We start from the raw sequence: 243,793 nt of genomic DNA on the forward strand, positions 1-243,793 counted from the left end.
TTTTTTTGAGACAGTGTCTCGCTGTGTCACCAAGGCTAGTGTGCAGTGGCATGGCCATAGCTCACTGCAACCTTGATCTGCAGGCTCAAGCAATCCTCCTGCCTCAGTTTCCCAGGCAGCTGAGACCACAGACATGTACCACCATGCCCAGCTTTTTTTTTATTTTAATTTTTAATTTTTTTTTGTAGAGATGAATTCTCCCTATATTGGCCAGACTGGTCTTGAACTACTGGGCTCAAGTGATCCTTCCATCTGGGCATCCCAAATTGGTGGGATTACAGGCTTGAGCCACTGCGCCCAGCTAATCCTTTTTCTATATTTTGTTTCTACTGTGACGGCTGAGGGACAATGCTCTTAGGCTTTCTAGAAGACTTCCAGTTTGATTGAGAAGAACTATGAGGCACACTGCTAATCTCTTGTGAATAAATGCTTTGCCATTTTGATCACTCCAAGGTTCCAGCAAAGAGTTGTAAAGTCACATTTTTGGCATTTATTTTTCTGTGCCATGCTTTCAAGAGACATTTCTAAATTTTAGCGTCTTTTGCAATCTGGATAGGCCCCACAATTTTCTAAATCTAGTCCTATTTTCTTTTTGTGTAACAATTCTTCCCTAGCCAGGTGCAGTGGCTCATGCCTGTAATCCCAGCACTTTGATCCACTGAGATGGGTGGATCACCTGGTGCCAGGAGTGCAAGACCAGCTTGGCCACCATGGCAAAAATCCTGTTTCTACTAAAAATATATTTTTAAAAAATTAGCTGGGCGTCGTAGCACATGCCTGTAGTCCCAGCGACTTTGGGAGGCTAAGGCAGGAGAACTGCTTGAATCCTATAGGTGGAGGTTGCAGTGAGCTGAGATCACACCACTGCACTCCAGCCTGGGTGACAGAGCAAGACTCTGTCTCAAAAAAAAAAAAAAAAGTTCTTCTCCAATCCTGTTTTTTTCCTCTCACATTTTACTGTAAGCCGCAAGAAGAAATCAGAAAACACCTTCACTGCTTGGCTTGGAAATTACCTCAGGTAAATATTTAAGTTTATTACTTATGAGTTCTGTACTCCAACATCACTGTAGGACATAATTTTGCTAAAAATTCTGCTAACATATAACAAGAAACTTCCTTCCTCCTGTTTCAATAATATGTTCCTCACTTTTTTTCTAAACCCTCACCAGAAGCATTCTTAATGTCCAGATTTCTATTAATAGTTTGCTCATGATGATGGAGGCTTTCTCTAAAGCTGTTTAGGATTTCTCTATAATCTTCCGCATATTGTTCTGAGTTCCCAACAGCAATATTTTTAACATGAATATTTCTATTAACAGTCTTCTTCTATTCAAGGCAGTCTAGGCTTTTACTACCATGCTCCTCAGAATTTTTACAGCCTCCACCCGCTGTCTGATTTCAAAACCAGTTCCACATTTTTAGACATTTGTTGTGTCAGCACGTACTTCCAGGTACCAAAATCTATACTCATCTTTTTAACTGCTATGTAACAAAATAACCAGAAAATTAGTGGCTTAAAACAACACTCATTTATCATTTCACAGTTATGTAGGTCAAAAGTCCAAAATCACCAATAGGTCTGTGGTTCTTCTGGAGGCTCTAGAGGCCATTTGTTTCCTTTTCCAGCTTCCAGAGGCTGCTGGTATTTATTAGCTCTTGGCCCTGAATCTATTAAAATATCATATGACTTTCTTGTTGTTTTCTACCAAGATGGTTTATTATTCTTTTTATATATGGCTGGATTTGATTTGCTAAAATATGGTTAAGAATTATTGCAATGATGTCTGTAGTTTTCTTTTGTTCTTTTTTTTAGACGGAGTCTTGCTCTGTCTCCCAGGCTGGAGTGCAGTGGTATAATCTTGGCTCACTGCAATCTCTGCCTCCTGGGTTCAAGTGATTCTCCTGCCTCAGTCTCCCAAGTAGCTAAGACTACAGGCATGTGCCACCACACTAAGCTAATTTTTGTATTTTTAGCAGAGGTGGGGTTTCACCATATTGGCCAGGCTGGTCTTGAACTCCTGACCTTGTGATCCATCTGCCTCGACCTCCCAAAGTGCTGGGATTACAGGCGTGAGCCACTGTGCCTGGCCAGTTTTCTTTCTTTTTAATTTTTTTCTTTTTTTTTTTGGTATCAGGGTACTACTGTTCTCATAAAAGTAGTTGGTAAGTGTGTCCTCTTTTTAACATGTTCTGCAGAGATTAAAGAAGATCCTAACCTCTTATCTGTCAGTGACCTTGAGGGTCTGTCAAGTAGGAAATAAAGGTGACGGCAGAGTTGTCCGCTGCCTGGCTGAGTGGTGAAGTCATACCCCAATATGCATCTAGAGCCCTAGGCAAAGACTGGGAGACTGATTAGCTCTAGGTGTTTAAGAAAATCTGTTCGTTATTAGCTGACCACTAGGCTAACCAAGCAAAAAAACCAGTGGCCATACATGAAAATGAATATACCCTTTACAGAGTTAGTTCAGAAAAGTCACTGAACAAACAGCAACAACACCAAACCACGGGGAGAGAGAAGAATTTGAGTTCCAGAGATACCACATTATATTATTTTAAATGTCCTGTTTTTGACAAAAAATTATGAGACAACAAAAAAAGAAAGTATGGTCCCTACGATGGGAAAAAAGAAATCAACCAATGAAAACCCAAGGAAGCCAAGACATTGGACTTACTAGACAAAGACTTTATATCAGTGCACTGAAGGCAGCCATGTGTAAAAAGCTAAAGGAAAATAGGAAAATTCTGGTTATTTAAATAGAGACTATAAATAAACTGATAGAAATTATTTTTAAAAGAACTAAATAGAAACTCTTCCATTGAAAGTAAAATAACTAAAATGATAAACTCACTAGAGAGTCTCAACAGATTTGAGCAGGAAGAATAAAGAAATAGAACATTTGGAAATTGGTAAATTGTTTATTCAGTATTTTTAACTGAAAAAAAAAAATGAAAGAAAAAGTGAACAGAGACTCAGAGACCCATGGGACAACATACACATAACAAGAGTCTCAGAAGGAAAAGAGAAAGAAAAGGAGGCAAAAGAGTTTTAAAAACATAATGGCCAAAAACTTCTCATTTGATGAAAATTATTAATCTATCCATCCAAGAATCCTAATGAACTCCAAGTAGGATAAAATCAAGTCAGTCCACATTGACACACATTGTAAGTAAATTTTTGAGAACTAAAGACAAAGAAATAATCTTTAAAGCAGCAGGGGAGAAGTGATTCATCACATATAAATAATCTTAATAAGATTAACAGTTGATTCTTACAAAAGAAATTATGGAGGCCAGAATGCAGTGATATGACACTAAAATACTGAAAGAAAAATACTGCTAACCAAGAATTCTGTATCTGGCAAAACCATCCTTCAGGCCAGGTGCAGTGGCTCGCGCCTGTAATGTCAGCACTTTGAGAGGCCGAGGTGGGCAGATGACTTCAGACCAGGAGTTCGAGACCAGCCTGGCCAACATGGTGAAACCACATCTTTACTAAAAATACAAAAATTAGCCAGGCTTGGTGGTGTATGCCTGTAATCCCCACTTCTCAGGTGGCTGAGGCATGAGAATCACTCCAGAGGAAATTACATAGGTAAATATAAAAGACAGTATAAATGTATTTGTTGGTTGTAACTTTTATATAACTACCTTACTAAAATGATAACTGTATAAAATAACAATTCTAAATATGTGTTGATGGGCATACCACATATAAATACGTAATTGTATGAAAATAACACACAAAGGAAGGGGGAGAAATAAAGCTATTTTGGAACAGTCTTTGTATACTTTTGCAATTATGTTGCTACTCATCCAAACTAGATTTTTATAAATTAAAATATTAATTGCAATCCCTAGGACTACAACTAGGAATATAAGTCAAAAATATATAATAAAAAGAAATGACAAGGGAATTAAAGCAGTGTATTAGAAAATCTCTCTTTAGGCCAGGCACAGTGGCTCACACCTGTAATGCCAGCACTTTGGGAGGTGGGTGGATCACGAGGTCAAGAGATTGAAACCACCCTGGCCAACATGGTGAAATCCTATCTATAGTAAAAATACCAAAATTAGCTGAGCGTGGTGGTGAGCACCTGTAGTCCCAGCTACTGGGGAGGTTGAGGCAGGAGAATTGCTTGAACATGGGAGGCAGAGGTTGCAGTGAGCAAAGATCGTGCCACTGCACTCCACCCTGGCAATAGAGCAAGACTGTCCCCCCCCCACAAAAAAAAAAAAAAAAAAAAACAGAAAATCTCTATGTAACATAAAAGAAGGAAGTGATGGACAAATAGGGGAACAAAAAGACATATGACATGTCAAAAGCAAATAGCATTAGAAATTTTATTCATGCAGAAACCTACATATGAACATTTGTAGAAGTTTTATTCATAATTGTTTAAACTTAGAAAAAACTAGAAGGTCTTTCAGCAAGTGAATGGATAAACAAATCATGGTACATTCATACAACAGAATATTATTCAGTGCTAAAAAGAAATGAGCTATTGAGCTATTATCACATACTTTACCTTTATCCCCATTCTTTGAGAACTCCATTCTTACATATATTAGACCACTTAAAGCTGTCCCACAGCTCACTGATGCTCTGTTCTTTTCTCATATTAAAAAATTCTCTGTGTTTTAGCTGGGTGTGGTGGCTCATGCCTGTAATCCCAGCAGTTTAGGAGGACAAAGCAGAAAGATCGCTTGAGTCCAGGAGTTCAAGACCAGCTTCGGCAATATAGTGAGACCCTATCTTTACAGAAAATAAAGAATTAACTGGGCATGGTGGCACACACCTGTAGTCTCAGCTACTTGGGAGGCTAAGGCAGGAGGATTGCTTGAGTCTAGTGGGTCAAGGCTGCAGTGAGCTGTGATTGTGCCACTGCACTCCAGCCTGGGTAACAGAGTGAGACCCTGTCCCGATTCCCCAAAAAAAGAAAAGAAAAAGAAAAAAAAAACTCTGTGTTTCATTTAGATTATTTTTACTACCATGCCCTCAAGTTCACTGAACTTTTGCAATAGCTAATTTTCTATTAATTCTATCCACTATATTTTCCATATCAGATACTATATTTTTTATTCCTAACAGTTTAAGATCTTTTTAATATTTTCCATAAAATTTCTTAACATACTTATATTATCTTCTTTCCTTGAATTTGTGGAGTATATTTATAATTGCTGTAATGTCTGTGTCTCCTACTGATATTATTTGCATCACTTCTGAGCCATTTTCCATTGATTGATTTTTCTCCCTATTATGGTTTGTATTTTTCTGCTTCTTTGCATGCTTTGTACTTTTCAATTAGACATTGTAATTTATTTACCTTGTTGGTTGCTAATGTTTTTTGTATTCCTTAACTATCCGTGAGCTTTGTATGGGATGTAGTAAAATTGTTTGTAAATATTTTAATCCTTTTGAGGCTTACTTTCAAGTTGGTCCTGTTATGAAGGATCAAAACAGCCTTTAGGCAGAATTTTTCACTGCTACTGAGGCAATACACTTCTGAGCGCTCTACCCAATGCCTTGTGCATTATTAGGTTTTTTCACTCTAGCTGGTGGGAACATTAACTCTTCCTGGCTTTCTTTGTTCCAGAGGTAGTTCTGCCCACTCCTTTCCAGTAGTTCTTTCCCCATAGTTTCGTTACACACACACACTAACCAAGACTAACATGAACAGTTGAGGAAAACCTGCGGATATCAGGTGCTCTCTGTGCAGCTCGCTCTTTTATCTGCAGTACTTTCTCCTACGTACTATTTTATTCTATGTGATTTTGTCATCTTGGTGTCCTCAAATTCTCAACTCTGCCTCCTTATCCTAGTGAGAAGAGCATGGTCTGAGTTGCTCCTCCCTACAGTGCACCCTTTTAATTTTCTTCCAGGCAGTACACTAAGTATATTAGTCCATTAGCATACTGCTATAACAAAATACCCGAGACTGGGTAATTTATAAAGAAACAAGGTTTAATGGGCTCACTGTTCCACAGGCTGTACGGGAAGTATGGGTGGGGAGGCCTCAGGAAACTTTCAGTCATGGCGGACGGTGAAGGAGAAGCAGGCACCTCTTACATGGCGGGAGTGGGAGGAAGAGAGAGAGGGGGAAGTGACACACTTAAATAGCCAGATGGCATGAGAACTCTATCATGAGAACTGCACCAAAGGGGAAAATCCACCTCTGTGATCCAATCGCCTCCCACCCAGCCATCTTAGTTCTAACACTGGGGATTACAATTTTACATGAAATTAGGGTGGGAACACAAATCCAAACCATATCACTAAGCAATGCTAAGGTTCACCTAATTTGATTCCCTTCACTAAGAGATCCTTGTTCTATGCTGCCTTGTGTCCAAAACTATATTTTGTGGGTTTTTTCTTTTTCTTTTTCTTTTTTTTTTTTTAGTTGTTTAAGGTAGGCAGGTGTAACAGTTAATTATATGTATCTACCTGAAGGATGTTTTTGGAGGAGATTAACATTTAAATCAGTGAACTTGGATGGGCCTCATCCAATCAGTTAAAGGCCTGAATATAACAAAAAGACTAGCCTCCCTGAGCAAAAGATAAAATTTCCAGCCAGCTGCTTTGGACATTATCTGCATCATTGGCTTCCCTGGGTCTCTAGGTTGCCAGCCTTCAGACTAGAATCACACCACCAGCTCTCCTGAGTCTTAAGCCTGCCAGCCTGTATTATGGATTTTGGATTTCTCTGCCTTCATAATTGTGTGAGCCAATTCCTTATAATAAATCTTTATAGATATATAGGTCCTGGGCCGGGCGCGGTGGCTCCTACCTGTAATCCTAGCACTTTGGGAGGCTGAGGCAGGCGGATCACCTGAGGTCAGGGGTTTGAGACCAGCCTGGCCAACATGATGAAACCCCATCTCTACTGAAAATACAAAAATTAGCCAGGCGTGATGGCATGCACCTGTAATCCCAGCTACTTGGGAGGCTGAGGCTGGAGAATCGCTTGAACCCAGCAGGTGGAGGTTGCAGTGAGCCGAGACTGCACCACTGCACTCCAGCCTGAACGACAGAGTGAGACTCTGTCTTAAAAATATATATATATATATATATGTGTGTGTGTGTGTGTGTTCTATATAGATATTAATAAGATAGGTATATAGATATACAGATCCTATTGGTTCTGTTTCTTTTCTTTCTTTCTTTTTTTTTTTTTTTTGACAGAGTTTCGCTCTGTTACCCAGCCTGGAGTGCAGTGGTGTGATCTCAGCTCACTGCAACTTCTGCCTCCAGGGTTCAAGCCATTCTCCTGCCTCAGCCTCCTGAGTAGTTGGGACTACAGGTGCCCACCACCACACCTGGCTAATTTTTGTATTTTGAGTAGAGATGGGGTTTCACCATGGTAGCCAGGCTGGTCTCAAACTCCTGACCTCAAGTGATCTACCTGCCTTGGCCTCCCAGAGTGCTGGGATTACAGGCCTGAGCCTCCATGCCCGGCCTGGTTCTGTTTCTTTGGAGACCTTGACTAAAGAAGAAGACAAATCTGTTCCATGTTATTCCTCCATGACTGGAAACAAGTTCATGATGCATTTGAAAGCTATAGCAATTAAGATGGTTTGGCAGGCTGGGCACATTGGCTGACACCTGTAAGCCCAGCACTTTGGGAGGCCAAGGCTAGTGGATCACTGAGATCAGGAGTTTGAGACCAGCCTGGCCAACATGGTGAAACCCTGTCTCTACTAAAAAATACAAAAAAATTAACCGGGTCTAGTGGCACACAACCTGTAGTCCCAGCTACTTGGGAGGCAGAGGCAGGAGAATCATTTGAACCCTGGAGGTGGAGGTTGCCATGAGCAGAGGTCACGCCACTGCACTCCAGCCTGGACGACAGAGCAAGACTCCTCAAAAAAAAAAAAAAAAAAAAAAGATGATTTGGCATTTATGCGTTGCAAAAAAAAAAAAAAAAGAGAGAGAGATAATGGACTAACATAGCCCTAAAACAGATCCATAAGTCTAAGGATGCTTTATACATATTTAGGGTGCCATTATAGATTACTGGGGAAAGGATGGTCACTCAATTATTGCTGAAGGAATATTTTATTTGTATATATAAAAAAAGTGTTACATGATAACCAAAAATCCATTTTATACGAATTAAGTACTTTAATTAAATCTTTTAGAAAATAATGTTGAAGACTTTCATAACCTCTGCCTAAAAATTCATCTCAAACCAGGCCCCAAAAGTACAAATCATAAAATTACTATATTTTTAAAAAGTAAAAATCAACCCCAAAATTCATAGGATATATATGCAGTACACATAGCAGTCAAAGATTAATATTCTGAAAATATTTACTCATTAAAATCAACAAGATAAAGAACTTTGTTTTTTTTTAAGATACAAGGTCTTGGCTGGGCACAGTGGCTCATGCCTGTAATCCCAACACTATGGGAGGATAAGGCTGGCGGATCATGAGGTCAGGAATTCGAGACCAGCCTGACCAATATGGTGAAATCCCATGTCTACTAAAAATACAAAAATTAGCCGGGCATGGTGGTGCACACCTGTAATCCTAGCAACTCAGGAGTCTGAGGCAGGAGAATCGCCTGAACCCAGGAGGAAGAGGTTGCAGTGAGCCGAGACTGCGCCACTGCACTCCAGACTGGGTAATAGAGGAAGACTCCATCTCAAAAAAAAAAAAAAAAATGAGACAAGGTCTCAGCATGTTGCCCAGGCTTGTCTTGAACTCCTGGGCTCAAGCAATCCTCCTGCCTTGGCCTCCCAAAGTGCTGGAATTACAGACATGAGCCACCATGCCCAGACCCTAAATTAAAAAAAAATAAGTAAGATACTTTAACAGACACTTGCCAGAAGAGAAAACCTAACTGGCCAGTGAAAATATCAAAATACGTTCAGCTTCATTAGCAATTAGGATAATTCAAATGGAAACACTATGGAATATAGTTTTATACCCATGAGACTGACAATAATTTAAAAAGACTGACAATAAGGATTGATACGTGGTACAAAAGGAAATACTACTACTCATAAATGCATGAATTCGGACAATAACTTTGAAATACAAGTTGGCATTTCTTTGTAAAATTGAATCATTCTTATAACATAATAGTTCTATTCTTAGGAGGAGGAATTCTTGACACATGTATGCATCAGCAGCCATGTAAAAGAGCGTCATTGTTTGTAAAAGGAAAAAAACAACTGAAAAATATTCCAGAAGTCCATTGATAGGACAGTGGGAAACTAAACTGTGATGTACTTGTGTACCTGAATACAGTCATGTGTGGCTTAACAACAGGGATATGTTCTGAGAAATGAGTTAGACAATTTCATCATTGTGTGTACATATCATAAAGTGTACTTACACAAACCTAGATGGTATAGCCTACTATACACCTAGGTTATGGAATATAGCCCATTACTCCTAGGCTACAAACCTCTATAGCATGTTACTATACTCAATACTGTAGGTAACTGTAACACAATGGTAAGCATTTGCGTAACTAAACATAGAAAATGTACAGTAAAAATATGGTACAAAAGATAAAAAATGGTATGGCTGTGTAAAGCACTTACCATGAATGGAGCTTGCAGGACTGGAAGTTGCTCTGGGTGAGTGGTGAGTGAATGGGAAGGCCTAGGACATTACTGTACACTTAGGCTATATTTAATTTATTTAAAAATATAGTAATTGCACTAGAATGTTATCATGGCTACAACATCACTAGACAATAGGCATTTTTTCAGCTGCATTGTACACTGTTGTGCATGTGGTCCATTGGTGACTGAAGCATCCTTATGTGGCACATGGCTGTACTTTTCAACAGATAAAATAAGGAAACAACAACTACTTTCATCAACATGAATGAATCATGAATATAATGGTAAAATTTAAAAAGCAAATTATAGGAGAATAATACATTGACATTGTTTAGACAACATTCAAAGACAAGCAAACTATACAATATATATTTTATATATAAATACACGAGTAACATGTCCAAAGGATAATAAAACTCAGGAGGGCGATTATCTTTAGGGAGAATGTAGAGAATATGATTAGGGAAGTGAAAAAAGGGTTTAGTGATAATGACAACATTTTGTTTCTTAAGCTGGTATATGGGTGTTTATTATTATGCTTTATAAATTATAAAAGTTATATACATTCCATAGTTACCAGGGGTTTCATAAATTTTTAGAAAGCTGATTAAGGTAAATCACTGGACTTTCTTGCTAATATAAATGTATCTGGTATCTGTGGCTCCAAACCAGAATATAGTTCTAACCAACTTCAAATGAATTAGACTTACAGAACTACACATTCTAGAGATGTGACCTGTGAATATCAAAGCATCCATCGTTCTTAACTCACGTCAAGCAGGAGAGTACTGAGATGGATGACATGTTTGTGAGCTTATTTGTGGACCCTCTCCAAGATGTTAATTCTCTTAGTTGATACTTTAACAATCTGTACTATCCACAATAGTTTTACATAGAATAATATATTTACCAAGAAGGAAGGTGGAAAAAGAAATTGAAGAAATAACAAAGACAAGGAAGAAGGCGATCATAGTGAAAGAGATGAGAGAATTAAGATAAATCCAAGTAGGAAATTAAGTCAAGAGGTAAACAGGAGAAGGTATGTTCCCTAGCAATTCCAGAAAGTTCATGCTGGGTTTCCAATAGTGCTTAGAATGAGGGTTCAATCCATTTATTTAAGTTTTAAAAGAAGGGATTTATTGAGTATTATATATGGACCCTATATCCAAGTACTGATAATGAACCTTATTTGTCAACATTGGTCCTTTAATACCTGTTCTATTTCAAAAATTAAATTGTTGATCCCTATTTACTTAAATATCTCCATTAATTTGGTTCTGATTTTACTTCAGAAGGAAGGTAAAAATGAGAAAAGTAGAAAATTAACCTTTTTAAATAATAATGACATTAGCAATATTACCAACTAGAAGTCCCCTTTTCTCATCTCCTTGACACAGACAGCCCAAATAATGAATGAGCAACTACATTTTAACAAAAATAACTAAGGGAGTGTGACGGAGTACATCAAAGGATTTAACAGAAACCCTGATGAACACAGAAACTCAGGATAGCCACACAGAGAACAGAAGGAAACAGCAGGCTTCCAGCACCCCATCCCCTAGCTGGTATCAGCTGGGAACCAGGAAGAACTTCTCCCTATGGCAAGGAGGTTAAGGAAGCCACCATCAACACCTTTGACACCTACTGTTCTCACCACTGGGGTCCCCTGCAGTCCTCACACTGTGCGCCACCTCCTGTGGCTTGCATGGCGATACCTTGAGCGCAGGTCTCAAACCTTTGGAGCATCCCTTCTTCCCTGGAGTCAGGCCAAGACTGTGCCCTGCCTGCCCTGGAGTAGAATCACAGCCAACCTTACCCTCCTTGACCCAAGCTCTAGAGGGTGTCTCAGTGTGCAACCTACAGTCAACTTTAACACAGAGAGAAAACCTGCACCCCAAAACTCAGGTGCCAAAATAGCTTTGCACTAAGACAAGCCGTGAGCAACTGTTTCCCCCTGCCCTCTGGGGTTGGGCAGCAGTGGAACTGCTTCACTTACTCCTCCTCCCTTTACTCCCTCAGGCCAGAGCAGAAGCTGTGCACTCTCTCTTGGGGAAATGATGCTTTGGAAGAATGGTTCCATCTACCACTCTCAGCTCTGGCTATGTCCTACCACTAGAGGCCTGAGCTGAAACTGTGCACCGCTTTCTGAGGAAACAGTGCTTTGGTGGAGGTCTACATCCTGGGAAAATGGTGTAGGGACCACCCAGAACAGTCATGTCCCCCAGGTCTAAGCTGAAATGGCACATCACCCCCTTGGGAATTGGTGCCTTGGCCAAGTTGAGTAGCTGTGTAGTCCAGGGCTGAGTTGATGTAGTACCCTGTCTCCCAGGGAAACAGAGCAGTGTCTCAGTTGAGACACTTTGTCCTACAGGCCAAAAATCTCTAATAACCTGCTTCCTTGGAGAGGAACTAGGGCTCTAGAGCCTGAGCTGCTAAGATACCCCTCTCCCTGGGGAGTGGAGTCATCACTGTGCTGCTCCCTACCCTCCAGGGCCTAAAAAACAGCTGTCCTCATCCATTCTAGGGTACTTGCTACTGCTGCACCCAGCCTCAAAGTGTCTGAGATACTGCTGAGCCCCACCATCCCAGGATTTAGGATCACTGCTACATGGTGCCTCATCCTTAAGGACCTATCCCTAAGGACCTAGGTTGCCCACGAGCCCTATTGGTTTAGACTTCTGAATTGCAGCCATACCCTGTACCGTGGTCTCAAACCTTTAGAGTAGCCCTTCTTCCCTGGTGTCAGGTCAGAGCTGTGCCCTGCCCCTCTGGAACAGAAGCACAGCTACAACCTGACCCCCTGGACCCAAGCTCCTAGGGAGTGCCTTAGGGTCAGAGACACTTACTCAATGTGCAACCTATATTCAACCTTCCCACACAGAAAAAACCTATACCCCCAAACTCAGCTGCTACAATAGCTTTGCAAGACCCTGAGCCTAGGCCCCTGCCCCAGAGCCACTCCAAACATTTGCACCTGAAACCTGGAACCCAGCACCATTGTAGCTGCTTTTAGGATGTGTCAGACTTGACACCAGGAGGGCTCTCCTCACCTAAGTCCTCCTATTGTGGGGAAAATGAATATAAAGGGAGCCCAAAGGCCCTTGCTGCAAAGGACATTAACAACTGATGCCACCACTGGTGTTACTTCAGACTTCTACAGTCTAAGCCACTGAGGCATCCACAGCTATTGCTGATACTGAACACAGCCAAAGAAGTTGCATGGAGATCATATCACCATACCTGGAATGCACTCTAGAAAGAAAGTTGCAACACCCTTCCTTCAACCAGCATGCTAAGACACAGTTACGGTTGCAAGTCCTTCTGTAAGAAAGCCTCTTTAGAAAGTTTGGAAGAGGTGATTGTTCCATCATGTGCACGAAAACAAATGCAGGGACACAAGAAACATGAAAAAGCAAGGAACTATGACACCACCAAAGGAGCATAATTCCGTAGCAACAGACCCCACTGAAAACAAAATCCATGAATTCTCAGAAAAAGAATTCAAAATGATGATATTAAGGAAACTCAATGAGATACAAGAAAATACAGGTAGGCAATTCAATGAAATCAGGAAAAGAATTCATGATATGAATGAGAAATCCAACAAAGAGATACATATCTATCATTAAAAAGTCCCAAGCATAAATTCTGCAGCTGAAGAATTCAATGAATGAAATAAAAAATATGTTTAGAGAGCTTCAACAGCAGATTTGATCAAGCAGAAGAAAGAGTCTCTGATCTTGCAAATAGGTCATTTGAAATATCCAGCTAAAGAAAACAAAAGAAATGAGAATAAAAAAGAGTGAAGAAAGCTTATAAGACTTATGAGATAGCATTAAGTGAACAAATGTTCATAACATGAGAGGTCCAGAAGAAGAAGAGATAGAAAAAGCGTAGAAAAGCCTATTTGTGCCGCAGAAGAAGGAGTAAATGAAAAAAAAAGAAAACCTATTTAATAAAATAATAGATGAGAACTTCCCATCTGGAGAGAGATATGAGCATCCAATTCAGGAAGCTCAAAAGTTCCTAAATGGATTCAATTCAAAAAGGTCCTCACCAAGACACATTATAGTCAAATTGTCAAAAGTCAGAGACAGAAAGAGAATTCTAAGAACAGCAAGAGAAAAGCATCAAGTCACATACAAAGGAATCCCCATTAGACTAACAGCAGATTTCTCAGCAGAAACTTTATAGGCCAAGAGAGAATGAGATGATATATTCAAAGTAATGAAAAAAAAATTGTCAGCCAAGAATACTATACCCAGCAAAGCTATTCTTCAGAAATGAGGGCAACATAAAGTTTTTCCCAAAGAAGCAAAAACTGAGAAAATTCATCAATACTAGATCAGCCTTACATAAAATGCTCAAGGGAGTATGGCATCTAGAAGAGAAAAGACAATAATTGCCCTCATGAAAACATGCAAAGTACAAAATTCACTGGTAGAGCAAATACAGAAAGGAGAAAAAGAAAAGAATCAAACTTTATCACTATAGAAAACCATCAAACTGCAATGATGAACAGTAAGAAAGGAACAAAGGATATACAAAACAACCAGAAAATAATTAACAATATGACATGAGTAAGACCTCACATATTAGTAATAACCTTAAATGTAAACAAATTAAATTCCTCACTTAAAATATATAGATTGGCTAACTGGATTTAAAAAAGAAAAATGACCCAGCTATATTCCACCTACAAGAAACTCATTTCACCTATAAAGACACATATAGACTGAAGTGAAAGAATGAAATAAAATTATTCCATGCAAACAGAAAACAAAAGTGAGAAGGAATTGCTATATACTCATAAATTAAGTCAAAAGGTGCAAAAAGAGACAAAGAAGGTTATTATATAATGATAAAGGGTTCAATTGAGCAAGGGTATATAACAATTATACATGTATCTGCACCCAACACTGGAGCACCCAGGTATATAAAACAAATATTAATAAATCTAAAGGGAGAAATGGCCTTCAATACAATAATAGTGGGGGATTCAACACCTACTGTCAACATTGGACAAATAATCTAGACAGAATATCAACAAAGAAGCATTACATTTAAACTATGCTTTAGATCAAATGAACCTAACAGTATTTACAGAACATTTTTATCCAATAGCTGTAGAATACACATTGTTCTCATCAGCACATGGAATGTTCTCCAGGATAAACCACGTATTAAGCCACAAAACAAGTTTCAAGAAATTTAAAAGAATTGAAATAATATCAAGTATCTTTTCTGACCACAATGAAATAAGACTGAAAATTAATAAAAAGAGCAACTTTCCAAATTGTACAAATACTTGGAAATTACCCCCCCCACACACTTTTTTTGAGACAGGGTTTCACTATGTCACCTAGCCTGGAGTGTAGTGGCATGATCACAACTCACTGCAGCCTTGATTTCCTGGGCTCAGGTGATTCTCCCACCTCAACCTCCCAAGTAGCTAGGACTACAGGTGCACACCACCACACCCAGCTAGTTTCTTGCAGTTTTTGTAGAGATGGATTTTTGACATGTTGCCCTGGCTGGACTCAAACTCCTAGGCTCAAGCAATCCACCCACCTGAGTCTTCCAAAGCACTGGGATTACAAGCATGAACCATTGAACCTGGCCAACACCACATTTTTGAATGACCAATGAATCAATGAAGAAATTAAAAAAAAATTTATTGAAACAAATGAAAATAGAAGCACAACATACCAAAACATGGGATACAGCAAAAGAAGTGCTAAGAGGGAAGTTTATAGCAATAAACACCTACATGAAAAGATTAGAAAGAGTTCAGATTAAAAAAAAAAATGCATCTCAAGGAACTAGAAAAGCAGGAACGAACCAAACCAAAATTAGTAGAGGAAGAGAAAGAATAAAGATAAAACAGAAATAAAGGAATTTGAGACTAAAAAAATTACAAAAGATTAACAAAAGGTTGTTTTTTTTAAAAGATAAGCAAAGCTGACAAGCTATTAGCTAGATTAAGAAAAAAGTAAAAAGACCAAGTAAATAAAATAAAAAATGAAAAGGGAGAAATTACAACTGATACCTCAGAAATAAAAAGGACCATTAAACACTACTATGAACACTATATGCCAACAAATTGGAAAACCTAGCAGATATGGATAAATTTCTGGATGCATACATCCTATCAAGATGGAACCAGGAAGAAATAGAAAACCAAAACAAACCAATAATGAGTAATGAGATTGAATCAGTAATAAAAAAATCTCTCATCTAAGAAAATCCCAGGTCCTAAAATGGCTTCACTGCTGAGTTCTATCAAACATTTAAAGAAGAACTGATTCTCAAAATCTTCCAGAAAATCAAAGAGGAGGGAATTCTTCATTCATCTGATGGAGCCACCATTACCCTGATATCAAAACTGACAAAGATACAACAAAAAGGAAAACCGTAGGCCAATATCCCCATTGAATAGAAATGCAAAAATCCTAGCAAACCACATCCATCAGCACATTAAAAAGATCATTCACATGATCAAGGGGAATGAATGCAAAGATAATGCAACATATGCAAAATAAACATGATACATCACATCAATAGAATGAAGTAACAAAAACTATATGATCATTTCAATGGATGCAGAAAAAAATATTTGATAAAATTCAAAATCCCTTCATAATAAAACCTCTCAAGAAACTAGGCATAGAAGAGTATACCTCAACACAATAAAGGCCATATCTGATGAACTCACAACTAAATTATACTGAATGGGTTCCTCTAAGAATGAAAATAAGACAAGGATGCCCACTCTCCTCACTCTTATTGAGCATAATACTGGAAGTCCAAGCAGGGCAATCAGGCAAGAAAAGAAATAAGGGGCATCCAGGCTGGTCATGGTGGCTCATGCCTGTAACCTCAGCACTTTGGAGGCTGAGGAGGGTGGATTGCTTGAGCTTAGGAGTTCAAGACCAGCCTGGGCAACCTGATGAAACCCATCTCTACTAAAAATAAAAAAATTAACTTGGCTTGATGGCACATGCCTGTAGTTCCAACTAGTTGGGAAGCTGAGATGGGAGGACTGCTTGAGCCTGGGAGTTTGAGCTACAGTGAGCTGTGATCATGCTATTGCAGTCCAGCCTGGGTGAAAAAGTGAGACCCTGTCTCAAAAAAAAAAAAAAAAAAAAAAAAAAAAAAGGCATCCAAACTGGACAGGAGGAAGTCAAATAGTTCTTGTTTGCAGACATGATCTTACATATAGGGAAACACTAAAAGCTCAACCAAAAAAAGCTCAACCAAAAAACTCTTAGAACTAACTGATAAATAAATTAAGTAAAGTTGTAGGATATGAAATTAATATATGAAAATTTATAGCCTTTCTATACAACAACAAACTAGCAGAAACAGAAATCTTGAAAGCAATCCCATTTTCAATAGCCAGCAAAAATTACCTAGGAAGAAATTTAATCAAGGAAATGAAAGATCTCTACAAGCCAATCTATAAAACACTAGTGAAGGAAATTGAAGATATTACAAAAGTGGAAAGACATTCCATGTTCATGGATTGGAACAATTAATACTGTGAAAATGACCATACTACCAAAAGTCAATGCAATCCCTATCAAAATACCACAGGAATTCTTCACAAAAATAGAGAAAAATTTAAAAAATTTGTATGGAACCACAAAAGCTCCAAAAAGCCAAAGAAATTCTGAGCAAAAAACCAAAGCTGGAGGCATCACATTACCGTATTCCAAAATATACTACAAAGCTGTAACAACCAAAACAGCATGGTACCGGCATAAAAACAGACACATAGACCAATGGAACAGAATAGAGAACCCAGAAATTAATCCACATATCTACAGCCGATTGATTTTTGACAACAACACCAAGAGCACTCATTGGGGAAAGATCAGTGTCTTTAATAAGTGGTGCTGGGAAAATTGGATATCCATATACAGAAGACTAAAACTAGACTCCCAACTCTAACCCTATACAAAAATCAGCTCAAAATGTATCAAAGACCTAAATGTAATACTTGAAACTGTAAAACTCCCAGACAAAAACAGAGGAAACACTCCAGGATGTTGTTCTGGGCAAAGATTTTATGGAGAAGAATTCAAAAGCACAAGCAACAAAAGCAAAAATAGACAAATGGCACTATATGAAACTAAAAATCTTCTGCACAGCAAAATAGAAACAATCAACAGAGTGAAGAAACAACCCACAGAATGGGAGGAAATATTTGCAAACTATTCATTTGACAAGGGATTAATGTCCAGAATATCCAAGGAACTGAAATAACTCAATAGCAGAAAAACAAATAATCTGATTTACAAATGGGCAAATGAGCTGAATAGATCCCTTTCAAAAGAAGACATACAAATGGGCAACAGATACATGAGAAAGTGCTCAACATCAGTAATAATCAGGGAAATTCAAATCAAAACCACAATGAGATATGTTATCCCAGTTAGAATGGCTACTATAAAAAAGGCAAATATAACAGATGCTGGTGAGGATGTAGAGAAAGGAGAACTCCTACACACTGTTGGTGGAAATGTAAATTAGTACAGCTATTATGGAAAACAGTATGGAGATTTCTCAAAAAACTAAAAATAAAACTACTATATGTTCCAGCAATTGCACAGCTGGCTATATATTTAAAAGAAAGGATATCAGTATATTGGAAAGATATTTGCACACCCATATACGTTGCAGCACTATTTACAATAGCCAAGATATGGAATCAACCTAATGGGTGAATAAAGAAAATGTGGTAGATAGATACAATGAAATATTATTCAGTCATAAAAAAGAATGAAATCGTGTCATTTGCAGCAATACAGAACTGGAGGTCAATAAGTTAAATAAAATAAGCCAGGCACAGGAGGATAATGAATTGCATGTTCACACTCATGTGGGAGCTAAAGAAGCTGATTTCATGGAGGTAGGAGGTATAATGATGATTACCGGAAGCTCAGAAGGAGGAATGAAGAGAGGCTGGTTAACGGATATTGAAATGGGAGATCACCCTTATTCTCCTTGCAGGGCGTGTGACAGGGTTGTGGCCCACTTCTTTGGTGCCCTGCTGCTCAAACCCCTAGGAAGGGCAATGCAGACGGGGTGGGTGCAGAGGTCGCAGGGAGCTCCTTTGGGCTCTGACCCCATGGCAGAGTCTGGGGTGAGTGTTTACGATTCTGGAAGCCCAAGTGCGCATGTGTTACAGTGTGCTCCTTCAGCTTCGCTGTCTGCAGACAGCTTACGTTAATTGGCTCAATTAGACCCTCTGCCTTATCGCAAGGGCAGAGGGTTTTCTCTACCCTGAGTTCTTGCCCAGTGTACCAGGAACATTGGATCTTGGAGGATGAGTGCAAGGTTTTATTTATTTATTCATTTGTTTGTTTGTTTATTGAGACGGAGTCTCACTCTGTCACCCAGGCTGGAGTGCAGTGGCGCGATCTGGGCTCACTGCAAGCTCCGCCTCTTGGGTTCATGCCATTCTCTTGCCTCAGACTCTCAAGTAGCTGGGATTACAGGTGCTCGCTGCCACGTCCGGCTAATTTTTTGTATTTTTAGTAGAGACGGGGTTTCACTGCTTTCCCCAGGCTGGTCTCGAACTCCTGAGCTCAGGCAATCCACCCGCCTCGGCCTCCCAAAATGCTAGGATTACAGGCGTGAGCCACCGCGCCGGCCGCAAGGTTTTATTGAGTGGTGGAGGTGGCTCTCAGCGAGATGAGTGGGGAGCTAGAGGGGGATGGAGTGGAAGGCAGTCTTCCCCTGGAGTCGCGCTGCCCAGCAGCCGGACTTTTCTCTGACCACCCCTGGCCGAATTCCCCTCGATGGCTGCGTCGTTCCACCATCGCTGGTCTGCCAGTATCTGCTGGTGTCTCCTGGTTGGTCCCTTTGCTCCTCTTGACGTCCAGCCTCTGTGTCTGTGCCAGCTAAAGCCTCGGGTTTTTATGGGCACAGGATGGGAGAGTGGCTGGCCAGAGTGGTCTTGGAAAATGGAACCTTTGGGCGTGAAAACAGGAGTGCCTGTTCTCACTTAGGCCCGTGGGCACAGGCCCGAGGGTGAAGCCCTTACCAGCGACTCCGCTCTTCTGTACCCAGCACTTCCCTGCCCTCCTCCCACATCAGTATTAAAATACAGTTAGAGTAAGGAGCAGTAGCTCGAGCCTGTAATCTCAGCTACTTGGCAGGATAAGGTGAGAAGATAGTTTGAGTCCAGGAGTTTATGACAAGCCTGGGCAACATAATGAGACCCCATCTCTTAAAAAAAATTAAAAATACAGTCAAATAGAAGGAACAGGTTTCAGTGTTCAATAGCACAGTTGGGTGACCATACTTAAAAATAATCTTTTGTATATTTTAAAATAGCTAGCAGAGATTAGGAATGTACCCAACACAAAGAAATGATTAATGTTTGGGGTGATGGATATCCCAGTTACCCTGATTTGATCATTACATGTTGTATGCATGTATCTGTGTCACATGGACCCCACAAATATGTATAATTATTGTGCGTGAATTAAAAATTTCAGTGCATGTTGCAAGTGAAATTTTTAAACCATGAGTTTTTCAGATGAGTCATCCTTTCTTGCCTTAAGACCAACATCTTATTCTTCAGAGGCTCTATAATTCACTACTATGCCAAGCCTAAAAGGACTAGTGGATACTTCTATGACGTCTATGCAGATAGTTTAAAAAAAGAAGTGTTCCAATATACGTGAATCAATGCAACTGTCTCCATGTATAAAACTTTGCACATCACTGGTGAGAATGAAGGGAAGATAATTGATTTGGATCAATACATCTACTTCATCCAACTTCAAGAAGAACTGTTAAGAGTCCAGCTCCAACCAAATGCCTCCACCCTAACTTAATGCAGGGGCAAGAAGGCACTTCTTACTTTCCTGAAGTTACAGTGGGTTCAAATGACAGAAGTTAAATACCTACTTTGGAATCTGGAAGATGTCACTGGAGCTTATGAATACTCTATTGTTGACTTAAAAATTATATGTGGGCTGAGTGTGGTGGCTCACAGCTGTAATCCCAGCACTTTGGGAGAATGAGGTGGGAGGATCACTTGAGGCCAGGAGTTTGAGACCAGCCTGGGCAACACAGCAAGCCCCTGTCTCTAAAAAAAAAAAAAAAAAAAAAAAAATTTAGCCTGGTGTGGTGGCACGGGTCTGTAGTCTCAGCTACTCTAGAGGCTGAGATGAGAGGATTGCTTGAGTTCTGGAGATCAAGGCTGCTGTAAGCAGTGATTGCACCGCTGCATTCCAGCCTGGGTGACAGAATGAGACCATGTCTCAAAAATAATTTTTTTTTTTTGCAAATACAGTCACTTGTATCACTAAGCAAGTTTCATTTTGCTGCTTCTCAGTTATTCAACACCCTCCCCTTTTAATTCCAGGCTATCCATCACTAGATTAGTCTTCTAGTTTCAAATGAATGGAATCCTACAGCATGAACTCTTGTTTCTCGCTTCTTTCATGCAGCGCATTTTTGTGACTTAAACATATTGTATCAATAGCTCATTCTTATCTATTGCTGAGTAATATCCTATTTTCTGGATATACCACAGTTCCTTATCCGTTCATCAGTTGACAAACATTTGGGTTGTTTCCAGTTATTGGCTACTATGAATAAATTTGATATTAACATTCCCCTGCAAGTCTTCATGTGGACGTATGTTTTCATTCCTGTCAAGTAAATACTTAGGAATGTAATGGCTGGGAGTTATGCAAGGTGTGTATTTAACTTTTTATGAAACTGCCAAACTGTTTTTTCCAAAGTGGCTATATCATTTTACATTTTCTTTTTCTTTCTTTTCTTTTTTTTTTTTTTTGAAATGGAGTTCTGCTCTTGTCGCACAGGCTAGAGTGCAATGGCGCGATCTCGGCTCACTGCAACCTCCTCCAGGGTTCAAGAGATTCTCCTGCCTCCGCTTCCCCAGGAGCTGGGATTACAGGTGCGCGCCACCACGCCCAGCAAAGTTTTGTATTTTTAGTAGAGACAGGGTTTCACCACCTTGGCCAGGCCGGTCTCGAACTTCTGACCTCAGATAATCCGCCCTTCTTGGCCTCTCAAAGTGCTGGGATTACACGCATGAGCCACCGTGCCTGGCCTCATTTTACATTTTCACTAGCAGTGTATGTGAGCTTCCCCTGCACCACATTCTGAAGTCTTTAACTTGAGTCATTTCAAGTATGTCAGCCGTAGGTTTATTTGTTTATTACTGTTTTAGATGACCTTTACCAGATTGAGGCATTTCCTTTCTATTCCCAGTTGGCAGATATTTTGTGAGAAACAGAGGTTGAATCTTCTCAAATGTTTTTACTGCATTTATTAAGATAATCATATGGTTTTTCTTTTTTAGTCTGTTAATATGATGAATTGCATTGATTGATTTTCAAATGTAAATTCATCCTGCATTCCTGGCCTATCTGCCATTTGGTTATGATGAATTGTTCTTTTTATATATTTTTGGGTTTGACTTGCTAAAATTTTGATAAACATTCTTTCATCAAGCATAACACATACAATTATGTACAGCACATACTACTTGATAATGATAATAAATGACTCTGTTACTGATTATTTACTATACTAAAAATAAAATATTTTTCAGTCAGGGTCTTGCTCTATCACCCAGTGGGGAGTGCAGTGGCACAATCACACCAGCCTCAATCTCCTGGGCTCAAGCAATCCTCCTGTCTCAGCCTCCCAAGTAGTTGGGACTATAGGTGCATGCCACCATGCCCAGCTAGTTACACAATTTTTTTGTGGAGATAATGGTCTCCCTGTGTTGCCCAGGCTGGTCTCAAACTCCTGGGCTCAAGTGATCCTCCCACCTCGGCCTCCCAAAGTGCTGGGATTACAGACATGACTGTGCTTGGCTGAAAAAAAATTTTTTTCATAAATGTTCACGAGGTGTATGAGGCTGTAGTACTCTTTTCTTGTAATTCTCCCACCCCTCTTTTTTTTTTTTTTTTTTTTAAGCTTTGGGAACAGGCAATGTTGCACTCTTAGAACAAGTGGGAAAATGTTCCCTGCAGGCCTCTATTTTGGAACAGCTTGTGTAGAATTGGTACTATTTCTTCAAGAAATGTTTGGTAGAATTAATCATTGAAGCCATCTGGGCCCAAAGTTTTCTTTATGGGAAGGTTTTAAACTAAAATTGAATTTTATAGTTAGATATAGGGCTCTACAGATTTTCTGTATCTTCTTGGATGAACTTTGGTAGTGTTATGGACTGAATGTTTGTGACTCTTCAAAATTCATGTTGAAGCCCTAACCCCCAGTGTAGCTGTATTTGGAGATGGGGCCTCTATGAAAGTTAAATAAGATCCTAAGTGTGGGACCCTGATCCTCTAGGATTAGTGCCTTTGTGTGCTTGTAAGAAGAGACAACACAGAGCATTCCCCCATCCTCCCATTGCACCACTGAGGAAAGGCCACGTGAGAATGTAGCGAGAGGGTGACTATCCACAAGGCAAGAAGAGAGCCCTCCCCAGAAACCAAATCAGCCAGAACCATGATCTTGGACTTTCAGCCTCCAGGACTATGAGGAAATAGATTTCTGTTGTTTATGCCACCCAGTCTATGGTATTTTGTTATGGCAGCCCAAGCCGACTAATATAGGCAGCTTTCTTTTCAAGAAATTTGAACATTTTTAATAAATTGTCAAATATATCGGCATAGATAGTTCACAACATTCTTATTATCCATTTAATGTCTTTTAGAGCTGTCACTTGGCCTCTCTCATTTCTGACATTTAAAATTTATGTATTAAGCACTTTTTAGTCTAGCTAGAGATTTATCAATTTCATTAATGTTCTTAAGAATTAGCTTTTGGCTTCTCTCATTTTCTGTTTACATTTCATTGGTTTCTCTGCTTTTTTTAAAAAACCATTTCCTCTTTTCTATTTTATATTTAACCTGTTTTCTTCTGGTTTTTTAAGGTGGAAGTTTAAGTTATTGAATTGCTTCTTTTACAATGTGTCTAATGCTATAAATTTCACTCCTAAGCTCTGTCTTAGACACATTCCACAAATTTAGATATGTCACATTTAAATTTTCAATCAGTTCAAAATATTTTCTAATTTTGGCTGTGATTTCTCATTTCATCCGTGAGTTATTTAGAAATGTGTTTAGTTTCCAAATTTGTAAAGCTTTTCCAGAAATCTTTTTAAAAAATGGATTTAATTCCATTGAGATCAGAAAACATACTTTGTATGATTTGAATCATTTAAAATATCTTGATAGGTTATTAATGTCCAAACTATGGTTTATCTTAGTAAATGTACCATGTACACATGAAAATATTGTTTGTTTTACATGAAATGTTTTATAAATGTCAGTTGGGCTTAGTTCACTATTTTCTTCCGAGTAGCTAATTTGCTATTTGTTATACATGCATTTTTCATCTATAGAACTTCTACTTGGTATATATACATAAAATCTGACATGCCTTTCTTCTTCATGTTCATGCTTTCCTCTACCTTTAGAAAATGTACAATTGCCCATCAATATCTGTGGGTTATTGGTTCCAGGACCCTGTGGATACCAAACTCCATGGTGCTCAAGTCCCTTACTAAAACGGCATAGTATTTGCCTATAACCTATGCATATCCTCCTGTTTATCTTAAATCATCTCTAGACTACTTATAATACTTAATACAATGTAAATGCTATGTAAATAGTTGTTACACTGTATTGCCTTTAAAATTTGTATTTTTAATTGTTGCATTCTTAAGTTCCGGGATACATGTGCAAAACATGCATATTTGTTATATAGGTATGCATGTGCCATGGTGGTTTGCTGCTCCTATCAACCCATCATCTAGGTTTTAAGCCCTACATGCATTAGATATTTGTCCTAAAGCTCTCCCTCCCCTTGCCCTCCCCCCCGCAACAGGCCCCAGTGTGTGATGTCCCCTCCCTGTGTTCATGTGTCCTCATTGTTCAACTTCCACTAATGAGTGAGAACATGTGGTGTTTGGTTTTCTGTTCCTGTGTTAGTTTGCTGAGGATGATGGCTTCCAGTTCTATCCATGTCCCTGCAAACGACATGATCTCATTCTTTTTTTATGGCTGCGTAGTATTCTACAGTGTATATGTACCACATTTTCTTTATCCAGTCTGTCATTGGTGGGCATTTGAGTTATTCCATGTCTTTGCTATTGTAAATAGTGCTGCAATAAACATACGTATGCATGTATCTTTGTAGTAGAATGATTTATATTCCTTTGAGTATATACTCAGTAATGGGATTGCTGGGTCATAAGGTATTTCTGGTTCTAGGTCCTATTTTTGTTTCAAATATTTTTTGATCTGCAGTTGGTTGAATCTACGGATTTGGAACCTCCAGATAGAAAAGAGCCACTGTGTAGAGTATATTTTAGCTGTGTCGTTGACTACTAACTATATTATCTGTATGATTTCTGCAGTTTTCACTGACAGATTTTTCTCCCTGAGTCAATTTTCCTGCATGTTTGCATGCCTAGCTTTTAAGCTGTTAGGCAAGACCAGACCTAGGGATAATTTGGCTCCACTAATGATACATGCAATACCTTCTGTTTCCTATGCCTCAGGTGTTAGGTCTTTCTAGTCAGGCTGGTGGAAATACAAACTATTCTTGACCCCGTTTCATACTGAAGGATTATTCTGCTGCTCTATTCTAGTGGTTTCCACCACTCTTAGGTCGTTTCCTCATGTGCTGCACTCATCAGTATTCAGCTGAAGACATAAGAAGAAACCCTGTGCGGATCTCTGGAGCTCTTTCTCGCCTGTGCAGTGCTCTCCTTTCTCCTCTCTGCCTTGCAAATTCTGGCTGTTTTCGCCTCTGTAAATTCTGCCTCCTTGATTTAGGGAAACTCCTGGGCTTTGTTTGGGTCTGTCCCCTCACTTCGACCTACCTCATGCTGTTTCGGTGCTGTAAACTTGGGGAATCATAGAGCTTACCTTGTTGGTTTCCCTTCTTTCATGGCACTGTCCTTTGCTGTCTGTTGCTATTTGAAACCCATTGGTTCATGCATTTTGTCTGGTGTTCCAGGTTAGAAGTAAATCCACTTTCTTTTCTTCATCATGGGCAGAAGTGTGAGTCAGACTTCATTTCTTTTTTTTTTTTTTTTTTTTTTTTTGAGATGGAGTTTCGCTCTTGTTGCTCAGGCTGGAGAGCAATGGCACGATCAGGGCTCACTGCAACCTCCGCCTCCCGGGTTCAAGCGATTCTCCTGCCTCAGCCTCCCGAGTAGCTGGGATTACAGGCATGCACCACCATGCCCGGCTAATTTTGTATTTTTAGTAGAGATGGGGTTTCTGCATGTTGGTCAGGCTGGTCTCGAACTCCCGACCTCAGGTGATCCACCCGCCTCTGCCTCCCAAAGTGCTGGGATTACAGGGGTGAGCCACCATGCCCAGCCCATTTCTTCATTCTTAAAACATAGTTTTGCTAAGTCTATACAGATGACCCTTGAACAACTTGGGGATTTGGGCATCAACTCCTTGCACATTTGAAAATCCTTGTATAACTTTTGACTTGCTCCCAAATTTTACTAATAGCCTGCTGTTGACTGGAAGCCTTAGTCAATTCACACATATTCTGTATGCTTGCTATATACTGTATTCTTAAAGTAAGCTGGAGAAAAGAAAATGTTATTAATAAAATCAGGCCAGGCACTGTGGCTCATGCCTATAATCCCAACACTTTGGGAGCAGGAGGACTGCTTGAGGCCAGGAGTTCAAGACTAGCCTAGACAACACAGCAAAACCCCATCTCTAATAAAAAAATCAGCTGGTGTGGTGGCACGTGCTTATAGTTCTAGATACTCAGGAGGGTGAGGAGGCTTGCTTGAGCTCAGGAATTTGAGGCTGAAGTGAGCTATAATTATGTGCCACTGCACCCCAGCCTGAGCAAGAGAGTGAGACCCTGTCTCTAAAAAAAGAAAAAGAAAATCAGAAGGAAGAGTAAATATATTTGCCATTCATGAGGTGGAAGTGGATCATTATAAAAGTCTTTGTCCCTGTCATCAGGTTGAGTAGGCTGAAGAGGAGGAGGAAGGGGAGAGATTGGTCTTACTTCTCGGGGGTGACAGAGACCGAAGAAAATCCACAAAGTGGACCCACAAGCTGGGCTCATGCCTCTAATCCCAACTACTCAGGAGGCTGAGGTGGGAGGATCACTTGAGGACAGGAGTTCAAGACCAGCCTGGGCAACACAGCGAGATTGACTCCAAAAAGAAAAAAAAAAGTGGAACCATGCAGCTCAAATCCATATCATTCAAGGGTCAATTGTAAGCCTGGAACAATTATTTTCTATCCATTGGAGGTATCATTCCACTGCTTCATTACTACTGCTGAGAAGCCAGCTGTCAGTCTTGGACATTTTCTTGAAGACAGTATAACTTTCAATCCTTGGCTTATTTTAAGATTTTTTTCATTGATTTCCCAGTTGCACTTGAGAGACTAGTTGCATATTTCTTTTACTTTATTCTGCTTGAAATTCACTGGGCTTCTTCAGTCTGTGGATTGATGTCTTCAATTGTTCTCAAAAGCTCTCAGCCTTTATTTCCTCAAATAACTTTACCTCATTCTCTGTCTCTGGAACTCTAGTCAAATACTCATTACACCTTCTCACTGAATCTTTGTCTCTTCTCTTCTGTACTGTTTTTCTCTCTTGGTGCTATGTTATGGGTAATTTTTTCTAGTTCTCTCTTCTGCCATGAAGTTTGCTGCTAAGAATGTCCACTGAGTTTTAAAATTTTGGTTATTGTATTTTTCATGTATATAAATTATATTTTATCTTTGAATTTGTATCCCTTTTTAGTTTTTCTTTCCCTACAAATATTTTCAAGTTCACTGATCATTTTTTAAACACAATAAGCATAGTTGTTTAATAATATATCTCATAATTCTATATCTAAAGCATGTGCAGAGCTTGATTTCTTGTGCACTATTTTATCTTTCACTCCATGTCCATCATTCCTCCTGAAAATTTATTTACAGTGCTTTGCAAAACACCTAATTAATGTGTCTTCCTTCAGAGAGGTACTGGAATGGCTCTGCCAGGTTCAGGGGACACTAGTAGTTGGGAACTACTCAAATTATGTGAAATCTAAAGGTCCTTCGTTCACCCAGGCTTTTGTGCTCAAGGCATACACACACAGAAAAAAACCATCTGAAGGCTGATATGTGGCCACAACTTACCTGACTTTTCTGTCCCTTTCCCTTCTTACAGTCCCTAATTTGGGGTTGGGTTTAGTTTTAGCTCTCCCTTAGTGTGAAGATGTAACTCTTTGGGGTTTCCTATGGGATTCTCCGATTAGGATGGCCCTTGACCTTACCTTTCATTCTTTTTGCCCCATGAGCCCACTATATCAAAGTGTGAGGTATTGGACATGCTTTCAGGTCAAAAGTGGCTTTTTCCCCTACAATATTCTACTTATTTCTCTGAGTTGGGGCTTTCTTCAAAGCTTTGGTCTTGCAATTCATCATCTTTTTACCTCTTGTGCATGTTTTTAGGTGTGTAACAAACACACACTCTTCAAAGATCCATCATCAATCAAGTGATAAGCATTAGAATATGTGTTAATTTATGGGGAAAAACCCCAACTTTAACCTCTCTGCTGAGAAGTTTTAAAATGGTAAGTAGAATGGTGTGTTATTCCAAGAAATAGGAAATATCAGTATATATATTCTTTAAGTGATGGAATCTTGCTCTGTTGCCCAGGCAGGAGAGCAGTGGCATGACCATAGCTCACTGTAGCCTTGAACTCCTGGGCTCAAGAAATCCTCCTGCTTCAGCCTGCCAAGTAGCTGGGACTACAGGTGCACACCACTGCGTCCAGCTAATTTTGTTTTTTTTGTAGAGATGAGGTCTCACTAAGTTGCCCAGGCTGGTCTTATACTCCTGGCTTCAAGTGATCCTCCCACCTCTGCCTCCCAACGTGCTGGGATTACAGGTGTGAGCCAGTGTGCCTGGCCTGTAGAATTCTTAATGCATTAATGCCAGGTGTACTATTTTCTATCAAAAAAAAATTTTTTTTTTGAGACAGAGTCTCACTCTGTCGCCCAGGCTGGAGTGCAGTGGCACAATGTTGGCTCACTGCAACCTCCACCTCCTGGATTCAAGCAATTCTCTGCCTCAGCCTCCCGAGTAGCTGGGATTACAGGTCCCCAGTACCACGCCCGGCTAATTTTTGTATTTTTAGTAGAGATGGGGTTTCACCATCTTGGCCAGGCTGGTCTTGAACTCCTGACCTCATGATTCACCTGCCTTGGCCTCCCAAATTCCTATCAAATTTATTCTTTTTGATTCTCTGGGGGAGATAAGAATGTGCAACTAATAACAGTGTAAGACCTAGAAACTGCTCTGACCCTGACCCTTTACACAAGTGACTTAATTTCATGTTCAACTCAATATCCTTGCATGTTAAATGGAGAAAAGACAAAGTTATCCTGATAGCCCATTTAATGCTAACATTTATTAATCTACAGATGCTTCCACATGTCAATTCCAACACTTATAATAGACCTTACTGAAAAATAGCCCTTTTCCTCACTGGCATAATCTTTCCATAACAACACTCCAGAGTCACACACTGCTAATCGACTGGAGATGGCACAAATCTTATTGATCATCCTTATTCCTGCACATATATAACATCTTTTGAAATATGGCTAAAACAATTTTTTTTCTACCATATTATACCCTTTTCTAATAGTTGTAATAGTTTAAGAATTAATACATAACCTCCCCAAAATCATGCCCATCTTTCAGGATTGTAAAGAATTAAAGTACTGAATTCATTTTCTTCCATTATGAAGAAAGAAATCATCAGGTACAAAACCAACAAAAGTATTATCAGCTTGATGTAAAAGCCTTCTATTGAGAAAAGTAAAATAATAAATAAAAGACAATCGATATACTTCAGGTAGACAATAAAAATTTAATAGCAATATCATAAAATAAACACACATATTAAAAAATCAAGTATTTAGTTTCAGATATTAGAAATAATATACATAATAAATTCAACATACTGATAGTGCTGCAAGATAAGATTTTATTTTTCAAATTACATATTATGCCAACCAGCCTGCTTTGGACTCAGAGGTTCAAAAACTTTGCTTTTATTACGAAGAACATCTGGACTGTAGACACCTCTAACGAAACCAGGTTATACTTGGCATATTGTGATTGAAGCTGTGTGATCATCATCTTAATGACCTAACTAAATCCTCTCATAACAGAAAGAAGTTCAACAGGCAAATATTTCCCTCCCTAGGATCCTAGTTACCAAAACTGTCACAGTGTCAAAATAAAAATAATTATTTCCTCCTTTTTAACATCTTATTGTCCTTGAAGCTTATGTATGGAGGAAGTTAAAAACCAAAAGAGCAACTTTAAGCTATATGCTAAGTCAATGTTAAATCCACAGACTAATTTTTCGATATAGTATTCCTGGTTCTGGTCCTTAAAGAGAAATAAAGGTATTAAACCAACTTTTTATATGTCAAGAAATATAATCTTGCTATTCTTTCATAATCAAATCTTTCAATGATTTCTAAGACTGTTTCTACAGCCTGTGTGCTAGTTCAGGAGACACACTGATTGTAAAACGACTTGAGAATATAAACTTTAAGGCTAAAAATTTCATCTTCAAAATGTATAGACATAAACAGAGCCCTTGACAAGGTGATTTAATGTAGAACTGCTGGCCAGAATGAAAACAAGTACTAGACAGAAAAAATATCATGCTTAAAGACTCCATTGAAAAACCACAGACAGGTCCTTCATGACATAGGTAATTCCTTCAACCTAAAGACATTTGCTGAAACTCAAAGTTACCCTATTGCATAGTAAATCTTCAAAACCATTAAGTCAGGTTCTGGGTCAATGTTTCCTACGCTTTGGTTGGATGATTTAATAAAGTATATATTTTATGAGATTTAACCATGGAATTCAATGAACAAAATAGATAAAATATTAGAATCTTCATTGAAAAATGGCATGTTTCTCCATCTTTTTCATGCAATAAGAAAGTCCATCTTAAATCTGATTTTTTAAATAAATAATTGCTGTATTTCCCACTGAAGCTTGTTATTCTGATAAGCCAAATTCAAATGCTTTCATATAGTTGAGGATTAAAAAACATTTTGAGGATTATTCATCATTATCTGTAGAAAAAAGAAAAAAATTGACTTCATTTCAAATCAAGCTGTATCTACTTTAAAAAAAACCCATTCTTGTTCATGCTAAAGGAGAAGAGCTTTAATGTAGTTTTAAACATACTTTTTAAATTATTTTATCACACATTCCTTGTAAAATATTCAGACAATACAATGAAGCATAAAATGGGAAGCAAAAATCATCTATAAGCAAAAGACAACCAATGTTAACTTTATATAAATCCTCCCACAATGCTTTCCTATGCATACACAAATATCTTTTAAAAATTACACTAAAATGCAGTTTTGAAACATAGGTTTTCCACTGAAAACACCCTAGTGAATGGAAAGGTGGATACATAAGTGATAATGTAAGATTAGAAAATGCTAATGTTAGAATCTAGGTGGTGGGTGCATGGGTGATCACTGTAAAGTTCTTTCAGATTTTCAATATGATAAAAATTGGACAATAAAATGTTAAAGAATAAATCATGGATATATTCTATGTTGACTTCAATGTCTGCACAGTATTCTGTTTAATGGATATGACATAATTAACCATTACTATTTATAGACATTTTTGTTATTTTCAATTTTTTTTAATTCTAAAGATTATAATCAAGTGAATTAAACAGATTGGTTAACTTAATCTTATATGCAAGCACTATCTTCCACATTCTAGCAAAAGTGATCTTTCATTAAAATCCAAGGGTCATGTCAAATCACTGCACTGCTTAAAACATTCGTTAGCTCCCTGCTGCCTCAAAATGGAATCCACGCTCCTTAACGTGGATTACAAAGCCCTTCATGATCTGGCCTTTTAAATATTTCTCATCTTACCAAATTTCATTCCCCACCTTCCTTAACTGCCCCTATAATTTATGCTTTAGGAACACTGAATTGCTTATAGTTCCCCTACTACATTTTGCATACTTCCATGTATGAGTACTTATTCGCATTAAATTCCCATTTGTTTTTCAGAATCCAACTTTGATGTCCTCTCCCCTAGGAAGACCTATCCTGTCACCATCAATGTAGTTGGATCATTACTTTATAACTTACATACATTTTATTGCTTCCAAGGTAACACTTATCACTGGACTATAATTTACTTACTTTTCAAATAATCAGGAAAGTAATGAACACACATATCCATAATATGTAGAATTAACAAAAGCTAACTTTTGGCCATAGTGGTTTGGATTATTTAAGTAAAACCATATTACAGATGCAGAGTACCCTTTCTCAATCTTACTGCCTTCCTTTCTTCCCCAGGGGCATTTTCAGTACTCTGAAATTGATATGTATTCTTCCCGCTCATGGTTTTTGCTTTTATTTTTATTACGTACATGCACATCTAAATAAAATTGTTTAGAAACACTATATAAATAGTGTAATATTCTACTTATTCAACTCATCATGTTTGTGGGGCTTATCCATATTGACAGTCGGAATTTAATTCATTCATTTTAGCCGATGTATAAAATTTCATTACATAAACGCAGCCCAATATTCCACCTAAAATGAATATGAAGAGAAGGTATGTGTCTCCTTCTTAAGAGTCTATAATGGCCAGGCGTAGTGGCTCATGCCTGTAATCCCAGCACTTTGGGAGACCGAGGCAGACAGATCACCTGAGGTCAGGAGTTTGAGACCAGCCTGGCCAACATGGTGAAACCCTGTCTCTACTAAAAATACAAAAATTAGCTGGGTGTGGTGGCACATGCCTGTAATGCCAGCTACTTGGGAGGGTGAGACAGGAGAATTGCTTGAACCTGGGAGGCGGAGGTTGCAGTGAGCCGAGATCATGTCACTGTACTCCAGCCTGGGCGACAGAGCAAGACTCCATCTCAAAAAAAAAAAAAAAAAAAAAAAAAAAAAGAAGAAGAAGAATCTATAAACTTGGGCCGCTAATGCTAATACTCAATGTGAGAACATGGTAGCCTCTGCCAGGCTGCCACTGGCCACAGCTGTTATACTCCTTCTCTCCTTGTGGAAGAATTTATTAGGAATACTATCAAATCGCTTACACATTTTATTAGCTCTATTTGACTTCTGACTCTGGATAGTATCTAGCTATGGAAAAAAAAGCATTAACTTTATCAACGGCTGAAGATATTGATGCTTACCAAACCTGCACCATAACAGTATCAGGAGAGTTAAATAGCTGAGGCTGTCTTTTCAGGACTTATATAATTTCCAGTGAAATAAAACAGAAATGTGTTTTTGACAATCTTCTTTTTAACTTGTATCTTAATGACTTGATGTCACTTTCGGGTGAGCGAGATAAAATTTTGCTTACCCCTTCCCTTCTTTACTCTCCCTTTTCCCCAACACAGAAAATAAAAGTGTGTAAGTACCATATGTAGATGACATGGCTTTATCATCTCCTAGATGTGGCCTAAAAGATAGCTGTCTGGACAACTGTCTCTAAGACAGGTAGGCTGGGTGCGGTGGGTCACACCTGTAATCCTAACACTTTGGGAAGCTGAGGTGGGAGGACAGCTTCAGGCCAGGAGTTTGAGATCAACATGGCGAAATGTCATCTCTGCCAAAAAAATACAAAAATGAGTCAGGCATGGTAGCTCACGCCAGTAGTACCAGTTACTCAGGAGGCTGAAGTGGGAGGACTGCTTGAGCCCAGGAGGCGGAGGTTGCAGTGAGTTGAGATCATGCCACTGCACTCCAACCTGGGTGACAGAGCAAGGCCCTGTCTCCATAGGAAAAAAAAAAATCCCAACAAAAAACTCCCCAAATCAAAAAGAACAGCTATATATGGGCTCTACTGACTTCCAATAAGAAGGAGTGCAAAACGGTTATTCTGAATCAATGAATATGAAATCTGTATCTAGTCATTTCATTTAACTCTCATGATTAACAATACAGAACAGCAAGTCATCCACATAATTCAATATCCATTTTATAACCAGTTTCTTTAGTAGCTATAGTAGTAAGTTACAATATTTTATGGGCTGTACTAAATTTTTTTTTAAGCTACACCTGCTGTAATGGTATGTACTAAGAGTTTTAGAAAAGATTGCCAGGGTAGGCATCTTCAATTGCTTTACATTTTTTCTAGGGTGAAGGAATTACTGTCAGGCTTTATGATACAGAACTCTGGGGTTCTCTTTCCCTTTCCATTTGTGCACTAGAGAAAATCTGATATTGCTTCCTGAGTGGTGTATTAACCTAGCCTGATTCTTGGTCCTTTGCAGGGGAAATGGCCTTCTGTGTAGGCGTATATCCTTTTGAAGCCACTCAGTTGTCAAAAGAGGGTGTCAATTCTACCTTGTGAATAAGTTGATTATTACAGTTCTCCACTTAAGGGGCAAGGCAAACTAAAAGCTCTCCAGATACTTGTTGAGCAAAACTGAACCCCAAGCACATTGTTGCTGATTACTTATGAAAAGCTCTATTGAAACAATACTTAAGGAGAACCGCCTGGAGGTGGAATAGTCTGAATATGAATAGAATTGGTTGGATACACTCTACAGAATTACTGAAATGGAATCATCCTCTGGCTTCGTGCCATTAACTTACAGCATGACATATGAGAAACAGCCTCATGAAATCTAAATATTGTAAAAATTACTGAGGATACTTTTCATTCCATTATAGCACTGTTTTGTAAAATGAAGTCCAAGGTCTCAATAAAATAAGAAATCCACAAGTACCAGAAAATGTTTACCTTTTATATTTTCATTTTGATAAAATTTATTAATATTTAGAAAAATACAACATCTGTTTTACAGTAATAATTCACAACTGACAGAAATTTTCTACCACTAAGACTTGAGTTTTTTTTTTTACTGGGGTTTATAGACCCTTGGATTCTTGTGCCTGAAAAAAATACTTTTTGCTCCTTAAAGGGATCCACATGTTATTCAAGTTTGAGGAACACTGTATCATAGTGCCCTCTTTTTAAAGATCATGGGAAAATTGTTCCTTTGGTTTCAATACCAAAAATAGCTGTCCTCTGAGCAACTAAAATGTTTTGTCTCATGAATACCGTGACTCATGTAATTAATTAGGTTTTCTGCTTTGTGAGAAAGACCAGCACCAAATTTGTTTCCTGTTTTTAGAAAATGTGGAAACCTTTTGAACATGAAGTTTGTATTCTTCATTCCTGGCTTCATGTTATACTGCTTGTGCTCATTTGTCCAATTTGTTGACTTCCCCAAACTTTTTTTTAAAACTTAATTTTCTCTCTTACTATATACATATATATTTAAATGCAATCTTAGACTTTTTTGTATGAATATGCAAACACATTTTGTATGGAATACAAATACATTTTATAAACATTTTTATTGCTAAAATTAAGCATCAACATTTAAAACCCTCAATTTTAGTCTATGAATTTAACATTTAAAGTAATAAAATTAATGTTTGGGCAAATAATCTAGAAATAAATTCTTGTTCAAAATTTTACATATTGCTTTTTGTTTTGCCAGGTGCAGTGGCTCACACCTGTAATCCCAGCACTTTGGGAGGCCAAGGAGGGGTGAATCATTTGAGGTCAGGAGTTCGAGGCCAGCCTGGCCAACATGGTGAGACCCCATCTCTACTAAAAATACAAAAATTGGCCAGGCGTGGTAGCACCTGTAGGCCAAGCTACTCAGGAGGCTGAGGCAGGAGAATCACTTGAACCCAGGAGGCAGAGGTCGCAGTGAGCTGAGACTGTGCCACTGCACTCTAGCCTGGATAACAGAGCAAGACTCCATCTCACACACACAAAAAACGTTTAATACTACATCCTTGATAAGAACTATTCTAGGGCCAGGCACAGTGGCTCACATTTGTAATCCCAGCACTTTGGGAGGCTGAGGTGGGTGGATCATCTGAGATCAGGAGTTCAAGACCAGCCTGGCCAACATGGTGAAACCCTGTCTCTACTAAAAATACAAAAAGTAGTCAGGTGTGGTGGCGCACACCTATAATCCCAGCTATTTGGGAGGCTGAGGCAGGAGAATCACTTGAGCCCAGGGGGTGGAGGTTGCAATGAGCCGAGATCACGACACTGCACTCCAGCCTGGGCAATAAGACTCTGTCTCAAAAAAACAAAAAAATGAATTATTCTAAGTTATAATCTTCTTTATTTTTTTTTATTTATTTATTTTTGAGACAGGGTCTGGCTTTGTCACCAAGGCTGAGTGCAGTAGCACAATCACAGCTCACTGCAGCTTCAAACTCCTGGGCTCAAGCAATCCTCCCACCTCAGTCCCCTGAGTAGCTGGGACTAGAGGTGCCCACCACTATGCCTAGCTAATTAAAAATTTTTTTGTGTATAGAGATAGGGTTTCACTATGTTGTCCAGGCTGGTCTCAAACTCCTGGCCTCAAGCCATCCTCCCACTTAAGCCTCCCAAGTAGCTGGAATCACAAGCATGAGCCACGGCACCCAGCTAGGATTATTCTAATTGCTAGAGCTGTCCAAAAATCTATCTAGTAAGATTTTTAAAAACCTCATTCAAAGGTTACTTGTAAATTAAATTAAAAATATGGACCTAAAGGACTTAAGTCAGTAAAAGTATATGACAGATCAGTAAAAGTACATGACAAAGTTAATTTTATTATTGCTTAAAAGTTATATAGTTCCCAAGTAGATTTCACAAAATGGATGTGATGTAAGCTGATTCATATACATGTATCATCTTGTTTTTCTCACATTTACTGAAAATTATATAGACATGTGAGGAAATCTTACCTTCTTGGTAGGCTCCATCTGCCATGACTAAATGAAGAATCTTGGCATAAAGATGCTGATGTTCATTTCCCAAAATATTTTGAACTATTTTTGAACAAATTTCAATATTTTCATCTTCATCTTCATGAATAGCCTATACCAAATTCCCAAATATAAATTAATATTTGAATAACTTTCTGTAATTGTAGACTTCACTTTTTATTTATAATAAATCTAATGACCAATACAGATTATCAACATTTCTTCAACCTTCAAACATAGCACATTTTAAGTGTTTTAATTGACTTTTCACTTACCTTTATTTTCTCATAAACCTCAAAGAATTTTTCAAAGCCCATTTCCTGTTCCAGATGAAGTCTCAGTTCCTCTAAATGGTTAAAGACACTATCACATTCACATTCACTAGCAATTTCACCATCACTGTTATCTAAAAAACAAAATTAAAATAGAGATTTGATTTAAAAAGACTGAATAAAATAACTCATACCCTAATAGACTAAAATTCTATGACAAATGAATAATGCCATTGAAATAGACTACTTCTACTTTCATTATAAACAGTTTTTGTCATTTTAATATTTGTCCTTTATTTGGCAAAAAAAATGTATAAATCTGTCTAAACAAGAATGTTACTTTTCATTTATAGATATAAAAAATAAATCAGGTTGGAATCTAAACACTCCTAGAGATGTTACTTAAATAAAAAAAAAAAAGTGGAAAAAGCACAGCTCCATGTTTTGCTTTGAAGCAGCTAACCCTAACTAGTATTTTCAAAAGTTGGTAATAAACACGGGAAACACCATGGAAAAGCCTGCAGAAGGTAGACAACCTAAGACATACATCATTACATTTCAGGAAAGCACCTAGAAAGTATAAATGGCCAATATGTTTTGTCATGTACATGCTCAACATACTTTGAAAAAAATTACTTAGTCTTTTCACATTAGCTTTTCTTCCTAAATTAATATAATATAGTTATTGAAACAGACACACTTTCTATGCATCTTAGGGGTAATATTATGAAAGAGAAAGTTTACAAATTTACGAAAAGAGTTTTTAGTACTTTAAAAACTGCTTTCAGTGTTAACCCTGCTGGTTAATATGTGCAGAAGCTCTTTCTAAAATATAGAATGCCAAGAAAACAATGTTATTATCTTTATTACTGGAAAAATCAGTCAATAAATGGAGATTAGAATAAAAATGCTTCAAAAAAGCATTGACATAATAGGAAAGAAATAAAAACTTTAATAAAAAATGGAAAATCACACATTTGTATGAAAAGAAAAAGAATGAAAAAAGGGGAGAGACCCAGAGGCATGCTTCAGTTGTATTTAAAGTTGGAAATGGTTCACAGCAGAGATTAGAAAAATACACTCTACTTGAAATATTTGTAAACTGAAAAAGAAAAAGGTCCAAAACTCTGATCATGCACCTGAGTGCCATTCTTCGTTCAGGGCACTTTCACTGCTGGGATTGTCATCTTCATCTGCCACATCTGTCCCATTTGCAGTTGGCTCCACATCACTGTTCTTCAAGACTGACTCTTCTTCTTCACTGTATTCTTCACCAGGTTGTTCCCTAAGCAACTGTTCCATCGAGGCCTGCAGCTCTTGTAAATCTGTGTCAGTTTCTTCAAACACACTGAAATTTAAAAAGTATAACTAAAAGTTTCAAACATACTGAAATTTACCAAGTTAAACAACTAAAACTACCTCATACTGAAATTTTACTTCTACTCAATATGTAGGCACTTCTTAAAAAATCCTAATAGTAGATAACAAAAAATCTGGAAAAAGCCTACATTGTTTTTCACCGGTAAGTTGAGGATGAATACAACTGATAAATGTATCACACAACACATATTCTGGAATATATAAGCCAGAAGATGATTTGTTTAAAATGATCCCAACTTGCCAAAGAGAATCACATAACTATCGATGTTACTCATTGCTTAAATTCTGAAACAATGTTTTGATATTTTAACAGGCCAGACTACAGAAGTTTTTCTGAAACAAATAATAAATTATTTTCTCTTTTATGGAATTTTGTAATTTTCAAAATATCCATGTGGCTAATAGCTAGACACTATACAAAAGGGTTTCCATATACATGCCCATTGGGCATTTGAACTTTTAGAAATAGAAATACTTAGGAAATTTTATATTCATGTTAATAGGATGACCCAGTAAATAAAATGGTCACCAGAAATCTTATCTTTAGATGCTTATTCTTAAAAATGTTCTAAAATACATAATAGATTTTCTGTGTAACTAGCCTATACCAACCATCATAATTCTTCACTGGAGAATTTTGTTTCCAAAGTATTGGTAAGAATATTCATTCTATTTTCATGGGATGCTGGAATGAAATAACTTATACAAATAATACCTTACATTTATATAGAACTTTTGTTTTTTGAACAGTTTTATCCTACTACTCAAATTTTATCCACAAAAAATCACTTTAGAGACATGAAAACTATGAACCAAAATGTTTAAATGACTTGGTCAAGGCCACATAGTCAGTAAATGACAGAGCACTGAAATCTAGGTCTTTGACCACTTCTGTAATATCTGAGAAACATACTCCGAAAAATTTTTTTCCTCTTATGATTTGCTTCTTTCTCCTAACATGGAATGTAAATGGAAAAGTTTGTAGACTAAAGGAGTTAATTGATGTTTTAGATGTCTGAAGACTTCTAAAAGAGATTATGTACCTAAGCCGGGATTTCATCTATCAGGAAGGCAATGCTTAACAGGACACAAGGGCTAATTAAGGCCTTTCTAAAAGTTTAGACTCAAATCAAATATTTACTGAAGAACTAAAATATAAACACTATTGTGTAAGACTGTCAATATAATTTCCATTAATAGAGTAAATAATCCTTTTATGTAGAAATATCTTTATTTTGTACTTATACGTACAAACGCCTATAATTTGACTTGTAGGAGCTATAGAAAAGCAAAGCATCTAATTAGAATGAGAAAATAGTGTCTAATCTCTTGAATCATCCTACTAGTAGCATTTAACTTAATATATAATTACAAGACTAATTTAGGCTGGGTACAGTGGCTCATGCCTGTAATCCTAGCCCTTTGGGAGGCTGAGACAAGAGGACTGCTTGAGGCCAGGAGTTTGAGACAAGCCTGGGCAACATAGCGAGACCCCTCTAGAAAAAAAATTGCAAAAAACTTAGCTAGGCGTGGTAGCACGAGCCTGTATTCCTAGCTACTAGGGAGTCTGAGGCAGGAGGACTGCTTGAGCCCAGGAGTCCAAGGCTGCTGTGAGCTATGATTGCAGCACTGTACTGTAGCCAGGGTGACAGAGTGAGACCCTATCTCCCCGCCAAAATTTTATTATTAAAAAAAGATCAACGAAGCATGCACACCTGCTATGTACCATTACTACAACGAGTAAATATTGACCTGTTCATAAAATCATCTAGTGGCTGGCCTAGAGGAATTAGTACCCTCTGCAGATGGTATTCAATTGAGGCAGCTAAGCTTGCCACTGTAAGAAAGTATGAGAAGATTAAGATCTTTTACTAAATGAGCACCAAAAAACTTTAAGGTACTTAAAAAAATCTGGTCTTGAATTCAGTTTTTAGTTGGCTTTCTTATAAAATCTTGACTAAAGTTTAGACAAAAAAATAATAATAATTTTCCAAAGACAAACATCAAGTGAAATATCCCTATAACAATATGAAATAACGTACTTTAAAAACAACTTGGTTTTCAAATTTTTCAATTAATACTAAAGGCTTCTAACTTAAGTTTTAAAATAAAATTCTGTCATCAATTGTTCATTGAAAGAACACAGGCAGAACACAAACTTAGCAGCTTAGAAGAAAGAAAAAAATAAAAGAACACAAGCCACAAATAAGCTGTAGTTCATTCAGATAAAAATAAATGATTTCATAAAATTTTTGGGAAAAAAATTTTAGTTAGCAGTTTGTCAACAATAAAAATCCTGAATGTTGTTATGTTCTCCAATAGGATTAATAAAAATACAATATTTCAGTGTTTAATGACCACAGTCAAGTAGAAGAAACAAAAGTAAAAAGGTAACTTTTCTTCTAGATTGTAAGGTCATTAGCAAAAATCTACAGAACTCTAGGAAAAATGAAAAAGGCAATCTTTTAAAAATGAAGTTTCACCAGAAACTTAAGAAGCAAGGGCAAGGCTTAAAAAAGAACCAAAAACCAGAAAATAAAATGTGCCAGCGGCATCGATCCTACGTAACTCAATACAGAAGAAAACATTATGAGAGTGATATAATACTTTCAATCAGATCAAAACACAAGTTCTTTCCAAAGGTAAAAGTAAAAAGCAGAAACAAGTTCAAAGAAATTACAAAATAAATTATAAAAATTCTAATATTTTATAACTTTTTCTCCAGGTGATTTGAACACACTGTACCTTCTCACCTTACTCTAGGAAACTCTGGTTTTATTACCCCAAAAAGTGTGTAACATTTGTCTAAGACAGTTGAGAGGGCTGACCAACACTGAACAAGGTAAAGGAAGGTTCTTTTTGTTTTTTTATGGAAAAAAAATTTTTTTTTTAATTTTACTTTAAGTTTTAGGGTACATGTGCACAATCTAAGGGGCTATCACTCCTTACAGCTCTCAGAGGTATTGCTTGTTAAATTTCCCTCCTAGATTCAGGATTCCCCATGAATCACAAAGAAAGCAATTTTGTGAAAACAATCCAATTACATGCAGAAAACATGTGTGCACTGACACATGTGCACACACACACATGAACAAAACTGGTCTACCTGCTAACTCCCCATTGCCATGGCTTTGAAATCATATATGGCAGGAGGTAGATGTGGAGCTTTCTGGTCATTCTCCTGGGAAACTGTAGAGCACAGTCATGAATTGCTTAACAACAGGAAGCATTCTGAGAAATGCATTGTTATAGCCAATTTCATTGTTGTGCTAACATCATAGAATGTGCTTACACAAACCTAGTCAGTATAGCTAACTACATACCTAGGCTACATAGTAGAGCCTGTTACTCCTAAGCTACAAACCTGTACAGCATATGACTGTACTCAGTACTGGAAGCAACTGTAACACAATGCTATCTGTCTATTCTAAATATATCTAAACATAGAAAAGGTACAGTGAAAACATTGTATAAAAGATAAAAAATGGTAAACTTTATAGGGTACTTATCATAGGACATTACTATACACTACTATAGACTTATAAACACAATATGTGCTTAGGCTACACTAAATTTATCAATTTATTTTTCTGCAATAATAAATTAACTTGGCCAGTCCCAGTGGCTCACACCTGTAATCCTAGCTATTTGGGAGAGTGAAGTGGGAAGATTGCTTGAGTCCAGGAGTTGGAGGCTGCAGTGAGCTATCATCATGCCAGTGCACTCCAGCTTATTTATTTTTCATTTTTGAGACAGAGTCTCACTCTGTTGCTCAGGCTGGAGTGCAGTGGCATGATCATGGCTCACTGCTGCCTCAAACTCTTGGGCTCAAATGATTTTTCCACCTCAGCCTCCTGAGTAGCTGAGACTACCTACAAGGCATGTGGAAACAAACCTGGCTATTAAAAAAATTTTTTTTGGCTAGGTGTGGTAGCTCATGCCTGTAATCCTAGCACTTTGGGAGCCCAAGGTGGGCAGATCGCTTGAGGTCAGGAGTTTGAGACCAGCCTGACCAACATGGTGAAACCCCATCTCTACCAAAAATACAAAAATTAGCCAGGCGTGGTGGCAAGTAATCTCAGCTACTCAGGAGGCTGAGGAGGAGAATCGCTTGAACTTGGGAGGCAGAGGTCGCAGTGAGCCAAGATCATGCCACTGCACTCCAGCCTGGGTGACAGAGCAAGAGTCCACCTCAAAAGAAAAAATAAATTTTTTTTGTAGAGATGGTGTCTCACTATGTTGCCCAGGCTGGTCTCAGACTACTGGGTTCAAGCATTCCTCCTGCCTTGGCCTCCCAATGTGGTGGGATTGTAGGTGTGAGCCACTGTGTCCAACCCACACTCCAGCTAGGTGATAGAGTGACACCCTGTCTCTTAAAATAGATAAAAATAATATACAGAAGACATAAAAGCAGAGGTTAATGATTAAAAAAAAGAGCTAGGTAAGTTATCCCCTCTTTTTTACATATAAATTCAGAAACTCTTTTAATGCTGTTTACTAATGACGTTATAGCCACTGTGTCCAGCCTGTATTCCAGCTAGGTGACAGAGTGAGACCCTGTCTCTTAAAATAGATTAAAATAGTATACAGAAGACATAAAAGCAGAGGTTAATGAGTTAAAAAAAGAGCTAGGTAAGTTATCCCCTCTTTTTTTACATATAAATTCAGAAAATCTTTTAATGCTGTTTACTAATGACATTATACTTACATGTCTTCAGAATCAGAAGGTCCTTCTTTAATGTTTTCATCTTCAATTTCATCTATGTCAAGATTGTCTTGACGAACATCTCCTACGGTGGGAACATCCATAAGGGTTCTGAACAGCTTTGAGAGATCTGGAAGTGAACATGTCCTTAACATCTAAAATAAAAATCAACAAATTTCTTATTAGGAGAAAGATAATTAAAACATAAAAATGAGAGAAAACTAGAACTAATCACAATTTTGTTACATATGTGTAAAATATAACATATAAAAATATGTTTTTTATATATGTAACATATATATGTAACATATATAAAAAATATATATATATTTTTAGAGCTAGAGGATCCAAAGGTGACTTGCATAAAGCTAGAACCTAATTCTCTTGAATTTCAGCTCAGTCTTTTTTCACAGGAAACTAAACTTGTGAGTTATGTTTGGGTTTTAGCACAGGAATTCCCTGATACCACCTTTGAAAACTGGGAGAAGTGTTTATTTAGGTATAAACATGGAATGGACTTGGAAATCTGTCAGGAATCAGGCAGTGCTAGAAACTACCTGTTTTCTCCTTCTCACTCATGACCCATTTGTTCCGCTTTCATGGTGTTTCTGCTAAGTGTTCCTCTCATCTTCCTATGGTCAACTTGCCCCACACAGTCTTGCCCAAATGCTGCAGCATGTTAGTCTGAAGTTTGGCTAAGCACTACCACACGTAATTGACGGCCCCTTGTATCACTCAATTGTAGGAACTGCTGATTAGCCACATACTGGTGAAATGAGGGGCCTCAAATCAGTGCAGAGAGAAGCCTATCAGTGCTTCCCTGACCATGGGACTGTGAGTGGAACCTTTCTCACTAGAACAGAAGGCAGGAAGGACAAGCACTTTGATGTCAATGCTGAGCATAATTTGTAGGAACAGTAAGAAGAAACTCAGCCAACTGAGTTGAGGAAAGAAAAAAAGCACAGTTGAGGTGTTGAAAATGTGAATCCGTACTGGATAAGGGATAATAGAAATAGCCTCTGTCCAACAACCTTTCAACAATTAGAATGTGATAGATAGACAAGGCTATGAAACAACTAACTACATACATAACTCTCACAGCTGGGTTAACCCTAAAGGAATCTGTGAGATTTGAAACATGACTACTAAGGCACTGATAAGAACTCTTCACCAGATGGGAGCCTGTGAGGAAAACACAATGTTTAGCATATTAATGAAAATTTATATACTTGGCCAATTTTATTGGTACAATCTGTTTTTGAGAATAATGAAAAAGATTTCCATTATTTGAACATAATTTAAATGTTCTCACACTCAAGGGAAAAATCGTTATGAACTACAAGTTGGTAAAAGTACACTGCTTGTTAAATCACTTAGTGATGGTACTGGTACTGGAAGTATTTCTTTTGCTGAATTTCCCACTGTCTGTAGAATTCACACTTTCCTTGTTTATTATTTTAATGGTTTGGACCATGTATATTATAAACTAGCAATATGTACCAGAAATGGTTTCCTTAGGTACCTGCTAATCAATAAACAGCACATATGCATTATATACTTAAATTTGGGGTTACTACATAAAATAATGCAATATTTTTTAGGCTGAGATACATTCTGGCCCTGGTAAAATAAACTCAATTCTAGTTTACTCCTTTTGTTAACCAAAATAAATTTCAAGTGGTCATGTAATTTGACAACTTACCTCCTGGAACAGGTTTATACCAACCCACTAATCTGACAGCTATCAACTGGATAAGCCCTTCATGTTCACAGTACTCCTTGATAGACTAGTAAGTCCCCCCACCTACTCCCCCATGGCTTTGGAGGCTTTTTCCCCTATAGATTTATTTATTTTCATTTTTCCTTTTCATATTTTAAACAATACAAATGATTTTTTTATTTCAATAATTTTTGAGGTAAAGGTGATTTTTGGTTACATGGATACGTTCTTCAGTGGTGATTTCTGATATTGGTGCACGCAACACCCGAGCAGTGTACACTGTACCCAATGTGCAGTCTTTTATCCCTCATCTACCTCTCACCCTTCCCCCCTTGAGTCGCCAAAGTCCATTATATCACTCTTATGCCTTTGGGTCTTCACAGCTTAGCTCCCACTTATCAATGAGAACATACGCTATTTGGTTTTCCATTTCTGAGTTACTTCACTTAGAATAATGGCCTCCAGCTCCATCCAAGTTGCTGCAAAAGACATTATTTCATTCCTTTTTATGGCTGAGTAGTCTTCCAAGGTATGTATATTCCACGTTTTCTTTATTCACTCGTTGGTTGATGGGCAGTTAGGTCGTTTCCATATCTTTGCAATTGCAAATTGTGCTGCTATAAACATGCGTGTGTGTCTTTTTCATATAATGACTTCTTTTCCTTTGGGTAGATACCCAGTGGTGGGATTGCTGGATCCAATGGTAGTTCTACCTTTAGCTCTTTAAGGAAACTCCATACTGTGTTCCATAGTGGTTGTACTAATTTACATTCCCACTAGCAGTGTAAAAGTGTTCCCTTTTCACCACATCCAAGCCAACAGCTATTGTTTTACTTATTGTTTTCCTTTTTTTTGAGACGGAGTCTCGCTCTGTCCCCAGGCTGGAGTGCAGTGGCGCGATCTCGGCTCACTGCAAGCTCCGCCTCCTGGGTTCACGCCATTCTCCTGCCTCAGCCTCCTGAGTAGCTGGGACTACAGGCGCCCTACACCATGCCCAGCTAATTTTTTGTATTTTTAGTAGAGACGGGGTTTCACCATGTTACCCAGGATGGTCTCGATCTCCTGACCTCATGATCTGCCCGTCTTGGCCTCCCAAAGTGCTGGGATTACAGGCGTGAGCCACCGCGCCCGGCCACTTACCTGTTTTTGGACTTCTTAATTATGGCCATTCTTGGCCGGGTGCAGTGGCTCACTCACACCTGCAATCCCAGCACTTTGGGAGGCCGAGGCAGATGGATCACTTGAGGTCAGGAGTTTGAGACTACCCTGGCTAACATGGTGAAACTCTGTCTCTATTAAAAACACAAAAATCTGCCAGTGTGGTGGCATGCGCCTGTAATCCCAGCTACTTGGGAGGCTGAGGCAGGAGAATTGCTTAAACCTAGGAGGCGGAGGTTGTAGTGAGCCGAGATCACACCACTGCACTCCAGCCTGGGCGACAGAGCGAGACTTTGTCTCAAAAAATAAAGAAAAGAAAAGAAAAAATTATGGCCGTTCTTGCAGGTGTAAGGTGGTATCTCATTGTGGCTTTAATATGCATTTCCCTGATGATTAGTGATGTTGAGCAGTTTTTCATATGTTTGTTGTTTATATTCTTTTCAGAAATGTCTATTAATGCCTGTTGCTCACTTTTTGATGGGATTGTTTTTTTCTTATTTGTTTGAGTTCCTGGTAGATTCTGAATAGTAGACTGGTAAGTTTGAAACAGGTTATTCATCTTTGGTCAAGAGAATTTTATAAAAGAACACTTTCAGTTCTATAATTCTGATTCTACTATTTCTATGTTGTTTAAACAATATTCTATAGTTTTAATATCCACAAAAAGAACTCTTTCTGAAAATAACAGCTCATCTATAACACACTGGCTGAGATCTTCATGTACAGTATTTTTTTTTTCAAGATTGTTACATGATAATTTACACATCTAGCATTTGGTACCATTATAAGTTCAAACAGGAGTACCAAATTTTAGGAAACCTTAAAATGTTTCCTTCAGTTTTTATTGCTGGTTAGTTCTATTTCTTTTCAAAGATGTAGAGAAACATATAACATAGTGAATGAATTCAGTATTACTTGCATTAACAGAACTTCAACTAAAAAATTCTACTCATAGTAATTCTAATACACTCTTTGAGCTCCAGTATTTTTCATATAAAATCAGGAAGTAGTAGTATTCTAGTTACACTACCAAATGTCTTATGATGGGCACATTCTTTTAGCCTCTGTTTACTGCAATTAAATGCTGCTGCTGCTCTCTAAGAATAACGACTGTGAATATCTGCTTACTTCAACCGATACATCAGGCTCAAAATGGATTTAAAACATTAATTTAAAACTTAGGAACACTTCCCAAAGACAAAAATTATGGACATTATCTAATAATGGAATACTTTAACAAATCAAAAGACATCTAAGGTACATGTGCTATTTATGTGAATTATACATTCATCATTTTTTGCCACTTTGCATTTGCTTTAACAAGAAATTCTCAAGTTTTCATAAAGGAGATCAGTTTTTTGTCCCACTCCCTATCCACAGAACACATCTGGTCTCTCTCCATCCCTTATTCACTATCCCCTAAAGTGAAGAAACACGAGCTGACTGAAGGCAAATTTGCAAGAGGGCACTGACAATAAAGTGTGTGTCCTTCCTGTTCTCTTTCTCAGATCTGCCTGCCACAGAGTGTGTGCGTGCGTAGCCTGTTTCCCTTCTGTTGCCTTGTGGTGAGCACAAATAGCTCAGGCCTACGCCTGCTTTCTAGGGACAAGATAGGTCTCACTCTCAGTCTTCCTGCTACTGGAGCTTGATGGATATAAAGCTCTTATTGTGGGTTAAGAAAGTTTGTTCTTCAGATTCCAAGGACTAGTCACTGGAGGAAAATATTGAGAGGCATGATTTTAAGCCAAACCTAAGCCACATTTTCCAGTAGAGCTTTATCAAAAATAAAACTGATATTATGATCTTTATCTGACTCTATTTTTTTTTTTTTTAGTCTCAGTGGTCATGACTGACTTTTTTATTTTTTATTTTTGAGATGGTGTCTCGCTCTTGCTGCCCAGGCTGGAGTGCAATGATGCAATCTCGGCTCACTGCAGCCTCTGCCTCCTGGGTTCAAGCGACTTTCCTGCCTCAGCCTCCAGAGTAGCTGGGATTACAGGCATGTGCCGCCACACCTGGCTAATTTTGTATTTTTAGTAGAGATGGGGTTTCACCATGTTGGCCAGGCTGGTCTCAAACTCCTGACCTCAGGTGATCCACCTGCCTCGGCCTCCCACAGTGCTGAGATTACAGGCGTGAGTCGCTGCGCACCGCCATGACTGACTTTTATGTCATTTTAACTGGCTCCAAATGAAGTGGAGTTAGCAGGTAATTCTCTATCTCAACCTACTACAGATTTCATGGAATTATAAATTAATCAAATCTTGAAAATGTTACTATTTTTAAAAATTCCATTGGAAAAATATATTGATAATTTCCCTTTATAAAATCACAACAAATGCAAAGTTTTGATTTGAATCTTTACAAACCTATGTTGGCCTACAGACCATTCACTGCATTATGAAGGCATGTATCCCAGCCAGGAGTAACTTCTGAGGAATACCTTCATACCTGACTAGCAGGCTCCAGATAAGGAGGAGAAATGGGGCTCATGTACACAAACTTTCTTCACTAGCCTTGCTTCAATTTTTCCAATTATTTATGATCATGTATTTTATCATTTATATTCTCCAATTAGAATGGCTCCATGAGCAGAGGATTTTTGTCTGTTTTCCTCACTATTGTTAACTCTAGCATTTAGAGTGGTACCTGGCACATAGCAGTTATTTAATAAATATTTGTTGACTAAATGAATCTGCCTTACAATAGCTTGACTCAGAGTGAGAATTTGTGGGGAACTCCACAAATTCATCCTGTATCCACTTGTGAGGACAACCAAACAGGCTTAACCAGTTTGTACTTTTAAAGAAACAGTTGTTCTTTAGAGAAGAATACAAGACTGTATCACTGGCTTTAAACTGCTTATCACCTGTCCTACCTTTGTTTCTTCTGAAGGTGGAACAGTGTTTCCCTAGACTGATTTCTACTTTTAAAAGCCTCCTTGTAAAAGGCTTTTAATCAAAACCCATCACTGATGAATTCTCCCTAACAGGACAAAGAAAAGGAAAGCTTTACGGTAGAGAATGAACTTTAAACCATGCTTCACCATTATCTTCTACTATTGGACTTCTTTGGCCTGCCTATACCTTTATCAAAACAAAGCTAGATTTGGTAAGGTACAAAGCAACCACATGTAAAAAGTCCCTAACTGATGAATACATTCTATCCACTGATAGAATTTATTGGGCATTAACCATGTATTGGATGCTGAGGATATAATGGTGATTGAAAATAGATCCAGTCTTTGCCTTATGATACTTTTAGGGTAGAAAAATATCCTGACTCTGGGAATTCTGAACATAGAAAAGTTATCACCACAAGACCAGAGAACAGTTGTGGCAACAGAAAGGAGAAAGTCTTATCTACGTTTCAGGAGCCATAGGTCTCTGCTGGAATAAGACTGAGAGGGGTGGTGGGGGGAGGGAGGGAGGAAGAGAGAGGAAGAGAGAGGAAGAAAGAGAGGGAAAGAGGGAGGCAAGGAGAGAGGCAAGGGAGATTGAGATTGAATGTCTCTTTGATGGAGTTCACTTAATGAACAAATATAAGGACCCAAACTTTTCAGACTGTTCTGATTTGTGGGCTATAAACTCTACCATTCTGTTCACTTAACACCATAGGTGTGTGGTGTTAATTTAGTTTATGTCACTTTTTTTTTAAAGCAACTCTTTACTCCTTCAAACTATAGTTATTAATATTTAAATATTACAGCTAATTTTTTTTTGAGACAGGGTCACGCTCTGTCATCCAGGCTGGAGCGTGACAGCATGAACACGGCTTACTGCAGCCTTGACTTCCTGGGCTCAAGCGATCCTCCCACCTCTGCCTCCGAAGCAGCTGGGACTAGAGGTGGGTGTGTGCCACCACGCTTGGCTAATTTTAAAATGTTTTTGTAGAGGTGGGGGCTAACTATGTTGCTCAGGCTGCTCTCAAACTCCTGGGTTCAAGTGATCCTCCTGCCTCGGCCTCCCAAATACACCTAAATTTTATGCCACATTCCTCTACAACAAATTCCAGAGTTTTCCAGGCAAGTTTTCATATAAGATGGCAATGCAGGAAGTACTTCACCACAGGCAACAGTTATTTTATGAATAAATAAGTGATAAAGAGAAAGTACAAATTTAAATGACCTTTAATCAGTCTTTGTCTCTGTGTGAGAAACTAGATCAGTCACTTCATGTCACTAATACGTCCTTCAAAATCTATACTGATCCACCATGTACTTCACCTCTCTGCATTGTAATTTCCTCATCCGTAAAATGGAGACAACAGTATTAATGGCCAGGTGCGATGGCTCACGCCTGTAATCCTAGAACTTTGGGAAGCCGAGGTGGGCAGATTGCTTGAGGTCAGGAGTTCAAGACGAGCCTGGGCTACATGGTGAAACTCCGTCTCCACTAAAAATACAAAAATTAGCTGGGCATGGTGGTGGGTGCCTGTAATCCCAGCTACTTGGGAGGCTGAGGCAGAAGAATCACCTGAACCCAGAGGGCAGAGGTTGCAGTGAGCCAAGATTGTGCCACTGCACTCCAGCCTGGGTGACAGAGCGAGACTCAGTCTGAACAAAAACAGTATTTGTCACATAGGGTCACTGTGAGAAGTAATTATATGTCAAGCAGCTAGAACAGTATATAGAATACTATTCATACTATTAGCCAGCTACTATTACACTAATAATTAGTATACTTTTATTAGATGGTAGTTCATAGCTACTTCCCAAGACAAAAAATATTAATAATTATGAACAATGCAAGGCTGTTTTCTGATCTAGAATCTATTTACTTAAATTTTAATGCGTTACAGTCATACATCCTACTAGTAACAACAGAAAGGTCAGTATAATCTGTATTACTCTGATAATATGGTCTTAAATTTGGTACTTCTTTTTTATTACCACCAAGAAGTAAACCTCATATTAGTAATCGCTTTCCAAAATTGTATTGGTTGTTATCCAATAACCCTATATAGAAAATTAACTTGTTTAATATTTATGAATGTATTTGACAAAGTGTTCATAATTATAATTCATCAGAAAGGCACAGCACTCAAAATTAGACATTCCTTTGAAGCATTATTAATATTTTTAGCGGTCAAGGAGGGTTGACATATAACATACTTTAAACACTTTCCAGGCTGCAATTAGGTCAACTGTGATGTGTGGCAGTATTTCTCAAGTGCGGAATGTGGACCACCAGCTGCAGAATTACTTACGGTGTGTGCCAAAAATGCATATTCCTGACCTCTGCTCCAGATATATTAAAACAAATACCTTTAGCTGTGAGGTGTAAGAATCTGTATTTTAGACAAACATTCTTCACGGTACCCACATTAAAATTCTAGAGTTAAGGCTGTATGGTTTAAAACAAACTGATCATTAATCAAAGGTGAATGAACAAAATGGTGAATGAACAAAAAAGTTTTCATGAAGAAGTTCTAGTTTTGATTAAAAATTGCTCTGTAACCTACTTTAACAAAAATAGCTGGCCACCTAACCAGAGTCTGAGTTATAGTCATTTTCCATTATAGGTTATCAATTGTATCACCGCCTCATTGGATTTAAAAGTTATCAACCAACAACACAGAGCACTGCATGGCATGCCTTTGCAGTGCCATCCACTGAATAATCTATTAAAAGCTATATTGCAAAATGTGACTCTTTCAAAGACAAAGAGCTAACTCATTTGGTAATCTAGAATCTGTCCTTATGTAAACAAAAGCATGAGAAAACAACAATTTTAGACTATTTAATTTTGACCTTTCCCAAACTAACTTTCAGTGATCTCCAAGTGTGATACCTCATTTTAGTAAGTCACTTTATAGCTACCTTATAAAATCATCTACTGTATTTACAGTAGAAGTAGTACTGAAGTTATCACAGGTTACAGAATTTATTGGCTGTTATAGAAAACTCCAGTAGAGAAATCCCTTACAGAGGGAAGAAGCAAGGAAAGCATTTATTCCCCTGAACAATTTATATATGTCTCTCCTCTGGGGAATATGGCATAGTTTATAATTCTCTTTTCATTTTGACTATCATTTAAACAAATCTTATACTCAATATTAATAACTATTATAATAGTCGCTAATGGCTTGCTGATTTGTAATGCATATTCTCTAGTACAATCTATATATTTGGATGTGATCAATTCTTCTGGTCTGAAGCAGGGTATAAACAAATATGCAGTATAAAAGAAAGGGCAGTCTTCTGGAATAACTGCTTATTCCAGGCCTATCCCTGCTGATGAATGGTGGCAATCAAAGCATTACTCTGACTGCCAGTCTTACAGTGATCAACTAAGCCACTAACTACTATCTGTATGGTTGCTTAAACATGTAATTCAGTTTACTGTCATTACATCTTAGTTTCTGCAAAAAGAGCCCTTTAAAGTACATTAAAGGAATGCCTTAGTATCATGATCCAGAGCATATTCCCAGAATTCTAGGGCTGTAAACACGTGGCTAAGGAACTGCTTGTGAGGTGGAGGGCGGGGTAGGGGCAAGAGGACAAGGGAGGACCTGGGCCACAAGAACAGCTCCACTTTTATGTCTTTAAGACATTGTATTCCTTTATTCAGAAAAAAGAGAGACTTTTTCTAGAAACCGGGGAAAAGATCCCACAGATTCGAAAACTAAGGACATCTGCTTAAGGACAAGAATGACTGGAATCTTACCTCCTTCACATCTGAGTTACTAAGAACTAGTTGTAATGCCTCAAACACACTGCGCTATCTCATGTTCATGACAGTTAATTTTGCTTTAAATGTTCTCTGTCTTATCCACCATGCGAACTTTTCCAGAAATCTTTCTTTGTTCTAGGACAGACTTAATCATTTCCTCTTTAGTGGTCCCACTATCCCACACTCATCTCTCCATTACAGGAATTATCATAATGCATTACAAGTGTTTTCACTTATTTGTTCCTTCTCAAACTGTGTGGTAGATAAGATTTACAACAACATCCTCAAGGTAAATACAAAAGTCTTCTAGAGAATTTCTTATACTACTCACCAAAGTAAACTGACAGCATAAAGATATATTAATGTACATCTTATTTAAGACAGATCTTTGGTGTACTGGTTAACAATCCTCACATTAGGTATCACAGATACATAAATGTCTAGATGTTATCAGAAGTACTCAAAGATTAAGATTAAGCACATGTGGCTGGGCATGGTGGCTCACGCCTGTAATTCCAGCACTTTTGAGAGGTCAAGGTGGGAGGATTGCTTGAGCCCAGGAGTTCCAGATCAGTCTGGGCAACATAACGAGACCTTGTCTCTACAAAAAATTTAAAAATTAGCCAGATATGGTGAAGCATGCCTGTAGTCCCAGCTATTCAGGAGGCTGAGGTGGGAAGATTGCTTGAGCCCAGAAGGTTGAGGCTGCAGTGAGCCATGATTGCACCACTGCACTCCATTCTGGGAGACAGAGCAAGACCCTGTCTCTAACATTAAAAAAAGATTAAGTGCATTCATGAATATACTTTAAATAAAATCACAGTAATAAGTGAAGCTGAAAAGCTAACAACTACTATATTAGAGTTTCCTGTATGTGCTATAGTAGCATGTCCTATAACTGTAATTTTCCAACCTGATGGCCAAGATGATGATGTCTGACATTACTTGGGATGGCAATTACTAGAAATGGAAATGCAGCCAAGGCCCCACTTGAAAGACTGTAATGAGTCACAGTTGAAAAGAACAAAGAGAAGCTCATTTCAGGCCAGGGTAACAGCAAGTGCAAACTCTACTGCAGGAAAGGGACTGGTGTATCAAGGGAAAATGTTAGAATGAGCTAGAGAAAAATGTTTTGAGGTCAGACAGAGAGGCAGTCAGTGCCATATGAAACCTTGTAGACCATGGTAAAGAGTCTGAATATTAGTTAAGCAGCAGAAAGCCACTGAAGTCTTAAGCATGGCTGTGATTTGACATAATTTATAATACTAAAAAAGACTTCTGGTTTCTATTTGGACAATGGATTTCACACAGGCAGCCACAGAATTAGGAAGAGAAGTTAGGAAACAATTGGTTGATATGACTAGTAGATTGATGAAATAGATGAATAATCTGTAGGAAAGAACTAGAGTAATAAAGTTGAGTATCATCAGCATATAAATTATATTTAAAGCCTTGGGGTCAGATTACTTGGGAAGCAAATGCAAATAGAGAAGGCCCAGGACATAGCCTTGAAATATCACATTTATCTTCTGGAGACTTCCAGCTGTGGCCATGAGAGAGTAATAATGGCCAGACTTAACTCCCACAGGGAACAACTAGAAAACTGGACAAAATACATGACATTGTGTTTAGATATTAAACAATAAGCAGCACAAGACTGTGATCCCTGTGAGAAGGGAAATGAATGAAGTAAACCCTACCACGAAACTGGCTTTCTGCCTGGAGAAAATATCTGGACTTTGGGTGCAGCCTTGCTAGACTGATGAGACAAAGATCAAAGTCCAGGGAGGTAGAACTAGAAAAGAGAGATTCATTAAAATAAAACAAAAAAAAACTTCAAAACTTTGCAAGGTAGTTTTCTTGAGTCTTTGATGAGCACAGGCCATGAATATGCAGAATGAAACTTCACAAAGCTAGGCCAAAACAACTGGGGAGTTGTAAGCTGAACAATGCTCAGAGCTCATGCAGGTAGGAGATGATCAAACTGACCGGGAGGGAGGTGTTTCCTCAAGATCACCTGTGATGTACAGTGGAGGCCCTAGAGGGTCATGCCTTGGAAATAAGTTAACTAGCTCTAGAATGAAGACAACTTTACACTTGTCCTAGCAAAGCTTAAAAACAAAGTTTAAAAGTGTAAAATAGATCCACAAGTAACTCGACTAACTTAAACCCAACACTCTTTACAGGAAGATAGTAATAACAAAAAAATCAGGGACCTAGGAATATAATATTCACAAGGTCCACCTTCAAATAAAGAATTATAAAACACACCCAGAAGTAGGAAAATATGATCCATAACCAGTAGAAAAATAAGTCAACAGAAAAAGATACAGAGATGATGGAACTCGCACATAAGGATATTAAGCCAGCTATTTTAATGGAGTATTAAAGGATAAACACGAACATAATGTGGAGAGAAATGAAAGATACAAAAACAACTTCTAAAGATAAAACACACAATATCGAAATAAAAGTTTCACTGAGTGGGATTAATAGTATATTATTGCAGAAAAAAGATAAGTAAACGTGAATACATGCTAATAGAATTTATCCACAATGAAGTACAGAGAGAAAAAAAGACTGAAAACAAAATGAACATAATCTTAGTGACCCATGGAATGGTATCAAAGAGTCTAACATATGTAACTGGAGTCACAGAAAAGGTAGTAGAGAGAGAGAAAAAATATTTAATTGAAATAATAGCCAAAACTTTTCCAAATTTAATGAAAAGTATAAACCTAAGGGTCCAAGAAGATCAATGAACCCCAAAGCAGGATAAACACACACACATTACAGACCCCATATACAGCATTGGTCCCATAAGATTATAATAAAGCTGAAAAATTCCTCTCACCACCTAATGGCATTGTAGTGTCATAGTTTAATGAATTACTCACGTTTGTGGTGATGCTGATATAAACAAACCTACCATACTGCTAGTCCTATAAAACCTTACTCCAAAAACCTTACTCCCCAAAACCCTTACCAAAGCATTTAATAATCAAAATGCTAGAAACCAGTGATAAAAAGGAAACTGTAAAAGAAGCCAGAGAGAAAGATACTCTATATACATGAAGATAAGAAAGCTCACATATTTCTTAGAAACAATGCAACCCAGAAGACAATATAATTCTATATCTAGTGAAAATATCCACTCAAAATGAAGGTGAAATAAAAACACTTTCATACAAACAAAATCTGAAAAAAAAAATCATCATCAACAGGGCTGTGTAAGAAGTGTTAATGGAAGTTCTTAAAGTGGAAGAAAAAGAATACCAGATAGAAACTTGAATTCTGCACAAAGGAACAAAAAATGTCAGAAATAGTAAACATGTAAATATAAAATACTTTCTCAATTTCTGACTGCTGTAAAAGATAAACGAATGTTTAAGCAAAAATAATAAAAATGTATTGTGGAATTTATAACATGTGGTAGAAAAAATACCCGACAACAATACCACGAAGGACAGGCAGGACGGGAATGGAAGTACAGTCATGCTTTGCTTAACAAAGATACATTACGAGAAAAGTGTTGTTAGGGAATTTTGTCATTGTGTGAACATCATAGAGTGTAATTACACAAACCTAGATGGTATTAGCCTACTACATATCTAGGATATGTGGTACAGCCTATTGTTCCTAGGCTACAAACCTGTATAGCATGTTACTACACTCAATATTATAGAAGATTGTAATACAATGGTAAATATTTGTCTATCTAAACACTAAGGTATAGTCAAAATACCATATAAAAGATTAAAAATGGTGCACCTGTATAGGTACTTACCATGAATGGAGCTTGTGGAACTGGAAGTTGCCCTGGGTAAGCCAGTGAGTGAGTGGTGAGTGAAATGTGAAGGCCTGGGACATTAGCGTACACTACTGTGGACTTTATAAACATTGTATACATAGACTACACTAAATGTATTTAAAAATTTTCTGTCTTCAATAAATTAACCTTATCTTACTGTAACCTTTTCACTTTATAAACTTGAAGACACAAACACACACGTTAGCCTATGCCTACAGAGGGTCAGGATCATCAATATCACTGTCTTCCACCTCCAATCTAGAAAGTCTTCAAGGGCAATAACACGAATGAAGCTGTCATCTCCTGTGATAACTATACACTATACACTGAAATACCTCCTGAAGGACCTGCCTGAGGCTGTTTTACAGTTCACTTTCTTTTAATAAGTAGAACACTCCAAAATAATGATAAAAAGTAAAGTATTAAAAATACACAAACCAGGCCTGCAGTCAATTATTATTGTTGTCAAGCATTAGGTACTGTACATAATTGTATGTCCTAAACTTTTATAGGACTAGCAGTGTGGTAGGTTTGTTTACATCAGCATCACCACAAACATGTGAGTAATGCACTACACTGTGACACTACGATGTCATTAGGTGGTGAGAGGAATTTTTCGCTCTATTATAATCTTATGGGACCACTGCTGTATATGGGGTCTGTAATTCACTGAAATGTCATTATGTGATGCATGACTGCCTATAGTTGTAAGGTTTTTATGACATATGTGAAGTGGTATAATATTATTTGAAGGGAGATTATGCTAAGCTAAAGATGTACCTTGAAAACAAACAGTAGAGATAAAATAAGGTGCTAAAAATACTAAATCCAAAGGAAGGAAGAATAAAAGTAAAAAGGGAACAAAAAAGTGATCAAATAGAAAACAAATAGCAAAATGGTAGGTTTAAACCCAATCATATGGTTGTGATATTAATAATTACATTAAATGTAAATTGTCTAATCAATTAAAAGAGATTGTTAGACTTGTTAAAAACAAGACTTGACTAACATGCTAACTGTAAGAAATCCACTTTAAATATAAAATGTTTGGTTAAGAGCAGTAAAGAATGTATATATACCATATAAAGATTAAGCACAAGAAAGCTGGAATGGCTATAATAAAACCAGAGAAAATGTTTCAGACAAGGTGATATGACCAGTGATAAAAGGATTCATTTCATGGTGACAAAGGGGTTGATTCATTAAGAAGACATATTGATTCTCAGTTTAAATGCAACTGAGTGGAAATTTCAACACTCCTTTTCAGTAATTGATAAGTAGAAAGAAAATCAGTAAGGATACTGAACAACATGATCAAACAAAAAGGATACTTCATAAACATAAACATATCAATTCATCCAGGAGACATAAGAATGCTAAATTTTTATTTGCCCCAAAACAGAACTTCAAAATACATAAAATAAAAACTGACATAACTGAAAGAAGAAATAGTTATCTATACAAGTTGATATGGTTTGGCTATGTCCCCACCCAAATCTCATCTGGAATTGTAATCCCCAAGAGTCAGTGAAGGGACCTGGTGGGAGGTGACTGGATCATGAGGGCAGATTTCCCCCATGCTATTCTTGTGATGGTGAGTGAGTTCTCATGAGATCTGACAATTTAAAAGTGTGTGGCACTTCCCCCTTCATGCCCACGCTCTCTCCCTCTCTCTGTCTCCTGCTGCCATGTAAGATATACCTTGCTTCCCCTTCACCTTCTGCCATGATGGTTAAGTTTCCTGAAGCCTCCCCAGCCATGCGGAACTGTAAGTCAATTAAATCTATTTTCTTCATAAATTACTCAGTCTCAGGTACTTCTTGAAAGCAGTGTGAAAATCGACTCTACACAAGCGTAGTTAAGAATTTCAATCTTCTCTCAGCAATTTATAGTTCAAATAGATTAAAAAATCAGTAAAGATGCAGAAGACTTGAACACTATCAACCAATTTGACTTAATAGACATTCATAGCATATTTCACAGTAGAAAAACACACATTATTTTTAAGAAATTTGTTAGAGTAGGATCCACCAGCAGTGGAGACAGAAGAGTGACTACTGAGTTCAGAGAAAAACTAGGAAAGTACAATATAAAGGGAGCCAACAGATAAAGTGAATTTAAAAGTACAGCACATATGAACTCTGTTGAAAGAAGAAAAGCTAAGAAAGGTGAAAGAGAAAATGGTGCAGAGAATTTGGCAACATACTGGTAACTGACTATCTGAACAGAGCCGCTTCAGTGGACGAGCAGGCTAAAAGCCATACTGGAATGTATTGGGAAGTGAACGTATGTGGAAACTGCAATGAGACTGCAACATAGTCAAGATGCTTGGTTGCAAAAGGGGATAGAGAAATGGGGTCGTAAGTAAAGAAGGATACTGTGCTCAAAAGAAGTTTGCTATTTTTGATGAGATTTATTAGAACATATATGTTGAGTAAATGATCCACTATAGAAAAAGTTGATGACACGGGTTAGAGTGGCAAAATTAATGGAGTCAGTTCCTTGAAGAGTGAGGAGGTAGGATCCAAAGCACAAGGGGAATTTCCTCAATCAAGAAAAAAATCCCACCAGTAATATAACTTAACATTTGCAAAAAAGAGCTTTAAACATGCTTATAAAAGGTTAAATTATCCCACCTTAGTAAACAGATTATATAAATATTTATAGAACGGGCAGGGATGGTTTTGTGTTCTTTTCCTAAATGGCTACAGACTGCTTTGATTTTCTAGTGTTTTGCTTGCCTCTTTTCCTCATACTCCTCTACATGAAATCTGCATTGCTGCTTCTAATTTGCTGTGGTTACTTCCAGAGTAAGTTCTTCTATAGAACTCTTAAGGTCATAAAAGAAAATCAAACAATCAAATGTATTATGCAAAGAATATTAACTTTATAGATGGCAATAGGTATTAAGAAGCTCTGAGCTAAAGATGGCTATACATCTTTACTACAAAAAAAGTACATGAATTGTATGATAGTCCTTATCTATAGGCCTTTCTCTCTAACTCTGAAGATCATAAATTGGTTTTGGTAGTTCACACCTTTCAAAAGACTGATATTAGATAAATGAGGAAATTTAATAATCTCTAAATTTAAGATAAGCATAAGAAAATACTCCACAAAATGAAAGTATACCCAGTTGGAAAATTAAATTGAAAATCAAAGTGACTATTTATTATTTATTTGAGACAGAGACTCACTCTGTCACCCAGGCTGGAGTGCAATATTGCAACCTTGGCTCACTGCAACCTCCACCTCCCGGGTTCAAGTGATTCTCTTGCCTCAGCCTCCCAAATAGCTGGGATTACAGGCCCACACGACCACGCCCAGCTAATTTTTGTATTTTTAGTAGAGATGGGGATTTGCCATGTTGGCCAGGCTGGTCTCGAGCTCCTGAGCTCAAGTGATCCGCCCACCCCAGCTTCCCAAAGCGCTGGGATTCTAGGTATGAGCCAGCATGCCTGGCCAAAATGACATATTTAAAAAATAGTTAAGGACTAAAGAATTCAGGCAGTTCATTCTTTTACAGGCTAAAATAAAAAAAAATGCCCAACCTCATTTGTAAAACACAGAAACATAAATGTATACAAATCAATACCATTACTCATTTGATAAATAGACAATTTTTAAGTAAATAATAATAGTGGGTGGTATTTAACACACAGAGAAATGGATGTACTTTCACGTACTATTGACAGCACTATAAACTATTTGGAAATCAGGCAGTATACAATATAACCTTTTGAATTCCACTTATAGAAATTTATTTTAGGGAAATAATTGTAGATACGTACAAAGATAAGAGGTGTGATTACAACAACAAAAATTACAGCGGAAACGCATGACAACAGAAAAAGATTTGTAAAAAGATTATGATAAGCAGCTCAATGAAATATGTGGTTATTTATGATGATATAAAGAGAATATGTGACAATGACAAAGTGCTATTTTCATCACAGTATTGTAATAATGGCATTTGCAATAATGTCATAATATATATTGAATAGAAAAGGTTATAAAGAGTATACATAAAATCTTATTTTGGTAAAAAGTTATGTATATGCAAAGGTTATATAAAGAGTAATATAACAAATGATTATTTCTTATTTTTACCTGCGTTTCAACATTTTCTGTAGAGACATTTTTTATAAGAAAAAATTGGTTACATATATTCAAAAATAGCAAGTGAGAAAAAGAGGTCTGAAAAACTTCTACCAGAAAGTGCATATGAATATCTATTAATGTTTTTATATACAAATTAGGCAATATAGCACCTCTGTCTATTTAAGATATATTGCTTAAACTTAGTGTGATACTAAAAATGGAAGTCAGGTTGGGTAGTGGGAAAGAGCAATAGTGCATGAGGGTATATAAAGGGACTTTTTGCTCAAGTAAAAGACTCTATAAAAAAAATCCTGAACAGGAAGCCAATGAAATAGTCTTTATCCTAGTTGTACTCTCAATTGCAATTTATTTGCTCAGAAGATGGAGGTTTTTGTTGGATGTGTGTTTGTGTCTGTGTTAAGAGATTAAAACTCAATATTATGGTTTATAAAAGAAAAACAATAATACATGCTATCGAATGGATAATATTTTCCATTTGAGGACCATACTTGCCTTTGGGTTGTTTGCATCAAACAGACCAGTTGAAAGTCCAATCAGCAAGGAATTCTTGTTTTTATTTTTTGGTGGTAAATGCGAGTGAGATCGAAATGCAAAGGATTCTTCTGGTGAACACTGAACTGATTGAACTTGAGGGACTAAGTTCAAGTGTTCAGAATGAACCACCTTATGGAAAAATGGTTCTGGTTGCACAGACTTATCTACATCACATTTAGAGTGCTGAGAATCATTGGTTCCAGGCTCTGTGGTAGAAAGGAGAGATTATGTGGTAAGTCTATACAGTACTTAAAGTTCTAAATGATATTGACAAGGCACAGTATGTAACACAAATTCTAGCAAAAAACCCACATATCAGGAAAATAAAATCAAAATATGTGTGTCAATATATTACCTTCTGAATAATCTTTAATAGGATACAATGTTTTATCTTCAGAGAGTTGATTTAATTTGTTATGTACTTTCATTATATTGAAAGTTCTACAATACAGACACAAGGCTGGGCATGGTGGCTAATGCCTGTAATCCCAGCCCCTCAGGAGGCCAAGGTGGGAGGATTGCTTGAGGCCAGGAGTTTGAAATCAGCCTGAGCAACTAAGTGAGACTCTCTCTCCACAAAAAATAAAATAAAATTAGCCAAGGTGGAGGATTGCTTGAGGCCAGGAGTTTGAAACCAGCCTGAGCAACTAAGTGAGACTACGTCTCCACAAAAAATAAAATTAGCTGGGTGTAGTAGCGCATGCCTATAGTCCCAGCTACTCTGGAGGATGAGGTGAGGGTTGTTTGAGCCCAGGAGTTCAAGGCTGCAGTGAGTTATAATCACACCACTGCACTCCAGCCTGGGCAACAGAGTGAGACCCTGTCTCTCAAGAAAAACAAACAAAATGAAAAAAACAAAAGACATAAATCCAAAGAAAGGTGAAAAAATACACTATTTAGATACATATTTAGTTCCAGTTTATCTTTGTTCCTATAGGTTAGATGAAAAAAATTATTTTTTCTTTTCTTTTTAAGAAATAGGTCTTGGTCTATTGCCCAGGCTGGAGTGCAGTCTTGGCCTCAAGCAATCCTCTCACCTCAGTCTCCTGAGTGGATGGGACTACAGGCATGCCACCATGCCTGGCTAATTTAAAAAATTTTTTGTAGAGATGGAGTAGCGCTATGTTGTCCAGGCTGGTCTCAAACTTCTGGCCTCAAGTGATCCTCCCACCTCAGCCTCCCAAAGTGCTGGGATTACAGGTGTAAGCCATTACACCCAGCCTACCTTTCTTACATTTTAACTAATACTATTTTAAAAAGAAAACAATTTATTTAATGTCCTTAGTACACTGGCTTAGCTTCGGCAAGTAATTCTTTTCATTTTTAATATTCAATAAAAATAACTGACCAAAAACTTTCACTGCCATGTTGCCATACAATCCAGGCTTATTAATGTAGTCCAGTGTGCTATGCCTATTATATTTTTTAAATGATTGAGATGACTGATAAGGAATGCTTTCTTATTTATATATTACCCAAATAAAACAGGTTGATGTTAATAATCATTAACATCTTCCAGAAAGTAATTAGACTAATGCAATGATGCTTACCTATATGAATGTCACTAAGTTGGTCCACAGTACTCGAGACTCCATCTTCAGAAACTTCATTTTCCTGAATGGTGATCCTATCTGCCGACCTGCCACAGATGGGTACACCAATTAAAAACACACACACTCAGTTTACCAGAAATAAAAGTGCTCTAAAATACAGGAAATGGAACACAAGTTCACTAGCATTCTTTGATCCCTCTTCCAAGTATTTTTCTCACTTTCATATATACTTTCTCACATAAGTACAATGTATTTTTCACCCTGTTCAAATCCTCACCAAATAGTAATCATTCACAGCAACCAGGCTCACCATGTTTTATAACAATGGTTCTCAAAGTACAGTCCCCAAACAACGGCATAGTAAAGAAACTGGTTAGAAATACAAATTCTCAGCCTCACCCTTGACCTGTGAATCAGAAACTTTGGGGGATAACGCCCAGCAATTAGTTAGGAAAAGTCCTGAAGTCATTCTAATACATGCTAATGTTTGAGAACCACTACTTTAAAGAATGGGAATGCCCCTTAAGAGTGGAGAATATAAAACAATTACAATATATTAATACCATGGAATATCATGCAGCTGTTAAAAAATGAAGCAGAGATCTATATAAACTGATTAGAATAGGCAAGATATACTGTTAAGTAAACAAAGTGATTCACAGACCAATTTGTATTAAATGGTGTTAGGTTTTGAAAAAATGGTTTGTAGCACAGAAAAATAGAATAAGATTCACGAAAATATTTTAACCCTCAAAGGGAGGGGATTAAGATTGAGGAAAAAAAAGTAAAAAAGAACTCACAATTTTTATCTCTATATGCCTGGGAATTAAATTCATGCATTTTTTTTAACAAAAATTTAAAGACTGGAAGAATATATTCCAAAAGTACCAGTAATTTATCTCTGGGAGTTAGCTTATAGGTAAGTTTTTATTTTCTAAATACTTTTAAATCGGTTTCAAATTTTATTTTATCTTTTAAATTTATTTATTTATTTTGAGACGGAGTCTCGCTCTGTCGCCCAGGCTGGAGTGCAGTGGCACGATCTCGGCTCACTGCAACCTCTGCCTCCTGGGTTCACTCCATTCTCCTGCCTCAGCCTCCCGAGTAGCTGGGAATACAGGTGCCCGCCACCATGCCCGGCTAATTTTTTGTATTTTTAGTAGAGACAGAGTTTCACCGTGTTAGCCAGGATGGTCTCGATCTCCTGACCTTGAGATCCACCCGCCTTGGCCTCCCAAAGTGCTGGGATTACAGGCATGAGCCACCGCGCCCGGCCTGTTTCAAATTTTAAATAATTTTCTACTTTCTCATTTTCAGATTTTCAACCATTTTCTGCTTTTATTTTATTTTATTTTATTTTATTTATTTTTGAGAGAGTCTCACTCTGCCACCCAGGCTGGAGTGCAGTGGCACAATCTTGGCTCACTGCCGCCTCCTCCTCCCAGGTTCAAGCAATTCCTATGACTTAGCCTCCCAAGTAGCTAGGGTGACAGGCACATGCCACTGCACCCAGCTAATTTTTGTATTTTTCAGTAGAGACGGGGTTTTGCCATGTTGGCCAGGTTAGTCTCAAACTCCTGACCTCAGGTGATCCACCCGCCTCAGCCTCCCAAAGTGCTGGGATTACAGGCATAAGCCACCATGTCCAGCCTCTGTTTTTTATTTTTTAAGCTTATATATATATTTATTTTAAGAGACAGGGTCTTGCTCTGTTGCCCAGTCTGGAGTGCAGTGGCATAATCATGGCTCACCTCACTGCAGCCTTGATCTCCTGTGCTCATGTGATCCTCCCACCTCAGTCTCCCAAGTAGCTGGGATTACAGGCACATGCAACCATGCCTGGCTTTTTTTTTTTTTTCTGTAGAGGTGGGGTCTTGCTATGTTGCCCAGGCTGGTATCAAACTCCTGGCCTCAAATAACTCTCCCACCTTGGCTTCCCAAAGTGCTGGGATTACAGGCATGAGCCACTTTCCCCAGTCAAGCAACATATTTATTCATTCAAAATATAATGCCCCTTGGTTCCTCAAAAAGGTAAACTGAACTACCATATGATGCCACAATTCCACTCCAAGGTATATACCCAAAGGAACTGAAAGCAAAGACTCAAACAGATACTGTGTGTCAATGTTCTTTGCAGCACTCTTCCAATAGCCAGATGGTGGAAACAACCTACGTGCCCATCAACTGATGAATTATAAAAATATATGGGATATATATATATATATAATGGAATATTATTCAGCCATAAAAAGAAATGAAGAAGTGGCATATCCTACAACATGGATGAAAAACTAAAAACTGTGTGTTAAGTAAAAGAAGCCAGAAACAAAAGGCTATATACTATATGATTCTGTAAGAAATATCCAGTATTGCTAAATCCACAGAGACAGAAAGCAGATTAGTGGCTGCCAGAGGTTGGTGGGGAGGGAAAAAACGGGGGATGATTGCTTAACAGATAGAGAGGTGGGTGATGAAAATGTTCTGGAACTATATAGTGGTGATGGTTGTACACCACTGTGAATTTCTAAATGTAATTGACTTGTACAATTTTAAATGGTGAATTTTATGTTATGTGAATTTTATTCCAATAAAAAAGTTAAGTTCCTTTCAGGACTCCTAACTACTCGAATTCCAGTTGCCTTTCCTATTAGTTTGGTGTACACCTTATGAGATTTTTCCTTTAAATTTACATGCTAATCTAATCTATGGAGATGGTTTTTTCATTCAATATTATTTTATTCCATTAATCAATGTTTTAGACATCTTTCCATATTAATAAAGAGTCCCATTTATTCTTTTAGGTGCTGTATTATATTCCATTAATGCTTTAGAGTTGACCCTTGAACAACATGGGTCTGAACTTCATGCATCTACTTAGATGCAATTTTTTTTTCAACCAAATGTGGATTGAAAATACTGTATTCGTGGGATGCAAACCCGTGTACACAGAGGGCTGGCTTTTCATATATATGGATTCCACAGAACCCACTGTGGGACTTGAGTATATGTAGATTTTGGTATATGAAGGATACTGGAACCAATCCCTCAAATATACTAAAGGATGGCTGTATACAGAAACACAGCAGTATTTTTAGCTATCTCCTTATTAATGCTTATTTAGACTGTTTCAAATTATTGGCTGTGACTCTCCTGGAATGAATATTCCTGCATTTGCTTCTTTGTGCTCATGTATGAAGGATCTGAAGAGTAGATACCAAAAGTAAAAGAGGTATATTATAGGATGTGCACATTTAAAACGTTAAAAAAACTGTCAAATGGATCTCTAAACTGGCTCTACCATTTCATATATGTATTTGCAGTCCACCAAAGAACCATAGTCCCAATCCCTCACATACATTTGATATATCATTTCTCTTCCCCATTGCTTCATGTTATTTTATGGAAAAACAATCAGTGGAAAATACATCTTTTCCACTGATGTGGAAAAGGACTCTTGCCCTGCCTTTTACTCACTCTTCTTTGAGGAGGAGTAAGTAACTGACTAGCAGTGACATTCACAGGACCCTAGTTCTCCACTAAGTTAGTCTCTCAAACACTTACCATCTGTCATTTTATTGATGCCCTATAACTCCTAAAGTATCATACTGTTGTATTTACTATCTGGGTTTCTTCCTTCATGAATAGCCTATTCATCACCTTTCCCCATTTTTCCCTTGGACTTCTGTCTTTTTCTTATTAATTTATACACGTTCTTTATAAATTCTGGATATTAATTTTTATGTTAGGCTGCTTCCTTTAAAAATTTTTATTTAGGTCTTTAATCAATCTGGTATTGTTTTGTTGAATGATTTCAGAAATGGAAATGATTATTTTATTTCTTCCAAATTGTGATTTATTTGTCCCAAAAGCAGGTATTAAATAGGTTATCTTTTTATGTTGATTAGAAATCTTTACCATTTATTAAATTTCCATACACACATATCAAACACCGGTTTTCTATTATTCCTATAATATGTAAAAATGATTTAAAAAATAGAAAACACTCTCTCTGCCTTTAAGAAGCTTTTTTTGTTTTTCTTTTTTTTTTTTTTCTTGACAGAGTCTCACTCTGTCACCTAGGCTGGAGTACAGTGGCGCAATCTTGGCTCACCGCAACCTCTACCATTGGTTCAAGTGATTCTCATGCCTCAGCCACACAGGTAGCTGGAATGACAGGCGTGCACACAACCACACCTGGCTAATTTATTTGTATTTTTAGTAGGAACAAGGTTTCGCCATGTTGGCCACACTGGTCTCGAACTCCTGGCCTCAAGAGATCTGCCTACCTCAGCCTCTCAAAGTGCTGGGATTACAGGTGTAAGCCACTGGGCACATACTGCTAAGCAAAAGGGGCCAATCTAAAGACTTCATACTATATAACTAGATGACATTCTGGAAAAGGCAAAACTATGGAGACAATAAAAAGGTCAGTGGCTGCCAGGGATTGTGGGGTGCAAAGAAGACAGGATAAACAGGTGAAGCACGGAGGATTGTACAGTATCATAGGAATAATAGTGTAATGTGAATCCATGTCATTACACATTTGTCAAAACTTGTAGAATGTACCAAATAGTGAACCCTAATGTAAACTATAAACTTTAAGTTAATAGTAATGTGTCAATATTGGCTCATCAGTTGTAACAAATAAAATACATTAATGCAAGATGTTAAAAATATCACTTGCCAGGAATAAGAAAAAAAAAATTGTTGGGGGTGGGGAGTGAGAGGTATCTAGTAAGTCTATAATTTTTGCTCATTTTTTTGTAAACTAAAATTGCTTACAGAAATCTATTAGTTAAAAAAAACCAATAAAGCCAATACAGCAAAAGACTAAAAAGAATATACAAATAAAATAAAAATGACAACAAAATTCAACTATTATATCATATCAAAGATATAGCATACTTCTGTAAATTAACTAGATATTTAAATACAAAAATTTCAGATTGAATCATGAACGATATCAGAAACATAATAAAATAATTCAGAAAAGCTGAAAACAGAAGGATGAGCCAATGCAGATTGGGCAAATATAAATAAAAAGATAAAACTTAGTCAAAAATATTAAGCAAGACTAAAACAATGATATTTTATAATGCTATAATGTGTAATTTACCACAAGAGTATTATACTTGTGAATATCTATGCACCAAATAACTTAGGATCAACATTCATTAGATAAAAATCACTTGAAATATAAAATGAAATAAATGGAAACACATTAGTAGGAAGAAGCCTTCACTCATTTCAATGAAGTGAATAAAAATTGTTAAGTATATGGAAAACCTAAATAAAAAACCTGATAACCGATACATAACAATGCCAAAATATTTTATAATTTATTAATTAAAAGTATGTACTAGCTTACTGTAGACAGACCAATAGAATAGGAAAAAATGTATACAAACAGACTCAAATCTATAAACCATGATAAATTCCACAGATTTACATGTAAAAAAATCAAATATTTAAATGTATAAAGCATCAAATAAAAGTCCTAGAATGCTGGCCAGGCACAGTCTCATGCCAGTAATCCCAGCTCTTTGGGAGGCCAAGGCGGGAGGATTGTTTCAGGCCAGGAGTTTGAGATCAACCTGGGCACCAAAATTAGACTCCGTCTCTACCAAAATAAAAAAAAAAGAAAGAAAAAAAAATACTAGAAAAACTGAAAAAAAATTTGGTAATCTTAGAAAGAACAAGGCTGTTCTGAGTAACTATCAAAGCTCAGATAAATATGATAACAATAAAAGATAAACAAAAATAAACTATATACTTCAGCATGGCAAAACCACACACACGCACACACAAAACATAAATGACCAGCAGAGAAAAAATAGTTGCAATTCATGTAACCACCAGGGCAAATATCTCTCACTTTTAAGAGTTTTTACTAATTTATAAAAGACCAACGACTAAATTAAAAAAAAGGGGGGACCAAAGATATAAAGAGAAAATTCACAGACAAGGAAGTTCAAATGAAACTTACATTTGAAAAGATGTGCTTACCTTTACCTATCATAAGAGCTAGACTAACAGCCCAAACAGATATACTATTTTTTACCTTGTTAGATTGGAAAAACTCAAAAAGTTTGATGAGAAAAGTTTAGCAAGGCTGTGGAGAAAATGGGGTTCAGACATTCTTTCTGAAAGTGTAAACCAGTACAACCTCCAGGAGAACAATAACCAAATTACAAATGCAACTTATAAAAATGCAGTTGACCAAGCAATTATACTTATTACAGATATATACACACACGAAAGTCACTTTATATAAAAAGTTATTCATTGCAGCATCATTTGTAATGTCAATCAATGTCCAGCAGGTAGGAAACTTGTTGAGTTGTGGTATTCTACATAATGGAATACTAACTAGCTATAAAATAAGAAAAAAAGAAAGCCCTTTATGTATTATTATTTTAAAAATTTCCCAGATTTATTATTAACCAAAAATAAACAAAGTGGAAAAATCTGTGTACACTATACTAACAAATGTAGTTAACTGTAAGGAGGAAGACAATATATTTATTTTTGCTTAAGCATATACTAGAAATACATGAAAGAAGACAAGAGTGGATGGGGACAGATGTAAGCAAGACTTTTTACTGCATATCATCATACTTTAATTAATTAATTAATTTATTTATTTGAGTTGGAGAGTCTGTTGCCCAGGCTGGCATGCAGTGGTGCCACCTCAGCTCACTGCAACCTCCACCTCCCAGGTTCAAGTGATTCTCCTGCCTCAGCCTCCTGAGTAGCTGGGATTACAGGCACCCGCCGCCATGCCTGGCTAATTTTTGTAGAGATGGGGTTTTGCCATGTTGGCCAGGTTGGTCTCGAGCTCCTGTCCTCAGGTGATCCGTCCTCCTCGGCCTCCCGAAGTACTGGGAATACAGGTGTGAACCACCGTGCCTGGCCCACTTTATTTTTTGTGAGACAGTCTTGCTCTGTAGCCCAGGCTGGAGTGCAGTGGCATTATCTTGGCTCACTGCAACCTCTGCCTCCTGGATTCAAGCAATTCTTGTGCCTCAGTCTCTCAAGCAGCTGGGACTATAGGCACGTGCCACCATGCCTGGCTAATTTTTGTATTTTTAGTAGAGACAGAGTTTTGCCATGTTGGCCAGGCTGGTCTTGAACTCCTGCCCTCAAGTGATCTGCCCGCCTCAGTCTCCCAAATTGCTGGGATTACAGGTGTGAGCCACTGTGCCCGGCCTCTTCAAATATTTTATATACTTGTTTATTTCTGAACCATATGAATATCTATTAAAATTAAATTCCTTTTATAAGGTATTACAATATTAGGATATTATGTTGCAATATTAGCTTATTATAGTATTTTCTTAAAAGTTATTACAAAAGGGACCTGGGTTTTAAAATGTCAGGAAAAGATGTACATACTGAGTTTCCTTTGTTTCTTTTTCCTCACTAATCCACACATCAGTAATAGTGCACGGCAAGCTCTCATCTTTGTTTGTTCCACTTGGCTCTTGTAGAATTTCTGTTTCCAAATCATCAGGTTCTGCAAAGGATAAACGTAACGAGAGACATCTCAAAGCAAAATTTGTCAAGAGAATATTGAATAAACTTGCTATAAATTATTGCTACCTAGTTTTAGGGTAATATATTCATTAAAACAGAAAAATTAAGTATTCTCTCTATAGGGTTTAACTCTTATTATGAAGTCTTTAGTTCAGTTATTTCTGAAACGACAGACTACTTCTTTTGCCTTTTACTGTAATAAAAATGCTCAAAGGTAATATGGCATACTCTATATTTTTCACCATTATGTAAAATTTTCTCTTCAATTAAAATTTTAGTAATATGTAAATTCATTTAGGGAAGGTATAAAACCAGTTTAAAGAATAAAGACATTTGTGGTTAGAAATATGGAAGAATAGACTGTGATATTACTGATCAGTGACTAAAATAAAATTTCAATCTTCAAAATCTATCTTTTAATAGTCAAAAAAGAAAAACTATTACCAGGACTTTCACAATGATATTGAGAACATAATTGAATGGCACTAAAAATCTATTTTCTTAGACCCTCAAATAGTTTTTTTTTTTTTTTTTTTTTTGAGACAGGGTTTCACTCCCATCGCCCAGGCTGGAGTGCAGTGGTTTGCTCTTGGCTCACTCACCACAACCTACACCTCCCGGGCTCAAGTGATCCTCCTGCCTCAGCCTCCTGAGTAGCTGGAACTATAGGCACACACTACCACACCAGGCTAATTTTTGTATTTTTAGTAGAGATGGGGCTTCACCATGTTGGCCAGGCTGGTCTGAAACTCCTGACCTCAAGTGATCCACCTGCCTCAGCCTCTCAAAGTGCTGGGATTACAGGCGTGAGCCACCACACCTGGCCTGACCCTCAATTAACATCAAGATGTTACCTCTGTTTTCTGGCAGTGGCTCATTTTTCACCTGGCTAATATTTTCCAAAAGTGAACAGCGATGAGGAGAGTATTTGTTAACTTCTCTTTTTCCTTTCCAATTAAGATTATCAATAATATCCTGTTTAAGCCAACACTATCCCTCTTACTTCCCCTGGAATACAGACATACTTCTCCATTTTTAAAGCTTCCAATTATCTGTCTTATTTGGAAAGACAACTGATATTGTACTAATCTTTAAGTTTTTATCTTTTATTCAAATGATTATTTTGGTCATTCATTCAAGGTAAGCACTTGGGGGCAAAATCCTTTTTTATTTTTTAATGAATAATTCTGTTTCCTAGTACTTTAAGCTGTATCATTATCAACTTATTCTATAAACTTGATTTATGACTGCATTACCTGCAAAGCCTAGAATATTTATTCTCTGGTCTATCAACTCCTGCACTAGGCTATACAGCTTCCATAGTATGCCTAACACTATTTTCTTTTCTTTTTTAAAGAAAAGGCATAAGATACTGTTTTAGTTCAGGCTACTATAACACAGTATCATAGACTGGGTGGTGTAAACAATAGAAACTTATTTCTCAGAGTTCTGGAGGCTGAAGGATCCAATGTCAGGGTGCCAGCATGGTTGGTTCTAGAGGGCCCTCTTCCTGTTTTGCAGATAACCTTTTCCTCCTTGTATCCGTATGTGGTAGAAAGCAGAAAGCTCTCTGGCCTATTCTTATAAGGGCACCAATCCCATTAATGAGGGCGCCACTCTCATAACCTAATTACTTTGCAAAGACTCCACTTCCAATACCATTACATCAGGGATTAGATTTCAACATATGATTTTTTTGGGGGGTAGGGAGGGGAACAAACTTTTGTTCCATAATGATACTAGTAACTATGTTCTAATGAATAAGATTATTTAAGTTACTGTGGTGAATTAAGGACGGTCACATTTTGCAGGGTTTCTGGTTTTCCTCTCAACTAGAGGGAGCTCTGTTTCTCCTCCTCTTTAATTTCAGCTGGCATGGTGATTCCCTTGAGTAATGGAAGACAGTGAAAGTGATGCTATGCCAGTTCCAGGCTGAGCCTTTAAGAGAACTGGGAACTTCTATTTGATATCTGGAAGCCCAAGCCATCATGAAAATAGTTTATTCTTAAAGACCACATTGCAATGCCATGAGACTAAAATGAAGGAGAGGGACCCGGATAAGCCCTGCCAATATGCCAGGCATGGGAGTGACGTCATTTTGCGTCTTCCAAAAAAGCCCAGCTGATGGCTGAATACCACTGAGCAATACCAGTTGATGCTACATGGAGCAGAAGAACCTCCAAATTCCTGACTCAAAAAATTGTAAGATAACATAAAATAAAAATAAAAATTGTTTTTTATTTTGGAGACAAGTTCTCACTCTGTCACCCAGGCTGGCATGCTCATGGCTCACTGCAGCCTCAAACTCTTGGGCTCAAGTGATTCTCCCACCTCAGCCTCCCTAGCAGCTGGGATTACAGGCATGCACCACCACATGTGGCTAATTTTCATATTTTCAGTAGAGAAGGGGTATTGCCATGTTGCCCAGGCTGGTCTTGAACTCCTGGGCTCAAGCGATATGCCAGCCTTGGCTTCCCAAAGTGCCGGGATTACAGGTGTGAGCCACTGAGCCTGGCCTAAAATTGTTATTTTAAGCTACTAAGTTTTAGGAGTAATTTGTTTTGCAGCAATAGATAATTGAAGCAGAATTACATATCCGGAAGCAAGGAGCTGATGTAAAAGCCTATGTGCACTGGCTTTGGGACTGCGGAGCAGGCAGAAATTGGAAGGGCTTCAATGACATTGTTGGTGAGAGACTGGCAAGTGAAAAACAGTTACTGGAGGCTGAAGAAAAGGGGATTCTTGCTCTACGGTGGCTGAAAATTTGGTAACTGCAATAATGTGGAAGATAGTAACTGTACTTTATGGATCCAGTGGTCTAGCTAAGGAATTATCAAAGCAGAACAAAGTGACAGCTGCTTCTAATAACTTCTGATAAAGAACAAGAAACTAGAGATTAATTGAAGAAAAAAGTTTAGCTTATGAGCAGAATTTAGAAGAGATACAGAGAGCCCAGGATGATTCCTTCTAGGTAACAAATGCTTCTCAAAGGAAGACATGGCCTCAAGACAAAGACTAAATTTAGGACAGTAGGGTGTGGCCTCAGGGCAAAGATGAAGTCAAGGTTGTGCACATAAGATCTGTTACAGCACAGAAAGATTTAAAGGCATGTCTTGCAGACCCTCTTTGATAGAGAAAGAATTTCTAAGAACTCAACAGCACTGTCTTACAGTATCCTTATAGATAACTGAAGGTAGAGAAGAGTCTGTCTCAGAAACATGAGTGGCTTTTGTTAACCACAGTGAGTATCAATAATATTCAAATAAACCCACAAAATTATTTAGAAATTCTGCTTTTGGAAGCACTGTGTAAGCTCAGACTGAAGGGGACAAACATAGTGCAAAAGAGAAGAGCCCTTGAGCACACCAAGCTTTGGTGCAAGGAAGCAGGCTGACAATGCTATTCCTGGTTGGATTTTAGAATTTCTAGGGACCAATGACTGCTATCTGCTTCCCATCTTCCTTGTTTTCGAAAAGGTGTCCCAAAGGTTGTTTCACCATTGTATTTTGCACATATGGAAAACAAATAACTAATTTTTTTTTTACTCATAGGTCTTCAGATTGAGAATAACTGTACTCAAAGACCTGTAGATGAGAAAACCCATCTGCACTGAGGCCTGACTTTGTTATCATATTAAACTCTGAGCTAATGTCATAATGAGATGAGGCTTTCAGAAGGTGTGAGTGTATTTTGCATATGGGAGGAAAGAAGATAATTTTTGGTCAGAGGGCAGACTATGGCAGATTTAGGACAGATGCAAACTCTTTGACGCCCTTCCCATTGAGAGGTGGGTTCTGTTTGCCCTCCCTTTGAATCCAGGTTGGGCTGTGACTGCTTTGACTAATAGAGTATGGCAGAAGTGATACTGTGCTAGTTCTGAGATCAGCTTTTAAGAGTACAAGCTGCTTTCACCTTAGCATCTGTGAGCCCCGGGCCATCACATAAGAAGTCAGACTATCCTGCCAGAAAGAGTACATAGAATAGCCCTGAAACCACATAAAGAGGGAGAGGGGCCCAGCTAAGCTGTACTTGCCAAGATAGCAGTGAAGCTTTTTGGGACCCTTCAGACCAGCCTAGCTGCCAGCTGACCAACACTTACTGATCTCTGAGATAAAGGCACACGAATTAGGAAAAATCACATTAGACAAGTCTTGACTCAATTCCTGGCACATAAAATCATGATATGAAACGGTTGGTGTTTCAACACTAAGTTTTGGGGTGACTTGTTAGGCAGTCATAAAAAAAAGACCAATAGCTAAAAATATAAAAATACTGAACCTAATTTGAGATAATTACCCAAACATATACAAATTTTGATAATCTGTTTATAAAGCTTGTGAAATTTAAGTTTTTACTAAATCAAATATAGCTCATTTTGACTCATTAGAACATACCTTCTAAATTTCCTTCCAGTTTCAATGACATCTGTGGAGATGCCTCACTGAACTCGGGACTTTTCGTCTCAACAGGAGAATCAACAATAGCTGATGGGTTTATTTCATGTGAAATACACTGTACTTTTTTTTCTCCAGTAATTAAGGGTTTGTACTTTTCCCCTTCGGGAAAAATCTCTGTGAAAACAAAAAATAAAAAATCATGCTAGTTCTCAAAATGACGAATTTTATCTGTAATGGCATTGGGGGCAAAGTTCAAGAAGCTGCATTACTGCAACAGGCAATTACTAGTTAAGCTCTGTTACATATTAGAAGTTAATAAGTGACTACAGTATATGAAAGTCAAATTTCATTTCAATTGTACATAATAATTTCTATGGGGGTCAAAATGGTTTACCTTCTTTCTGCTTTTGGTAAAATTAATATGTGTATTAGAATACTATTTTTTAAATTATTAACTAGTTGATTCTGTTTATATGAAGTAACTCCTAGTTACTTCTAATTGCTCTGAAATTCTCCACACTTTTAATTGGTGTCAGGAGAGAGGAGGTTTACCTCAGAACATCCTGAGACAGGTTCAAAAAAGAATAAAAAGAAAAAAAAACTACCTCAGAATAGCTTAATGCAGTTATTTACCACCCTCTCACTCCTATTAATCCGTTGAAGATTTTACTTTCCAGGTTACAAGCTCCCCAACACTAACTCTGTCATAACTAATTTAGGTGATTTCTATATTTGTATCAATAATCCTTCCAATAGGTAGGCCTCTTGGTTTGTTGCACTTCACTCTACCTCAGTCTTCATCCTATCTCCAGCACTCCAATGGTCATATCTTAGAGAACTTGTCATTAATTATAGCCTCTTTAAATTTCCAGTGTTAAGTATTCCACCCTCTAATCTCTAACACTCATTTTCCACTTCTCCGCCTCTACAACTCCAACTCTAAAAAAATTTTACCCTGAAAGTACCTACAATGCACTGATTCTGCTACATTTTCTGTCATCTCCATTAAAATTCACAGAAATTCCATAATATAGTCATTCTCTTGTGCATCCTCAACTTATTGTATTCAAGTGGCAAAACCCCAATTTTGCATAAATTCAATTCTCTGCCTACTATATCTGCATACACAGGGTTAAAATGGTTGAAGAAAAACAGAAATCCTTGCTCATTGGTCTCAATTTAAATTCATTGTTTCTAAAGCCAAGTAGGCCCTTTGTGTTGGCTGCAGTCCTTTTATAACACTGGGTTAGCAGGAACTGTCCTTAGCTCAGTTAATTTCCAGAGCAAAAAAGTTGTTCATCAAGTATTTATAAGTTGTTTTACTCTTTACTTCTTTCTAGTCAACAGAGAACAAAACTATAGTGTTGCAAATGTTTCAGAATCATTTCCCTGCACTGTACTTCAACAAACTGCTTGCCAAAACAAACTGACTGTAGCAGAGATCACATCTGTGTTTTTCCTCCTTCAGCCCTACCATTCTGCAATAAAATCATGTCTACTAACACCAGGAATCAGGATACCATATCACATTATTATTATTGTTAAAGATTGCTTTAGTGGGTTCTAACAGAAGAATACGAAATAATCAAAATATAGGAGAAAAATCTATTTCTTGTCACTGATGATAAATCTGCACATTTGGAACATCTAAGATCTCAAGGAAGAAAGCTTAATAGATTTAGTAAAAATAATCAGTACAGCGTCCAGATATAAAATTTTCTATCTATATATAGAAAGAAATAGGGGAAGGAAGAGGAGGAGGTTAGGATATCTTTTTTTTTTTTTTTTTTTTTGTTAGAGACCTGAGTTTTGCTCTGTCACCCAGCGCAGTGGCGTGATCTCAGCTCACTGCAACCTCCACCTCCCGGGTTCAAGCAATTCTCTTGCCTCAGCCTCCCTAGTAGCTGGGATTACAGGCGCACGGCACTATGCCTGGCTAATTTTTTATATTTTTAGTAGAGACAGCGTTTCGCCATGTTGGCTAGACTGGCCTCAAACTCCTGACCTGAAATGACCTGCCTCAGCCTCCCAAAGTGCTGGGATTACAGGCATGAGCTACCACACCCGGCTGGATAGCTATACTAGATAAAAATTCTTAAAACATAGCAAAAAGCAATGAAATATAAAAAAGGGCAGAGAATATAAACAGGCAATTTTCAAAGCAGCAAATCAAAATAGTCAATAGAATGCAACATAATGAAATTCACTCACAATCAGAAAAGGAAAAATAAAACCAATGAAATATATACCACACAAAAATGGTAAAAAAATTTTTTAAAGGGATATTACCTTTCAGGCTGTTTGATATTTAAAAATCAATCAATGCAATTTGCAACATTAATATAATAAAAGAGAAATTATACTATTATATTAATTGATTTGGAAAATGGGTTTGGAGAGAGCTTCAGCATGGCTGACCACAGACACCTGGCACTTGTCTGTTCCACAAAGAAGTACCAAAACAGCAAGTAGATAATAACACATTGAATAGAGCATCTAAAAGAGAACACAGGAATTCAGCCGCAAAGGGATGGGGAACCTCTGAGGCATGGAAGGAGAGGGAAGCAAAACAGTTGGCCTGGCTAGGACTGGCTAGAAGCCAGGAGAAACACCACAGATTGACCTGCCTGAATGCAGGAAAACGGTAAGAGAGATCCCCAGTGCTCCATGTTCTCACCATGGACTCCTGCAAGCCTAGCCATGGCTCCTCAGCCCTCAAGCGCCCTGAGACTAGTAGAGGAAGCTGCCTGGAGTCAAAGTGATGCATTATTCTAGAGAGGAAGTTTGTGCTGGATCTCACACAGCATCCTGAGACCCAAGCAGCTGCAACATGGTGCCACTTTGAGAACCCAATCCCTACCAGATAACAACCTGCCCCAGGACTCAACAGGCCCTGAATCTCCACACCCCTGGAGCCCTACTGACATCTACTCCATGTCCACCTACAGATTTGCAACCTTGTGACATGAGCTGGACTCAACTGTGCAGCCAGGTCCCTAGTCCTCTAGCCCACATACAGTCCTACACCACAGGAAATGGGTGGTGCAGCACATTAGGAAGGCTGCCCCTGGGAAAAAGGGAGCTGAAGCATGTGCTCCCCAGAGCCTGGGAGCTGCCTTCCTGGAGTTGCTGGTACTGACAGCGACCCTGCCTCCCCTAGCACCTGGGTGAATGTGCACTTGTGTGCACCTTCAGGAGCAAGGAGATAGGCATGCTTGGGTGCCATCCTAGAGCCTGAGGTCAGGCCTGGCCCACTCACTGATGCCACCACCTGAGAATGCTACCTGGTAGCTGGGAGATTGATCTGCCCCATGCATCAGAGCTGGCACTAGCAAGCATGTCATCCAGGACTGGAGATCAACCCACCATGCCTGCTGATGCAGGTGCCTGCACACACAGTCAGGGGGCCCGAGGACAGGCCCTCCTGCCTACCACCACCACCACTGATTTCTGAGTGTGCAGTCTGGGGTTCTGGGGGTAGACCTACTGTGCTAAGCACAACCTGTGCCTGACAGCACCATCACAGGGCTTGAAGACAGACCCACCCTGCCCTGCTCCTGCCTTGGCAAAGGCCTGTGAGCATCATCCAGGGGCACAGGGAACAATTTGCCATGCCTATTGCTGCTAGTGCCTGTATAAGCTTTCCAGGGGCTTGGGAAAGGGCCTGCCCAGCCTGCCAGCACCCACACACATCATCTAGGGTCTAGAGATCAACCAGTCCTGCCCAACATAAACTGCCTGCACATGCACCACACAGGGGCCCAAGTATAGGCCTGCTCTACCTGGCGATGCCCCCAATAGTGCTATGTGTATTGTCCAGAGGTCTGGAGATCTACCCACCTCTGTCTGCCACCACAGATACCCAAACATACCTTCCCGAGGGCCCTGAGACCCAACCTGCAGCCACTGCCACCATCCACCTGCACTAAAGGCCTGGAGACTAGCCCTCTCAGTTCACCACCACCACTGCTGGTGCCCATGAGTGCTGATGATGGACCCAGGGACTAGCCTTGCCCACCTGGCCCACCATTGCTACTGCTGGCACCCAAGTAAGCCATGTGGAGGCCCAAGGATTACCTGGACCCACTATCACCAGTGCCTGAACACCATCTGGGGGACCAAGTACCTGCATTCTCAGCATGCTGCCAAGACTGGGGCCTGAGGACTGGCTCAACTGGCTCCCTGTCCACAGTAAATCCTTACCAGAGTCTCCACGAACAATCATAACCTAAGACACACAGGAATTCACAGATACCACTGACACTGATTACAGCCGAAGAAATCATATGAAGACCGCACTACTCTGCCCACCCAGAATCAAAGCCAAAACACCCTACTCAACCAACACTATGGATACATATACGGGAAAAAGTCTTTGCCTACGAAAGTCAATCCGTAAAATCGGAAGAAGTGATTATTACAATAGATGCACAGATATCAATATAAGGACACAAGAAACATGAAAAGTAAGGAAACATGATACCTCCAAAAGAACACGGTAATTTTCCAACAAGATTCCAACAAAAATAAATCTACAAAATGCCTAAAACAATTCAAAGTAAAATTAAAGCTAAGTGAGGTATAGGAGAACACAGATAAATAATACAAAGAAATCAGAAAAACAATTCATGGTCTGAATGAGAAATTCAACATAGATATCATTAAAGATAACCAAACAGGGCCAGATGCTATGACTCACAAATGTAATCCTAGTGCTTTAGAAAAGGAAGGCAGAAGGATCGCTTGCAGCCAGGAGTTGGAGACCAGCCTGGGCAACACAGTGAGATACTGTCTCTACAGGAAATTCTTTAAAAAGTAAGTCAGGTGTGGTGGCATGTGCCTATAGCCATAGCTAGTCTGGAAGATAAGGTGGAAGGATCTCCTGAGTCCAGGATTTGAGGCTGCAGTGAGCTATGATTGCACCAATGTACTCTAGCCTGGATGGCAGACAGCCTGTCTCTAACCAAGTAAAAATATTTTATCTATCTATCTATCTATCTATCTATCTATCTATCTATCTATCTATCTATCTATCTATCTCATAATTTGAGACCAGCCTGGGCAACATGGCAAAACTCTGTCTCTACACAAAATAAACAAAATTAGCCAAGCATGGTGTCAAAAGCCTGTAGTCCCATCTACTTGGGAGGCTGAGATGGGAGGATCCCTTGAACCCAGGAGGTCAAGGCTGCAGTGAGCTGTGATCACGGCACTGCCACTGCACTCCAGCCTGGGTGACAGAGCCCTGTCTCAAAAACAAACAAATTAACTAACAAAGAAAACCCCAAACCCCCCCACCCACCACAAAATTCAATGAATTAAATAAAATTACAACTGAGAGCTTCAACAATAGACTAAACAGACAAAAAAGTTTCTGAATGAAAACAGTTCTTTCGAAATAATCCACTCAGAAAATAAAAGGATAAAAGAAAAAAAAAGAATAATGGAAGTCTATGTGACATAAGAGAAACTGTAAAGTGCCCAAATATTCAAATTTTGGGTGTTTCAGAAAAAAAAGAGATGGGCAAGGACATAGAAAATTTCGAAATAACAGCTGAAAATTTCCCAAGCCTTGTAAGAGATATAGACATTCAGATACAGGAAACTTAAAGACACAAAAATATTCAACCCAAAAAGATCTTCCCAAGGCACATTACAATCAGACAGTTAAAAGTCAAAGAGAATTCTAAAAACAGAAAGAAAAGAGCATCAAATTACATATAAGAGCACCCCCAACAGACTAACAATGGCTTTCTCAGCAGAGAACTTATAAGATAGGAGAAAACGGGATGATATATTCAAAGTGCTGAGAAAACAAAAACAAAACCAAAAACAAACCAACAACAAACTGTCAGCCAAGAATACTATACCCACCAAAGCTATCCTTCAAAAATGAAGGAGAAATAAAGTCTTTCCCAAAGAAGCAAAAACTGGGAGAATTCAACAGCAGACCGATCCTATAAGAAATGCTTAAGAGAGCACTACATGTGGAAATAAAAGGTCAGTATCTACCACCATGCAAGCACATTAAAGTATAAAACCTGACAGAGCACATTCACAAACAAAAGAGAAAAAGGAGTCAAATGTTATAGAAAATAACCAAACTGCAATGAAACAATAAAAGAGAAAGAAAAGAACAACAAATATACAAAACATCCAAAAACCAATTAACAAAATGACCAGAGTTAAGTCCTCACCTATCAATAATAACCTCTAATATAAATGAAATAAATTAATCATTTAGAAGATACAGGTTGGCTGAATGGTTTAAAAAAAATGACCAAACTACATGCTGCCTACAATAAACTCATTACATACGTAGACTGAAAATGAAGAAACAGAAAAAGATATTCCATGCAAATGGAAACAAAAAAAGAGTGGGAGAAGGCATACACTTATATCAGATAAGACATATTTTAACCCAAAAGCTGTAAAAAAAGACAAAGAAGGTCATTACATAATGATGAAGGGAAAAATTAAATGAGCAGATCTAACAATTATAAATAGATGTGCACTCAACAGCAGAACCCCTAGATATATAAAGCAACTACAGGGAGAGATAGACTCCAATATAATAAGAGTTGTGGACTTCAACACCCCACGGACAGCACTGGACAGATAATCTAGACTGAAAATTAACAAAGAAACATTTGATTTAAACTGCACTTTAGACCAAAAGGACATAACAGACATCTATAGAACACATCCAACAGCAGCAGAATATACATTCTTCTCATCAGCACATGGAACATTCTCCAGGACAGGCCACATGGTAGGCTACAAAACAAATCTCAACAAATTAAAACGTAACTACTTCATATCAAGTACCTTCTCAGACCACAACTGAAGAAAACTAGAAATCAATCACGAGAGGAACTTTGGAAACTGTACATATACATGGAATTTAAGCAACATGCTCCTGAGCAAACATTGAGTCAACGAAGAAATTAAGAAGGAAATAAATGGATTTCATGAAACAAATGGGGACAGAAACACAACAAACCAAAATCTATGGGAAACAGCAAAAGCAGTGCTGAGAGTTTATAGCAATAAACACCCATATCACAAAAGGGCCAGAAGCTCATGGCTGTAATTTCAATATTTTGGGAGGCTGACGTAGGAGAATCCTTGAGGCCAGGAGTTAGAGATCGGCCTGGGCAACAAAGTGAGACCCTGTCACTACTGAAACAAAAACAAAAACAAAAAACAGCTGGTCATGGTGGCTGCCTGTAGTCCCAGTTCCTCAGGAGGCTAAGGTGAGAGGATTGCTTGAGCCCAGGAGTTTAAGGTTATAGCAAGCTACAACTGCACTACTGTACTCCAACACTGGTGACAGAGTGAGACCCTGTTTATAAAAAAAAGAGACAGATTTCAAATAAATAATGTAATGATGTATTTCAAGGAACTAGAAAAGCAAAAAAAGGTCAAATCCAAAATTAGTAAAAGCAGCAACATGGATGGAGCTGGAGGCCATTATCCTAAGTGAACTAACTCAGAAACAGAAAATCAAGTATTACATGTTCTCACTTATAAGTGGAACCTAAATAATTGGTACACATGGACACAAAGGTGAAAATAATAAGATAATGAGGACTCCGAAAGGAAGGAAGGAGGGAGTGGGGAGAACGCAAAAAAACAAAACAAAAACAAAAACTATCAGGTACTATCATCACTATTTGAGTGATGGGTTCAACAGAAGCCCAAATCTCAGCATTATGCGATATACCCATGTAACAAACATGCACATGCACCCACTAAACTTAAAACAAAACAACTATATACATATATATATATATATATATATATATATACACACACACACATGCACAAAATGGACCATTATTCAGCCATAAAAAGAATGAAATCTTATTTTTTTGCAGTAAGATGGATAGAACTGGAGGTCATTATCCATATAGAGAAATACACATTGCATGTTTCTGACTTATAGGTGGGAGCTAAAAAAATTGATCTCATGGAAGTAGAGAGCAGAATGGTGCTTATCAGAAGCTGGAAAGTGTGGTTGGTTAATGCATACAAAATACAGTTAAATAGAATAAAATTCTAGTGTTTAAAATAGTACAGTAGGATGACTACAGTTAATGAAAAAAAGCAAAACTAGTAGAAGAAATAATAAGCAGAACAAAATGAAACAGACACTAAAAAAATCAACAAAAGTTGGAGTTTTGAAAAGATAAACAAAATTGAAAAACCACTAATGAGACTAAGAGAAAAAGAGTGAAGACCCAAATAAAGAAAATAAAAAACAAAGAGCCATTACAACAAATACTACAGAAATGCAAAGTACCATGTGAAACTATTATGAACAACTATATGTTAACAAATTGGAAAACCTAGAGGTAATAGATAAATTCCTGCACACAGACAACCTCCCAAAATAACTACAATAAATATCAAATTCTTCAACACCCAGACACCGATGAACATCCATAACATCAAGACCACCCAGGAAAATATGACCTCACCAAATAACTAAATAAGGTACCAGAGACCAATCCCAGAAAGACAGAGATATATGACCTTTCAGACAGAAAATTCAAAATAGCTGTTTTGAGGAAACTCAATGAAATTCAAAATAACAGAGAAAAAATTCAGAATCTTACCAGATACATTTAACAAAAAGATTGAAATAATTAAAAAGAATCAAGCAGAAATTCTGGAGCTGAGAAATGCAACTGGCATACTGATGAATGCATAAGAGTCCTTTAATAGCAGAACACATCAAAAGAAGAAAGAATTAGCGAGCTTGAAGACAGGCTGCTTGAAAATACATAGTGAGAGGAGACAAAAAACAATTGAAAATACATAGTCAGAGGAGACAAAAAACAAAGGAAAAAGAATGAGGAATACCTACAAGATCTAAAAAACAGACTCAGAAGGGCAAATCTAAGAGTGATTCGTTGTAACGAGGAAGTAGAGAGAGAGACCGGGGTACAAAGTTTATTCAAAGGGATAATGTCAGAGAACTTCCTGAACCCAGAAAAAGATACCAATATTCAACTACAAGAAGGTTATAGAACACCAAGCAGATGTAATCCAAGGAAGACTACCTCAAGACATTTACTAATCAAACTCCAAAAGGTCAAAGACAAACAAAGGAGAAAAGCAGCAGCAGACTTTTGTGTCTGGCAGCAGACTTTTCAGCAAAAATCTTACTGGCCAGGAGAGAGTGACAGGACATATTTAAAGTACTGAAGGAAAAAACTTTTATCCTAAAATGGTATATCCAGAGAAAATATCCTTCAAACATAATGAAGAAATAAAGACTACCAGACAAACAAAAGCTGAGGGATTTCATCAACACAAGACCTGTCCCATAAGAAATGCTAAAAGGAGTTCTTTAATATGAAAGAATAGGACAATAATGAGTAATAAGAAATCATCTGAAGGTGTAAAATTCACCAGTAATAGTAAGTATACAGAAAAACACAGAATATTAGAACACTGTAATTGTGGTGTGTAAGCTACTCATATCTTGAGTAGAAAGACTAAAAGATGAACTGATTGAAAATACAAATTATTCACGCCTGTAATCCCAGCATTTTGGGAGGTGAAGGCGGGTGGATCACTTGAGGTAAGGAGTTTGAGACCAGCCTGGCCAACATGCTAAAATCCCATCTCTATTAAAAATACAAAAAAATTAGCCAGGTGTGGTGGCACACACCTGTGATCCAGACTAGTCGGGAGGCTGAGGCAGGAGAATCACTTGAACCCGGGAGGTGGAGGCTGCAGTGAGCCGAGATCGTGCCACTACACTCCAGCCCGGGCAACGGAGTGAGACTCTGTCTCAAAAAATAAAATGAAATAAAATACATAAACATTATGTGAGGTGTGATGGCTTATGCCTGTAATCCTAGAACTTTGGAAGGCTGAGGTGGGAGGATTGCTGGAACCCAGGAATTTGAAACCAGCCTGGGCAACATGCAACATGAAACCAGCCTGGGCAACAGGCAAAACCCTTTCTCTACAAAAAAAAAAAAAACAAAAAAATTTAGCCATGTGTGGTGGCTACAAGCAGTGGGACATGCTTGTAGTCCCAGCTGCTTGGGAGGCTGATGTGAGATCACCTGAGCCAGGAGGTGGAAGTTGCAGTAAGCTGAGATTGTGCCACTGCCCTCCAGCCTGGGTGACAGAGTGAGTCCCTGTCTCAAGAAAAAAAAAAATTACAACTTTTTGAGAGACAATACAGTAAGATACAAATAGAAACAAAAAGTTGAAAAGTGAGGGACAAAGTTAGAGTCTTTATTAGTTTTTTATTTGCTTGTTTGGTATCTGTTTTTGCAATCACTGTTGTCATCAGTTTAAAATAGTGGGTTATAAGATAGTATTTATACCTCATAGTACTCTCAAAAATAAAAAATCATACAACAGATACACAAAAAAATAAAAAGCAAGAAATTAAAACATACCACTAAAGAAATCACCTTCCCTAAAATGAAGATATGAAGGAAGGAAGGAAGAGAAGTCCACAAAACAACCAGAAAACAAATAACAAAATGGCAGAATTAAGTCTTTACTTGTAATAATCCCATTGAATGTAAATGGAATAAACTCTCCAATCAAAAGACAGAGAGTGGCTGAATAGATTAAAAAAGAAGACTCAACAGGAGTTCCAAGATGGCGGAATAGGAACAGCTCCAGTCTACAGCTTCCAGCGTGCTTGATGGAGAAGACGGGTGATTTCTGCATTTCCAACTGAGGTACCTGGTTCATCTCAATGGGACTGGTTGGACAGTGGGTGCAGCCCACGGAGGGTGAGCCGAAGCAGGGTGGGGCATCACCTCACCTGGGAAGCGCAATGAGTCGGGGGATTTCCCTTTCCTAGCCAAGGGAAGCCGTGACAGACTACCTGGAAAAACAGGACACTCCCCACCCAAATACTGTGCTTTTCCCAAGGTCTTAGCAACCGGTAGACTAGGTGATTCTCTCCTGTGCCTGGCTCGGCAGGTCCCACGCCCACAGAGCCTTGCTCACTGCTAGCCCAGCAGTCTGAGATGGATCTGCCAGGCAGCAGCCTGACTCGGGGAGGGGCATCCGCCATTGCTGAGGCTTGAGTAGGTAAACAAAGCTGCCCAGAAGTTCGAAATGGGCGGAGCCCACTGCAGCTCAACAAGGCCTACCACCTCAGTAGTCTCCACCTCTGTGGGCAGGGCATAGCTGAACAAAAGGCAGCAGACAACTTCTGCAGACTTAAACGACCCTGTCTAACAGCTCTGAAGAGAGCAGTGGTTCTCCCAGCATGGTGCTTGAGCTCTGAGAAAAGATAGACTGCCTCCTCAATTGGGTCCCTGACCCCCATGCAGCCTAACTGGGAGACATCTCCCAGTAGGGGCTGACTGACACCTCATATAGGTGGCTGCCACTCTGGGACAAAGCTTCCAGAGGAAGGATCAGGCAGCAATATTTGCTGTTCTGCAATATTTGCTGTTCTGCAGCCTCCACTGGTGGTACCCAGGCAAACAGGGTCTGGAGTGGAACTCCAGCAAACTCTAACAGATCTGCAGCTGAGGGACCTGACTATTAGAAGGAAAACTAACAGTAAGGAAGAGCATCAACATCAACAAAAAGGTCACCTACACCAAAACCCCACCTGGAGGTCACCAACATCAAAGACTAAAGGTAGATAAAACCACAAAGATGGGGAGAAACCAAAGCAGAAAAGCTGAATATTCTAAAAACCAGAGCACCTCCTCTCCTCCAAAGAATCACAGCTCCTTGCCAGCAACAGAACAAAGCTGGACGGAGAATGACTTTGACAAGTTGACAGAAGTAGGCTTCAGAAGGTCGGTAATAACAAACTTCTCCTAGCTGAAGGAGGATGTTTGAACTCATAGCAAGGAAGCTAAAAACCTTGAAGAAAGATTAGAAGAATGGCTAACTATAATAAACAGTGTAGCGAAGAACTTCAATGACCTGATGGAGCTGAAAACCATGGCATGAGAACTTCGTGACACATGCATGAGCTTAAATAGCTGATTCAATCAAGTGGAAGAAAGGGTATCAGTGATTGAAGATCAAATGAATGAAATAAAGCGAGAAGAGAAGTTTAGAGAAAAAAGAGTAAAAAGAAATGAACAAAGCCTCCAAGAAATATGACACTATGTGAAAAGACCAAATCTACGTCTGATTGGTGTACCTGAAAGTGATGGGGAGAATGGAACCAAGTTGGAAAACACTCTCCAGGATATTATCCAGGAGAACTTCCCCAACCTAGCAAGGCAGGCCAACATTCAAATTCAGGAAATACAGAGAACACCACAAAGATACTCCTCTAGAAGAGCAACCCCAAGACACATAATTGTCAGATTCACCAACGTTGAAATGAAGGAAAAAGTATTAAGGGCAGCCAGAGAGAAAGGTCGAGTTACCCACAAAGGGAAGCCCGTCAGACTAACAGCAGATCTCTCGGCAGAAATCCTACAAGCCAGAAGAGAGTGGGGGCCATTATTCAACATTCTTCAAGGAAAGAATTTTCAACCCAGAATTTCATATCCAGCCAAACTAAGTTTCATAAGTGAAGGAGAAATAAAATCCTTTACAGACAAGAAAATGCTGAGGGATTACAAGAGCTCCTGAAGGAAGCACTAAACATGGAAAGGAAAAACTGGTACCAGCCACTGCAAAAACAGGCCAAATTATAAAGACCATTGATGCTATGAAGAAACTGCATCAATTAATGGGCAAAATAAACAGTGAACATCATAATGACAGGATCAAATTCACACATAACAATATTAACCTTAAATATAAATGGGCTAAATGCCCCAATTAAAAGACACAGACTGGCAAATTGGTGTGCTGTATTTAGGAGACCCATCTCACGTGCAAAGATGCACATAGGCTCAAAATAAAGGAATGGAGGAAGACCTACCAAGCAAATGGAAAGCAAAAAAAAGCGGGGGTTGCAATCCTAGTCTCTGATAAAACAGACTTTAAAGCAACAAAGATCAAAAGAGACAAAGAAGGCCATTACATAATGGTAAAGGGATCAATGCAACAAGGAAGAGCTAACTATCTTAAATATATATGCACGCAATACAGGAGGACCCAGATTCATAAAGCAAGTTCTTAGATACCTACAAAGAGACTTAGACTCCCACACAATAATAATGGGAGACTTTAACACCCAACTGTCAATATTAGACAGATCAACGAGAAAAAAGGTTAACAAGGATATCCAGGACCTGAACTCAGCTCTGCAATAAGCAGACCTAATAGACATCTACAGAACTCTCCACCCCAAATCAACAGAATATACATTCTTCTCAGCACCACATAGCACTTATTCTAAAATTGACCACATAATTGGAAGTAAAGCACTCCTCAGCAAATGTAAAAGAACAGAAATCACAACAAACTGTCTCTCAGACCACAGTGCAATCAAATTAGAACTCAGGATTAAGAAACTCACTCAAAACCGCACAACTACATAGAAACTGAACAACTTGCTCCTGAATGACTACTGGGTAAATAAAAAAATGAAGGCAGAAATAAAGATGTTCTTTGAAACCAATGAGAACAAAGACACAACATACCAGAATCCCTGGGACACATTTAAAGCAGTGTGTAGAGGGAAATTTATAGCACTAAATGCCCACAAGAGAAAGCAGGAAAGATCTAAAATTGACACCCTAACATCACAATTAAAAGAACTAGAGAAGCAAGAGCAAACACATTCAAAAGCTAGCAGAAGGTGAGAAATAACTAAGATCAGAGCAGAACTGAAGGAGATAGACACAAAAACCCTTCAAAAAATCAATGAATCCAGGAGATGGTTTTTTGAAAAGATCAACAAAATTGATAGACCACTAGTAAGACTAATAAAGAAGAAAAGACAGAAGAATCAAATAGATGCCATAAAAAATGATAAAGGGGATATCACCACCAATCCCACAGAAATACAAACTACCATCAGAGAATACTATAAACACCTCTATGCAGATAAACTAGAAAATACAGAAGAAATGCATACATTCCTGGACACATACTTACATAATTACTACCTGGAGACTTTAACCATATACTCTCCCAAGACTAAACCAGGAAGAAGTTGAATCCCTGAATAGACCAATAACAGGCTCTGAAATTGAGGCAATAATTAATAGCTTACCAACCAAAAGAAGTCCAGGACCAGACAGATTCACAGCTGAATTCTACCAGAGGTACAAAGAGGAGCTGGTACCATTCCTTCTGAAACTATTCCAATCAATAGAAAAAGAGGGAATCCTCCCTAACTCATTTTATGAGGCCAACATCATCCTGATACCAAAGACTGGCAGAGACACAACCAGATAATTTTAGACCAATATCCCTGATGAACGTCGATGCGAAAATCCTCAGTAAAATACTGGCAAACTGAATCCAGCAGCACATCAAAAAGCTTATCCACCATGATCAAGTTGGCTTCATTCCTGGGATGCAAGGCTGGTTCAACCTACACAAATCAATAAACGTAATCCATCACATAAACAGAACCAACAACAAAAACCACATGATTATCTCAATAGATGCAGAGAAGGCCTTCAACAAAATTCAACAGCCCTTCATGCTAAAAACTCTCAATAAACTAGGTATTGACGGAACATATCTCAAAATAATAAGAACTATTTATGACAAACCCACAGCCAGTATCATACTGAATGGGCAAAAACTGGAAGCATTCCCTTTGAAAACTGGCACAAGACAAGGATGCCCTCTCTCACCACTCCTATTCAACATAGTGTTGGAAGTTCTGGCCAGGGCAATGAGGCAAGAGAAAGAAATAAAAAGTATTCAGTTAGGAAAAGAGGAAGTCAAATTGTCCCTGTTTGCAGATGACATGATTGTATATTTAAAACCCTATCGTCTCAGCCCCAAATTTCCTTAAGCTGATAAGCAACTTCAGCAAAGTCTCAGGATACAAAATCAATGTGCAAAAATCACAAGCATTCCTATACACCATTAACAGACACACATAGAGCCAAATCATGAGTGAACTCCCATTCACAATAGCTACAAAGAGAATAAAATACCTAGGAATTCAACTTACAAGGGATGTGAAGGACATCTTCAAGAAGAACTACAAACCACTGCTCAATGAAATAAAAGAGGACACAAACAAATGGAAGAATATTCCATGCTCATGGATAGGAAGAATCAATATCGTGAAAATGGACACACTGCCCAAAGTAATTTATAGATTCAATGCCATTCCCATCAAGCTACCACAGAATTGGAAAAAACTACTTTAAAGTTCATATGGAACCAAAAAAGAACCCACATTGCCAAGACAATCCTAAGCCAAAAGAACAAACCTGGAGGCATCATGCTACCTGACTTCAAACTATACTACAATGTTGGGTACAAGCCCCCCAAAATCTGGCCATAAACTGGCCCCAAAACTGGCTATAAACAAAATCTCTGCAGCACTGTGACATGTTCATGATGGCCATAACGCCCATGCTGGAAGGTTGTGGGTTTACTGGAATGAGGGCAAGGAACACCTGGCCCGCCCAGGGCAGAAAACTGTTCAAAGGCATTCTTAAGCCACAAACAATAGCATGAGCGATCTGTGCCTTAAGGACATGCTCCTGCTGCAGTTAACTAGCCCAACCTATTCCTTTAATTTGGCCCATTCCTTCATTTCCCATAAGGGATATTTTTAGTTAATTTAATATCTATAGAAACAATGCTAATGACTGGCTTACTGTTAATAAATACGTAGGTAAATCTCTGTTCGGGGCTCTCAGCTCTGAAAGCTGTGAGACCCCTGATTTCCCACTTCACACCTCTATATTCCTGTGTCTTTAATTCCTCTAGTGCGGCTGGGTTAGGGTCTCCCTGACCGAGATGGTCTCGGTACTAAAAGGCTACAGTAACCAAAACAGCATGGTACTGGTACCAAAACAGATACATAGACCAATAGAACAGAACAGAGGCTTCAGAAATAATGCCACACATCTACAACCATCTGATCTTTAACAAACCTGACAAAAACGAGAAATGGGGAAAGGATTCCCTATTTAATAAATGGTGCTGGGAAAACTGGCTAGCCATATATAGAAAGCTAAAACTGGATCCCTTCCTTACACCTTATACAAAAATTAATTCAAGATGGATTAAAGACTTAAATGTTAGACCTAAAACCATAGAAACCCTAGAAGAAAACCCTAGGCAATACCATTCAGGACATAGGCATGGGCAAGGACTTCATGACTAAAACACCAAAAGCAATGGCAACAAAAGCCAAAATAGACAAATGGGATCTAATTAAACTAAAGAGCTTCTGCATGGCAAAAGAAACCACAATCATAATCAACAGTCAACCTACAGAATGGGAGAAAACTTCTGCAATCTACCCATCTGACAAAGGGCTAATATCCAGAATCTACAAAGAACTTAAGCAAAGTTACAAGAAAAAAACAACCCCATCAAAAGGTGGGGAAAAGGATATGAACAGAAACTTCTCAAAAGAAGACATTTATGTGGCCAACAAACATATGAAAAAATGCTCATCATCACTGGTCATTAGAGAAATGCAAATCAAAGCCACAATGAGATACCATTTCACACCAGTTAGAATGGCAATCATTAAAAAGTGAGGAAACAACAGGTGCTGGAGAGGATGTGGAGAAATAGGAACGCTTTTACACTGTTGGTGGGAGTGTAAATTGGTTCAACCATTGTGGAAGACAGTGTGGCAATTCCTCAAGGCTCTAGAACTATAATTACCATTTGACCCAGAAATCCCATTACTGGGTATACACCCAAAGGATTATAAATCATGCTCCTTTAAGACACATGCACATGTATGTTTATGGTGGCACTATTCACAATAGCAAAGACTTGGAACCAACCCAAATGCCATCAATGATAGACTGGATTAAGAAAATGTGGCACATATACACCATGGAATACTACACAGCCATAAGAAAGGATGAGTTCATGTCCTTTGCAGGGACATGGATGAAGCTGGAAACCATCATTCTCAGCAAACTATCACAAGGACAGAAAACCAAACACCACATGTTCTCACTCATAGGTGGGAACTGAACAATGAGATTACTTTGACACAGGGCAGGGAACATCACACACTGGGGCATGTTGGGGGGTTGGGGCCTGGCAGAGGGATAGCATTACAAGAAATACCTAATGTAAATGATGAGTTGATGGGTGCAGCAAACCAACATGGCACATGTATACCTATGTATCAAACCTGCACGTTGTGCACATGTACCCTAGAACTTGAAGCATAATCAAAAAAAAAAAAAAAAAAGAAGACTCAATGAACAGTTGCCTACAAGAAACAGACTTCACCTATAAAGACACACACAGACCAAAAATAAAGGGATGAATAAAGATATTCTATGCCAATAGAAACCAAAAAAGGGCAGAAGTAACTATGCTTACATGAGACAAAATAGATTTCAAGACAAGAACTATAAAAAGATACAAATAAGGTCATTATATAATTATAAAATGGTCAATTCAGCAAGAGGATATAACAGTTATAAATATATATGCATCCAATACTGGAGTACCCATACATGTACAGGAAATATTATTAGAGTCAAAGTGAGAGATAGCCCCCAATACAATAATACCTGGAGACTTTAACACTATTCTCTCAGCATTGAACAGATCATCTAGGCAGAAAATCGACATAGAAACATCAGACTTAGCTGACTCTAGTAGCACTGCCTAGGGGTCATCACAGCTCTGCAAGTAGCAGCAAAAGAAAAATAAAAAAAAGAAAAGAAACATCAGACTTCATCTGTATTGTAGACCAAATGGACCTAATCGATAGCTACAGAACATTTCATCTAACAGCTGCAGAATACGGCTTCTTCTCCTCAGTACATGAATCATTCTCAAGGATAGAACATATGTTAGATCACAAAACAAGTCTTAAAACATTCAAAAAACCTGAAATTATACCAAGTTTCTTCTCTGACCACAATGGAAGAAAACTAGACATCAATAACAAGAGGAATTTTTGGAAACTATACAAACACATGGAAATTAAACAATATGCTTCTGAATAAACAGTGGGTCAATGAAGAAATTAAGAAGGAAATTGAAAAAAATTTTGAAACAAATGATAATGGAAACACAATATACCAATACCTCTGGGATACAGCAAAAGCAGTACTAAGACGGAAGTTTATAGCTATCGGTCCCTAAATCAAAAAAGAGGAAAAACTTCAAGTAGACAATCTAATGATCCATCTTAAAGAACTACAAAAGCAAGAGCAAAGTAAGCCCAGAAGTAGTAGAAGAAAAGAAATAATAAAGATGAGTGCATAAATAAATAAAATAGAAACAAAGAATACAAAAGATAAATGAAATCAAAAGTTGGCTTTTTGAAAAGATGAACAAAATCAACAAACCTTTATCCAGACTAAGAAAAAGAGAGAAGACCCAAGCAAACAAAATCAGAGATGAAAAAGGAGGAATTATAATACAACTGATACTGCAGAAATTAAAAGGATCTTTAGAAGCTACTATGAGCAGCTGTATTTCAATAGATTGGAAAACTTAGAAGAAATGGATAAATTTCTAGACATATATAACTGTTTGGAGGTTCCTCCAGAAACTAAAAATATAGCTACCATATGATCCAGCAATCCCACTGCTGGGTATATATCCAAAAGAAAGGAAATCAGTATATCAAACAGATATCTGCAGTTCCATGTTTATTGCAGCACTATTTACAACAGCGAAGATTTAGAAGCAACCTAAATGTCTATAAACAGTTGAATGGATAAAGAAAATGTGGGACATATACACAATGGAGTACTATTCAGCCACAAAAAAAGAATGAGATCCTGTCAGTTTCATGTATGGAACTGGAGGTCATTATATTAAGTGATATAAGACAGGCACAGAAAGACAAATCTCACATGTTCTCACTTATTTGTGGGAGTTAACAATTAAAATAACTGAACTCATGGTGATAAAGAGAGCAGAATGGTAGTTACTAGAGGCTGGGAAGGGTGGTGGTGGTGGGTGGTGGGGGATGGTTAATGAGTACAAAAATACAGTTAGACAGAATGTATATGATCCAGTATTTGATAGCACAACTAGGTGACTAGAGTTAAGTCAAGAATAATATATTGTGCATTTAAAAATAACTAAAATAGTAGAATTGGACTGTTTGTAATACAAAGAAAGGATAAATGCTTTATGTGACCCATTTACCCTCATGTGATTACTATGCATTGCATATCTGTATCAAAATACCTCATGTACCCAATAAATATATACACCTACTATGTACCCACAATAGTTAATAAAACATTAAGAAAAAAGAGCAACTGACTGAGAGGAAAGGCAAAGACGACCCAAAATATACAAAGTGGAAATTCCCAAAGACTGGAGAAAAAAAAACAGAATACTAGATGCCCAGTATGGTGGCACATGCCTACAATCCCAGCCCTTTGGAGGCTGAGGCAGGCGGATCACTTGAGGCCATGAGTTCAAGACCAGCCTGGGGAACATAGCAAGACTCCATTGCTGTTAGAAAAAAGAAAGAAAGGGAGAAAAGGAGAAAGGGAAAAAGAGAGAAAGTGCGGGGCAGGGGGAGAGAAGGAAGGAAGTAAGGAAGGAGAGAAAGAAGGGGGGAGGGGAGAAGGAGGGAGAGGGAGGGGAGAGGAGGAGAAAGGAGAGGAGGGGAGGGGAGGGGAGGGAAGAAGGCAGGCAATAATTCAAGAGTACTGTCCTAAAATTGAGAGGATAAAAAAAGACTCCTAAAACTGACAGGGGAAAAAAAGACCGGAAGCTACATATTAAAAAGATATACTATGATGAAGACTACAAAACTGATGAAAAAATTAAAGAACAATAAAGAGATATCTCAAACTTATGGACAGGAAGCTTCAATATCATTAAGATGTCAGTTTTTTTCCAACTTGATCTCTGGATTTAACATAATCCCAGCCAACCCAGCAAGCTCTTCTGTGGATACAGACATAATAACTCTAAAGTTTATATGGATATACAAAAGACCCAGAATAGCCAATACATAATTGAAGGAGAACAAAGTTGGGGGACTGACACTATGTGACTTCAAGAAATACTATAAAGCTACAGTAATCAGGATACTGGGGTACTGGCAAAAGAACAGGAAAAAAGTTGAATGGAATGGATACAGAGTTCAGAAATGGCCCCATACAGATATAGTCAACTGATCTTTGGCAAAGGAGCAAAGATAATTCATCGAAGAAGGAATAGTATTTACAGTAAGTGGTGCTAAAAAAACACTGTAAATCTACTTATGAAAAAAATGTATCTAGACACAGACCTTATAACTCTTCAAAAATATTTACTCCAAATACATCACATAACTAAATATAAAATGCAAAACTAGGCCGGGTGCAGTGGCTCACACCAGTAATCCCAGCACTTTGGGAGGCTGAAGCGGATGGTTCACTTGACCTCAGAAGTTTGAGACCAGCCTAAGCAACACGGAGAAACACCATCTCTACAAAAAATACAAAAATTAGCCAGGCACAATGATGCACACTGGTGGTCCCAGCTACTTGGGGGTTTGAGGTGGGAGGATCACATGGGCAAACCCTCTCTCTACTAAAAATACAAAAATTAGCCAGGCATGGTGGTGCATACCTGTCGTCCTAGCTATTCAGGAAGTTAAGGTGGAAGGATCACCTGGGCCCAGGGAGGTTGAGGCTGCAGTGAGCCATGTTGCAACACTGCACTCCAGCCTGGGCAACAGAGTGAGACCCCATCTCAAAAAAAAAAAAAAAAAGACAATGTCAAGAGAACATGAAGAAAAGCCACAGACTAGGAGAAAATACAGGTTGACTATCTCTAATCCAAAATGCTCCAAAATATGAACCTTTTGGAACATTGTTATAATGCCCAAAGGAATGTTCATTGGAGCATTTCAGATTTTGGATTTACGGATTAGAGATACTCAACTGGTATAATGCAAACAGTCCAAAATCTGAAAAAAACCCAATCCAAAACACTTCTGATCCCAAGCATTTCAGATAAGAGATACTCAATCCGTATTTGCAAAAGACATATTTGATAAAGGACCATTAACCAAAATATACTAAGAATTCTTAAACTCAACAATAAGAAAATAAAGTACCCAATTTAAAAATGGGTGAAAGATCTCAACAGGCAACTCACTAAGGTATACAGGTGGCAAAGCAGCATATAGTAAGAATCATATGAAAAGAGGTTCAACATCATATGTTATTAGGAGATTGCAAATAAAAACAACAACAAGATACCACTACACAGCAACTAAAATAACCAAAATCCAAAACACTGACAACACCAAATGCTGGAGAGGACATGGAGTAAAAAGAACTCTCATTCATACACTGCAAAATGGTACAGACACTTTGGGAGACTGGTGGTTTCTTACAAAACTAAACATACTCTTACTAGACAATCCAGCAACTGTATTCCTCTGTATTCACCCAAATGAAAACTTAAGTCCACACAAAAACCTGCTCATAGATGTTTATATCATCTTTATTCATAATTGCTATCACTTGGAAGCAATCACGATGTCTTTCAGTACATCTTGAAAGTGAATAAATAAACTGTGGCACATCCATACAATGTAATATTCTGCGCTAAAAAGTAATGAGCTATTGAGACACAAAAAGATTACAGAGGAACCTTAAGTGTATATTACTAAGTGAAACCATCCAATCTGAAAAGAGTACACACTGTATGAGTCCAATTACATGACATTCTGGAAAAGACAAAACTACGGAGATAGTAAAATAATCAGTGGTTGCCAGGGTTTGGAAGAAAGGGAGGGATAATATAAGCAGAGCACAGGGGATTCTTGGGGCAGCAAATTCTTGTGTAATAATAGTGGTTACATAGCATTATACATTTGTCAAAACCCAGGGCAATTAAAGCACCAAGAGTAAATTTTAATGTAAACTATACACTTTGGTGATAATGATGTGTCAACATTGGTCTATTGATTAAAACAAACGTACCTCTCTGGTGTGGGCTATTGATGGTGGGGGAGGCTGTGTGTGTATGGGGGAAGGGCATATACAGGAACTCTGTACTTTTCACTCAATTTTGCTACGTGTATTAGTCCGTTTTCATGCTGCTGATAAGGACATGCCTGAGGCTGGGAAATTCATAAAAGAAAGCGGTACAACTGAACTCACAGTTCCACATGGCTGGGGAGGCGTCACGATCATGGCAGAAGGCAAGGAGGAGCAAGTCACATCTTACATGGATGGTGGCAGGTTAAAAAAAAAAAAGCTTGTACAGAGAAACTCTCATTTTTTAAAAACCATCAGATCTCGTGAGATCCATTCACTATTACGAGAATAGCATAGGAAAGACCTGCCCCCATAATTCAGGCATCTCCCACCAGGTTCCTCTCATAACACGTGGGAATCATGGGAGCTATAAGATGAGATTTGGGTGGGGACACAGAGCCAAACCATATCACTATGTATCCAAAACTCCTATAAGAAAAGGTCTATTAAACAAACAAAAAAACCCCACTATGTACTGTACTAGAAAAATAAACTCAATGCCAAAATATATTTTAAGAAAATGATTGGACTTTAAGTAAAAAGAAAGATATACTCTGAGCATCCAAGCAAAAAGACCAAATCACTTATAAGGTAAAGAAAATAAAACTGCCATCAGACTTTCTGCAGCAATGTTTTATGCCAGAATATAATTAAACTATATATTAAAGACAGTCAAGGAAAAAAAAGTAAGCCAAGGATTTTACATGCAGCCAAATCGACCCTCACAAATAAAGTCATAAGACAAACTGTTATGAAAATGGAAAATCTATGAGTGTAGTGTTCACACAAGTCCTTCCTAAGGAATCTATTACAGAAAGAATTTCAAGCAATCAGAATGACTAAGGAGACACTGACATAAGAATTGGAAGACTAAAATAAAGAACACCAAGGATCTTTTATGTTTCTCATTTAATACACAAAACAAGCCTTGATAGTAGTGTTTCCATTCTACACATGGAGGAAATGAATGCCAAAGTCAGAGGAACTTATCCATTGTTGCTGAGCAAGTAATAAAGCCAGGATTGGAACCAAAGCCCATTCTCTTTCTACCACGTGAAGCTACCTCCACATACACATGAGCTAAACCTTTGTCTTTGCATATACTAGAATAGCATACTGCCTGGAATTTCATTCTCCCCCTTATCTACCTTATGAGTTATTTGAAAAAAAATCTTTGATACACCCAAAAATTGCTTATTCTCTGTGGCTTTCCCTTACCTAAAAGGGCCATATATATTGTCATTAATAAAACCGTATGGTACTGATAAAGAAAAGCCACCTCATCTGTGGTCCCAAAATTGCTTATTGTCTTGTGGCTCTCCCTTACCCAAAAGGGCCATATGTGTTATCATTAATAACGGCATATAGTACTGATAAAGTAAAGCTACCTCAGCTGTGGCCGCAGAGCATTTCACAAAAAACATCTGTAACACAGATTTTGCCACATGTGATTTCGATGATGGTAACAACTGTCACTTCTTTGGCTTAAAATCCCAATACAGAGCATATTCTTCCCAGTAAACGTATTTGGGAGAAAAAGAAGAGGGGAGATAACAGGTCTGGGATGTCTTTCTTGACAATACAAGATAAAGTTAATTACCTAAATATCTCTGCATTAATTCTGAACTTTGTGGGTACTTTTTATTCTTGTCCTTTTCACGCAATGTTATTATTTGTTTTCATTTTTGTCTGTCCTCTGAGAGCAAGAATGATCTTTTTTTTCCTTTATAGCTTACCATCTAACATATAATAGTGAACACAACTAAGAAGTGTTCAATAAATAGTTGGTGACTGAATGAAGAGAAATCATAAGTTATTTCTCAGTTCCAATTCTGTGCAAATGGATTATGATGAATACGAAGAATGAAAGCCCAATTTTTATGTGGTTTAAGTATTACTGTACACCAAATTGCATATATTTAATTAATAAAATGACATCAAGGAATCAGAATCTAATATTTTAAAAGTAATAGTGTTAATGAGCATCAGCATATTATAGAGCTTTTAGACTACAAAAAAATCTGAATTTTTTTTCTCATTTTTTTCCAGAGAGTTTTGCACTGCAGAGTAAAATTATTATTATTATTTAAAAAAATGTTAGAGCCTGAAGGCATTTTTTGTCTTGAATAAAGCCTGGAACATTTTGAAAAAGTTATTAGTATTTTTAATTAGTATTTGGCATACAACTGCAAAATTTCCTTATATGAGAATGTGAACAAATTAATTACAAACATATACACTTTTTGCCTTTTTTGCAGATGACTGTATTTCTCAATTCAAATTGTTTTCTCCCTTTAATATTAAAGAAAATAACAGAATTATTAGCAGCCTACTTTTGCCACTTCAGTAACATGTGTATAGGTTCATTTCACTGGCTAATTCTCAGCATCTGGCTAATTCCATTATTGAACATATCAGCAGTGTCATCTCCTAGGTTATTTTTCCACCAGCTCTGGATATGAGTGTCACTAGAAGCTTTTTAAGGGGAGACAGAGAAAAAGAGTGAGAGAGATAGAGAAGGAAAAAGAACACAAAAGTGCAACACACACTCCTGCCTAGACACAACTTCTAAAAAGAGGAAAAGTACACTCCACTTCCTCATCATTTAAACAAGCTGTTTAATCTGAAAATACCTGTTTCATACATAGCCACTCTTCTTGATGCACAGCTGTAATACCAAAGGCCACAAAACTCATGGATCAGGAATATTTCCTCCTGCCTCATGACAACTCTCCTTCCCCAGTCCTAGAATTAATAATGTCTGTCATACCTACTAAAATACCTTTTAGTCAATCTCATTCTTGAATCCATATCAAAACAGACACAATTCATCTCAGTGCATTTCTCCTATATCTGTTTTCATGTAAAACATCATTCTGACTTTTCCAACTCCACCCATACACACTTCATTTTCCTTTTAGATCCCATCCAGGTCTATCAGGTCAAAACTCAAGACTACCATTTGGACAATCCCCCTAGAAAACACAATCATTCTCAATCTAATTAAAAAATTATTATAAGAGAAAGATAATTAAAAATAATTCACTTAAAATGGAAACATCTTAAAATACGTAATTAGATTTTTAATAATATTACTTCTAGTATAGAAAAACTACCAGTTTCTCCTTACCACTTCTAATAGTTGTATTTTCTAATAGTTCTGTCTGAAGTTGTAGTTCAGCTTCTCCAAGTATCTTTAGAACAGAATCTGTCGGACTTTTCCCCCAGGCTCTTCTTGGAGATCCATTAGGACCTAATTTAATAACTTCTCCCACTGTATGTCCTATAAGAAAAATATACAAAGAAACAATTTTCAATAACAGTATAATAATACTGCATGGTAAGGCAGATTTTGAGTCTTTTATCCAATTGAGTGGTTCATGAGAAAAAAAGGTTATATCACAAAGACTTTCAGGGAAAGAATGATGAATAATGGCGAGAACAGAAGCAAATGAAACTAGCAATAAAAATATATCTACAATTGCCTTGTAGAATATGAATTAAATTCTAGTTTTGGGGAATATAAAAATAGGAAAAAACATAAATTAATACAGACTGAGTATCTCTTATCTGAAATGCTTGGGGCCAGAAGTGTTTTGGATTTTGAATTTTTTTCAGACTTTGAAATATGTGCATATACATAACGAGAATCTTGTTGATGGGACCAAAGTCTAAACATGAAATTCATTTGTTTGTTTTTTAAGAGATAGAGTCTCACTATGTTGCCCAGGCTAGTCTTGGACTCCTGGGCTCAAGTGATCCTCCCACCTTGGCTTCCCAAAGTGCTGGGATTATAGGTGTGAACCACCACAAAGGGCCTCATTTATGTTTTACATCCATCTTATACACACAGACTTGAGGTAATTTTATATAATATTTTAAACAATTTTGTGAACAAAACAAAGTTCATATACATAGAACTATCAGAAAGCAATAGTGTCACTGTCTTGGCCACCCATGTGGGCCCTCTATGGTTGTTTGGCATCACCATCATTCCTGACTGTGAGTTTATATGCTGCTAATAAGCAATCATTTTCTTACACTTGTTCACACAAAAATACTTCATAGTTAAAAAAAAGAGAGACTTGGGAGGCCGAGGCGGGCGGATCACGAGGTCAGGAGATCGAGACCATCCTGGCTAACACGGTGAAACCCCGTCTCTACTAAAAATACAAAAAAATTAGCCGGGCGTGGTAGCGGGCGCCTGTAGTCCCAGCTACTCGGGAGGCTGAGGCAGGAGAATGGCGTGAACCCAGGAGGCGGAGCTTGCAGTGAGCCGAGATCGCGCCACTGCACTCCAGCCTGGGCGACAGAGCGAGACTCCGTCTCAAAAAAAAAAAAAGAGAGACATACCATTACAGTGAAAAAATGTGTTTAAGATAACTAAGCAGCACAGTATTATCACCAGAATACCTGAGAGCTGTTAAGCAACCGCAGGCTTTCAGTCTCCACCCACGAAACTGGATTTTGATTAAAAGGTTACTCTATGCTGTCTTTCATTTTATGGGCAAAAAGAAATATCAGAAGCAGCTGAGGGATCAGAAAGGGATCTGAAGGGATGAGAAGGTATTCTATCAGATAGCTTTTTAAAATGGCTGGAGGGTCTTTTTGTCCTTGGGGATGCTGAATAAACCATGTGTTGTGTACCTTCACTTTGACTTTGACACATCACATGGGGTCAGATGTGGGGGTGTCACACTGGTACTCAAAAGTTTCAGATTTTGGGGCATTTTGGATTTCAGATTTTGGATTAGAAATGCTCAACCTGTATTATGTTTCTATAAAATCTTTATGTGAAAAAATAGAAAAAACTAAGATAAGTAAATACAATTGGGGGGAATATAAAAATAGAAGAAACAAATTAGTATTTCATTTCTATATATTAAACAGAAAAAATAGAAAACAAATCTTAAAATAAACATACATATGGATTAAAAAGCAGAGAAAAGTATTTCTAAGAAAATTTGTCCTGCTTTATTTATCATAAGTAGGCAAATAACTGCTACTTCCTTATTGACAATAATAATTTGGGGTAAACCATTTTAATAACATTTATCAAAGCAATATATAAAAATTATATACTGAAGTTTGAGTCTTTAGAATATTTGGTAATAATATATGAAGTATACAGGTACCTAGTAGTAACATACAGGATATAATATTATGTATTATGAGGCATAAGGTATATAGACATTCAATGGTAACCTAATACATATTGATACAGTTAATGTACCAGTTCCATGAAAGTACATGCAAATTAGCAGATAATAATTAGTTTCATACAGCCAAAATGATTACCAAGAGGAATTTCTTAAAGGATGGTTAAAATAGAGTAGAGAACCCAGAAATAGACCCATAACTTACAGTCATTTGATGTTTGACAAATATGCCAAAGAAATTCAAAAGGGGAAAAAGTTCTAACAAACAAAACTGGGATAACTAAATGTTCATAAGAGAAACCCTCCTGTCCCCCCCACCACTGGAATTTAACCCCTTCAATGCAGGGAGGGAAAACAGAGGTGGAGTCAATGGTCTCTCTGAGCTGAGGAGGTGGAAATGGGAGTCTAGGGAGGCCAAAGTGGCTAGTGTTTGCAAGATAGGAGTACTGAAGTAATACGTTTCACAGAGAGAGAACTCAGGAAAATTGTAAAAAGCCCCTTTGAGTCTTTACTTGAGTACTGATCAGCATATCAGTACATAATGTATAAAGAAATTTTAGAGAAAGTTTAGAGAAAAGACCACTCAAAAGAAGCAGAGGTAACAATACTTCGAGTTCACACAGTGCCAGAAAGAGTTCCTATTCCCATCAGCCAAAAAAGACTGATTTATAATTCACAAGGCACAAGGCAGATTATTCAGAAAGGTTGTTGATGCAGAAAAGGTAAAAGATTAGCAGTACGCTAATGCACAGTAATACTAATAAATACTAATAATATAGATTGCTGCTTTGTTCCAACTAACAAAGCTTAAAAGCAAGACTTGAAAGAGCCAAGCTATGCACAGGTAACTAAATTGTGTCCAAGAATAAAGGTCAAGAATATTTATAGAAATACAAAAATACATAGCACAAATATTAAAATTCACAACATTTGGACGCCCCCAAAAAATTATCAAGCATGCACAGAAACAGAATATTAACTATAAAAAAGGAAGAAAAAAATCAATGAATCCAATCCAACTCTATAATGACAGAGATGATGTAACTAGTAGACAAGGACATTTATAACTGTCATTGTAACTGAATTCCATATGTTCAACAAGCTAGAGAGAAGACTGACCATGATAGAGGTAAAGAAAACATTAATAAGATCCATACTGAACTTGTCCTAATGAAGTTCATATAAATGAACCTGTCCATTGAACTCGTCCATTCATACTGAAGACAGAAAAAAAAATAGAATAAATAATGGCCACGAGTTTTTCAAGTTTGATGAAAACTATAAACTCATAAATCCAAGATGCTCAACAAAACCCAAGCAAAAGAAACATGATGAAAGTGACATCAAGGCACATCACAATCAAATTCACTGAAACCAAGGCTACAGGGAAAAATCTGAAAAGGAGTCAGAGAAAAAAGACACAGACGAATAAAACTAAAAATGAGGGTAACAGAAGACTTCTCATCACAAGTAATGTGCATAAGATGACAGTGGAGCAGCATCATTAAAGTACTAAAAGAAAAAAATTTCAATTTAGAATTCTATGTCTCAGAAAAAATATCTTTGCAAAAGGAAGGCTAAATAAAATAAAAATAAAAACTTTTACAGACATTTGTATGTCTTTAAAATAAAAACTTTTACAGACATACAAATGTTGAAAGAATCACCAGCAGGACTGTACTACAAAAAATCTTAAAGGAAGTCCTTCAGGCAGAAGAAAAATGATACAAAATAGATATCTTCTACACAAAAGAAATGAAAACTACATGGGTAGACACAAAATAGTTTTTTCTCTTATTATTTAAATCTTTTTAAAGAATAAATGACTCTGCTGTATTATGGGATTTATAGCATAAAAAAAAATAGCACCAAAGGTTGGGAGGGAACAAATGTAAGTACAGGTGACCCTCAAACAAAGTTTTGAGATGCCAGGGTTCACTTATAAACAAATTTTCTTCCACCTATGCCACCCCTCAGACGCCAAGACCAACCCCCCAACTTCCTCCTCTTCAGCCTACTCAATGTGAAGATGATGCGGATGAAGGCTTTTATGATGATCCATTTCCACTTAATAGTAAATATATTTTCTCATTCTTATCATTCTCTTAGTAACATTTTCTTTTCTCTTGATTCCTATTATGAGAATATAGTATATAATATGTATAACATGTAAAATATGTGTTAATTGGCTTTATGTTATTGATAAGGCTTCTGGTCAACAGTAGGCTATTACTAGTTAAATTTTGGGGGAGTTAAGAGTTACGCACGGATTTTTGACTACACAGGGGATTCAACACCCCCCACCCCTATATTATTCAAGGGTCGACTGTATATTATTGTAATAATCTTATACCATATATGAAGTATAACTCAATTGAAGATAGGCTGTGCTAAGTTAATACACTGTGCTACAATAATACACTATAAACTCTGAAGCAAACACTGAAATAACAATGAGCTATAGCTAATAATTCAACAACAGAGGTAAAATGGAATAATAAAAAATAACTAACCCCAAATAATGCAAAACAGGAGGAAAAAGGAAAGAAAGCATAGATGAGGCAAACAAAAAACAAATAGAAAAATGGTACACAGACAGTCCCTGACTTATGATGGTTCAACTTAAGATTTTTTCAACTTTACAATGGGTTTATTAGACTGTAATCCCATTGTAAATTGAGGAGCATCTGGATTTAAATCCAATCACATTAATAATCACATTAAATGTAAATGATCTAAACATACCAGTTAAAGGTTATTTTAAAGGATTAAAAATAAATTTAACAATATGCTGCCCACAAGAAACCCATGTTAAATATAAAGACACATACAGATTAAGAGGAAAAAAAAGGATAAAGATATACCAGGTTAACACTGAGCAAAACAAAGTAGGAGTGACTATATCAATATCAAACAAAGAAAACTTTTAATAAAGCAAAGATTTTTTTAAAAAGAACAAGCTATTAATAATTACAACACAGATGAATCTCAAAAATCATTATGCTTTCAGCCAGAGGTGAGAGATTAGGGAAAAATAATCATTATGCTTGAGTGAAAGAAGCCAGACATAAAAGAATACAAACTATTAGAGTCTGTTTATATGATATTCTAGAACAGGAACATTTAATCTAAGGTAGAAAAAAAATTCAGAAAAAGTTGCCCCTGGGAGGATAAGAACAGAGAACGATTAGGCAGGGGCAAACTTTCTGGGGTGATGTTAATGTTCCGTATCTTGATGGGGGTTCTTATTTTGTAGCTCCCAGCATTTGTTAAAAACCAGTAAATACATATTTGTAATGTGTGCATTTCATTGCATGTAAATTTAACATAAATGAAAAAACAAACATTGAACTCTAATAAATAATTACATGCTGTGAAATACTTAGGGCAAGGTATACCAATGTCTGCAATTTACTCTGAATTGCATGAAACAATGACAAACCAACTGATGGTTTTGGTATCAGGATGATGCTGGTCTCATAAAATTAGTTAGGGAGGAGTCCCTCTTTTTCTGTTGTTTGGAATAGTTTCAGAAGGAATGGTACCAGCTCCTCTGTACCTCTGGTAGAATTCGGCTGTGAATCTGTCTGGTCCTGGGCTTTTTTTGGTTGGTAGGCTATTAATTACTGCCTGAATTTCAGAACTTGTTATTGGTCTATTTTCAGGGATTCAACTTCTTCCTGGTTTAGTCTTGGGAGGGTGTATATGTCCAGGAATGTATCTATTTCTTCTAGATTTACTAGTTTATTTGCATAGAGGTGTTTATAGTATTCTCTGATGGTAGTCTGTATTTCTGTGGGATCAGTGGTGATATCCCCTTTATCATTTTTTATTGTGTCTATTTGATTCTTCTTTTCTTCATTAGTCTGGCTAGCCGTCTATCTATTTTGTTAATCTTTTCAAAAAACCAGCTCCTGGATTCAGGATTTTTTTTTGAAGGGCTTTTCATGTCTCTATCTTCTTTCAGTTCTGCTCTGATCTTAGTTATTTCTTGTCTTCTGCTAGCTTTTGAATTTGTTTGCTCTTGCTTCTCTAGTTCTTTTAATTGTGATGTTAGGGTGTCAATTTTAGGTCTTTCCCATTTTCTCCTGTGGGCATTTAGTGCTATAAATTTCCCTCTAAACACTGCTTTAGCTGTGTCCCAGAGATTCTGGTACAGTGTGTCTTTATTCTCATTGGTTTCAAAGAACTTATTTATTTCTGCCTTAATTTCATTATTTACCCAGTAGTCATTCAGGAGCAGGTTGTTCAGTTTCCATGTAGTTGTGAGGTTTTGAGGGAGTTTCTTAATCCTCAGTTCTAATTTGATTGCACTGTGGTCTGAGAGACTGTTTGTTATGATTTCCATTCTTTTGCATTTGCTGAGGAGTGTTTTACTTCCAATTATGTGGTCAATTTTAGAATAAGTGCTATGTGGTGCTGAGAAGAATGTACATTCTGTTAATTTGGGGTGGAGAGTTCTGTAGATGTCTATTAGGTCTGCTTGGTGCAGAGCTGAGTTCAAGTCCTGAATATCCTTGTTAATTTTCTGTCTTGTTGATATGTCTAATATTGACAGTGGGGTGTTAAATCTCCCACTATTATTATGTGGGAGTCTAAGTCTCCTTGTAGGTCTCTAAGAACTTGCTTTATGAATCTGGGTGCTCTTGTATTGGGTGCATATATATTCAGGATAGTTAGAGCTTCTCGTTGCATTGATCCCTTTACCATTATGTAATGCCATTCTTTGTCTTTTTGATCTTTGTTGCTTTAAAGTCTGTTTTATCAGAGACTAGGATTGCAACCCCTGCTTTTTTTTTTTTTTTTTTTTTTTTTTTGCTTTTCATTTGCTTGGTAAATATTCCTCCATTGCTTTATTTTGAGCCTATGTGTGCCCTTGAATATGAAATGGGTCTCCTTAATACAGCACACTGATGGGTCTTGACTCTTTATCCAATTTGCCAGTCTGTGTCTTTTAATTGGGGCATTTAGCCCATTTACATTTAAGGTTAATATTGATATGTGTGAATTTGATCCTGTCATATGATGCTAGCGGTTACTCTGCCCATTAGTTAGATGCAGTTTCTTCATAGTGTCAATGGTCTTTACATTTTGGTATGCTTTTGCAGTGGCTGGTACTGGTTTTTCCTTTCCAAGTTTAGTGCTTCCTTCATGAGCTCTTATAAGGCAGGCCTGGTGGTGACAAAATCCCTTAGCATTTGCTTGTCCGTAAAGGATTTTTTCACTTATGAAGCTTAGTTTGACTGCATATGAAATTTTGGGTTGAAATTCTTTTCTTTAAGAATGTTGAATATTGGCCCCCACTCTATTCTGGCTTGTAGGGTTTTTGCAGAGAGATCTGCTGTTAGTTCAATAGGCGTCCCTTTGGGGGTAATCCAACCTTTCTCTTTGGCTGCCCTTAACATTTTTTCCTTCATTTCAACCTTGGGAATCTGATGATTATGTGTCTTGGGGTTGCTCTTTGCAAGGAGTATCTTTGTGGCGTTCTCTGTATTTCCTGAATTTGAATGTTGGTCTGCCTTGCTAGGTTGGGGAAGTTCTCCTGGATAATACCTTGAAGTGTGTTTTCCAACTTGGTTCCATTCTCCTCGTCACTTTCAGGTACACCAATCAAACATAGATTTGGTCTTTTCACATAGTCCCATATTTCTTGAAGGGTCTGTTGTTTGTTCCTTTTCATTCTTTTTTCTCTAATCTTGTCTTCATTCTTTATTTCATTAGGTTGATCTTCAATCCCTGATATCCTTTATTCCACTTGATTGATTCGGCTATTGATACTTGTGTATGCTTCACAAAGTTCTCTTGCTGTGTTTTTCAGCTCCATCAGGTCATTTATGTTGTTCTCATAACTGGTTATTCTAGTGATAGTTCCTGTAACTTTTTATCAAGGTTCTTAGCTTCCTTGCATTGGGTTAAAACACACTCCTTTAGCTTGGAGAGTTTGTTATTACCCACCTTCTGAAGCCTACTTCTGTCAATTCATCAAACTCATTCTCCGTCCAGTTTTGTTCCCTTACTGGCAAGGAGTTGTGATACTTTGGAGGAGAAGAGGCATTCTGGTTTTGGGAATTTACAGCCTTTTTGCGTTGGTTTTTCCTCATCTTCGTGAATTTATCTACCTTTGGTCTTTGATGTTGGTGACCTTTGGATGGGGTTTTTGCTTGGGTGTCCTTTTTGTTGATGTTGATGCTATTGCTTTCTGGTTGTTAGTTTTCCTTCTAACAGTCAGGCCCCTCTTCTGCAGGTCTGCTGGAATTTACTGAAGTTCCATTCCAGACCCTGTTTGCCTGGGTATCTCCAGTGGAGGCTGCAGAACAGCAAATATTGCTGCCTGATCCTTCCTCTGGAAGCTTCGTCGCAGAGAGGCACCCGCCAGATGCCAGCTGAAGTTCTCCTGTTTGAGGTGTCTGTCGTCCCCTGCTGGGAGGTGTCTCCCAGTCAGGAGGCACGGGGGTCAAGAATCCACTGGAAGAGGCAGTCTGTCCCTTAGCAGATCTTGAGCGCTGTGGTGAGAGATCTGTTCCTCTCTTCAGAGCCAGCAGGCAGGAAAGTTTAAGTCTGTTGAAGCTGTGCCCACAGCTGCCCCTTCCCCCAGGTGCTCTGTCCCAGGGACATGGGAGTTTTTTCTATAAGCTCCTGACTGGGGCTGCTACCTTTCTTTCAGAGATGCCCTGCCCAGAGAGGAGGAATCTAGAGATGCCTCTCTAGATTCTGGCTACAGCGGCTTTGCCATGCTGTGTTGGGTTCTGCACCCAGTTCAAACTTTCTGTCGGCTTTGTTTACAAAGCCTCAGTAATGGCAGATGCCCCTCCCCACACCAAGCTTGAGCATCCCAGGTCGACTTCAGACTGCTGTGCGGGCAGCGAGAGTTTCAAGCCAGTGGATCTTAGCTTGTTGGGCTCCATGGGGGTGGGATCCGCTGAGCAATACCACTCGGGTCCCTGGCTTCAGCTCCCTTTCCAGAGGAGTGAACAGTTCTGTCTTGCTGGCATTCCAGGTGCCACTGAGGTACAAACAAACAAACAAACAAACAAACAAAAAAACTCCTGCAGCCAGCTCGGTGTCTCCCCAAACGGCCATCCAGTTTTATGCTTGATACCCAGGGCCCTGGTTGTATAGGCACCCAAGGGAATCTTTTGGTCTGTGGGTTGTGAAAACCATCGGAAAAGCGTAGTATGTGGGTCAGATAGCACCGTCCCTCATGGCACAGTCCTTCATGGCTTGCCTTGGCTAGAGGAGGGAGTTCCTCAACCCCTTGCGCTTCCCAGGTGAGGCAACGCCCCACCCTGCTTCTGCTCTCCCTCTGTGGGCTGCACCCACTGTCTAACCAGTCCCAATGAGATGAACTGGGTACCTTAGTTGGAAATGCAGAAATCACCTGCCTTCTGCATTGGTCTCACTGGGAACTGCAGACCAGAGCTGTTCTTATTTGGCCATCCTGACACTTTCCCCCAACTTACTTGTATCTTTCTACCTTTGCCTCCATGCATCATTTCACAATGGCAATGATCTATTGCCTCAGAGGTGCTCTCAATCATCTCCAGCCCCACCATCTCAGAGATCTCACAACACCAGTGTCTCTCCTCATTATTTTTTTGTCCTCACATTCATTTATTTAATAACTACTTTTCATGTATAAATTACATGCTACATGACGGAGCATAAACATGCAGTACAAATAAGACAAGCTTTATCAAAATGTTTATATTCTAAAACAGAACACAGGTAAATTATACTTAAACAAATGAAGAAGATAATTACAGTATGTGATTAGTTCTTTAAAAATAATAAATAAAAGAACTCAGAAATAAAAAATCAAATACTGGCCGGGCACAGTAGCTCACACCTGTAATCCCAGCACTTTGGGAGATGGAGGGAGGAGGATTGTATGAGGCCAGGAGTTCAAAAGCAGCCTGGTTAACACAGTGAGTCCACCATCTCTAACAAAAAAGAAAAAAAAAATTAGCCGGGCATGGCAGCACGTGCCTGTAGTTCCAGCTACTCTGGAGGCTGAGGCAGGAGGATCATTTGAGCCCAGAAATTTTAAGATACAGTCAGCCATGACTGCGCCACTGTATTCCAGCCTGTCTTGAAAAAAAAAAAAAAACTGCATATTCTTATAGAATTCTAAGTGGGAGCTAAACAATGGGTAAACATGGACATGGAGGCAAATAATAGACACTGGGGACTCCAAAAGGGGAGAGGTTGGGCAGGGGTGAGGGTTGAAAAATTACCTATTGGGGTACCAATACCAATTACCTATTGGGGTACCATGTTCACTATTTTGAGTGGTAGGTACACTAGAAACCCAAACCTCACCATAATGCAATATATACATGTAACAAACCTGCACATGTACACCCTGAATCTATACAAATAAAATAGATTTAAATAAATAAATATTTAAAGTACAGAAATAATATTCAATGATTTGAAAATAAGAGAAGGGTCGGGCATGGTGGCTCATGCCTGTAATCCCAGCACTTTGGGGAGCCAAAGTGGGTGGGTCACTTGAGGCCAGGAGTTTGAGACCAGCCTGGGCAACATAGCAAAACACCATCTCTCCAAAAAATAAGAAAGAGAGAGAGAGAGAGGTCTACTATTAATAGAGGGGAGAAAAGTGAAGAAAGTGCTTCAAGAAGAGTGTGTATGTGTGAGCACACGTGTGTGTGCATATGGACAATAATCCAGGATGTCGAAGCTGTAAATACATAAAATAGGGCCTTTAAAACTTACCGACATGAAGGTCTATAGTGACCATGAAAAGAATTGTAATGGAGTGGTAGAGGAAAAAGTCTGGTTGAAGTAGGTTAAGGGAGAATAAAGGAGAGGAACTAGAATTGTAAACAGAGAACACTTTTGAAGAATTCTGATATAAAGAGGACTTTAAGAAATGGGGTGATAGCTAAAGAACAGGGACAGAAAAAAAAAGAGAAGCAGCCATATTAAGGACTTGGGAAAGAGGGAAGGGGAAGAGTACGATGGAAAAGAAAGAGCTTGGCATGTTTTAAGAAGTGAAAGGTGAGAAGTAGTTCTAGTGAGCTAGTTAGAAGGAAATGGATACAATGAGCAGGCAAGGCATAAACCAAGAGAGAGGAGAGACTTGAATCATGAAAAGAACTTTGGACTTTTATTCTAGTTGCAATGAAAACCAATTAGGTTTTAAAATGAGACAGTGATGTGATATACTTTGGTTTTCTAATCAGCATAAAATATTTTCAAGTCTCTTTTTACACAAGGTTACAATGACTCTACATCCCCACCAAGTAATACCATCTTACCTCTCTGTTTTGCTTCACAGTTTAGCTTCTTGAAAAGGTTCTAAACTCTCTTTTTAAATTTCCTCTCCTATTCACTTCCTAATTCTTGGATTCTATTTCTGTCTCTAGCACTCTAATGACACTGCTTTTACCAAGCTCACATTGCCTCTTCTCTGACGAATCCAGTGTATATTTTTTAGCCTTCAATATGTTACCTCTCTTCCTGAAGTGCTCTCTTCTTTCTTTGGAACCCATACTACAGTCTCCTAATTTTATCTCTGTCTGTTCCTCATTTTCTTTGCAAAGGTCTTCCTCTGATGAACTCTTTGAAGAGTTTCACATAAAGCCCCTATAAGTCTGTCTCCTAGTATCTTTTAAATATCTTCTCTTTATTACCTTTCAGTAATTTAGTTAAGGTCATCATTAACTTATGCCTAGATTAGTGCAATAGCCTCTAAAAACTGGTTTCAAGGATATCTACTTCTTACTAAGATGGTATAAAGTAATTAGAGTTATGCTGCTCCCTAAATAACCAAAACAACTGGACAAAATATGAGACAGCAGTTTCAAGACATTGTACAACAGGTAATAAAGAACATGGGTCCCTGAGAGAGGGAAAAAACAAAAACAAAAACAAATGAGATGATCCCTATGATTGCCCAGCCTTTAGAGTTTTCAGGCTATAGCTAATGGGTCTACCACACTCCCTGAGTTCAGGAGGTAGAGCTGGGATTCCTGGAAGACCAAGGCAACTAGAAAGAGAATTCCAGAGACCTGCAGACGGTAGCCCTGAGTATGAGCAGAGCAAATATATGAGAAAACTACCCAAGTTAGGAAAAAAAGCACCCAAAAAGATTACAGAGAACACAAGACATGAAATAGTGTCTATTCCTACCAGCCAAACTGAAAAACCTCATCATTCCTTCTGTAGAGCACTCAGAAGCATCTTATCTCCTAAATGGGTATAATTAGCATTAGACTAAACATGGCTCTGATCTCACCTCACAAATATTAAAAATAAGACATGAATGAATCAAACTGAGTCCAAGTATTATAACTTAACTGCATTCTAGAATAAATCTCCAGAATAATTACAAAAATAAAAAAATACCTAGCACCCAACAAGGTAAAATGCAAAATGTCTGACATCCAATTAAAAACAGCCAAGCCTGCAAAGAAGCAGAAGAATACAACCTGTAACAAGGAGAAAAGGCAATCAATAAAATGGACCCAATAAAATTCTAACATTTGACACAGATGTCAGAATAAGTAAAGACATTAATAAAGTTTTTACAACTGTATTCCATATGATCAAAAAAGTTAAGTAGAGACATGGCAGATAGAAAAACAACTCCTTAAACTTCTGGAGGTGAAAACTACAATATCTGAGATGAAAAGTACATTGAATAGAATTAATAGCAGATTGGGTATGGCAGGAAAAAAAGACTATCATCTATTAAAGATAGAGCAATAGAAACTATCCACAATGAAACACAACAAGAATCTAAAAAATTAAAGTAAAAAGAGCACCACTGAGGTATGAGACAGGAAGTAAAACTGGAGTCCCTAAAGGACAGAAGAAGGAGGAGGCATGGAAAAAATATTAGAAGAAATGATGGCTGAAAGTGTTCCAAATGTGATAACCATAAACCCAAAGACACAAGAAGCTCAATGAATCCCAAGGACAGGAAGCATGAAGAAAACTATACCAAGGCACTTTACAATCATATTGCTCAAAACCAGTGATAAAGACAAATCATAAAAGCAGACAGATAGTGTCCCCACCCAAATCTCATCTCGAATTATAATCCTGTGTTGAGGGAGGGAGGTGACTGGATCATGGGGGCTCTTCCAAGGCTCATTTATGGTCTCTTATGTATTCCTGCAGTAGTCTATGATTATTCCTAGCACAGTATTTATCAACTACAATTATCTCTTTACTTGCCTGCCTTTCCACTAGACCTTAAGCTCCTTAAGGGGAGGGACTACATTCTAAACATTATTATATTCCCATTGCTTAAGAGTGTATTGCATATGGTAGGTACCCAATAAAGAACTGTTGAATAAATAAGCAAAATAAATGCTATCAAGTCTTTGGGCTTTTTTCCAATGCAAGAAAAAATTCTACAAAAACAGTCTGTGAAAAAAATTACTTAAAATCAGAGTTGTTGATGGTCAGACTTGCCCTTCTAGAATGTAAGCTCCACAAGAGCACATATGTTTCTGTTTTGTTCCTATATCTCCAATTCCTAGAACAATGTAAGAAATATAGATTCTCAGTAATTATCACCGAATATATAAATCATTAAGTCTGATTTTCTCAATACTCTCGCTAAATGCCTAAGAGATGTTTCTGAGACACTACCCTGGTTCTCATCAAGAATTATTCATAGTAACAGATTAATTTAACATGGTATACAGAGTTAAAGTAATGCAATTTAAATATGTATCATTAGTTCCCTCTCTCACACTATACACTTTTGTAATAAAAATCCTTGCTATTAAGGCTGATTAGTTTGATTAGTTTTCTCTGCTCTTCACATTTCACTGTGAGAGGGAGGCACTTCTATTCGCCCAAAAGGAAAATATATAGAATTCTTTCAGCTTCTCTCAATTCTTCTAAGTGTTCATTTTTTTCAGAGTGGTTAGTCTATAAGTTTACATATGTACTAGACCTAAATAGGATATTAATATACTACTATACATACTTTCAGTTGTAGAGAAGGATGTATCTAGTGTTAACTCATCCAGAGGAATCACAAGTTGACCTCCTGCCTCCCACTTCTTGCGATCAGATGAAACTGATTTTTCTTTTTCATGCTCTTTGGCATCTTCATGAACATTTATCTCACAAGTATCAGAGAGATTCTGCTTTCCTTTTTCATCTTCTTGAGCTTTAAGATTTTCATTTAATCTACGAAGTATTTCTCGCTTACTCTGAAAGTCACGACATTATATATTTTAATATGTATATCATTAAGTAAAATGATTGATAAACTTTGAAAATTTTACTTACTGAAATAGCATTGTTGGTCTTTTGCATCTCTTCTGAAGTTTCCCGGGTATCAGTTAAACTACTGTCCTTTAAATGCAGATAGATACAGAGAAAGAGATAATTTTATTTTTTTAAATCTACCTTTAAAAATATTATATCCTCGTTACTTTTTGGTTTTCATTAATTTGTTCCTTGTAAATTTTTTATTCCTATAAAATGTTAACAAAGCTTCCTTCATTATCAGCAATGACTAACCTTTAAATATTATTAATTAGACAACATAGACAGGGGCCAATTCTCAATTATTTGTCATATTTTTAGATTACTGCTCACATAATTAACTATATCCTCTTCCTCTTTGGTACCTGATTTTTTGGTAATTTGAGTCAGAAAATTAGAGGAAAAAGTAGAAATTAGAGGAAAATTCATATACTCTCTTAATTATAACTAGAAAAAGTTTTGATAGATGAAGTAATTCAAAATAGGCTGTGTTATTCTAAAACTGTCTTTATGTTTCATGTATATATATCCTTGTTAAGCCATAGTACTAAATGTAATTGAGAAGTGGCTTTCCTCCCTAAACAAAGAGTGTAACAAAAATTAGTTCTGAGTCATTTGTACTACAAATGACATAAATGTTATCTCCTAATTAGCATTGTCAAAGCAATCCAGACTATCTAAAATTAAAAAACATACGAAAAGAAGAAATTAGCAGTTATGAAAGCTATGAAAGCAAAGGCATGTAGAAGATTCAAAGAACAATTTTCTAAGTTTTAAGTAAGTGACATTTACCAACACAACACAGAAAGAAAACCGTTCAGTTATATGGATTACCTCGAATTTTGTAATACTTAAAAAAAATTAAAAATTTGGTGGTCAGTTTCAAAGTAATATATGAAGCAATGAGACAAAGAACATTTTACCCAGTAAAGTAGTCAGGAATTAGCAGTCCTACAACCAGAGAGATGAACAGCTATTGAGATGTGAGACTGGGTACCAAGAAGGGACCACACAGTGGTATCTAAAGTTGGAGTAACAACGTGGCACACGCAAAGTCGTTATCAGAAAGAAAAAGTGACTAAGCCTACTTGAAGAACAATAGTTTCTTACATGAAGTTCTTGAGAATGATCAAGAAACTTATATTTTCCTACTGAGTTTTATTTTCAAAATCAACCCAAAGGCTATAAAAAAAAACAACTAGTGTACCAATTTTGTCTGCAAATATTTACTGAAACTAAACAAATAAAAAGCACAGACATCCATTACCAGGAAAGGGGAAAATGAAGTTATTATGTTATCTGATTCAGTAGACTTTTCTCCTTCTGTCTGTTGAATTCTAGGCAGCAGCTCCACACTATGAGCCCACTTCTCTTAACCCCTGAACAGTCTTCACACTTCAGACAGATACCTGAAATATACTTCTAAGTTTAAGCTTTTTATTTGTCTATGTTTCTTTGTTTTACTATCTGTAGGGCATGACAGAGATTCAGAAGTAGAAGGTAAAAGGAATAACTGATGAATTAACTAGTTCTACTGAGTCCTCTAACATTTGCCATGTCACAAAATTTGAATAAATGTAAATATGTGTTGGACCTAATTCCTAGAGCTACTTTAGCACCAAGGAGACATTATTCTTTTTAAAGTGAACATTTGTTAATCATGAGGGTTGGGTAGAAAAATGTTTATAGTATTATTTTCAGTACATTTCTCTGTATATTTTATTTTTTCAATATTCTTTTAAAGTAATATAAGAGTTATTGTGATATATTTTCATCTACCAGGTGGTCCTAGATATAAAACTTATAAACAATGAGGCTCCAGTATTCTGAGTAAACTAAAATCCCTTAAAAAGTAATTTTTTTCCTTAGAAAAACCTGAAAGGGACATTAGGGATTAATATGATTCCATTAAATTTAATTTCCTTTTAAATAATCTTTCGACTTTGAGGAGTTCTGAATCTTAGGAAACTTACCACGCCAACTTCTTTCAAAGCTGAAGTTACAGAAATAACAGATCTCATCTGTTGCTTTGATGGAGAGCCACCTGTTTCATGCTGTCCCAAAGGTGGAGAAACATCAGAACTCTTAACTCCTTTAGCCACCAACTATAAAAAAGGATTTTATTAAATACATTAGGGATTTTATATTTGTATGAAGAAATAAAATGGTACCTACCAGATCACTATTTATCCACTCTATCCACAAGTAGTTTTTTTCATTCCTGAATTATCTGTTGAGCAAGGCATTATGATGCTACATGCTGGGGATACAGCAGTGACTAGAGAAAAAAATCTCTGGTCTCAGATGTAAACATAGTCATGTCACATAGTCCTAAATAACCCGCTTTCATTGCATTATCAATGTTTCATGAAATGATCCTGAAAAACTGTCTTTTAAAGATTCAAGTGTAAGATTTTGTTAATCTTACACTTCTAAAAGAAATGCTTTTGTAATTCCTGCAGGTTTGGGTACAATCTTCTCAAAGTTCAAATATCAATTACTCAACATAAGAGCCCTCATAAAAATGCCAACATAAATGAGAATGGAAGGAGAAACAGATCCAGGTAATAAGATTTACTTCACTGAAAACATCATGTTGTATTAACATATGTGCTTGTTTTTATGTTGCCATTTAAAGTCTAAACAAAGTAAGATTATGAACCCTGAATTAATACAAGGAAATGACATTTATGGGTATGACAATAGTAACACAGCAGGAAGTTTACTCCCTACTCCTTATTCCTAGTCTTCCTCAATCTAGGAAACAAGACTTTCTGGGGAGTATACATTTCAAACACAATACTTATTGAGTATCTTCTAAAAATACAGTAATAATACAATCTTAATATTTAGGCTTCTAGACCTTCACTTTACAACAATACAGGCATACCTCTGAGATATTACGCACTTGGTTCCAGACCACTGCAATAACGGTAATATTGCAATAAAGTGAGTCACACAAATTCTGGGGTTTCTCGGAGCATACAAAATTTATGTTTACACGATTCTGTAGCCTATTAAGTGTGCAACAGCATTATGTCTAAAAAACAATGTACACACCTTAATAAACACCTCATTCCTAAAAAAAAAAAAAAAAAAAAAAAAGCTAATGATTCTTCTGAGCCTTCAATGAATTGTAATTATTTTGCTGGTGGAGGGTCTTGCCTTGATACTGATGGCTACTGACTGATCAGGGTGGTGACTCCTGGATGTTGGGGTGGCTGTGACAATTTCTTAAAATAAGACAAAAATGAAGTTTGCTGCATCCATTGACTCTTTCATGAAAATATTCTTTTGATTTTGTAAAAATATTTTTAAAATTCTTTATTATTTAAATAAAGATGAGGTCCACTATATTGCCTAGGCTGGTCTTGAACTTCTGGCTTCAATGACTGTCCTGACTCAGTCTCCCAAAGTGCTGGGATTACAAGCGTAAGCCACTGTGCCCAGCCCATGAAAATATTTATCTGCAGCATGTGATGCTGTTGCATTTTACCCACAGTAGAATTTCTTTCAAAACTGGAGTCAGTCGTCTCAAACCCTGCTGTTGCTTTATCGAATAAGTTTACAAAATATTCTAAATCCCTTATCATTTCAACAATGTTCAAAACAGCTTCACCTTCGTAGACTCCACCTCAAGAAACCACTTTATTTGCTCCTCCATAAGAAGCAATTCCCCATCCATTCAAGTTTATCATGAGATTGTAGCAATTCAGTCATATCTTCAGGCTCCCCTTGCCATTCTACTTCTCTACCACATCTACACTGACTTCCTCCACTGAAATCTTGAAGAATGGAGTCAACTTCTTCCAAACTCCTGTTAATGTTGACATTAACATTAACATGACATTAACTCCATGAATCAAAAAAGTTCTGAATGGCATCTAGAATGATGAATGATGAATACTTTTTAGAAGGCTTTCAATTTACTTTGCCCAGATCCATTAGAGGAACCATTATCTATGGCTACAGCCTTTAAAAAATGTATTTCTTAAATAAGAAGACTTGAAAGTCAAAATGACTTCTTGATACATTGGCTGCAGAATGGATATCGTGTTAGCAGGCATGAAAACAACATGAATCTCTTTGTATAATACATCTCCATCAGAGCTCTTGGGTAACTAGGTGCATTGTCAATGAGTAGTAATATTTGGAAATAATTTTTTTTTTTCTAACCAGTAGGTCTCAACAGCGGGCTTAAAATATTTACAGCAAACCGTGCTGTTAACAGATGTGCAGTCATCCAGGCTTCATTGTTCCATTTATAGAACACAAATAGAATAGATTTAGCATAATTCTTAACGGTCCTAGGAGTTTCAGAATGGCAAATGAGCACTGGCTTCAACTTAAAGTCACCAGCTGCATTAGCTCCCAACAAGAGAGTCAGCCAGTCTTTTGAAGCTTTGAAGCCAGGTATTGACTTCTCTTTAGTTATGAGAGTCCTAGATGGCATCTTCTTCCAATAGAAGGCTGTTTTATCTACACTGAAAATCTGTTGTTTAGTATTACCACCTTTATCAATGATCTTAGCTATATCTCCTGGATAATGTACTGCAGTTTCTCCATCAGCACTTACTGCTTTACCTTGCACTTTCATGTTATGGAGGTGGCTTCTTTCCTTAAACCTTATGAACCAATCTCTGCTAGCCAACAATTTTTCTTCTGTAGCTTCCTTATCTCTCCTAGTCTTCACGGAATTGAGGAGAGTTAGGGCCTTGCTCTGGATTAGGCTTTGGCCAAAGAGAATGTTGTGGCTGGTTTGATCTTCTATCTAGAGCACTAAAGCTTTCTCCATATCAGCAAGAAGGCTGTTTTGCTTTCTTTCTTTCTTTTTTTTCTAAGAGATGGGGTCTTGCTCTGTCACCCAGGCTGGAGTGCAGATCCAGGCACAATCATAGCTCACTGCAACCTTGAAATCCTAGGCTCAAATGATCATTCTGCCTTAGCTTCTCAATGTGGTTGGGACTATAGGTGTGTGCCACCACATCCAGCTAATTTTTCTTTCCTTCTTTCTTTCTTTTTTTTTTTTTAGAGACAGGTTCTCACTATGTCATCCATGCTAGTCTCAAACTTCTGGCCTCAAGCAATTCTCGTGCCTCAGTCTCCCGAGTTGCTGAGACTACAGGCACCTGGCTGTTTCGCTTTCTTATCATGTGTGTTCACTGGAGTAGAACTTTTTTTTTTTCTGAGATGGAGTCTTGTACTGTCGCCCGGGCTGGAGTGCAATGGAGTGCAATGGCTCAGTGAAACCTCCACCTCCCTCCTGGATTTACATGATTCTCCTGCCTCAGCCTCCTGAGTAGCTGGGATTACAGGCACACACCACCACGCTCAGCTAATTTTTTGTATTTTTAGTAGAGATGGGGTTCACTATGTTAGCCAGGCTGGTCTCAAACTCCTGATCTCATGATCCACCCGCCTCGGCCTCCCAACATGCTGGGATTACAGGCGTGAGCCACTGCACCTGGTCTGGGGTAGCACTTTTAATTTCCTTCAGGAACTTTTCCTTTGCATTCACAACTTGGATAACTGGCGCAAGAGGCTTAATTCTGTGCCTATCTCAGCTTTCAATATGCCTTCATCACCAAGCTTAATCTTGATTTCAGGTGACAGACATGCAACTCTTTTACTTGAATACTTAAGAGGCCACTGTAAGTCATTAAGTGGCCTAATTTCAATATTATTTTGTCTTAGGGAGTAAGGTCTGAGGAGCGAGACAGGGGAACTACCAGTCAGTGGAGCAATTAGAACACACAAATTCATCAATTAAATTTCCCTTCTTATATGGGTGAAGTCTGTGGTGCCTCAGAACAATTACAACAGTAATATCAAAGATATAATGACAATAATGAAAAAGTTTGAAATATGGCAAGAATTACAAAAATGTGACACAAAGACACAAAATGAGCAAAAGCTGTTGGGAAAATGACACTGATAGACTTGCTTGATGCAGGGTTGCCACAAACCTTCAATTTGTAAAAAATGCAGTATTTATGAAGCACAATAAAACAAGGTATGCCTGTATTTATTTTGTTCAAAAAAGGATGGAAACATTGCTTTAGTCCCATAGTTCAGTATTATTGAAAAAGTATACTGATATTTAAGATGTTACTATAAATAGGCCGGGCGCAGTGGCTAACACCTGTAATCCCAGCACTTTGGGAGGCCAAGGCGGGTGGATCACAAGGTCATGAGTTTGAGACCAGTCTGGCCATCATGGTGAAACCCTCTCTCTACTAAAAATACAAAAAATTGGCCGGGCATGGTGGTGTACACCTGTAGTCCCAAGTACTCGGGAGGCTGAGGCAGGAGAATCACTTGAACCCGTGAGGCAGAGGTTGCAGTGAGCCGAGACTGTGCCACTGCACTCCAGCCTGGGCGACAGAGTGAGACTCTGTCTCAAAAAAAAAAAAAAAAAAAAAGTTACTACAAATAACTTTTAAAAATATCTAGAGCTCACATAACAGTATTATCACCTTGAAAGATTATATCTAAATATTTTGAAACTTTGTTTGTTTTAATTACTATAGAATATAAATTCAAATAAGGTTTCATACACTGAGAGAATAAAAACAAGCTCCAAAGTTGTTCTGAATAGTAGCAGTATTTTTAGAACAAATATGTTATTTCTCTAGATGATTACTTAAAAGAAATATACTTTGAATGAACACATTCTGCTATTTTTATTTAAATCAGTAATCACTTCTCTACCACATACTAGGATTACAGGTGTGTGCCACCATGCCCAGCAAATTTTTGTATTTTTAGTAGAAATGGGATTTCACATGTTGGCCAGGCTGGTCTCGAACTCCTGACCTCGTGATCTGCCTGCCTTGGCCTCCCAGACTGCTGGGATTACAGGCGTGAGCCACCGCGTTTGGCCTGCTATTTCGATACATCAATCTGACACGATTTCTGTGAGAAGACAAATCCACAATATTTGATAAAAATTAATTTATCAATAAATTAAAATACATATTAATACCTATTAAGGTCAAGCACAGTTCTAGATAATGATATCCAAAATGAATTAGACACAATATTTTCTCTGAGGGGACTGTAAATTAGAAAAGAAAAAAGAACACATAAATCAATCAGTATGTTACAGAGAAAAAAATAAAGAGATAAGTACTAAACGATCTGGGGAAGAATGAAACAAAAAATATAGAAAGAACTAACTCTGTAAAGCCAAGAGGGGCGCCAGTGAGAACAGCCTTCGCAGAGCAGCCAATGGTCAGCCATTCATTGTTCGGGAAGGCCATAAAACACAGATAAAGTAGGACAGTTGTACATTCAAATCCCAAAACACTCACCAGTCCTGTGATTTTTCATTGTCTTTATCCTCTCTGAACCTCACAGTTTTTCTCTAAAATAGAAATGCTGTACTCTTTGCCTCTCTGCTATAGGGATTGCATGAGATAATTTACGTAAAGTACACATCTGTGTACCTAATAAATAGTAGCAATTGTTATTTATTTGGTTTCCATTAAATAAGGTTATTTGGCTTAAACACTACAAGTCTGGTTTTAGTTCCTGATGAAATGTATTAAGTTTCAGAATGCAAGTTTCTCATCTTTAGAATGCAGACTAAAAACAAAAACCTCCTATCTTAACCATGATCAGAAATTAAAATTTGAGCATTGTGAGAGACAAATTTATTGGCACTTTTATAATAATGATCTTCAGCAGCCTTCAGTAAATGCTTATGTTCTATAATCAAATGCATACTGATCTCTCCTCTGAGTCAACTAAACCAAACAGATTAGAAGAACCTAAACAGACAAATTCAGACATGGAATCTAAATAAATGAACAAAGACAGATTACTAACTCTTACAATCACTTAAGAAGACAACTAAGTTACTGAAAATTTATGGGTGGTTCAGGATGACTACTGAGATGTGGCAACATCATTATAAGCTAATGTCATACACTTAAGTAACTTATGAGTACAGTTGAATTGGGCCTTCTGTATAAATATCATGGTGTATTATTTATAATCAGAACCTTAAAGCTTTTCAATATTAACTACATCTTGAGATAAAAGATGATAATGTACTTCAAATTATTGAAAGATAAACCATTACACTAAGCCTTTTATACGGAAAGTTGAGCAAATATGACATATCGCAAAAATTAACTAAGCCAGGAAAACAATATAAAGTTTCATATAAGAGAAAAATATAAAAATTTGGAACAAAGAATGACCCAATTTTATTACACAATTGATCACCCAGCTAAATCTATAATATATATTTCACTCTAAACATACTTTTTCACTGGGTGCAATGGCTCACACCTATAATCCCAGCACTCAGGAGGCTGAGGCAGGAGGAGCACTTGAGCTCAGGAGTTTGAGACCCAGTTAATTTTCTTTTTTCTTGTAGAAATGGAGTCTCACCAGACCAGTGAGACTCCATTTGTACAACAAATAAGAACATTAGCTTATGTATGGTGACGTGTGCTAAGGGTCCCAGCTATAGACAGGCTGAGGCAGGAGGATCCCTTGAGCCCAGCAGGTCGAAATTGCAGAGAGCCATGTTCACACCACTGCACTCCAGCCTGAGTGACAGAGCAAGACACTGTTTCAAAACAAAACAAAACAAACAAAGCACAGTCTTTCAAAGTTTAACCACAGTTTTAAATATAAAAATGTGCAAAAAAAAAGATAAAACATTGACCTGAAAGTTTCATAATTCAGGTTTAAAAGAAATGCTTTAGAAGCTTTTTTTTTCTTAGCCATTTTTCTCACAAGGTTCAAAAATTTAAGGCTTTTCAACATTGCTTTTATTGTCACAAAAGGTTTTCAATTACCGCTGTAAAACTGTTTCTACTTCACGTGTCAATTTTGCCATGTGCTGAAAAATTAAGCAGCAGTGCCACCAAATGACGAAACTCAAAATTTCACCAAATAGTGAGGCGAGGCTTATAAACACATGAAACCACCAGTCTGCCTACTCTTGATGTCTGCCTACTCTTGATCAATAACAAACATATTTTCATCTTTATGCTGACTTATTAATAAGGATTTAATGTATGCTAGGAAAGTATTAAATGACTTAATTTCATATTTTGAATAGAGTAATTTCACACAGTTTTATACAGCCTAAAGATATATCATGGCCAAATCTTACCAAATTCATATTTAATGTCTCAAAACCTTATCTTTGAAGAACCAATAGTATAAAAGTATTTGTATTTGAATAAATTTTCTTAACTAGTATTGCCATAATGCTTTTATAAGAATATCTAAGAATAAGAACAAGGTAGCCAGAAGCAATGAGTGTGTACACCCTGTGGGGAGCCTTACAGGCGTGCATGGAAAGTCTAAAAATAAGACAAAGATGGAAACAGAAATACACAAGAATTTACATTCAAAATATTTTATCCAACCTAACCAAGACAGAATCTCCCTAATTCTATTTTTCACTGAATTTTAATTCTTAAAACATTGCTACCCTTTTAAAAAACTGAATCGATTTTCCTTACATACTTCATTCACAATATAGCATACGTGATGGCTGAAAACGTAACACTATATTACTTGGCCCTCCCAAAAAAAGGACCCATCATCACATATTGTTCTCCATATCTAAATCCCAATTGGTACTACAATTTTTATCATTAAATATGTCAAAGAGAAAATTTTATAAAATTAGGTATATACTGCCAAAGAATCACAATAGTTAAGGCAGTGATTTTTTTTCCCTTCACTTTTAAGTTCCAGGGTACATGTGCAGAATGTGCAGGCTTGTTATATAGGTAAATGTGTGCCATGGTGGTTTGCTGCACAGATCAACTCATCACCCAGGTATTAAGGCCAGCATCCGTTAGCTATTCTTCCTGATGCTCTCCCTTCCTCCACATCCCTCAAAAGCCCCAATGTGTGTTGTTCCCACCAATGTGTTCATGTATTCTCATCGTTCGGCTCCCACTTATAAGTGATACCATGAGGTGTTTGGTTTTCTGTTCCTGTGTTAGTCTGTTGAGGATAACAGCTCCCAGCTCCATCAATGTCCCTGCAAAGGACATGTTCTTGTTCCTTTCTGTGGCTGCATAGTATTCCATGGTGTATATGTACCGTGTTTTCTTTATCCAGTCTATCACTGATGGAAATCTGGGTTGATTCTATGTCTTTGCTATCGTGAATAGTGCTGCAATGAACATACGCATGCATGTATCTTTATAACAGAATGATTTATATATTTTGGGGTATATACCCAGTAATGGGATTGCTGGGTCAAATGGTGTACCTGCTTCTAGATCTTTGAGGAATCCCCACACTGTCTTCCAAAATGGCTAAACTAATTTACACTCCCACCAACAGTGTAAATGCATTCCTTTTTCTCTGTAACCTTGCCAGCATCTGTTGTTTCTTGATTTTTTAATAATTGCCATTCTGACTGGCGTGATATGGTGTTTCTCTGTGGTTTTGATTTGCATTTCTCTAATGATCAGAGACGTTGAGCTTTTTTTCATGTTTGTTGGCTGCATGCATGTCTCCTTTTTAAGAAGTGTCTGTTTATGTCCTTTGCCCATTTTTTAATGCGTAAAAATGGACATTTTTGTTTTTTTCTTGTAAATTTGTTTAAGTTCCTTGTAGATTCTGGATATTAGCTCTTTGTCAGATGGATAGATTGCAAAAATTTTCTCCCATTCTGTAGGTTGTCTGTTCACTCTGATGACAGTTTCTTTTGCTGTGCAAAAGCTCTTTAGTTAATTAGATCCCATTTGCCAATTTTTGCTTTTGTCGCTATTGCTTTTGGCATTTCATCATGAAATCTTTATTTGCGCCTGTGTCCTGAACGATACTGCCTAGATTTTCTTCTAGGATTTCTATAGTTTTGGGTTTTACATTTACATCTTTAATCCATCTTGCGTTAACTTTTGTATAAAGTTTAAGGAAGGGGGATCCAGTTTCAATTTTCTGCATATGACTAGCCAGTTCTCCCAGCACCATTTATTAAATAGGAAATCCTTTCCCTATTGCTTGTTTTTGTCAGGTTTTTCAAAGATCAGTTCCGTGTAGGTATGTGGTTTATTTCTGAGTTCTCTATTCTCTTCCATTGTTCTATGTGTCTATTTTTGTACCAGTACCATGCTGTTTTGGTTACAGGGCAGTGATTTTTATCCTTTGTTAGATTGAAAATATTATACTTTTGAGAATCCAAGGAAATATACGTGGTTTTACTGAAGAAAATGCACCAACATACATACTGCCAAACTTTACATTAATATTTTAGGGGGCTTAATAATGCTTGCTTCAATTCTGAATTCCATGTTAACCACTCCTGAGTAATGGTCAATGAGTAAAGATAGATATATGAACACTACCCCCCAATATAACATCTAGATTATGCTATATTAGACTTTCTATTGAAATAATAGTTAAATAACTTTAATCAATTTTTTTTGTATATTAAGCTGGATCTAAATACTTACATTATGGATACTATTTTTCTATACAATTTAGATAGAGCAACATTAGAGAATATGCCCTTCATCTAGACGAGGAAATAAAGGCCACAAACATTAAGTCAATCTTCAAACAAGCTAATTAATTGGCAAGGCTGAGACCAAAATCAGGTATTCTGATTCCCAGTCTCATTTTTTTCCCACTATACTAGTGTGCATTAAATAAACATATGTTTCCTGAACATTTCCTTATGCACAGCTCTGGAATATCATGAGACACAGAATTCCCAATGAATTTATTTGTGTTACTATTCACCAGGTACCATGCTGAGCATTTTACATGGTAAATCAGTTAAGATTCTTTGGTTGAAGGCAATAGAAACTAACCATAGAGGGGCAGAGGGAGGGAGGGAAGGAGGCAGCTAGGTAGCCAGGCAGCCAGGCAGCCAGGCAAGGAGGGTGGTGACATCAGCAGGATGGCAAATTACAAATGCCTAATGCTCTACCCTCTGCCCCACAAAAAAGGACAAAAACAATGAATTGATAACTGCATTTTGACCAGAGTGACTTAAGAATGTCAGAGAATAGCAAGGGAGTGGCAGAAACCCTGTGAAGCACAGGCTAAGTATGGCCATATACAGAAGGGTGGAGTCATTGTTGTGCTATTCCCTTCCCCCAATGCCTAAGTCACAGCTGTGCCCCACCATTCATGGGCCCTTGTTGCTGCTGTACCCAGCCTCACAAAGTCTGGTCCATTGCTATGTCCTGCCATGCCAGAGTCACCACTACAAAGAACCTCCTCTCCTGGTGTCCGAGTTGCCACTGTGCCCTACTGGCTCCAGAAACTGAAGTGCAGTTATGCCCTGCTCCCTAGGGTCCAAGCCTCTAGAACATCTCTTCTTCTCCAGACCCATGCCAGTGCTGTGCCCTGACTCTCAGGATCAGAGTCACAGCTATATCCCTGCTACCTGGGCCCAAGCTACTGGGGAATGCCTTAGAGTCGGTCCCCACCTTTGTAGAACAGCTTCATCTACCCATACCTCAGAGAGTGAACTTGTACTCAAGTCACAAGTATCATAGTAATTCAGGAAGACAGTGGGCCCAGGACCCTAGCACCACTGTAGGCTGCTTGTGAGCTCTGCCAAATCTGACAACAAGAAGGATTTCCCCAACAAAGTCTCCCCACGGTACGATAAACAAGAGCAGGAGGACCCCCACTAAAGCCCTTGTCACTGAGAATCCTAATAACCTATGCTGCTACCACTGCTGTCACACACTCCTACAGTCATGGCTAAAGTACTTGCAGCCATTACTCAAATTGATTACAACTGAAGGAGCTGCATGGACACTACAGTACCGTGCCTACCTGGAACCAGAGGCAGAACCTCTGCCCTTGAGCCACTATACCACCACCCACAGAGCCAATGCACCCTGCTCAACTGACCCCCTAGCAATCATCTATAGGTAAAATCATCCCCTACAAAAGCAACTCTATAGATTTGGAAGAGGTCACTGATCCACTAGATGTGCAGTTATCAATGCAAGGACACAAGAAACATGAAAAAGCAGGAAAACATGACACCATCAAAGGAATAATTCTCCAGATAATGACCCCAAAGAAATGGAAATTTACAAATTACCTGATAGAGAAATCAAAGTAATGATCTTACGGAAACTCAGGGATATACAAGAGAATAGACAATTCAATGAAATCAGCAAAATAATCCATGATATGAACACAAGCTCAATAAAGATATACATAACATAAAAAGAACCAAACAGAAATCTTGGGGCTGAAGAATTAAATGAATGAAATTGTTAAAAACTGAGAGCTTCAACAGCAGACTAGATCAAGCAGAGGAAACAATCTGTGAATTTGAAGATAGGTCTTTTGAAGTTGCCCAGATAGAGAAAAAGTGAAGAAAGCCTACAGGAATTATGGAACACCATGAAATGAACAAATGTCACAGTATGAGCTCTAGAAAGAGAAGAGATGAGGCCGGGCATGGTGGCTCACGCCTGTAATCCCAGCACTTTGGGAGGCCAAGGCGGGAGGATCACGAGGTCAGGAGATCAAGACCATCCTGGCTAACATGGTGAAGCCCTGTCTCTACTAAAAATACAAAAAATTAGCCAGGTGTGGTGGCACGCGCCTGTAGTCCCAGCTACTCGGGAGGCTGAGGCAGGAGAATCGCTTGAACCCAGGAGGTGGAGGCTGCAGTGAGCCAAGATTACGTCACTGCACTCCAGCAACAGAGGAAGACTCTGTCTCAAAAAAAAAAAAAAAAAAAAGAAGAGATGGAGAAAGGCACAGAAGGCTTTTTAAGTGAAGTACTTGCTGAACACTTCCCAAGTCTTGGGAGTGATATGGTCATCCATATCTACAGAAGTTGAAAACTAGCAAACAGGTTCAATGCAAAGAGGTCCTCACCAAGGCACTTTATAATTTAAAACATTAAAAGTAAAAGACAAAGAATTTTAAAAGCAGAGGGAGAAGAGCATCAAGCAACATACAAGGGGCTCGCCATTAGACTATCAGCAGATTTCTTAGCAGAAATCTTGCAGGTCAGGAGAGAATGGGATAATATACTCAAGGTGCTAATTAAAAAAACCCTGCCAGCCAACAATACTATACTTAGAAAAGCTGTTTTTCAGAAATAAAATAGAAGTAAAGTCTTTCCCAGATAGACAGAAGCTAAGGGAATTCATCACCTCTAGAACTGATTTACAAGAAATGCTTAAGAGTTCTTCAACCAGAAACAAAAGAACAATAACTACTACCACAAGAACATATCAAAGTATAAAACTGACTGGTAGAGAGGTATTTATATATATTCAAATTCAGAATATTCCATTACTGCAACAATGGTGTGTAAATCTCTCAAATTGCTATTATAAAGGTTAAATGTTGAAACAGTAAAAAAAACTGTAATTGCATTAAGTTGTTATGAAGTCCAAAATGTAAAAAGGTATAAACTGTGACAGCCAAAATAATTGTGAGGAGGGTAAAAGTCTAGAATATCTTCATGTGACAAAGTTAAATTGTTATCAGCTTAAAATAGTCTATTATTACTATAAGATGCTTTGTGTAAGCCTCATGATTAACTTCAAAGCAAAAAACTACAGTAGATACACAAATGAGAACGAGAAAGGAATCAAAACTTAGCACATAGCACAAAATCACAAGAGTAGACAATAAGAGAGGAAGAAAGGAACAAAGGACCAAAAAACAACCAGAAAACAATAACAAATGCAGTAGTACATGCTTACCTATCAATAACAATCTTCAATGTAATTAAGCTCTCCAATCAAAAGATTTAGAATGGATGGAAAAATAAGATTCAGACGCTGCTTCAAGATTGTGACTACAGACATCTCATGCCCGTTCTCCTCAGAAGGAAGATCAAAATTACTGGTAAATCATCAAGTTTTGACAAGGAAACAGAGGGAACAGAGCCAGGACCTGTTGGAGTACCCACGTGAAGAAGATTGGGTGGAGAGAAAGAAAGCAGCAAAAGTCTGGTTGATAGCGACCGCTGAGGAACTCAGAGTCCAGCAGAAACTGTAGGTGGGAGTGTGTCTCTGCTCCCCTCACCCCTCTGACAACACACTGGCTGCTAAACAGCTGGGGAGCCCCTCAGCCCTTGCAAGCCAGGGCAACACTATTGGTGGCGATTAGAGGACTTCCTGAAAACAGAGAACTGGGTGAGCAGCTGACTTAGCCATGCTGCACCCACCTCTGATCCAAACTGAGATGGCAGTTGTCATACCAGTTGTGTACCTGTGGTGCCACTCCCCTTGCTTGTAGATCCTCTGCCCTTGAGCCACTGCACCACCACCCGCAGACATACTACACAACCTACTCTGACTTTGGCAAGTACATGACACCAGCAGATTCTCAGGGAGTTTGGGGTCTCCCACAGATTGAACCCTTGGCACAAACTGCCCCTCAAGGAGGAGACAGAGCAGCCTGTCAAAGCCACCAATGGGAAACAGGAAATGTGGGTGCAGCACTAACCACTGAAGGGGGCAGCGCCAATGCCTCGGAACAAACGTGGAGAAGGGGGTCATCTCTCACCTTCTCATCTCGCCAAAGTGCATGATTGTGGACATGGCAGCAGTTCTTTCTGTTGGGGCTCAATGGCCCTTTCTGGGCTTCTCTGGTGGCTCGATGAAAGTGAACAGAGCCTAAATAAATCTGCTGTATCTTACTCTTCGGCACCATCTACTGGACTGCAGCCTGAATTACACCGCCAAGCAAAAACTACAAAAAACAGCATCTGAGAAAGCCACCACACAAACCTACCTGCAACCAAAAAACCCATATGGAGCTTTGGCCCCCTAAAAGCACCCAGAAAAGAAGCCAATCGAGCATACACAACATACATCACAGTTACACCTTCAAGGGGAAAAAAAAATAAGTCCCATCCAAATAAACACAAATCCAAAAAAAGAATTGTCAACTCACTCAGATGAGAAGGAATCAGTGAAAGAACTCTGGAAGTACAAAAAGCCAAGGTGCTTTGTCATCTCCAAAGGATCGTTCTAGCTCCCTAGCAATGGATCCTAAGCAGACTGAAATATCTAAAATGATACATAAAGAACTTGGAATATTGATGGCAAGGAAACTCCACAAGATCTGAGAGGAAGTTGAAATTCAATACAAAGAAGCCAGAAAAATGATCCAGGACATGAAAGATGACATAATGATATTAACAAAGAACCAAACAGAACTTTTGGAATTAAAAAACTCACTATGGGAATTTCAAAATACAGTTGGAAGCCTTAACAACAAACTAGACAAAGCAGAAGAAGAATTTCAGAGCTCAAAGACTGGTCTTTTGAATTAACCCAGTCAGACAAAAATAAAGAGAAAGAATTTAAAAAAGCAAACAAGGCCTTCAAGAAATATAAGATTATGTAAAGCAACCAAACCAATGAATTACTGGCATTCCTGAGAGAGAAAAACAGAAAGTAAGGAAACTGGAAAACATATTTCAGGGTATGATTCTGAAAAATTTCCCCAATCTTCCAAGAGAGGTTGATATGCAGACACAAGAAATTCAGAGAACACCAGTGAGATACTATATAAGATGACCATCACCAAGGCACACAGTCATCAGACAATCCAGGGTCAATGTGAAAGAAACAATCTTAAAGGCAGCTAGAGAAAAGAACCAAATTGCCTCTTTTAAAGGGAATCCCATCAGACTCACAACGGATTTTTCTTTTTTTTTTTTTTATACTTTAAGTTTTAGGGAACATGTGCACAATGTGCAGGTTTGTTACATACGTATACATGTAACATGTTGGTGTGCTGCACCCATTAACTCGTCATTTACATTAGGTACATCTCCTAATGCTATCCCTCCCCACTACCCCCACCCCACAACAGGCCCTGGTGTGTGATGTTCCCCTTCCTGTGTCCATGTGTTCTCATTGTTCAATTCCCACCTATGAGTGAGAACATGCAGTGTTTGGTTTTTGTCCTTGCGATAGTTTGCTGAGAATGATGGTTTCCAGCTTCATCCATGCCCCTACAAAGGACATGAACTCGTCATTTTTGATGGCTGCATAGTATTCCATGGTGTATATGGGCCACATTTTCTTAATTCAGTCTATCATTGTTGGACATTTGGGTTGGTTCCAAGTCTTTGCTATTGTGAATAGTGCCGCAATAAACATACGTGTGCTTGTGTCTTTATAGCAGCATGTTATATAATCCTTTGGGTACATACCCAGTAATGGGATGGCTGGGTCAAATGGTATTTCTAGTTCTAGATCCCTGAGGAATCGCCACACTGACTTCCACAATGGTTGAACTACTTTACAGTCCCACCAACACTGTAAAAGTGTTCCTATTTCTCCACATCCTCTCCAGCACCTGTTGTTTCCTGACTTTTTAGTGATTGCCATTCTAACTGGTGTGAGATGGTATCTCATTGTGGTTTTGATTTGCATTTCTCTGATGGCCAGTGATGATGAGCATTTTTTCATGTGTCTTTTGGCTGCATAAATGACTTCTTTTCAGAAGCGTCTGTTCGTATCCTTCGCCCACTTTTTGATGGGGTTGTTCTTTTCTTGTAAATTTGTTTGAGTTCATTGTAGATTCTGGATATTAGGCCTTTGTCAGATGAGTAAGTTGCAAAAATTTTCTCCCATTCTGTAGGTTGCCTGTTCACTCTGATGGTAGTTTCTTTTGCTGTGCAGAAGCTCTTTATTTTAATTAGATCCCATTTGTCAATTTTGGCTTTTGTTGCCATTGCTTTTGGTGTTTTAGACATGAAGTCCTTGCCCATGCCTATGTACTGAATGGTACTGCCTAGGTTTTCCTCTAGGGTTTTTATGGTTTTAGGTCTAACATTTAAGTCTTTAATCCATCTTGAATTAATTTTTGTATAAAGTGTAAAGAAGGGATCCAGTTTCAGCTTTCTACATATGGCTAGCCAGTTTCCCCAGCACCATTTATTAAATAGGGAATCCTTTCCTCATTTTTCGTTTTTGTCAGGTTTGTCAAAGATCAGATAGTTGTAGACATGCGGCATTATTTCTGAGGGCTCTGTTCTGTTCCATTCGTCTATACCTCTGCTTTGGTACCAGTACCATGCTGTTTTCGTTACTGTAGCCTTGTAGTATAGTTTGAAGTCAGGTAGTGTGATGCCTCCAGCTTTGTTCTTTTGGCTTAGGATTGACTTGGCGATGCGGGCTCTCTTTTGGTTCCATATGAACTTTGAAGTAGTTTTTTCCAATTCTGTGAAGAAAGTCATTGGTAGCTTGATGGGGATGGCATTGAATCTATAAATTACCTTGGGCAGTAGGGCTATTTTCACGATATTGATTCTTCCTACCCATGAGCATGGAATATTCTTCCATTTGTTTGTATCCTCTTTTATTTCATTGAGCAGTGGTTTGTAGTTCTCCTTGAAGAAGTCCTTCACGTCCCTTGTAAGTTGGATTGCTAGGTATTTTATACTCTTTGAAGCAATTGTGAATGGGAGTTCACTCATGATTTGGCTCTCTGTTTGTCTGTTATTGGTGTATAAGAATGCTTGTGATTTTTGCACATTGATTTTGTATCCTGAGACTTTGCTGAAGTTGCCTATCAGCTTGAGGAGATTTTGGGCTGAGACGATGGGGTTTTCTAGATATACAATCATGTCATCTGCAAACAGGGACAATTTGACTTCCTCTTTTCCTAATTGAATACCCTTTATTTCCTTCTCCTGCCTGATTGCCCTGGCCAGAACTTCCAACACTATGTTGAATAGGAGTGGTGAGAGAGGGCATCCCTGTCTTGTGCCAGTTTTCAAAGGGAATGCTTCCAGTTTTTGCCCATTCAGTGTGATATTGGCTGTGGGTTTGTCATAGATAGCTCTTGTTATTTTGAGATACGTCCCATCAATACATAATTTATTGAGAGTTTTTAGCATGAAAAGTTGTTGAATTTTGTCAAAGGCCTTTTCTGCATCTATTGAGATAATCATGTGGTTTTTGTCTTTGGTTCTGTTTATATGCTGGATTACGTTTATTGATTTGCGTATGTTGAACCAGCCTTGCATCCCAGGGATGAAGCCCACTTGATCATGGTGGATAAGCTTTTTGATGTGCTGCTGGATTCGGTTTGCCAGTATTTTATTGAGGATTTTTACATCAATGTTCATCAGGGATATTGGTCTAAAATTCTCTTTTTTTGTTGTGTCTCTGCCAGGCTTTGGTATCAGGATGACGTTGGCCTCATAAAATGCGTTAGGGAGGATTCCCTCTTTTTCTATTGATTGGAATAGTTTCAGAAGGAATGGTAACAGCTCCTCCTTGTACCTCTGGTAGAATTCGGCTGTGAATCCATCTGTTCCTGGACTTCTTTTGGTGGGTAAGCTATTAATTATTGCCTCAATTTCAGAGCCTGTTATTGGTCTATTCAGGGATTCAACTTCTTCCTGGTTTAGTCTTGGGAGGGTGTATGTGTCGAGGAATTTATCCATTTCTTCTAGATTTTCTAGTTTATTTGCGTAGAGGTGTTTATAGTATTCTCTGATGGTAGTCAGTATTTCTGTGGGATTGGTGGTGACATCCCCTTTATCATTTTTTATTGCATCTATTTGATTCTTCTCTCTTTTCTTCTTTATTAGTCTTGCTAGCAGTCTATCAATTTTGTTGATCTTTTCAAAAAACCAGCTCCTAGATTCATTGATTTTTTGGAGGGTTTTTTGTGTCTCTATTTCCTTCAGTTCTGCTCTGATCTTAGTTATTTCTTGCCTTCTGCTAGCTTTTGAATGTGTTTGCTCTTGCTTCTCTAGTTCTTTTAATTGTGATGTTAGGGTGTCAATTTTAGATCTTTCCTGCTTTCTCTTGTGGGCACTTAGTGCTATAAATTTCCTTCTACGCACTGCTTTGAATGTGTCCCAGAGATTCTGGTATGTTGTGTCTTTGTTCTCATTGGTTTCAAAGAACATCTTTATTTCTGCCTTCATTTCATTATGTACCCAGTAGTCATTCAGGAACAGGTTGTTCAGTTTCCACGTAGTTGAGCGGTTTTGAGTGAGTGTCTTAATCCTGAGTTCTAGTCTGATTGCACTGTGGTCTGAGAGATAGTTTGTTATAATTTCTGTTCTTTTACATTTGCTGAGGAGTGCTTTACTTCCAACTACGTGGTCAATTTTGAAATAGGTGTGGTGTGGTGCTGAAAAGAATGTATATTCTGTTGATTTGGGGTGGAGAGTTCTGTAGATGTCTATTAGGTCCGCTTGGTGCAGAGCTGAGTTCAATTCCTGGATATCCTTGTTAACTTTCTGTCTTGTTGATCTGTCTAACGTTGACAATGGGGTGTTAAAGTCTTCCCATTATTATTGTGTGGGAGTCTAAGTCTCTTTGTAGGTCTCTAAGGACTTGCTTTATGAATCTGGGTGCTCCTGTATTGGATGCATATATATTTAGGACAGTTAGCTCTTCTTGTTGAATTGATCCCTTTACAATTATGTAATGGCCTTCTTTGTCTCTTTTGATCTTTGTTGGTTTAAAGTCTTTTATCAGAGACTAGGATTGCAACCCCTGCCTTTTTTTGTTTTCCATTTGCTTGGTAGATCTTCCTCCATCCCTTTATTTTGAGCCTATGTGTGTCTCTGCACATGAGATGGGTTTCCTGAATACAGCACACTGACGGGTCTTGACTCTTTATCCAATTTGCCAGTCTGTGTCTTTTAATTGGAGCATTTAGCCCACTTACATTTAAGGTTAATATTGTTATGTGTGAATCTGATCCCTTCATTATGATGTTAGCTGGTTATTTTGCTCATTAGTTGATGCAGTTTCTTACTAGCCTCGATGGTCTTTACAATTTGGCATGTTTTTTCAGTGGCTGGTACTGGTTGTTCCTTTCCATGTTTAGTGCTTCCTTCTGGAGCTCTTTTAGGGCAGGCCTGGTGGTGACAAAATCTCTCAGCATTTGCTTGTCTGTAAAGTATTTTATTTCTCCTTCACTTATGAAGCTTAGTTTGGCTGGATATGAAATTCTGAGTTGAAAATTCATTTCTTTAAGAATGTTGAATAATGGCCCCCACTCTCTTCTGGCTTGTAGAGTTTCTGCCTAGAGATCAGCTGTTAGTCTGATGGGCTTCCGTTTGGAGGTAACCCAACCTTTCTCTCTGGCTGCCCTTAACATTTTTTCCTTCATTTCAACTTTGGTGAATCTGACAATTATGTGTCTTGGAGTAGTTCTTCTCGAGGAGTATCTTTGTGGCATTCTCTGTATTTCCTGAATATGAATGTTGGCATGCCTTGCTAGATTGGGGAAGTTCTCCTGGATAATATCCTGCAGAGTGTTTTCCAACTTGGTTCCATTCTCCCCATCACTTTCAGGTACACCAATCAGACGTAGATTTGGTCTTTTCACATAGTCCCATAATTCTTGGAGGCTTTGTTTGTTTCTTTTTATTCTTTTTTCTCTAAACTTCTCTTCTCGCTTCATTTCATTCATTTGATCTTCCATCACTGATACCCCTTCTTCCAGTTGACAAATTGGCTACTGAGGCTTGTGCATTCGTCATGTAGTTCTTGTGCCATGATTTTCAGCTCCATCAGGTTCTTTAAGGACTTCTCTACGCCATTCATCTAATTTTTTTTCAAGGTTTTTAACTTCTTTGCCATGGGTTCGAACTTCCTCATTTAGCAAGGTGTAGTTTGATCATCTGAAGCCTTCTTCTCTCAACTCGTCAAAGTCATTCTCTGTCCAGCTTTGTTCTGTTGCTGCTGAGGAGCTGCATTCCTTTGGAGGAGGAGAGGCACTCTGATTTTTAGAGTTTCCAGTTTTTCTGCTCTGTTTTTTCCCCATCTTTGTGGTTTTATCTACCTTTGGTCTTTGATGATGGTGACATACAGATGGGGTTTTGGTGTGGATGTTCTTTCTGTTTGTTAGTTTTCCCCCCAACAGTCAGGACCCTCAGCTGCAGGTCTGTTGGAGTTTGCTGGAGATCCACTCCAGACCGTTTGCCTGGGTATCAGCAGCGGAGGCTGCAGAACAGTGGATATTGGTGAACAGCAAATGTTGCTGCCTGATCATTCCTCTGGAAGTTTTGTCTCAGAGGAGTACCAGGCTGTGTGAGGTGTCAGTCTGCCCCTACTGGGGGGTGCCTCCCAGTTAGGCTACTCGGGGGTCAGGGACCCACTTGAGGAGGCAGTCTGTCCGTTCTCAGATCTGCAGCTGCGTGCTGGGACAACCACTACTCTCTTCAAAGCTGTCAGACAGGGACATTTAAGTCTGCAGAGGTTTCTGCTGCCTTTTGTTTGGCTATGCCCTGCCCCCAGAGGTGGAGTCTACACAGGCAGGCAGGCCTCCTTGAGCTGCGGTGGGCTCCACCCAGTTTGAGCTTCCCGGCCACTTTGTTTACCTACTCAAGCCTTGGCAATGGTGGGCGCCCCTCCCCCAGCCTCGCTGCCGCCTTGCAGTTTGATCTCAGACTGCTGTGCTAGCAATGAGCGAGGCTCCGTGGGCGTAGGACCCTTTGAGCCAGGCGCCGGATATAATCTCCTGGTGTGCCATTTGCTAAGACCGTTGGAAAATCGCAGTATTAGGGTGGGAGTGACCTGATTTTCCAGGTGCCGTCTGTCACCCCTTTCTTTGACTAGGAAAGGGAATTCCCTGACCTCTTGCACTTCTCGGGTAAGGTGATGCCTCGCCCTGCTTCGGTTCATGCTCGGTGCGCTGCACCCACTGTCCTGCACCCACTGTCTGACACTCCCCAGTGAGACGAACCCAGTACCTCAGTTGGAAATGCAGAAATCACCTGTCTTCTGTGTTGCTCACGCTGGGAGCTGTACACTGGAGCTGTTCCTATTCGGCCATCTTGGCTCCTCCTCCAACAACGGATTTCTTAGCAGAAATCTTACAAACCAGAAGACATTGGTGGCCTATTTTTAGCCTTCTTAAAGAAAAGAAATGCCATCCAAGAATTTCACAGCCTGCCAAGCTAAGTAAGCTTCATAAACAAAGGAGAAATAAAGTTTTTCCCAGACAAGCAATTGCTAAGAGAATTTGTCACCAGCAGATAGGCCCTACAAAAATGCTTAAAGGAGTTCTAAACATGAAAATAAAAGAATGATACTTGCTGCCACAGAAGTACATGTAAGTTCAAAGCTACTGCCACTATAAAGCAACTATACAATTGAGACTACAAAGCAATAGTTAACACTAAGAGAGGAAGAAAACCTCACATATCAGTATTAACGCTGAACATAAATGGCCTAAATGCTTCACTACAAACACAGAATGGCAAATTGGATGAAAAAACAAGACCCAACCATCTGCTATCTTCAAGAGACCCATCTCACATGTAATGACACCCAAAGGACTTGATGTAAAGGGATGGAGAAAGATCACACAAATTTAAAACAAAAAAGATCAGGGCTTGCTACTCTTGTATCAGATAAAACAGATTTTAAATCAACAACAGTACAAAAGGAGAAAGAAAAGTACTACATAATGATAAAAGGTTCAATTAAACAAAAGGATTTAACTATCCTAAATATGTACGTGCCCAACACTTGAGGACCCTGATTTATAAACAATTACTACTAGATCTAAGAAAAGGGACAGACAATAATATCATACAATAATAGTGGACACTTTAACACCCCACTGATAGCATTAAACTGATCAAGGCCCAAAACTAATAAATTCTAGACTTAAATTGGACACTTGACCAGTTGGACCTAATTAGCATCTACAGAACACTCCACCAAACAACCACAGAATATACATTCTTTTTATCTGCACACAGAACATAGTCTAAGACTGACCACATACTCAGTCATAAAGCAAGTCTCAATAAATTTTTTAAAAAACTGAAATCATACTAAGCATCTTCTTGGACCATAGTAGAATAAAAATAGAAATCAATACCAAGAGGAACTCTCAAAGCCACACAAATACATGGAAAGTAAACAACCTGCTTCTGAATGACTTTTGGAAAACAATAAAATTAAGGCAGACATTTAAAAAGATTTTTGAAACAAATGAAAGTAGAAACACTACATACCAAAACCTCTGAGATATGGTAAAAGCAGTTAAAAGGAAAGTTTACAGCATTAAATGCTTATACAAAAATAATAGAAAGATCTCAAATTAACAACCTAATGCTGCACCTACAGGAACTAGAAGAACAAAAAGAAACTAAATCAAAAGCTAGCCGACGAAAAGAAATAACTAAAATCAGAGCGGAACTAAATTAAATTGAGACCAAACAGCCATAGAAAAGATCAAAGAAAAGTTGGTTCTTCAAAAAGATAAACAAGATTAATAAACTTCTGGAAAGATTAACACATGAAAAAAAGAGAAGATTCATAAACACAGTCAGAAATAACAAAGGTGACATTACAACGGATCCCACAGAAATACAAAAGATCCTCAGAGACTACTATAAACATCCCCATGTGCACATACTATAAAATTAGGAAATGAACAAATTCTTGGAAACACACAATCTCCCAAGATTGAACTAGGAAGAAACTGAAACCTTGAACAGACCAATAATGAGTACAAAATTGAATCAGTAATAAAAAAAAAAAAACTACCAATCAAAAAAAAAGTCCTGGACCAGATAGATTCACAAGATACACAAAGAAGGCTGATGCCAATCCTACTGAAATTATTGAAAATAAATTAAGATGGAGAGATTCCTCCCTAACTCATTCTACAAGACCAGTTTCATCATGATATCAAAATATGGCAAGGGCACAACAAAAAAAGAAAACTACAGGCCAATGTTGCTGATGAAAATAGACACAAAAATCCTCTATAAAATATTAGCAAACTAAATCCAGTAGCACATTAAAATGAAAATTTGTATGATCAAGTGAGCCTTATTCCTGGGATGCAAGGACGGTTCAACACACACAAACCAATAAATGTGATTCCCCACATAAACAGAATTTTAAAAAAGAATATGATCACCTCAATATACACATAAAAAGCATCTGATAAAATCCAACATTGCTTTATGATAAAAAACACTTAACAAATTAGGCATCAAAGGAAGATATCTCAAAATATTAAGAACCACCTATGACAAACCCACAGCCAACATCATGCTGAATGAGCAAAAAGTTAGAAGGATTCCTCCTAAGAACTAGAACAAGACAAGGATTCCATTCTTAGCAATCCTATTCAACACAGTACTGGCAGTCCCAGCCAGAGCAATCAGGCTAGAGAAAAAAAAAAAGACATCCAAATAGGAAAAGAGAAAGTCAAATTATCTCTTTGTGGACAATTTAATTCTGTACCTGGAAAATTCTAACAATTCCACCATGATTCCTAGACTTGATGAGTGACTTCAGTAAAGTTTCAGGACATAAAATCATTGTACAAAAATCAGTAGTATTTCTATACTCCAATACCATTCAAGCTGAGAATGAAATCAGTAATGCAATCTCATTTACAATAGCCACTCACACACAAAAATACTGAGGAATACATTTACCCAAGGAGGTGAAAGATCTCTACAAGGAGAACTACAAAACACTGATGAAGAAAATCATAGATGACATAAACAAATGGAAGTGCATTCAATGCCCATGGAAGGAGACTTGGTATCATTAAAATGTCCATACTGCCTGAAGTAATCTACAGAATCAATTCAATTTCTATCAAATTACCAATGTTATTTTTTTGTAAAAAATAAAAAAACCTAAAATTCATATAGAACCACAAAAGACCCAGAATAGCCAAAGTTATCCTGAGCAAAAAGAACAAAACTGGAGGAATCACATTACCTGACCTCGAATTATACTACAGAGCTGTAACCAAAACAGCATGGTGCTGGCATAAACACAGGCACATAGAACAGTGGAACAGAATAGAGAACCCAGAAATAAATCCATACATCTATAGTGAATTCATTTTTGACAAATGTTCCAGGAATATACGTTTGAGAAAAGACAGTCTCTTCAATAAATGGTGCTGGGAAAACTGGATATCCATATGCAGAAGAATGAAACTAGACTCCTATCTTTTGCCATATACAAAAATCAAATCAAAATGTATTAAAGACTTAAATCTGAGGCCTCAAACTATGAAACTACTAAAAGAAAACACTGGGGAAACTCTCTAGGACACTGGCCTAGGCAAAGACTTCTTCAGTAATATCCCATAACCACAGGCAACCTAAGTAAAAATGGACAAATGGACTTGATTGCACATCAAGTTAAGAAGCTTCTGCACAGCAAAGGAAACTATCAACACAGTGAAGAGACAACCCACAGAATGGGAGAAAATATCCGCAAACTACCCATCTGACAAGGGATTAATAACCAGAATATATAAGGACCTCAAACCACTCAACAGGAAAAATCTGATAATCCAATTTAAAATGGGCAAAAGATCTAAATAGACATTTCTAAAAAGATGACATGCAAATGGCAAACAGGCATATGAAAAAGTGCTCAACATCACTGATCATCAGAGAAATACAAATCAAAATGACAATGAGTTATCTCACCCCAGTCAAAACAGCTTTCATCAAAAGGACTAGCAATAACAAATGCTGGCGAGGATGTGGAGAAAAGGGAACCCTCTTACACTCGTACACTGTTGGTAGGAATGTAAACTAGTACAGCCACTTATGGAGAACAGTTTGGAGGTTCCTCAAAAAACTAAAAATAGAACTACCATACAATCTAGCAATCCCACTGCTAGGTATGTACCCAAAAGAAAGGAAATCAGTATATCAGAGATATCCACACTCCCATGTTTATTGCAGGACTAGTCACAATAGCCAAAATCTGGAAGCAACCTAATTGTCCATCAACAGATGAGTGGATAAAGAAAACTGTGGGACATAAACACAATGGAGTACTATTCAGCCATAAAATAGAATGAGATCCTGTCATTTGCAACAATATGAAAGGAACTGGAGTTCTATTACGTTAGGTGAAATAAGCCCGGCACAGAAAGACAGATTTTGCACGTTTTCACTTATTTGTGGAAACTAAAAGAATTAAAACAATTGAATTCATGGAAACGGAACATGATTGTTATCAAAAGCTGGAAAGGGTAGTGCATGAAAGTGGGAATGGTTAATGGGTACAAAAATTAGATAAAATGAATAAGATCCAGTATTTGATAGCACAACAGGGTGAATATAGTCAACAATAATTTATTGTACCTTTAAAAATAACTAAGAGTGTAACTCGATTGTTTGAAATGCAAAGAAAGGATAAATGCATGAGGTGATAGATACCCATTTACCCTAATGTGATTAGTTTGTATTTATGCCTGTATTAAAATATCTCATGTATCCCATAAATATATACATCTACCATGTACCTACAAAAATTAAAAGTAAAAAAAAAAATTTTTTTAAGGCACAACTTACAGAAAACAGGGGAAACAGCGTAAGAAAAAGACTTCAACATTGGGCAGATCCAGGTTCAAATCTTTGTTCTGCCCTTAGTTGGAAATATTTTATATAATTATTTTATCCTTTCTATATATGCTTTGTAAAGTTGTAAGGATTAAAAAAAAACAATAAATATACAGTTAATCCTTGAACAACACAGGTTTGACCAGCACAAATCCACTTACACACAATTTTTTTTTCTGCCTCTGCCACCCGAGACAGCAAGACCAACCCTCTTACTCCTCCTTCCTCAGCCTACTCCACCTGAAGATGAGGATGAAGACCTTTATGATGATCCACTTCCATTTAAAAATAGTAAATATATTTTCTCTTCCTTATGATTTTCTTAATAACATTTTTCCTTTAGCTTTGTTGTAAGAATACAGCATATAATACACATAACATAAAATACATGTTACTCTATGTTATTGGCAAGGCTTCCAGTCAACAGTAGGATATCAGTAGTAAAGACTATGGGGAGTCAAAAGTCGTATGTGAATTTTTGACTGTGCAAGGGGCCAATGCCCCAACCCCCATGTTGTTCATGGGTCAATAGTAGAGTGGTTATAATATGCCTGGCATAAAACAAGCAATAAACTATAGGAACTGTTGTTACTATGATGTATATCATGACTATTTGCCAATGATCTAGTTGTAGGCTAAAACCCAGAAAATTAACTTAAAATTGGCAGAACAGGAAAACTCACTGGATAAGAGGATAAGCAAAAACTCAAAATGTCTGCAAATATTAGCAATATTCTGTTAGGAAAAAAAACCTTTAAAGATTGAAATGGAATTATAAACTATCTAGAAATAACCTTTATAAGAAATACAACAGATAAGTGTGAAAATGATCAAAATTTGTGTAAGAGATATAAAAGAAACTATGAGTAAATGTAGAAATTTAACTTGTTTCTGTATAAAAACTATTATAACTATGTCAATTATTCTTAACTTGTAGGTTTAATATAATACTAATCAAAATTACAATAGGATTGAAAAAAAAAAGAAACAAGAATTACCCTAAAAATGTATCTGGTAAAGAAAAAGAGAGCAAATAACTAAGAATAATAAGTGTAAAAAGGAGAGTAAAGGGGAAATGAGGAAAGAATTCTATTAGAAATTAAAGCATATTGTAAATAATTACTAATACAACGAGGTACTGGCAGAAAAGACAGAGTAATAGAGCAAAGGAGAAAGCCCAAAGGAAGATATAGCTTGATACATACTTGCTATAGATTCATTCACTGGTATATATAAGAATTTAATAAGTCTTACAAGTAGCATTATAAATCAGTGGCAGAAGGATGATGTAGTCATTAAATTATGCTGGGATTTTGATAAGCTACTTGGCAATAGTAAATTAAAAATTTTAAAATAAAATAAGGGCTGGGCGCGGTGGCTCATGCCTATAATCCTAGCACTTTGGGAGGCTGAGGCGGGCAGATCACAAGGTCAGGAGTTTGAGACCTGCCTGGCCAACATGGTGAAACCCTGTCTCTACTAAAAATACAAAAATTAGCCAGGCGTGATGGTACGTGCCTGTAGTCCCAGCTACTCGGGAGGCTGAGGCAGAAGAATCGCTTGAACCCAGGAGGTGGAGCCGAGATCGTGTCACTGCACTTCAGTGAGCCGAGATCATGTCACTGCACTTCAGCCTGGGTGACAGAGCAATACTCCATCTCAAATAATAATAATAATAAATAAATAAGATAAATTAGTTCTGACTTCAAATCAATCTCCCAAATAACTTCCACATTGATTATTATTAAATGCGAGAGAGACAGAGAGAGACTGAGAAAGATAGGTAATGAGAAAGGGTGAGAGAGAGAATGAGAACGAAAAAACAGAAAAAAAAAAGCACTAGAAAATTATAATACTGATGTACTACCCAGGAAGAGCTATAAAAATGTTAATACAACCAGGATTAAGAATATGAGCTAAATCTTACATGCTCTTCCCACACTTTTTTTTCTCTCTCATAAGCCTCCTTTCTCTTTCGTTCTAGTTGTTCTTTTAGTACAGCAGCACGTGCATTTGCATGGGCCTAAAAATAAAAACAATTAACAAAATGAGTTACCAGAAAGAAGGGCATAGGGTTTTTGTTTTTTTTTTTTTGCCAGGTCTATGAAGATATTTACTTATTAGCCAAAAAAGAAGTGTGCATGTGGTCTTAGAATAAAAATGTAAGCTCACTCTAAATCTCTAGCACCTAAAACCAGCCTTGACATACAGCAGGTGTTCAATAAATATTTGCTGAGTGAAAATAAAGGCAGGTATATTTGAACGTGAAAAAAATGTAAAAATTTAAAACAATTATTATACACAGACTTCATTTGCCTTCATGGGGATGTATATTCGTATATTTTTTATTTTTAAGGTTACCATTTTTTTCAAGATTACTTATATGATAGTTTCATGTATTTATGCCATGGTTTTATCTATTTTCATAAACATAATACAAAAAGAGAAAAATACTATTTTTAGAAACCAAAAAGTGGAGGAGAAAGATGAAAGAAAAAGGAAGAGACTAAAGTGATATAACTATGCAAAACTTAAGAACACAATTTGCTATCTCAGCTTTCAATTTTCTCTAAGAAAACCTGTATCATTTCTAGTCTATACCTTCAGTGATTCGATTTTTTTGCGCCTCATGTCAGCCTCTTCACTTCCTTCTTGTCCTTCAGAATGATTAGCTTCTTTCTACAAAATAAGTAGATAAGCAAATCACTTAGGATAGATTCATCAAATTGAGTGCAGAGCTCTGTGAAAGATAACAATGAATAACTAAAATCTAAAAATATAAAATGGAAATCATTTAATGCTGTTAGTTTTCTCCTAAAGCTGCAACTGAACTCTCCACCACTATCAGCCTTTCAGAACAATGGAACAAAAAGATAATGATATAAAATGCATTTTAATCCTCCCATGAATACTAGTTATATTTTCCTCTCAGAATTTCTCTGGAACAAATGGTCTTATCAATTTAAAATCACATAAATAAGATTTACTTTATGTGTAGTTTTTTGATCTTTGAACTTCCACTGTCGTCATCAGTTTTGTTGTTGTTGTCGTTGTTGTTAATGGCACAGCATTTTAAATGTTAACCTACTATGATATCATTCAATTTCTTCAAAAAAATAGCTTTTCAACCTACCTTTTCACCACGAAGTTTGGCTTTAATCTGTTGGCGCTCATTGAAATTCTGTAGTCTTATTTGCCTCAGTCTTGCCAGATAAACCTACAAGGAGGCAAAAACCCCAACATAATAATGTAAAAGCAAAGCTATTGACATTTTTACTGCTAGATTTTTTTAAAATTTAAGGAACAGTGTTAATTTGAACACAAGAAATAAAAGTTCTGAAATCCGGTTAATGGAAATGTAATATTAGCTTTCAAGTGTTTAATTAAGAACAATTTATTTCTGAAAAGAAAGAAATACATTATAAAATTACAAATTTTTAATTTAATCAAAAGAAAAGAAACTGAAATCATAATATTGAATAAGTTACGGGGCAAAATTATAACACAGAATGTCAGTCAAAAATATATTAACAGGTCCCTATAGACCTACAAAATCTTCAAATAATTGTTAAGAATTTAAACCATGCAAGAAAAGAAGGCAATAAATTCAAAAATGGCTATGTGATGGAGGTAGCGAACATGCGGGAAGCATACCTCTTCCTCTTTGTTTCTTGGCTTCCCTCCTCTTGAAGAGCTGGGCCTGCCTCCATACATAGCTGCCAGGTTTTGCAGGATTCCCTGTTTATCATTTAATGTACTAAGTTTAAAGAATGACTAAGGCTACATTATTATCTTACCAAGGAATATCCAGGTGCTACTTTATTTCTTTTGGCAAATACTGACCATTTCTTGATGATAAACTGTGATAACAAACCCTGGCGTTTTCCTATGTCAACTTGAAATATATATTTAGTGAGAACAGAAGGAAGCAATTAAGCCCCAAACATAATTATTCAAAACAGAGACCAGCTATCTTTGTGTTAGTCACTTAAGAGGGGTTTTTTTTGTTTGCTTGTTTGTTTGTTTTAAATCACTGCTTTGGAGGTTAAACCCCAAACCAAATTTTCCTCTACAAACAGCCAATCCATTTCGACATATGTCTATATATATACTAAACACATACAAAATAAGATATTTGAGATCACTTTTTCTGAATTCAACAAATGGGTTGTATATTAATTAAGAGATCTCAATCAAACTCTGTGCACTCAGGCATGTTCAGTTACTATACAGCAAATGTTCAAACCCAATCAAAAATGGACTCATTTTTGAACATAGTTTATATATTTCTCTTCCTTCAGCATACAAGCATGCTTCGACTTACTCCCTTAAAAAAACTCTTTAGTCCCACTTTCCTGTAAAATGTCTTTTTATTGGCTTATTGAATGTGTATTTTTTTATTCATCATCTCAATTTTCCTGCTTCCCAGTCATTTTTTAGCTCACTACAATCTAGTTTCTGATCCCATTATGACTGAAAATTTTCTAAGGTCACCAATGACTTTCTACTTCACAACTGAAATGAGCCCTTTTGAGTGATTTTTGCATTTAACATTTCCACTGGAAATTAGTTTTGACTGAATCCACTTAATTTATATATGTATTTTTTCTGTCATAACATAATACATACTCATTATAGAAAATTTATTAAAAAATAAAGAAAATGTGAATCATTTATAATTCTGCCATCTGAGAAACTTAAAATTTGAGGGTACTGTCTTCCAAATTTCCTTCTCTGCATATGTATAATACATACATGTTTATTTTTATAAAACTGGTATTTTACTAGTTATCCAGACAATATTATATCCTAAATCTCTTCCCACATCCATTTAATATTCCTTACAAACACTATTCTTAAGTGACTATATACTATTCATAACACTCCACTATACAAATGTTCTATAATTCACACATTTTTAAAAAGTCTCTCTTCTCTTTCAGTATTTATAATGGCACTCTCTCGGGTTCTTCCAATTGTCACTATTTTTCACAGGCTTTTCTCTCCTTGGCTTGTTGCTGAATGCCAATATTTTCTAGAGTTTCATTTGCTGGCCCTCCTTCTCTTCTCATCCCCAGGCTTTAACATATGCTGCCAATTCCCAAACCTTGTAGCCCTTTTCTCTTTACAGCTTTCTGTGTATGTTAAACTGACATCTGGGCAACTCCACTCTTACGCAGCAAAGCTACCTCAATTTATAAACCTGACTTTATCCTTCTTTTTACTATATAATCTTATTCCCAATTCAGTTATTGAACATGATCAGCCACTCAAGTCAGCAAACTAGGAATTACATTTGCCTCTTACCTACTATACTCAAATATGCCAAATTACAGTTCTATCTCCTAATAATTCTATAATTGATCATTTCAGTTTCTGCCTTAGCTCAGCCTCTCTTCTTTTGACTCTTAAATTGCTAAATGAGTTTCCCAACTCATCCTACCTCTAGTCTCACATCCCACAATTCCATTCTCTACAATGCCCTGAGAGTAACCTTTCTCTTTCACATCAAATCCCACACAAATCCTTCAATGGTTACTATTATCTTCAGACTTTAATTCACATTCTGTTGAATGGCAGGTAAAGCCATTTGTGATCTCGCCATTTCTAGTCTCATCTCTGCCACTGCTCAGTCATAAATCCTACATTCTGGCTACGACAACTACTTGTGGTCTGTAAACTGTACCATGATCTCACTCATCCTCTTAAGATGGGTAACTCTACTCATCTTCCAAAACTCAAACCAAGTATCTCACCCTAGAAGCCTCTTCAAAGCCTTCTCTAGGGAGTTAAGTGTGCTTCCTTTGACCTTCCATACCATTTCTTTATAGAAACCTCTCACAGTAGCACTCATTAGAGTGCATTATAATGGTGGAAGGGCAGTATGTTTTAGTTAAGAACATGAAATACAGACTCTGAAATCTGTTTTTGTCAACATCACATAAACACTGCTGATCTTAAACAAAACTGCTTAAACTTGTTGTTAAGCCTAGGCATAAAAACACCTACTTCTTGGGTGTACCAGAGCAAAAAAGTATTACTGTAAGAGCATGCCCTACCTTTTTTCTTTTGCAGCATGACAAAGCGCCTTTACTCACTCAGTTTCCTCCCCTCTTCAAGAAGGCCCTTGCAATAGCTTATCAGTATTTGAGCTTTTGAGATATATATAGGTCAAAGAGTTGGGGAGATGAAGGAAAATAAGAAATAAGCAGCGCTGGGCAAAGATGTGAGATAAATTCTGAAAAGGCATATGGGAGTATCTACAAAGTTAAGGGGAGTGGGTGGTAGTGAATTGAGTATTGCTATAGATGATAACTTCCTTTCATGATATTTGAGAAATGCAAGAATCTGAGTTACTCTGAAGTTTTAAAACCTTTTTAGTTTGAAGTATTATAGATATACAGAAAGGTGAAAAGAATATACAGGGAGGTCCTGTGCGCCCCTTCACCCAGCCTTTCCCAAATTTCTCACCTTGCATAGCTACATTACACCATCAAAACCAGGAAACTGACACTGATTCAAATTATAGATATAATCTTTTATTTGTGCCGTGCATCTACACAATTTTGTCACTCATGTCATCTTATGTTAATTCCACCCTAATCAAGACGCTTAGCTGTATTATTACTGGAACACTTCATAGCCACATTCACTACCTCCATCCCTAACCCATTGACCATTAAACTGTTCTCCATCTTGATAATTATGTCATAATTTCTATATAGACTCACAATATGTGTCCTTTTGAGACTGAGTGTTTTCATTCAATATAATTATATATGGTCCATCTATGGTATTGCAATGCATCAATAGTTCATTCCTTTTCATTGCAAAGCAATATTCCATGGGGTGGATATAGTGTTATGATACAGTCTTTTCATTCATTCACCCATTAAAGGGCATTTGGGTAGTTTTAAGTTTTTTTGCTATTACAAATAAAGTTTCTATGAATATTCATGAATGAGTTTCTAAGTGACAACAAGTTTTCTTTTCTCTGCAACATATGCACAAGAATGAAATCGCTGGTTCTTGGTATGAAGTCCATTTTTAGTTTAAAAAGGAACTGTGAAACTATTTTGCACAATGGCTGTATCATTTTACATTCCAAACAACAATGTATAGGTGACCAGTTTCTTCAAAACTTCATCAGCATTTGGTTTTATCACTATTTTTTTATTATAGCCATTTTGATAGGTGTGAAGTGATAACATCATTGTGGTTTAAGTTTGCATTTTCCAAATGATTTGGGTATCTCTTCATGCATTACCTGCCATATGTATATCCTCTTTGGTGAAATGTTTTGTATAAATTTTCCTCATTTTCTAACTGGATCTTTTATGTTTAATGTTGAGTTTTGATACTTCTTTATATTTTCTAAATATAAGCCCTTTGTTGGATAAGTGCTATACAAACATTTCTCTCAACCTGTAATTTGTATTTTCTTTCTCTTAACAGGGTCTTTTGCAGAGCCAAATTTTTAAATTTGGACAAAGCCTGGTTTATCAGCTTTTCCTTTTTTGGATTATACTCTTGGTGTCAAGTCTAATAACTCTTTGCCTAGTACTAGATCCCCAAATTTTCTTCTCTTTTTACTAGAAGTTTTGCAGTTTCATATGAAAGCCCATGATCTGTTTTGAGGTAATTATTTTATATGGTTTGAGGTTTAGGTCAAGGTTGGTAGAGCTTATGGATGTCCAATTCCTCCCACAATAATATTGAAAAGGTTACTCCTACTCCACTGAATTGCTTTTATGTGTTTGTCAAGAATCAGTTAGGCATATATATTTGTGTGCATCTATTCTGGGACTCTCCATAGTGTTTCATTGATCTATGTGTCTATCCCTTTGCCACTACTATACTGTTTTGATTACTGTAGCTATAAGTTAGCCTCAAAATCGGGAAGAGTTATTCTTCCCAAGTTGTTGTTCTTCAAAATTGTTTTAGTTACTTTAAGGTCTTTCTCTTTCCATATAAATTTTAAAATAAGCCTGTCTATATTAAAAAATATTTTCTGAGATTTTAGTAAGAATTGCATTATCTCTCCAATTTAACAAGAATTGCCATTTTTACTATTGTGAGTCTTCTGATTCATAAACAATGTATCTCTCCAAGTATTTAGGTCTTCTTAGATTTTTTTCATCAGCATTTTGTCATTTAATTGCATTTAATATTGCATATGTTTTGTTAGCATTCTTTTTCACATTCTTTGGAACAACTGTAAATGGCACTACATTTTTTGTATCAGTTTCCACTTGCTCACTGTCAATATATATAAATTCAATTGATTTTTGTGTACTGATCTTGTATCCTGCAACTATAATGAATTCACTTTTTAGTTTCAGGAGTATTTTTGTAGAGTTCTGGGAATTTCCCATTCAGATAATCATTATCAACTTGAAATAGCAACAACTTTATTCCATCTTTTCAATTCTGTATGCCCCTTCTTGCTTTATTGCAGTAACTACAACTTACAGTACAATGTCAAATATGAGTGGTAAAAGTTACATGCTTGCCTGTTCCCTAATTGTAGAGGGAAATCCTTCAGTCTTCTACCTGTATAATATTAGATGCAGGGTTTTTGCAGATGCCTATTGTGAGGTTCAGAACATTCCCCTGTATTTCTAGTGTGCTGACAGTTATTATTTTTTTAAATCATGAATGGGTGCTGATTTTTTTCAAAAGATTTTCTGTATCAATTGATGTAATCATATGAATTTCCTTCTTTAGCCTGTTGATATGGTGAATCACATTGATTTTTTAATACTGTAAAATACTTGTACATCTAGACTAAATTCCACTTGGTTGGGGCTGGATATAATTTACTAAAATTTTATTGAGGATTTTTGTTATTTATTTATTTATTTATTTATTTATTTTTTGAGACAGAGTCTTGCTCTGTTGCCCAGGCTGGAGTGCAGTGGCACAATCTTGGCTCACTGCAAGCTCCGCCTCCCGGGTTCATGCCATTCTCCTGCCTGAGCCTCCTGAGGAGCTGGAACTACAGGCGCCTGCCACCACGCCCGGCTAATTTTTTTGTATTATTAGTAGAGACAGGGTTTCACCATGTTAGCCAGGATGGTCTTGATCTCTTGACCTCAGGTGATCCACCTGCCTCGGCCTCCCAAAGTGCTGGGATTACAGGCATGAGCCACCGCGCCGGGCAAGGATTTTTGTATTTAATTTCATCAAAGATACTGGTCTGTAGTTTGCTTTTCTGTGCTGTCTTTGGTTATGGTATTAGGGTAATACAGTCTCAAAATGAGTTGATTAGTATTCACTCCACTACTACTTCTGGGAACAGATTGTAGTGTTGTATCAAATTGGTGTTAATTCTTCTTTGAATGTTTGGTAAAATTTTCCAGTGAAACCATCTAGGCCCAGAGATTTTCAATAGTTTTTGAATCACGAATTCAACTTTTAAAACAGTTATAGGACAATTTAAGATATCTGTTTCAACTTGGCTAAGTTTTGGTAGTTTACGATTTTTATAGGATTGGTTCATCTCTTCTAAGTTGTTGAATTTATGAATGTAAAGTTGAATTTATCCTTTTAATTGTTACAAGATCTATAATTATACCCATTTTTTTCTGATATTGGTGATTTGCGTCTTTTTTATCTTTGTCAATTTTGCTAGAGACTTATCAAATTCACTTTTATGTTTCTAAGAGTCAGTTTTTTGTTTCATTACATTACTCTATAGTATTACTGGTCTCAATTTTATCAGTATCTATTCTTAATTACTTCATTCTGCTTGATTTGGGAATATTTTGCTCTTTTTTTTCCTAGTATTTTGAGTTAGGAATTTACAGTGATTTGAGACATTTCTTCTACCGTCTGCATTTAGTGCTATAAATTTCCCTCACAGAAGTGCTTCAGCTCTCACACATTTTTGTGCGTTGTGTGTCTATTTCCATTCTGTTCTATGTACATCTAAATTTCCTTTCAGATTTCCTCTTTGACCCATGGTTTATTTAAAAGTGTGCTAATTTTTAAATGTTTGGAGATTTTCCTGTCACCTTCCTGCTACTGATTTCTAGTTTAATTCCACTGTTCTCTATATTTGTAAAGGTTTTATAATTCAGTATATTATCTTGATGAATTTTTGATGGGTGCTTAAAATGTGTATTTTGCTATTGTGGAGTGGAATATTCTGTAAGTGCAAATTAGATCCTGGTGGTTAGTGATGGTGTTTAGCTATTCTATATCCTTGCTGATTTTCTGTCTAGTAGTTCTATCAATTGCTGAGAGCAGGATGTTCAAGTCTCAACTGTAATTGTGAACCTGTTTATTTCTTCTTTCAGCTCTATTAGTTTCTGCTCTCTATATTTTAAAGTATGGTTATTTGGTGTATACATATTTAGGATTGCAATAACTTCTTAGTGCATGATTCTTTTGTTACCTTGTTTCTTTTTATCTCTTTGTCCTTAGTAACTTAATTTTGCTCTATTACAAACAAATTCTTTTAGTTTCCTGCATTTGAGAGTGTCTTTATTTCTACTTCATTCCAAAAGGACAGTTTTGGTCAGATATAGAATTAAAGATTGATAGTACTTTTTCCTCTTTCAGCACCTGAAAAATGTTGTACCACTTCCTTCTAAACTCCATGGTTTCAGATGAGAAACCTGCTGTTATTCAAATTGGTGTACTTTCATATGGAATGTGTCATTTCTCTCTCCCATTTTTCAGATTTGTCTTTTTAAAAACATTTCTTAGTGTGGATTCGAGTTTATCTTATTGTAGGATTTGCTCAGCTTCTTAAATCTATAGGTGAGAAATTTTCAGTCATTATTTCTTCATTTTTTGGTCACATACTTTCTCCTGTCCTTTAAGCTTTGAAGATACAATGTTAAATTTTTGTATTGTCCTATAAATTCTTGGGACTGATAATTTCAGTATTTTTACTCTCTGTTGTTCAGATAGAGAACTGAACTGGTATGTCTTCAAGTTCATTGATTCTATCTTCTGTCATCATCTCCACTGTACTACTGAGTCTAATCTGTGAATCTTAATTTTGATTATTGTGTTTTTCAGTTCCATAATTTCCATTTAATTCTTCCTTAAAACTTCTATTTGTTTGCTGAGGTTTTCCCTTTTTATCATTTTAAGATAATTTAAGATAATTGATTGTTGAAGCATTTCTATCACAGCAACTTTAAAACCCTTGTCAGGTAATTCCTACATCTGATTCATCTTGATATGAATGTCAAATCAATGTCATTTCTCACATAAATTGTGTTTTTGCTGCATTCAGCTTGGTTTGACAAGTTATTATGTTAGAAGACTCATAGTCCTGCTTAATCTATTTTATGCAGGAAGTAGCCTGTCAAAGTTTAGCAATCGGCTTCTAGCCTACTTTTGTGGGCTTTAGTTTCAATTGCAGTTCGGTTTTCTGAAAACTTGTGATACTCTTCTGGTCTGATTCATTCTTCTGGTGCTTCCAGAGCTCCTGTTCAATCACTGCTGCTGCTGTCTTGTGAGAATGGAAGTTGCTTCTCTGGGCTACCGGCTGTTGCTGGGAGACTTCCATGGTGGAAGTACCATGAATAAGTTGTGGAGTGGGGCAGGGATAGCCTGAGGCTTCACCACTGTCCTGAGCTTGAATCACTCATCAGGTCCCTGGTGTCAGGAAAATGTTGAGGTTCCCTATCTTTGTTGGGATTCCCCTTTTCCAGTCCTTTGGTGAGTAAGAGCAGGCTTTTCTTGTTTAATATTGTTTTTTGTCTAGTGGATCTGGGTTGCAGGCCTCTCTAATACCCAGTCCAAGATATACGGGAGACAGAAAACCCAGAGAACCCTGGTGTTATTTCTCAAGTCCCGAGGTCTCTAGCCGCTCACCTTCTTTCTGGCATTTATAATCCAATTATAATTGTATGCTAAATAATTTCCAGGGTATTTAGTTATATTTAGAGGGAAGGAACAGGGAAAAGTGAGTCTATGCCATTCTTTTTGGACCTGGGCAGAAACTACTTTTTGATAGCTAAGGTTTTTACACTGCAACATACTCTATAACATGACTTGCACATCAAAGTTTGACACAGTTACACAGGATTGTTGGAAAGACTAAGAGATTGCTATGTTGAACTGTGCCCCTCATAAATTCATATGTTGAAGTCTCAAACCCTAGTACCTCAGAATTAACCTTATTTAGAGATAGGATGTTTCACAAGTTAAAATGAGGTCATCAGAATAGGTCCTAATTCAGTAGGACTGGTGTCCCTATAAACAGGGAAAATTTGAAGACAGACTCACACACAGCAAGAACACAACATGAAGATGAAGGCAGAGATCAGGATGCTGATAATATACACCAAGGAAGGTCAAAAATTGCCATCCAATAACCAAAAGGTAGGAAGGAGGCATGGAACAGATTCTCCCTCAAAGCCCCCAGAAGGACACAACCCTGCTGACACGCTGATCTTGGACTTCTTGCCCTGAAAACTCTGAGATAATAAATTTGTGTTGTTGACGCCATTTAGTTTGTAGTCTTTTGTTACAGCAGCCTTAGCAGACTAATATAGAGGTAATGCATATAAATTGCTTAACACGATGCCTGGCATAATAAGCTTTCAATAAATAGTTATTATTACTTAATTGTTGGTTTATTGTCTATCTCCCTTTACTGCTTATATGTTCCTGCTAGCATGAAACCTAACATATTACAGTCATTAATTTCTGTATAAAATTAAATCAATGAAAGAATGAATGAAAAGTTTTAACAGTTAACTGCACATTTTGTAAGGTAGGTTTTCCATTAGTATAAATAAACACAGTATGATTTAAGATGAGTTAATAAGAAAGTAACATTTCTCAAGGGAAATAATGCTGTTTCATCATTTTTGTAAAATTCAGAGGTTCTTCTGTTAAGTTATTCAACAGAAGATAACCAAGAAAAACTCTTGCACATGTGTACCAGGATATATCTACAAGAATGTTCAAAGATGAACTGGAACCAACCTAAATAATTACTGTCAGGAGAATAATTGTGGTACAGTCACACAATGGAATATCATACAGCAATACTTGACAATATGAATGAATCTTAGAAAAATGTTGAATGGGCCGGGCACAGTGGCTCACTTGAGGTCAAGAGTTTGGGGCCAGCCTGACCAACGTGGTGAAATCCTGTCTCTACTAAAAATACAAAATTAGCTGAGTGTGGTGGTGCATGCCTGTAATCCCAGCTACTTGGAAGGCTAAAGCAGAATTGCTTGAACCCAGGAGGCGGAGGTTGCAAGTGAGCCAAGATCGTGCCATAGCACTCCAGCATGGGCAACGAGAGCGAAATTCCATCTCAAAAAAAAAAAAAAAAAGAAAAATGTTGAATGAAAAATGTCTCAGTCTACATACAGTAAAATTTTTATAATACTCAAATCAAACAGAACAAGGTACTGATTAATCACGCATATGTGTGTGAAAAAGAGTATTTTAAGAAATCTACAGGAATGATAAATTCAGATTCAGGATAATGGCTACCTGCAGGGAAAGGTGGAGAAAAAAGATGAAATAGGGGTTGGAAAACTATGGTCCATGGTCCAAATCCAGCCCATCACTTGTTTTTGTATGGTCCAAAAGCTAAGAATGGTGTTCAAATTCTTAATGGTATGGAAAAATGAAAAGGATATTTCACAACACATGAACGTTATGGGAAATTCTAATTTCAGTGTCCATAAACAGTGTACTGGAACACATTCATGCTTACTGATTTACACATTGTCTACGGCTGCTTTTGTGCCATAATGCAAAGTTGAGTAGCTATGATAGAGACCTTATGGCCAAGCAAAGCCACGAATGCTTACTATCTGGCCCTTTACAGAAAAATGTTTGCCAATCCTTGAGTTAGGGAAGAGTACACAGGCTACTTATTAGTGTTCAATCTTCTGGGTATATTATTTTGCTTTTTAATTTACACACATATTACACATATTCTTTTCCATGTACCAAACATTATTTTATTTTATTTTGTTGAGAAAGAATCTTGCTCTGTCACCGAGGCTGGAGTGCAGTGGTGCGATCTTGGCTCACTGCAACCTCCACCTCCTGGGTTAAAGTGATTCTCCTGCCTCAACCTCCCAAGTAGCTAGAATCACAGGCACGCACCACCATGCCCAGCTAATTTTTTTATTTTTAGTAGAGATGGGGTTTTATCATGTTTGGCCAGGCGGGTCTCGAACTCCTGACCTCAGGTGATCTGCCTGCCTCAGCCTCCCAAAGTGCTGGGATTACAGACATGAGCCACCGCACCCAGCCCAAATGTTATTTTAGAATAATAAAGGAATATTTTTAAAGAAGATCTGAAAAAAATAATCTTTTCAAAATAAACTTAGCGTTGAAGAACTAATTTACTATACAGGATAATCTATAGCAAAGATCAGCAAATTATTATCAACAAGTCAAATCTAGTCTGCTGTCTTATTTCCAAAATCAAGCTTTACTAGAGCACAGCCACACTCATTTGTTTAGCCTTTTACTACTATGGTAAGAGTTGAACAGTTGTACAAAACACCATATGGTTTAAAGCTTAAAATATTTACTCTCTGGCCTTTTACAGGAAAATATTTGCCTGCCCCCGCTTTGCAATGCTGCCTTATCTACAAGTTTTACCTAAACTAAAGCAAACAGTAATATGCCATTTAAAAAGGAACAAACAACATAGTCAAACAGCTAAAAGCATAATCTCGAGAGTCAGACATTCTGGGTTTGCACCCTGTTTCTGGGCATTACTACGTGATCTTGGGCAAAGTACTAGTAACTCTGGGCCAGTTTTAAAACCAGTAACACTGGAATAAAAATCCCCACTACAAAGAATTACTATCAGGAGTAGATTTTCAGTCATTTTAATTAATTTTACTAATAAGGTTCAGAGCAAACCCACCTTCCCTCTGACACACACATACACACGAAACCACTACCAACAAAAAACATGTGGCTTGAAGTCTTCTTGATAGAGTTTCCCTAAACTGCATTTTTTGTTTTAAAGTTTCAGTTACCTATACAGGGAAAATTTTAAATTCATCAAAAAGCATGAGACCAGTCACAATGGGTCATGCATGTAGTCCAGTATTTTGGTAGACTGACATGGGAGGATAACTTGAAGCTAGGAGTTTGAGGCCAGCTTGGGCAACACAGCAAGACCTAACTCTACAAAAAGATTAAAAAATTAGCCACGCACGATGGCAAGCACCTGTAGACCCAGCTACTCAGGAGGCTGAGGTGGGAGGATCACTTGAGCCTAAAAGTGTGAGGCTGCAGTGAGCTACAGATTTGCAACACTGCAATTTAACCTGGGTGACAGAGGGAAACCCCGTCTCTAAAAAAAATAAAAATAAAAGTAAACAAAAGCACATAAAATTATTTTGAAATACACGATTTCTTTAAACTATAATTCAACCTAAAAACTATTTACATTTTCCCATAGAAACCTGTTTTAATTCACTGTGGTTTCCCAAAGCAGTTAATAAATACACTGTTCAAATAACTTGACTATAGCAGGTTACTAATTTCAGAGGGTTAATCCTTCAGACTCAGAATTTAATCATAATTGTTCAGGCTTATTTGATATTTTAAAATATCAGAAAACACATAATTGGGTTTAAGACCTGAATCTGTTAGAACCTCTTTAAAAGCTTTACAAACCTGTGGGAGAAAAACAAAAAGTCTAACATTTCATGCCATCAGAGAACCAGAAGAAGAGAAAGAGCGCAGTGTTGGAAAAGTATTTGAAGAAATAATGGCTTAAAACATGACAAGTTTGGTGTAATCCATAACCTTGTAAATTCAAGAAACTAGCAAACCATAAATAGAAAAAATCCCCAAAAATCCATTTCCAGAGATGACTTAATCATACTGCTGAATACTAAAGACAAAGAAAAAATACTGAAAGCGTCCAGAGGAAAACAAAAGATTAACTACAAGAGAAAAAGCATTTGAACATTCAGGTGAGAATTTCTCACTGAAAACTATGGAGGATAGAAAGCCAGAAAGTAACATTTTTACGTGAGAAAAGAAATATGCTGTCAACCAAGAATATTACATCCTGTGAAAACACCATTCAGATATGAAGATGAAATAGACATTCTCAAATAAAGTAAAGAAATCTACAGTCAGCAGACCTGATCTCTAAGAGCTGCTAAACGAATTTCTTTAGGGAAAGGGAAAAAGAAGAAAACTTGAAACATTAGGAATGAAAGAAAAGTAATAGAAATAAGTATTTGTATAAATATAACAAAGTATTCCTTTTCTCTTAGAGTTATTAAACGTGTCTGACAGTTAAAAGAAAAGGTATAACATTTCCTGGTGTTATTTTAATGTGTGCTAACGTAATACAAGACAACTATACCATAAAGGGGAGAGGGTAAAGCTACTATGTTGGAAAGATTTCTATGTTCCAACTGAAATAGTACAATATTGTTTATAAACAGATTGTAAAAAGTAAAGTATGTATTTTTAACACCTAGAGCAACCACAAAGAAATTATACAAAACAAAAATATAGTCAAAATCACAACAGATTAATTAAAATGGAATATTAAAGTGTTCAAATAATCTAAAGGCAGCAGGGAAATGGAAAGAGAGAAACAAAATCATAGGGTATAAACACAAAACAAATAATAGAATGTGAGACGTAAATCCTAACATATCAATAATTACATTAAATGTCTTTAAGTATAATAATGAATTACTTAAACACACCAATGAAAAGATAGGAATTGTTAGACTACATTTTTTAAAAACACATAAAAAAACTATAAATTCACTGTAAAAAACTCACCTCAAACAATCATTCAGGTAAATTGAAAGTAAAAGGGAACAAGATATACCACACAAACAGTACACGACAGAAGCTGGAATGGGTATAATACTATAAAAAAATTATCTTCAAACCAAAAAATTACCAAGGATACTCCTTACTGACTATAAGATGGCCTCCATGATGCCCAGCTCCTAATGTTTATAATATTGTAAAATCCCCTCCTGAGAGTGTGGGGAGGACCTGTGATTTGCTTTTAACCAACAGACTATGACAAAGGTAATGGATGTCACTCCTGTAATTGTCACATTATATACCATTCTGCCCTTGCTAGCATACACCCTCCACAGGTTGCCCTTGCTTGATAAAGCAAGCAGACATGTTGAAGAGGCCCATGTGTCAAGAAATGTCTCTACAAATGCAGGTGGCCCCTAGGAACTGAGAGAGACCTCAAGTCAACAGCCAGCAAGCAGCTGGGACCCTTGTTCATTAAGCCACAAGGAAATAAATTATCTCACTAACATGAAAGAGCTTGGAAATAAATTTTTCCTCAAATGAGCTTCTAGATAAGAATGCATACTGGCTGACCATATTACAGTCTTGTGAGACTCCAGGTAGAAGATATAGCTAAGCTGTATCCAGACTCCTAATCCACAGAAACTGTGAGATAAACTGCTAAATTGTGGTAACTTGCTACACTGCAAAAGAAAACAAAGAAAGAAAAAACTGACAGAACTAAAAGGAGAAACAGACAAATCCACAATTATATTTGAAGACTTCCTTAGTATCAAATAGAATGTAGATAGGCTATCAGTATGGATCAAGAAGAATAAAACATCCACCAACTGGATCTAATAAAAGTAATATTCCACCCAACAATAGCAGAAAAACATTCCATTCAAGTACATGTGGAACATTCACTATGACAGATCATACACTAGATCAAAGTACAAACCCTAACAAACGTAAAAGGACTAACTGAAATCCTACGAAGTATGTCCTATGACCAAAATGAAATAAAACCAGAAAACGACAACAGAGATAATAAGAAAATTTTAAAACACTTGGAAATTAAACAGAATACTTTTACATAATCCATGGGCCAAAGACAATATCTCAAGAAAAATTAGAATACATTTTGAACTGAATGAGAATGAAAACACAACATAGAAAATTTGTAGAATATGGCTACAGCAACGCTTAGAGGGAAATTTATAAAATGCAATACCACTATCAGAAAAGAAGAAAGGTCTCAACTCAATGTTTTAAGTTGCTACCTCAAAAAACAAGACATCACAAATTGTATGCTTATATCAAAATATCACATGTATCCCATAGATATGTATAACTATTATGTATCAATAAAAATTTAAAAACAAAAAAAAGAGCAAAATAGAAATCAAGGAAGACAACATTGTGAATGTACTTAATGCCACTGAACTGTATACTTTAAAATGATTAAGGGAGTACATTTTATGTTATGTGTATTTTATTATAATAAATGTCTTCTTCCTGGATCATAAATCTAAAGGTGGAAATGAAAACTATAAAAACTTTAGAAGAAAAAATAAAAAATCTTCATGATTGTTGGATAAGCTGAGCTCTTAGACATAACACGAAAAGCATGATCCAAACAAAAAAATTGACAAACTGGACTTCATCAAAGTTAAAGCCTCATCCTCTGCAAAAGATTCTGTTAAGGGAATGAAAAGCTAAGTTTCAGACTAGGAGAAAGTATCGGCAAATCATTTATCCAATATAAGACTTGTATTCAGAACATATAATAGAACTTTCAAAGCTAAAGAATAAGAAAACATACAATTAAAATGGACAAAGACCTTTCTCTAAAAGGATATAAGGATGGCAAATATGAAAAGACATTCAACATCATTAACATTTAGAGAAATCCAAATTCAGCCACAGTGACATATTCCTATACATGGTTTAGATGGCTAAAATAACACTGACAACAAATGCTGATGAGGATGCAGAGCAACTGGAATTCGAGTACAATGCTGATGGGAATGCAAAATGTTTGAAACACTTTTGGAAAAAAGAGTTTTTAAAAAATCAAGTTAAATGTACACTTACAATATGACCCAGCAGACCCACTCCTGGGTATTTATCCTATGGAAATAAATGATCAAAACAGCTCTATTCATAATTATCAAAAATTGGAAACATCTCAAATGTCCCACAACTGGCAAATGGATAAACAAACTGTTGTACATCCATTCAATGGAGTACTACTCAGCAGCAAAATGAAACAAGCTATTTATACATGCAACAACTTGCATGAATATCATTACAGTGCAGGAAAGAAACCAGTCACAAAAGGTTACAACATACCATTACGTGTACAGACAGTTTCCCACTTATGATAGTTTGACTTATGCTTTTTCAACTTTACAATGGTGTGAAAGTGACAAGCATTCAGTAGAAAATGTACCTTAAGTACCCATACAACCATTCTGTTTTCCACTTTCAGTACAGTATTCAATAAGTTATATGAGATATTGAACACTTTATTACAAAATAGACTTTGTGTTAAATGATTTTGCCCAACTGTGGGCTAATGTAAGTGTTCTTAGCATGTTTAAGGTAGGCCAGGCTAAGCCATGTTTTGTAGGTTAAGTGCAATAAATACATTTTTGACTAAATATTTTCAATTTACAATAGTTTATCAAAATGTAACCCCATCATAAGTCAAGGAACATATGTATGTATACATACATACAATTTACAAGACACTCTGGAAAATATAAAATGGTTGCCAAGGTGTTGGGGGTAGAAGGAGAGAGTGTGACTACAGAAAGATAGCATAAGTGTTGGGGGGGTGATGGAATTGTTCTGTAACTTGATTGTGGTGCTGGCTGCATGAATTTATACATGTGTTAAAATTCCTGGAAAAAAGTCTATATCACTATATGATCATTTGAAAATAAAATATGCAAAAAATGAGGTGCCAGTGCACCACCTGGGAAACAACATTCAGAAGGCAACTAGATAAACAGGACAGAAGTTAGGAGAGTCATGAGTTACTGATATAGATTTTCAAGTCATCTGGTAGAATTATCAGTGAGATCACTCCAGGATATTATTTATAGTGAGAAAATAGCAAGGACAGAGCTGCAGAGAATATTGGCATTTAAAGACTGAGAAGAAAATAATTCTATAGAAGGCATTAAGAAATTGTAGCCAGAGAAATAAAGGGTAAATCAAGAGAATATGGTATCGTGGAAGAAGGAAATTTTGAAGTAGTAGTTCATGATCAAATGTCACAGAGAGGCAGAGTAAGATGAGGATTAAAAATAGTCTATTATATTTGGCAAGATGGATAGCAGTGACTTCTTTGATATGATGATAAACTATTAACAATAAATTGAAAACTAAATAGTAGATAAGAAAGGAGAGACAGCAGGTGTTTCATTCATTTGAAGAGTCTGGCTATGAACAGGAAGAAAGAGACAGGATGATAACTACAGACGTATGCAGAATTAATGATGTGAGAAATTTGAAAATATATATACTACATACATATATGTATTACATATATATTATGTATACATATATTATATATATGTATGTGTATATGCTATAGGAGAGTACCGGTAAAGAAGCAAAGTCGAGGAGAAACTTTCTTAAGTAGATAAGCGATGGAATAAGGCCCGAAAGTAAGAGATGGTATGGCATAGAATAGAAGGAAATGGTTGAAACCAGAGAAACAGACATTATTAATCATCATAGCTTTAATTTTCTCCAGCAGTGTTCAGAAGTCTAAGTGTAGTAACAGTCACTAGTTCAGTTACACACAACCAGGAGGGATATGCTAACTCAGAAAATACGGTTCCATAGGGAAGACAGGCTAGCCAATTCTATAGGTATGTATATAAATAAGTGAATTTAATGATCACGTAACTCTGATGAGCTTTAAAAGCATCTATTTTGGAAACAACACAAATGTTCATCAACAGAGAAATTGAACAAAATGTGGCACATCCATACAAAGGAATATGACTTAGGAATAAAAAACAACTAACTAGTGATAACACTCCAGTCACAAGAAAACTATATACTGTATGATTCATAATTTTGTATTAAATTCTAGAGAGGACAAAACTATAGTAACAGGAAATAGATCAGTGGTTGCCTACAGCTGATGGCGGTGAGTAGATGACTGACTTCAAAGGGGCATGAGGAAACTTTTAGGGGGGCAATGGAACAGTTTACATATGATGATGGTGGCGGCTACGTAACTATATATATTTGTCAATACTCATTGAGATATACACTTAGAATTTTATTGCATTTAAATTATATGTTAATAAAGCCAATTATAAAAAAAGGCTCTTGTATGGTAGCCTGGGTTACTATGTTCTAACACGAAGTATGTTGCTAAAAACAGCACTTAAAAGTAGCTCCTCTTAGGGCAGAGAAACATTACAGTGTATGACATTACAATAGTGATAAATACCATTATATATTTGTTTAAATCCATAGAATGTTAGCACCAAGAGTGAGCGGTAATGTAAACTATGGACTTTGAGTGATAATGATGTGTTAATGTAGGTTCGTCAATTGTAACAAATGTACTGCTCTGCTAAGGGTGGTGATAACGAGGGAGGCTACACATATGTGGAGGCATGAGGTATATAGAAAATCCTTGTACTTTTCCACTCAATTTTGCCACAAACCTAAAACTGCTATAAAAAATAAAGTCTATTTGCTGGGCATGGTGGCTCATATCTGAGTGGCTCATCCCAGCACTTAGGGAGGCTGAGGAGGGTGGATTGCTTGAGTCCAGGAAATTGAGACCAGCCTGGGCAACAAGGTGAAACCCCATCTCTACTGAAAAAAAAAAAATATGAAAAAAAAATTAGCCGGGCATGATGGCATGCGCCTGTAGTCCCAGCTACTTGGGAGGCTGAGGTGGAAGAATCAACCGAGATTGTGCCACTGCACTCCAGTCAGGGAGTGAGTGAGTCCCTGTAGAAAGAAAGGAAAGGAAAGGAAAAAGGAAAGGAGAAAGGGAACTAAAAGAAAAAAAAAAGAGTAGCTCCTCTACTTAGTCTAATCTACTGTCTCCAGATGTAGGCTCTAAAATTATAAGCAAAGGGAGTATAGTAGGCAGAATTCTAAGGAAACTTCCAAGGTTTCTGTTATCTCCCTGTACTCCATTGGGTCAACCCTGCATAATTCCCAGGACTGTGAATATGACAGATTTTGTGTTAAATGCAATGACTGATGTTAACATAAAGAGATTATCTGGTGGGACTGACCTAATCACCTGAGCCTTTTAAAATCATAGTCTTCTCTGGCTGGTTGTAGAAAGGACAGAATATCAGTATGTCCCACTCATCCTTCACTCTCACTGAAAACTGCAGAGAACAGATCGTGGCACTAGCACAATGCCATCTTCCCAGGGAGTCACCCAAACAAAGGCAATGAACAGTAAAATTCATACTCCCAATCATGAACACACTAGCAAAGGTGCAGAACATTTGAGGAGTACCAACACTATGAAATACCTAACAAACTTTAAAGTGGAAGAAACCAAAGTAACATAGTCAACAGCACACTAAGAACAAGACTTTACAACAATTATATACTACCAGCGAAATGAAAACATAAGAAAAGAGTTCTATGGGAAAACTAATTAGAATTCATGGACATGAAAACGTAAATTTTTGAAATAAAAGGAAACTCATTAGATGAGCTGAATGGCAGAGTAGACAAAACCAAAGAATATATTCCAGTGAGCTGGAACATCAGGCCTAGAAATCCTTCCAAAACACAGTAAAAAGAGAGAAAAAGATTTTTTAAAGTACATTACATGCAGAGGTTCTAATATATCAGTCTAATAGGAGTCCTCTTGAGGAGAAAATGTAGAAGCAATATTTGAAGAACTTTTAATTTCAAATGTCCCTAGAATTGAAGATAAGTACTCACATTGAAAGCATTCAGTGGAAACTTAAGCCAGTAAGACAAAACAAAACAACTGAGAAATATTCAAGTGAAGTTCAGAACGTCAAGGACAGAAAAATAGTCCTAAGAGTTATGAGAAAGGAAAGAATTCCTTATAAAACAACAAGATCCAGAACATCACATGTCTCATTAGCAACAATGTAAGTAGGAAGATAATAAAGCAGAACCTTTAAAGTTCTATGGAAAATAAACTTCAAACTTATATTTCCTTATCCAGCCAAATTATCATTCGAGGCTCATTTGCAGCCATAATGAAGTAACAGATCTACCCTCCCATCTTAAACACTAAAAGTCTGAACAAAGCATATGAAATGGTTTTCAAACACTGGACAACAGATAGCACAGGAGAGTGATCCTTGAGAGAAGGGAAACAAAGGTGGTAAACCCAACAGCTGCCCACCTTACTGACTGGCAAGGGTTTCCTGGCTGCAGCACAGAGAGAAGGTAACCAAACAGAGCTTGGCAGTCCCCTTAGTTGAGGAAACATCATTCAGACCTCGGAAAATTGAAGAACACTCAAATTTGCAGGACAGAGTTGCAAAGAAGAAAGAGCTGCATGGGGGAAGGGTGCTGAAGATCTAAAGAGGGTCCCTAGAGCTTCCTGCTAAATGACAAACAGCATATTGTCAATAATACCTGAGGTTCAATCAGGGCTGCAAATGTCTCATGTTTCCAAGAGCCAAACTGAAAAGACCTCCAAATCAATAAAGCATTGGGTATTCAAAAGAGTAGTGCTATAGTAGTGAGGCCAAATTAGCACTAAAGACTGTTCTGTACTGGCCTGGCAAAGCTTACAGCCAAAGCTTACAAGCAAACTTTGAAAGACTCAAACTATTTCCAAGTAACTTAACTGCAATCCCAGAAAAAAGTCCACAAATATTTATAAAATATGCAACGCTTGGTATCCAACTACAAATTACCAGACATGTAAAGAAAAAAGATGACCCCAATTAGGGAAAAAAATCAATCAACAGAGACTCAGAAATGACAAAGATGGCAGAATTAATAGATAAGGACATGAAAACTGCTATTGTAATTATATTCCGTATGTTTAAGAACATGAAGAAAAGTGGGGGACATGGAAGGTATAAAAACAATCCAAATCAACTTTAACATAAAAAATTCAATCTCTGGCTGGGCACAGTGGTTCACGTCTGTAATCTCAGCAATTTGGGAGGCTGAGGCTGGCAGATCACCTGAGGTCAGGAGTTCGAGATCAGCCTGGCCAACATGGTGAAACCCCATCTCTACTAAAAAATACAAAAAAATTAGCCGGCTATGGTGGCACATGCCTGTAATCCCAGCTGCTCGGGAGGCTGAGGCAAAAGAATCTCCTGAACCCAGGAAGCAGAGGTTGCAGCGAGCGGAGATCATGTCTCTGCACTTCAGCCTGGGCAACAAGAGCGAAAACTCTGTCTCAAAAAATAAACAAACAAAAACCAATTTCTGAGATGGAAAACATATAATGTCTGTATAGAATTAACAGACATAGCAGAAGATTAATGCACTTGAAGACACAGCAATAGAACAACCCAAAATGAAACACACAGAGAAAAAAAAAAGACTGAACAAAATAGAGAGCATCATCAGTGAATGGTTAGTAGTGTACAAAGTGGTCTAATATATGTGTACCAGAGACCTAGAAGAGGGAGAGAGGCAAACAGAAAAACATTTTTTGAGGAAATAATGGGCCAGACGCAGTGGGCTCACGTCTGTAATCCCAGCACTTTGGGAGGCCGAGGCAGATGGATCATCTGAGGTCAGGAGTTTGAGACCAGCCTGGCCAACAAGGTGAAGCCCTGTCTCTACTAAAAATACAAAATATTAGCCCAGCGTGGTGACGGACGCCTGGAATCCCAGCTACTCAGAAGGCTGAGGCAGGAGAATCACTTGAACCCGGGAGGCGGAGGTTGCAGTGAGCCGAGATTGCGCCACTGCATTCCAGCCTGGGCAACAAGAGTTAAACTCCGTGTCAAAAAAAAAAAAAAAAAAAGAAAAGAAAAAGAAATAATGGATGAAAAATTTCCAGATTTGATGAAAATCATAAACCACAGATCTGAGAAGCTCAATGAACCCCTATACAAAATAAACATGAAGAAAACTACACAAGGCAGGGTGCAGTGGCTCATGTCTGTAATCACAGCACTTTCGGAGGCCAAGGCAGATGGATCACCTGAGGTCTGGAGTTCAAGACCAGCCTGGCCAACATGGTGAAACCCCATCTTTACTAAAAAAATACAAAACTTAGATGGGCATGGTGGTACACACCTGTGATCTTAGCTACTTGGGAGGCTGAGGCATGAGAATCACTTGAGCCAGGGAGGTAGAGGTTGCACTGACCCAAGATCACGCCACTGCACTCTAGCCTGGGTGACAGAGTGAGAGTTTGTCTCAAAAAAAAAAAAAAAAATACACAAACCACATCATAATCAAATTGATTCTAGTGATAAAGAGAAAAATTTTAAAGTAGAGAAAAAAGATACATTATATCCCAAGGAAAAAGATAAGAATGAATGCTTAGTTCTTGTCAGAAACAGGGCAAGCCAGAGGTAAAAAGTTTCAACCTATAATACAATATCCAGTCAAAATATTTGTTAACAACAAAAGCAAAATACTTTTTCAGACATACAAATGCTAATCAAATTCACCAGCAGACCACCATTACAAATTATCATTCAAGTGTGAGGACAAAATAAGAGCATTTTCCAACAAATCTTGGAAAGTTCCTCTAAAAAAAAATTACCAGATTCTCCAGCATGAAAAAAAATAAACTGAGGGGGGAATAGTAAGACATAAGGAATGATGTTGAGAAAATAAATTAGTAAATTTCGGTAAGCCTACCAATTCTTTTAAAAATATTTTAAGTAAAAATCTGTAACCAAAATTCCAGCTGCTATTAACATGGGAGATATGAGCAAAGGAAAAGGCTGGAGGTTCTCATCTACTATCTAGAGGAAAGATACAAATACAGATTAATTCCGGATGTAGAAAAACAAATTGAAGTATCTGTGTTAACAATATAAAGGGTAACTGTTCAAAAATTTTAACTATGTTTCTATGACATTGTTTCAAAGAAAAAACATACTATATTGAACTACATTAACTCACAAAGATACCACTTACGAACTTACAACAGATATGTAATAAGTCTAATTAAAATATATTACCATCTAATTAACCTATTTCTTATATGAGTGTGCTGCTTCATGGGTTGCTGAGTGGACAGACATAATCATCAGTTGTTCTGTAGACAAAATGTCAAAAGGCATTTGTGTACCTCTACAAATCAAACTATGAAGAGTTTTAACTACCTCAAATCCTGTTAAATACCAAAGAGAAAACAAAGAGTTTTAATGATTGAAATGATTACCTAAAAACTTAATATTTTCTTGGATACATAACTTAATTTAGTTAAATGGCATAACTGGAGACTTTACTAAAATTCTACTTCTAATTTGCTTTTGAGCAAATGCATAGTTTACATATATACTTACCCAAATACTTATTTCCCATTTTTCTTCTAAAATTCTTTGCCACTTAAAAGTATGTAAAACCAAAAGCATATTGGGGGAAAAAAAACATGCAGCAATCCAAGAACTTATTTCTTTAATATATCTGGGTTGCTATACCCATTTCTACTCTTTTAAAGGAAGGATACAGGTATGAACTTACTCCCAATTAACCAAAGCAACAATAGAATTCCACCCCTGGTATAAAAGATAGCAAAAGAGAAGGTAAATGAGTTAAGATATCACAATTTTATACTCTGCAAATGACTTCTGAGTATCTTTACTGCCTCTTATTATGCCTAGATTGTTAGACTGTCATTCTTTTTACTTACACTTACCTTATTCCAGACCTTCACTTGGAATACTAATACATTCAAAATCTCAGAAACAAACAAACAAAATTCATACCATATGTCCTTCGGCTCGAGCTTTATTCTGCATAGCTTCCCGTTTTCGCTGCAGGAACTCTTCTACTTGTTTAGCTCTTTCTACAGCTAGCTGCCCTTTTTGCCTAATTTGAACAAATCATAAAGTCAGCCATCCTGAACAGAAAATATTCTAAAAAGTTAAAAATTACATTTATCCTAAATTTTTTTTTCATTTCAGAATATGAAGGCTGATGAAACACTATCTCTGTAATGAAGAAATCACTATATATATATTGACATCTACTACCTAAATCACATTCTTTATTATTTTCAATACAAGTAAAATCTATAATTCTACTCTAAGTCTTCACAAGACAGTTTCTTTTATATTTATTTGATCTATTCTACTTATTTAAACATACAATTATTTTAGATACACTTAATTACGGAAGAATCTGAGAAGTTTCCAAGTTTATTTCAGAACTCTGTATCAAATATAATAAGAATCTTAGCAGCGAAGTCAAATAAAAGCAGTACAGCAGCAATTTAAAAAATTAACAAAAAGAACAAATGCTTTAAGTATGAATTTTCAAAAATACAGTAAAAAGCTATGTTTGAATTCCCTAAATATCAAAACTATAAAAAAGTAAAGTGGATAGATTAGGGAAAAGATTAAAAACAGTTATTTGTTTTAATCTTTTCCAATTTTACTTTTGTGTCTTTCTCTGACAATTATGAAAGAATGTAAACATGCTGATCTTAGACTATAAATAAAAAGTATCAATAACAAACACTGATTAAGCATCTACTATATATTGTGTTAGTTACCTTGCTAAGTATGGAAGATAGAAATATAAATAAAACCCAGCCCCAGTAATCAGAGAACTCATAGCATGGCATCAATTGTAGTTAATTTTGGAGGTAAGGAAGAAAGATGAGCAAGTTGTTGGCCGTGTTTCTACTTGTATTTTGGCTAGTAAGGCACAGAAACTTCCTATAAAGGCTTTCTTTGGGACCATAACTAAATTATGTCCTGAAAATTACATGAAATAAATCTCAGTCTCCTAGTAAGATTTGAGCACTTCTGATTTTCATATACCAAATAACTGCTTCTTTTACATTCTTTGGCAACGATTACTAACTGAAACATAAAAATATTTGAAATATGAAACTAAGCTGTAAAACCTAAAAATCTATCATCACATAACTATGAATGACAGTGATCTAAGGTTCATTCACCTCATGTAGTACTTAAAAAAGATTCTTACGAAATTTCCATCATGAGAATTTTCTAGAATTAGATAATCTCTATAGCTGGTTTGAAGGCCTATTACTGTTGCTCTCAGATGTGTCTGGGTAGCTAAATCTTAATCTAGTTTCACATCGCTAAAGCCAGAAATCCACTTCACCAATGCCATGTTAGTTTGAGTAGGCTGAACACAATGAATGAGAAATTTGTTCATGCCTCTGTAGTGTACCTGTGCCATCCCCTAACAGTCCCATTAGCCACTGGAAAATTCTGAGATTAATAACGCATATCTGTTCTGAATGCAATTTATCTCCTGCATATATCAATGTAAGGCTATATCCTGCTTTGCTATATAGCCCCATTTATATAAGGCTGGGCCTAAGGAAGGCAGATAAACCTTCAAATGTGATGCTCTGACATGAGATTAATAAGGTATATCTGGTCAGAATGCAACTTATTTCCTGTATATATCAAAGTAGGACTGTACCCTGTTCTGCCACATCCCCATCTATGTAAGGCTGGGCCTGAGGAGGCAGATAAATCTTCAGGAGTAATGCTCTGACATAAAAATAATAAGGTATATCCGGTCGTAATGCAACTTGTTTCCTGCATATATCAAGGTAAGGCTGTATTCTGTTTTGCTATAGCCCGTCTACGTAAGGCTAGGCCTGAGGAAGGCAGATAAACCTTCAGGTATGATGCTCAGACATGTCATCTAAAACTCTATGGTTACAGATAAGGCACTTTTGGGGGGTCCTGGAAGTTTACACCACCATCTGCAAGTAGACAAGATAGGTGATCTCTCTGCTGTGTATCCTGATTGTATCAACTTCCTTCTCTAACTTTTACGGAAGTAAAGCATGTTTGACTTCCCATCTTAAGATGCTTTCTGTGTCCAGTGATTGTTAGCCTGAACTTACAATTGGCATAGGTTAAACAGCGGTTGCACAGAATTGTTTACTAAGAACCTGGTCATCTGTATAACAGCTTTGATTTATAGATTTTCACACCATTTATGCATATATAACACTACTTGCTCTATGTATTTATATGATTTATAAATTTTGCTTCATTGAACAGCTGCTTCCTACGCTGGCTTAAATAAGCAGGTTTACATTACTGGCTACTTTCAAACACAAACTTAATAACTGTAGTGCTTTTGTTTAACACTAATTCTTTTTTCCTATAATTTATTAAACAAATATTCAGTGTCAACTATTTGCCACATTATATCTGCCAAAAGATATAAAGATGAATAAAACAGAGTTCCAGGGAGGCAAGGTTGGTTCAACATATGAAAATCAGCGTAATACATATATTAATAGAATAAAAGACAAAATCAATTTTATGGCTCCTTACACTGTTTAAAAACCTATAAAATCTGTGTCCTTATTTTTCATATGCATTAGTGTTTACTACTTCACATACGCCAAAAATAGTCCATAACCCACATGCTTAGTCCTCTCTAAAGTAATACAACTCTACTAAACTATGGGCATAAACTACGCTTGTGCTGGGATCATGGGGATTAAGAGAAAACAGTCAGTTTACTTCTTGATAGTAATTTTCTTCATTAAACACTATTAAGAATTCACATGAGCATGCTCTGTTTTACAAAAATTAGACTATTTCTTTTGAGTTCCAGAATTATACCACTTAAAATCAGTAAAACACTGACCCTGATTAAGGATAAGAGGATGATAATATAAATGCAAATATAGTAAGAAATTAGAATTGGATAGTAAAACACAAAGACATTAAAATGGACTAAAAAGTATAATGTAACAGGATAAGGGACATCAAACAAAGAGATAACTGAAGTATAGTGTTCTTTTATCAAGAAATAATTATTCCAAGACAACCTTTCCTTTTTTTTTTTTTAGCCCTGACAAGAGAAGGGGAGGAAAAGGGAGTAAGTTATTTTCTTTCCTTTTCTTATTGTAAACACATGAATAAGCAACAAGATTTGGCTGGGAACTGCATGCCTCACATCCATGGTTCAAATTCTTTACTGATAAAGAAAATTTAAAACTTCTCAAGGATAAAGTTGAAGACAACATAAAAATAAGTAGCACTCTAGGTAACAGAGATAATCTGAGAAATAAAAATGAGTAATATGGTATTGGGCAGAAGAGATGGGGTGGTACAGGATTACTGAGATGAAAAAATGATGTAGAAGGGTTTATTCATTTAGCTTCCTCTTAAGGGGCATGTCTATGTAATAGAACGAAACTGTTGTTAGTTTTATCCAAATTAAATGAAGCAGCACAGACAGAAGGACTTGGAAAAAGTAAAAGCACCATAAAAACACAAATGTTAGGTGGCAGTCCGTAATTTATTAAAAAGTGGCTTCAGCCATTTGAACAGTACATGGCTTGAGCTTATAATATTAAAAATCCTAACAGAAGAGGTATGTTATTAAGAAATTGCATATAAGCAAAGTAGACTGGTCAGAGTTACTGATAAGAAAGGAAGAGGAAAAATAACTACTACCATAAAGAAGAAACAGGCAAATATAGGTGATTATGAAGAAAAGAGAATCTGAAAGAGTCTTAGATGACTACAGATTTCAGTTTGCTGATTCAGTTTGAATCATGGAAAGGAATGAATCAAGAATGAAAATGACATACAAATTATAATAATCAGAAATTGTGACAGCGTGCAGAGAAAATGTCCTATAATGCCAGTGACCACTAAACAGTACAAGACAAAAGAACCATTCAGATTGGAAGCAACCTTCGGTATCAACTAGTCCAAGTTTTCATTGAATAAAATATTCCCATATTCCCATCTAAATACCCCATGACACACTGTCATTTCAACCTCTGGTTAATACTTCCAGTTTGAAGATGTTCATTAAATCCCACGATGATCCAACCTTTGAACAGTCCTCATATCTGACCGAAATGTGTCTTTATATTTCCACCCTGGGTCTAGTTCCTCTTTTACATGACAAGTCAGTCAATTCTTCCAAGTTTGCTCCTTTAACCATGATTTCTTTAATGATGGTTAAATTCCCAGACTCTTTTTGTTTTATTACACTTTAAGTTCTGGGGTACATGTGCAAAACGTGCAGATTACATAGGTATACACATGCCATGGAGGTTTGCTGTATCCATCAACCTGTCATCTACATTAGGTGTTTCTCCAGATGCTATCCATCCCCTAGCCCCCGACCGGCCCCAGTGTGTGATGTTCCCCTTCGTGTGTCCATGTGTTCTCATTGTTCAACTCCCACTTATGAGTGAGAACATGTGGTGTTTGGTTGTCTGTTCTTGTGTTAGTTTGCTGAGAATGATGGTTACCATGTCCCTGCAAAGGACATGAACTCATTCTTTTTTATGGCTGCATAGTATTCCATGGTATATATGTGCCACATTTTCTTTATCCAGTCTATCCTGATGGGCATTTGGGTTGGTTCCAAGTCTTTGCTATTGTGAATAGTGCCACAATAAACATACATATGCATGTGTCTTTATAGCAGAATGATTTATAATCCTTTGGGTATATACCCAGTAATGGGATTGCTGGGTCAAATGGCATTTCTAGTTCTAGATCCTTGAGGAATCGCCACACTGTCTTCCACAATGGTTGAACTAATTTACACTCCCACCAACAGTGTAAAAGCATTCCTATTTCTCTACATCCTCTCCAGCATCTGTTCTTTCCTGACTTTTTAATTATCACCATTCTAACTGGTGTGAGATGGTATCTCATTGTGGTTTTGATTTGCATTTCTTTAGTGACCAGTGATGAAGAGCTTTTTTTTTTCATGTTTGTTGACTGCATAAATGTCTTCTTTTGAGAAGTGTTTGTTCATATCCTTTGCCCGCTTATTGATGGGGTTTTTTTTTTGTAAATTTATTTGTAGATTCTGGATATTAGCCCTTTGTCAGATGAATAGATTGCAAAATTTTTCTCCCATTCTGTAGGTTGCCTGTTCACTCTGATGATAGTTGCTTTTGCTGTGCAGAAGCTCTTTAGTTTAATTAGATCCCATTTGTCAATTTTATTTTTAGTTGCCATTGTTTTGGGTGTTTTAGTCATGAAGTCTTTGACCATGCCTATGTCCTGAATGGTTTTGGCTAGGTTTTCTTCTAGGGTTTTTAGGGTTTTAGGTCTTATGTTTAAATCTTTAATCCATCTTGAGTTAATTTTTGTATAAGATGTAAGGAGGGGATCCAGTCTCAGCTTTCTGCATATGGCTAGCCAGTTTTCCCAACACCATTTATTAAATAGGGAATCCTTTCCCCACCACTTGTTTATCGGGTTTGTTAAAGAGCAGATGGTTGTAGATGTGTGGCGTTATTTCTAAGGCCTCTGTTCTGTTCCATTGGTCTATATATCTGTTTTGGTACCAGTACCATGCTGTTTTGGTTACCGTACCCTTGTAGTATAGTTTGAAGTCAGGTAGCAGGATGCCTCCAGCTTTGTTCTCCTTGCTTAGGATTGTCTTGGCTATGTGGGCTCTTTTTTGGTTCCATACGAAATTTAAAGTAGTTTATGCTAATTCTGTGAAGAAAGTCAATGGTAGCTTGATGGGGATAGCATTGAATCTATAAATTACTTTGGGCAGTATAGTCATTTTCACAATATTGGTTCTTCCTATCCATGAGCATGGAATGTTTTTCCATTTGTTTCTGTCCTCTCTTATTTCCTTGAGCAGTAGTTTGTAGTTCTCCTTGAAGAGGTCCTTCACATCCCTTGTAAGTTGGATTCCCAGGTATTTTATTCTCTTTGTAGCAATTGTGAATGGGAGTTGACTCATAATTTGGCTGTTTGTCTGTTATTGCTGTATAGGGATGCTTGTGATTTTTGCATATTGATTTTGTATGCTGAGACTTTGCTGAAGTTGCTTATCAGCTTAAGGAGATTTTGGGCTGAGATGATGGGATTTTCTAAATATACAATCCATGTTATCTGCAAACAGAGACAATTTGACTTCCTCTCTTCCTATTGGAATACCCTTTATTTCTATCTCTTGCCTGATTGCCCTGGCCAGAACTTCCAATGATATGTTGAATAGGAGTGGTGAGAGAGGGTATCCTTGTCTTGTGCTGGTTTTCAAAGGGAATGCTTCCAGTTTCTGTCCATTATGATATTGGCTGTGGGTTTGTCATAAATAGCTCTTATTATTTTAAGATCTGTTCCATCAATGCCTAGTTATTATTTGGAAAGTAGGGCTGTTAAATTTTGTCAAAGGCCTTTTCTGCATCTATTGAGATAATCATGGGGTTTTTGTCATTAGTTCTGTTTATGTGACGGATTATGTTTATTGATTTGTGGATGTTGAACCAGCCTTGCCTCCCAGGGATGAAGCCAACTTGATCATGGTGGATAAGCTTTTTGATGTGCTGCTGGACTCAGTTTGCCAGTATTTTATTGAGGATTTTTGCAACAATGTTCATCAGGGATATTGGTCTAAAATTCTCTTTTTTTGCTGTGTCTCTGCCCGGCTTTGGTATCAGGATGATGTTGGCCTCATAAAATGAGCTAGGGAGGATTCCCTCTTTTTCTATTGTTTGCAATAGTTTCAGAAGGAATGGTACCAGCTCCTCTTTGTATCTCTGGTAGAATTCGGCTGTGAATCCATCTGGTCATGGTTTTTTTTTTTTTTTTTTTTTTTTTTTTTTTTGCTTGGTAGGCTATTAATTACTGCCTCAATTTCAGAACTTGTTATTGGTCTATTCAGGGATTTGACTTCTTCCTGGTTTAGTCTTGGGAGGGTGTATGTGTCCAGGAATTTATCCATTTCTTCTAGATTTTCTAGTTTATTTGTGTAGAGGTATTTATAGTATTCTCTGATGGTAGTTTGTATTTCTGTGGGATCAATGGTGATACCCCCTTTATCATTTTTTATTGCATCTATTTGATTCTTCTCTCTTTTCTTCATTAGTCTTGCTAGTGATCTATCAATTTTGTTGATCTTTAAAAAAAAAACAGCCCCTGGATTCATTGATTTTTTGAAGGGTTTTTTGTGTCTCTATCTCCTTCAGTTCTGCTCTGATCTTAGTTATTTCTTGTCTTCTAGCTTTTGAATTTGTTTGCTCTTGCTTCTCTGATTCTTCTAATTGTGATGTTAGGGTGTCAATTATAGATCTTTCCTGCTTTCTCCTGTGGGCATTTAGTGCTATAAATTTCCCTCTACACACTGCTTTAAATGTGTCCCAGAGATTCTGGTACGTTGTGTCTTTGTTCTCATTGGTTTCAAATAATTTATTTATTTCTGCCTTAATTTCTTTATTTACCCAGTAGTCATTCAGGAGCAGGTTGTTCAGTTTTCATGGAGTTGTGCGATTTTGAGTGAGTTTCTTAATCCTGAGTTCTAATTTGATTGCACTGTGGTCTGAGACTCTTTGTTATGATTTCCATTCTTTTGCATTTGCTGAGGAGTGTTTTACTTCCAATTACGTGGTCAATTTTAGAATAAATGCTATGTGGTGCTGAGAAGAATGTATACCCTGTTGATTTGGGGTGGAGAGTTCTGTAGATGTCTATTAGGTCCGCTCAGTCCAGAGCTGAGTTCAAGTCCTGGATATCCTTGTTAATTTTGTGTCTCATTGATCTAATATTGACAGTGGGGTGTTAAAGTCTCCCACTACTGTGTGAGAGTCTATGTCTCTTTTTAGGTCACTAAGAACTTGCTTTATGAATCTGGGTGCTCCTGTATTGGGTATGTATATATTTAGGATAGTTAGCTCTTCTTGTTGCATTGATCCCTTTACCATTATGCAATGCCCTTCTTTGTCTCTTTTGATCTTTGTTGGTTTAAAGTCTGTTTTATCAGAGACTAGGATTGCAACCCCTGCTTTTTTTGTTTTCCATTTGCTTGGTAAATATTCCTCCATCCCTTTATTTTGAGCCTACACGTGTCTTTGCACATGAGATGGGTCTCCTGAATACAGCACACTGATGGGTCTTGACTCTTTATCCAATTTGCCAGTCTGTGTCTGTTAATGCAGCATTTAGCCCATTTACATTTAAGGCTAATATTGTTATGTGTGAATTAGATCCTGCCATTATGATGCTAGCTGGTTATTTTGCCCATTAGTTGATGCAGTTTCTTCATAGTGTCTATGGTGTTTACATTTTGATATACTTTTGCAGTGGCTGGTACCAGTTGTTCCTTTCCATGTTTAGTGCTTCCTTCAGGAGCTCTTGTAAGGCAAGCCTGGTGGAGACAAGATCTCCTAGCATTTTCTTTTCTGTAAGAATTTTATTTCTCCTTCACTTATGAAGCTTAGTTTGGCTGGATATGAAATTCTGGGTTGAAAATTATTTTCTTGAAGAATGTTGAATATTGACCCCCACTCTCTTCTGGCTTGTAGGGTTTCTGCAGAGAGATCGGCTGTTAGTCCGATGGGCTTCCCTTTACCGGTAACTTGACCTTTCTCTCTGGCGGCTCTTAACATTTTTTCCTTCATTTCAACCTTGGTGCGTCTGACAATTATGTGTCTTGGGGTTGCTGATCTCAAGGAGTATCTTTGTGGTGTTCTCTATACTTCCTGAATTTGAATGCTGGTCTGCCTTGCTAGGTTGCAGAAGTTCTCCTGGATTATATCCTGGAGAGTGTTTTCCAAGTTGGTTTCATTCTCCCCGTCACTTTCAGGTACACCAATCAAACGTAGATTTGGTCTTTTCGCATACTCCCATATTTCTTGGAGGCTTTGTTCGTTTCTTTTCACTTTTTTCTCTAATCTTGTCTTCTCGCTTTATTTCATTGAGTTGATCTTCAATCTCTGATATCCTTTTCCACTTGATTGATTCGGCTATTGTTACTTGTGTATGCTTCACGAAGTTCTCATGCAGTGTTTTTCAGCTCCATCAGGTCATTTATGTTCTTCTTTAAACTGGTTATTCTAGTTAGCAATTTGTCTAACCTTTTCTCAAGGTTCTTAGCTTCCTTGCATTGGGTTAGAACATGTTCCTTTAGCTCAAAGGAGTTTGTTATTACCCACCTCCTGAAGCCTACTTCTGTCAATTCATCAAACTCATTCTCTGTCCAGTTTTGTTCCCTTGCTGTCAAGGAGTTGTGATCCTTTGGAGGAGAAGAGGCGTTTTGGTTTTTGGAATTTTCAGCCTTTTTGCGCTGGTTTCTCCCCATCTTTGTGGATTTATCCACCTTTGGTCTCTGAAGTTGGCGACCTTCAGATGGGGTCTCTGAGTGTATGTCCTTTTTGATACTATTCCTTTCTGTTTGTTAGTCTTCCTTCTAACAGTCAGAGCCCTCTGCTGCAGGTCTGCTGGAATTTGCTAGAGGTCCACTCCAGACTGTGTTCGCCTGGGTATCACTGGCAGAGGCTGAAGAACAGCAAAGATTGCTGCCTGTTCCTTCCTCTGGAAGCTTCGTCCCAAAGGGGCACCCGCCAGATGCCAGCCAGATCTCTCCTGTATGAGGTGTCTGTCGGCCCCTACTGGGGAGGTGTCTCCCAGTCAGGATACACAGGGGTCAGGGACCCACTTGAGGAGGCCCACTGTCCCTTATCAGAGCTCAAACTCTGTGCTGGGAGATCTGCTGCTCTCTTCAGAGCTGCCAAGCAGGGACGTTTAAGTCTGCTGAAGCTGTGCCCACAATTGCCCCTTCCCCCAGGTGCTCTGTCCCAGGGAGGTGGGGGTTTTATCTATAAGACCCTGATTGGGGCTACTGCCTTTTTTTCAAAGATGCCCTGCCCAGAGGGGAGGGAATCTAGAAAGGCAGTCTGGCTACAGTGGCTTTGATGAGCTGCGGTGGGCTCCTCCCAGTTCAAACTTCCCAGTGGCTTTGTTTACACCGTGAGGGTAAAACCACCTACTCAAGCCTCAGCAATGGTGGACACCCCTCCCCCCTCCAAGCTACAGTGTCCCAGGTAGAGTTCAGACTGCTGTGCCGGCATCCAGAATTTCAAGCCAGTGGATCTGAGCTTGCTGGGCTCTGTGGGGGTGGGACCCACCAAGCCAGACCACTTGGCTGCCTGGCTTCAGCCCCCTTTCTAGGGGAGTGAACAGTTATGTCTCACTGGCGTTCCAGGTGCCACTAGGGTATGAAAAAAAACTCCTTTGGCTACCTCGGTGTCTGCCCAAACGGCAGCCCAGTTTTGTGCTGGAAACCCAGGGCCCTGGTGGCATAGGGACTGGAGGGAATCTCCTGGTCTGTGGGTTGTGAAGACCATCGGAAAAGCACAGTATCTGGGCCAGAGTGCACGGTACAGTTCCTAATGGCTTCCCTTGGCTAGGAGAGGGAGTTCTCCAAACCCTGGTGTTCCTGGGTGAGGTGACACCCCACCCTGCTTCAGCTCGCCCTCCTTGGGCTGTACCCACTGTCCAACCAGTTCCAATGAGATGAACTGGGTACCTCAGTTGGAAATACAGGAATCACACGCCTTCTGTGCCGATCTTGTTGGGAGCTACAGACCAGAGCTGTTCCTATTCGGCCATCTTGCCAGCTGCCCATCTTTTGTTTTTGTTTGAGACAGAATTTTGCTCTTGTCGCCAAGGCTGGAGTGCAATGGCGTGATCTCGGTTCACTGCAACCTCTGCCTCCTGGGTTCAAGCAATTCTCCTGCCTCAGCCTCCCAAGTAGCTGGGATTACAGGCATGCGCCACCATGCCTGGCTAATTTTTGTATTTTTAGTAGAGACAGGGTTTTGCCACGTTGGCCAGGCTAGTCTTGAACTCCTGACATCAGGTGATCCGCCTGCCTCGGCCTCCCAAAGTGCTGGGATTACAGGTGTAAGCTATGACACCTGGTCTTTTTTTGTTTGTTTAAGACGGAGTCTCACTCTGTCACCCAGGCTGGAGTGCAGTGGCGTGATCTCAGCTCACTGCCACCTCCGCTTCCCAGGTTCAAGTGATTCTCCTGCCTCAGCCTCCTGAGTTGCTGAGATTACAGGCACCCACCACCATGCCCAGTTCATTTATTTATTTATTTTAGTAGAGATGGGGTTTCACCATGTTGGCAGGCTGGTCTTGAGCTCCTGATCTCAAGTGATCTGCCCACCTTGACCTCCCAAAGTGCAATTCTCAGATTCTTTAATTATTCCTCATAAAATTTTTCAAGACTTAGCAATATAGTTTGGCTGTGTCCCCACCCAAATCTCAAATTGAAACTCCCATAATTCCCATGTGTTGTGAGAGGGACCTGGTGGGAGGTAACTGAATCATGATGGCGGGTCTTTCCTGAGCTGTTGTGGTGACAGTGAATAAGTCTCACGAGATCTGATGGTTTTATAAAGGAGAGTTCCCCTGCACATGCTCTCTCTCTTGTCTGCTGCAAGACATGACTTTACTTCTCCTTTGCCTTCTACCATGATTGTGAGGCCTACCCAGCCATGTGGAACTGTGATTCCATTAGACCTCTTTTTCCTTATAAATTACCCAGTCTCGGGTATGACTTTGTTAGCAGTGTGAGAACAGACTAATACACTTAATAAAGTCAATATGGTACAACAGTTAAGTGAGTGAGGTCAGGAACCAAACTGTCCAGCTTCAACTCCTGGTTTCACTAATAGTAATGTGACCTTCAACAAACTACTTAATTACACATAGCCTCAATTTCTTAATCTGTAAAATAGCAAAAATAATAATTCCTGCCTCACAGTATTGGTGATGATTAAATGAGTTAATAATACATTCAATTCTCATTATTCTCATAGCTATGTTCTATAAAGTCTCCATGAATACTGAACAGAACCACTGCTCCTAGGGTAAATACAGAGTTAGACTCCTGGATCCATTATATTGTGGATTCATTAACACTGAATTCATGGCCAATAGTGGCATAACTAATGCCCAAATGAAGTCTAACACACATATTTTCTCCCTAAAGCACATCGCTGCCTTTTGACATTTCAGCACTATGCTTTTGGGCCACTTTTGCTATTCTGAGCCCATGAATGACCCCAGGTTCATGAATGACATAGGCTGAGCCTATGCCCATGCCCATGAATGACCATGACAGTGCTTCACATATTGATTTTGAGGTTACAAATACATTTTAGCAAGTAGGTAAATTCGCAAATACGGAATCCACAATAGTAAAGATTAACTATATATGTAAATTACTTAGAACAGGTCCTTGCACAAGTGCCCAATTAAATATTAGTTGCTACCTTTTACTTATAGGAATCTAGTTTGTCATTACCCTATTGTGTAAACAGTGCAGAATACAGTGAAAACTTCATCTCCTATGCTACTTTGATTTTAAACTTTTTATTACAAAAAAAACTTCTTTAGCTCCTAAGAAGTTATTAATACTGGCCCAGGGGCAATAAAACAGGCACTATCATACACGGTTGGGTTAAGTACAAACTGGCACTTTTCTAGAAAAAAACTTAGTAATATTTCTTTCAAGAATCTTCATCAGGAACATAGATGACCAAATCTTTTAGCAAAATAATTGCCCTTATAAGATTATATTTCAAGGAAATAATAAAAAATGAAGAATAAAATGTGGCAGAAAAATGTTCAAAAAGGTGAAGGATTACAAACAACTGGTTATACTAGGGGATTTGTTAGATAAATCATAGCACATTCAGGCACTGGAATCTTATGTAGATATTAAAAAATTGAAAACAACATGGGAAATATGTATGGTAAGAACACTAAATTTAAAAAGATAAAAATTTGTATGTATGATTTTGTTTCCACTATCTTGGGAAAAAGAAAAGGAAAAGGTATGCAAGAAAATTAACCAAAGTCTTCATCAGTGACCGCCACTATAGGGATTTGGAATTATTTTCTTTCCTGTTTCCTAACACTCTCCTCCTATACACTCCAATTTTTCTAAAACTAACCTACATCACTTAGCAGCAGTAAAACAAGAAAAAAAAAAGCCTCTCGTGATTTTTCTTCAGGTTTTCTTTTTTACTGAGCAAAAAGGAGAGAAAAAGGAGGTATGAACAGGTGACTGAGAACCCTGTATGAAAGGACAATAATAAGGTAGTTAGCTGTTGGTATTTTTAAAACAGAAATATGTGAAAATTCTTGAATATTCAGCAAAAGAAAGAGTATTAAAAAGAATGTAAGAATGAGAGGAAGGAAAAAAAGATTAAATGCCTTTCAGTAAAGCAAAACACTGAAGAACAAAGACAATAGTTTAAATTTGGAGTAGTGAAAGTTGTTGCTCCACGTCAGTGAAAAGATTACAGTGTGTATGTAAATCTAAGACAATGAGTATTATTAAGAAAGAGATCACAAGAAAATTATACACATAGTAATTAAATCATTTCCTTATAAGTGATTACCAGCTATGAAAGGGCATTTTTATTCTTATAGCAAAATATAATAAAATACAGCTGTTTCAACATCTGAAGATCAATTAATGTAATCCATCACATCAATAAGCTAAAGAAGAAAAATCACATGATCATATCTATACATGCCAAAAAAAAAAAGCATTTGACAAAATCCAGCACCCATTTCTGATTTTAAAAAATCTCAGAAAACCTAAATTAGAGAGGAACGTCCACAATTTCATAAAGAACATCTCCAAAAAACCTACAGCTAACATATTTAATGGAAACTTGAAGCTTTCCGGCCAACATCAGGAACAAGACAAAGATGTCCTTCTCAACATTACTTTTCAACATCATATTGGAAGTTCTAGCTAATGCAATAAGACAAGGAAAGAAAACACAAGGTATACAGACTGGGAAGGAAGAAATATAACTGTCTTTGTTTGCAGATGACATGATTGTCTATGTAGAAAATTCAAAAGAAACACCAAAAATACCCCTCTCAAAAAAAGTGATGACAGCAAAGTTGCAGGATAGAAGGTTAATAAACAAAAGTCAATTGCTTTCCTATATATAAACAAGGAACAAGTAGAATTTGAAATTAAAAACACATTATCACTTTCAGTAGCACCCCCCAACATGTAATACATAGGTTACAAATCTAAAAAAATATGCACGGGTATGAGGAAAACTAAAAAATTCTGATGAAATACATCAAAGATATATTTCAGGTCTAACATGAAGTATTGGAAGATTGAATATCGTCAAGATGTCAGTTCTTCCCAAGCTGATCTACAGATTCAACACAATCCCAATCAAAATCCCAGCATGTTAGTCTTTAGATATGGACAAACTTATTATAAAGCTTATATGGAAAGACAAAAGAACCGGAATAGCCAACTCAGTATTGAAGAACAAAGCTGGAGGACTGAAAATACCTGATTTCAAGACTTAATCAGTAGAACAGAACAGAGAGCACAGAAATAGACCGACATAAAAATCCTTTGTCAACCAATCACTGACAAAGGAGCAAAGGCAATTCAAAGAAACAAATACAGTCTTTTCAAGAGATGTGGAACAACTGGGCATCCACATGCAAAAAAATGAATCTAGACACAGACCTTATATCCTTCACAAAAATTAACTCAAATGGATCACAGATCTAAAGATAAAACATTAAACTATAAAACTCCTAGAAGATAACATAGGAGAAAACCCAAATGAACTTGGGTATGGTGATAACTTTTCAGTTATAACACCAGAGACACAATCCATGAAAGAAACAATTGATATGCTGGACTTCATTACAACAATAAAGTTCCACTCTGCAAAACAAAATATTAAGGGAATGAGAAGATGAGCCACAAAGAAAAAGAAAATATCTGCCAAAGACATACCTGATAAAGGACTGTTAAATAAAATATACAAAGAACTTTTAAAACTCAACAATATAAAAATGAATTTTAAAATGGGCAAAAGGCCTGAACAGACAACTCATCAAGAAAGATATACAGATGGCATGAAGCATATGAAAAAATGTTGAATATGTCATTAGGGAATTGTAATTAAAATGAGATACCACTACACACTGATTAAATTGGCCAAAATCCGAAACACTGACAACACTAAATGCTGGAGAGGATGTGGAGCAATAGGAATTCTTAATCACTGCTGGCAGGAACGCATAATGGTATAGCCACTTTGGAAGACAGCTTGGTGACTTCTTACAAAATCAAACATACTCTTAAGACATGATCCAGCAATCATCCTCTTGGCATCTGTTTAAATACTTAAAAAATTTATGTCCACAAAAAAACCTACACACAAATGTTTGTAGAAGCTTTATTCATAATTGCCATAACTTAAAAGCAACCAAGATGTCCTTCAGTAGAATAACGGATAAAGTGTAGTACATCCATTCTGGCTGGGCATGGTGGCTCACGCTTGTAATCCCAGCACTTTGGGAGGCCAGTGCAGGAGGACTGCTTGAACCCAGGAGTTCAAGACCAGCCTGGGCAACATAGCAAGACTCCATTCTACAAAAAATTTAAAAAATCAGCCACACATGGTGGCAAGCACCTGTAGTCCCAGCTGTTCAGGAGGCTGAGGTGGGAGGGTCACTTAAGCCCCAGAGGTCAAGGCTGCAAGTGAGCCATGATCATGCCATTGCACTCCAGCCTGGGGATAGAACAAGAATCTGTCTCAAAAAAAAAAAATTACCAAAAAAAAAAAAAAAAAAAGTATGGTACATAAATACAATGGGATATTAGTGTTAAGAAGAAATAAGGTATGAAACTATGAAGATATACGGAGGCACCTTAAATGCATATTAGTAAGTGAGAAAAGCCAGTGTGAAAGGCCACATACTATATGATTCCAAGTATATGATATTCTAGAAAAGCTAAAACTATGAAGGCAGTAAAGCAACCAGTGGTTGCCAAGAGTTGGGAGGGAGGTTGGAGGGAGGTGGAGCACAGGGGATTTTGAAGGCAGTCACATTATTTTGTATGATATTACAGTGGTGGATACCTATAATTATACATTCGTCAAAAGCCATGGAGTGTACAATACCAAGAGTAAACTCTAATGTAAACTATGGACTTTGGGTGATAATGGATCGATGTTTGATCATAACAAACGTTATCACTCAAATGAGGATGTCAATACAGAGGTTGTGCATGTGTGAGGAAGTGGTACATAGGAACTCTCTGTACTTTCCACTCCATTTTGCTGTGAACCCCAAATCGCTCTAAAAATAAAGTTTACTAATTAAAAAATATATATACTAGAAAGATCAATAATTCTGGAGAATAAAAGCCTCCCACAAAATTTGTCTCACTATTCATAAAAAATATGCATATGTGTAAGTCTGTAACCTTCCTTTCTCAAAAAATAGATGCTTCATATATCAGGCTTCTGTATATAATTTATAATGTGTATATAAACATTAATTTATATTTACCTCAATCATTTATCTCTGCTCAAGTACATATTAATCAGTTACCATTATTAATTCAATGGAAGAAAAGAAATAATATGATGAACAGGATCACAAAGAGTTATAAATCAGAGATGAAGGTGAAGAGAAAGCATGCTAAGACAACAAAGAGAAAAGTAGGCTTTGAAGTGATGAAGAAAAGGGCGAAAAATGCACTGGGGTTCTGCGTAAAGTGTGATTCAATTTAGATTTATATCCTGATTTATTTAAAGCAAGTGGGTGATAAAATGTTATAATTATGTTGGCAGAATGTTATCACATGTTCCTTTAAATAGTATATTCAGTCTAAACCCACAAACAAGACACAAAAATCAGGCTGAACTGGAAAGCTACATGATTTCCACAGAGTAATCAAGGGCCAAATTTGCACCTCAGAAAATTATTGTACCCAAGAGGCAAAAAACATCATATGTGAACAATGGAGAAAACATCCACAAAGTGTAGGTACTAAGCTATGTATGACAAACGACAAAATTACACACATGGATGAATTCATGGATCATCACAGTCCAACCTGTTTGCATTGGCTTGTTTAGACACCGCCTTCAATCTTTTCAAAGTTTTTCTAATATCATCAGCATCAGGAAAATGGTGATGACCTGCAGCCCCATAAGGAAATCCTGGACGAACTCCAGGCAGAATTCCTCTGTAGATAAATATGCACAGTGACTTTCATTACTATCTCAGAAGCAAAGCATAAGCAACTTCTGCAGAACATAGCCATACCTTTCTGGAAGACCTCGACCATATATTTCTCTTTTCCATTTAGCTTCATTATCTTCTGCTCTTTGTTGCTGCATTTGGTCAAAAATGGCATGGTAATGTTCATACTGTCCTCGAGAAGAAAAAGATGATGGAGCTATAGTCCCTCCACTGCCAAGAAAAGGAGCCTAGGGATTAAACAAAGAGCTCTCACATGTTTATCTTATAAGGCCTAACAGGCCTGTACTAGTCTCAAAAGAAAAAGTAAATTTCAATGCTTCACTTTAAAAAAGTAATTACTTAATATGAACATACTAACAAACATAAAGCCTAAAGCAAAATGTTTTCCTATTATAACTATTAACAACCAAAAAGCAGTATATTTTGTAATTGACAAATTACAAAACAGCAATTGACAAAACAGCAAAATGACACTAATTTCATGTAAATATGGAAAAATTTGATCTTAATTAACAGGTTTTGAAACAAGCTTCCAATATACATTTCATGTAATTCTGTTCCATTGTTTATGTATAGCTTATGAGAGCCTCCTTTTATATAACACTCAGAATTATATTTAACAAAAACATCTGCATATGGCTTTTAATATACCCCAAATCCTTAAATTCACCAAGCAGATATGAAGGTATAAACATTATTAAAACATGTTCTATATGTATATAAAAGAGGCAAAAAGTCATATCTATCTTTAGTTTCCAAGTAAGTTGGGAAAAATAGCACAAAACTAGAAAAACGTTCAATTCTATGGTAAACAAGTGACAACAGAGAGATTTCAAAGTAGCTGAGCAAATCCACAAAGCAGTAAAAAAAAAAAAATCAACAGTAAAATCCTTATTTAGAAAAAAGGCCTTGGGGAGAGATATTGTTTAATCTGGTCTTGATAGCAATGTAAGGAGAGTAAATATGAGCCAAGGCATTAAAGTAAAAATAATCAATGTATGTATATATTTAGGTATGGAAGGTGGAAGAGGAAGGAAGTATGATGACAAATACAAGGAAGGCAAAGTATTAAGTTTGGCTATAAAAGCTTGGTATAGCTAAATGCTAAATGCTATCTGCCATTGGTGTTTGCAGTCAAATAATAAATAACAATAGAAAGGATTTATAAAGTTTCTAGCAGCAGTAGTATATCAACAGAGTTTTAAAGGTCAGTAAGTCAATATTATGCATGGTAAGCAGAAATAAGAAAGTAAGGCAGAGGAATTAATTAGAAGGATGTTGCTGCCCTGACACCAAGCCAAGAAGCCTGGAAAGCCAAGAAAGGCAATCAATGAAAAAGTAACTGCTGAAGGAAGTTTGGATTCTCTGCAGGAATGACAAAGGATAAAGGCAAAGACTTAAAGACTCAACCACAGAGACATAAGAACTCAACCACATGGAAAACTCGTAGTAAAAAATAGAGATGTCAGAAAAGGATAAGGGTAAAAGTAAATAAAAACTGTATAATGCTACAGAAGTCATGGTGAAAGAATTTCATTAAGAAGAAATCAATAACCTCAAATGCAAAGGTCAACTTATTTTAACTTTTCTTATCTGAGAATAAGACCACCAGATATGACTAAGGCTGAGTGGAAGCCTTTAAAAAAACCATTTTCTGAGTGTGTGAAGTGATGAGAACAGAAGCCACAATAATGAGAGTAAAAAAGGGAAAACTTCCAGGTGAAAACATCTTAAGGAAAATGCCTGGTTAAAAAAAGAAACAAAGGCCAGGCATGGTGGCACATGCCTGTAATCCCAGCACTTTGGGAGGCTGAGGTGGGCGGATCGCTTGAGCTCAGGAGTTCGAGACTAGCCTGGGCAAATTGGCGAAACAACATCCCTGCAAATACAAAAAATTAGCCGGGCGCAGTGGCATGTGTCTGTAGTCCCAGCTACTCAGGAGGCTGAGATGGCAAGATCGCTTGAACTCAGGAGGTCAAGGCTACAGTGAGTCATGATCCCACCACTGCAATCTAGCTTGGGTGACACAGTGAGATCCTATCTCAAAAAATAAGTAAATAAATAAAATAATAATAAAAGAAACAAAGAAAAATGTCAGAATCCAATAAAAGAAACTTCAGTGTAACCCAATAAGACAAAATTTGTCTTCCATCAAGGTGGTCCTTACATACATCCTCAAAATGTACATCTGAAGTCAAGAATCAGAATTCAGTTATAAGGTGGTCATATTTCCTATGAAACTGGTTACTCTTTGAATTTAGCCCAATGCTAATATCATCTTAACTTGACTGAGTGCTCCATTTCTCTTTAGCAAAAACAAAAGTATGTAAACATCTCAGAAGATGCTCATACTCAAAATAATGTTGAAAATACTATATGAGAATACTGATGAAATATGTTTGTTTGAGACATAATTTATGTACAATAAAAATTCACCAATTGTAAGCACAGGCTGAATTCTGACAAATGTAGACACTCACATAACCACTACTACAATCAAAAGCATATCCATTACCCCAGAAAGTTCCCTTGTGTTCTTCTGCAGTAAATGCTCGCACTGTCAGCAACCACTGATCTGCTTTCCGTCACTACAGGTTGGATTTGCCTTTCCCATTATGTCATGTAAATAAAATCATAAATATGTACTCTTTTATCTGGTTTCTTTCACTCACAGGTTTTTAAGATTGATCCATGGTGTTGCATGTATAAACAGGCTATTCTTTTTACTGCCAAATGGTATTCCAATATATTTTCAAACAAGAGATACACCTCTTCCATATTATAATCACCATATAACCATACATGTGGAATATATAATTTTTCTAAAAACACATTCATAAAAGACACATTAAAAATGGATAAAACAAAGAAGGTCCAGATTTTGCAGATACTAAATAATCAAAAACATTTACATTGGATATTTATACTATGAATAAAAATGCCTCTTATTTAGAAGTACGTAATAATAGTATTAATTTTGAAATACTTTAGTTTTAGTTTTATCTTTCTTTTGGGGAATCTCCTTAATTTGATTCATATTATATTGAGCCTCCAGGTCCTTATCAACTATGTAGAAATCAAACAGCCTAACAAGTTAAAATATTTCAAATTCAATGAGGAATAAATATAGAAACTAACATAGAATTTCCTTTAAATCATGGAAAATAAATTGTTTTATTAATCTTCAATGAAAGCATTACAGAAGTTTATAAAGTGATGCAGAAATCTATTCAGTACACAGTATGTAACTTGAAAATTGTCTCAGTTATTAAACATTAATAAAACTGATTAATACTGTATTAGACATCATAGGAAAAAGCACTTTATTACACAAAAGGGAGAAGAATAAATCATCAAAACTTCAGTGCTAATCACGGACTTGATAAAAAAATGCTTGAGATCTGAAGGAGTACAAGTTGACAAGCTTTCTCTTTCCAATCGGGTAAGATGTGAGGTTAGTTATTTTAGAATGGACCAGATTCTAAGTCATTCCTGATCATTCAGGAGGTAATAAGTTCTACTTAAAGGTAAGATAAAATTATACTACTAAAAACACTGTATAATCTATATCAATACAAATTTGGAAAAAGTTACTCTTAATGAATTATTACTATGATATGAAGAACTTCTGCACCTCAAGAGACTGAAAAACAAATCTATAAATCCAGGGCAGAATGTATATGTCTAGATAAAACAAACTTTTATTCAAATTATAACTTTTGGGGAAAAAAAACCAAGAATTATAATGGATCCAATTTGACAAGTATCTATTGTACATCTAAATATCAAGATTAATGGGTGTACATGAGTGAAACTTATAGTTTGAAGATGTATTGACTTAGGCTGGGCACGGTGACTCACGCCTGTAATCCCAGCACTTTGGGAGGCCGAGGCAGGCAGGTCACCTGAGGTCGGGAGTTCGAGACCAGCCTGACCAACATGCAGAAACCCCGTCTCTACTAAAAATACAAAATTAGCTGGGCGTGGTGGTGCATGCCTGTAATCCCAGCTACTCCGGAGGCTGAGGCAGGAGGATCGCTTGAACCCGGGAGGCAGAGGTTGCAGTGAGCTGAGATCGTGCCATTGCACTCCAGCCTGGGTAACAAGAGCGAAACTCCATCTCAAAAAAATAAAAAGATGTATTGACTTACAGTTTATTCAATGATACAAATTAGTGCATTCATCTTCTATTGCTGTATAACAAATTATCACAAATTTAGCAGCTTAAAACAATATCTATTTATAATCTCAGTTCCCCTGGCTCAGGAATCTGGGTGCATTTAGCTGGGTCCCCTCCTCAGGATCTCACCAGGCAGAAATCAAGGTGTCAGCCAGGGTTACAATTCTGAGACTCAGGATCTCTTCCAAGTTAACTGGTTCTTGGCAGAATTAATTTCCTTGTGGCTGTATGACTAGGACCACAATTTTCTTGCTAGTTGCCCATTAGAGACCACTACTTGTAGAGGTCATCTCTACTGTTTTGCCACATGAATGTTTACTATCTTCCAGGTGAGCAGAATTCTCTCTCTCTAATTTCTTTTCCCCTTCCAGTCAGCTATGAAGGAGTCTTATATGTTAACGTAACTCTGGGAGGGACCATCCCATCACCACTTGCCATATAACATAACCTAATCAAGTGAGCTGCTATACTACAGTATTTACAGGTACCACTTATACTCAAGGGAATGGAATAACACAAGGTGTGTATACCGCGGTTGAGAATCTTGGAGACCATCTCAGAATTCTACCAACTACAAATAGAGATATGTATAGGATGCTGTATGAATAAAAGAGGAAGTATAAGATTCAGACTGGCAGAACAAAGAAAGGAAAGGGAAATTACTATAGAAGCCCTTGCCAGACAGGTTCCAGGCACTGTTCTTGGAAAAAAACTTTTTTTTTTTTTTTTTTAAATCAAGAAACCAAAGCTCAGAAAAGTTCAGTAACGTGCCCAAGGTTAAATAGCGTGGATCTACCCAGAAGGAATGTTTAGATTAACTCATCTATGTAACTGGTTATTTAGCTAAATGGATGGAGGTGGGGGGTGAGGGTGAGGAGGGATGGAGAGTGCTATTAAGTAAAAGGAAACACAAGTGCAAAGACAAAGAGATTTGGCAAACTACATATAGTAATGAAACTACAAATATGGTCTTCACTTCAGCATGAATAGAGCATACAGTATGTGGTAGGGAATGGATGGTGATGAAGTTGGAGAGACAACAGGGATCAGATTAAGAAGCGTCTTCTGAGAACTTAATCTTCAAGGCTACATGAAATTACAGAACGATTTTAGGCTGCAGTGTCACGAATTTTTTAAAATTTTAAAAAATTTAAAAATGTATATAATTTTCAAAAATTCTTGACAGGAATAATGTTATAGTCTTCACAAAAAACTTTTAAAGCAATTTTGAGTACAGTCACATAACAGCAACACAAGTTACATATCAGATACATGCAGGAAAGCTAAGTATTCATAATAAATGTTAAAGAATTCTAGGTAAAAATTAATTGTACACTAAAGAAAGAAAGAAAATCCCAGGTACATGCATTTTATAGAACAAGGTGGAACTGAAGGGGAAAATGGTAGTATAACCATATTGGTATAAAATGCCTACCTTTACTTCACCACTTCCACCAGCACTTAGCACATTTCTCCATCCTTGTTCCCTGGCCCTATTTATTCTTTCCAACTTTGGGGAAAAGAAATAAACAAAACACCATTTCAAGTATTTTATATAAAATACACATAATACATTTAGCAATAAACTGAAAATCAGTGTATTCCTTAAGAAAAAAGTATATTTAATAGATTATCCTCTTACCCTTTCCTTTTCTTGCCTTTTCATTTGTTCAGCCTTCATTAAACTAATAATCTGTAACAATTTTAAAGACAAGCTTCTTACAACTCTTGAACCTATTATCACTTAACAACTTGCCAAAGGTAGAAAAACAAGAGCAAAAAACTACCTGATCCTTTTGTTTCTTTTCTTTTTCAATAAATTCCAGCCTTCTCTTTCTTGCTGCTTCCTTAAATAAAAAAAAGAACATTTTAATCAATAATAATTCCTGTTTTTTCTAGTTTCATCAGGAAAGTTAGTACACCAATGGCAGAGGTATGTTCAATGAGGTTTTTTTTTTTTAAAAAAAAAGAAGTTATAGGTATTCGTTTGAAAGAAATAAGGAAAGGTTTGGAGGCTTTATAGTAAGATTTTGTTTCTTCTTTAAAATTATGTTTGCAAAGCTTTAAAATAACCAGACAGATGTCTTTATACCTCAGATATTTTCCTCCTTTCTTCTCCAGTATTCACTCTCTTCTCTGGAGTTTGATGGGCCTGGACAAAAAGTAAAACTACAAATTAAATAAAGATTTTGAGGCACTTATTTGAAAATCCCAAATTTACAGAAATTTAAAATAAGAAAAAGGTAAAGTCAATACTTCCATAACTCTCTTCCAAATTACATTATCTTAAAAAAAAAAAAACTCGTAGTCTTTGATATGCTGTTAAACAAAGAGAAACATTAGATTCAAAGAAACTGTGGAAAAGGGTCCTTCCCCAATCATCAACTAAACAGTTTTGTGTTCAGGTATGGATGTTTAAGTTTTCCAATATTATCATAGACTATCATTTGAAAAGCCCAATGATGGAGATAATTTTTTTTAAAAAATTAGTGACACAATATATATTCAGTATATAAAATTCAAACAAGATTAAAAATTTAGGGTCTATTTTGCTCTCCACCTCCAGAGTAATGGTAACCACTGTTAATATTTTCATTAGTGTCCTTTAGAGATTATTTTTGTACTTATATATACAGCTCAACTATATACATACAATAATTTTAGCTATGATTTTTACATACATGTAATATTAATGTGTTAATAAAATGACTTTAATTTTTAAAATTTCAATAGCTTTAGGGGTACAAGTGGTTTTTGGTTACATGGATGAAATGCATAATGGTATATATTAGATATTTACATTTCTTCTTTTATATACTGTTTACCTAACTTTGGGGTTGTTAATGGACTCATACAATATATATTCTTTTGTATCTTGCTTTTGCTCAACACTGTTTTCAAGGTTCATTCATGTTATTATTTATATCTGCATCTGTTTTCTTCATGGATATATAGCATTCTATTAATTTTGATTCCTTTCTTTCACAATTATCTTATACTTTACTCATTAGGTCTATTCTAAAGTATTTGGGGGCGGGACTGATGTGGTAGCTCACACCTGTAATCCTAGCACTTTGGGAGGCCAAGATAGGAGGACTGCTTGAACCTAGGAGTTTGAGACCAGCCTGGATAACATAGTGAGTCCCCATCTCTACAAAAAATTTTTAAAAATTAGCCAGGCATGTGGCCCGCACCTGTTGTCCCAGCTACTCAGGAGGCTGAGGTGGAAGGATCTCTTGAGCCCAGGAGGTAGAGGCTACCATGAGCCATGATCACATCATTATACTCCAGCCTGACAGAGCGAGATCCTGTCTCAAAAAAAAAAATAAAAAAATAAAAAAATCAAGTATCTGGGGGGTTTGTGGGTAATTCTTTCCATTTATTTTCTAATCATTTATTTTTTACATGTTGCCCTTCCATCAGGCCACTTTATTTAATTTATTAATAGTTTAATGCTGCTTCACCACGATTTTCTAGGTAGGTAATCATATCAAATGTAAATATGATATGTCTATGTTTTCTCTCCTCTTCCAATATTTACATTTCTTTCCTTTTAATTGCTCTAGCTAGAACCTCTGGCATAATTTAACGATGGCAATGACAGCAAATCCCTCTGTCTTGTTCCTGACTTTGATGATAATGCTTCCAATGTTTCATCATTATGTACAAAGCCTGCCATAGGTTTCAGGTATACATACTGTATTAGAACTTACCTTCTGTTTCTTGAATCAAACTTTTAAAAACAAAAGTTAGTGTTAAGTTTCACCGAATTTTCAGCATCTACTGAGATGATTTTTATATGGTTTTCTTCTCTAATCTGCTAATGCAGTAAAATTACAGTAATTGGTTTTCTATTGTTGAAACGTCCCTGTATTGCTGTAATAAATCCTATTTGATAATTATTACATTATTTTTTGATAAAATGCCTGATTTCCCCCTTTTTAAGTCCTTTTCTTTTTTCCAGGATTTCTGCATATGTTCTTACAAGTGATCTACAGTTTTGTTTTACCCTGTGTTAACTACACAATTTTGTAATCAAGGTTAAGCCTAATGTATGATCAATTTTTCAAACAATTCTAAATACAATTCTATATACCAAAAAAGATAAAAATTTATAGAAAAGTTTAAGTTATTCTATCATGTACCAGTGTTTACATTTTTCAGCCACCTTAAAAAAAGATTTAAAAAGCATACTGTACAATTTTTCACCTACACTGGATTTCAATACAAAGGAAAGCAGACATTACTTAAAAAAATTACTTGGGAAAAATATTTTGATGGTCATTTACATTATTAGTAAAATAATCCAGCATTTGATTATATCATTAAAAGTTGTCTCTACTAACAATTCCATTTTAACAGCAGCTATATTTTAACATAAGTCATTGATATAAAATTAGTTTTATATATTATCCTGTGCTTCAGTTTTCTAAATTATGTAGAATGACCATAACAGATAGGCACTAAAATTCTAACCCTGAAAAGCAAATTCAAAATATTACAAAATAAACATGACCCTCACATCATTTTTGAAATAAATGTCTCACAATATATTAAAAAATTAGAAAGGCATACAAAAATTTACTTTCACTGAAAACAATTCAAGAGGATAACATTTCTGCTTTAGAAAGCAATGGTATAATTTAAACTGCATATTTCTTTCTAATGAAACACAACTATTTTACTTTAATGAATATATTATTGAGTACGAGACCAGGAAAATGCTGATATCTAAAATATGTAATACCACCCAATGGGTTAATAAACTTATAAATGATAATAATGAGTCTTTTGTAATGTGCTTTGGCATTTTAATTAAATGATCATAAGCCAATTTTATTGGTATGTTTTAACTCAAGGCTATAGCAACAAAGTGATAAGCGGTACTAAATCTCACACCTGATTCCACTCTTATGACTAACTAAAGAATGCATTTACTCTCTGACAAAATAACCCAAGCAGTGGGTTCTTAGAACTATCCCACACCCTCACTGTATTATTAGTTCCTAACTCCTAACCTCTAATTTTGGCTAGTTATTTCAATTCAACTCTTATTTAAGCTAACCATTTACGTTACCACTTTACCTCAGAAAAGACATTAGAGTTGATGAGATAAAAACAATACTGAAATATTTAAAAAACATTAGCTTTCAAACTTTTTCTAAAGGCAACCCACAATAAGAAATATATTTCCCATCTGGACTCAGGAAGATACATACACACCCCTAAGTTTCATAAAATACCTTCACTATGTATAGCAGACCCTGCTACTTTCTATCACTTGAAACAAACAAACAAAAAATTCCCTGCTCTTTGCCCACTAGAATGTTTTTGCCACCACTAATGGATAGCAACCCCTTGTTTTAAAATAATTATGAGAGATCTCTGGGGGCACTATTGTTGAAGAACAAGAAATAAAAATTGTAGATAATGCTCCTCATAGTATCATTACAAAAACACAGTTAACATTTCAAGGTATGTTCTATGTATACAGAATTTAAACAGTGGGGAACGTTACCCAGAAGCTTTGTAAAAATACATATTCCTTCTATACAAATGAATATTTGGCAACAAAAAGAAAATGAAGTACTGATACATGCTACAACATCGATCAACTGTGAAAACATTATGCTGAGTTAAAGCAGCCAGTCACAAAAGACCACATACTATATGATTCCATTTATATAAAATGTTCAGATTAAGCAAACCTGTATAGAAACAGAAAGTAGATTAGAGGCTGCCTAGGGCTGCGGGGTTGGGGGAAGAATGGGGAGTGGCTGCTAATGGAAAAAGGATTTCCCTTGGGGTGATAAAAATGTTCTAAAATTGATTGTGCAGATCGTTATGCAACTCTATAAATACATAAAACCATTTAATTGAAAACTTTTAATGGCTGAATTACGTATAGTATGTGAATTATATCTCAATAAAGCTATTTTTTAGAAATACATATCCCAAGAGTTACTAAATCATAATCTTTGGACATAGAGCCCTACATTCCATATTTTGACCTGCTGCACAGGTTAACTTTAGTAGCCAGTCTAGCACCATTCTCAAAATTTGTGAACTACAACACCAAACAATTAAGCAATTTAAAAACATTAATACAGCAACTTAATATAAATAACTTGATTATATATATATTACACAATAGTGTGGAATAAGAAGAGAATGTTTACATATTCATATACTCTTGGGTAAGTTACATAAAGGTCAAGATTATATTCATCTTCTAATGGTTCATATTGCCTTACATATAAGATATTCAAATATTTATGAAATGAAAATACTAAGCTGTTCCTCTAAGATCACATAGGTATTTTCAGAACACTATTTCTATAGTGAAGAGAATAATACGAAACACAAAACATCCACACTGAGAGAACTGTTTGTGTTCTTTTTAAAAATCACAGCCAAAGTACTGAAGTAACATAATATATTCAAGGAGCTCCCTCTGGTGGCTTAATGGCCACTCCTTTGCTTTAACAGAGCCTTTAAAAAAAAAACCTATGACTTACAGGAACTGGAGCAAAAAAAAGTCTCACAATACATGAATATTTTGTGGACAGGTTGAATAATAACAACTTAATGCACATTAGCTTAAATTTGTGCAATTAAAACATGACAGTATCTTAAGTGGTTAAAGCTTTCCTTTTTCAGGCTTGAAGTTAAAAATTCTAACAGGCCATTGTGCATTTCAACCTAAAAGATGCTTTAATTTCCAGGGGGAAAAGAAGTCTTTTAAAAAAATGAGATTAAAAAAAAAATCAAGGGAAAGGCCGTGTGTGGTGGCTCATGCCTGTAATCCCAGCACTTTGGGAGGCCGAGGTGGGTGGATCACTTGAGCCCAGGAGTTTGACAATAGCTTGAACAACATGGCAAGACCCCGTCTCTACAAAAAATAGCTGGGTGTGGTAGTATGCACATGTAGTCCCAGCTACTTGGGAGGCTGAGGTGATTGCTTGAGCCTGGGAGGTGGAGGTTGTAGTGAGCCAAGATTGCACCGCTGCACTATGGCTTGAGTGTAGTGAAGGTCCTGTCTCGAAAAAAAAAAAATCAAGGGAAAAACCTATTTTTACAATCATGCAAAAATCATATTTAAAACACTTCAGAAATCTGGGGTTTATTTTCTTTTAATTCTTTTGTTAGAAGATTTGAAAAACTTTCCACACAATCGACTGCCGTTTCTTTTTTTTCCTACTTACTTTTTCTTTTCTTCAAATGTTTTTCTTTCATTGTGGTAAAATACATAAAACAAAATTTATCATTTTAACCATTTTTAAGTGTGCAGTTCTGTGGCATTAAATACTTTCACATTGTTGTTCACAGAAACTTAGTTTTAAGTGAAAAAAAAAATTTTTTTTTTTTTTTTTGAGACAGAGTCTCGCTCTGTCACCTGGGCTGGAGTGTAATGGCACCATCTCTGCTCACTGCAACCTCCACCTCCCAGGTTCAAGTGATTCTTCTGCCTCAGTCTCAAAAGTAGCCGGATTACAAGCACATGTCACCATGCCTGGCTAATTTTTGTATTTTTACTAGAGACAGGGTTTTACCATGTTGGTTAGGCAGGTCTCCTGACCTCAAGTGATCCACCTGCCTCGGCCTCCCAAAGTGCTGGGATTACAGGCATGAGGCACTGCGCCCAGCCAGTGAAATGTTTTTAAAATAAGCTATATAATACTTCAAGGGCTGATTATTATTTAGTTCTCAATGGTCTAGCTCAGACCATACTTGTCTGCCTGATGAAGTTTGAGGGCAACGACTCTGCCTGAAATTCAAAACATTTATAACTACCATCTGAATCATTTGCCTATGATTCAGAATATTTGATAGTAGAGACATTATTCAGAATATTATTAACTGAAATCTGAAAATTCCAAAGCATGCTGCTTTTATATACTGAATATTAATGGAAAATAAGGAAAACATTAAGAAAACCAACACATTACTTGATTCTATCAGTCATATGAAGAAACAGATTATACACTTGGCTACAATCCTACCCAAACACTAGGGACTTTCTATGATATCATTTATCCAGATTCACCAACAGTTCTGATCTCTCCATTCAGTCAGGCTGATACATGGCCAAGAGATAAGGCAACTCGCTTCTACAAGTCCACTCGAGCGTGTATTCCTTACAGACATAATGACATAAAGATACAAACACTCCCAACTTCCCATCTCTCTCTACCCCCACAATGGTAGTTTTATTCCATGGGAAGACAGAGAATTCCATGTGCATATATTCCAAACATTGAAATGGATTACATTTGTAAACCATTTAGAATAAATAAGCATCTTAAAAATGGTCCATGAAATAAATTTACTTTGAATTCATATTTCACTGAACTCTATCAGAAAACATAAAACATATTTCCAAAGAAATTTTGATCCACGGCAAATTTTTTTAAAAAAGGACATTTATAAGAATCCAACCCACCTGACTGATTTCATACCAATGAAATACAACTACTGATAATCACAAGTAAAAATATACAAAAAGTATATATAACACTAAGTAAAAACACTAGAACACAAAATTATCTATAAACTTTCTGAGCTATATTAAAAATACGGGCAATATATATTTGAATATAAATAGGAAGGCCCGCTGGACGTGGTGGCTCACGCCTGTAATCCTAGCACTTTGGGAGGCCGGGTGGATCACTTGAGGTCAGGAGTTCGAGGCCAGCCTGGCCAACATGGTGAAACCCCATCTCTACTAAAAATACAAAAAAATTAGCCGGGCATGGTGGCACATGCCTGTAATCCCAGCTACTTGGGAGGCTGAGGCAGGAGAATTGCCTGAACCTGGGAGGCGGAGGTTGCAGTGAGCCGAGATCACGCCATTGCACTCCAGCCTGGGGGACAAGAGCAAAACTCCATTTCAAAAAAAAAAAAAAAAAAAACCCAAAAAACAAATAGGAAGGTCCACAACAAAATTTAGTAAAATTAAATGCGTGTGTAAATACTGGGGATATGTTTTACGCTTTTATTATATAAAACTCTTAAAAGTACACTAAAAGTTATAGCAAGTTTATTAAAATACATACTTCACAGAAAAAAATTACAGATCAAAGTTATACTACTCAAATTACTTCAAAGAACCAAACAACTTTAATAGAAATAAAGTCTCTATTTCAAGAATTAGATATGTATGTACAGAATCAATTTCAAACGTTCTAGAGCTTCCTTTTCATTACCTCAACCTGAAGTAGTTTTTTTACATTAGATTTTATTTTTAAAAATGGATACATAACAATTGTACATATTTATGGGATAGATGTGATATTCTGACACATGCATACAATGTGTAATGATCAAATAAGAGTAACTGGGATATCGTCAGCAGCTGCTTTTAAACATTAAGAATAAAAGCTCTCTCCCTCTCCCTCTCCCTCTCTTCCTCTCTCCCTCCTTCCCTCTCTCCCTCTCTCCCTCTCCCCACGGTCTCCCTCTGATGCCGAGCCGAAGCTGGACTGTACTGCTGCCATCTCGGCTCACTGCAACCTCCCTGCCTGACTCTCCTGCCTCAGCCTGCCGAGTGCCTGCGATTGCAGGCGCGCGCCACCACGCCTGACTGGTTTTCGTATTTTTTTGGTGGAGACGGGGTTTCGCTGTGTTGGCTGGGCTGGTCTCCAGCTCCTAACCGCGAGTGATCCGCCAGCCTCGGCCTCCCGAGGTGCCGGGATTGCAGATGGAGTCTCGTTCACTCAGTGCTCAATGGTGCCCAGGCTGGAGTGCAGTGTCATGATCTCGGCTCGCTACAACCTCCACCTCCCAGCCGCCTGCCTTGGCCTCCCAAAGTGCCAAGATTGCAGCCTCTGCCCGGCCGCCACCCTGTCTGGGAAGTGAGGAGCGTCTCTGCCTGGCCGCCCATCGTCTGGGATGTGAGGAGCCCCTCTGCCTGGCTGCCCAGTCTGGAAAGTGAGGAGCGCCTCTTCCCGGCCGCCATCCCATCTAGGAAGTGAGGAGCGTCTCTGCCCGGCTGCCCATCGTCTGAGATGTGGGGAGCGCCTCTGCCCCACCGCCCCGTCTGGGATGTGAGGAGCGCCTCTGCCCGGCCGCGACCCCGTCTGGGAGGTGAGGAGCATCTCTGCCTGGCCGCCCTGTCTGAGAAGTGAGGAGACCCTCTGCCTGGCAACTGCCCCGTCTGAGAAGTGAGGAGCCCCTCCGCCCAGCAGCCGCCCCGTCTGAGAAGTGAGGAGCCCCTCCGCCCAGCAGCCACCCCGTCTGGGAAGTGAGGAGCATCTCCGCCTGGCAGCCACCCCGTCCGGGAGGGAGGTGGGGGTCAGCCCCCGCCAGGCCAGCCGCCCAGTCCGCGAGGGAGGTGGGGGTGTCAGCCCCCCGCCCGGTCAGCCACCCCTCCGGGAGGGAGGTGGGGGGGTCAGCCCCCCGCCCGGCCAGCCGCCCCGTCCGGGAGGGAGGTGGGGGGGGTCAGCCCCCCGCCCGGCCAGCCGCCCCGTCCGGGAGGGAGGTGGGGGGGTCAGCCCCCCGCCCGGCCAGCATACCCGTCCGGGAGGGAGGTGGGGGGGTCAGCCCCCCGCCCGGCCAGCTGCCCCGTCCGGGAGGGAGGTGGGGGGGGTCAGCCCCCCGCCCAGCCAGCCGCCCCGTCCGGGAGGTGAGGGGCGCCTCTGCCCGGCCGCCCCTGCTGGGAAGTGAGGAGCCCCTCTGCCCAGCCACCACCCCGTCTGGGAGGTGTGCCCAGCGGCTCATTGAGAACCGGCCATGATGACAGTGGCGGTTTTGTGGAATAGAAAGGGGGGAAAGGTGGGGAAAAGATTGAGAAATCGGATGGTTGCCGTGTCTGTGTAGAAAGAAGTAGACATGGGAGACTTTTCATTTTGCTCTGTACTAAGAACAAATTCTTCTGCCTTGGGATCCTGTTGATCTGTGACCTTACCCCCAACCCAGTGCTCTCTGAAACATGTGCTGTGTCCACTCAGGGTTAAATGGATTAAGGGCGGTGCAAGATGTGCTTTGTTAAACAGATGCTTGAAGGCAGCAAGCTCATTAAGAGTCATCACCACTCCCTAATCTCAAGTACCCAGGGACACAAACACTGCGGAAGGCCGCAGGGTCCTCTGCCTAGGAAAACCAGAGACCTTTGTTCACTTGTTTATCTGCTGACCTTCCCTCCACTATTGTCCTATGACCCTGCCAAATCCCCCTCTGCGAGAAACACCCAAGAATGATCAATAAAAAAATAAAAATAATAAATAAATAAATAAATAAAAAGAATAAAAGCTTAGCCTGGTTGCGGTGGCTCATACCTGTAATCCCAGAACTTTGGGAGGCCAAGGTAGGTGGATTACTTGAGGCCAGGAACTATTTGCCAGGAACTAGTGAACAACAACAAAAATCCCTACCCTCATGAATTTCTGCACTGTAATGGAGGAAACTGGTAATAAACTAATTGAAAATAGATTAGAAAGTGATAACATTGTGGAGAAAAACAAAGCAGAGTAAAGTAGAGTAGAAACGTGGGAATGGCGTAGAGGGATGGTTATTACTTGATATAGTGTGATCAAGAAAGGCTCTATTCATAAAGCAAGTTTTGAGCACAGACCTCAAAGACAAGACAGCAGCAAGTACAAACTTGTTTTTGCAGGTAAGTACTTGGCATGTTTAAGGACAACAGGTTTGGCAAGGCTGTACTGGGACTAGCAAGGGAAGAGTAGCAAATGAGACTTGGAAAGGTAATGAGGCTGTCGGGGGCTTCGTAGACAGTTGTAAAGACTCTGGCTTGCTTTTTTTTCTTGAAACCAAGTCTCACTCTGTCTCCAGGCTGGAGGGCAGTGGCATGATCTCAGCTCACTGCAACCTCTGCCTCTCAGGTTCAAGCAATTCTCCTGCCTCAGCCTCCTGAGTAGCTGGGACTACAGGCACACACCACCATGCCCGGCTAATTTTTTTTTTTTTTTTTTTTGTATTTTTAGTAGAGAAGGGGTTTCACCATGTTGGCCATGATGGTCTCAATCTCTTGACATCGTGAGATCAAGGTCACAAGGCCCACCTCCCAAAGTGCTGGGATTACAGGCAGGAGCCACCGGGCCCGGCCGACCCTGGCTTTTACTGAGTGGGATGAAAAGACACTGAAAAGTTTCAAGCAGGAGAGTGTAACGATCTGACTTCCATCATAAAAGGAACATTTGGGCTGCTCACATGAGAACAGACTAAGAGGGTAAGTCTGAAAGCAGTTAGACTAATCATGAGATTATTATAACCCTGGTGGAAAGTGAGGGTGGCTAGGACTAATATGGTGGTAAAAATAAGGAGAAGTAGTCAGACCGTGAATATATTTTGAAGTCACAATTGACAGGATATGACGTAGAAAGAGTAGTCAATAATGACTCCAATATGGAAGATGAGAACAAATGGAAGGGCAGAGTTCCCATTTACTGAAATAAGTAAGATCAATTTGGAGAGAAAATGAAATCAAGAGTTCATTTTTATATATGGTAATTTTGAGATGTCTATTAGAAACACAGCTGGAGATGTAAAGACAGGTATCAGTCTCCAGTTCAGGAAAGGAGTCCAAGTTGGAGATACAAATTTGAGAGTCAGCTTATAGATGTTATCCATTAGAAAGTTCGTATGGATACAAAAAAGAAGATATCTGAGGCCTGAGACCTTGAGCACCTCAGCATTTAAAAGCCCTGGAGGTGAGGAGGAACTTGCAAAGGAGGCTGAGAAGCAGCAGTCAATGAGGTAGGAAGAAAACCAGAAGAATGTAATACCAGGGACTCAAATGAAGAAAATATTTCAAGAAGGAGGGGGCAATCAAGTGAGTCAAAAACTGAGGTCAAGGAAGAAGAAAAATGACCCATGGATTTAATTTATATAGACATCAGGAGCCATTTCACAACAGCTGTTTCATAACAGCTGTGACAAAGAAAGCCATGAGTGAAGTGGGTTCAAAATGAAATGAACTGGAGACAGTATAGACAATCTTTTGGGAAAGTTTTGTTGTTAAAGGGACCAGAAATATAGAGAGGTAGTTGGAAGGACATAAGGGAAAGTTCCTTTTTAAAAAGACTTAAGATATAGGATATTTGTTTGCTAACATGAATGATTCAGTAGAGAGAAAAAACTATAATGATGCAGGAGAGAGCGCAAAGTCCTTTAGCAGGCAAAAAAGAATCACAGTATGCAAATGATTGAGTTGATCCTAACTGGGAACAGAAACAGGTCATCCGAAGTAAAAGGAAGAAAGGTAAAATATTTGCCAACAGGTAAGACTGACTAGCAGAAGTAATTGTGGGAAAGTTTTCTTCCAATTGCTTCTATTTTCTCAGTGAAGTAGGAAGAAAATATTGGTCCTTGTGAAAAGCAAAGAGAAGGTAAAAAATAATCACCTAGGAAGTAGAAGAGTAAATACACTGAGGAAATATAATAGGGTGACCAGAAGGTGCTAATTTGATATTGTTGGTTACATATTGAAAGTTAGACTAGTTACAATAGTCATATGCTTTCTCCAGCCATATTCCACTGACCAGCTTCAGGCACAAATGAAGTGGAGAGTTGGATTTCACAAAGTTAAGTTTTTTGGTTATTGGTAATAATGGAAGAGAGGGCAAGAGAGCTGACCATTTGGAAATTATTATAAATGAATATGGAATTTAAGCCAGGTAAGGAAAATAGAAACAAAGAGGGGGAATAAAGGAAGTTATTAGGATTCATGGATCCAAATGGGACAGACGTTTTGGAGGCAGACTCCTAAAGAAGTAAGCTAGAAACACAGGAAGTGGTGATCAGGGAACGGGATGATTATAAATGAGGCTAAGAAAGAGTTGTTATTATTGATAATAAAAATTTTAATGGCATGGCCATAGGTGAGAGTTTCAAGTTAAAGTGGGAGACAAGATATTTGAAAGAGAATGATCAAGAAAATAAGCCAGGCACGGTGGCTCATGCCTGTAATCCCAGCACTTTGGGCAGCCAAGGCAAGAGCATTGCTTGAGCCCAGGAGTTTGAGACAAGCCTGGGTAACATAGTGCAACCCCACCACTACAAAAAATAAAAAATTAGCTGGGTGTAGTGGCACTTGCCTGTGGTTCAGCTACTCAGGAAGTTGAGGAGGTGGATTGCTTGAGCTCAGGAAGTGAAGGCAGCAGTGAGCCATGACCGCACTACTGTCCTCTAGCCTGGGCAACAGAGCAAGACTCTTTCTCAAAAAGAAAAGAAAAGAGAAAGAAAGAAAATGAAAACAAAAGGCCATGTTCTATAGGAAGTATCATCTTTTTTTATACTAAAACTGTAAAGAATTATGACAATATTGGAAGGAGTGACAGTGAGTCAGGTGTTAAACTCTTCAAAAGACAACGGTTGGCGGGGCGTGGTGGCTCATGCCTGTAATCCCAGCGCTTTGGGAGGCCAAGGCGGGCGGATCATGGGGTCAGGAGATCGAGACCATCCTGGCTAACATGGTGAAACCCCGTCTCTAATAAAAATACAAAAACAAAATTAGCTGGGTGTGGTGGCGGGCGCCTGTAGTCCCATAGTCCCAGCTACTCGGGAGGCTGAGGCAGGAGAATGGCGTGAACCCGCGAGGCGGAGCTTGCAATGAGCTGAGATTGTGCCACTGCACTCCAGCCTGGGCGACAGAGGGAGACTCCACCTCAAAAGAAAAAAAAAAAAAAAGACAAGTGTCTACAGATGATCTTAACACAGAAGAGCAGTAGGTGATACAGTCTGGTAGCAAAAGCATCAAGGTAGAGGGATGAGGAGAATGGCAGGATCAGGCAGCAGGGAGAGTCTGGCAATGAGAAGCAAGGGAAACATTTCCTTCATCCTACCTCTAGACCCAATAATATTAAGGGATTAGAGAAAACAGCCAGCATGTAAGAGAGCTGCACAACAGTGTGTTCAGGGACAAACCAGGTTTTCAAGCAAAAAAGGTGAAGACATCTTTAGAAGTTTAAAATACAGTGGATTTTGCCAAGAATGTACTATAAGAGAGTTTTCTGGAAGAGATTACAGGTTGGTGCAAAAGTAATGGCGGTTTTGCTTTCAATGACAAAAACCCCAATTACTTTTGCACCAACCTATAGAAAACTATGCAGGGGTGGGGGCAGATCAGAGTATGACCAGAGTCTTACAGCAATAGGAGAGTCTAGGCAGTGAGGGAAAGCTGGAGTCCTAGGCTTCCTGTGGTGACTGAAGTAAAGAGAGATAAAACGATAAGATGGAATTGGCCCACTTAGGTTTGAATACATCTTTTTAAAGATAGATAAAACCAGCAGGCCAGTTATCATATTGCCCCTCAGCTCCAAATCTACTCTTCATTGTCCAGCTTGTGATGCTAGAGCTGGACGTTGTAAACATTTCTTCTTTGATTGCTAACACAATATTAAGCTTTGTCAGTAAAACTGAGAGGGTCACTGCAAAGGCAGAAGCTTCTCTTCCTGATTAGTGTGTTTCCTTTCTTCCTGTTACTGCAGCAAGTGGGACAAACAGCAGCACTCACCCCTACGGGCACCTTCCAGGAGTGTTTGGCCAGTGCCCCTACCAGCTTCCCTGTGAGTTTCAGCGGCACCTGCAAGAAGAGCTTCCCACAGAATTCTGCTGGTGCCTCAGCCAGCATCCCAGCTAGAGCAGCACCAGATAAGTTCCACTGGCACCCCAGCAGGCTTCCCAGGGAGTTCAACGGCTCCTCAAGTGGCTTCCCAGTACATTCTACTGACACTCCAGGCAGTTTCGCAGGGAGTTTCGTCAGCTCCACAGTGGACACTTTCCTCTTTGCCAGCCCCAGACTGTGGGGCCATCGAGTGAGCTACTGCCATACCTACCCAGTAAGGTCTGAATCTCAGCCTTCGCGATGGGGTTAGGGTTTCTTTAAAAATTTGTGTCTTCTTTGGGTACTCTGCCTCAGCACTAGGAATAGCAGCTGCTTCCTGTATCTGCTATTACTGCATGCTTTAAAAAAAAAATTTTTTTTTACAATCTCTCATTTTATTGTTTATTATAATTTTTCTAAATTTCTTTTTTGTTTTTTTTTTTTGAAACAGAATCTCATGGTCACCCAGGCTGTAGTGCAGTGGCGCACTCTTTGGCTCACTGCAACCTCCGCCTCCCCGGTTCAAGTGATTCTCCCACTTCAGACTCCTGAGTAGCTGGGACTATACGTGTGCGCCACCACACCTGGCTAATTTTTGTATTTTTAGTAGAGAAAGGGTTTCACCATGTTGGCCAGGCTGGTCTGGAACTCCTGACCCCAAGTGACCCACCCGCCTTGACCTCCCAAAGTGCTGGGATTACAGGCGTGAACCACCACACCTGACCTATGATAGATTTTAAACAAAGTGACTGATCATTCCTACTATATAAAGTTTATCTTACAGCAGTGTGTATACATACATATCTAAGGCTGTGTATATGTATATGTATGTGTATGTAATCCAAAATGAAACAAGCTCCATATACCAAAGCATGCAGCTACTGACATAAAGAAAATGTCAAATTCCTGCAACTATCACTGTGTTCTTGGGCATGTCGCTTAAATTCTACAGGTCTTCATTTTTCATCTGAAATATGACAGAGTAGATTATATGATCACATTCCTTCCAGCTCTATGATTCTGTTTATCTGACTGTGAATTCTCAAATACCAAATATTTCCAGATTTTTATCAAGAATGTCATAGGTATTTATTTCATTTATGCACAAAAACAAATGGCTCTGCTTAGGTTGCTCAAAAGTTATTTCATTTATAATGTCACTCGCTTTTTATTACACTAATTATATTACTTAATATATTTACTTAATGACTTTTTATGACTCCTGTAAGGCTTCTCAGTTTTAGAGGACTGGTAAAACACAGAAGGAGGACATTCCTTGGTAACTTAATAAAAGTAATCCTATAATATCAAGGTAACTGAATTGAGCTGCAATGAAATAAGGTTGAATTGAATTTGTTATTAACACATGGTATGTAACATGATCATACCTGTTTATGTTTTTGCAGTGGTTTCTTTTCGTGTAATTTTTTATCTCCGTATTTCTTATATGCTAAAGGTATTCCATATTTAGCGGCAGGCTTTGTAATTTTCTGAGCAGGCATAACAGAAATCGAGTTTTGTCCTGAAGCTGGTCTTTTAGCTAGATGAAAAGATACAAAGAATTTTGTCTGCAGTTCTTTACATTAACTCTTTACTTTCAGAATTCTTCAAGATAGCACTGTTTAATTTTCATAATCATTGATAGTATTTTAAACTTTCTATCAAATATCTTAATTCATCCCTTAGTATTTACTAATGCCTTAACTATTTTACCCTAAAGTCACTTTTTGACAGAAGCTAAAAGCCATATTCCTCTAACATGCTGAAGTTTTTAATATTAAAAAAAAAAATCCCTGAAATTGACTGTGAGTGATGGTTGCACGTATCGGTGAATATACTAAAAATAATTTAATCATGAATATACTAAAAAAAATTTAATTGTAGACACCAAATGTATAAACTGTATGGTATGTGAGTTATGTATCAATAGAGCTGTTAAAAATAAAGGCCAAGCGCGGTGGCTCACGCCTGTAATCCCAGCACTTTGGGAGGCCGAGGCGGGTGGATCACGAGGTCAGGAGATCAAGACCATGGTGAAACCCTGTCTCTACTAAAAATACAAAAAATTAGCTGGGCTGGTGGTGGGCGCCTGTAGTCCCAGCTACTTGGGAGGCTGAGGCAGGAGAATGGCGTGAACCCGGGAGGTGGAGCTTGCAGTGAGCCGAGATTGCGCCACTGCACTCCAGCCTGGGCGACAGAGTGAGACTCCGTCTCAAAAATAATAATAATAATAATAATAATAATAATAGTTTTTTAAAAATTCACATTTTAGAAACTACTTTCAAAATCAGAAGATAATCAAGAGCCACTGTTAAGCATTAATTACATCAATATAAGCAACTTTTTTCCTTCATATAATGTCTGAATGGTATCTATACCTATAGACCTGACAAAAAAGAAATATCTTAAAACAATCATTATCATTAAGGGTTCCACAGAATGGGTACCTTAAAGACTGCTGGCAGAAATATAAATTGGTTACACTTTCTGGAGAGCAATCTATATTAAGAATATTATTTATGAATTGATATTAAAGAAATAATCAGAGAAACTCCATGCACAAGAATAAACCCTGCAGTATTATGTATTTAACCCTTAATGAAGCCTAGATGAGGTTCAGTCTTAGAAGGGATAAGTTCAAGAAAAACACCCTAAGGTAATAAAAAGGAAATTCTACTATTTATTCACATCTCTGGAGGATATTAAAAGAAGTCAGAGTCTACATAAACCCTTATTGAAACCCTCTTTCCCTCTCTTATTTTTAATATCTGCCAAGATACCCCTCTGCTCAAACTCCCCTAAAGCCTAAGCAGCAGCTTGCTTTCTTCCACTTGCAGACTGCTCTCTAGCTCAGGATTTTATATTGTGCTAAATCAATTTAAATCAATCTCTTCCAGAAGTGTTCTTACTTTTTAGGAGGGGAAAGGAGAAAAAAATTTAACTGGTAGTTCAAAATGAAATCCTACCACTAAACTCAGTTCTTCAAAAAAATGTAATTGTAATAGAAAATGTTCATCATATAATAGTATAAATTAAAAGAAACAAAACTTCTAATAACGCATTCTCAATTTGTAGTTATTATGCATATATCATCACAGAAAAATATATCAAATATAACAGTGTGTGTTAAAATTGGGGTAATTTTTCTTTTAAAACATTTTTATAATAAATATCTATTTTGCATATAATTTAGTAAACTGTTTTAAAAATAAAAACAATATAAGCCATTAAGTCGGCATTTTAGAGATTCAGAAGTAATTTTTGTTGACAATATGGGATATACGACGTGATAGGGTAAGGTTTTCCAAACACATACTCCAACTGCATCTTGACCCAGAAACCAGGAAGCATGAGAAAAAAAAGATTTCCCTTTGAGAGTTCAACTGTACAATCAAATTAGAACATACACACACACATATACACACACAGTCACAATACTGCAACCTGGCTAAACGTGTTAATAGAATCAAAGAAATACAGCGCATGCCAGAAAAGGGGCTAGAGGCGCAAAAGCATAAAAAATAAAGATTTCTAAGAAACAGATATGAACAGTCCCATCTACTTTCCAGAGAAAAGAAAGAATTACTTATCTGATTTTAGAGTATTTTTCAGGATCATTGACAAGGCTACCTATGGCATGAAGTTTAACATAGGGGACTGGAGGCGACAAGGTATTTATCAGTAATACTACTCCTATTAAGCATTTCATTCAACCAAATGCTCTTACGACAAATTACTTTCTAATTTCTATATGGGTTTATCCATGTGGAAAGAACGTGCTGACACTGGGTATTTCCAGCTTTTGTGACAAAGAGCCTTTTGATTAAGATATGACTTCTATGAAGCTTGACTGCCCACTGCCCAGAGAAATCATGCTGATTCTTGGTCTCTTGTAAATTCTGTTTAAGTGAGTTGACTTCTCAGGGATTGGTGGTCTCTGCAATGAGAGGATGTCTAAGGGTCTTTAAGAAAGGCTAAATGCAGCTGGTGGCTCATGCCTGTAATCCCAGCACTTTGGGAGGCCAAGGCAGGCAGATCACGAGGTCAGGAGATTGAGACCATCCTGGCCAACAGGGTGAAACCCTGTCTCTACTAAAATACAAAAAATTAGCTGGGCGTGGTGGTGGGCACCTGTATTCCCAGCTACTTGGGAGGCTGAGGCAGGTGAATCCCTTGAACCCGGGAGGCAGAGGTTGCAGTGAGCTGAGATTGCACCACTACACTCCAGCCTGGCGACAGAGCAAGACTCCATCTCAAAAAAAAAAAAAAAAAGACGGGCTAAATGCAGCTTGCCTTCCTGAGAACGCACTGTCATACCACTTCTAGCTAAATGGGCTCATTTTTATGATACATATTTTTATTAATTTGTCCAAACTCAAAATGGAGTAGTACAAATAATTACATTTGAAAAACAATATACCCTTCACGTATTAAATAACTTCCATTGATTTTAGAAATCCATTCTGAAATCATTCTATTCAGGAAAAAAATAATTTCCCTCTCACATAGATACATCTAAATACATATACATAGTATATAACCATATCCACAATCTTACAATGATTCTAATACCACTGGTCACATTGTTTAAAAGAAAACCTATCTTTAATGAAGTGCTTGACTTCACATTCACTTACTTAAAAAAATTCAGAATATGAAATATTTCTCAAAGAAAATATTTTACAACTGGGTGCGGTGGCTCACGCCTGTAATCTCAGCTCTTTGGGAGGCCGAGGCGGGTGGATCACCTGAGGTCGGGAGTTTGAGACCAGTCTGGCCAACATGGTGAAACCCCATCTCTACTAAAAATACAAAAAATTAGCTGGGCTTGGTGGTGGATGCCTGTAATCCCAGCTACTCGGAGGCTGAGGCAAGAGAATCACTTGAACCTGGGAAGCGGAGGTTGCAGTGAGCCGAGATTGTGCCACTGCGCTCCAGCCTGGGCAAGAGCGAAACTTCATCTCAAAAAAAAAAAAAAAAAAAAGATAATATTTTATATAAAGATTTACACCAAAATTGGACATTTTATAATTCTATAACAACGTTCTCAAAATATCAGGTAGGCATTTGATAAAGACATAAGATTTCAAGCCAGATTTCATTTAAATAAAATGAACAATAAATGAGAATGTTATTAATTTATAAGAAACTGTATATTGCCATAAATCATTAATAATTCTAAGGTGCATTTTCTCTGGATTAAATTTATCCTAGAATTATCCCAACTTACTATATCTACATATATTTCCAGTTTAATTAGGGTTGATTATCGCAAACAGATGAAAGGTTTCATATCAGATTTCATTTACCTGGTATAGGCTGTGATCCAAACTTTGAAAATGTTTTTAGACAAAATTCTTCTGCAATAAGCTGAGATTGAAAGAGAAAAAAAATTAGAAAAGATGTTACATTTTCAAAATAAAAAACCTACCCATTAATTATAATACATCTTCCCCTTTTTCAGTAGTAATTATGCTGCCAAATAAACTGTACTAAAACCAAGTTGTTAAAAAAAAAAAAAAAAGAAGCCCAGGTGTCGTGGTTCATGCCTGAAATCCCAGCACTTTAGGAGGCTGAGGGGAAGATCGCTTGAGCAAGGAGTTAGAGTTCAGCCCTGGCAACATGGTGAGATCTCGTCTCTATTTTAAAAATTAAGAAAAATAAAAAAAAATCCATTCAATAAATTCCTCTCATGCTTACTCCCTCCCAATCTTATTTATGTATGTATCTGTGGGTGTATGTTTTTGAGACAGGGTCTCACTTTGTTGCTCAGGCTGGAGTACAGTGAGACAACAATGGCTCACTGCAGCCTTGACCTCCTAGGCTCAAGCAATCCTCCCATCTCAGCCTCCTATTAGTTGGGACCACAGGCGTGTGTCACCATGCCAGGCTGATTTAAAAAAAATTTTTTTGGTATATTTTTTATGGAGATGGGGGTCTCCTTATGTTGCTCAGGCTGGTCTCGAATGTATGGGATCAAGTGATTCTCCTTCCTCAGTGTCCCAAAGTCCTGGGATTAAAGGTATGTGCCACCGTGCCCAGCACCAATTTATTTTTATTAGTTCTCCAGATAGAGGCTTTCTTCTCAAATTAATGTAATGAACAAGGTAGGCATCCATACATTACTTGCCTATTTCATCTCTCAGCAATTTAACACAACTACCTATCTGGAAAAATCTCTATATTCTGTGTGCATCCATAGCCTTCACTTTCTTCAAAACTATTGAAGAATCTCTTCATTATCAAAAGAAATTATCTAGTAATCTCTCAGTTATTTTAATTTACTCTGAATCCTCTTAACATCTCCAATGAGTTTTGTAGCTCATAATTATAAATTATAACTAATTTTATTAAGTTATTGAATATGTAAATATTCTTAATTTAACAAATGTACCCATTTAATATTAGTATAAACGCTCCATTATATATTCTCCAGCATTTATAAACATAGATGCTTATAAATCAGGAACAAAAATCATTTACATTTTCTGCAAGTAATTTTTTCTCCTTACTCCATATTTTTCTCTCCTTAACTTCAAAACTATGATACCAACAAAGAATTAACTCGATTTATGCTTTTTTTTCTTACTTTGTGGGGAAGGCAAAGGCAAGTGAATTTTCTCTTTTTTCAAGAGAACTGATTCTTGGTGAGAGAATCTTCCTATATTAACAGTGGTCCAGACACTCCAATAGGCAAAAAAAAATACGTGATCTGAGGGGGTCGTTTTTCCCATTAAGAAAACCCCTAGAGCAATTCTCAAAGTCTCATACCAGCAGGATCAGCATTACCTGGAACTTAGTAAACATGCAAACTGTCAGGCTCCACCTCAAAATTACTGAAACCGAGACTGTTGTGGTGAGACTCAGCAATGCCCTCTAGGTGATTCTGATGCATGCTAAAGTTTGAGAACCTTTTCACTAGTGGACAAATGTAAGAGCCAAGTCTGGCTCACAGGCAATTTAGAGCAACCATGTGAACGTGTGTTCTCTTCTCAACAAATGCATTTTTTTCCTTTTCTTTTTCTTGGAAGAAAACAGGTGGTTTATGATCTCCATCTTGTCCCCAAATCTAATCATTTCTTCCACTGTTGGAGAAGTCTTTGTTTTCCTGTGTTAATGCTCATGTGAATTGAGAGATGGGGCATATAGAATCCAAGAAGATCCTGAAAACCCTACGTTATGTTGTCCAATAGAGTAGCCACTAGCCACATGCACCTATTTGAATTAAAATTTAAGATATATATATATGAAGCTTTTCAGTTATACCAAGGACATTTCAAGTGCTTACTAACCACATGTGGCTAGTGGCTGCAATATTGAACAATGCAGATATAGAACATTTTCATCATCACAGAGCATTCCACTGGACAGCCCCTACATTCCTAATGAATCAGAACTTATCCATGGTTTTTCAAGCCATATCCAGGAAGAAGTTGCCACAGTGCCCAAGACTGAAAACTAGGCCCTATCAACCACGGTTGATGGCCTTGAGAGGACTGAGGTATTAAAATGGTAGGGAGCATTACAGTGATACTGGAAATAATAGTTTATATGTTACACTAAAGCTCATGAATTGTTTCAAAGTTATAGCCTTTAAAAAAAGGTATCACAACTACTCAGGAGGCTGAGGAGGGAGGACTGCTTGAGCTCCAGAGGTGGAGGTTGCAGTGAGCTGAGACTGCACCACTGCACTCCAGCCTGGGTGACAGAGTGAGACTCCATCTCAAAAAAAAAAAAAAAAAAGTATCACAAAGCTTCTCACCTAAGTAGATATATAGTACAAAATAAATCTGAGGAACAGCAGATAAAGGTTTTTATCTTTAAACAACAAGCGATATATAGTAGAAAATAAATCTGAGGAACAGCAGATAAAGGTTTTCATGAAGAATGAAATCTAAGTGGTGCTTAAATAGTAACAAGTAGGGTCTATGTATATAATAAACACATAATGTCAAATATCCCATTTGTGAATAATCACAATCTACCCTTGTTTCTTTTCATATTATAAGTTTGGCACATTTTAGGCTTGAATATTTTCTCTTTCATTGCTAGCTAGCTAAATTCCAGTACTTCAGCCTTGAGACAGTATGTCCCAACTCCTGGTATGGGGAGAAAGAAACCTCAGCAAGACTAAATGAAGTCATTGTTTATTCTCTAGTGGCTGCCAAAAAAACAATAGTATGCTACATAATAAAAGTGTCCTCGCAAACGTTATTTATAACAAAGGAGTCTTGTAAGACACCCACATTTCAGAGGCTGCTGCTATGACCTATACAAGTAACCTTTAATCTCCAAATTTTATTTGGCTTTCTTGCATACTAATGCATTCTCCTGGTAGTAACAGTAAAATCAACATCTGTTTTCTGAAGAGTATTTGGTCACATGCATGTTCTGTTAAGTCAGAAGGATATATGATACTTCCTTCTTCTCCATGAGCATATAAAACTAATATAAAAAAACTATAGTTTTGCTGAATATCTTATTTACTGAAGAGGTTAACAGTTATTTAACAAAGACCTCACTAAACCAGAAAAGTAAAACAATTCCAATTTCAGGTGATCAAATTTTTATGAATAACTTATGCTAATTGATTTGATATAGATTGCTTTAAAAATCTTGTGGAATTAAAATTCAGTTAAACTCAACAAATATTTATTATGCACCTACATGTGTGCACTAAAGGAGAAATCATGAGTCAGTAATCTAGTATACCTACATATAAATGGTTTCTAGTCATTTCCTATCAAAAAGAACATAACTATAATATATAAATTACGTTAATAACACATTTATAGGCCAGGCGTGGTGGCTCATGCCTGTAATCCTAGCACTTTGGGAGGCCAAGGTGGACAGATCACTTGAGCTCAGGAGTTCAAGACCAGCCTGGGCAATATGGTGAGTCTCTGCCTCTACAAAAAATACAAAAATTAACTGGGCATGGTGACATGTGGCTGTAGTCCCAGCTACTTGGGAGACTAAGATGGAAGGATGGCTTGAGCCCAGGAGATGGCAGTTGCAGTGAGCTATGATCATGATACTGCATTCCAGCCTGGGCAACAGAACTACAACCTGTCTCAAAAATAATTAAAAAAAAATTTGTATTAGTAAAATACGTTGATATGTAGGTGATATTTAAGACATTAAATATTTTGAGCACTTACATGCTAGACATTAAGCACTTTATGTGTATTATCACTTTTAATTCTCACAATAACCTTATAGATACATTTAATAATCCCTTTGCTCACAGGTGAGGAGAGTGAAGCACAGAAATGCTCAATGATTTTACAGTTAGAAATCCAGAGAACAGAGGAAAAACGCATAACTGGAAAGCAAACATTAAGAAAACAGTTATATAAGAATGGAAAGGCTGGGCGAACTGGTTCACACCTATAATCCCAGCACTTTGGAAGGCCAAGGTGGGATGATCACCTGAGGCCAGGAGTTCTAGACAAGCCTGAATAACATAATGAGACTGTCTCTAAAAAAATTTTTTTTTAATATTAGCTGAGTGTGGTGGTGCACACCTGTAGTCTCAGCTACTCAGGAGGCTGAGGCAGGACTGCTTGAGCCCAGGAGTTTGAGGCTGCAGTGAGCTATGATTTTGCCATTGTACTCCAGCCTGCACAATAGAGCAATACTCTGTCTGAAGAAAAAGAAAGACCATGGAAAGGAAAGTGACACTAATGTAGTTTGAAAAAGGCACACCATTCCTCCAAGATCCAGATGTGCTCTCCTCAACACTGGAGGCCATGTCTTAGCTAAGCAACATAACCCTACTGTTTAATTTTAAAGGAAAAAGAACTTACCTGAGGAGAGAGAAACTTTTCAATGCGTTTGGCTATAAAACCTTTCTCCAATATGGAGTTGACTGATGGTCTATCCCTAGGATTTCTTTTAAATAACTGAGACACCAAACTGCGGAGATCATAGGAATAATGCAAAGACACAGGTGGAAAAGATCCAGATATTATCTTCAGTACCAGGTTTTTCATACTGCCAGCTTCAAACTAAATTCCAGAAAATAAATAACATATAGGAAACATATATAAATTGAAACTGAGAATATCGGTAATAAGAAATAGTTCTTTTCCTACCAATATAGAATAGAAACACAATCCTCTTCCAAATAATTAGAATATGTTTTCTAGAGCAAAGTTTACTTGGTTATCTATAAATTAATATCAGCCCTCAAAAAATAAGAGTAATTTTTACTTATTCGAAATATTTAAAGATGGGATGTATTAAATAAACGTTTCATAAACTATGACAATAATCAAATGGTGAAAGGTTATGCCTTAGAGGTAGCAAAATTAGGGCCAAAGAACCACAAGCAGAAAAAGAACAACCTGCTGGTCTTCATTTAAGACCTGACTTTTAGTGCCTCTGTTGTAATGACTAGAACAACAAATTAACTACAGAACTAAAAGTATTGGGGGAAAATATAATAAATAAAACTACTAATACTTTCCTTTTAGACAATGCTCACTATTATGTGTGTGTGTGATGCTCCTAAAAGCTATGGAAATCAGCAATATAAAAAATATCTTAATAGGAATATATATGTCAGAATTAAACACAATATAAACTTTAAAGTAAAAAGAAAACAGGTGGGGCAGTTTAAAATCTGAAGATTTCATTTTGAAAGAGGGCAATATTAAGCTTTTGATATCTCCACTAAAATATTACAGAACAATTGTACAATGTTGATATCTTCTTAATATACATATTAATAAAATAAAATGTACTATAAATTAGGCATCAGTGATTACAAAAGTTCTACTAAATGTTGAGCTCTCCTAAATGTCATTTGAGTAAATTCAATCTTATAGAAACATCTGTACACCTAAATAGGAATCCTAAATGCAGAAAAGATGTGGTTCTCTATTCCAATGCACTTTCGTTTATCTCTCAATTGACACGCTCTTCATAAAGGGTAAGTTACTGAATTTCATGTATCTTAAGACACATGCTACTTAAGAGTAAACAATCCCAAAATAAAGAAGAGATGGTGACAGAACAATGTAGTTGCAAAGATTTTTTAAAAACCCACAAACCAATGGTTTAAAGCTCAAATAACTGTGTTGCAGAAAAACTGATCGATTATTTCAAATAAGCATCTGATAACCACCATCCCACATTACTTTGTCAGCTTATGCTTTTTTCCTTAAGAAAGAAAAAGAAAAACTAAGGCAATATAGTAAAAGGGTATGCAACCATTAAAAAGAATGACAAGAAAAAATATTCCCCAAATAGTATTAAGCAATAAAGTCAGGTTATAAAACTTCTTATAAAGTCTAATCAAACTTTTGGGGAAGAAAAAAAAATTTCATTTTACAAGTAGTCAATACTGGCTGGAAGAACTGCTTATGAACCTTATTCACTTATTTATATTTTCTGAGGTTTTGTGTAATGAAAATACAATATTGTTTAATCAGTGGGTAAAAAATGTTAATCACTTTCCATTTCAAAAAACTGCTTTTTTAAGATTAAACCTACTTAGGACAAGAACCCTCCCCCTTTTTAGTGTGTTATATGTTATTTCAAAAAAAGTCTCAAAAGTAAAAATTTTAAATACTCTGAATTAATGATTACTCAAATTGATAAAAGTCATCAATGAGTATATGGAATGAAATTCTTTAAATTAGTTCAATTCCAAACTCAATCTGGGTGTTTTGAAAGAATTCACTAAAACAAAACTAGTAAAATTTATTAAGCTGAAATATCAAATTCATACAAAATTTAACATTAAGAAAATAGCAAAATTTATTTCTGTCATTAGAAATAATTTTCTGGAAAATATGAAATATTATAAAATAGCAAATATACTAGATATGCACATATACAAAGGGAAATCGATTTATACTTCAGAAAAAATGAGAAATCCAAAAACGGACTTAGAGGAGAATTTCTAGGATGAGGGTTACCTGAAAGATAATATAACTTAAAATATAATAAAAACATTATAGTCACTTTTTAACATAACTTTAAAAGTATTTCAGAAACTTCTACTTACAGCATGTTTAAGTGTACACAGCTCATAAAGGACACACCCCAGAGCCCAAATGTCACTGGAGAAGATAAAAATGAGAAATTTCCTCTAAGTATTTCAAATTTTTTCATTTAAAGGAAACACAAACAGCATAAAAGTGTTTTGGAAAAATATGTGCTCCAGAAAAAATTTCCTTTAAAACTAAAAATTTCAACCATAATCAAATGACAAAAGTAGCTGTCCCAGATTGGAAAAAGAAAATGGTTGCCCCAACAATTACTTTGAAGCTTCATTAAAGAAATTTAATATTTAAAAGAACAATATCAAAAAAATTCATGTAAATTTTATTTTTATTTCATAAAACTCAAACTTTTTTCAATTATTTGTAAAATACCATGATTTTAAAAATTATAAAACAAAATACTAATTTAATGGACATTAAAAATGTATTAAGAAATTTGCAACAGCTACTGACTAATGTTACCTTGGTTGGAATTTTCCAATTAGAGAAAATAAAGGGTAGCTGGAATTTAATGGTAGAATTGCTCTTTCTACGCACATATTATATAGTCTGCTAGCCAGACTACAGTGCTGTGATTAGAAATATGGGCTTGGGAGCCAGATGTCTAGTTTGGATGCTGATTCCACCACTTATTAGACTCAAGGATTTCAAAGAAGTTACTTTGCCTCTCTCTGCATTTGGTTTCCTTATAAAGAAGAGGAGGAATGATTAATACCTACATCTCCCAAAATTACTGTGAAGACTAAGAGAATACCTAGAACTCGAAACAGTACCTGGCTTATAGTGTGTTCAAGAAATACTAGCAATAATTTAATAAGAAGTGACTATCATGAAGAAAAGACCAAAGAAAGCACTCTACTTTCAATTATAACATAAATAAGGTGATTCTTTCTGCTGTTCTTCCAGTAAGATAATCAAATAACTTTTTTACAATTCTCACCATATATTAGCAACATTTTATATATACATATGTGTTTACATGTATGTATTATTTATTTTAGAATAGTATTCCAAAGGTTAATAAACATGACAACAAAAAAATTGAAAGGAAATACATCATATAATGAATATCATTTTAAATACCTTTTATTATTGTAAGGTTTGTTTTCACAGATTTCAGGTGACAAGTAGTATGGGGTCCCTATGCAAGTTCGAGCCAGCTCTACAGTACTAGAAGAAAAATAAAATTATTGGAGAAGTTAAAGACACAGTCATGTGCCACATTAATGTTGTTTTTGGTCTACAGCAGATCGCATATATGATGCTGGTCCCATAAGATTATAATGACACTGAAAAATTCCTATCACCTAGTGACACGGTGACTGACATACACTGTAGAGCAATTACTTTATTTTTTAATAAATTTAGTATAGCCGAAGTGTACAGTGTTTATAAACTCTACAGTAGCATACAGAAATGTGCTAGGTCTTCACATTCACTCACCACTCACTCACTCACAGAAAGCAACTTCCAGTCCAGCAAGCTCCATTCATGGTAAGTGTCCCATAAAGGTATATCATGTTTTATCTTTTATATTGTATCTTTTCTATGTTTAAACAAATATATACCATTGTGTTACAACTTCTTACAGTATTCAGTACAGAACATGCTGTACAGGTTTGTAGCCCAGAAACAATAGGCTACACCATACAGCCTGCCTGTGTAGCACACTCTATCATCTAGGTTTGTATAAGTACACTCTATAATATTCACACACTGACAAAATCACCTAATGATGCCTTTCTCAGAACATGTCCCAATAAAGCAACATCCCAGTAAAGAATGTACTTAAAGATACTATAAATCATCACATATACATCATCATGGATTGAAGGTTCGCTGAAAACATTATATCAAAACAAAGTTTAAAATTCATGTTACCTATTAAGAACTCTAGCAATTCCAAAATCTCCAAGTTGTACTGTTCCATCTTTAGTTAAAAATATGTTCTGTAAAAGACAGGAAAAAAAAACCCTAGAAATATTGTTACAGTCCAGTTCTAAGTCAACATTTTTCATAAAATTTAAAATCCAGTTAAAAAAATTGTGCTAGAGTAACTGGATATTCACATACAAAAGAATAAATGAAGTCCCCTACCTCAAATCATAAACAAAAATTAATTCAAAATGGAGTCTAGATCTAAATATCAAAACTAAAATACAAAACTCCTAGAGAAAAACATAGGAATAAATCTTCATGACATTGGGCTAGGGAATGGTTTCTTAGATATGACGTCAAAAGCACAAGCAAAAAAACTAAAAGGATAAATTGGACTATCAAAATTAAAAACTTTTGTGCATCAAAGGACACCATCAAGAAAAGAGACAATCCATAAAATGAGAGAAAATTTTTACAAATCATATATTTGAGAAAAAACTTTTATCAAGAAAAGGACTTGCATAACTCAACAATAACAACAAAAAAAAACCAAATAGTATGACTTAGAAATAGGCAAAAGGGGCCAGGCACAGTGGCTCACACCTGTAATCCCAGCACTTTGGAAGGCTAAGGCAGGCAGATCACTTGAGGTCAGGAGTTCAAGATCAGCCTGGCCAACATGGTGAAACCCCATCTCTACTAAAACTAAAAAAAATTGCCAGGCATGGTGGCAGGTGCCTGCAATCCCAGCTACTCGTTGGTCTGAGGCAGGAGAATCGCTTGAACCTGGGAGGCGGAGGTTGTGGTGAGCCTGAAATCACGCCACTGCACTCCAGCCTGGGCAAAAGAGCGAGACTCTGTCTCAAAAACGATAGATAGATAGACAGACAGACAGACAGACAGACAGACAGACAGGCAAAAGGCACATATTTCATAATACCCATTTATATAAAATGTCCAGAATAGGCCAATCCACACAGACAGAAAGCAGATTAAGGGTTACCAGAGTCTAGGTGCAGAGGAATGGGAACTCACTGCTAATGGGTACAAGGTTCTTTTTGGAGTTATAAAAAATGTTCTGTAAGTTTCAGAGACTGGGAAGGAAAGTAATTTTTAGAGTATGGGAAGCAAGCAGGAGATCTAATACAGGATGCAGATGAATAGGATAAAAAGGAAGAGACAAGACAGATAATCTGATGCACACTAAATCAGGTTCAAAAAATTTTGGCCCAAAACAATGAAGGTTCCATGTCTTTATCCATTCAGAAGTTATCAGTGACAGAATAACATACCTGAGATTTAATGTCTCGATGAAGAATTTTTCTATCATGTACATGTTTCAGGGCCAAACATATCTGTACAAACCAGTCCAAAATCTAGGAAGAAAAATCAGATCTGTCAAGCCTCTCTTTGACCATTAAAAGAATTCAAGAATATTTAGGGATGAGACGAACTAAATCCTTAAAAAAATATTTTAGGCTACAATTTCTTTTAACTTTGTAGGCACTGACATCAAATAGATATTCAAGTCAACACAAGCTCTGCACATACTAAATCCAAAATGTAAGAGATGTTACTGGGTCATCTCTTATAAATCAAAACAAACATGGAAAGTAACTTTATGAGTGAAAATGCAAATAATTTATATTTTATAATATTAAGACAAACAGGTGATTCTTCTTTGTTTTTAATACATCTTTTTTCTATAACGCCCCCCCCCTCCCCTTTCTTTAGGGATAGGGTCTTGCTCTATCACCCAGGCTGGGGTGCAGTCGTGTTATCATAGTTCACTTCAGCCTCAAACTCCTGGGTTTAAATGATCCTCCAGCCTCAGCCTCCGAGGGGCTAGGACTACAGGTGTGTGCCACCACGGGCAGCTAGTTTTTTATTTTTGTTTTTTTTATAGAGACAGTGTCCCACTATGTTGCCCAGGCTAGTGGTCTTGAACTCCTGGTCTCAGGAGTTCCTGAGATTCAAGTGTTCCTCCTGCCTTGGCCTCCCAAAGTACTGGGATTACAGGTACAAGCCACTGCATCTGACCTCTATAATGCTTTTTAAAAATATAAAAATCACAAAAGGAAAAAAATCAAGCTGGAAATTTGGAAGACATCTCTGACTTTTTTTCTCTTCCCACATTTATTATATATAAACACTCTTCTCTGGAGACAGCCACTTGGAAATAAAAAGGCTTAATTTCTATCTCATTGTTAACATCAAAACAATTCCAAGTACATGGCATTTTTAAACTAAAAAAAAAAATAAAAGAAAACATAGGTTAATTATCTGTAATAATTGACTAAAGCAGGACTTTCAAAACATGACATAAAATGCTTAAGTCATACGAAAAAGACTGATAAAGTTGACTACATACAATTTAAAACAACTGTAGAGCAAAATACACATAATCAAGTTTAATAATAATTTGAGAAAATACCTGCAACATAAATGATAGATTGCTAGTTCTCTAAGATGCAAAAGTTATTCAAATCACTTGAGAAAAGTACTGGCAGACAAAATAAGAAGTGGACAAAAGACTGGAGATGCAAATGACGGGGCGAAAAAATGCCCGAAAAACGCATATACAAAGTACTAAACTCCCTCACAAATTAAAAAAAAAAAATTAAGATACTATATTATCTTGCTTAAAACGAAATAATACATACTGTATGTCAGAATGTTGGGAAAAGAAGCCTTTTTCTCACAGGTGTTTGTGAAAAGGTTAATTATAATCATTTGTCAAAATATGTGAAAATTTTAAATTCACATACCATTTGAAACAGCAATTTCAATTTCAAATTTATCCTACAAATAATATCAGAAATATAAAACCATGTATATAAGATATTTACTACAGCACTGTTAGCCGGAACCCAAAAATATAAACAACCTGAATGTTCATCAAGGGGCCTGATTAAATATATTGTATTATCCCTATACTAGAAATACTATGCAGTCACTGACAAGAATGAAGCACTTCTATGTATACTGTTTATGTACTATTAAGTGAAAAAAGGAAGTTCCAAAACAGTATGCATAGTATAACCCTATTTAAAAAAATATGCTTATATTCCATACCTGAATCTATGTAATTGTGTGTGTGCACTGAGGAAGGAAAGAAGGAATAAAGGAAGGAAGCATAGAAGGATAGCTACCAATCAGTTAACAGTGTTTACCTCAGGGAAGTGGATTGGCAGAAGAGGGAATGAAAGGTAACATGTTTACCTTTTACTCTATCTCTTCAGTATTTTTTTAAAAAACAATTTTCTTTAAAAAAAAACAACTCTCAGTTCAGTTCTATAGATATTTATTTAATGAGGATTACATAGATTGTTAAGTTCCTTTCTATACTCACGTAAGGCATTTTAAGTATAAAGATCAAAAACAGTTCTCTAAGGAGTCCGTACAGTGATAAGGAATATACTCACAAATACCTATAATAATTGCATAAGCTTTTAACAGAGATATATACAATAAGACAGCAATTAATTCAACAAGGGAGAGGTCAGGAAAAAGAAAGTGAAAATTATGTTAAGTTGAGTATTACTGATAAAATGGAGTTTACCAGTAGAAATGGAACACATCTTAGAAACCACTCATGTCTCATTTCACAGATAGTGTTCTTCTATTACCATATTTCCCATATTAGTACTTCTTAATTTGACAAAAATTTATTCAGTACCAACAATGTACCAGATATGTGCAGGAACTAGCAAAAAAAAAAAAAAATTAATGAAAGAGCTCAGAGATCAGGGGTCAGCAAATTTATTCTATAAATGGCCAGACAGTAAATATTTTAGGTTTTGCAGGCCAGATGGTTTCTGTCTCAACTCAAGTCTTCCATTATAGCATAAAAGCAACCACAGATTATAAGCAAACAATTAAGTTTAGCTGTGTTCTAATAAAACTAACAGAGATAGGGGGCCAAATTTGGTTCATGGGCCATTGTTTATTGATCCATATCAAAGACTACTGGGGGAGATGGGTAAGTAAACCAGTAATTGAAGGGAGTAATGCCCTGAGTTGAAAAAGCATACAGAAGGAGCGGCAACGCAGTCTGGAGGTGATAAAATAAAGCTGGACAGAAGAGGTGATTTCTGAGCTCAGTTTTGATGGAATATATAAGCAAAGCAGAGAAGAAAGGCACAGCTTATAAAATATAAATGTTACATTTTCATTCCCTTTGTCTACCCTAGTTCAGACTCTTGCTACATTAGGGTTTGACCACATGGGGTTGGACTTGGAGGTGACGGAAGCCCTTTAAAATTGTAACCCTGGCCAGGCGCCGTGGCTCACGCCTGTAATCCCAGCACTTTGGGAGGCCTAGGCGGGCAGATCACGAGGTCAGGAGATCGAGACCATCCTGGCTAACACGGTGAAACCCCGCCTTCACTAAAAATACAAAAAAATTAGCCAGGCGTGATGGCGGGCGCCTGTAGTCCTAGCTACGCGGGAGGCTGAGGCAGGAGAATGGCGTGAACCCGGGAGACGGAGCTTGCAGTGAGCCGAGATCGCGCCACTGCACTCCTGCCTGGGCGACAGAGCGAGACTCCGTCTCAAAAAAAAAAAAAAAAAAAAATTGTAACCCTGCTTCTAATCTGTGCATTTTATTTCATCACACATTAGTTTCATATTAATATTTACAAAATACTGTTTCGAAAATGGGATTCTCTTGCTCAGAAGACTTTTAAATTCAAATGTTATGTTGTATTATATCAAGAACCATACAGTAATTATCATATAGTTGTCTGAATTACAGTTGTATGTTATTTTGCATTAGTACAGACGGCCTTATAGCACCAACCAGTACCACAATCCATCTTCTCTGCTCCAAAACTGAGATTTCTATGTGTAATAAAATGTATTAGAATTTTCCCAAAGTATGCTCAGTTTTGATGGGTTTATTCATTAATTTTTTAAAGGCATGAGCTTTTATTGCCAAACATTATACTAATAGAAAAATTTGAACTTGGCTTCTCTATTAGAATGGTAAACTGATCTTGGAACTTCTAACCAGAAGAAAGTAAGCTTACCATTTACTGTCTGTGTAATCTGCTCAAAGAGTAGATATTTCATGTCTACCAGAATAATTTTCTCTGCTTTATACTGATTTTATCATTTGGTTATGTTTTTTGAACAAAAGTTCCTCACTGTGAAGATCCTTATATTTCCTTCATCTACATTTTACAATATTTTGTCACTTTGATTAAATAAGTAACCAAAGAATGTTACCTATTTGTTAGAAAAAAAAATTTCAGGATACTTCTCACTAAAACTATTAGCTCAACACTGCTATACAACATGCCTGGGAAGACTTGCCAAATCTAAAAAGATGCTCAGTCTTTCCTAGGTTAAGTCTGTATAGCTAAAATACTATTAATATTTCACAAAATGCATGCTTTAGAGAAGGCCCTGGAGATTTGTCAGTAACTTTGCTCTCCATTTTTATCCTCAAGAAAAACATTCATCAAGCCCTTATCAAATCTATGTACTCTGCCCCAACAGAGCATTTTATTCTATTATTGGTTACTATAATAAACTAACCACAGCCTTTGAGTCTCATTATCAAATAGGCCTTTGCTGCTTGATGCTTGCCAGAAAGCTCCTGAAAAGGACTACACTAGGAATGCCAAACTACTGGCACTTCAGAAAATAGACTCTTGGGTACAAGTTTCTGACCTAACATTGCTTAAATGATCAAGGAACTTATCAATGAACTGAGTCAGAATTTCTTCAAGACTTTTTTGTACATAAGCTGACAAACATCATGAATGCTAACTGCTTGATCCAAGATCAAGAATTACTAGGAATGAATAAACTGAATTAAATAAAATTTAATTGTGGTTGTTTGGAATATGATTGGTATTATTTTTAATGTTCAAAATTTAATGAATAGATGAGGAAGCCTTTTTTCTTTCTTAAGCTATATCTAATTCTCAATTTAGATTATGTTTTTATAAACTTAAAATGATATTTGATCTTAATAATCTACTCAGAATTCAGAAGCAAATAGTTTTACATATTTTTACTTTTCAGGACAATATTGGTAATTTTCATGGGTTCGATAAGAATCTATATTCCTTTTTATCAGAATGTAATTGGACAAATCAATTGTGCAACCAAGGCCATACCTGGAGTGCCTTATTTGAGATGATTTTCATGTAATCAGTTATGACAAACCTACTACTAAGAAATATATGTGGAACCAGGCTGGGCGCAGTGGCTCATGCCCATAATCCCAGCACTTTGGGAGGCAGAGGCGGGCGGATCATGAGGTCAGGAGATCAAGACCATCCTGGCTAACACAGTGAAACCCCGTCTCTACTAAAAATCCAAAAAAATTAGCCGGCGTGGTGGCGGGCACCTGTAGTCCCAGCTACTCGGGAGGCTGAGGCAGAAGAATGGCGTGAACCCGGGAGGCAGAGCTTGCAGTGAGCCGAGATCACGCCACAGCACTCCAGCCTGGGGGACAGAGCCAGACTCCACCTCAAAAAAAAAAAAAAAAGGAAATATATGTGGAACCAATACTTACATAGTGCTGCCAGGAAACTGTCCTGTTATCTAACTTACAGGGTCCTTGCGTCGTAAATGGTAAAGTCACTTTCTAGCAACCAGGGACCTTGGCATATTTGGAGATTCTCAAAAAGAAAAAACTTCACTCCAATTTATAGGTACTACAGGTGAAATTTGGTAGAGAATGTATCGGGCTCAGTTTCCTGACGTTAGGATAGAAGAACAAATAATAAGAGTTTTTAAAAATCCAATCAAAGATTCTTTATGAAAATTTATAGACAGAAATCAATTCTGTAACCTTAGTAGTTGTTTGATAATATAATGCTCTAGGTTTTCAGAGCAAACTCAAGTTCTTTGTTTAATTAACATTCTTGCTGCACCTAACTATTTGGACCAACCCTAATGAAGCCAGATTTTATTTTGATCAAGAATATATTCTGAAAATTATTTATGGTCACATGTGGGGAGACTATCAAAAAAACTCATCCAAAACTTGCAAATAAGGCAAAAATACTGGTACATCTTTAAAATATCTATGTAGAGACTGTCCAAGGGAACGTACTTAGTTCATCTCATTATTTTCTATTAACAAAGTCATAGACTCAGGTTGCTTCTTAACCTGACTAGATTTTTGTCCAGTAAAGATGCAAACAGGAAGTATCACTGAAGAGAATGGCTTCAGTAGCTGGAGAATCATCTGTTTCACAGGTCTTCCTGTTCCCCACTTACATTCTAGAAAGGGACAAAATCATCTCAAACTGATGCTAAGCTACAGTTTAATGGAGCTCTAAGTTTTCCTGTTTCAAAGCCCAGAAAGTAGTTTAAATGACCTCTTCCTATTTTAAATAGGCTAAAATAAATAGCATCCTTATTTGTGCTAACAGAACTTGCTATTCAGAAGGGTAGAAAAAACGCTATTAACTTAAAAGAATGGCTTGCCAAATTTTTATCATTTATGATAAATAACTTCACTGATGGATGAACTATACAAATCTCCATAATAATTTCCAGGAAGACAAGATACACACACACATACACACACACACCACATTATGTACTAAGAGTACTTATCAAAGAGTAGAATCAAATCTATAAAATATCAATGTGCTTTATAAGGGAATATCATTTAATAGCAAACATTTTAAAGTTCGATAGGGATAAATGAATGAAAATAAGCACAAACAATGAAATATATCTGACAATGTTCTAATAAAAATAGCATTGTATATACTAACATACATTACTATTTGACCTTCACCACATGTATAGTAGGTATCTCCCTATTAACAAATGAGAAAATAATCTCAGAACTTGTTAACAGAACAATTACCAACTTGATAAGTAGAGCAAGAACTCAAACCCATGTCTGTGCCTGGCCAGAAATGGCACAGTGGGTCGTGCCTATAATCCCAGCACTTTGAGAGGCCAAGGTAGGAAGATTGCTTGAAGCCAGGAGTTTGAGAACAGCCTGGGCAATATAGCAAGACCTCATCTCTACAAAAAAAATAATAATAATAAAATAAATTTTTAAAAAATTAGCTGGGCCTAGTGGCACGTTCCTGTAGCAGCAGCTACTCCAGAGAGTGAGGTGGGAAAATTGCTTGTGTTCAGGAGTGCAAGGCAGCAATGAGCTGTGATGGTGCCACTGCACTCCAGCTGGGGTGACAGAGCGAGAGCCTATCTTAAAAATAATAATATCCCAGCCGGGCGCGGTGGCTCACGCCTGTAATCCCAGCACTTTGGGAGACTGAGGCGGGCAGATCATGAGGTCAGGAGATGGAGACCACCCTGGCTAACACGGTGAAACCCCATCTCTCCTAAAAATACAAAAAATTAGCCAGGCGTGGTGGCAGGCGCCTGTAGTCCCAGCTACTCGGGAGGCTGAGGCAGGAGAATGGCGTGAACCCGGAAGGCGGAGGTTGCAGTGAGTCGAGATTGTGCCACTCCACTCGAGCCTGGGTGACAGAGTGAGACTCTGTCTCAAAAAAAAAAAATAAAAATAAAAATAAATAAATAATAATAATATCCCATTTCTGAATGTGTGTGTCTTAATGTATATATGTACATGTGTTAAGTATGGAAAAGAAAGTCTGGAAGAATACACCAAACTAAAAGCAGTGGTAATCTCAGGAACAAAAGGGTGGAGAAAGAAGACTTTCCATTTCTGTATACTTCAATACTTTTATAATTCAAGTGTGTGAAAAGAAAATGTTATAAACTTTAGAGTTAGAGGTGGGTTCAAACACTGACTATGTGATTTGGGGCAAGTACTTAACCTCTCTTGGATTTCTTATAAATTGAAAAAACTTATCCAAATTAGAAGAGATAACAAATACAACACTCCTAGCACAGTGCTCCCTCTACTCCCCTATGTAAAAGCGGGCAATTAAAATTAAGAACTGGTGATAATGAGAAATGTGATAGGAATGTAGAGAAGGAAAATATCACAGATTAAAGTAGTTATGGAAAATTTAAAGAAGCTGGGACTTGAACTGAGCTTAAAAAAAAAAGGTAGAGTATTAATAACAAAGTTTGGGGAAAAGGCTTACCAAAATAAATTAAATAATCAGAGTAAATACACAGGAAGGAGAATGAGATGTACAAACATGTGGCCTGGTGCCTAACACAAAGCACATGCTCAATAAATATCTGTTAAAGCAAATGAAAAGAGGTACAGATTAGGGAATAGAAAAAAATAAGGCTGCTTAGGTAGGGAACGGCCATATTTTAGAGATCCTGGAAATCAAAAGAGAGATTAGATTTAATGCAGTTGTCGGTGCGAGGCTTCTAGAGCTGGAGTTACCTGGCAAAGCCACATTTTAGGAATATATAGTCTGGCAGCAGTAAGCCAGATTGACAGAATATAGACTAATTAGTCAGTTATAATGAATAATTAAGGCATATACATAGACGCATGATATATATAACATACATCACAGAGATAACAATATATCATTACAGACTATAAATGAGATGGGCAACTGAACAAAGGTGGCAGCTAATTAGAGGTAAATATGAGTAAACTATTGATATACTAAACTTCCCTAGTAATTTTGATTAGCATTTGTAGTTAAAAACAAATACACACATAAACAAATTTTGAACTACTTCTCAATAATAGAGTAAGAGTCAATTTCCTAAATGCAAACTTACCTGATCCTCTTGAAACAAAACGCCTTTCTGAGCATTTATTCGCTTAAACAGATCCCCTCCCTCACAGTAATCCATTACTATGTAGAGAGAGCCATTTTCTACAAAATATAAACATTACAGTCCACTTTTAAAAATGTACACCAAAAGCATGGCTAAATTAAAAGTACTTAAAAGCTTACTAAAAAGCAGCTGCTAAACAAAAAACAGGACCATACTCAAAAGAATTAGGGCACAAAGTCAAGGTATACCGGTCACAAAGATTGTATAATGACTTAGGTTAACAGAAAACTCCATCATTAATGATTTCTATTAAAAATACACTATTTTATTGAATAGTGCTGTTTGCATTGACCTAAACATCTCTGAAATATAAAGAAAATGCAGACATACTTGATTTCATTCAATAAATACAATTCCTTAAATGTCACACATAAAATCATGTTTTTCCACCAATATATCACATCAGAGATGGGTTATCTTAGTTTTCTGACTGGCCATTAATTCTCTGCTTTGTTTTATCCACTTTAATCACTTACTTATTAAATAAATAAAATAAGTGTTGTGATAAACTCTGAGGATTCAACAGTGTATAGGATACACTGTTTCCACCCTCTTGGAGCTTTCTTTAATTTTATGCACTTTTTAAAAAATTGCATATGATTTGTGAACAAACATGAAGATGGGCACTGCCCCATCCACCTTTATGTCTCGGTCCACAAAGAAAGGTACTTCTGTGCTTCTTCCTATGGATAGAAAGGACTACAAGAACACTTCTTTTTTTTATTTAGGCTTTTTTTTTTCTTTTAAGAAAAAGTGTCTCAATATTTTGCTCATGCTGACCTTGAGCTCCTGGGCTCAAGGGAATCTCTCGCCTCAGCCTCCCCAATAGCTAGGACTACAAGCCCATGCTACTGTGTCCAGCTTAGAAGAACACTTTGATGATTCTTTCCATCCCTTACTTCTTAAGTAAGGAAGAGTGGCCAATATCACTTTTAACATTTTCTGAATCACTACATAGTACTGAGACTATCACAACTCAAAGAACAGTTTTCCTAGTTCTCACTTCTTTCACTGACTGTGCTATGGCCTTATTTCCAGCAGTATTTTTTTTTTCTTTTGAGACAGGGTCCAGGTTAGAGTGCAATGGCACGATGATGGCTCACTGTAGCCTCGACCTCCCGAGCTCAAGCAAACCTCCCACCTTAGCTTCCAGAGTAGGTGGAACCGCAGGCACACACCACCACACCTGGCTAATTTTTTAAATTTTTGTAGAGATGGGGTCTACAAACACCCTATGTTTCCCAGGCTGATCTCAAATTCCTGGGCTCAAGAGATCCTCCCACCTCAGCCTCCCGAAGTTGCTGAAATTACAATTGTGAGCCACCGCACCCAGCCTCCAGGAGTATTTATTTCTTATACTTTGTGGTGACATTCTCGTGGTGCACATATCTTCTTTTGATCTACTGTTTGTAATGTGCCACTGGGATAAGAATCTATATGATAAAGCTAATTAAGAATCTGTATGACTTTTTATGATTGACCTGGAAAGATCATCCAAATATACATGTGAGAAATTATAATGTGAAAAAAACTCCTGAAAACTGTATAATTCACTATTTATATGTATATAGATGTTATAATGTATGTAGCATAAGAAACAAAAAGCAAAAAATTACGTATACTATGCTATCATTTATGTTTGACGCTAGCATGTATTCTTCCAAAACTAAGAGAAATAATAAAGCCTTATTTTTAAAACATGCTACCCCTTTTGAATCACACAGATGTTTCTATGTGAAGCAGTCAATATAAATCCAAAACATCTGCTGGAATATTTGCTCAAAACCTTTTAACTTGAAATATTAAAATTTTGTTAACAACAACAAAAAAAGAAACTAAAGGATAGATGCCAGGAGAAAGATAAAGGAAAATTCAAGGTCCTGAAAAGGAAGAGTTGGTTAATTTTGTACTCTTTCACATGAAATATAAATCTTCATTTCACTGCCAGCATAAAAAATACAGTACCTTGTGACATAATGTATTAATTGAATCACATTTTTATAAAAGTAGAAGAGACTTATAGTAGACACTGAGTTCATCTGGGAATGTAGTAACTTTAGCTCTAATTCAGACTCTGAAACTGGTATGTGATATGTCCCTGAGTCATTTCAATTATCTTCTACTTTCAATCTAGATTACCTGGTTTTTAGTTTACAGAAATGTATAATAATGAGAATATTTGGGTAGGAATTCAATAAACCACTTTGACCTGCCTTTAGAGAAGCTTTGCCTTATCTTAATACCTGCATTATTAAATATAATGCATATAGTTCCAAAACAGCATTATAGCTATAATACTTTAAGAACCTGAGAAAACTTTCAACATACCTCACTATTATAATAATGAGGTACAGAGGAGCATACTGAGTGAGGATACTTTCTAAAGATCAGAACATTTTCTCAGTGGTAGTGGTGGCAGCACTTACAGGAAGTTCAGTTTAAAAATATGTAAATTACTGTTCTTGCTCTGTCCAAATTCTTGCACTTACTGCATTGCTTCTTTTAAAGCAATCACTAATAACAGCCAGTATTAAATTATACAGGCACAGTTGGGAGGCTGAGGCATAAGAATCACTTGAACCTGGGAGGCAGAGGTTGGAGTAAGCCGAGATCATGCCCCTGCACTCCAGCCTGGGCCACTGAGCGAGACTGTCTCAATTAAAAAAAAAAAAAAAAATGCAGGCATGATATCAGTATTGTCCTTGAATCAAGCTGATATTCATATGCGTACGTTTTTAAGCAAAAATGGTATCTTTTTCCTAAGAATGCATTCACAAAAAGATTTATTAATGTCTTAGGATTTTTTAACTCTCTCGCATAATTTATCTGACCTTCAAATGATTCTCTATACTGGACAATATTTGGATGCTTCATGTTTGCCAATACTGCAACTTCTCTCCTTGATTCTTCTCTTTCTTTACTGGACATCTTAAATGGGAGGAAAAAGAAAATAGTAAATGAAACCATTAATAAACAACCTAAAAGTCCATCAATAGGTGAGTGGTTAAAACATAATAGTATTAATACAGTTCAATCAACAAAATAGAGCAAGAACTTAAAAAGAATGAGTTGAATCTGTAAGTAGAAACATTTTAAGATGTCCAAACTAGATTAGGTTACAGAACAGCAAGTATATTTTTCTAAACACATAAACATAAGCACATATCATAGAAAAAATCTGAAAGAATATATAGGGTATTCTGATATTAGTGGGAATAAAGGAGTCTTTTGCTTTAGGTTATCGATTACTTTTTTTTTTTTTAAAGAAAATCTCTAACAATGAGCTCTATTGTAACTAAACCATTACTCATGAAACCAAACTAAAAATATACTTACTCTTGAGATGTTAATTTCCTTGATAACATACTGTCTGCCATCTTCTGTAGATTTAACAAGAATGGCTTTTCCAAATGAACCTTCTCCAATCTTCTGTAGTCTAACATACTTCTCCATGATTCTTTTTCTAAGGCATCTTTACAGATATGCTAGACATTTAAAAAACTAACAAAAAAGATAAAGCATTTATAACATGAGATAAAACATTATAACTTCATAACAATTTTAATGTTTAATTCAAATTCTAATTCTTTAGTGATTTGCTAACATTTTAAAAAAGGATATTTAATATATTCACTAAAAGTTACACTTTATATACTTTACTAGTACAACCTAATTACATCCAAAAAGAGAAAAAAATGCGATATTTCAATTTTATAAGAATGCTTTGGAAAGCCAAATACTGCGTATACTTAATGTATGGAGAGAAAGGCAAACTTACATGAATTAATTAGTAGCATTACTTTATTTTCTCCAAAAAGAATGAAAACCTAATAATACACTATTTCTCGAAGTTATTTAACTAATCCCCTCTTATTCAACATTCGTTTAAAATGTTTGCTAGTATAGAACAATTTCGGATAGTTTTTGTACACATATTTTAATGTGCTTATTGTAAGGATTTCCTTAGGATAAATTCTGAATTCAAAGAATATGCCCATGTTACAGTATGGCTTTCAAACATATTAAGTGTCTTAACAGAACTGTCTACTAATACGCATTTAGCCAGTAGTGCCTGCTACTAGGTACCCTCATTAACACTGGTTATTACTATTTCTTGTATTTAGGGAGATGTTTACTGTAATGTCATTTATAATAACAAAACACTGGTTGTTATTTATTAAAGTCTTTGAGAAGCAATAAAGGGTAGTAGTTAAAGAACACTAAAAAGTTTAAATCTTAGCTTTATCACTTATTTGTTATGTAAACTTAGGCAAGTTACTTATCTCTATGTGCTCAGTTTGGTCACATGTAAAATGTGAATAACCATAGTACATATTTACAGAAGTGTTGGAAGAATTAGTTAATGTAAGAATGTACTGAAAACAGTACTTGGCACATATGAACACTGTGTCACTATTTGTTATTGTTGTTACTCCATACGTCTAATGGGGAAAATGGTGTTTCGTTTTTATTTTGATTTCTTTTGCTTACCAGTGAATTTGAAAAATTCTTCCACATTTATTGAACATTTTTTTCTTTTTTTTTTTTTAAGACAGTCTCACTCTGAAGCCCAGGATGGAGTGCAGTCACACGATCTCGGCTCACTGCAATCTCCACCTTCCAGGTTCCAGCGATTCCCCTGCCTCAGCCTCCCAAGTAGCTAGGATTACAGGTGTGTGCCACCACACACAGCTAATTTTTGTATTTTTAGTAGAGACGGGGTTTTGCCATGTTGGCTGGTCTTGAACTCCTGACCTCAGGTGATCTGCCCGCCTTGGCCTCCCAAAGTGCTGAGATTAGAGGTGTGAGCCACCATGAGCAGCCACATTTATTGAACATTTCTATTTTTTCTCTTTTGAACTATTCATCCATGTTCTTTAATCATTTTATACTGAGTTGGTCTTTAATTTGTAAAAACTCCTTATGTAATGAAGTCCTTATCTGTCATAAATTATTTTCCCTTATATCCTAGTTGCCTTTATTTAAGTATAAAAGATTATTTTGATATAAACAAATGTATTAATGTTTTCTTTATATTTCTACTTTTAGTATCACACTTAAACCCTTACCATACCAAAACAATTGATTAAGGTCATTAGTATCTTTAGGAATAGTAATTTCAAAAGAGTGGTAGTTTCAGGAGAAGCCAGAATACAATAAGCTAGCTAGTGAAAGCTGAAAAAAGTGTGAGAAAGAGTCATAAGAGCAATAATGTGTACCACCTATTGGCAATATCACCCTTATTGTAGACATACATGAATTTACTATGCTAATCTGAAACTAATAAACATTTAATTCACCTAGCTTGCTCTTTTTTATTTCCATTCATAGCAGGCTTCCAATGTGTGATTCCTTTCTAGGAGAAAATAAGTTTGTCATGAAACTCTTTTTAAATTTCTGTGGCAGTTTACCATATTTCTCATTGTAAATTAAAAAATCCATGTTCTTATCTCATCCATCAATGCCAAATTTGTTTTTAACTTTATTTTGCCTCTAAAAATGATCCAATCTCCTTAAATGACAAACATCATATGCTGTGCCTGCAAGACCAGACCACAGGCCAGAACTCAGCCTGTGGTAGCACTGATGAGATAAGTATGACTCATGAAATTTTGTGAGAAAGAGCCTTTCTCTACCTTAGAAAACAAGATTGCCTTTAGCAACTTTAAGAGAAACAAGAAATAAACCATTATTATAGCATTTTAGCATCAGTGAGTTAAAGAAGAAAAGTTGTTCCAAATATATTTTCAAGCCCAAGTTGTGTTAACTGGCACAATATAATGGCTATCTGGGCACCAGCCACAATTTAATGATTTTTCCAGAACATGAATGTTTAATATATTACATTACTATGCTACTTACAAAAAAAATCAAGATAAACTCATCTTAGTAATCTAAATTTCATAAATTAAATTAAATAATAGCCATATAATGAGATTACTTCACAATCATCATTATTCTGCGACTTTCTGCCAAGAGAGGGAAACAAAATTAGTCAGTTTGGCCATTCCTTAAAATTAAGTTGCCAATTCCTTTCTAGGGACCACACTAATAAGACAGAAACTCCAAAAGTCCCCAGTGTTGCATTCTACTGCCAACATTACTACTGAACATTGTGGTTCTAACTCTATAAAGCAGACCTACTGATCCTGTTAGTAAAGAAAGATGACTCTAATTGCCATCAAATATGTCAAATGCAGACACTTTTCTGAACAACAAAAGACTTGTGGTAGATGACTTTCAGGAAAACAGACAAACTCTCCTTTTTTGTAATGTCAGTGTACAATAAAGGAAGTAAAAGGGAAAACATGAAAAAATAGATTACTTTCAGCATCTTACAATATATTTAACTGAGCTACTTCCTAGTTGTGAGACTTCTCAACTGAATTATAATTCCATAAAATTTTTCATACCAAATGAAATAGAAAACAATAACAAATTGTACTATAGGCTTCCACATACAAAATCATAACTTGTAACTGAAGGAACATACGAATCCTGTTTACTTCAGTATTGTAATAAACTCAAATTAATGTTTGCCTTTTCTACCATTCAGTTTCCAACTTCAAATGAAAATCACAATACCAACTTTACTCACTCTATAGTGTTCTTAAGGTCTCTAATAATTATATCAATTCAATCTCTATAATACATAGCTGATCCTGAAGATAAGCAACAAGGAAAAAATCAGAGACTTTTTTGATATTTGAGCTTTCCAAAGAGTTATGTCACCTAATAAAGCAATGAATTCAGAATCAAGAGACAAGACTAGCTACATAATCAAACGCTAACCATCTGCCTTTTGTGGACTTCAGTTTCTTTATCTAGAAACACGAAAGATTTAAACCTAATGCCATTTTATAGACCTTGCCAACTCGACTAGTCTATGACTCAAGGAGAAGAAAATTAAAAAGTCAGAAAATATATAATGTCAACACTGTTTAGAATTGTACTCTTAGCCACAAAGAGTAAGAGTGATGGGGAAAGCCATTCCATCAAAAAATTAAAAGAAGTCATACTAATTTCTTTAGCCTAATTATTTAAAAAGTAAAAATAAATAAACTGTAATCTACAGTTAAGCATACTAGATTGACCCTTACATATTTAGCTCTACTACTTCTCCAAACCTGAGGAACATGACTTTAAACGGATTACCAAAAAGGCAAAACAGAAGAGAAGGCAACAGCAATACAGTTCTAGAAGCTGGCAAACACAAAAGAACATGCAGCAACTGACTTAGGAGAATAGAGAAAAGCTGTACCTTAAGCCAGCAGTGGGAAATAAGTCAGAAACAAGTCAATTCCCACCACGAACTAGCTCAATAATTGGAAGTACTGGGGCATCTAAGAGTGAGGATAATATTAGGACTCAAACAGGATTGGTGAAGAGCTTGTGTAAGAAGTGTCAGACACTTAGTTTGCCTCCTCCACCTCTCCCAGTCAGATAAGTACTCCTCTCCCATCTTGAAAGAAGACCACAGATATCTCTAGATTGGGTACACCAGGCACAACTAAGAATGGAAATCCCATCTATGATCTAGGAGATTAAGTGAAAGTCTACATAATAAATCGTGAGACTCTCTTTCAACCATGATGGTGTTCTTAGTATCAGATCACCTCACCTTCCAAAACAATTTAAAACCTGAATAAAATATATAAAGAAACAGCAATGCATTGAGGGGCTATAATCACCGAAAGGTGGAAACATACTAGTGGGTTCTACATTCATCCCAGCCTTTTCCCTGAAGAGAGTTTCCAAACTGTGCTACAGTACAATGGAGCTCAAGTATAAAGCAGCAGTCTTGCTGAGGAGAGAAAGCGGTCAGAGTTCAGGACTACCAAAATCCTGAAGAGGAAAAATAATAGAAGGAGTCCAAAAATCTACAGTAAGTTCTGCTCCTGTTATTCTGTTCCTAAACTGTGCATACATGGAGGAGGACTGAAACAGTCTCATCCTAACAAAGCCTAAAAGCAACCATGGATAAAATCAAAGTTATTCACTGATACTTCATCAGACTGCCAAAACAAAACTAACAATTTTTACAAGATACATGTTTCAGAGTCTCTAAGACTTTTCATTCACAATGTCTAGTATCCCATCAAAAAATAATGATGCACATTAAACAAAAACAGATATAGACTCACAAATGACTCAAACATGAAGTTACTAATAGAGGACTTGAAAGTAACCATGATTAATTAATATGTCTAAGAAAACAAGATAAAAAGATGGATAAAACAGATTTTTTAAAGGATGGAGAATTTCAACAAAGAATTAAAATTTTTTTTTAATTTTTAATTTTTTTTTGAGACAGAGTCTCGCACTGTTGCCCAGGCTGGAGTGCAGTGGCGCAATCTTGGCTCACTGCAAGCTCCAACTCCCAGGTTCACGCCATTCTTCTGCCTCAGCCTCCCAAGTAGCTGGGACTACAGGCGCCTGACACCACGCCCGGCTAATTTTTTTGTATATTTAGTAGAGACGGGGTTTCACGTGTTAGCCAGGATGGTCTCGATCACCTGACCTTGTGATCCGCCCGCCTCAGCCTCCCAAAGTGCTGGGATGACAGGTGTGAGCCACCGCGCCTGGCCTCAAAATTTATTTCTAAAAAGTGGACATTCTAAAACTACAATATAAAATATCTGAAATTAAGAACTCATTCATGGATTTATGGCAGACAGGACACAGCAGAAGGCAGGATTACTAGCCTATAAAATGAACCAATAGAAAATATTCAACAAAAAAACTGAGAGAAAAATATTAAAAAACAACAACACACACCGGGATGGGGGTGGGGGTGGAGAAATAAATGTATAGGAAGACTTAATATCATAAAGATTTTCATTCCTAATCTCTACAGTTAATGCTGTCCTAATAAAAACATAAGCTTTGGGACTGGGGGTGATTAGACAGGCTGATTTTAAAGTTCAGACACACACACACACACACACACACACACACACACACACACACACAAAAAGAAGAAGAAGAACAGCCAGAGAAATATTGAAAAAGAAGAGCAATGAAGGAAAATTTGTTTGGCTTAATATCAAAACACATTACAAAGCTACAATAATTATGAAATAGGCAAATCACAGGAAGTCCAGAAATCAAAAAACTTTTAAAACTTGGTTAATAATCATAGTGACATTTCAAATCAGTAGGAAAAAAGATGAATTTTGAAATAAAAAGTTCAAAGCCAGCAGTGAGACAACTAGGTAGCCATGTGGGGAAAAAACAGTTAATTTATTCCCTCATTTTACACCAACCTAAATTCTAGATGCTAAAATACTGAAATGTAAGAAATAAAAGCATAATAGTAATAAAATAAAACATGGGAGAATGACTTCTGTCTTAGAGCGGTTAGCTGAAGCACAACACAAAATCAAAAAACCTTGAGGGATTAATATGACTAGACCAATATTTTAGCTATTACAACGACCTCATTTTTCTAACAAATAAAAAACTCGTACATATTTATAAGACCAAAAAACACAACAATCCAAAAGAAAAGTAGACAAAGGATATGAAGTTAAACGTTAACACCGAGAATGAATACAAATTATGTTAAAATGTGCCACGATACCCAATCTCCTGTAAAACGATATACAATTTTGGCCGGGCATGGTGGCTCACACTTGTAATCCCAGCACTTTGGGAGGCCGAGGCAGGTGGATCACTTGAGGTCAGGAGTTTGATGTCAGGCTGACCAACATGGTGAGACCACTGTCTCTACTAAGAATACAAAAAATTAGCTGGGTGTGGTGGTGCAGGCCTGTAATCCCAGCTACTCGGGAGGCTGAGACAGGAGAATCGCTTGAACCTGGGAGGCAGAGGTTGCAGTGAGCTGAGATCACACCACTCCACTCCAGCCTGGGTGACAGAGCGAGACTCCTCAAAAAAAAAAAAAAAAAAGAAGAAGAAATACAATTTTAAAATACAAGGGGTAAGTTTTATGTTATGTATATTTAACCACAATTTTTTTAAAAAAGCACAAGAGACGGCATGTTTCATCAATTAGAATGGCAAAATTCACAGTTGATTATTGTACTCTACTGTGGGGGAATAGCAGGAAACAATATGGTGGGACTATAAATTGGTACAAGCACTAAGGAAAATAATTTGGCAACATCTACCAAAATTATAAGGGGACAGAAACTTTGATGTAGTGATTCAATTTCTAGGAATTTACCCTACAAATATTTCCAAATGTAGGAAAACAAAGTATCTACAAAGTTATCCTCTGCAGCACTGTTTCTAATAGAGCAAAATGTAATCATCCACATACAGTCAACACAGCAACTTTTAAACTGATATAATTTCTTAATACACTGTTAGATTTTTAGGGATCAGAATAATAAATATGGCATGCTATCATTTGTTTAGTAAAAGGAAATACATAAGTATATATGCTTACTCATATATGTGTATAAATATACATATGTATATATATACACACATGCACCCCTGGCTTGTATTAAATAATATCTATGGAGAGATACACAATAAACTAGTAATACTGCCTACAAAGAAGGCATTTAATAGTTGAAAAGATTTTTCAATCTTTTGTACTTTCTGAATTTTGAACCATACAAATGTATTATCTATTCAAAACAATAAATATTAAAACAATAATATCTGATAGAAATAGTAAGAATACTGGCTAAATCAATTTCTCCAATTAAAATCCTTCAACAATTCCCCATCTCCAAACTCCTCACTTTTGACATTCAGAGTTTTCTTATGGCATCATGCTTCTTTTCAAGTATATGAACTATGCTCCAGAAAAAAGTACCTCAGCCTCTAGTCAAATAAGACAGCTTTCCTCACATTTTACTAAGAATTTCTTTTTTTTTTTTTTTTTCTGAGACAGAGTCTTGCTCTGTTGCCTAGGCTGGAATGCAATGGCGCCATCTCGGCCTCCGAGGTTCAAGTGATTCCCCTGCCTCAGCCTCCCAAGTAGCTGGGATTACAGGAGTGTGACACCATACCCAGCTAATTTTTGTATTTTTAGTAGAGACGGGGTTTCACCATACTGGCCAGGCTGGTCTCGAACTCCTGACCTCAAATGATCCACCTGCCTCGGCTTCCCAAAATGCTGAGAATACAGGTGTGAGCCACAGCGTCTGGCCCAGAATTTCTTTCTTTTTTTTTTTTTTTCTTTGAGACAAGCCTCACTCAGTCGCCCAGGCTACAGTGCAGTGGCAGTATCTCGGCTCACTGCAACCTCTGCCTCCCGGGTTCAAGCAATTATCCTGTGTTAGCCTTCCAAGTAGCTGGGATTACAGGCACGCACCACCACGCCCGTCTAATTTTTTGTATTTTTGGTAGATATGGGTTCGCCAGGTCAGCCAGGCTTGTCTCAACCTCCTGACCTCAAGTGATCCACCCACCGTGGCCTCCCAAACTGCTGGGATTACAGGCAAGAGCCACCGCACCCAGCCACTAAGAATTTCTTTAAAGCCACAAATAAGCAATTTTGGACATAATAAAATTTTGTGAGCCACATATAAACAATTTTAGAGTATATGAATGGAAAAGCTCAACTTCGATCAATCTGGAACACATACTTAGGTTAAGCATTAAGCTCTCATCAGGTGTTTCAGATATTCTACAGACAGGCTGTCTTGAAGGGAAACATGGTAAAGGCATGGCAACAGGTTTCAAGAAGTCTTTTGGCGCTGTATGCAGCTACAATCCATACATACAGTTCTCCCTAAGCAATAAATACCATCTTGAATAGTGGGAGGGGATCCATTTATCTTCTCAGGAAAAAAGTTCTTTATTTTCCTTTATTCGAAAAAGCAGAAAGCAAAAATGGAATTTCTATTAGACTTTTTTCAAAATATTTTTTCTTCTCTGTAAGTCTATTCAGACAATATTCAACAGATTTTGTAGTAGAAACTACCAACAGGTAAATAAAGAATTTACATTCGTGAAAAGGTGTCATGTTCATGACTTAGACTAGAAGGCAGGAGATTAGACAGGGCAAAATTTACTTGGAATACAATGTCAATGTACTATTCACACGACCTCAAAAGAACTTCTGTGGTCAAGTCCGACGACCTTTATTAAATTCCTGACAGTGACTTTTAACGTGAAAAAAACCTGTTTTCCCACAAAATAGGCTCCTTACATTTCACCTAGAACAATGGATATTTTAAGTGAAACAGATCTGTAGAACCTCTAATACCAGACAAATGTAAACTAGAAACAAGGAGTTACTTCTCTCCAAATTTGGCTCCCCTCCATCAGCTCTACAATACTGCTGCATCATAAAAAAAGGTCATTAACTTAGATTGGATGCCACTTTTAATCCTTCATAAACATTTCTAATGAAACATACCAAGGCAATAAAAAAATTTCTGCTTCCTAAAGCAGATCTTAAAGAACAAAAAATAGGCCTGCAAAAAAAGTTATGATAAACTCTTAAAGTAGTACAACAATTAATGCCTTACATATGGAAACTGTGTCAAATCATGGAAACGGAAATCTAAGATTACAGGGTAACCAGCTAACTACTACTCATATTCGCTTCCTAATTAAAATTTATCAGTAATTTAAGATTGGACACAACATAAGCAATGCAAATGCTTGCTTATCCATACTAAGATTCCTATTATTTTAATCCCATTACCGCTCTAGTTTTTAAAAATACCGTAATGTCCAAGAATCGCTTTGTAATACAGAGTGTCTTAGAGAATTAACATTTAAATGAGATTAAGGTATTTTCCCTGCAAACACTTAAGGTATCTGTGTAATCTCAATATAAGCAGTTCTACGCACATCTCATTTCCAGGATGATTTTTACCATTTTGCATGTCATTCCTTCCCCCAAGTGGAACTCACCTCAGTGACACAGGACGTTAGTAGGAATAACGGTGATGACTAATAAGCATCAGTCTAGGTGTGGCAGTCTTCCTACGGGGCTTAATAAAGCAGAGGTACCATCCCGCATTTTGAAAATGACATCCTGAAAGAGAAACCAAGTCTGTCTAACCAGCAGCAGCTCACAGTCCAGACTGAAAGGGGGCACTGAGACTCTCCACACCTGACACTCGTCTTCAGTTGATACCACGGGTTTGACTCCGTCCTGCCTCGGGCGACGCCCGTAAGACAGGTCGACACTACCCCGACGAAACAAACAAACTGGTTTCTGAGCCCCGTAGAAACGGCGGGGTGCAGCAGGGGGAGTGCCTCCGTTACCGCCTCTCCAACTTCACAGAGGTCGTTGCTAGTGGCCACGGCGGGGTGGGGACGGGCGGCGTTCGGGACTGGGAAGCTACTTGACTGCCACGTGCTCCTGCCTCGCAACAGCGGCTCTAGATTCCGAGTTATGGGGACAACTGCTCGAGAGGCCAGGGTAGGGTAAGGACTCCGCAACCTAGGGTCCCAAAACCCTGGAGCGAATGCGGACTAAGGGGGAGCGGCCGGCGCGTCACCGGCGCTGGCGTGTGACGTCAGCGCGTGGAAGGCGGCACGCAGCGGAGGCGGCTGGGAAGGAGCAGTGAGGCTGGGCTAGAACCGTAGGGTCGGGCGGGGTGCTGTGCGAAGGGGCGGGCAGGGTGCTGTGCGAAGGGGCGGGCAGGGTGCTGTGCGAAGGGGCGGGCTCCGCAGGCGGGAAGACAGAAAGGAGGAGACGGGAGAGATGAAAAGGATGGAGAGAGTGTAAAGCTGTTAAGAGTCATGCAGAGATGCGGGAGAGAACTCACTAGTTGAAACCAATTTGGAATATAAAGCATATAAAATTTTCCCACAGCTACTACACCGAGAAAGGGACTTTTTTATTTTACATGAAAGCTCACTACTTAGGGATGCCACATTTTAAAGAGCAATTTTGCTTTAAAAAGCAAGTCTTTTCCTATTATATCTTGGATGGTTGAAACAGAAGAATGTTTAAGTCTTGAGATATTTTTTAAAAGCTGTATGGGGTTTTCTACACCTTTACATCTAATGTATGTATAAATTACTTGTCTGTATGTTGAAGGGTTTGGAAATGTACAGCAGTCTAAGTACATTTTTTCACTGCAGGACTGGCGAAGGTAGGAAGAGATTCCCCTAAAACTATAACAAGGGATATCATCTGGTGTCATCCTGAGTGGCCCTACTCAGGGCAACTTTATTCCTAGGGACATTGAAAGATTTTGGCGGCTTTGCCAGACGATGGCGCTGCAAGTCACCCAACCTGAAAAGCTGGAGAGTTTGTTTTATCTCCTCTTCAATCGCCATACAGCTACAAAAGACTTATTTTCCTCATTCTTTCTACTTCTAGTCTACACTCCTGTGGGCCCTCCTACCCCCAGTTAGTAGGAATTTTCGTGTCTGAATGCACAATTGTAGTTCTACCCACATCCTTTTGTACATCAAAGTGAAGTGAAATGTTGCCAATTACTAATCTAAGCAAATTCTTTTTGCTGCTTACAGGAAGAATGGCTAGTCAGCTAACCTCCTTAGATAATTCTTTAGGCTCATGTCATAAACTATTGGTAGGACTACAGACTGCTACAGTCTTTCTAGAAGGTATGCTAGCAGTATGCATATCCTTTGACTCAACAATTTAACTTCTGGGACAAGTGAGCAATGATTTATATACAAGGATAACCGTTATTGTTTATAACCAGAAAAACTAGAAATACTGTAAATGTATAACAATAAAGAATTGATTAAATTATAATATATCCAAACAATGAAATACTCTACAGCCATTTAAAAGAGTAATCAAGATCTACTTTATTGACATACAAAGATACCATTGATATATTGATGAGTAAATAAAGCAGGTTACCTAAGAAGATTACCTGATTTCCCTTTCTGGTTTATATACCCCTGTACAATTGAATTTTTTTTTGTTTTTAAACAAGAGTGCTTTGGGGCTTCTTTTTCTTTAAATATTTTATTGGACTTTTCTTTCAAACAAAAAAGTTTTTGCTTCTTGCAACAAGCCAGTAACACAAGTACACAAAGATAAAGCCTATCGTCTCCTTCCCAGAGCTCTCTTCTGTGCTGTCCTCCACGAAACCAATGTTAACAGTTAATTAATATCATCTACATTTTTCTCTAAGTTCCTAAAAACACAAGCATGCATTTTTATATTTTATATATTAGTCTTAGTCTTTTATTTATTTATTTATTTTGGAGACAGGGTCTCATTCTGTTTCCCAAGCTGGAGTGCAGTGGCGCGATCTTAGCTCCCTGCAACCTCCGCCTTCCAGGCTCAAGTGATTCTCCCACTTCAGCCTCCTGAGCAGCTGGGACCATGGGTGCGTGCCATCACACCTGGCTAATTTCGGTATTTTTTTTGTAGAGATAGGGTTTTTGCCATGTTGCCCAGGCTTCTTGTGTGTGTGTTTTGTAGAGATGGGTTCTACCATGTTGCTCAGGCTGGTTTTGAACTCCTGAGCTCAAGTAATTCTGCCTGCTTTGGCCTCCCAAAGTGCTGGGATTACAGGCGTGGGCCACTGTGCCTAGCCGGGACTATAGTATACATATTATTTTGCAACGTACATTTTTAAATTTAATAGTATATGAACATCTATGCGGATATCAACTAATTCTTGTGAATGATATTGATATTTCATGATATGGCTATACCAAAATCTACTCCATTCAGTAGACATATT

At 37.3% G+C, this 243,793-nt stretch overlaps 1 protein-coding gene across 14 annotated transcripts; it reads right to left on the reverse strand.

The window, feature by feature from the left end:
• Positions 1-29,473: 29,473 nt before the first annotated feature.
• Positions 29,474-243,528, reverse strand: NEK1 (NIMA related kinase 1). Of its 14 annotated transcripts, XM_057302207.2 has the most exons (36): positions 241,225-243,523; positions 241,023-241,146; positions 231,513-231,677; positions 231,008-231,104; positions 228,117-228,214; positions 219,746-219,829; positions 218,457-218,524; positions 217,659-217,745; positions 216,578-216,632; positions 214,371-214,571; positions 209,871-209,931; positions 205,950-206,101; positions 191,092-191,151; positions 190,787-190,846; positions 190,642-190,692; positions 190,435-190,509; positions 184,883-185,046; positions 184,671-184,802; positions 167,738-167,840; positions 144,744-144,827; positions 144,223-144,306; positions 143,691-143,768; positions 143,017-143,112; positions 115,738-115,869; positions 113,786-113,851; positions 113,478-113,706; positions 99,481-99,633; positions 74,305-74,481; positions 69,770-69,890; positions 62,372-62,460; positions 60,780-61,027; positions 42,806-42,957; positions 37,857-38,065; positions 36,721-36,851; positions 36,425-36,557; positions 29,474-30,727 (listed from the first exon to the last, which is right to left on the reverse strand). In XM_057302207.2, the coding sequence occupies exons 3-36, from the start codon at positions 231,627-231,629 to the stop codon at positions 30,714-30,716; spliced, it is 3,861 nt and encodes a 1,286-aa protein (XP_057158190.2). In that variant the 5' UTR covers positions 231,630-231,677; positions 241,023-241,146; positions 241,225-243,523; the 3' UTR covers positions 29,474-30,713. The 14 variants fall into 14 exon arrangements, with proteins under 14 accessions (XP_057158190.2, XP_057158192.2, XP_054967969.2 ...); XM_057302209.2 differs by lacking the exon at positions 184,671-184,802 and having other exon boundaries at positions 241,225-243,524; XM_055111994.2 differs by having other exon boundaries at positions 241,023-243,523.
• Between the last annotated feature and the right edge of the window lie 265 nt (positions 243,529-243,793).

The sequence above is a fragment of the Pan paniscus genome, chromosome 3, assembly GCF_029289425.2.
Source record: "Pan paniscus chromosome 3, NHGRI_mPanPan1-v2.0_pri, whole genome shotgun sequence".
NCBI classification, from domain to species: Eukaryota; Metazoa; Chordata; class Mammalia; order Primates; family Hominidae; genus Pan; species Pan paniscus.

Bases quoted from the DNA above. Each gene is read 5' to 3' on its own strand.
- NEK1 (XM_057302207.2), bottom strand. From the start codon at position 231,629: ATGGAGAAGTATGTTAGACTACAGAAGATTGGAGAAGGTTCATTTGGA. The intron at 143,769-144,222 runs GTAGGTTGAAAA...CTTATTTTGTAG, and splicing joins CCAAACTTCGTGGTGAAAAG to AAAGAAGCTAATCATTCTGA. The intron at 113,707-113,785 runs GTAAGTAAAATT...CGTGACTTTCAG, and splicing joins AGACCAACAATGCTATTTCA to AGTAAGCGAGAAATACTTCG.